We start from the raw sequence: 268340 nt of genomic DNA, 5'->3' as shown, positions 1-268340 counted from the left end.
GAGCTTTGGGTATGAATCCCCTGTCTCCTTTACTTGCTGCAAGTAAATAAAACTACCCAATGAAAACTACATCTCCTTCTTAAATAGAATGCTCCAAGCAGCGACCCCCATGAGTTCAGTAACAATACTATAGTTGATTAAGTGTGCAGTAGCACTATGTCCCTGATAGATATATGAAATTCCAACTGCCCTTCTGTTGTCCCATCTGGCTGCCTGACCTCACCCTTACTTATTGGATAATCGCCCATGAGGCAGAAGAGTTCCAGGAAGCTGGTCAACCTGCCCCAAGAAGGAGCATTCCAGAAAGCTGAAATCCTAAAACCATAAAAGGGAGCTCTGCCCACCAGGGGGCGATGCTCTGCCCCTCCGGGGCGTCGCTCTGCCGCCTGGGGCAGAGGCCAAGGAGCCATCCCCAGCGCCCGGGCCATCTTTGCTCCAATGGAGCCTTGGCTGCGGGAGGGGAAGAGAGAGACAGAGAGGAAGGGGGGGGGGGGTGGAGAAGCAAATGGGCGCTTCTCCTGTGTGCCCTGGCCAGGAATCGAACCCGGGTCCCCCGCATGTCAGGCTGACGCTCTACCACTGAGCCAACCAACCAGGGCTTGTTTAAATATTTTTAAAAAATTATTTATCTTTAGTGAGCGGAGAGAGAGAGAGAGAGACAGACAGACAGGGAGAAAGAGAAGGGGGGAGGAGCAGGAAGCATCAACTCCCATATGTGTCTTGACCGGGCAAGCCCACGGTTTCAAACTGGCAACCTTAGCATTCCAGGTTGATGCTTTATCTACTGTGTCACCACAGATCAGGCTGTTTAAAATTTTTTATTAAATTTATTGGGATGGCACTGGTTAATAAAATCATATAGGTTTTAGGTGTACAATTCTATAATAGTACATCATGTGTGTATTGTAGTGTGTGTTCACCACCCCAAGTCAAGTCTTCTTCCATCACCATTTATCCCTTCTTTACCTTCTTCTACCCAATTTAGCTTTTGATTTAAAGTAAGAAACATGTGGCTCTTTCTTTCACTTAAAAAAAGCATAATCCATCTGTATGTCTTCTAGAAGAAATTCATCTTGGATCCAAAGACATAAATAGGTTGAAAGTGAAAGGATGGAAAAAAGACATTCCATGCAAATAGCAAACAAAAGACAGCAGGGAAACCTATGCTAATATCAGACCAAACAGATTTTTTAAAAACTGTTACAAGAGACAAAGGACATTTTTATAAGAAACAAATATTCATTCAGCATCTATTATCTGCCATCACTCTGCTGGGTGCTGGGATACAATGATAATGATAAAATAGATATGATTTCTGTCCTCTTAGAACTTACCATCTAGCATAAAAATCAGCTATTAAACAAACCACACAAATATAAAAGGGTAATGTTTAATGACAGCACATAACTTGATCTACACTGAAGGTAAAGACAGTACCTCTGAGGAAGTGTTTTTTTTTTAATTTAAGTTATTTTTTTATTTTTCAATTACCATTGACATACAATATTATAATAGTTTCAAGTGTACACCCAAGTGATTAGACATTATATAACTTATTAAGTCATTATCTTGATAAATTTAGTACCCAACTTTACATAGCTTTTAGAATATTCTTGGCCCTGTCAGTTAGCTCAGTGGATTGAGTGTTGGCCTGGCATGCAGACATACTGGGTTTGATCCCCAGTCAGGGCACACATGAGAAAAAATAATCTGCTGTAGTGGAATAATCCATTGCATGACCTTGGATGGGAACACAGCCAACAAGAAAAGAATGTTTTGCCAAGAGAATTGTTTTGTGACTTGAAGGCGAGTCACTGAAACAAGTCTATGTGACTGAAAGCGGTTGCTGGACTCTTTTCTCAGTAAAACATTCTCATAAGATTTTACTGTTCCCTTCAAGGCTATTCCTTGAGATAAAGAGAGGAATGTTGTGAGAACTATAGAAGCAATAGCAGTTAATGCCTTTTGATATTGTATTGTTATTAAGCTATCATGCAGATGTATTCCATGTATCTTTAAGTAAAGATTATGCTTGATGCTATGCCAATTTCTAAGTAAACAAGCTTTTCGAAATCTTGTGAATAAAAATAGGACACAGCAAAACTTGGTGCCATTTGCCTGAGTGAGTGGTGGTCCTTTGCTAGTTCACAAATATTTTGTGTGCTGATCTCACTCTCTGTGCCCCTGACTCACAATAACAATCTGCTGTTCCCCTCCCTTTCCCTCTTCTCTTTCTCTTCACCTCCCGCAGTGGCTCAGTTGGTCCAAGTGTCAGGCTCAGGTGCTAAGGATAGCTCAGTTGATTCAAGCATTGCCCCAAATGGGGATTGCCAGGTGGATCTGGTTCTAGGTGCATGCAGGAGTCTTTCTGTCTCCCCTCCTCTAAAAAAAAAAAAAGGAAAATTATTGACTTGCCCTGGCTGGATAGCTTGGTTGGTTAAAGCTTCAATTCGAAGCACAGAGATGGCCAGTTTGATCCCCAGTCAGGGCACATACTGGAATGGATTGATGTTCTTGTCTCTCTCTCTCTCCTTTTCTCTCTCTCTAAAATCAATAAATAAAATTTAAAAAATAAAGATTCCAAGATAGTGATAGAGTAGGTGGACATTCCAACTGCCACTGCCCAGGACCAAATTGGATTACAACTTAATTTAAGAATAATCATCTTGAAAAACCAACTTTGGACTAAATAAAGAGGAGTCTATAACCAAGGATCACAGAAGAAGCTGCACCGGGACTGGTAGGAAGAGCAGAGATGCAGAAAGGGCTGACCCACTCGCAGGAGCGAGCAGCGACTGAGGGTGGAGAAGGACTCTCACTGCAGGGAGTGTTGCCGTGAGAGGTGTGGGTCCTCAGCCCCAGGCCTGGAGCCCCAGTCTAACGCCCCAGAGCCTAGAAGAGGTGCCCACACAGCATTTGGAGGTGAAAAGAGTTGGGTTTCTGCATGACTGGGCAGCGGCGCAGTGAATAGAGCATCGGACTGGGATGCAGAGGACCCAGGTTCAAGACCCCGAGGTCTCCAGCTTGAGCGTGGGTTCCTCTGGTTTGAGCAAAGCTCACTAGCTTGGACCCAAGGTCGCTGGCTTGAGCAAGGGGTTACTCGGTCTGCTGAAGGCCCATGGTCAAGGCACATATGAGAAGCAATCAATGAACAACTAAGGTGTCACAACGAAAAACTGATGATTGATGCTTCTCATCTCTCTCCGTTCCTGTCTGTCTGTCCCTATCTATCCCTCTCTCTGACTCTCTCTCTGTCTCTGTAAAAAAAAAAGAAAGGAAAGAATTGGGTTTCTGTCTGCAAGAAAGAGATGGAGCTCTCAGAGGCTCCATCTTAAAGGGCTGTGCAGAAAATCTTGTTCATAGCCACTTACCCGGAACTCCAGTGGAGGGAGAGCTAAGAATAAAGTTGCATGAGGAGAGTGTAAAGTTGGAGGTCCACGGAGAGACACTGTGGGGGATGGCCACTGGAACCACTGTGCTGAGTCATTTTCCAGTACTGCTATTGCCATCTTTATTGGGTGCAGCAGTCCCTTCTGAGCACATCAGCCTGGGATAAAGCAACTGATCCACTCTTTTTTTTTAAGACTTTATTCAATTTTCAGAGAGGAGAGAGAGGGAAAGAAGGAGAGAGAGAGAAGGGGGAGGAGCAGGAAGCATCAACTCCCATATGTGCCTTGACCAGGCAAGCCTGGGGTTTTGAACCGGCAACTTCAGTGTTCCGAGTCTATGCTCCATCCCACTGCACCACCACAGGTCAGGCCCCTGATCCACTCTTGGAGTCTCTTCTACCACAGTCATGGAGATGGCGTTGTTCTGGGAGGCCAGTGGGCAGGAGATGCGTCAGTAACTCAATTTTCTAGTGTTGAGGCCGAAGCCCCCCCCCCCCACTCTTCTGGGTCTAGGATTGGTAATTCTGCCTCACAGGAAACTCAGTAGAAACTGTCCAGAGTGCAGCAGACCTCTGAGTCTCAGAGGCAACACCCACCAGACTCCTTGGGCCACACCCTACTGAGGTCTGGCAAAAAAGTCTGAACAGACTGACACCTGGGGATGAAGGGTGGAGCCACTCCCACCACCCTTCCTAATCCCTGAATTGCTGCAAGCACTAGACTCTATCAGAGGTTTTTTCAGTGGCCGAGCCCAACTAACATCTGTTATAAAGTACACAATCCACAATTTCACGGGTTTTCATAGAGGCACGTAGTCCAAATAAGTTTTTGAAAAGTTTTATTAAAGGAGGAAATTTATTAAATGTGCTGGCTGCGTATGGCTGACACAGGGCAACAGACCCAAATTGTGCAGACTCCAAAAATAGTTCAGGGGCTAAATGTATACTCTTAATTATCTGGAAGGGGAAAAAACCTGGCATCACAGCATAAGTTTATACCTTTTGTTTAGAGATACATACATTAACTACATGCTTTCAGGAGGGGAGGGATAGTTTCCATAGGGACAGATGCCTGTAAATGGTTTATCAGTATAAGAAAAGATTTTAATTTAATCTTTTTATTCCTGTACCTGGCTAGCTATTCACCCTTCCCCCATAGATATGGGGGAAGGTCAGAGAATCCAAGTCTCCTTTCTCTTCTGCATTTACAATACAATGCTATTGGCCATATTGGTTTTATGCTAATCACACAAGTACAGAGCGGTCATCCACAAAACTTTCTGTATGCCCAGCTCAATTCAACAAAATGTTCTTTAAACTTCCTAAAATATTAATATTAATTCTGTAGCTTTTGGCACCTTACAACAAACACATCCAGCAGACAGAGACTGTAGGATGTAGGACTCAGGGGACCTTGGCCTTTTAAGGGAATCTTCCCCCAGGCCCAGTGTGGCTAAAAGCCAGCTTATGTGTGCAACTTGGTATTTCCATGAGCACCTGGGCCCAGCAGAGGCAGCCACAAACACTGGATTGCTTGTAACTCCAAGAAGGTTGCTTAGGGCCAGTCACAGGCAGTGCCTCCCATTGGTCTGTGCTGGGCTCCTGCTAGGGAGGCCCAAGGCTGGCAAATCCAAGGGCCAGGGAAAGCATCGGTTCAGAACCTATCAACCCTTGGTAGAGTGGTATCCTAAGGAAAAGCTCCTCACACTTGGCCCAACTGAGTCAAGTTCTGCTCTCTGTGATCAGCACTAGCACAGTGGCTCATGTGCATTGGATAGGGTGGAGCTTTACAGGCAGCCAGCCTGGGCACTAGATATCCTCCTGTGCTGGGCTAGATTCCACAGGGGGAAGGGAGAGAAGTTTGGAGCATGGACATTTAACATGTGATTCTCTGTGAGCCTCTTCTTGGATCTGGTCGAGGGGCTTAGCCACTTTTTGGGGGGCCACAGTCAACCTCAGGAGAGGACTCTTTCAATCTTCCTCCTTGAGACCAGAGTCTCACCAGCTATAAGGACTTCTGCAGAGGGGACTGTTGGCCTCACTTGATATGAACCTGCTGCTCACCTTGTTGGGGAGAAATAAAATTTGAGTATCCAGCAGAGACAGGGATTAGGCTCTGTAGTAGGGGCCACATCCCCCATACTGCGCTACTGACCAAGAGATCCCTGAAGTAGAGGGTCTCACTAACATTGTATTCCCAACCTCAGCTGCCCTAACCCACCAAGCAGGCAACCTGTAGAGGGGTTGGTTGGGTGAAGCCAGTCTGAGCCCACACAAGAGTCTTTTTTTTTAATTTTATTTATTGATTTTAATGAGAGAGGAAGAGGTAGAGAGACAGAGAGACAGAGACAGGAACATCAATCTGTTCCTGTATGTGCCCTGACCAGGGATCGAACTGACAACCTCTGTTATTGTGATGATGCTCCAACCAATGGAACTATCCAGCCAGGACCCACACTACAGTTTTTCTACAGAAGACTCTGTGGGAAGACCAGGCAGCTGCAAGAGAAGGAGAAGCAGCTGAAAAGTGGAGATAAATTTTATGGAGCTTGGGGCTTTTACAGAGCTACTGTCATCTCTAAGCAGGAGGAAGCTGATTCTTATACAAAGGTTGGCTTCTCCCACACTGCCTAGGCACATAAAATGCAGACACAAACAGCAAAAAGAGCAGTAGCTGACACAGGTAACCCACAGCAGGTTACATGCCACAGCTGATGCCAACCCAAGAAGATCTAGAGCAACACAACTGGTAGTGGGTGGCAGACAGCACCAACCCTAGACTCAGCTACCTACACAAGCAGCACACCCAAAGGAGGAGTCTAGCAGGCACCAGACACTGTGGAGAATAAATATACCCAACAGGACAGATATCACACAGTGTGTAATACACATGATCAAGGTTGACCTTTAGAGCCAGCCAGCATGAGGGGACAACCATATCCACAAAAGGACCAACTGCATTCAATATTCACATACAACAAGAGTAAAAATAGTACCCTCAAGAAGCATTCTTAAAGCAAGGGAAACAAGTGGCTTGAAGGTCAGTATCACCAAGCCCATCCTCCTCATAAAGACACTACAACAAATTTCAAAGTCAGACAGCACTACCTAATACACAGACAAAATGGGCAGACAAAAAAAATATGACCCAAGCCTGACAAGGCAGTGGTGCAGTGGATAGAGTGTTGGACTGGGATGCGGAAGACCCAGGTTCGAGACCCTGAGGTCACCAGCTTGAGCGAGGGCTCATCTGGTTTGAGCAAAAGCTCACCAGCTTGGGGCAAGGTCGCTGGCTCGAGCAAGGGGTTACTCAGTCTGCTGAAGGCCTGCGGTCAAGGCACGTATGAGAAGGCAATCAATGAACAATTAAGGTATTGCAATGCACAATGAAAAACTAATGATTGATGCTTCTCATCTCTCCATTCCTGTCTGTCTGTTTCTGTCTATCCCTCCCTCTGACTCTCTCTCTGTCTCTGTAATTAAAAAAAAAAAAAATGACCCAAATGAATCAATAAGAGAAATCCCCAGAAAAAGAACAAAATGAAATGGAAGCAACCAGACTACCAGACGCAGAGTTTAAAATAATGATTTTTAGAATGCTCAAGGATCTTAGAGCAACATTGGATGGTCATAATGAGCATATAAATAAAGAGACAGCAAGCATCAAAAAGGACATTGAAATCATAAGAAAGAATCAGTCAGAAATGACAAATACAATATCAGAAATGAAGATTGCATTAGAAGGAATCAACAGTAGGCTGAATGAAGCAGAGGATCAAATCAGCACTTTAGAGCACAAGATAAACAAAAGGACAGAAGCAGAGCAGCAAAAAGAAGAGGCTCAAAAAGACTGAGGAAACTCTAAGAGACCTCTGTGACAACATGAAGAGAAACAATATATTCATCATAGGGTTTCCTGTAGAGAAAGAGAATGAACAAGGGATAGAGAACCTGTTTGAAATAATCATAGCAGAAAATTTCCCTAAATTGATAAAGAAAAATGTCACACAAGTTCAAGAAGCACAGAGAGTCCCATTAAATAGGAACCCAAGGAGGCCTACACCTAGACACATCATAAATAAAGTGCCAAAGTTAAGAAACAAAGAAAGAATACTAAAAGCTGCAAGAAAAAAGCAGTTAATTACCTACAGAGGAGCCCTGATAAGAATGACATCTGACTTCTCAACAGAAACACTTGAGGCCAGAAGGGATTGGCAAGAAATATTCAAAATGATACAAAAAAGGAACCTACAGCCAAGACTTCTTTATCCAGCAAGGCTATCATTTAAAATCGAAGAAGAAATAAAAAGCTTCCCAGACAAAAACAAAACAAAACAAAAAAAATACTCAAGGAATTCATTACAACCAAACCAGTACTGCAAGAAATGTTAAGGGGCCTGCTGTAAAAAGCACAAAGAAAAAAATAAATCGAGAAAAAAGGGATTGCATATTTAAAGAATAAAATGGCAATAAATAATACATATCAATAGTACATAGCAATAATACACACAAATAATACATATCAAAAATAACCTTAATTGTAAATGGATTATATGCTCCAATCAAAAGACATAGGGTAGCTGCATGGATAAGAAAACAGGACCCGCCTGACCAGGCAGTGGCGCAGTAGATAGAGCATTGAACTGGGATGCAGAGGACCCAGGATTGAGACCCCGAGGTCGCCAGCTTGAGCACGGGCTCATCTAATTTGAGCAAGGCTCACCTGACCAAGTGGTGGTGCAGTGGATAGAGCGTCGACTGAAACGTGGAGGACCTGGGCTTGAGACCCCAAGGTTGCCAGCTTGAGCACAGGCTCATTGGGTTTGAGCAAGGCTCACCAGCTTGAGCCCAAGGTTGCTGGCTCAAGCAAGGGGCTACTTGGTCTGCTGTAGCCCCCAGGTCAAGGCACATATGAAAAATCAATCAATGGAAAACTAAGGAACCGCAAAGAAGAATTAATGTTTCTCATCTCTCTCCCTTCCTGTCTGTCTGTCCCTCTCTCTGACTCTCTCTGTCTCTCCCACAAAATAAATAAATAAATAAATAAATAAATAAATAAATAAATAAATAATTTGAGCAAGGCTCACCAGCTTGGACCCAAGGTCACTGGTTTGAGCAAGGGGTTACTCAGTCTGCTGAAGGCCCACAGTCAAGGCATTTATGAGAAAGTAATCAATGAACAACTAAAGTGTTGCAATGAAAAACTAATAATTGATGCTTCTCATCTCTCTCTGTTCCTATCTATCTGTCTGTCCCTGTATGTCCCTCTCTCTGACTCTCTCTCTGTCTCTGTAATAAAAAAGAAAACAGGACCCATACATATGCTGTCTACAAGAAATCCACCTCAGAACAAAAGATACACATAGACTGAAAGTGAAGGGATGAAAAAAGCTATTTCATGCAAATGGAAAAAAAAAAGCTGGGGTAGCCATACTTATAACTGACAAAATAGACTTTAAAACAAAGACTATAGTAAGGGATAAAGAAGGTCACTATATAATGATAAAGGAAGCAATCCAACAGGAGGATATAACCATTGTAAATATTTATGTGCCTAATATAGGAGCACCTAAATATATAAAGGAGACATTGATAGATATAAAGTGTGAGATCAACAGCAATACTATAATAGTAGGGGATTTTAATACCCCACTAACATCAATGAATAGATTCTCCAGAGAGAAAGTTAACAAAAAAACAGTGGCCTTAAATAACACATTAGATCAACTGGATTTAATTGATATCTTCAGAACCTTTCACCCTAAGCCATAAAATATACATTCTTTTCAAGTGCTCGTGGTACATTCTCTAGGATAGACCTCATATTAGGACAAAAAACAAGTCTCAATAAATTTAAGGAGATGGAAATCATATTAAGCATCCTCTCTGATCACAGTGGCATAAAACTAGAAATCAACTTCAAAAGAAAAACTGAAAAACATTCAAACACTTGGAGGTTAAATAGCATGCTATTAAATAATGAATGAGTTAACAAGATCAAAAAAAGACATAAAAATTTCCTTGAAACAACTGAAAATGAGCACACAACAACTCAAAATTTATAAGACACAACAAAAGCAGTCCTGAGAGGGAAGTTCATAGCATTACAAGCATACCTTAAGAAGAAAAAGCTCAAATAAACAACTTAACCCTGCATCTAAAAGGACTAGAAAAAGAACAACTAAAGCCCAGAGGAAGTAGGAGGAAGGAAATAATGAAGATTAGAGTGGAAATAAATGACATAGAGGCTAAAAAAAAAAAATTACAAAAGGTCAGTGAAACCAAGAGCTTGTTCTCTGAAAAGATAAACAAGATTGATGAACCTTTAACCAGATTCATCAATAAAAAAAGAGAGAGGACTCAAATAAAATAAAATTAGAAATGAAAGTGGAGAAGTAGCAACTAACACCACAGAAATACAAAGGGTTGTAAGAAAATACTATGAAGATTTATACACCAAAAATTAGACATTCTAGGTGAAATGGATAAATTCCTAAAAACATACAATCTTCCAAAACTCAATTTGGAAGAATCAGAAAACCTAAACAGACCAATTACAACAAATGAAATTGAAAGAGTTTTCAAAAATCTCAGCAAACAAAAGTCCTGGACTGGATGGCTTCACAGGTGAATTTTACCAAACATTCAAATAAGAACTAACACTAATCCTTCTCAAGTTATTTCAAAAAATTTAAGAAGAGGGAAGACTTGCAAGCTCCTTTTATGAGGCAAGCATTATCCTCATTCCAAAACAAGGTAAAGACACTACAAACGAAGAAAACTATAGGGCAATATCCCTGATGAACATAGATGCTAAAATTTTCAAGAAAATATTAGCAAATTGGATCCAGCAATACATTAAAAAAGTCATACATCATGATCAAGTAGGATTTATTCCAGGTAGGCAAGGCTGGTACAATATTCACAAATTAATCAACTGATTCATCACATAAACAAAATGAATAAAATCACATGATTATATCAATAGATGCAGAAAAAGTATTTGATAAAATCCAGCACCCATTTATGATCAAAACTCTCAGCAAAGTGGGAATACAGGGAACATACCTCAACATAATAAAGGCCATCTATGACAAACCCACAGCCAACATCATACTCAATGGGCAAAAATTGAAAGCAATCCCCTTAAGATCAGGAACAAGGCAGGGGTGCCCCCTTTCACCACTATTATTCAACATAGTTCTAGACATCCTAGCCACAGCAATCAGATAAGAAGAAGAAATAAAAGGCATCCAAATTGGAAAAGAAGAAGTAAAACTATCATTATTTGCTGATGACATGATACTTTACATAAAAAACCCTAAAGTCTCAGTAAAAAAAACTACTGGACCTGATAAATAAATTCAGCAAGGTAGCAGGATATAAAATTAATATTCAGAAATAAGTGAATTTTTATACACCAACAATAAACTGTCAGAAAGAGAAATTTAAAAAACAATTTCCTTCACTATTACAACAAAAATAAAGTACCTAGGAGTACATTTAACCAAGGAGGTAAAGGACTTGTACTCGGAAAATTATAAACCATTGATAAAAGAAGTCAAGGAAGATACAAACAAGTGGAAGCATATACCATGTTCATGGATAGGAAAAATAAACATCATTAAAATATCTATATCATCTGAAGCAATTTAATGCTTCAATGTAATTCCTATTAAAATACCAATGGCATACTTCAAACACATAGAACAAATATTTCAAAAATTTATGTAGAACCAAAAAAGAACAGAAATACTGTTAGCAATATTGAAAATGAAAAATAAAGTGGGAGGTATCACACTTCCTGATATTAAATTATACTACAAGGCCACAGTAATCAAAACAGTTTGGTACTGGCATAAGAACAGGCATACAGATCAATAAAACAGAACAGGAAACCCAGAAATAAACCCATGCCTTTATGGTCAATTGATATTTGACAAAAGTGGTAAGAGCATACAGTGGAGTAAAGACAGTTTCTTTAATAAATGGTATTGGGAAAACTGAACAGGTACATGCAAAAAACTGAAACTAGACCACCAACTTACACCACTCACAAAAATAAAGTCAAAACTGATAAAAGACTTAAAGTCGCAAAATCATAAACCTCTTGGAAGAAAACATAGGCAGTAAGCTCTCTGATTATCTCTTGTAGAAATATTTTTGCTGACTTATCTCCAAGGGCAAGTGAAATTGTCATGATCTAGCCACGACAAGTTTATTACGGAGTCTTTGAACAGGAAAAGGTATGGAATTAAATAAATGATAGACAGAGACTTAAAGATATATACATATAGATGGTTTCGGGAGGATGGCACAGCAAACAGTCTCTACTGCTCCTAAGCCAATGCAATGGCAGCTCCCAGAAGCGCATCCATTTTTATTCAGGGAAAAAAAGTGGTCCATTAGCAATTCAATTGTTTCCCAGACAACTCAAAAACAACCCCCACCATACCATTCAAATCTAACTTTACACCAATAAGAAACTAGCTTCTAGCCTCTTCCGGAGAACATGAGTGGGACCAGCGAGAATTAGATATAGCTCTTTGTTAACTAGGCAGGTGAGGTTGGGGGCTGGACCCAGCCCCTCTGTCCCCTAGATATATTCAAATTACAAAGATACCCTGTTTATTTATTCAGTCCCCTTTTGTATTTTTTAAAACTTCAGTTTGTGTGCTGTGATTCATACTTATTTGAATTCCCATGTTCCTATTTAGAGGAAGACTGGAAAAATATAAAATAAACAACAAAATTAAAATAGCCAGTGCTAACAGATACTATAACAATTGTCCTAATACAATTAAGTGATTAAAGCCTATTAGATTATCAAGCAAAGTCTTAACTAATACAACAGGATCTAAAATAAAATTCTTATAGTCTTAAATGTTCTTAACATGTTAATATAATTTTACCAAGTCCGTGTTGATGCCATCATCACTTCACATTGTTTGTAAATGTAACCCAACCCCACTTCAGTCTGAGAACTGTTTCAAGGAGCAGGAGTCACACACATTCAGGAAAAGTCCACAAGGCACTGGAGTTGTGTTCACATTTTCACACTTTGCAGCTAGAGTCCAAGTCCCAATGACCGCTGCTTCTAGCTGGCAATGATTCAGGTAGACTGGAAAAGCCATTTGCAGCACGTATGGAGATGGAGCTTCCGTTTTCTTTAAACTGGAGAGATGAACTCAGGGAGCCTTTCCCTGGAGCTCTGCAACTGTGGCATGGTGAAGAGAACCTTGGGATACACTATGCTGGGTGGCAGAGGTAAATTCATCTAAATTAGGAGCAAGTCCCAGTCTAAAATAGGCATGGGGCATTGAGGCAAGAGGAATAAAGGAGACACTATATAATAAACAAAGCAGCAGAAAATAAGACTATCAACACCCACAACAGAGATCTTCAAGGGATGAATAAAAACAGAATATTCAGGCAAGGCATAGTAAGTGGCCCTTGTGTCCACAAGAAATGAGATCAGTTTACCAGCTACTTGGAAGAAATATCCTAGGCTCATTCACAGCAACGGAAGATGGGGCCGACAACCCTGGGCACTTATAGTCTTCATTGGCAAGTTCCAGCAGGTTGGGTAAGGTTAGGTCACAGGTGGCTGGAGCAAGGCTGAAAGAGACTGTTCCTCCCTTAGAGGAACAAGGGGGCAGCTTACCTTCCAGTGTCCCTTTTTCCCATAGCAAAGGCATGGCCTTGGTGGGGGGCTGAGAAGCCTGGCAGGCTTTAGCTCAATGACCTTCGTTTCCACTCTTGAAGCAAGGCCCTGATGGAGTCCTATGAAGCCCTTTGGGGCATTGGAGCTGTTAAGGGCATATACCAAGAGCTGTTTTTTTCCTGATCTCTTTTAGGCTCTGTCTGCCTTTTCTGTTCCTCTTGGTCATTATAGACCTTAAAAGCCATGCTCAGAAGATCTCGCTGAGGGGTTTGAGGGTCCTCATCTGCCTATATAAACTTTTTCTGTATATCTGGAGCTATTTGGAAAAAGACAAAACAGCGTTATTAGCTGGATCAAATAAGAGGGTAGAAGTTTGCAGGAGAAAGAGGTTTGGCGTCTCCTGTAGGATTCCAGAGTCTCTCAGCTGCTGAATAACCCTGTACATCAGCATTTGAAAGAAATTTTTTAAAGTAAAAAGCATGATAACAAAGATTTGCAGGAGTTCCAGGATATGATTCCCCTCCTTTTTTATATTATTTATAATTGACTTTTAAGCATTTGTTGAACACATTTTATAATACCTTGACTTCAAAAATTGTAAGAAATACTTTTCTTTATGTTAATTTTTAGCAAAATATAGTAAATGCATTTTTTTCTTTACAGAGACAGAGGGAGAGTCAGAGAGAGGGATAGACAGGAACAGAGAGAGATGAGAAGCATCAATCATCAATTTTTCGTTGCGACACCTTAGTTGTTCATTGATTGCTTTCTCATATGTACCTTGACCGTGGGCCTTCAGCAGATCAAGTAACTCCTTGCTCGAGCCAGTGACCTTGGGTCCAAGATGGTAAGCTTTGCTCAAACCAGATGAACCCACACTCAAGCTGGCGACCTCGGTGTCTCGAACCTGGGTCCTCTACATCCCAGTCTGATGCTCTATCCACTGTGCCACCGCCTGGTCAGGCAGTAAATGCATTTTTAAGTAATATTCCCATAATTATTAAAACATTTCTACCCCTTTTGCTCACGTATAATCTAAAGCTCAGGTATTCCTGCATAAAGAAATTAGGCACATTACACAAATTATAACAACATAACAAATTATACAACTTCAACAATTAAAAAGATAAACTTCACCAGTGTTTGAGCACTTTGCCAAAAGCGCAAAATGTCCTCAGACTTCTTTTTAGCCATATGAAAAGCTTCCCAGGGCAGGGGGAGGGCCTTTAGCAAAGCTGCCTTTTACTCCCATCAGGATATTTCACATTGTCTAAAATTTGTAAGTCTATGCAACAAAGGAGCCAGTGCCCACTCTGGTCACAGTTCAGGAATCAGTCCATGCACATGGGGCCTCAGCCACCCCCCTCATTCCTGCTGTTCTGGCAGGCCTTACACTGTCCCAAAGAGGAGCACATGGCAATGGCAGTCAGCATTTCCATCTTTGCTTTGGAGAGCATGATGGCATTTACCCTTATATCCCAAAATTGCAGACCTACCAGGGGCATAGTAAGTACTCTTTGCTGCTGGGCTCTCAACTTCTGGAGACTGTAGATCACAACTTTAGCCCAATTCTCCTCATTCTCCTAAGAGGAACTGGAAATGCCAGCTTTTGCCACTGGGCTCCAGCCCGGGCCACCGCTGTTGGCTCTTCACAATGTCTAGGGAAATTTGCAATTTACAAACCTGTGATACCTTTTTCAGTGGCTGCTCCATTTTTAGGTGAATTTTGTGAACTTGGTTGGCCTTCTTTGGTGCTTGCTCCAGCTCCAAAGTTTGGCATTTTTTTCTCCCACATTTTCTCCGGCTTATTCTATTGTTTGGCTTGCAGGTCCCAGGCAGCCTCTTCCACAGAGTACTTGGTTTCCATATACATGGCTGTAAAAGCCAGCCTACAGTCCTTAACAGGACAGCCATGGGGAACTATAACAGCAGCCAGTCATGACTTTGCTATTTTGGCTGCTTCTTTTTTTCTCCACATAGCCTTTCTTTGCTCTCCTTGCAATGCTAATTTCAGGAACTGAGTGAGAGCAAGCCCTCAGTCTGCCTCATGTCATAGTGTAGAAATCAAAACCCTTAAGCCAGTATATAAATAAGGAAGTCTCTGATACAAAGTCACTTATTTGAGGCATAAATGGGATTCCTCATAAGAGTGCACTACCTCACATCATGCAACAGGCAAGGGTGTGGGGAAAAGCTTAGTTTTGAAAAGATTTTAGGATTAAAAGGGCGAGAAAAACTTAGTCTTAAAACTAAGCCTTAGGCTATAAGAATCCTGCCTGCTTATAGCCTGTCTCCCACACACAATGCAAACTATAAGCGAGCAAACATATATATCATATTTACAAACTTATTTGACCCACATTCCATTTTATTTAAATTTAAATATGTACACTTTATTTTAATTAAAATTAAAAACTTGTAGGGATGATATAATTTTATTTTTTCAATATAAGAGCCGAAATTTCCAATTTTTGCATGCAAGAACTTAATTCAGGCCTTAAAAACAGACACATTTAAACATTATTAAACAAAGACCAAACATAAACAAGGATTAGACAAAGTAGACAAATTAGAGAAAACCCAGGATTTTAGAGATTAGAACATGGCCTGCTTGATCTAACGTAGGGCTATTTTAATAAGAACATAAAGGACAGAAACTAAACAGAACTCTTTTTGGAAAAGTTTCGAGAATGGCCATATATGATATTCTCTTTAGCTATATCCAAGTAGGAGTTCCCTTTGCCCTCTTATCAGGCATAGAACGGGAAAGGAATACAACTTTAAAAAGCATTTCAGTCTTCTAATCATTCTTAAATTCTAATAGCTGCTAAAATCGGCAGCTGAAATCCCTCCATTTCAACCCCCACTTAATGGCAGATTCAGCTCACCTGGGAGGGGGATGCTTCTTCACCACCACTCCAGGTTTGCCCCACCCATCGTGGCCCGGAGTTGCCCACAGGCCCCGCGCCAGGACCCTGTTCCACACGCCGACTGCTGTGGTTTGCGCTTCCAAAAGGAGACCACGGCTGGGCCGCGCTGGTGGCTGCTCTGGCGCAAAGTGGCTTCTCTGAATTCTTTTCCTCTTGGCATTATATTTAGACTTACACTCGTTCGCCCAGTGTTTCCCTTTCTTACAGCATGGGCAAAGGTCTGGATCCTTAGGAGCTAGCAGGCTTGCAAAGGAGGCCGAGGATGATATTTGGTGGGAGCAAGGCAGTTTCTAGCAAAATGCCCCAAGTTCTTGCATTGGAAACAAGGTCCACTGGCATAAATATTTTCCTGACTTTCCTTCTTTTGTTTGTTTTGCCTTTTATTAAAATACCCTGGAATTCTTGCCCTTATGCCTGTAGCAAAAGCAAGACCTTCCATGTATGAAGGCCTAATATTAGTACCTGTATATATTTTGATATAAACTTCTTTTTTTACCACTATTCTTTCAACTTCTAGAATTAGCCGTGAAACAAATTTTTGATACTGCTCATCAGGACCTTGCCTAATATTGCTGAATTCCTCCATTTCTTCCCCTGCATCTTGAGCTTGATCCCAAACTTGTTGGAGTGGGGATTTCTAAGGGTCTGAGACAAAGACCTTTGGAGCAGAGGGCGGCGGAGGCACAAAGTTTAAAATGGCCATAGCCACAATGTTTTCATTTCCCAAGTTATTCTCATACTCCAAGTTTTTCTCATATTTACATTCCTTTGTTTCTACCTCATTCTGATCAAACAACTTATTCTCAAATAAAAACATTTGTACAAAAAGAAAAATGTCCCTCACTTTTGAACCTTTTGGTCCCATGGTTATTTATTCCCAAAATATTTTATTATTATTCTCTACTCCCACACTGTACTTAAAAGCTTCACTCTCTAGAAGCTTTATACTTACTTCGTGTGCTCACTTCTGGGGGATTCCATTACCTCTCCTCTTTCCCTTTTTTGATGGCCCCATGTATGGGTGCCAATTGTCACAGTCCAGCCACGATGAGTTTATTACGGGGTCTTCGAACAGGAAAAGGTATGGAATTAAATAAACGATAGACAGAAACAAAGACATATACATATAGATGGGTTTGGGAGGATGGCACGGCGAACAGTCTCTACTGCTCCTAAGCCGATGCAATGGCAGCTCCCAGAAGAGTTTCCGTTTTTATTCAGGGAAAAAAAACGTGGTCCATTAGCAATTCAATTGTTTCCAAGACAACTCAAAGACAACCCCCACCATACCATTCAAATCTAACTTTATACCAATAAAAAACTAGCTTCTATCCTCTTCCAGAGAACATGGGTGAGACCAGCGAGAATCAGGCAGACCCCTTTGCCAACCAGGCAGGTGAGGTTGGGGGCTGGACCCAGCACCTCTGTCTCCTAAATATATCCAAATTACAAAAATACCCTGTTTATTTATTCAGTCCCCAACATGAAATAAAGGACAAAATAAACAAATGGGACTATATCAAACCAAAAAGTTTTGCACGGCAAAAGACACCATTAACAAAATAAAAAGACAACCCACACAATAGGAGACCATTCTTGCCAATACATCTGATAAGGGGTTAGTTAATAACCAAAATTTATAAAGAACTATTAAAACTCAAAACCAGGAAGGTAAATAAGCCAATTAAAAAATGGGCAAAATAACTGAATAGACATTTCTCCAAAGAGGACATACAAATGGCAATATGCATATGAAAAATGTTCAATGTCACTGATCATCAAAGAAATGCAAATTAAAACCATGAGATACCACCTCACACCTGTCAGAATGGCGCTAATTAACAAATCAACACACACAAGTGCTGACAAGGGTGTGGAGAAAAGGGAACCCTCCTGCACTGCTGGTAGGAAAGCAGACTGGTGCAGCCACTGTGGAAAACGGTATGGAGTTTCCTCAAAAAGTTTTCAAAGACTCACTATCCAACTTTCATGAATATATATATATATATATATATATATATATATATATTTTTTTTTTTTTTTCCCTGAAGCTGGAAACGGGGAGAGACAGTCAGACAGACTCCCACATGCGCCCGACCAGGATCCACCTGGCACAACCACCAGGGGCAAAGCTCTGCCTACAAGGGGGCGATGCTCTGCCCCTCCAGGGCGTCGCTATGCTGCGATCAGAGCCACTCTAACACCTGGGGCAGAGGCCAAGGAGCCATCCCCAGCGCCTGGGCCATCCTTGCTCCAATGGAGCCTTGGCTGCAGGAGGGGAAGAGAGAGACAGAGAGGAAGGGGGGGGTGGAGAAGCAAATGGGCGCTTCTCCTATGTGCCCTGGCCGGGAATCGAACTCGGGTCCCCCGCACGCCAGGCCGACGCTCTACCGCTGAGCCAACCGGCCAGGGCCATGAATATATTTTAAGAATACTAAATCACTGATTCAAAAAAAGATATACATTCCCATATTTATTGCAGCATCGTTTACAATAGCCAAGATCTGGAAACAGCCCAAGTGTACAAGTAGATTAAAAAGCAGTGGTACAGGCCCTGGCTGGTTGGCTCAGCGGTAGAGCGTTGGCCTGGCGTGCGGGGGACCCGGGTTCGATTCCCAGCCAGGGCACATAGGAGAAGCACCCATTTGCTTCTCCACCCCCCCCTCCTTCCTCTCTGTCTCTCTCTTCCCCTCCCGCAGCCAAGGTTCTATTGGGGCAGAGCATCGCTCCCTGGTGGGCAGAGCGTCGCCCCTGGTGGGCGTGTGTCGCCCCTGGTGGGCGTGCCGGGTGGATCCCGTTCGGGCGCATGCGGGAGTCTGTCTGACTGTCTCTCCCCGTTTCCAGCTTCAGGAAAAATACAAAAAAAAAAAAGCAGTGGTACATATACATAATGGAATACTACATGGTCATGAAAAAGAAGGAAATCTTACCTTTTCTGATGGCATGGATGGACCTGGAGATTATTATGCTAAGTGAAATAAGCCAGGCAGAGAAAGACAAATATCATATGATCTAATTTATATGTGGAATCTAATGAACAAAGTGAACTGAGGAATGGAATAGAGGCAGAGGTGGGGTTAAAGGGGGGATGAAGGCATGGGATCAGAGAAGATGAATGGATTAGTGAAATTATATATAAATAACACATATATACAGATAACAGGACAGCAAATCCCAGAGGGAATAGGGGAAGGAGTTAGGGGGAGGGGGACAAAAGGGGTATAATGGTGAACACGGGGGTGGGGGGTGAGTGTGTTATATTGAGTGGGACAATTGAATTCATGTTAACACAATAAATTAAAATTAATAAAAATTTTAAAAAAAGAAAAGGAAACTCTTTTACACTGTCAATAGGACTATAAATGGGTACAGTCATTATGGAAAATAGTATGAAGTTTCCTTAAAAATAAAAAATAAAACTACCATATGATCAAGCAATCCCTCTTCTGGGTCTATATCCAAAATAAATGAAATCAGTACCTTCAAGAGAGAGCTGCACTCCCATTGCAGCATTATTCACAATAGCCAAGACAGGGAAATAACTTAAGTGTCTGTTGACAGATGAATGGATAAAGAAGTTACGATTACACAATGGAATATTATTCAGCTTTTAAAAAGAAGGTGATCCTACCATTTGCAACAATACGAATAAACTTGAAAAACATTATGTTAAGTGGAAAAAGACAAACATAGAAAGAAAAATACTATATGATTTCATTCATGTTGAGAATCTAAAGAAGTTGAATTCATAGAAATCACAGACTAGAATGATGGTTACCAGTGCAGGAAGGTGGTGGAAATGGGGAGATGTTGGTCAAGGATACGAAGGCACAGTTATGTGGCATGAATAAGTTCTAGAGATCTAATGTGCAACACAATGGTTATAGTGAATAATACTGTATACCGGGAAAAAAATGAATTATTATTGAATACCATATTTCTTCATGTATATATGCTCCAATGTGTAAGACGCACCTTAATCTTAGGGCCTGAAATTTGAAAAAAAATGTATCACATACAATTATTGAACTCAAGTTTTATTCATCATACAATTCATACAACACTTTATCACTGTCAAAACTACCATCCATTAGCTTGTCCTCATCTGTGTCTGATGACAAATCACTGTCTTCATATATTGCCAGTTCCATGTATAGCATGAAATGCCACACTTCTACAACCACTGTATAAGATGCACCCAGTTTTTAGACCCCAAATTTTTCGAAAAATGGTGCATTTATACATGGGGAAATATGGTATATACCCTATGCAGTATTTACATCTCCATAATTATTCTGTTAGAAGGACGTTATATTTTAATGAGTCAATATATCAAGAAGATAGAACAATTATAAATACACACACATTTAACAAGAGAGCCCCAAAATAGATGAAACAAAAATTTACAGAATAGAAGGGAGAAATAGACAGTTCTACTATTAATAATAGATGGATACTTCAAACCCCAATTTTCTTTTCATTTTGTTTGAGAGAGGCAGGGAGAGAGAGACAGGAACATCAAGCTGCTCCTGTATGTGCTGTTACCAGGGAATCAAACCAGCAACCTCTGCTCTGGGGCAATGCCCCAGCTAACAGTCCAGGTTCTTTTTAATTTATTGATTAATTTTTAAAGAGACAAAGAAGGAAAGAGAGAGAGGGGGTAGGAGGAAGAAAGCATTCATTTGTTGTTCCACTCTTTCGGGCATTCATTGGTTGCTTCCCATGTGTGCCCTGATCAGGGATCGAACCTGCAAACTTGTTTTGGGATGATGCTCATAACCGACTGAGCTAACTGGCCAGGGCCAGAATCTAACTTTCAATAGTTAATAGAACAATTAGAAAGAAGAGTAATAAGGAAAAAGATCATGTAAATCAAGGATACTTAAAAGACATACAGAACACTTCACACAACAGTAGAATACATATTCTATAAAGTGCACAAGGAACATACTCCAGGATATTTCATATGTTAGGTTGTAGCAGGAAGTGACCCAATGGAGGATAGACACTCAGATAACTTAATTAATGAAGCAAGAAGAATTTATTAAAGCTGCAGAGCACACGGGGCTTGTAGCTCCAAAACACAGGCTCTCCAAAGTTGATTTTCTTACAGATTATATATCTTTACAGTATCTAAGCAATGGACATGTGATTTCTTTGTTTAAGATTTCCCAAGACTCAGGAGAGGGGAGGAAATGTTTCTATGGGGTAAGCAAGGGACAAGGGGTTTCCAGATCACTGGTCATAGTTACGTACAGATCCTGCTATTCTTGCTTTGCATTGTAAGTGACTCTAAGCACCCATTTAGAGAACTGTGGAACATAGTTAATTTATCACTGGCTAACTCAGTTACCCCGGCTGGCTCCTTTCCCTCGTATTCTTTTCATTTCTTCCTTCTCAGGGAAGAGGGGGCTTGCCCCTCCTTCATCAAGGTCACAAAGCAATTATCAATAAATTCAAAATAAATGATGGAGCATTGTCCCATTATACCAAGATTGTGGGTTCAATCCCCGGTCAGGACTCATACTAAAGAATCAACCAATGAATGCATAAATAAATGAAACAACAAATCAATGTTTCTCTCCCTTTTCTTCTCTCTCTAAAATCAGTCAATAAAGGCCCTGGCCGGTTGGCTCAGTAGTAGAGCGTCGGCCTGGCATGCAGAAGTCCCGGGTTCGATTCCCAGCCAGGGCACACAGGAGAAGCGCCCATTTGCTTCTCCACCCCTCCCCCTCTCCTTCCTCTCTGTCTCTCTCTTCCCCTCCCGCAGCCAAGGCTCCATTGGAGCAGAGTTTGCCCGGGCGCTGAGGATGGCTCCAAGGCCTCTGCCTCAGGCACTAGAATGGCTCTGGTTGCAACAGAGCGATGCCCCAGATGGGCAGAGCATCGCCCCCTGGTGGGCATGCTGGGTGGATCCCAGTCGGGTGCATGCAGGAGTCTGTCTGACTGCCTCCCTGTTTCCAACTTCATAAAAACACACGCACACAAAAAAAAAATCAGTCAATTAAAATATTGATGTTTCTCTCTCTAAAATCAATCAATAAGTTATTTTTTATTTTATGTATTTATTTTAGAAGAGGAGAGGGTGGCAGAGCACAGCAGGAAACACCAATTCCCATATGTGCCTTGACCAGGCTAGCTAGCGCCAGGTTTCAAACCTGTAACCTCAGCATTCCAGGTTGATGTAAAATCAATCAATAAATAAATTTAAAATAAAGTAATTAAAATCTTACTAAACACTTTCTCTGACCTCAATGGAATGAAGCTAGAAATCATTAACAGAAAAAAATAAATAAACCCTGGAAAAATAGCATATATGTGGAAATTAAACAAAACACACTTAAGCATCTGATTGGTCAAAGAAGAATTCACAAGTGTAATTAAAAAATACTTTTAAATAAATGAAAACAAAAACTTATGAGATATAGTGAAAGTGTTCAGAGAAAATTTATAGCTGTACATGCTTTTTATTATTATTATTTTAAAAAAGAAAAATATTCCCCCAGGCAAAAAAATTTTTTTTAAATCAATGAAAATAAAAGAGGTCCAAAGTCACAACTTAACTTTACATCTTCAAGAACCAAGAAAAGAGTGAACTAAATACAAAACTAGCAGAAAGAAGAAAGAATAATTAGAGCAGAGATATATGAAATAAGAAACAGGAAGACAGAATCAATTAAATCAAAAGTTTGTTTTAGAAAAGATCAACGAGGTCTGACCTGTGGTGGCGCAGTGGATAAAGTGTCGACCTGGAACACTGAGGTCGCCAGTTCAAAACCCTGGGCTTGCCCAGTCAAGGCACATTTGAGAGTTGATGCTTCCTGCTCCTCCCCCTTCTTTCTCTCTCTCTCTCTCTCTCTCTCTCTCTCTCTGTCTCACTTCTCTAAAATGAATAAATAAATAAAAATAATTCAAAAAAATTAAAAATAAATAAAAATAAAAAAGAATAAAAACTGCCCACTTTAAAAAAGAAAAGAAAAGAAAAGATCAACGAAATTGAGAAAATTTAAGCCAGACTCAAACTGCTAAAATTAGAAAGTGGGAACATTACAGAAATAAAATATTGTAAGTGGATCTGTGAAATATATGTCAACAAATTAGATAGCATAGATGAAATGGACAAATTCCTAGACACTCATAAACTACCACCACATAGGAAGAAATAGAAAAAAATCAGAATATACAACAAGAAATTGATTGAATTAGTAATCAAAAACCACCTGACAAAGAAAAGCCTAGAATTTATTGGTGAAATCTATCAAGTATTCAAAGAATGTGTCTGACACAAAGGAATCACTCAATATTTCAAGAAATTATCAGTAGAACACATGTGAAAGTTTTGGATAGCTTTGCCCCTTGCAGTTAGCGTTTTTTTTTTTTTTAGGATATTCAAATCACTGTATTTGTGGAAAGCAAACATGTTGCTTTAAAAATGTGCCTGACAGGTGGTGGTACAGTGTATAGAGCATAAACCCAGAACACTGAGGTTCACAGTTTGAAACCCTAAGGTTGCTAGCTTGCGCTTGGGCTTGTCAGCTTCAGTTTGGGATCATGATCTCAAGGCCACTGGCTGGAGCCCAAGGCTTGAGCAAAGAGTCACTAGCTCGGCTTGAGCCCCGCCCTCCCCCTCTGTCAAGGCACTTTTGAGAAGTAATCAAGGAACAACTAAAGTGAGGCAACTATGAGTTGATGTTTCTCATCTCTCTCCTCCCCCTCTCAAAAAATAAAATAAAATAAAAAATAAATAAAATGTGCAGTAAAAACTTATAGAATGTTTCAAGAACCATCAGAATCTCAATAACTTATTTTCAAGAATGTAAAAACAGTTGTGACACAGTAAAGACTCAGGCTAGAATTCTCTCTCTCTTTTTAGTGAGAGAGACAAGCAGGAAGTGAGAGATGAGAAGCATCATCTTGTAGTTGTGGCACTTTAGTTGTTTATTGATTGCTTTCTCATACGTGCCTTGACGGGGGACTCCCACTGAGTCAATGACCTCTTGCTCAAGCCAGTGACCTTAGGCTCAAGCCAGCAACCATGGGGTCATGTCTATGATCCCCCACTCAAACTGGGGATCTCGGGGTTTTGACCCTGGGTCCTCAGCATTGCAGGCCGATGCTCTATCCATCCACTGCACCACCACCTGGTCAGGCAGAATGTGCCTTTCAATTCATCATTATTGTCCAGGTATTTTAGAATGCCATGGATATGATAATGCCTCATTGTTTACACTCACAGGTTCCCATGATCTTCTGCAGGTCCAATGCACCAACAATAACTTTTTTTTTTTACAGAGTTAGAGAAAGAGTCAGAGAGAGAGACAGAAAGGGACAGATAGACAGAAAGGGAAAGAGATGAGAAGCATCAATAGTTTGTTGCAGCACCTTAGTTGTTCACTAATTGCTTTCTCATATGTGCCTTGACTGGGGGACTACAGCAGACTGAGTGACCCCTTGCTCAAGCTAGCAACAACAATTTTATCTATTTGAAATTATGGGATTTAAAAAATGTCTTTTAGCCTTCAACATTGTTAACAACTTTTGTACTGAGCCAAAATTCTAGAGATCTGAGGTTTGGGGCCTTGGTGAAGAATTCCTTCTCAGCCCTGGCTGGATAGCTCCTTTGATTAGAGTATTGTTCCCATACATCAAGGTTGCAGGTTTGATCCCTGGCCAAAGCACGTACAAAAATTGAACAATGAGTGCATAAATAAGTGGAACAATAAATCAATGTTTCTCTCTTTCCTTTCCTCTCTCTCTAAAATTATTTTTAAAAATTCCCTATTTTCTCTACAGGTGAAGTGGGCTGTGAGTTTTGCTTCCTTTTTCCTGGAGATCGAGGACTTGCATCTCTGAGTGATCTCCCTACCCTGCTAGAGTGAGCCTTTCTAGATGATGATACAGGCATGAGGATTATCCATCAGCAAGGTCTGAATTCTGTCCTTTCTTGACAGAGTAATCACTGATATCACTAGTCCAGCAGTGAACAGCCCTAAACCCTCTGAATAACATCTATACCAGGTTAACGTTTTAAAATAACAACATTACTAAGTAATCTGAGACTAATATAATATTATTTTGTATCTTGCAAAAGCATTTGACATGACCTCTAGAGCTGGGCTTTGGCAGACAAAATGAGTTCATCAACAGCTGAAGTCTTGATAAAGATGAAAGCAACTTGATAGGTATGTTTATGGTGTACATTGGTGCTGAGACCAGCTGGGCAATGGGTGTGCATGAAAGGAAGACGCTGCAGGACTTAAGAAAAACATACACGACACAACCTACAGAAAAGATGAGTACAGGGGACTCCCAGCCTCTAGGACTGAGAGCCCAGATTTCTGCAGCCTCATCGTATTTATTGGTCTCTTTGCTCATCAAGCAAATTAGCAGAGCCTGGGTTCAGCTGCAGAGGAGAGTAATTAACTAATACATTTCAGGTATGTAGGGAAAAGGCCATAGGGATCAGCTGTTTTCTTTTTTGTATTTTTCTGAAGCTGGAAACAGGGAGGCAGTCAGACAGACTCCCGCATGCGCCCGACCGGGATTCATCCGGCATGCCCACCAGGGGGCGATGCTCCACCCATCTGGGGCGTTGCTCTGTTGCATCCAGAGCCATTCTAGCGCCTGAGGCAGAGCCCATAGAGCCATCCTCAGTGCCCAGGCCAACTCTGCTCCAATGGAGCCTTGGCTGCGAGAGGGGAAGAGACAGAGAGGAAGGAGAGGGGGAGGGGTGGAGAAGCAGATGGGTACTTCTCCTGTGTGCCCTGGCCAGGAATTGAACCTGGGACTCCAACATGCCAGGCCGCTGCTCTACCACTGAGCCAACTGGCCAGGGCCAAGCTGTTTTCTTTCAACAATCTTTTTTTTTTTTAGACTTTATTTATTCATTTTAGACAGGAGAGAGAGAGAGAGAAGGGAGGAGCAGGAAGCATCAACTCCCATATGTGCCTTGACCAGACAAGCCCAGGGTTTTGAACCGGTGACCTCAGTATTCCAGGTCGACGCTTTATCCACTGTGCCAACACAGGTCAGGCTTCTTTCAACAATCTTATCAGTGCTTGCAGGGGCAGCGTTCTGCCCCCACACGACTTGGCGTTCCAAAGTCCACACCAAAGACTTGTCTCAGGACCACAGTCTAATTCCAGCCCCTTTCCTACAAAAGAATAACTCAGAAGATGGTTTAGCTCCCATAGTTTTAGGTCAGCTGATCTAGCACTTCTATAAAATCATCAGAAGGATTAGGTCAGAAAGGAACTTAGGTGTTTGATCCACTTAATTTGGATATTTAAGACTAAATAAAATGACTCATAGTCATCAAAGGTGTGTTAAAAGGGGAATTATTTTTGGTGATGAGATTATAAATCGAAATTTGAAAAGTGATTTGGGGTTATGAATTCAAGTACTACATTGGTTAGTATATTCATTTCTTAGGCCTGCTGTAATCACGTACACACAGGCCCTGGTTGAGGTTGATCAGTGTGTCATTCAATATGCCAGTGTTGTGGGTTCGATTCCCGGTCAGGGCACATACAGAATCAACTAATGATGACTTATGAATGGGTGGAAGAGCAAATCAATATTTCTCTCCCCCTCTCTCTCTTACCCTTCCCTCTCTCTAAAAATTAATAAATAAAAAACCTTAAAAAGAAAAGTACATACAAACTGGGTGGCTTAAAACAGCACGAGTTTATTCTCTCATGGTGTTAGCAGAGCCATGCTTTTTCTCCAATCTTCTAGTGGTTGCTGGCAATTCAGCATTCCTTGGCTTGCAGCTGGCATTTGGGTTGTTTCTACCTTTTGGTTATTGTGAATAATACTGTTATCATTGGTGTACAAATATTTATTCAAGTTTCTGCTTTTAATTCTTTTGAATATATACACAGTATGGAATTGCTGGGTCCTATGGTAATTACTGTTTTGAGGAATGGCATACTGTTTTCCACAGTGGCTACACCAGTTTACATCAGAGAAAATGATTTACATATGTTGAGCCAACCTTGCATTTGAATGATGCATGCCACTCGGTCATCCTATATAATCCTTCTAATGTGCTGATGAATTTGCTTTGCTATTATTTATGGAGAGTTTTTACATCTGTGTTCATCAGGGGTGTTGGCTTGTGTTTTTCCTTTATTGTGGTGTCTTTGGTATTGGTATCAGTGATGTTAGTTTCATTAAATTAGTTTGGAAGTGCTTCTTATTTTTTTTTGTAAGTTTAAGAATAATTGGTATTAGTTCTTTGAATGTTTGGTAGAATTTAACTGTAAAACCATCTGGTCCTAGACTTTTCTTTGTTGGGAGATTTTTACTGATTCAGTATATATATTGTTGGTCAGTTTGGGCTTTCTATTTCTTCTAGATTCAGTTTTGGTTGGTTCTATGTTTCTAGAAATTCATCCCTTCTAGGTTATCCAATTTTTTTGGATTATAATTGTTTATAACATGATCTTTTTTATTTGAGTCATCTGTTGTAGTGTCTCCTTTCATTTATGATATTTATTTGAGTCTTACCTCTTTTTCTTAGTCTAGCTAAGGGTTTATTTTGTGTGTTGTGTTTTTCCTCCTGAGACTCAACCATTCTTTAGTGTTCCATAAATCCTGTAGGCTTTCTTCATCCTTTATTCCCCTCTGACTCTAACTTCAAATTATCTGTCTTCAGTTTACAGATTTTTTTGTCTTCTCCTTGATTGAGTCTTCTGTTGAAGGTTTCTGTTGCTTTTTAATTGTTTTGATTTCTTTCTCAGGCAATCTAGAGCTCTAATTTTGAGGGGATCGTAACTGGAGCTTTATTAGTTTCTTTTGGTGATGTCATGTTTGCCTGATTTTTCATGATCCGTTTAGCCTTGGTTGATGTCCTTGCCTTTAAAAGAGCAAATACCTCTCCCTGTTTTTACAGATTGGATTTGGCAGGTCTTCACCTTGTCCTGCTGAATCCTTGGACTGATGAGTCTGCCTCCAGGATCATAGTTGAGTGGGGTTATAGCCAGATCATGTGGCTGCTTCTGGGTCCACAGTGGAGTCCACGGTTGGAAGGCCTGTTATCAGGGGTGCAGGAGCCATGATTCCTGCCAGATCTCTGGCTGGACAGGATTACTTTTGGATCCCCAGTCAAGTGGGGCTGCAGCTTGGTCACGGGGCAACTTCTGAGTCCACTGTTGAGTCTGCAGGCAGGGATCTGTTCCCAGGGGTAAGGATGAGTGTGGCTCCCTCCGGATTTCTGGGTATCTTCCTGCTGGGTCCCTGGGTGGGCAGGACTGCCTCCAGTACCACAGCATTGCAGGCTGGCGCCATGCTGCAGGGCTGTTTCAGGGTCTGTAGCTGGGACTGAAGACTGTGGCCTGTTATTGGGGTGCACAGATAGGTTGGCTCTTCCTGAGTCCTTTGGCGGATGGAGCTGGGACTGAGTTTAGAGGGCCTAGGCTGATTTCATTCTGGATCAAGGACCATGTTTGGTAAGTCTTCCACTGGGGCATGGGCCTGCCTTCTCTAAGTGGCTGTCCTGATCTTAAGGCTTCACCAGGGTTTCCCAACCTCCTATCTGAATCCTATCACTTCCCCAAACGCACTTGTATTCATGGATGGCTGTCAGATTGGTGTGTATGTGGGATGATGTGAGCCAGGGCCTCTATTTTACCATTTTGCTGATGTCCCTCTTCTTCCGTCCTTAACACAGAATGGAGAATGTACCTGGGTTGTGACTGTCCCTCTGATCAGCGTCCTCCACAGCTAAACACCAAAGTCCTCAAGTGGTTTGTAAGACCCTAATTATCTGGCCCTTGGTTTACTTTTCTCTTTCCTGTCTCTTGCTCACTGTTTTAGCCCCACTGGCTGCTTCGGTGTTCTGTGAACATATCAGGCATGTTTCTACCTCAGGGTTTTTGCGTGTGGTGTGTTCCCTCTGCCTGAACTACTTTGTCCAAATATCCTCATGGCTATTCTCTGACTTTCTTCAGGTTTTACTTCAAATATTGTTTAAGCAAGATGACCCCATCCATAATTTATTTTCCTATCCTGATATTCCCTAATCTCATTCCTTGTTAATTTTCTTTCTTAATACATCTAATGTTCCATGTATTTTACTTATTTGTTCTATTATTGCCTGTCCCTCCGATTAGATGTAGGAAGATTCATGGCAGTAAGGGTGTTTTGTTTTTTATCTGGGGTTCATCTAGTGTAGTGCCTGACTTACAGTAGGTGCACAGTGGGTGCTTGTTGAGGGGTGCTGTACTGAATGAACTGGCTCTTACTTCATTGCCATGGATTGAGGACGGACTCACCAAGACTAGCCGCTCCTCAATCTTGGCATATCGGAACGATGTTCTAACCAAGTGAGCTAATCCACCAGGGCCCGCTCCACATTTTAAATACCAGTATTTTTGAATTCCATCCTTTGCTTTTTTCTTTCTGTAGTATACCATCTTTGAACAATCTCATCTATACCATCGTGGTTCTCAAACTTTTTGAAGTTGGGCACATTTAAAATCCTACAAATAATTGTCGGTGCACTATGTACAAATTTCTGAGAAATATGTTATAATAATTAAGTCAGATATTAAAGAAAAAATATAAAGTCCAAGTTGCTTTTATGGTAATTAAACAAAATAAATACAACAACGTTAAATTTATTCTGACATTAAAAAATATTTTGTTGGCCCTGGCCGGTTGGCTCAGCGATAGAGCGTTGGCCTGGTGTGCGGGGGGACCTGGGTTCGATTCCCGGCCAGGGCACATAGGAGAAGCGCCCATTTGCTTCTCCACCCCCCCTCCTTCCTCTCTGTCTCTCTCTTCCCCTCCCACAGTGAGGCTCCATTGGAGCAAAGATGGCCCGGGCGCTGGGGATGGCTCCTTGGCCTCTGCCCCAGGCGCTAGAGTGGCTCTGGTCGCGGCAGAGCAACGCCCCGGAGGGGCAGAGCATCGCCCCCTGGTGGGCAGAGCGTCGCCCCTGATGGGCGTGCTGGGTGGTTCCCGGTCAGGCGCAGGTGGGAGTCTGTCTGACTGTCTCTCCCCGTTTCCAGCTTCAGAAAAATACAAAAAAAAAATATTTTGTTACATTTTTTGAGTTATACCTTTTAGAATTCATAAAAAAGAGGGGTTAAAAAATAAAAATACAACAAAAAAGTTAACTTTTTATATATAGATCCATTTTTAGTAAGATTTAGTAAGTTCAGCAGGTCCTGGCATAAATGTGTTAAGTTTTTTATTCTTGTGTTTATGAGAAACATGAGCTTGATGTGTCCTAGCGATTTCTTCAATGTTTGGGCATATATTTGAAAAGCAAACTCTCATTTCCTCATCAATACATTGAAGAATTCCTCTCTTTTTACTCTTAATTGTGTTGATGTAGAAAAACCCTAATTCACATAAATAGGATGTTGAAAATTGTAGTAAAATGTTCAATACTTTTTTAGATATTGCCACATGTTCTTCTTTTATAGAAATCCAAAATGCTTCAAGAGACAATTCCTTATGTTTAATCATCAATTCAAAACCCCCACCATACATATCATCATAACTTTACACCAAACAAAGGATAGAAGAAACTTGCCTCCAATCTTTCCAGAGAACATGGTGGGTAGTGTAAACAATTCAGCACCACAGCTTAACAGCCTTTTGCAACCTAATCAGGCAAGTGAAGTGGGGAGTTGGGCAGACTGTCAGCTTACAGACAATTCCCCACACCTCTGTCCCCCAAAAATCTAAACTCCAAAAACCCTGTTTATTGTTTTGGTCCCCAACAGGCACATATTTCTCTGGAATACCATAGGGTGCACCTGGAAATCTTCTAGGGAGCACCAGTGCACCCTCGCACACACTTTGAGAACCACTGGCTTATGCTATCATATGCTATGTTATTTAGGGCTTTAATTATTATTATTATTATTTTTTACTTTTGTTGGGAGAAACATATTACATGTTTTGGTTAATGTTTGGTTTATTAAATCTCTTAGATTTTAACAATCTACTAAAATTTTTATTTCAAAAAGAGAATGTGCGGTAAAATCTCTCCCTGTCACCTCTGCTCTGGTAGCCAATTTTCCTCTCTTGCTACAACTAGTGTTGTCAATCTCTTGTATCTTTCTGGAGAAATTCTAAATAAATCCATATATAGTCCTAATTTAAAAAAATTAATGGTAGTTTACCAAAATCATTACATATCTTAACATAAAGAGCTTCTTTCTTCTTTACTTTACCATTGAATAGAATTGCATTATATACCATTGACATAGAATTTACTGAACTAAACATTTATGTTGTTTCTGTTCTTTTTCTCTCTATAAAGAGTTCTGTCCTGAATAATCTTGTACAGACATTACTTCAAAATCATTCTTCTACTTAGTCATTCAACATGTGGTTATCAAATACCTGTGATGTAGCAGGCATGTGCTGAGAGTACAGGAGTGAACAAAACAAATTCATCCTTGTCCCTGTGCAGTTTACATATTCAAGTATATATGTAGGATAAATACCTGGAATTGAAATTTCTAGGTTGAAAGGGGCTGGTATGTACATTCATAGATACTGCCAGATTATCCCTTCATAAATATCATTTCAGTTTTTAATTCTACTAGCAGTTATAATAATGTTTTTGACTTTCTCCTGGTAAAAGATTAAAAATTGATATTAAACTTACTTGAACTTTTTATTATAATCTATAATATAAATTTAGCATGACTTTTTTGTGACTACTTCAAATACTTTTTTTTTTTTGTATTTTTCTGAAGATAGAAACGGGGAGAGACAGTCAGACAGACTCCCGCATGTGCCTGACCGGGATCCACCCAGCACGCCCACCAGGGGGCGGTGCTCTTCCCACCAGGGGGCGATGCTCTGCCCCTCCGGGGCATCGTTCTGCTGCAACCAGAGCCACTCTAGCGCTTGGGGCAGAGGCCAAGGAACCATCCCCAGCACCCGGGCCATCTTTGCTCCAATGGAGCCTCAGCTGTGGGAGGGGAAGAGAGAGACAGAGAGGAAGGAGAGGGGGAGGGGTGGAGAAGCAGATGGGCACCTCTCCTGTGTGCCCTGACCGGGAATCGAAACCGGGACTTCTGCACGCCAGGCCGACGCTCTACCACTGAGCCAACCGGCCAGGGCCTTCAAATACTTTTAACAGTAGTTAAAATCAAATTCAGCTATAATAAACTTTTCACTAAATTTAAAACCATAACCTATTCTAAAATATCTGAATAATGGGCTTGTCATTTCATTTTTATTGTTTCTGAGTCTCCTAGAAGTAGACCAATACTTGATTTAATACTTTGCTATGTTATGAAAATGTTACAGGCCCTGGCCAGTTGGCTGAGTGGTAGAGTGTTGGCCTGGTGTGTGGATGTCCCAGGTTCGATTCCCGGCCAGGGCACACAGGAGAAACGCCGATCTGTTTCTCTACCCCTCCCCCTCCCACTTCTCTCTCTCTCTCTCCGTCTCCTTCTCTTTCTTCTCCTTCCCTCCTACAGCTATGGCTTGATTAGAGCAAGTTTGCCCTGGGGGCTGAGGATGGCTCCATGGCCTCTGCATCAGGTGGTAAAAAATTGCTCTGTTGCAACGGAGCAAGGGCCCCAGATGGGGCAAGCAACGCCCCCTAGTAGGCTTGCCAGGTGGATCTGGTTGGGGGTCATGCGGGAGTCTCTCTGCCTCCCCTCCTCTCACTACAATAAAATTAAAAAATATATAAAATAAAACCTTACAGTACCTAGCAGGAAAGAAAACCAACCTTCTTAGATTACCCAAGATTGTAAGTTTGATTTCCCTCACATTCCTTTCTCTGTCATAGCTGAAATTCTTCCAGTGTGATTTAAACCATAGCAGACCAGCTTTCTTATTTTAGTTCTACTTAACTTTGATGAGTATAACATGTAGATTTACTTGATTGCAACATCTTGTGCCTTTCAAACCGTATATCTTCTTATTCTCTAAGCCTGTTCTTTCAAGTCAGCTAGTCATTAGCCACATGTGTCTATTTAAATCTAAGTTAATTGAAATGAAATAAAACGAAAAATTCAGTTTCTCAGTGGCATTAACCACATTTCAAGTGCTCAGTAGCTATTGTGTGACTGGTAGCTGTCACACTGGACAGGGCAGGTCCAGGACACATTCATTGTTGCAGAAAGTTCTAGACAGTGTTGATGCATAGGGCTCATCTCCTGGAGAGTTGATGTTAGCTTTCCTCTTTAGGACTTGAGACTTTCATAATTTTCCAAGTTTTCTTGAACCCTCTTTCTGCTTTTTTAGTGTTGATTTAGGTATTGGATCCTTTTCTAATTATGTGGTGTTGAGTGTAATCATGAATGTTCATTATTTCTTTCTGTTCTTGGTATAATTCCTTCTCTTTCTTAAATTACACGGCTTATTCATAGTTTCCTGTATATCCTTCTTTCTACCTCTACTATGCAGATACATACTTTAAAAACAGGCATATATTTAATTGAAAAGAACCTTTTTTTATTGATACACTTCCACTTTTAAAATCATTAAAAGATTGAAGAGATGGCCTGACCAGGTATTGGCACAGCAGTGGAGAGAGCATCGACCTGGGACTCGGAAGACCCAGGTTCGAGAACTCAAGGCTGCTGGGTTGAGTGTGGGCTCACCAACCTGAGCACGGGGGAGGCTGGCTTGACATGAGCCCAAGGTTGCTGGCTTGAGCAAGGGATCACTGGGTTCTCTGCATCCCAGTCAACGCTCTATCCACTGCGCCATGCCTGGTCAGGCATCAGCTTTTCTTCCTTTAGTTAAGTAATTCCTATTCATTTTTTTCTTCATAGATATCCCCCATTTATCTCTTCTATTTCAATTAATATCTTATTGGCCATGTTATTTCAGTGAACTCCTAAGTGGTGTCTGCCTCCTCCTCCTGATTCTTGGAGTTAGTTTTGCTAATGGTATGAAGGGAGACTCTCACCTGAAGCCCTATTCCCTTTTCTGAAAATCCCATTGTTATCGAAATGTGACTGAGCCTTCCCTTTTTGGTTCTCTGTGCTAGGCTAGCTGTTCTGTCTCCTCCTATTGCATTGTTTTAATTCTAGTAATTTTTTTTTTTTGTGGGAGGGCAGGCTTTGAAATGGCAGGTAGCAGATTTACAGGAAGATTTGAAATGAAAGGAAGCAAAATGGTCAAGTACACATGGCCGTCTTAGAAGCCAGATAGAAATGTTGATCAGAGAGAACACAGACCTCCGGGAAGAAATAAAAGTGATGGAAAGATTCCGACTCGATGCTTGGAAGAAAGTGGAAGCCGCTGAGGGTCCCTGTGGGACCACCATGAAGAACGAGGGGGCCACGGTAGGTGTGGAGACCAGTGGCTTTGTCGACTTATGGGGAGATGTTAAATATTTGAGCAGTCAGATTTGTAGAGACAGAAGGTAGAGGGCGATTGCTAGGGCTGCGGGGAGGGGAGAATGAGAGGTTAGTGTTGAATGGGGATAGAGTTGCTGTTTTGCAAGTTGAAGAAGAGTTCTGTGGATGACTGGTGGTGATGTTTGCATGACAGTATGAATGTACTTAATACTACTGACCTGTGCACTTTAACCTGGTTAAGATGGTAAATGTTGTTTTATATACTTTATCACAATTAAAAACATTTTTTGAGTATTCCTATACAAAAAGTTTTCAAATGCATCTCTATATTCTTATACAGGGATTACTACACACAGTAGGCAGACAATCTCAGTTAAAACAGGCTAAGAGAAGTGTTTGCAGAGAGTCATGTGTGTGACCCATCTGAATTAAGTAATTGGTGTTTCATTCACCTCTGATTACAACTCGGATTAGCCAGGCACTGCTTTTAGGCACTGCAGATAAAGCAATAAACAAAACTGGGAAATGCCCTTAGCCTCTTAGAACTTAATATTCCAGTGATGAGAAGAAGACTATAAATAAGATAGGTAAATAAAGTTTATGGTGTGTGACACAGTGGTGGAAACTAAGAAACAGCAAGGAGGGGGAAAGTGGGGTGTTGTAGTTTTAGGTAGGATGGCCAGGGAAGGCCTTAACTGAGCAAGTGATATTTGAATAACAGCTGAAGAAGAGAGCTAAGCCAGGTGAGACCTGGGTGAGGAGCAGAGTGGGCACAGGAGCCCTGGGCCTAGAGGCTGTCTGCTTGAAAGGCCTGAGGCTGAACAAGGTCAGGGACTGGTACAGCAGATCCTCGGATAGTATAACTTTGTTATAAAGTTGATGCTTAGGAACTTATGTCAATTAGCCTGATAAAATTGCTCTCATCATACATCATTTCACTTAAAGCTGCAGAACTTACCAAGTAGGACTTACTATAAAGCTGGAGCAGAGATGACATCAGAGTAATGGCGCGGTAGGAAGCGATACTGATAAATCTCCCCCAAAACTCAACAAGATCTTCAACCATAAACAGAAAAACCTATCCTTAGAGCCTCCAGATGTTTTGCAATACACCCGAAGGTATGGTCGAGCAAAAAATTGGCTAAATATATAATCAAACCCCAAAGGAAATAGGGAATAAGAAATGCTCCGCCTTCCTCACTAACCTAAACAGGGCGGCTTTCACTGGGAACTGAGAATATAGAAACTGAGGCGGGCAAAGGGGGTGAATAGATCCAGGCCGCGGCACAAATGGCCGAACCAGGCTGTGGCACAGAGATCCAGGCCGGGGAAAAACTGTTCCTGTGGCAACCCGGGCAATACAAGCTAACATTCGTGCCAAACCCAGACAAAGAAAGACAAGCGGGGCAGCCATTTTCCCCGATCTCCTGGTCGGTGCGCGCAGATAGTGGGCGAGAGATTCCTTCCAAAGCCCCGAGAGTGTGTGCCTGTGTTGTCCCACAGAGAGGCAGAGTCAGAGGCCTTTGTATGGGCCGAAAGCGGAATCTCCGGGCTGCCCCAGCGCCCTGGGAAAACCATGCATGGAGAGGGAGCGAGAACTAATTCCAACGCTGGAACTTTTCCATGTGGGAGGGGTTTCACTCAGAGGGTGAGGCGGCTGGCCTGATATCCTGGTCTGTGCGCACAGAGAGTGAGCAAGAGATTCCTCCCAGCACCTCAGGAGTGGGCGCCCGTGTTACCCCACAGAGGCCTCTGTGTGGGCCAAAAGTGGATTCTCCAGGCTGCCCCAGCGCCCTGGGAAAGCCGCGCACGGGGATGGAGTGAGAGCCAATTCCAATGCCGGAACTTTTCTGTGCGGGTCGGGGTTTCACTCAGGTGAGACTGCTGGCCTGATATCCTGGTCTGCGCGCGCAGATAGTGAGCGAGAGATTCCTCCGAGTGCCTCGGCAGTGCCCACCCATGTTATCCCATAGAGGGGCAGAGTCAGGGGCCTTTGTGTGGACCAAAAAGCGGAATCTTGGGCCGCCCCAGCGCCTTGAAAAAGCCGTGCCCAGGGACGGAGCGAGAGCCAATTCCAATGCTGGAACTTTTCCGTGCGGGCGGTGCTTTCACTCAGAGTGTGAGACTGCTGGCCCGATATCCTGATCTGCGTGCACAGATAGTAGGCGAGAGATTCCTCCAAGTGCCTTGGCAGTGCGTGCCTATGTTATCCCACAGAGTGGCAGAGCCAGAGGTCTTTGAGTGGGCAGAAGCCCCACCTGATTATGTAGCAGTTCTGACTGACTGAGCCTTACCCAGAGCCCTGTGCTGAGTGGGAATAGAGTGGGGAGTTGCCAGCTCTTTGAGCCTCTTACTATCCAGGCAGAAGCAGCAGCAACCCCATAGCTGGATTATCAGGCTACTAATTGAGGAAGGAAAGACTAGGAGAAAGGATCCAGGAACACGGACTCTCTCACTGGTGGAGCCTATAAATGCTAATGAGCCTCGACTGCCAACGAGACTAAAGCACAATACATGACATTGCCATAGAGACTTATCAACTGCAAACCTCTACCTGAGCGTGCCAAAGGGGCAGAACCTGAGGTACAGAGTCACTGACCAGGAAGAGGGAGAGAAAAGAAAAAGCAAGAAGATAACCTCTCAAAATCAAGAATAATACTCAGACTTTATAGCCTATCCCATTTTATTATATTTGTTCGTTTGTTTCTCTTATCTTCATTCTTGATATTTTTTATTCCTCCTTTAATTTGGTCATTTAACTCTCTGCCGGTCTTACTCTTTCCTCTCCTTGAACTACACTACCCATAAGTGTTACATTGCCCATTATCTTTTCTTTTCTCTTCCTTTCTCTCTATAAGGGTTGCACTCCAAAACGCTTAACTCTCTCTCTCTCTCTCTCTCTCTCCTCTTTTTTCTTTTTTCTTCTTTTAGTTGTTCCCTCTTTTTTTCTCTCTCTCTCTCTCTTTCTTTTCTCCCTCTATATTAGTTTCTTCCTTTCTCCTTTATGTCTCTTCTCATTCAAACCTCAATAACGAACAATATCTTATCTGGGACTCAAACTTATGTTTGTGGCATTTTGGGGGTTTTTTACTTCACCTTTTTAACACACTAGCAGTGCTCCCATCCCTGGCTCTCCATTTTATCTAGTTCTTGTTCCACTAAATACAATAGTAATTTTTAAATTTGTCCCCCCATTTTCCTGTTTTCCTCTTATTCCTCTCATCATAACTCGTAGTCAACCAACACCTGAAAGCAAATCATTTTATTCTTGACCCAATTTTTTTTCTTATTTGCTTTTTGTGGTTCCATACGCCCTTTTTTTTTTTGCCCCTTTATTACTTCTCCCCAATTCAGCCCCTCCATTACAGGCATTGTTTGTTCTATTTAGTACAATATAATTCACAGTTCACCACAAGATTTTCTCAAGAAAGAGGGGAGAGTAGAGGAGAAAAAAAAAGGAGGGGGGGGAATAATTCCCCCCCTCCTTTTTAAAAAAATTTTTTATTTTATTTTTCTTTATTTCATTAATTTTTCTTTAAAAAACAACTCTTTTCGATTTTTTATTTTTTTTTAACTTTTTATTCTTTATTACATCTCAATACTATCAACAAAACCACCCTCAGATGCTATTAAGGAAGAGAAAATCGAACATCATATCCATGATCATATCTCATCAAAATAAAGAGAGGTAACACAGCTAGATGAGGAGAAATCTATGGAGAAAAAATTTAATATATTGGAAAACTTGGAGCTAAATGACAGAGAATTTAAGATAGAAATCCTAAAAATCCTCCAAGATATACAAGAAAACACAGAAAGGCAATTTAGGGAGCTCAGAAAACAACTCAACAAACACAAAGAATATATTTCCAAGGAAATTGAAACTATAAAAACAAATCAAACAGAGATGAAAAACTCAATTCATGAGCTGAAAAACGAGGTAACAAGCTTAGCTAATAGAACAGGCCAGACAGAAGAGAGGATTAGTGAAATAGAAGACAAGCAACTTGAGGCACAACAGAGAGAAGAAGAAAGAAACTCAAAAATTAAAAAAAATGAGATAGCCCTACAAGAATTATCTGACTCCATCAAAAAGAATAACATAAGACTAATAGGTATATCAGAGGGAGAAGAGAGAGAAAATGGAATGGAGAACATACTCAAACAAATAATAGATGAGAACTTCCCAAGCCTGTGGAAAGAACTAAAGCCTGAAATTCAAGAAGCAAGCAGAACTCCGAGTTTTCTTAACCCCAACAAACCTACTCCAAGGCATATCATAATGAAATTGGCACAAACCAACGGCAAAGAAAAAATTCTCAAGGCAGCCAGGGAAAAGAAGAATACAACATATAAAGGAAGGCCCATTAGATTATCATCAGATTTCTCAGCAGAAACTCTACAAGCTAGAAGAGAGTGGACCCCAATATTTAAAGTCCTGAAAGAGAGGAACTTCCAGCCATGAATACTATACCCATCAAAGCTATCCTTTAAATATGAAGGAGAAATAAAAACATTCACAGATACAGAAAAGATGAGGGAATTTATCATCAAAAAATCCCCACTCCAGGAATTACTAAAGGGGGTTCTCCAATCAGATACAAAGAACAAAAAAAAAACAAAGCCACAAGTAAAAGCTCCAAGAAGAACACAATAAAACCAATTTTAAACTGACAACAACAAAAAGAAAGGGGGGGAGAGGATGGAGATTAACAGTAGCAAAGGACGATGGAGTGCAAAAGTACTCAAAAAATAGTGCACTACAATGAACAGGGTAGGAACCCTTTTCATTACTTAAAGGTAACCACCATTGAAAAAACCACCCCAGAAGCACATGAGATAAAAAAGATAGCAACAGAAGAAAGATGTATGGAATACAACCAAATAAAAACAAAAGATAGAAAAACGAAAGAGAAGGATCAAACAAGAAACAAAACTAACAGAAAGCAATATATAAAATGGCAATAGAGAACTCACAAGTGTCAATAATTACAATAAATGTAAACGGATTAAACTCACCAATAAAAAGGCACAGAGTAGCAGAATGGATTAAAAAAGAAAATCCAACTGTATGCTGCCTACAGGAAACTCATCTAAGTAACAAGGATAAAAACAAATTCAAAGTGAAAGGCTGGAAAACAATACTCCAAGCAAATAACATCCAAAAAAAAGCAGGCATAGCAATACTCATATCTGATAATGCTGACTACAAGACAGCAAAAGTACTCAGAGACAAAAATGGCCATTTCATAATGGCTAAGGGGACACTGAATCAAGAAGACATAACAATTCTTAATATATATGCACCAAACCAAGGAGCACCAAAATATATAAAACAGCTACTTATTGACCTTAAAACAAAAACTGACAAAAATACAATCATACTTGGAGACCTCAATACACCGCTGACAGCTCTAGATCAGTCATCCAAACAGAGAATCAACAAAGATATAGTGGCCTTAAACAAAACACTAGAGCACCTGGATATGATAGACATCCACAGGACATTTCATCCCAAACTGACTGAGTATACATTTTTCTCCAGTGTACATGGATCATTCTCAAGAATTGACCATATGTTGGGCCACAAAAACAACATCAGCAAATTCAGAAAAATCGAAGTTGTACCAAGCATATTTTCTGATCATAAAGCCTTGAAACTAGAATTCAACTGCAAAAAAGAGGAAAAAAATCCCACAAAAATGTGGAAACTAAACAACATACTTTTAAAAAATGAATGGGTCAAAGAAGAAATAAGCGCAGAGATCAAAAGATATATACAGACTAATGAAAATGACAATACGACATATCAGAATCTATGGGATGCAGCAAAAGCAGTTATAAGAGGGAAGTTCATATCACTTCAGGCATAAATGAACAAACAAGAGAGAGCGCAAGTGAACCACTTAACTTCACACCTTAAGGAACTAGAAAAAGAAGAACAAAGACAACCCAAAACCAGCCGAAGAAAGGAGATAATAAAAATCAGAGCAGAAATAAATGAAATAGAGAACAGTAAAACTATAGAAAAAATTAATAGAACAAGGAGCTGGTTCTTTGAAAAGATCAACAAAATTGACAAACCCTTGGCAAGACTTACCAAGGAAAAAAGAGAAAGAACTCACATAAACAAAATCCAAAATGAAAGAGGCGAAATCACCACAGACACAGTAGATATACAAAGAATTATTGTAGAATACTATGAAAAACTCCATGTCACTAAACAACCTAGAAGAAATGGATAAATTCCTAGAACAATACAACCTTCCTAGACTGAGTCAAGAAGAAGCAGAAAGCCTAAACAGGCCTATTAGTAGAGAAGAAATAGAAAAAACCATTAAAAAACTCCCCAAAAAATTAAAGTCCAGGCCCTGATGGCTATACCAGCGAATTTTATCAAACATTCAAAGAAGACTTGGTTCCTATTCTACTGAAAATCTTCCAAAAAATTGAAGAAGAAGCAATACTTCCAAACACATTTTATGAGGCCAACATAAAACCAGGCAAGGACTGCACAAAAAAAGAAAACTACAGACCAATATCTCTAATGAATACAGATGCTAAAATACTAAACAAAATACTAGCAAATCAAATACAACAACATATTAAAAAAATAATACATCATGATCAAGTGGGATTCATCCCAGAATCTCAAGGATGGTTCAACATACGTAAAACAGTTAACGTAATCCACCATGTCAACAAAACAAAGAACAAAAACCACATGATCTTATCAATAGACGCAGAAAAGGCTTTCGATAAAATACAACACAATTTTATGTTTAAGACTCTCAACAAAATGGGTATAGAAGGAAAATATCTCAACATGATAAAGGCCATATATGATAAACCATTAGCTAATATCATATTAAATGGCACTAAACTGAAGGCTTTCCCCCTTAAATCAGGAACAAGACAGGGTTGTCCACTCTCTCCACTCTTATTTAATGTGGTACTAGAGGTTCTAGCCAGAGCAATAAGACAAGACAAAGAAATAAAAGGCATCCATATTGGTAAAGAAGAAGTAAAGGTATCACTTTTTGCTGATGATATGATCCTACACATCGAAAACCCCAAAGAATCTACAAAAAGACTACTAGAAACAATAAGCCAATACAGTAAGGTCGCAGGATACAAAATTAACATACAGAAGTCAATAGCCTTTCTATATGCCAACAATGAAACAATTGAGAACGAACTCAAAAGAATAATCCCCTTCATGATTGCAACAAAAAAAATAAAATACTTAGGAATAAACATAACAAAGAATGTAAAGGACTTATATAATGAAAACTATAAACCATTGTTAAGGGAAATCGAAAAAGATATAATGAGATGGAAGAATATACCTTGTTCTTGGTTAGGAAGAATAAATATAATCAAGATGGCCATATTACCCAAAGCAATATACAAATTTAATGCAATTCTCATCAAAATTCCAATGACATTTTTTAAAGAAATGGAGCAAAAAATCATCAGATTTATATGGAACTATAAAAAACTCCAAATACCAAAGCAATCCTAAAGAAAAAGAATGAAGCTGGGGGCATTACAATACCTGACTTCAAACTATATTATAGGGCCACGACAATCAAAATAGCATGGTATTGGCAGAAAAATAGACACTCAGATCAATGGAACAGAATAGAAAACCCAGAAATAAAACCACATATATATAGTCAAATAATCTTTGATAAAGGGGCCAAGAACACACAATGGAGAAAAGAAAGCCTCTTCAATAAATGGTGCTGGGAAAACTGGAAAGCCACATGCAAAAGAATGAAACTGTACTATAGTCTGTCCCCCTGTACTAAAATTAACTCAAAATGGATCAAAGATCTAAACATAAGATCTGAAACAATTAAGTGCATAGAAGAAGACATAGGTACTAAACTCATGGACCTGGGTTTTAAAGAGCATTTTATGAATTTGACTCCAATGGCAAGAGAAGTGAAGGCAAAAATTAATGAATGGGACTACATCAGACTAAGAAGTTTTTGCTCAGCAAGAGAAACGGATAACAAAATAAACAGACAGCCAACTAAATGGGAAATGATATTTTCAAACAACAGCTCAGATAAGGGCCTAATATCCAAAATATACAAAGAACTCCTAAAACTCAACAACAAACAAACAAACAATCCAATAAAAAAATGGGAAGAGGACATGAACAGACACTTCTCCCAGGAAGAAATACAAATAGCCAACAGATATATGAAAAGATGCTCATCTTCGTTAGTTATTAGAGAAATGCAAATCAAAACTGCAATGAGATACCACCTCACACCTGTTATATTAGCTATTATCAACAAGACAGGTAATAACAAATGTTGGAGAGGCTGTGGAGAAAAAGGAACCCTCATCCACTGTTGGTGGGAATGTAAAGTAGTACAACCATTATGGAAGAAAGTATGGTGGTTCCTCAAAAAACTGAAAATAGAATTACCTTATGACCCAGCAATCCCTCTACTGGGTATATACCCCAAAAACTCAGAAACATTGATACGTAAAGACACATGCAGCCCCATGTTCATTGCAGCATTGTTCACAGTGGCCAGGACATGGAAACAACCAAAAAGCCCGTCAATAGATGACTGGATAAAGAAGATGTGGCACATATACACTATGGAATACTACTCAGCCATAAGAAATGATGACATCGGATCATTTACAGCAAAATGGTGGGATCTTGATAACATTATACAAAGTGAAATAAGTAAATCAGAAAAAACCAGGAACTGCATTATTCCATATGTAGGTGGGACATAAAAGTGAAACTAAGAGACATTGATAAGAGTGTGGTGGTTATGGGGGGAGGGGGGAGAGGGAGAGGGAAGGGGGGAGGGGGAGGGGCACAAAGAGAACTAGATAGAAGGTGACAGAGGACAATCTGACTTTGGGTGATGGGTATGCAACATAAGTGAACGACAAGATAACCCGGAGTTATTATCTTTGAATATATGTATCCTGATTTATTGATGTCGCCCCATTAAAAATAAAATTATTTAAAAAAATTATTAAAGCTGGAGCAGAGTGAGTGGGGCGTGCTGTAGGAGATAAAATCAGAGATATGACAAAGGGTGCAGATTTCTTAAGGCTTTAATTGTTTCTGTGAGCGATTGGGCTTTTTTTCTGAATGCAATGGGGAGCCTTTGGGTTGGCCTAATCCTTTGTTTTGGTGAACTTACTCTCTCTTCTGTAGACTTAAGAATAGATTTGAGGCCTGGCTGGATAGCTCAGTTGGTTAGAGTGTCATCTGAAGGACAGAGGTTGCTGGTTCGAACCCTGGTCAGGGCACATAACAGGAATAGATCTGTGTTCCTGTCTCTCTCTCCCTCCCTTCCTCTCTCGCTAAAATCAATTTAAAAGAGAAAAATAATAGACTTGAGAGGTAGTATGGGCCCATTCAGAAACACCAGGGGGTATTGTTTCAGTAATTCAGACCACAGATGATAGTGGCTTAGACAGGGGGAGTGGCATTGAGAGGTGAGAAGTAGGGGGGACTTACTGATGAACTAGATAGGGGGTGTGACAGCAAGAAAGGAGTCAGGAATGGCTTCCCAGTTTAGTGCAGGTTTTTTTGCTTAATATGAGAGTTTCCATTTGTTATGAGAGTCCACAAGAAGACACCACATATTGCTCGGGACCATGGGCCTTAGGAGCTCAGGTGCAGACAAGGTGAACTTGAAATGCCTTGACATCAGGTGGAGATGTTCACTGGGCAGTTATGCATATATCAGGAGAAATCAGGTCGGAGCTGGAAGTTTTGGGTCATCAGAATGTGTGGTGATGCCTTGGGGTGGGAGATTTGACCGAGGCTATAAGTGAAGAGGTCCGGCTACTGAGCCAGAGTGTGAGAAGCTGGGGGGCAGGAACAAACAACCAGGGAGTAGGAAGGAATGGAGACCAGCGTGGAGTCCCGAGCGCCACGTTGCGAAAGGACCTCAAGGAGCAGAGTGTGGCCAACAGCATGAAAGGCTGCTGCTAAGTCAGTCGAGGACTGAAGTTGGTTATTGGATTTACCAAGTAGAGACATGTCCAAGATAAAAGCCCAACTGGATAAGAGAGAATGGGGAGAAGTTTCAGACAGAATATGAGAGCTGTGTGGAAAAGTTTTGCTGTAAACGTAAAGAGAAGGGAGAATGGCTGTAGAAGTTGTTTTTGTTTTTGAGATGCAAAATTAGCAAGTGATAGTATATTGGTAGAATTGGTTCAGTCAAGAGGAAAAAGGTCCAGGAGAAAGGGGGAGAGGAGAGTTGTTGAATAATTGTTCATAAGTGAGGGGAGGTGGGATTTAGGGAATGAATAGAGGGCTGGCCTTGTCCAGGGATGAGCAGATTGAGTCCAACAACAGGTCTGAGGTCTGGACCCAGGCTGAGAGCTAGGTGTGTGGTACCACTTGGTAGGAAGGTCCCAAACCCCTTGACACTTTCACTTTCTCAGGGAAGCAGGAAGCACAGCCATTGGCTGAGAATGGGGAGAGAGAACATGGGCGCAAGCGTGAAATGGTTGTCTGAGAGAGGAAAACCAAGCGACTGGGAAGTGTAGTCTGAGTCCTGGGCTGTGTTGAGGACCCAGGTAGGTCAAAGAGCATTACTTTCAGTAAGAATGGCTTACATTATTTACATTATTTTGTTCTTGTTTGGCTTTTTGGGTGTCGGTTGGTGGACAGATTGTTTTAGGAGAGGTGTGGTCATCGGTGGGGAATACCACAAAGAGAGAGAAGGTCTTGGAAGTTGACAGGGTCAGTGACCTATGAACTTAACCTGTTTAAGAAGGGCATAGCCTGCAAGGTTGATCAGGACATAGATCACAGGGATCAATGACTTGGACCCTGTATGCTAAGCATTGCTGGAGTTAGGGTGTCAGAGGAATGAGTTGAAGGGTAAGGTATGGCAGTCAGAAAGTGGAATCCTCCCCACCTCCTCAAACATTTTATTACAGAAGCTTCTCAGACAGAGGTATTTAAAAGAAGTCTGATGAACATGGGAATACTTGCTTAGATTGAATCATTAACATTTTGTCTATTGAGTGTATGTATTTTGCTGGACCATTTGAAGGTAATCGCAGAACTCATGGCATCTTACTCCTAATTACTTGCACTACATGCCACTGGCTTTTTGAATAGACCAGGCTAATTATTTTGTAGAATGCCTCACATTCTGGATTTAAACGTTTTGAAATGGAACAGTTATTGATAGTTGCAGTATGATAACAACTAGCTCTAGAATTTGAGATTGGAGGGAGAGTAGGTCAGGAAGCCGAAGCTATGGCATTGGAGTATCATCTGGCAAGGAGGGGTACATGGTGGGTGAGTACTGGCCGTGAGACTCGGAGCTGGGTGGGGTGGGTAGGGAGGAGAGAAAAATTTACTCGGAAGCAGTGATGGGGAGCAAGGAGGACATAATATGCCCTATCTCTAAATGTAGGGTAGTGAACTCTAAGGGTGAGAAACCTCCATCCTTGCAAGGGACAGTGGTGGACAGTCTTCCCAGTAGGAGCTAGGGCTTAGTTAGGGCAAAATGTTGAGGGGAAGCGTTCACTGGAGAGACAAGGAAAGGGGTTTTGCTGATAGTGACCGTGAGTTTCTGCCCTCTCCTCTGGGTAATCTGGTCATAGTCACAGAAGACTTTTTACATTGTCAGTTACGCCCTTACCTTGAGGAATGAATCTATTTCCAGAGGTAGAGAGAGACAGAGAGAGTGTGTATGTTATTTACTAATCTATAGCGATAAATGAAAAAATCTTAAATGAACAAACTTAAAACATTCTAATTGCAAGCTGAGTTCTGTTAGTTTCATTTGATATACTAATAGGTAGACTAACATTAATTTTATATTCGATTCCTACTATAGAATCCATTAGTTCGAATTCAAAAGATTCAAAATTCTTCAGGAACCTACATAGAAAAATACAAGAAAAATAATTTGCTCACAGAAGGTAAGAACTTGTACAATCTTTTTGCTTTTATTTATTTTGGGCACGCCATTTATTCCTGAAGTTGCCAACATCATCAAAAAGGATTCACCGAGGGTGTGTGGGATGGAGGAAGCTCCAACATTGATTGAGGGGCTAGAAGTCGGAGGAGGGGTACTGGGGCACAGGGCACAGCTGTCCCTTCCTTTCTAATGCCCAGGAAGGCTCCTCCTCTGGCGGGCAGCCTCCCCTCCCCCACATCCAGTTTCTCCTTGGGAGGCCGTGGGGGGGTGGGAAGAGGTGCAGTGTGAGTGGCCCCAGGAGGGAGAGTGCTGGGGCCTACTTCACGTGCACTCACAACACTGCTGTCCCTGGGAGCAGAGGGGAACCGGCAGGCCAAGCGCCCTCCCCCCTGGCTGATAAGAGTAAGGGGGTTAGTGTTGGGGACATCAACAAGAGCAGCTTGGGCCCCCGCCCAGGGGAGAGATGTATGTTGGTGGCACCCTGGGCCCAGAGGCCCAGAGCTGAGCTGGAGCTCTTCCCAGTTGAGTGTAGCAGGGGTTGTGGGATGGAAAGCGTTGGTGACAGAGGAGCCAGTGGCCAAGGCTACCTACCCCGAGCAGGAAGGGGTTGGAGGCCTTGGCTCCTGGCAGTGTGTGGTCCAGCCAAATTAGCAGAGCCCAGGCCGACAAGAGCTGCATTGGTCCCTAGAAATGACTCTGGTGTCTTCTGTGTGGGCAGTGTGGGGTCAGGGCAGCCACAGGCTAGGGGCATCTCCACAGCATTGGCCAGAGAGCCCTGGACCCTGCTTGCATGACTCTGGTTGTGTGACCCTGCTTATATCGAGTGCCCTGGAGCGTCAGGCAGGCACCTTCCCAGCAAGCAGCTGCAGCTCCCCTGTGGTGCTCCCATGGTCAGCAGGGCCATGCACAGTTGGTTACAGTCAGAAAACTCATCAGGCTTTGTGTGATCCCCGACCACTGTGGTGCCATTGGTGTTGGGCTTGGCGGGTGACCCACCCTACTCCCCAGGGGTCTGAGAAGGCTGAGGCCCAGGCCCAGAGATTGGGCTCTGGGGGAATTCACTGACTGGGGTCCCATCATCCGAGCTTCCCTGTGGGTCAGGTGTGGGCCCCTCCAGGTGCAGGCGCCTGAATCCCACGCCAAGGGTCATTTAAAGGCCTTGCAGGGACAGCACCCTTCTTTTTGGTGCTCTCTGATTTGGTGCACAGATATTAAGAAGCGTGATGTGTTCTTGAGATAGTGTCTCCTTTATCATTATGAAATGTCCATCTTTGTCTCTTGTTACCTTTGCTGTCTTGAAGTCAGCACTGTCAGATATTAGTACGGCCACACCTGCTTAGGTATTATTTGCTTGGAGAATTGTTTCCAACCTTTTACTTTGAGTCTGCTTTTGACCCTGCAGTTTAGATATGTCCACTGAAGGCAACATACAGCTGGGTTTTGGTTTTTGAGCCAATCTGCTACTCTGTGCCTCTTTATTGGTGAGTTCAGTGTATTTATTGATACATTTAGGGTAATTATTGACACTTGAGGATTTCCTATAGCCATTTTATGTTTTGTTTTCTAGCAGCTCTGTGTCTACTTTGGTAAATTTGTGTTTCAGTCAGTTGTTTTTTGTTTGGTGGTATTCCATGCTTCTTCCCGCTACTTCTTTTTTTACATAACATGTTTCAGTTTTGTTTTTTTCATGAGTGGTTACCATTAAGTTGTTGAGAAAAAAAGTTTTATATACAAGTCCTTTGTCTTATGAGTGCTTCTGAACTCCATTCTCCTTTGCTACTTCAGAGCTTTATCCTCTCCCCTTTTATGTCATTGTTGTTTATATTTTAACCTTGTTGGAGCTTTTGCTTCTAGTTTTATGTTGTTTTGTTCTTTGTATCAGGTAGAATAACCCACTTGAGTATTTTCCTGCAGTGGGGATTTTCTGGTGATAAATGCCCTCAGCTTCTGTCTGTCTGGAAGAGTTATTTCTCCTTCATATTTGAGGGACAACTCTGATGGATATAGTATTTTTTGTTGGTGATTCTTCTCTTTCAGTACTTTGAATGTTTGTGTCCACTCTCTTCTGGCTAGTTGCCTTGAGGATTCTTTCTTTGTCATTGATTTTTGACATTTTTATGACAATGTGCCGTGGAGAAGACATGTCTGGGTTTAGGTAACTAGGTGTACTGTTTGCTTCTTGGATTCAAGAATCTAACTCCTTCCATAGCCTTGTGAATTTCTCATCAATTATTTGTTTGAATAGGCTCTCCATTCCCTTCTCCCTCTCATCTTGCTCTGATATACCCATTATTCTTATAGTGCTCTTTCTGATGGAGTCAGACAATTCTCTTAGTGCTCTCTTTTTTAAAAAATTGGTGAATCTCTCTTGACCTGTCCAGATAGCTCAGTTGGTTAGAGTGTTGTCATCCTGAAGAGGTTGCCGGTTTGATCCCGTCAGGGCACATACAGGAACAGCTTGATGTGCCTGTCTCTCTCTCTTTTTCTCTCTCTCTCCTTCCCCCTTTCTATCTTGCTGAAATGAATTTTTAAAAAGTTAAAAACAGTAAATTTGTGAGTCTCTCTTATCTCTGTAGCATCTCTAGTAGACTGTCTTTGATGTCAGTGATTCTCTCCTTGATCTGGTCTGTTTTATTAGCTAAACTTCCTAGCTCATTTTTCAATTCATGTATTGAGTTCTTCATCTCTGTTTTTAAAGTTCATTCTCTTTGATGAAGTATTTTTTATTAATTTGTTTCTGAGTTCATTAAATTGCCTATCCATGTTTTCTCATATCTCATTGAATATTTTTCAGAACTTCAACTTTGAATTCGCTCATTTAATTCCAAGGTTTCCATGTGGTTGAGATTGCTTTCTGCAGATTTTTCATTTTCTTTCTGCTCTGTGTCTCTTGGATAGCCATCATGTTAGTTTTCTTCTGCCTTGATTGCATTTGAGAGTGATAGTGTTAAGAAATCAAACTAAGAACACCTACAACAATATTTAAAAGAGAATAGAAAAAAAATAATAAAAAGAGAAAAACCTCAAAAAACAAAGAACCCTCCCTAAATAATCAAAAACAAAACAACACACAAAAAAATAAAGTAAAAAAATTAAAACACAAATTTCAAAGGAAAAATCATTTTTCACTTCCAAGAGTTTTTTTCTTTTCTTCCAGTAGGTAGCAGTGGATTACAAGATTTAGCTCTGTGAAATTCCCAGGCTGACCGCTGCTGAGATGTTGCTGTTGCAATGATGGAGGTAGCGCTGCAGTTGTGCTGAGTGGGTCTTTACTGCTTTAGCAAGGTGATCTTATTTCTCTGGGCAATCCTTCCCACATCTCAACAGGGGAAAGAATGGCCCTGTAGAACTAACTAGCTGTTGGTTATGTCTTTGCCAGTATCCATACCTCATGAGGATATGGAGTTTGGGGGGCTGCACTTTGTTTTTCTCTGTCTCTGTGCCAAGTGTGAGCTTGCTGGCTGCCTGAGGAAACACTGGCCGTGACCCCTTGTTCTGTCGCAGCTGTATCTCCTTAACTGGCCCTCAAACTCTCTGCTCCTACTGGCAGAAAACCCAGTCACTGGGGTTCTCTCATCCCCAGAGATCTGGCAGACAAATCCTAGGCAGTCCAGGTTTCTCTCCTCTCTGGATCCTGACTGCAAGTGCGTCTTATCTTCTGCCACCCTTGTCCACCCTTCTGCCTTTAGTCGATTCCACATGCAGATCTTTTCAGGCAAGCCTGTGAGGCCAGCTTGGGTTCTCTTCCTTTTTATAGCTACTCAGTTTGTTGAAATTTCAACATCAAGGTTATCTCTCACTGCCATTATTACTCTGACCATATTGTTAGTTTAAACGTTTCTTTTTTTTTTTTTTTTTTTAAGAAAGACCGTTGGATTAATTTACTTGATTTTATTCTTCAGCTTTTTTTCTTTTTATTGAATTTATTAGGGTGACCCTGATTAACATAATTATACTGGTTTTAGCTGCCCAATTTTACAACACATCTCTGAACTCTGCATTGTATGTTCATCCCTCTAAAACTTTCAATTAAATATTAATACTAACTCTGGCCCTGGCTGGTTGACTCAGTGGGTAGATTGTCAGCCAGCATGTGGAAGTTCGGGTTCGATCCCCAGTCAGGGCACACATGAGAAGCGACCATCTGCTTTGCTTCCTCTTCCCCTTCCCCTTCTCTTTCTCTTCCACTCCCACAGCCAGTGGCTTGATTGGTTCTAACAGGCAATCCGTCTCAGAGATCCCCATCTGTGCCTTCTTGTGACTTACGCAGTTTGAATACAGGACAAGTAAATATCTTTATATTTTTATATATTCAAATGTATTATAGATGACTCAGGTTTAAAATAAAGTAACTTACATAAGTTTCTAAGAAGGCTTTTTACTTAGAATTGTATATATCTTTTCTATATAACACCAGACACTAGCCATAGATCCTATACAATAATAGTAGAAACTGTCTACTGAAAGTACCATATTTCCTCATGTATAAGATGCTCTCATGGAAAGATGCACCTTAATTTTGGGGCCTGAAATTTGAAAAAAAATGTATTACATAAAAGTTATTGAATTCAAGTTTTTATTCATAAAATTTATACAACTCATCACTGTCAAAATTCCTAACCATTAGCTTGTCCTTATCTGTCTGATGACAAATCACTATCTTCAATGAGTGCAAAAATAAGCACAAAAAAGGATGAAATGTAAGTAAAAAACCCTACAATCACTGTATAAGACGCACCCAGTTATAAAACCCCAAATTTTTCAGAAAAAGTTGCGTCTTATACATGGGGAAATATAGTAAGTTTAAATTTTAGTGGCCTGAATGTTATTACATGTCCTTCAGGACAGCTGATACCCCCTTGTCTTTACAGACCGCCTCACCCAGGGAGCACCCTGTATCAGTGGATTTCCCAGATCCTGAATATAAAGAGGAAGAAGAAGAAGAGGAAAAAGAAGAAATTCAGGGAGAAAGCAGTCATCCTGATGGAAAGGTTAGAATAAAAAATATAAAGAGAACACTATAAAAAATAAACATGGATTAAAATAGAGTTGAAACAGATTCTAAAATAATTGATCTTTAAGACTGTTGATGGGGGCTTAAGAATGTGAGTACTTTGGGGCATAACCTTGGCTTGAATCTTTGAACTCCTCTAAAAATGCTCAAAATACAACATGCATTAGTTTCCATTTCTAGTTTAGAGGTGCAGCAAAAGGAAGAATACTGTCCCTTTGTCCAAACCTTTTCTTCCGTACACAGCTGCAAGCCTCACGTGGTGAGGAAAGCCTTACCCCCCCGGCCGCCCGCAGCCTTCCCGAGTACAGGGCCCGGAGCAGGTGCCTGTCCCCGGGTCAGCCTGCAGGGTCTCCCCATCCCTAGGGAAGGCTTTGAGCATGAAAGCTGCTGCCTGCTGGGTGTTCCAGCTCAAAGGGGGAATTGAGAAGGGAAGGGACATAAATAGGGTTTGTTACTGGGGAGGTGATCAGGGAATTTCTTCCTCGGGTTTATAGAAAACTTATTTTTCCAAGTACCCTAATCTCATCCATTTTAATTGAAATTAGAAGGCCATAGTCCATTCTTGAGGAACGAGGAAGGGACAAAGAGCAAGTCAAAAGGAAGTAGTAGGTAGAATTTTCCTGTGCAAACTCTGGTTTAGGGTAACATACTGTTTATGAGGAAAGATTTTCTGTTGTGGGACAATTCCAGCTGAGACAGAAAGGGAGCGAGAAAACAGGGACCCGTCAGACCGCAGCCTCTAGTGAAGGAAAGGATTTAGGCAGCAGTCATCAGTCCCTGCTGAAACCCTAGGTCAGGGGTTGGGAATCTTTTTGACTGAGAGAGCCATGAACACCACATATTTTAAAATGTAGTTCCGTGAGAGCCATACAACGACCTGTGTACGTTACACATTATCCAATAAAAATTTGGTGTTGTCCCGGAGGTCAGCTGTGATTGGCTCCAGCCACCCTCAACCATAAACATGAGCAGTAGAAAATGGATTGTAATACATGAGAATGTTTTATATTTTTAACATTTTTTTTTTTATTAAAGATTTGTCTGCGAGCCAGATGCAGCCATCAAAAGAGCCACACCTGGCTCGCAAGCCATAGGTTCCTGACCCCAGCCCTAGTTGAAAGGTTGATGGGTTCCTGGTAGAACTGACTGGTGTGAGCCAGTCTGTCCTGTGGCCAGAGGCACTGCATACTGAACTTCTGAACAGGTGGCCATGGGAAGCTCACAGCAGCACCTACAATGTCTTCTTGTCAGAATAACTCAACTGGAAGTTGATCAAGCTTCTAGATCTCACTACTAGTTTTTGTAAGAAATATAGGGGTTATGAGAACTGTTAGATGATACCATCATGGGAAAGCAATCTGCCAGTCCTGGAACATGGTTTTTTTTTTATATGTTCAGTGACATAGTTCCTTCAACAGTTGATATTAAAAAGGGGGAACAGGACGTGACTGTTAAAAATTGAGATTCAAGAGACATATCAACTAAGTGTGTGTGGACCTGGTTTTGATCCTGATTAAAATGAACTGTAAAAATCCTTTTTTTGTGAATTGAGGGAAAACTGGATGGTTACGATATGATGAAGGAATGATAGGGGTAAGAATGATTTGGTTATGTTAATAAAAAATTTTTAATTATAGATATCTGTTGAAGTGTTGTTTATACATGGTGTCTGCAGTTTGCTTTAAAGAACTCCATCAAAAGGTTTGTTTGGGGGAAAAGTGACAGAAGGATGGTGATGTGTTGATACTTGAAGTTGATTGTTATGTGTTTATTAATTTTCTCTCCTGAGAGAATGTTTTACGTTTATTATGAAAAACTTCAAGGTAGGCAATCAGGAAGAGAAGAGAATGAGGGATATTTTTGTTATGTGGTCTTAGGGAGAGATCTTATATACTGATATTTTCTTTCTTGTAGATAGAAAAGGTTAATAAGGATGGGTGCCATGTTATATTGTTTCCAAATGGAACTCAAAAAGAAGTGAGTGCAGATGGGAAGACTGTCACTGTCACGTTCTTCAATGGTGATGTGAAGCGGGTCATGCCAGATGAGAGAGTGGTAGGTTTCCTCGGGGCTGGTTTTCTCCGTAGATAAGCATCTCTGAAGCAAAGCCCCAGTGACTCTGTCTTTACAGATCTACTACTATGCAGCCACCCAGACCACTCACACCACTTACCCCGAGGGACTAGAAGTCCTGTACTTCTCAAGTGGGCAGATAGGTAAAAACTAGCCCCACCCTCTTATTAAATTCTGCCCTTCCTTTAAAAATAAAATATTTATAGTAACCTTTTTAAAACAGAAAAACATTTCCCAGATGGAAGGAAAGAAATCACATTTCCTGACCAGACTGTCAAAATTTATTTGGTGATGGACAAGAAGAAAGCATTTTCCCAGACGGCACCATTGTGAGAGTACAACGGTATGACACCTGTTCAATTTGCTTCTAGGTTTTCCAGTTTTCATGGTTCATTATCTGAATTTTTAAAGTCTTAAAATGTTTGCACAAATCACTGAAAATTTCAGTGAGTTTAGAAGTGAGCAAAGAAAGAGCAGCTGAGAGTGCGCTCAGCATTTTGGAGTTAGAACTATTGGTAGTCTGAGAGAAACAGGTCCTAAAATACAGTCTTTGGCTTTGAGATATGAAAGGAATCTATAGAGCACTGCAGGAAAGGAGAATGGCAAGGACTTAGAAACTTGGTGAAATTTGAAAATAGTGAATGAGACACAAAAGGAAAAGCTGTCTTGTCACTTTTAAGGATAATCGAACAATGGCCACTGTGTTTGAGTTGGACTCTCTCTCTCGTTTATGCTTTCATTTTCTTGACCTTCCTGTCAAGAAGTCTTTGGCCACCCTGACCCCCCTTTAAAATCAACAACCTTCTTTATCCTTGAGTGTCCTTCTTCAAGCGACTTCTTCAGTCCACAGTGATGAGCATCTTCTGTCACCATTTTAATTCAAACCATGGTGAAGGTCTGTCACCCTTCCTGTCCTAGAGTGATAGTTAAGCACCCAGTAACTTGGCTTCTGTGATATAAACTTGGCTACAATGAATAAGTAGAGACACTAATTCAAACAATGTAGGAACTTCTTATGGTGATGATGATGTTTTCCCTTTAATGTGTCTGGTACTTTATCTGGTACTTATTTAATACACAGTATTTTGTTCTTAAACTGGAGAGAAATCTTATGTGTACATTATACTTTGAATGTTTGAAGTTTTCCACAGAAGTAGTAAAAACAAGAAGAGGAACTCCATGGATTTCTCTATCTCCAGGTGCTGCTCACTCCTGGCCAGTTTTGCTTCATCTGCACTCACAGCCCTGTGTTTTGGGTCCAGTGTGGATGTCCCAGACACACAAACACTCTTAGTTAATATGGTATTAAATGTTTCCCATATTTGGCTCTTAACTGGCCTCGAGTCTGATCATGCTTTCCCTTCCCCAGCCTGATACAAATAAGCACTCAGGTGGGTTTTAACTTTATGACAAGAATAACTGAAAGCCATATTTTAATACAGTGCCTAAGTTTTTTAGAGGCAGAACACACATACATTTAGAAAAACAAAGAAACCTGTGCATTTTGTGGTGAAAGCATCAACTTATTTAAAAAAACACACTGTTTTATGGGTAAATGTAAGTGCTAATCTGATCATTGGGCTTACCCATCGACAGCAGGAACACTGAGAGAATTTGCAAAGAAGGTTTTGTGCAGAGAAAAGGACAGGAAATTAAATTCTATTTTAAATTTACAGAGATGGCAGCAAAATCATCGAGTTTACTAACGGACAGAGAGAACTGCACACTGCGCAGTTCAAGAGACGGGAGTATCCAGATGGCACTGTGAAAACTGTTTATGCAAACGGTCATCAAGAAACAAAATACACATTTGGTCGAGTAAGAGTTAAAGACAAGGATGGCAATGTTCTAATAGATACAAAATTGTAATGATCCTGTATGTGACTAATGAAATAACACTAACTTGATTTTCTTGCTTAAAAAATATACCTTTCTTGTGGATTCTGTGGTTTAATTTATACGTTGTGTGTGTGTCTGTAAATGGACAAGATTATGTTTGGAATATAAAATGAAATTTATAACTTTTTATAATGTTCAAAATGCACAAGGACAGCTTTCATTTTTAATTCACCTACTCTGCCTTTTATAGTTAAACACGTAAAGAAAGTATTACTTAAAGACATTAAACTTAAAGACATTAAAAATAAGTGGGTACATTATTGGTTGGAGATCCTTATAAAAAGTAGGATGTCCCAGTTCAATTCCCAGTCTGCACCCCTCTCCCTTCAACCCCCCACCCCTGCAGCCATGGCTCTATTGGTTTGAGTGAGTTGGCCTCAGGCACTGAGGATGGCTCTGTCGCTTCTGCCTCAGGAGCTAAACAAGTGGCTGTTGCCGAGCAATGGAGCAACAGCCCCAGATGGGCAGAGCATTGCTCCCTACTGGGCTTGCAGGATGGATTGCGGTCAGGGGGCATGTGGAAGTCTGTCTCTGCCTCCCCTCCTCTCACTAAAACAAAAACACCAACAACAAAAAACTAGTATAAGAAATATAATCTGGCATAACTTTTCCATCAGACATCAGCCATAGAACAAGAACTTGCACAGAAATTTTATTCAAGGAGTAAGAATTTTATCAGTGAAAATATTAGTCAGCTTAAGTAGTATTAAAATTAAAGCATTTTGGGCCCTGGCCAGTTAGCTCAGTGGTGGAGCATCGGCCTGGCATGCAGGAGTCCTGGGTTTGATTCCTGGCCAGGGTACACAGGAGAAGCGCCCATCTGCTTCTCCACCCCTCCCCCTCTCCTTCCTCTCTCTCTCTTCCCCTCCCGCAGCCAAGGCTCCATTGGAGCAAAGTTGGCCCGGGAGCTGAGGATGGCTCTGTGGCCTCTGCCTCAGGCGCTAGAATGGCTCTGGTTGCAACAGAGTGATGCCCCAGATGGGCAGAGCATCGCCCCCTGATGGGCGTGCCGGGTGGATCCCAGTCGGGCGCCTGCGGGAGTCTGTCTGACTGCCTCCCCGTTTCCAAATTCAGGAAAAAAAAAAAATTAAAGCATTTTATCTATTACAGAAGTTCTTTAATTGTAATGGAATGGGAAGGTAAAACAGGTAGAATTCATTCTACGAATACAGATACTCACAGTGAGAAGACAGCAGTTACAAATTAAGGTGATGCTGTCACCTGGTGAAAATGAGACACTTGAGAATGAAGGGGGCATAGCTGATCAGCCATAGGTACCTGGAGGTTATGACCTAGGAGACGGCCGGCTGACAGAAGCAAGATGTCCTTGAAGGAAGGGCAAGCCACCCACGAGTGCGGCATGACAATAGTGTTGGCAATGACTCCATTTTTTAAAAACTTAAGTTTTAATTTCAGGTGATTTAAGAACTGAGTATGAAGTTTAAAACTTTTTAAAGAAAATAAGGTTATATATATTACCTCAGGATAGAGAAGGATTTTAAAATGAGACATGAAAGCACAGACCTTAAAAGGTTAATAAATGAGTGAAGTTTGTTTGTCTAAAGGTGCCACAAAAATGAGTGATAAGCCACAGGCTAGGAAAAGATACATATACCTACAAAGGGTTAACATCTGAATATAGAGAGTCCTACAAATCAGTAAGATGACTGCAAACAACTGCACAGAGAAATGGAAAGGGACATGAATAAACAAGTGACTATAACGGGCTACCTTTTTATACCTAGTCGTATATACGGCAAATAATGGTTTGGCCACACCACGTGTTGGCAAGCAAATACTGGTGATGGAGCAAACTGGTAAAACCCTTTTCAGAAAGGAATGGCCCATCACCTTGTACTACGAGGTATATACACCGGAAAAGCTCTCACATGGACACAAGGGTTCCTACAGAATAATACTTGTAACTGAGAAAAAATTGTCAACAAGCTAAAAATATCTAGAAATAGAATAAATTACGTGCACAGACGGTGTAACAGTGAAAGTAAAGAAAACAACTATGTTTACCAGTACGGGTCAACAGTGGAAATAAGATACGAAAAGTAAAGGTAATTGTGAACTGTGCACATGAAAAAGTTACACAGAGCAACACTGTCTTGTTTATGGGTGCATCATAGACAGTAAAAATTATAAAGACCTACATAAGAATGGTAAACACCGATTCATGGTAGTGTTCACTTCTACAGGGAAGAGAATGATTGGGGAAGCGATACTAAGGTGCCTATAACTACTGATAATATCTTATTTCTTAAGCTGATATACATTCATTACAAATGAACTAAAATGGTTTTCCCCCCCATGGGTCTAAAATATTTTAAAATTATAGGAAGGCAAAAAAATTTAAAAGCAAATATTTATTAACTATTTTTCAAACAATTTCTAACAGTTCAACATGTAAGGGGAAAAGAGAAAAGGGCTAGCATTATTGCAGAACAAGTCAAGAAAAACAAGGCTGAAACGGTCGACATAAAACAGAAAACTTTCTTCTGGGCGGTAAACCTGAAAAACAAAATGTGTATTAATTAAACCTTAATGTTCAAATCTAATGTAGTTCCTGAATCACTTGTTACAGTATGTGACTGGACAAAGACAGCTGGATACCCAAGTACGTGGATACCCAAGTTACTGGGACGATTATCCCGCAGTGCAGACACATCCCATACCGTTGTGTGCTTCAGTTATCTAGAGCGCCTGTTGCTTCTGCTTTCCTTACCCCAGAACTAGCTGGCAGGGGGGTGGTCGTGCGAGCCACTCCAAGCCCTCTTACACTTAGGGAACCCCTGCTGCTGGCACTCAGTGGTGAGCAGGCTTATGAAGAAGAAATCGAACAGAGATTCTTGTTGAGCTCTGTTGTCATTCTTTTGAGAAATTGAGCAAAGTCCAAAGCTGTTTTTATGGGTGACTTAGCATTAATCTCGGCTATCTTAGTCACCTGCTTTATGCCAACTACACAGGTAAACAAGAAGTCACACTTACATCATTCATCTAGGTCTGCAAGCCCCATTTCTACTAATGACATATGAACTGGATAATGTTCATCTTCATATAATGTCACTGTTTGTTCTGGTGCCTGAGCCTAAAATTAAGATACTGTTGTCAGGAAAATGCAATAATGTCTTTGCTGCCTATATCTGGTGGGATGGAAAAGGCATTCGCAAGCTTATTTATAATTTATACTCTACTTTCAAAGGGTATGTGATGGTTTCCTGCTAACCCACATTCTTTCCACCCTCCTACTTTAGTTAAAATGTAACTCTTCTCCAAAGTTTTCCTGGAGTGAGCCAGCAGGCTTTAAATACTACTTTCCCTGTTAAAATTCATTTCCATTCTACACATCAAGCAGAAACTGACTAAATATTGAATGTATATTCCTCACAGAGGTGAATAAATGTGTGTCTCTAAGAACACTTATTTGCCCTGTCTGTATTTCCTGTCAGAGGCTTGAGTGAAACTGGGCACAGCTATTTACACCATTCTGCACACACAGGAACCGGCTCTTACCCAGGTTTTCAAAAGGCTCTCTCGTAACAGCACTGTTTTCATTCAAAGCTCATTCTTGTCACAGCCAATACATCAAGAATCCCAAAATCTTGGGTTCCCAAATCAGGACAGGCTGTGCTGAGACAGCAGTGTGAGGGTTGGGATAGCAAAGAGAATTTGTCATCTGAAGGGGCTGCCACACCTCTCCAGCTGACTGCCATTTGGAAGGGAGGGCGAGGGTCCTTAGATTTTATAATACTCAGAAGTACAGAATTTTTTTTGGTCAAGTTTTCCAATATTAATTCACTGCACTATATAACGCATGGGTGCAGGCTGGGTTCTGCCTGTGGCTACCCTTTGTGACACTCTGAGCTCTGAAGGAGAAAGCATGTTTACACCACAGATCCCTAGTCTTGTTAGGATGTAGGTTCTGCTGCATTACGTATGCTGCACCAAATCAGTATAGCTATGACATTAGTGTCATTGCAGCCTTTCTATGACTGACCTTTCCTACTCATCTGCTAGGGGACAGCACAAAGGCCCCTCTCCTGTCCGTCACTGTAAGTACTGGAGTGCCTACTAAGGGGACCTAACACTGTACGCCCGTCATTCCTGCTTCTGGCACCGCTCCAAAGTTACCTATCCCTTTCATAGGACTGACTTCATTCCACCTCACGAATTAGTGGTTGACATGTTTCCCTCATTGACAAAGTTCTCTGATTACAGGAGACTAACTTCATTACTTTTATCTCAGTTGTGACATCACTAAGATGTTTTAACAAGTCTAGAAATTAATCCCCCAGTATTTACAACTTTATATACTTTAGTTAAGGCATTTTTGCACCTGAAGTTGTATAGATAGCACTTTAGAAAGTTAATCGGGACCCTAGCCTGACTACTGGTTGTGAAGATAGAATGTCAGTTGTGGATAGAACGTCGATTTGGGATATTGAGGTCCGAGGTTCGAAACCTCGAGGTCACCGGCTTGAATGCAGGGTCGCTGGCTTGAGCATGAGATCACAGACATGACCCCATTGTTGTTGACTTGAAGCCCAAGGTCGCTGGCTTGAGCAAGGGGTTGCTGGCTCGGTTGGAGTCCCCAGTCAAGGCACATATGAAAAGCAATCAATGAACAACTAAAGTGATGCAACCATGAGTTGATGCTTTCCATCTCCCTTCCTGACTGCCTGCCTGCCTGTCTGTCTCTCTCTCTCTCGCTTAAAAAAAAAAAAAGTTAATAGGGACTCTAGAAATAGCTTCAAATGGATTTTGGCAAATTAAGACATATTTACCATGGAAGAAGCATAGAGTTGTTTTCCTTGAAGACAGTCTATCATAGTCCATAATGCTTCCATGCTCCATTTAGGACAGTATGGTATTCTTGTCTTTCTGGAATCTTTTATGGGAGGTTTAAACCCTGCCAAAAGAACCTTTATGGCTTGGGCCGGATACTGCATAAATTGAAGAGGGATCTGACGTAGTCTGTCACAAAAGAAATCCTTAAATTGTTCAGAATGTTGCAATTAAGTTTCTCTAGTAACTAGAACTGTAAAATGGGAAGTTTGGATTTGGCAATGATTTCTGGGCTATGACACCAAAAGCCCGGGCAATGAGAAAAAAATAAATTGAACTATGTCAAATTAAAAGCAGCGAAGGACACAAAGGAGTGAAAAGATAACCTACAGAATGAGAAATTTCACATTAAAAAGTAGACATTTCGGGCCCTGGCTGATTGGCTCAGTGGTAGAGTGTCGGCCTGGCGTACAGGAATCCTGGATTTGATTCCCGGCCAGGGCACACAGGAGAGGCGCCCATCTGCTTCTCCACCCCTCCCCCTCTCCTTCCTCTCTGTCTCTCTCTTCCCCTCCTGCAGCCAAGGCTCCACTGGCGCTGAGGATGGCTCTGTGGCCTCTGCCTCAGGCGCTAGAATGGCTCTGGTTACAACAGAGCAACGCCCCAGATGGGCAGAGCATCGCCCCCTGGTGGGCGTGCTGGGTGGATCCTGGTCGGGCACATGCGGGAGTCTGTCTGACTGCCTCCCCGTTTCCAACTTCAGAAAAATACAAAAAAAAAAAGTAGACATTTCATTCGATCCCTGGTCAGGGCACATACAGAAACAGCTTGATGTGCCTGTGTCTGTCTCTCCCTGCCTCTCTCTCTCTAAGAAGATATATGAATGGCCAACAAGCACATGAAAAGATTCCCAGCATCACTAATCAGTAGGGAAATGCAAATCAAAGCCACAATGAGATGCCACCTCACATCCATTAGGATGGCCACTATCACACAGAAAATAAGTGTTGGTGAGGACGTGGAGAGAAACTGGAACCCTTGGACACTTTGGGAGTTTTAAATGATACAGCTCCTATGGAAACCAGTTTGGTGGGTCCTCCAAATACTAAAAATAGGATGAGCATATGACCCAGCAATTGCACTTCTTGGGTACATACCCAAAAGAACTGAAAGCAGGGTCTTAAAGAGATGTCTGTACTGTGCCTGAAGCCTGTATAATTTTTTTTTTTTTGTATTTTTCTGAAGCTGGAAACGGGGAGAGACAGTCAGACAGACTCCCGCATGCGCCCGACCGGGATCCACCCGGCACGCCCACCAGGGGTGACACTATGCCCACCAGGGGGCAATGCTCTGCCCCTCTGGGGCGTCGCTCTGCCGCGACCAGAGCCACTCTAGCGCCTGGGGCAGAGGCCAAGGAGCCATCCCCAGTGTCCGGGCCATCTTTGCTCCAATGGAGCCTTGGCTGCAGGAGGGGAAGAGAGAGACAGAGAGGAAGGGGGGGGAGGTGGAGAAGCAAATGGGCGCCTCTCCTATGTGCCCTGGCTGGGAATCGAACCCGGGTCCCCCGCACGCCAGGCCGACACTCTACCGCTGAGCCAACCGGCCAGGGCGAAGCCTGTATAATTTTATTAATCAGTGTCACCCCAATAAAAAAATTTTGTCTAAAAATGTGTTTTCTGTACACCTATAACAGCATTATTGACAACAGCCAAAAGGTGGAATCAACCCAAGTACCCACCTAGTGATGAGTGAATACGTTAACTGTAGTAGTATATATACACTTCAGCCTTTAAAAGGAACAAATTCTGACACATGCTACAACTTGGATGAACCTTGAGAACATGCTCAGTAAAACACGCCAGTCACAAATGTCCAGTACTCAGATACCTACGACAGTCAAATTCATAACACGGGAGAATGCTGGCTGTTGGGGGCTGGATGAGGGAGGGATGGGAATTTTTTTGTAATGGGTACAGAGTTTTAGTTTTGCAAAATAAAAAGATCTCTGGAGATTGGTTGCAGAACAATGGAAGTGAGTTAATACCACATAACTTCGTATTTTAAAATGGTTAAGAGTAAATTTGTGATGCATGTATTTTACTTCAATTTAAAAAAATTTTATAAACAACAACAACAACATGCCCTTACACCCCCAAAAAAGCGTTGGCAAGGAAGTGGAGAAACTGGAACCTTGTGCATTGCTGTGGGGATGTAAAATGATGTGTCTGCTAAGGAAGTTTGGCAATCCTCAAAAAGTTAGACAGAATTACCGTATGATCCAGCAGTCCCACTTCTAAGCATACACCTAAAACAACGGAGAGCACTGACTCCAAAAGCTACTTGAGCATGTTCAGTGCAGCAGTATTCACAACAGCTAACAGATGAAAATAACCCAAGTGTCCATCAACAGATGAATGAACAAAATGTGGTGTATACACACAATGGCATACTATCTAGAAAAATAATGAAATTCTGATACATGCAACAACTGGATGAACCCTGAAAACATTAAGTAAACTAATTCAGACAAAAAAGCACAACTGTTGTATGGTTATGCTAATAAGAGTTCGAGTCCGGTGTCAGGAGCTGAGGGACGAGACTGGAATGCTGCTGTTTAATGGGCACAGTTTCTGTTGGGGATTTATGAGAAGTCCTGAAAGTGGACAGTGGCAGTGGTTACACAACACTGTAAATATATTCAATGCCAACTAACTGTATACTTAAAAATGGCTAGAATGGTTAAGCTTTATGTTTAGGTTTATATATTTTACCACAATAAAAAACCTACATTAAAAAATTCCCAGTATACGAACAGCTTTAAAATATTTTAAGAGGCAAAATCTTCCCATTAATTAGTATAAACCAATCAAAAGAAAACTAAGAATCTTAATTCAAATAAGTTGACTTTTTTGAACCTCTTTGTTGACAGCTTTTTAGTTGATCCGTAATCCACGAACTGAACCAGGATGGCCAGAGGATTAAATTCTTTAATGGAGACAATCTTTGCTCTATACCATAAGCCGTCATCATATTCTGCAAGGCAAGGCATTTCTGGAAAGACAAAAAGGGAAAAATTACATTACCTTTTAAAGAGAACGTCATCATCGTATGTCCACTATACAGAATTAAACACTCAACCATTATCTGTATGTTGGCTTGTGCTCTTTTCTGTTTAGAAGTTATACACCTTGCGGAAGGGCCTTCTCCCGTGCCCACGGTTCCAGCCCTGCTGTTGCATAGGGCTTGGGTCACCCTTCCATGGCCCCCACCTCTATATTCCCCAAATCTCTTTTCATTTGGGTCATTTTCTGCAATGGATCATAAAACCGTTTCTGATATTCCTGCTTTCAAGTTTGTCCTTCACAAACACAGTCTCTAGAAAATCAACAGAAGTAAATAAAAAATTCAATTAAATTGCTTTCTTGTTTAAAATTCTTCAGTGGCGCTTTAATCACGTGCAGTATTGAGTTCTGAGAAGTATGGTTTCCCACGTCCCTCCCAGCCCACTCCTAGCCCACCCAACCCAGGTCCTCCATATGCTAGCTATGCAGGATCACTTCTGAAGCTCATGGCTATCCCCCTTCCAGACTGTGCCCCTGTGCCCTATTGTTACAATAAACCTCTCTTCTTTCAAAGATCAGCTCCAACACGACTTCATAAAGCAGACTCCCATCATGGTCATTTGACATGATGGCGTCAGGCACACGGCTTTCGTATGAGCTGTTCTCGCAGTGGACTTGCTCACATGTTCTCTCGCAGGCATTCCCACCTTGTCCCTGCACAAGCCTTTGCCCACATGCCAGTCTTGAGCAAAGCTGAGAAACAATGAGTATAATACTACGTGCCTTCAATTCTCCGTACACTTTGGATTTCAGAGCAGACAGAATACACCTCGGTTCCTATCTTGCTCTTCTTCCACCCTCCCTTTCTTTTTTTTATTTTTTATTTTTAAATTTTTTAAAATTCATTTTAGAGAGGAGACAGAGAGGGAGAGAGAGAGAGAGAGAGAAGGTGGGAAGGAGCTGGAAGCATCAACTCCCATATGTGCCTTGACCAAGCAAACCCAGGGTTTTGAACTGGCGACCTCAGCATTTCCAGGTCGACGCTTTATCCCTTGCACCACCACAGGTCAGGCTCCACCCTCCCTTTCTTTATCCTATTCTCTTCTTCAAAGTGCCCTCCCCAAGGTAGTTGTGGGCAAGAGGCATTTAAATACTACATGACTCTAATGTTATAATGTTTAAGAAACTATTTTTCCCATAGTAGTATATAATTTGAGTACACAGAGATTGTCAATAGAACAGTAAGAATCTCTTCTACGGAGCTGTCTGCACAGTAAAACAACTGACTGAATCATGGTTATGGTTATAGTCCCCTCCGACCTTTACTATTTCCAGCCTCAAAAACACGGCTGAAGTTGCATCTCAAAATAGCACTGAAAACTCCCCCACTTAGTTGTCACGTTATTTTAAATCCACAAAGAACTCCTTCAACATAGATTTCTTACTGAAGTATACGCTTTCCTATGAATGAGGCGACACACATGCCCTAAAGAACAAAGGACCCACAGAAGAATGCAACAAGGAGGAACTGTTTCTTCCAGACTACAAATCTGAGTTTACAAAAAGAAAAAAATCACAGTGAATTAATTCTTTCATTCAACAGATATTTCTGAGCATCTACTTAGGCCAGGTGACACAGCAGTACCGGAGTCCTTATTTAACAGGAGGGAGTCGAAGGCATGGAGTGTGAAGGGGCAGGAGGATGGCCGGCAGTGCCCCTCAGACAGGGGTCAGGCAAGACCTGTAACAGGGGAGAGTCGGGCAAGGACCTAAACTGCTCACAGTCTGGGAGAAGAACATTCCAGGCAGAGGGGACCGCACGGGCTGTTTATCAGCCAAACATGGGTCACAGTTGATGAAAATCTCAATGAGTAAACTAAGGTACGTGAGGCTGACATTTTCCCTTGCTCTAGCACGTCTTCTCTATATGTAAAAAACACCCAGAATAAACTCATCTCTCTGTTACCACACAGACAGGCCACTCAGGTGCCAGGGTTGTTGACAACAGTAACCAGGGTATGTCCTCACTGGAGGACCACATGTGCTTCTAAATACAGGTAAGAAGAAATTCTAAAGAGAAAAGAGAGCAGGGTTTGACCTGACCTGAGAGGACAGGACACAATCTGAGCTCCCATGCGCCAACTCTAAAATCATCAGTTTAGGTGGCTTGCAATTAAAATGACTGCCATTTGGGCCCTGGCCGGTTGGCTCAGCGGTAGAGCGTCGGCCTGGTGTATGGGGGACCCGGGTTCGATTCCTGGCCAGGGCATGTAGGAGAAGTGCCCATTTGCTTCTCCACCCCCACCCCCTCCTTCCTCTCTGTCTCTCTCTTCCTCTCCTGCAGCCAAGGCTCCACTGGAGCAAAGATGGCCCGGGCGCTGGGGATGGCTCCTTGGCCCCTGCCCCAGGCGCTAGAGTGGCTCTGGTCGCGGCAGAGCGACGCCCTGGAGGGGCAGAGCATCGCCCTCTGGTGGGCAGAGCATCGCCCCTGGTGGGCGTGCCGGGTGGATCCCGGTTGGGTGCATGCGGGAGTCTGTCTGACTGTCTCTCCCCGTTTCCAGCTTCAGAAAAATACAAAAAAAAAAAAAAAAAGACTGCCATTTGGGTCACACAATTTGAATGAGTGGCAAAACTGCAAGCTTAAACATCTTCATGTGATTTTCCTGATGAGCTCAAGTGCTGGAAAATGAACGTGCCCGAGGCAGTAATTACCTTCTCTAGATCACTTAGAGAACTGGGAAGGTCAGCTACAGCATCTTGGGGATTCAGATGAGCACATCCAGGGAGTGTGGTAACATTAGAAAGCACCCCCCCCATCAGACAACAAGCACCAGGGAGAGCCCCACTGTACTCACAAAGTGTGGGCTACCTGCTCTGAAGTCCGTCAGAGGCCACAAGGCCTCCACATTAGCACTGAGCGTCTGCAAAGCTTCCCCGAGGCTCTCAGACTCCGAGTTCCAGCTGACTCCACTGTCACCTGTGTCACTATGTTGGTTACAGAGATGGTAACTGTCTATAGGATCAAGGCAAATATACACCTGAGTGGAGGGAAGGGAAGAAGAAAACTTTCAAATTCTTTAACTTTTACTATTCATTTATACAGACAAAATCACCGCAGCAGACAGTCTTCAACAATGGCCCCAATGACCCCTTGTACAGTTCCTCACCCATCACATCGGAGTGGACCTCTGTGAGCAAAGGATCATGACAAAAGGGAGGGTGAGTGACTGCCGAGATCAGATTACAAAGGACAGGAGACTTGTCCTGGTGGTGCTCACTCAGGGAGGCTTCTGCTGGCAGCCAGCCGATGAAGAGGCCCACAGGCACAGTCACCCCCTCCACCCCTCGCAGCAGCATCACATCTTTTGGGAAGTGAATCCTGTCATGCCCTCCCACACTGCCAACATCTTGATTGTGACCGAGAACTCCTGATTCCTGACTCTCACGTGTGCTGTTTTCAGCTGCTCAATTTGGGTTATCTGTTATACATCAATAAGCAATACAAAACCCCCCATAAAAATCAACAGCAGTTGCCACCCCTATGCTCTCTGATGGGACTGCAGAGCAAGTCCTTTCCTCGCCAGTGAAGAAAGGTTATTGTGTCAACTTGAGGAAGGGACTCTGTGTTACTGCACTGTCTTTGCTTTCTTTTCTGTTGGCCTCCTGTGTATAAGGTAGTAGTGTAGTTTCTGGGGACACACCCTGTCTTTGTGGAGTAACATTCTAGCTGGGACAGCACACTGTAAGAAGGTGGAGAGTGCATCAGAAGGTGATAAATGGCCCTGGCCAGTGACTCAGTGGAGAGAGCATTGGCTCGGCATATGGACATCCTGGATTTGATTCCCAGTCAGGGCACAGAGGAGAAGTGACCATCTGCTTCTCCCCCTTCAATCCCTCTACCCCTCCTGCAGGCAGTGGCTTGATTGGTTCAAGCATGGCCCCAGACACTGAGGATATCTCTGTTTGAGTGCATAAACATTGGGTGCTAAAAATAGCTCAGAACTTGAGCATCGGCCCCTGATGGGGTTGCTGCATGGATCCCAGTCAGGGTGCATGCTCACTATCTCCCTGCTGTTTACCAAAAAAAAAAAATAAAAAAAAATAAGGTGATGACTGGTACAAAACATCCAGAACAGCATGAAGTGTTTAGATTTCACAAAGGAAGAGGACAGGGGAGTGAGATGTCCAAGATTTCACAGGTGGAAATGGTGCAGTTTAAAACTCTACATATTTGATAAAAATATAACTACAACAACACAACACTAGGAAAACCAGCCAGTGCTTAAGAAATACTTGCTTTATGAAATATTAACAAATGTTTGACGAGGAAATTACAGGGCGGGCAAACTAGAGGTCAACAAGTTTCGAGGGTGGGCACACTGGAGGTTAACAAGTTTCCAGGGTGGGCACACACTGGAGGTCAACAAGTTTCAACGATTTATTTATTTTTAGAGGGGGGGGGGAGAATGAGAGAGAGAGAGAGTGGGGAGAAGAGGGCAGCATCAACTCATAGTAGTTGTTTCCTGTATGTGCCCTGACCAGCCAGCCTGGGGTTTCAAACCAGCGACCTCAGCATTCCAGGTCAATGCTTTATCCACTGTGCCACCACAGGTCAGGCAAGTTTCAACTATTTAAAGTCAGATAGATGGAAACATGAGAATCCTAGAGTTTAAGACCAAGATTACATGATATGTGTTTAACCAACAACTGATCATGTAAATTAAATCACACACCTCATTAGGCGAGACCACGTGCTTGACTTGAACCTCATAGAGTTCTTCTGGGGGAGGCAGACATGAAGGCAGATATGGTGGTAAAATAGGGGTCTGTGTTTCAGACAAAAGCAAATCCTAAAACATCACAAATAAATTCAGAATCAGAATAACTACTACAGAATCTACTACACCATCAAAATTCATGACAGTGCAACTTACTTGCAATAGCAGAAAGCAAGACTCTGACACACTGCATACCACAGTTTCCCTGTAGCAGGACCAAAAGGTGATGAGGAAACAAAAGGTCTCAAATTCCCTTACCCAGCCACCCCAATTATAAAAACTTTATGTAAAACAACCCCACATGAATGTTTATTTATACATACATATTTGCACATACACAATGTCTGGAAAAATGGTTTAACAGTGACCTGCGGGGGCACAGTGGGTAAAGTGTCGACCTAGAACACTTGGGTCGCCGGTTCAAAACCCGGGGCTTGCCTGGTCATGGCACATATGGGAGTTCATACTTTCTGCCCCACTCCCCCTTTTCTCTCTCTCTGCCTCTCTCTCTGTATCCCCTTTCACTAAAATGAATAAATAAAATCTAAAAACAAATAAATAAAGTTAAATTAAAACAAAACAAACAGTTAACAGCAATGCCACTGCCTAATAGGACTGGGGGGGTTTGGACTTTTTCCCTTTTCCCATTTCTATAACATTTATTTTTAGAATGAGTATGTATTTTATAATAAAAACTAAAATAATACAGAAAATCCCAAAAGGTATAACTAAGTTAATTAAAAAAAAGGAGTGCTTTCTTTTTTTAGTTCAAAAGTATTATGGAATAATAAACAGTTACATGATACCCAAAGGATCATAGTAGTTAGCAATTGTTAAAAGCAAATATATATGAAAATGTGGGTGGTTTCTCTTTTAGAAAGTTTTAAAACAGCCTGACTGGTGGTTGCGCAGTGAATAGAGCATCAAACTGGGATGCAGAGGGCCCAGGTTTGAGACCCCGAGGTTGCCAGCGTTGAGCATGGGCTCACCTGGTTTGAGCAAAGCTCACCAGCTTGTACCCAAGGTCGCTGGCTCGAGCAAGGGGTTACTTGGTCTGCTGAAGGCCCACGGTCAAGGCACATATGAGAAAGCAATCAATGAACAACTATGTAAGATGTCAAAATAAAAAACTGATGATTGATGCTTCTTAGCTCTCTTTGTTCCTGCCTGTCTGTCCCTATCTGTGTAAAAAAAAAAAAAAAATATATATATATATATATATATATGTGTGTGTGTGTGTGTGTGTGTGTGTATATGCGTATATATATGTGTGTGTGTGTGTATATATATATATATTTTTTTTTTAATCTATCCTTCTCTCTGACTCTCTCTCTGTCTCTGTAAAAAAAAAAATTTACAAAGACAGATAGGGACAGACAGACAGGAATGGAGAGGGATGAGAAGCATCAATCATTAGTTTTTCGTTGTGACACCTCAGTTGTTCATTGATTGCTTTCTCATATGTGCCTTGACCGTGGGGCTACAGCAGACCGAGTAACCCCTTGCTCGAGCCAGCGACCCTGGGTACAAGCTGGTGAGCTTTGCTCAAACCAGGTGAGCCGTGCTCAAGCTGGTGACCTCGGCGTCTCGAACCTGGGTCCTCCACATCCCAGCCCGATGTTCTATCCACTGCGCCACCGCCTGGTCAGGCAAAACATTCTTGAATATAGTAATTAGCATAAGAAGTAAAATCATCCCATCAAAATTTGTAGATTAATGTATTACTATTCAACATTTCCAAATTGGTGACAAAACATGTCTGAAGCATTTAGCAGAGCTGAGCAAAAGTGACTCCCTTACTGCTGAATTTTACTGAATTGTTACAAATTACACCAACCACATGATATTTTTATCATAAGGGGATCAAGTTCTACATATAAATGAGAAAACTTTTATTTATTAAAACTCTTATTTCTTGCACCAAAAAGCACAAGTGACAAACTAAAAAACATAAATTGGACTCATTACAACTAAAAACTCTAGTGTTTCCATAAACACCATCAATAAAGTGAAAAGACAACTCCAGAATGGGAGAAAATATTTGCAAAGCCCATATCTGTTAAGGAACTTGTATATAGACTATATAGAGAACTCTTACACAATAAAAACACAAGACATTATAGGGTCGACAAACTGGAGGTCACCAGCTAAAATGGCAAGGAGGCTGTTCTTTCATTCTTTTTTAATTTCTCCCCCAGTTTTACTGATATAATTGACATTAACCTTGTATTAGTCCAAGGTATATAACATAAGGAATTGATATAGGTGCATACTCTGAAATGCTCACCACAATGTCAATTGCCTCACATAGTTAGAAAAACTTTTTTTTCCAGTGAGACATTTAAAATTTATTCCCTTGGCAACTATCAAATATACAAATATAGCATTGTTAACTAGTCACCACGCTGCACATTACAGCCCCAGGAAATTAACTATCTTATGACTAAAGTTTGTACATTTTGACCATCTTCACCAATTTTCCTGACCCCTAACCCCCCATTTCTGGCAACAGCCAATCTTTTCTCCATAGCTATGAGCTCAGTTTCTTTAGTTTCCTTTCTTTTTAGTGTGTGCACCCTGAGGGAGAGAGATGGGGGTGGGAGGAGAGAAAAGGAGAGGGAGATGAGAAGCTTCAACTTGTAGTTGTCACTTTAGTTGTTCATTGATTGCTTCTCATACGTGCCTTGACAGAGGTGGAAGAGAGGCTCCAGCCGAGCCAGTGACCCTGGACTCAAGCCAGCGGTCTTGGGCTTCAAGCCGGTGACCTCAGGGTTTTGAACCTGGCACATCAAGCATGCCAGGCCTATGCTCTTCCCACTGCACCACCACTGGTCAGGCTGAACTCAGTTGTTTAGATTCCATGTATAAGTGAGATAGTGTGGTATTTGTCTTCCTTTGACTTATTTCACAGCATAATGACTTCAAGGTCCGTCCATGTTGTCACCAATGGTAGGCTTTCCTTTTTATGTTTGAAGAATATCCCACAGTGTGTATGTGTGTGATATTTTCTATATCCTATTATCTATCAATGGACACTCAAGTTCTTCCCATGTCTTGGTTATTGCCAATAATGCTGTGGTAAACAGTGGTACAGGTATCTTTTCAAGGTAGTGATTTTGTTTCCTTTGGATATAGACTTAGAAGGGCAGTTAGTTGCTGGACCATAAGGTAGTTGTAATTTTTTGAGGAACCTCCCTACTGGTTTCCATAGTAGCTGTACCAATTTTCAGTCCCATCAACAGTGCATGAGGGTTCCCTTTTCTACACATCCTCACCAACACTTGTCCCTTTTCTTTTTGGTAACAGCCATTCTAACAGGTGTGAGATGATATTTCATTGGGGTTTTGATTTGCATTTTCCTGATGATTATTAGTACTGCTGAGGGACTTTTCATGTACCTGTGACATACTTTGTATGTCTCTTTTTGAAAAACTGTCTATTCAGGTCCTCTGCCCATTCTTAATTGGAATTTTGTTTTTTGGCTATAGAGTTATATGAACTCTTTATATATTTTGGATATTAGCCACTTATCAGACATATGATCTGCAAATATGTTCTCCAATTCAGTAGGCTGCCTTTTCATTTTGTTGTTTTCTTCGGCGATGCAAAAGTTTTTTAGTTTGACGTAGTCCCCGTTGTTTAATTTTGTTTTTGTTGCCTTTGTTTTTGGTGTTAAATCATAAGCAGAGGATTTGAACAGAAATTTCTCCAAAGAAAATATACAAGTGGCCAAAGAACACATGGAAAGATGCTCACCATTACCTATCATCAGGTAAACAGAGATCAAAGTCACAATGAGACTCCACACTTCGCAGCTACCCTAGGACAACTAGGAAAAAGGCAGGTAACAAAGTGCAGGTAAGGGTATGGAAAGAAAGAAACCCTTGTCCATTCCACTCCTGGTACAAAAGGAAAATGGTACAGCCCCTTTGCAAAAGGGGGAAAAGTCTCATAGAGTTCCTTAAAATGGTAAACAGAGTCACCATATGACTCAGTAATTCCATTCTTAAGTCCATACCCAGAAGAAGTGAAAATAAGAGACATCCACCAAAAAGTTTTTACACAAATGTTCATAGTAGCTTTATTCACAATTGCAAATACTGTAGGTGGGAATGACCCAAGTGTCCATCAACAGCTTAATGGGAAAACAAAATGTGCCTATGAACACAATGAAATATTATTCAGTCATTTTAAAAAATGAATCTTCAAATGAAGATGTTGGTGAGGTTTCTTTTTGGGATGATGAAATATGGAATTAGACAGTCATGATGACTGCAGAACTCTGTGTATATATTAAAAATTATTGAATTATACACTTTAAGAAGCTGAATTATGGCCCTGGCCAGTTGGCTCAGTAGATAGAGCATTGGCCTGCCATGCAGACATCCGGGTTTGATTCCTGGTCAGGGCACACAAGAGAAGTGACTGATTCTCCCCCCTTCTCTCCCTCTTCCCTTCCCACAGTCAGTGACTTGGTTGGTTCAAGCATTGGCCCCAGACAAGAATTGCCACGTGGATCCCAGTTGGGGCACATGTGGGAGTCTGTCTCACTATCTCCCTTCCTCTCACCTTAAAAAAGAAGTTGAATTATATATGTAAATTATTTCTCAATGTGGCTGATACTAAAGAAAATACTTCCTAACTTTGTATCATATCCTTTGTATTGATAAAGTGTCCGAAGATTCCAAAATATTTGGATTGAAACTTACCTCAAACCTTATTTCCCATATTTCCTCTTCATACCTTTTACTGTAATCTGTTGGTTTCTGAAATACAGTATTATTAATGAATAAAACCATCTTTAACTATGTAATACCATTTTCAGTCATTTTCATATTTCATCCCCATAAAAACTGGGTGCATGTTCTTGTTGGTATTTAGTTATTTCAGAATAACTATGGGAAAGTCTAATGTTCTGAGTAATCTGAATATTGCAACAGTAAAAATCCTCAAGTTATGCTAAACACATGTCAACTGTAATTAGTTTATCGTAAGAGTGTGGGAGGTCCTACCTTTCCTTTTAAATGTTAACATTGAGGAGCAATACTGAAAGAGACTAAATAATCTTTATAAAACCTGTTTAGCACATGAAACACCTTTTACACAAACACACAGGGATCACAAACATGCAGTGTAAACACCTGTCTCCTGAGAAGAAAAAGCTGGCAGTGAGGATTACATGTCTAAAGTTAAGCAGGATTACAGTCTGTACATATTTGAGAAGCAGTTTTCCTTATTAAACTGAACACTCAAAAAAACTAATGAATGAACTCTTAAGTCTAGAAATAAAAATATCTTGCCATATAAAATGTTATTTATGATGAATATCCTATATCTAGAAAGTACTTAATGGCAGCTTGAATGTGAAATCATATCTATAACAGGCTAATACCTTTTTTTTTTAAATATTAAAAACAGAAGCAGCAAGCATCTAGACTGGGCTATTATTGAAGCTAAGCATGAAACCAGGCTCTGAGCTTCCTGTAAGCAGGTAAAATGGGGGAAATGGTATGATGCCAAATGAAAGGAAAACATTTTACCTGGGATCCCCTTCTAGTAGTAAATTCTATTCTGATTTTATTACTTACATCTGTATCGCCAAACAACACTGGCTAACACATGGGCTTCTCACTAGGTGTGAAGGTACAGAAACATTAAATGAATCTTTAAAAAATATTTGATTGATTGATTTTACAGATAGAGGAGAGGGCAGTGAGAATTATCAACTCATTGTGGCTTCACTTTAGTTGTTTATTGCTTGCTTGTTGTATGTGCCTCGAAAGGGCAAGCCCAGGATTTTGAACTGGTGACCTCAGAGCTCCAGATCGATGCTCCATCCACTGTACCACCATAGGCCAGTCATATTAACTGAATCTTAATGCAATTAGTCTTTTGTAGGACACACATATAAGCATGATAGAGAGCAGTGTTTTCCAACTGCCCTCTGTGGACTGGTGATCTGCCAGAAATTTTGTGCTGGTCCGTGAAAGAATTAACCACCCTGATGTTGTATGATTATAGATCCAATAAACTTAGTCTAATTCTTTTATGCTCAGGGTGACTGCCACTTATCAGCCTGTATCACTGATGAAAACTACTACTGATATTGTCTTACGTATCTTTGGAACTTGTAGGCTTACTGCAACAACCTTTTGCATCATGCAAAGCATTTACAAATCATGCCCAATAGACAGTATTTGGACAAACTTATGTAATATTCAGTACATCATACATATGGAGATTTGGAAATCAACCACCAGCTCGTACCGTGCTGCACTGTTATGAGCTTCAAGATACAACTTTATTTGTGTGTTTCCATTTCCGGCCAGCTAGGTTATGCACAGGCTCTCACTCCCACACTCTCTCTGTAATTCATTTTTTTCATGCTTGTACAAATAGTGTTTGGACAAACTTACGAAGTGTACTAATGCATCGTATGTGTGGCGTTTGGAAATCAATTATTGGCCTTGGCCCATTGGCTCAGTGGTAGAGCGTTGGCCTGATGTGTGAATGTCCGGTGTTCAATTTCCAGTCAGGGCACACAGCAGAAGTGAGCATCTGCTTCTCCACCCCTCCCACTGTCACTTCTCTCTCTCTCCCCTCCTCCTGTTGGTCCCAGGCACTGAGGATGGATCCATGGCCTCCGCCTTAGGTGCCAAGAAGAGCTTGGTTGCTAAGAAATGGAGCAAGTCCTGGGTGGGCAGAGCATCACCCTCTCATGGGCTTGCTGGGTGGATCCCAGTTGGGGTCTGTGCGGGAATCTGTCTCTGCCTCCCCTCCTCATTGAATAAAAAAAAGAAAAGAAAATCAAGTACCAGCTTGTACCATAATGCACTATCGTGTGCAGTATGATAAAACTTTTATCTGTTGTGTGTTCCCATTTCTGGCCCCATCCCTAGTCAGTAGTACATTTTTATTTCATACTTGTGCAAATAGTCATGCACGTACTCGCCTGTTCAGAATATGTCCATACTGTTTGCAAGTAACTTTTTGTGTGTTTTAGTGTCATTGTACTGTAAATTTTAACCCCTACAAAATGGAAAGAAAAACAAACAAACATTTTAATATTTTTCAAAAGCAAAAACAATGGTCAAAGGAAAAGTAGTGATGACACTGAAAATAAACCAAGTGTTAGTGCTTCAAGTTTAAAAGAAACAGTGAAAATAAAATGTGCTGATGACTTGGAAGGTGCAACAGAAACCAAAAATAGAAAGGGAAACTTTGTTAGGCAGTACAATAAGGAGTACTTAAAACTTGGTTTCACTATAGCACCTGGTAGTGAATTATTGCCATAGCCCAGTGTTCGGCAAACTCATTAGTCAACAGAGCCAAATATCAACAGTACAACGATTGAAATTTCTTTTGAGAGCCAAAATTTTTAAACTTAAACTATATAGGTAGGTACATTACTTACTGAGGTGGCGCCTGCACGTGGTATTTTGTGAAAAAGCCATGCTCAAGGGGCCAAAGAACCACATGTAGTTCATTAGCCGTGGTTTGCCAACTACTGCCATAGCCCATGTGTGGAGTATGTTATGAAATTCTGTCAAATGATGCAACAAAACCTTCCAAGCTTATTGTCATTTGCATTTGAAGCACAGTGATCTTCCTGAGAAGCCACTGGGTTTTTTTTTGAAAGATTACACAACCAAATGAAAAGCCAGAAATTTCAAATGAAGAAAATGATGAGTAGTGACAAATCGTTGCTTCCAGTGTCTTATTTAGCTGCCCTTTGAATATCAAAAATGAAAAAAAACTGTTCACTACTGGTAAAGAATTAGTAAAGCTTTGCATCTTAGATGTCACTTGGGAAATTTTGGGTCAAGCCATACAAAAACTTGAGGCTATACTGCTTTTGGACAATACTGTTCAGGAAGAATTGTTGATATGGCCAACGATAATGAAGAGCAAGTTGTAGAGGGGAAATCAAAATGTTCTGTCATTCAACTTGATGAATCAACTGATGTAACCATGCTATTCTACTTTGCTTTGTGAGGTATATTGATGACAAAGACTTTAGGGAAGAACTACTCTGTTTTCTTGATCTACCTGGTCAGATCACTAGTTCAGAGATATTCAATACTCTTAATGAGTACTTTCAAGCCGAGGGCTCAGATTGGGGAAAGTGCATTGGAGTGTGTGCGGATGGTGCTGTGAGCATGGCTGAACATCACTCAAGGGTTAATTGTGAAAATAAAGGATGGTGCACACCCAGAAATGTCCATACACTGTATGATTTACTGGCAGTATTTAGTTGCAGTCACTTTCCCCTGAATTGAACATAGTGATGAACGACGCAGTGAAGATTGTTAATGATATTTAGTCGAGGTTAAAACTCCAGACTGTTCACGACACTGTATGAAAGCACGAATTCACAACACCATCTCCTTATCTGTATGGAAATGAGTTGGTTCTCAAGAGGAAGAGTTTTCTCAAGCTGAGAGAAGTGAAACAGTTTGTGCAAGAGCAAAACTCTGCATCAGTAGAGCTTTTGTTAGATGAAGAATGGATGGCTAAACTTGCATATATGGTGAATATATTTAGCCTCTTCAACAAACTAAATCTTTCTCTTCAGGGGTTTAACACAAATATTTCTACATTAAGAAATAAGGTGGATGGCCTGACCAGGAGGTGATAAAGTGGATAGAGTGTTGGACTGGGATGTGGAGGACCCAGGTTCAAAACCCCAAGGTCACCAGCTTTGAGCTCATCTGGTTTGAGCAAAGCTCACCAGCTTGAACCCCAGGTTGCTGGCTTGAGCAAGGGGTCACTCAGTCTGCTGTAGCTCACGGTCCAGGCACATATGAGAAAGCAATCAATGAACAACTAAGGTGCTGCAACAAAGAATTGGTGCTTATCTCTCTCCCTTCCTGTCTGTCCCTATCTGTCCCTCTCTCTGTCTCTGACACACACACACACACACACCAAAAAAGAAATAAGGCACTTCCTGGAGTGACGTCACGGAAATGGCACCGTGAGTAGCGCGTCCGACAGATCTCCCCAAAATCACAACAAATTTATCAACTAGAAACAGAAAAATTTATCCTCGGAGCATTCCGGAGTTCCACACAAACTGAAAGCGAAAGGACTGTTATCACTTGAATCTGAGAGACGAGGGTGTGGAGGAAGCTAACTACCGCAGGAACGTTCATTCAAGCCGCGGAGAGAGCGCGCCTGTGTGCTATCAACAAGACCACCCTTAGATGCCAATAAGAAAGAGGAAATCGAATATTATGGATACAAAAGAAAGAGAGGTAACACAAATAGATGTGGAAAAATCTATGGAGAAAAGACTTAACATATTGGAAGCCTTGGAGCTAAATGACAGAGAATTTAAAATAGAAATCTTAAAAACACTCAGAGATATACAAGAAAACACAGAAAGGCAATTTAGGGAGATCAGAAAACAACTCAATGAACACAAAGAATATATTACCAAGGAAATTGAAACTATAAAAACAAATCAAACAGAAATGAAAAACTCAATTCACGAGCTGAAAAACGAGGTAACAAGCTTAGCTAACAGAACAGCCCAGATAGAAGATAGGATTAGTGAAATAGAAGACAAACAACTTGAGGCACAACAGAGAGAAGAAGAAAGAGACTCAAAAATAATAAAAAACGAGAAAGCCCTACAGGAATTGTCTGACTCCATCAGAAAGAATAACATAAGAATAATAGGTATATCAGAGGGAGAAGAGAAAGAAAATGGAATGGAGAATATACTCAAACAAATAATAGACGAGAACTTCCCAAGCCTGTGGAAAGAACTAAAGCCTCAAATTCAAGAAGCAAACAGAACACCAAGTTTTCTTAACCCCAACAAACCCACTCCAAGGCACATCATAATAAAGATGACACAAACCAATGACAAAGAAAAAATTCTCAAGGCAGCCAGGGAAAAGAAGAGTACAACATATAAAGGAAGGCCTATTAGATTATCATCAGATTTCTCAGCAGAAACTCTACAAGCTAGAAGAGAGTGGACCCCAATATTTAAAGCCCTGAAAGAGAGGAACTTTTAGCCAAGAATACTATACCCATCAAAGCTATCCTTCAAGTAAGAAGGAGATATAAAAACATTCACAAATACAGAAAAGATGAGAGAATTTATCAGCAGAAAGCCCCCACTCCAGGAAATACTAAAGGGGGTTTTCCAACCAGATTCAAAGAACAAAAGAAAACACCACCACAAGTAACAGCTCCACCAAGAACACAATAAAACCAAACTTAAACTGTGACAATAAAGGAAAAAAAGGGGGGAGAGGATGGAGATTAACAGTAGCAAAGGACGATGATTTGCAGAAATACTCATAAGATAGGGTACTACAATGAATATGGTAGGTACCCTTTTCATTACTTAATGGTAACCACCCTTGAAAAAACCACCACAAAAACACTTGACTTAAAAAAGGTAGCAACTGAGGAAAGAAGTATGGAACACAAACAAACAAAACCAAATGATAGAAAAACAAAAAAGAAGAATCAAACAAGATACAAAATTAACAGAAAGCAATTTATAAAATGGCAGTAGGGAACCCACAAGTGTCAATAATTACACTAAATGTAAATGGATTAAACTTACCAATAAAAAGACACAGAGTAGCAGAATGGATTAAAAAAGAAAATCCAACTATATGCTGCCTACAAGAAACACATCTAAGCAACAAGGATAAAAACAAATTCAAAGTGAAAGGCTGGAAAACAATACTACAAGCAAACACCCAAAAAAAAGCAGGTGTAGCAATACCCATATCTAATAATGCTGACTACAAGACAGAAAAAGTACTCAGAGACAAAAATGGTCATTTCATAATGATTAAGGGGAAGTTGAATCAAGAAGACATAACAATCCTTAATATATATGCACCAAACCAAGGAGCACCAAAATATATAAGACAGCTACTTATTGACCTTAAAACAAAAACTGACAAAAATACAATCATACTTGGAGACCTCAATACACCGCTGACGGCTCTAGATCGGTCATCCAAACAGAGAATCAATAAAGATATAGTGGCCTTAAACGAAATACTAGAACACCTGGATATGATAGACATCTACAGGACACTTCATCCCAAAGCGACAGAGTATACATTTTTCTCTAGTGTACATGGAACATTCTCAAGAATTGACCATATGTTGGGCCACAAAGACAATATCAGCAAATTTAGAAAAACTGAAATTGTACCAAGCATATTTTCTGATCATAAAGCCTTGAAACTAGAATTCAACTGCAAAAAAGAGGGGGAAAAACCCACAAAAATGTGGAAACTAAACAACATACTTCTAAAAAATGAATGGGTCAAAGAAGAAATAAGCGCAGAGATCAAAAGATATATACAGACAAATGAAAATGAAAATACAACATATCAGAATCTCTGGGATGCAGCAAAAGCAGTAATAAGAGGAAAGTTCATATCACTTCAGGCCTGTATGAACAAACAAGAGAGAGCCGAAGTAAACCACTTAACTTCACACCTTAAGGAACTAGAAAAAGAAGAACAAAGACAACCCAAAACCAGCCGAAGAAAGGAGATAATAAAAATCAGAGCAGAAATAAATGAAATAGAGAACAGAAAAACTACAGAAAAAATCAATAAAACAAGGAGCTGGTTCTTTGAAAAGATCAACAAAATTGACAAACCCTTGGCAAGACTCACCAAGGAAAAAAGACACAGGACTCAAATAAATAAAATCCAAAATGAAAGAGGAGAGATCACCACAGACATCATAGATATACAAAGAATTATTGTAGAATACCATGAAAAATTATATGCCACCAAATACAACAATCTAGAAGAAATGGATAAATTCCTAGAACAATACAACCTTCCTAAACTGAGTCATGAAGAAGCGGAAAGCCTAAACAGACCAATCAGCAGGGAGGAAATAGAAAAAACCATTAAAAACCTCCCCAAAAATAAAAGTCCAGGACCAGACGGTTATACTAGTGAATTCTATCAAACATTCAAAGAAGACTTGGTTCCCATTCTACTCAAAGTCTTCCAAAAAATTGAAGAAGAAGCAATACTTACAAACACATTGTATGAGGCCAACATAACCCTCATACCAAAACCTGGCAAGGATGGCACAAAGAAAGAAAACTACAGACCAATATCTCTAATGAATACAGATGCTAAAATACTAAACAAAATACTGGCAAACCGAATACAATAACATATTAAAAAAATAATACATCATGATCAAGTGGGATTCATCCCAGAATCTCAAGGATGGTTCAACATACGCAAAACGGTTAACGTAATACATCATATCAACAAAACAAAGAACAAAAACCACATGATCTTATCAATAGATGCAGAAAAGGCTTTTGATAAAATACAACACAATTTTATGTTTAAGACTCTCAACAAAATGGGTATAGAAGGAAAATATCTCAACATGATAAAGGCCATATATGATAAACCATCAGCCAACATCATATTAAACGGCATAAAACTGAGGACTTTCTACCTTAAATCAGGAACAAGACAGGGTTGTCCACTCTCTCCACTCTTATTTAACGTGGTGCTAGAAGTTCTGGCCAGAGCAATAAGACAAGACAAAGAAATAAAAGGCATCCATATCGGAAAAGAAGAAGTAAAGGTATCACTTTTTGCTGATGATATGATCCTATACATCGAAAACCCGAAGGACTCCACAAAAAGATTATTAGAAACAATAAACCAATACAGTAAGGTCGCAGGATACAAAATTAACATACAAAAGTCCATAGCCTTTCTATATGCCAACAATGAAATATTAGAAAACGAACTCAAAAAAATAATCCCCTTCACGATTGCAACAAAAAAAATAAAATACCTAGGAATAAACATAACAAAGAATGTAAAGGACCTATATAACGAAAACTACAAGGCATTATTAAGAGAAATAGAAAAAGACACAATGAGATGGAAAAATATTCCTTGTTCTTGGATAGGAAGAATAAATATAATCAAAATGGCCATATTACCCAAAGCAATATATAAATTTAATGCAATTCCCATCAAAATTCCTATGAGATTTTTTAAAGAAATGGAGCAAAAAATCATCAGATTTATATGGAACTATAAAAAACCCCGAATAGCCAAAACAATCCTAAGGAAAAAGAATGAAGCTGGGGGCATTACAATACCTGACTTTAAACTATATTATAGGGCCACGATAATCAAAACAGCATGGTATTGGCAGAAAAATAGACACTCAGACCAATGGAACAGAATAGAAAGCCCAGAAATAAAACCACATATATATGGTCAAATAATCTTTGATAAAGGGGCCAACAACACACAATGGAGAAAAGAAAGCCTCTTCAACAAATGGTGTTGGGAAAACTGGAAAGCCACATGCAAAAGAATGAAACTCGACTACAGCCTGTCCCCGTGTACAAAAATTAATTCAAAATGGATCAAAGACCTAAATATAAGACCTGAAACAATAAAGTACATAGAAGAAGACATAGGTACTAAAATCATGGACCTGGGTTTTAAAGAACATTTTATGAACTTGACTCCAATGGCAAGAGAAGTGAAGGCAAAGATAAATGAATGGGACTACATCAGAATAAAAAGTTTTTGCTCAGCAAGAGAAACTGATATCAAAATAAACAGACAGCCAACTAAATGGGAAATGATATTTTCAAACAACAGCTCAGATAAGGGCCTAATATCCAAAATTTACAAAGAACTCATAAAACTCAACAACAAACAAACAAACAATCCAATAAAAAAATGGGAAGAGGACATGAACAGACACTTCTCCCAGGAAGAGATACAAATGGCCAACAGATATATGAAAAGATGCTCAGCTTCATTAGTTATTAGAGAAATGCAAATCAAAACTACAATGAGATACCACCTCACCCCTGTTAGATTAGCTATTATCAACAAAACGGGTAATAGCAAATGTTGGAGAGGCTGCAGAGAAAAGGGAACTCTCATCCACTGTTGGTGGGACTGTAAAGTAGTACAACCATTATGGAGGAAAGTATGGTGGTTCCTCAAAAAACTGCAAATAGAACTACCTTATGACCCAGCAATCCCTCTACTGGGTATATACCCCAAAACCTCAGAAACATTGATACGTAAAGACACATGTAACCCCATGTTCATTGCAGCACTGTTCACAGTGGCCAAGACATGGAAACAACCAAAAAGCCCTTCAATAGAAGACTGGATAAAGAAGATGTGGCACATATACACTATGGAATACTACTCAGCCATAAGAAATGATGACATCAGATCATTTACAGCAAAATGGTGGGATCTTGATAACATTATACGGAGTGAAATAAGTAAATCAGAAAAAAACAAGAACTACATGATTCCATACATTGGTGGAACATAAAAACGAGACTAAGAGACATGGACAAGAGTGTGGTGGTTACCAGGGGTGGGGGGAGGGAGGACATGGGAGGGAGGGAGGGAGAGAGTTAGGGGGAGGGGGAGGGGCATAGAGAACTAGATAGAGGGAGGCGGAGGACAATCTGACTTTGGGCGAGGGGTATGCAACATAGTTTAATGACAAAATAACCTAGACATGTTTTCTTTGAATATATGTACCCTGATTTATTAATGTCATCCCATTATCATTAATAAAAATTTATTAAAAAAAAAAAAAAAAAAGAAATAAGGTAGATGCATTCAAAAGGAAATTTGTTCTTTGGGAAGGTCATATACAGGAAGAAGGTACAGAAATGTTTCCACTTTTCCAAGACTTTTTGATTGTTGCAGACATCAATTGGAAATTGATATTTAATATAATAAATACATTTAAGAGTGTTAGTTCAAAACTTTGACCACTATTACCCTGAAAATGAGGATCTCACAAAGGTAACCTCTGGATTGACCTATTCATGGAAGGTATCAATTCCTGCTCCCTTAATCATTCTGATAAAGGAAAATAGATTTATCTTTTGATGTAACTCTGGTGTCCAAACATAAAATGCAATCATTGCCACAGTTTTGAATATCACTGAAGAAGACTGTCCATTTTTTAGTTACAAATCTATCAAATATTCAGTCATATCTTCTACTGCCTACTAAGTGAGGAGACTTTCTCAGCCCCATTACTAATAAAAACCAAACAGAGAAATGGGATGGAAGTCACTGCAGCGCTTCGTCTCTCAGAAACAAAACTGCAGGCTCGGGTGCCAAGTGTTGTTGCAAAGAAGCAACAGCGGGTTTCACACTAGTTTTACTTGAATTAAATATTGCTCTCTAGAAATTTCAGTAGTATTGTATTAAAAAATATATATACATTTTACTGTTTGGTTATTCTAGAACCTTTTTATTTTATAGTATTATAATTAAAAGATAATGCACAAAATATTAATAATGGTTTTTATCTCTGCCTTAGCGGTCCCTGAAATAATTCTATTTTTACTGGTCCTCAAGTGTAAAAAGGTTGAAAGCCACTGATGTACAGTATTACTTTCTCAATAAAAAAATTTACAAATTCTCTAATCTCTCAACGTATCATGTAGAACCAAACTGAAGACTTGAGGCGCAAGACAATAAAGAACATTTTAACCAGAAATTGTTTTTCTATAATTTAGATTTTTATAGAAAAGTAGTTCACTTACTTCTTTCACTATCTCCTCAGAGTGTTCAAAAGTACAATATTTGTGGTGTGCCATAAAATAAGAAAGTGACATTCCATCAAAATAGAGATGAACAGATAATTTTTCCCATGGATTTTCAGGTAATTCCTATTTAAATTCAATAAAAAAGATCGTTACTATAAAAATAAAGTTGGCTGGAAGATTAAAATTTTATAGTCAACAAAAATGAAATTATATTTCTGAAAATCATAGCATTATCAGTTTGACTAATGACTCATCTCATAAAATTTTCTTCATGGCATTTTGGCAGGTTATGAGGCCGTTAATTATATTATTTTATTTTTTGTAAAATATATTTACATGCCAACAAGGTAAAGAGTTTTATACTTACCAGAAAATAGCTTACTATATATAATTTACTACATCTTATCTTTAGATAACACTAGTAATTATACCAAGCAGAAGAAGAAAAAAAAGTGATTTTCAGGAGTAAAAAAAAATGAAGTTTAGTTAAAAATTCAAGAATGGCAGAAAAGGGCCCTGGCTGGTTGGCTCAGTGGTAAGAACGTTGACTAGCTTGTGGTTGGCTCAGCTTGTGGATGTCCCAGGTTCGATTCCTGGTAAGGGTACACAGGAGAAGTGCCCATCTGCTTTTCCACCCCTCCCCCCCTCGCTTTTCTCTCTCTCTTCCCCTCCTACAGACATGGCTGGATTGGAGCTAGTTGGCCCCGGGCGCTGAGGATGGATCCATGGCCTCTGCCTTATGTGCTTAAGGAGATCTTGTTGCTGAGCAATGGAGCAATGCCCCAGATGGGCAGAGCATCACCCCATAGTGGGCTTGCTGGGTAGATCCTGGTCTGGGTGCATGTGGGAGTCTGTCTCTCTGCCTCCCCTCCTCTCACTGAATGAAAGAAAAAGAAAAAAGAGTGGCAGAAATGGAAGAGATTAACAGTAGTCTAGAAGGTGTCACGATAGGGGTTCTTCAAGTCCCTGGCTATGACCAGGTACTGAGCACCAGGTTCTGTCTCATCCATTCCCCTTTACTACCCGAGTTGAAACTCAGGTCTCTACCGAGTTTCTGTTATTGCCTGCCAGCAGAGCTCCCTGCTTCTTTTCCTCCTATCCAGTTTCTGTCAGGGCAGAGTGAAAACAGCAGAATGGAAGTTCAGATCATGTCACTCCCTTACTCAAGTCCTCATACGGTCCTCAGGTCAGCCTGGCACCAAAGCTCTCATAAGACTCCTCCTGCTCAAGTCATGAAGGCTCCTTGGCGGCCCTTGAACATTCCAAGTATGCTCCTGCCTTAGAGTCCTTTGCACAATTCACCCAGTGTCTGTATGGTTGTCCTCTCACCATTCTGAAGTTTTTACTGCAATCTTTTCTTTGCAGTGATGTCTTACCTGACCACTACATTTAAAATGTGACTTCCTCCCTGGCCTCAGCCCTCTGTCAGCCTTTCCTGCTTTATTTTTCTTCCCAGTACTTGTCACTACCTAACATACCTTTTATTCTACATTTTTGGTTTTGTTTCCCACCACTAAACAGAAACTCCATGAAAGCAAGAATTTCTGACTACTCAGACCATCAATGTATCTCCAGGCCTAGGGAAGGTTTGATAGGTAGTATGTGGTACACAGCAGATCCTTTAGTTAAAACACTGATATGATGCCTATGGCCTTGGCCAGTTGGCTCACAGGATAGATCATTGGCCCAGTATGCAGACATCTGGGATTTGATTCCTGGTCAGGGCACACAAGAGAAGTGACCATCTGCTTTTCTTCCCCTCCATCTCCCCCTTCTTTCCCTCTTCCTCTCCCATAGCCAGTGCTCAACTGGTTTGAGCGTAGCCCCAGGCTCTGAGGATAGCTTGGATGGTCAGAGCTTGTCAGCCTCAGGTGCTAAAAATAGCTCGGTTGATTTAAGCATCGGCCCCAGGTGGGGCTTTCTGGGTGGGTCACAGTGGGAGTCTATCTCTCCTCCTTTCACTTAAAAAAAAACACACACAAAAGGTACCACCTGATCAGACAGGGACACAGAGGACCCAGGTTTGAAACCCCAAGGTCACCAGCTTGAGTCCAAGGTTGCTGGCTTGAGCAAGGGGTCACTAGGTCTGCTGTAGCCCCTTGGCCAAGGCACATATGAGAAAGCAATCAATGAACTAAGGTGCTGCAACAAAGAACTGACGTTTCTGATTTCTCTCCCTTCTTGTCTGTCTGTCCCTATCTGTACCTCTCTCTATCATAAAAACAAAAAAACAAAAGGTACCTAGGAAAGTAACTTTTCATTTTGCTTAAAGTTACAGAACTTATCAATAGTGTGAAGTGAGGAATTAATGTATGTACTACAAGTTGTTCTCCTAGGTTAAGCTAAACAGCAAGGAAAACTACCTTGATAAACTAAACAATCTGAATCTCCATACTTCTTCGCAGACCTTACTTCTGCAACATCCCATAGTGGCTATGAAAAATCAGAGGGGCCCTGGATAGTAACACAAGCAGCATTAAAAGCTTCTCTAGGCCCTGGCCAGTTGGATCAGTGGAGAGAACATTGACCCAGCATGCAGATGTACTCAGAGGTGGATTTAACAGCGGGAGCACCAGGCGCACGCCCTGGGTCCCAACTTCTGAAGGGCTCCGCAAAATCCCAACTTTACATTTTTTTCTAATGACACCAAGTTTTGTTTCATATGTGCAATTTTAACATTAATAGTACATAATATTTTTTAGTTATTTAAAAATATGGTTAACATGCATTTTTATTTTCCCTCTTTTCTTGGGGGGCCCAAAATTTTCTTCTGTGCCTGAGGCCTCAACCAACCTTAATCTGCCTCTGGATGTACTGGGTTTGCTCTCCTGTCACAGCACTCATGAGAAGCAACCATCTGCTTCTCTTCCCCTCCCTCTCCCCCTTCTTTCTCTCTTCCCCTCTCGCAGACAGTGAGTGACTCAACTGGTTCAAGCATTGGCCTGGGCGCTGATGATAGCTCAGCTGGTCCAAGCAGCCACCTCAGACACTGAGGATAGCTCAGCAGATGTGAGCATAAGCTACAGATGGGGGTTGCTGGGTGGATCCCAGTCAGGGTGCATGTGGGAGTCAGTCTCACTATCTCCCCTCCTTTCACTTAAAAAAAAAAAATTAAAATAAAAGCTTCTTTACTTTCTCATTCAAGGGAGTTTGTGGCTCTTATTAGGTCTTTATTAGCGTGTTATCACAGCTTTCATACAGAAATACATACTTTCATTCCAGTTTTGTATCTTTCTACTGGAATCCTCAAACACAGCTACAGATTAATCTTCTTACTTCACTGCTCAGAAACTTCCAATAGGGCTGCACCAACTGACCTCCACCTTTCTTTCTTAAATCCTATTCACCACTACTTTTTCTCACAAAACCTCTATTCTTCTAGCCAAACAATTATATTATTTCTTAAAAATGTGGCATGCCGCCTGACCAGGTGGTGGCGCAGTGGATAGAGCGTCGGACTGGGATGCAGAGGACCTGGGTGCGAGACCCTGAGATCGCCAGCTTGAGTGCAGGCTCATCTGGTTTGACGAAAAGCCCACCAGCTTGAACTCAAGGTTGCTGACTCCAGCAAGGGGTTACTTGGTCTGCTGAAGGCCTGCGGTCAAGGCACATATGAGAAAGCAATCAATGAACAACTAAGGTGTTGCAACACGCAATGAAAAACTAATGATTGATGCTTCTCATCTCTCTTCATTCCTGTCTATCCCTCTCTCTGACTCACTCTCTGTCTCTGTAAAAAATAAATTAAAAAAAATTAAAAAAAGATGTGGCATTCCCATTTGTCTCTTGGTGCCTGCCGGTACACGCCATTCCCCTAATCAGGAGAACTTTCCTAAATCTTCCTTAAGAGCTACCTCAGCTCTCACGGTCACTAAGTCCCTACACACTGAGCCAGTGAACAGGCGCTGGCTCTCTGCACATGACTCTATAGTTGTGCAGCACTTAGGCTCTAGAGGTCTTCAAGCATAGGATTTTACCTGCACCCAGCATAGTGTTCCATGTGCAGAACCATCCTGGAAACAACCACCAGCATTTTTACCAACTTCTCATTCTTTGATATTGTTCCTTGTTATCAAAATAAGTTGTTGGCCTGACCTGTGGTGGTGCAGTGAATAAAAGTGTCAACCTGGAATGCTGAGGTCGCCGGTTCAAAACCCTGGGCTTGCCTTGTCAAAGCACATATGGGAGTTGATGTTCCTGCTCCTTCCTTCTCTCTCTCTCTCTCTCTTTCTCTCCTTTCTAAAATGAATCAAGTCTTAAAAAAAAGTAAGTTTTTAATAAAGAATCTTCCATATTACTCACTTTAATGCTGATAAAAGTTCCTAAAAAGTGGCTCACACTTAGGTTTATTTAAAATAAGCCTATGAACCAAAGTGGTAACTTTATATATATATGTATGTGTGTGTGTATTTATATATATATATATATATATATATATTTTTTTTTTTTTTTTCTTTGCGACATAGAGACACAGAGAGAGAGAGAGAGAGAGAGAGAGAGAGAGAGAGAGAGAGACAGGGACAGACAGAAAGGGAGAGAGATAAGCAGCATCAGGTCTTTGTTGTAGCACCTTAGTTGTTCATTGATTGCTTTCTCGTATGTGCAGTGACCCCCTGCTCAAGCCAGTGACCTTGGGCTTAGGCCAGCGACCATGGGGTCATGCCTATGATCCCATCTTCAAGTCAGAGACCCCGCACTGAAGCCGGTGAGCCTGCGCTCAAGCCAGATGAGCTCGCGCTCAAGCTGGTGACCTTGGGGTTTTGAACCTGGGTGCTCCATGTCCCAGTCCGACGCTCTATCCACTGCACCACCGCCTGGTCAGGCAGTAACTTTACATTAATGAGTAATTTATATTCACACAGGAACATCCTTCACTATAAAAACTGTCACTTGCCCTGGCCGGTTGGCTCAGTGGTAGAGCGTTGGCCTGGTGTGCAAGAGTCCTGGGTTTGATTCCTGGCCAGGGCACACAGGAGAAGCGCCCATCTGCTTCTCCACCCCTCCCCCTCTCCTTCCTCTCTGTCTCTCTCTTCCCCTCCTGTAGCCAGGGTTCCATTGGAGCAAAGTTGGCCCGGGCGCTGAGGATGGCTCTGTGGCCTCTGCCTCAGGCACTAGAATGGCTCTGGTCGCAACAGAGTGATGCCCCAGATGGGCAGAGCATTGCCCCCTGGTGGGCGTGCTGGGTGGATCCAGGTCGGGCACATGCGGGAGTCTGTCTGACTGCCTCCCCGTTTCCAATTTCAGAAAAATACAAAAACTATCACTCAAATTATGTTACCTTTAACATTTTATGGCAAACAATTTAAATCAACAATATATACTTTAAGTACAAATTACCATAATGTGAATTTCCACCTCTCTCTTTGAAAGCAGTTCCTGAAGGAGTTCTACTGCATCTCGTTGCCAGACATTCCCAACCTATTTGGGAGAAATGAACTCAGATTCTTTCACATTTCACAAAATAATTCAGGAAGCAAATGAAGATACACAAATGTAGCCATTAACACATGCCATAGAGAGCAGTACAAAATTTACAAGCAGCTTTCAGACACTATCATAGGTGTATGATAGAAATGATCTTAAGACACTATTGCAGGGGTCGGGAACCTTTTTGGCTGAGAGAGCCATGAACGCCACATATTTTAAAATGTAATTCTGTGAGAGCCATACAACGACCCGTGTACGTTACGCATTATCCAATAAAAATTTGGTGTTGTCCCGGAGGACAGCTGTGATTGGCTCCAGCCACCCGCAACTATGAACATGAGTGGTAGAAAATGAATGGATTGTAATACATGAGAATGTTTTATATTTTTAACGTTATTATTTTTTTATTAAAGATTTGTCTGCAAGCCAGATGCAGCCATCAAAAGAGCCACATCTGGCTCGCGAGCCATAGGTTCCCGACCCTTGCACTAGTGTCTGAACTTCCTGACCTCATACCCTCTTAAAGTACTTTATGCTTTAAAAATAAAGACCTGCATTAAAAACAAAGCATCATAACACTTTTTTTTGAAAAGGTCAATATGCCAATGTGGTGCTTGAACAATATGTATTATAATGCCTACAATGTGTGGTTGTTAGGGAGCAGTGCTTGTTATGTTTCACATGTTAAGAGCAAGGAACTGGGGACTGGGGCCCCTGCTCCCTGCTGAGCCACGCCAGAAAGTCACTGTCCCTGGGACTAATGAACCTCTGGTGGCATCCTGACTGCAGAACCACTAGAAGCCCTGAGCCAAACAACCAAGAAATAGCTCCTAGCTCCTGACCACAGAAACTGTATGAGTGAAGAAGTTTCAGCTTATTGGTTACTCAGCAGAGATAATTAACATACATTCCTTTACCTTATTCCCAGCTTCACATCTATTACAATTTAATTTGGTGAAAGAATACTATTTTTATAAGTTTATGCCTTCACATCTACGAAGACATGTTTGTTCATTTATTCAGATGTTTTTTATATCCTTCAGTGTAATTCTGTTGTTTTCATCATAAAGGCCCTTCAGCTATTATATTAAACTTATTTCTAAGTATCTTATTATTTTTGTTGCAACTGAAAGGGATTTCATTTTGCATTCTAATCCTAAAAAATAATTATTAATAAAAAGCTATTTAAAATTAATCATTCTACGAATTACTGTTTACTCACAGGTATGGTATGATAGAGCTGACAAGGAATACAAAACTGGGGTGTGTCAGGATACAGCAAAATAGGGTAGAGATGACACTGCAGGATCTCCTCAGTGAGCCCATGATCTAAATATTGTACCTGAAGCAGGACAAATGCAATTTATAATTTAAATTTACTATTAAAAACTAAGGGACTGGATAAAGAAGATGTGGTACATATACACTATGGAATACTACTCAGCCATAAGAAATGATGACATCGGATCATTTACAACATGGATGGACCTTGATAACATTATACTGAATGGAATAAGTAAATCAGAAAAATCTAAGAACTATATGATTCCATGCATAGGTGGGACATAAAAATGAGACTCAGAGACATGGACAAGAGTGTGGTGGTTACTGAGGGTGGGGGAGGAAGGAGAGAGACGGGGTTGGGGAGGGGAGAAGCACAAAGAAAACCAGATAGAAGGTGATGGAAGACAATTTGACTTTGGGTGATGGGCATGCAATATAATCAAATGTCAAAATAACCTGGTGATGTTTTCTCTGAACATATGTACCCTGATTTATCAATGTCACCCCATTTAAATTAATAAAAAAAGAAAAAATCAAACAACCCCTCCCCCCCCCCCCAAAAATAAACCAACTAAGAGACAAGAAATTCCTGGGTCTCAAAAATAAAAAAGGGGACATCTTTAAAAGATATCTAAATCTGGATTTGAAAGATCTTCAGAATAAAGAAACATCATATTCCCTTATCCTGTAGTGTATTAAACATTGTCAAAAGGTTTTTACACATAAACCAGAGCTTTAAAATAACAACTGGATCTTATTAGATTTATAAGTTTCTTGAAAATAACCTATTTTTTAGGATAATTTAAAATTTTTGTTTTGTTTTTTAAAAATATTTTAGGAATACTGATTTACATTAGTACTGGAGTATCTCTCAAACAGTCTCAAAGTCTGAGAACCTCTCTATGCCATCCTTCCTTCCTGGGCTGTCTGGCAACCAGCATTTTAAAAATGGAACAGATCACAGGGATGGCAGTACAGGGAATGTAGTCAATAACACTGTAATAACCGGGTTATTGGTGGGTACTAGGCTTATCAGGAGGAACACTTTGTAGATTATATAAATATCTTGCTACTATGTGGTACATCTGAAACTAATATAATATTGTATGTCAACTGCAATTAAAAAAATTTTTGTAAGGATGAAATAGAGTTGAATACCAAATATGAGTATATTACATGCAGTAAGGACAATGTGGTGATTGCTGGGGCGGGGGTGCTGGGTAAAGGCGGGGGGTATTAATGGTGATGGAAGGAGACTTGACTTGAGATGGTGAATGCACAATACAGTGTACAGAGATGCGCTGTAGAACTGTGCACCTAATACCTGTATAATTTTGTTAACCAGGGTCACCCCAACAAATTCAATAAAAAGGTTTTAAAAAAGAGTATGGTTTCATGTAATGTTTATTTCTTTTTTTTTTTTTTTTTTACAAGGACAGAGAGAGAGAGTCAGAGAGAGGGACAGACAGGAACGAAGAGAGATGAGAAGCATCAATCATCAGTTTTTCGTTGTGACACCTTAGTTGCTCATTGATTGCTTTCTCACACGTGTCCTGACCGTGGGGCTACAGCAGACCGAGCAACCCCTTGCTGGAGCCAGGGACCTTGGGTTCAAGCTGGTGAGCTCTGCTCAAACCAGATGAACCCACGCTGAAGCTGGCGACCAAGGGGTCTCGAAACTGGGTCCTCCGCATCCCAGTCTGATGCTCTATCCACTGCGCCACCGCCTGGTCAGGTTAATGTTTATTTCTTAATGTTGATCATAGTATAAACTTTGAAGGTATCAGGTTAAGGAATGAAAAGTTTATTGTGTATACTTGAAATGTAAAATGACCACAGGAAAATAAAAGTGGTGATTAAAGTATTAAAATACTTTGAAATAAATTAAACAAAAATAAAAAAACAGAGATAGATATTAGACAGTTCACCACCATTCCATATATGTACAGTTCATGACTTATGATAACTTAGTGAAAGTAAATTTCAGTTCACTTTTGTATTAAAAGGAGGTTGTCTAAATAATTCAAATGTATGTAGAAATTGACTCATTTACATAGAAACACATGAATCTGTAAAGTATCCATATGTGTAAACACTCAGGCTAAATTTGAAACCACTTCACTTCTACTGAAACCCTAAAGCGGTAGTCTAATAGAAAAAGCTCAAGACTGAGATCAGAAATTTAGGAATCAGATGCTAAATTTCAATTTTCTTATTAGTAAAATGGAAATAACCTACATCTATGAAAGTTGGAAACAAGTAGTGAAACATGAATGCACATATGTAAAAAAACCCTTAAAAACTAGAAGTGCTATGTAATTGTTAGATATCATCATCAAATAGATAATATACCCTGTGCAAGTAAAACAAAAGGCTTTTTCCTCCTCTCCTAAAATTGAAATTTCCAAGTGCTGAATGGCCTATGATTTAGTTGCTTTATTTAATAAATACGTTATTAAAAATGGAGGTATTTTTCTGTGTATTTTTATATGCACATTATTTCAAAGTATACAGCTCTTTCTAAAGATATCACATGAAACTCAAGGACTCTCAGTATTCTGAAGGTAACCATTATCCTCACAGGGCAAATATTAGCTGGGCTATAAAAAAATTTGCTAAGGCAATATGTAATGTACAGGAAAACAAGCTGTTTTTACTTAACATCATGTATACAAACACGGCTTCCAATGATGAATAAGTGGTACCATTAAAGTACCAGTGGCCAATCTCTACCTAGAAATAGTGTTTTGGTTATTCAGGTTAGTAAATACACTTAAAAATAAAAACAAAAACGCCTATTACAAAAAAATATGTAATTAAATCTGACTGATCTTTATACAGGACTGAATTCATTAAAAGATACATATTTTAGGCCCTGGCCAGTTGGCTCAGTGGTAGAGCGTTGGCCCAGTGTGTGGAAGTCCCAGGTTCGATTCCTGGTCAGAGCACACAGGAGAGGCAACCATCTGCTTCTCCATTCCTCCCTCTCCCTCCCCCCTCCTGCAGCCATGGCTCAAATGGTTTGAGCTAAGTTGGCCCCAGGCACTGAGGATGGCTCTATGGCTTCACCTCAGGCGCTAAAATAGCTCAGTGGCTGAGCAATGGAGCAATGGCCCAGACAGAGCATTGCCTGGTAGGGGGTTTGCTGGGTGGATCCCAGTCGGGAGCATGTGGGAGTCTGTCTCTGCCTCCCTGCCTTTCACTTAGAAAAATATTTTAATCAAACTTTCATGCATTTAGATTCAAAGACCACTTAATGTTAACACATTTAGCCTTAAAATAGTCACAAAAAATAGGAGACTCACCCTGACGGTGCTGCCAATAACTTCGATTACCTTGCCTCTGTACCACAGAGCATCTGATCCTCTCACTGCACACACATCTCCCCTTTTCCAGGAATAAGGCTCCAAAAGACCAAGGCATTTTAAATTACTTTGAATTTCATTCATCATTTTTTTTAGCTCTAATTCTGAAATTAATTAAAACAAAGTATTTAAGAAAAATTCCCTACCATTTTCAAATAGTCATCACTAACCTTTAATATCACTTAGATATTATAGAGTTAAAAATCAGCCCTCACATAGAGCATTAATAAAAATGTAATTCAGTCAGAAGCTTCTATATGTTTCAAAATATACAACTGACTAACAGCATGTAAATAATTATTCTGATCTCTAGTTGTAAATGCAGGCATTCTTTTGGGAGTGCAGGCATCATGAAAAGCTCTAATTATGTACCAGATAGCCTAATCTAAAAGAACTACCACTTTAAGCTGTCATTTTGTTAGCACACCTAAGTAAAATAGAACACAAGTAATGTGTTACTTGATGCTTAGATACAGCATTATGCTGGGATGTAAAATTAAAATTCTAATGTTGCTACTTACTGCTAATTGGCCCACTAGTTCCACAGTAAATAAATATCCCCATAATTGGTGGCATAGAACACAAGCTCTGGAGTTAGTTCCCATAATAGTTCTACCACTTTAGTTGAGCAATCTTTAGACCCATAAACCTCAGTTTGTTCCTTCTGTGAAATGGGTATATAACGCCAACCCACATGATCAGTATTGCGGTGCATTATTAGTCAGGTGTCTACCACTCTGCCTGGCACATAACAGTCAAGCAGTTTAGCTATGACTATTTATACATGTCTGGATTAAGTACTAGTGCTAGACAAACACTATTCATGTCTTCTAGAGCAGGCGTCCCCAAACTACTGCCCCTGGGCCGCATGCGGCCCCCTGAGGCTATTTATCTGGCCAGGCCACACTTCTGGAAGGGGAACCTCTTTCATTGGTGGTCAATGAGAGGAGCACTGTATGTGGCGGCCCTCCAACTGTCTGAGGGACAGTGAACTGCCCCCCTGTGTAAAAAGTTTGGGGACCCCTGTTAGAGGGTTTCTTAGTTCAGCCAACTACACAAATTTGGTTTTGCAAATTAAAAAATAATATTTAGGAGGTCAACAAATGAGACAAAAATTTCAACAAATTCATAGCTACTATCCCCTCATCCATAGGTGGACCTATTATGGAGCTAAGGGAGCTTAGTCCTCTGAGTGCTAGAGTTGCCGGGAGATATAGAATATTCTAGACACACTCAGGTTGCAGAAAGGAAGAATTTGTAAGTCTGATGAGACCTCAGAATATTTTCAAAGGATTCTGGACCTCAGTCATTTGTAGTGATTTCTTTTCTCATTCTAAATAAATATAAACTTTTGTATTCTTTTTTCTTAGAGAGGCTCCCAACTTGTTTAAGTGCCTAATACAAAAGAAGTACTGCCTATAACATGTGGAAACCCCATGCTTATCTTAGGCCTAACGTCTATTTCCAAAATCTCAATAAATGGTTGTTACGTGCTAGGCACTGTGAAAAGCACTTTGTTTGCATTATTTCATTTAACCCTCACAAGGTTGGAAGAGGATAAATATTGTCCAAAGTATTTCAATCCACATCTTATCTTACTGGAGAGTGAGCTGTTAGCTAGGCCTTATACTGACTCATCCTACATATGTAAAAGATCTTACCTGACAATTTAGGCACTACAAATATAGTTCCATCATCACCAATGAAGCTGACTACTGCCTCAAATACTTTCATCTTAGGAATAACTGGTGGTTTATAGCATCCAGGGGTTCTTGGTTCTAGAATTTTCTCTTTAAATTCAGACACCTTGTGTTTACTGATAATAGCAGCTTTTTTGTCAGGGTCAAAGTTAATTTTAATACATTTAGTAAGCAGTGAATCTTCTTGCTTCAGGGGGATTTCCAGAGACTTCTCAGATAACGAATGGCTGTCATCTGACTTATTAATTCTGTAACATCCAAAAAAGAATACATCTAAATATGAGCAATAAAAAATTCTGGAGAAAACAATATAAACAGAATCCTTTTAATATACTTGACATTTAAAATACTTGCTATAGTCTAGGACGGTGTTTTCAACTGTTGGTCTGCGGACCAGTGCCAGTCTGCCAGAAATTTTATGCCTGTCCATGAAAGAGTGAACCACCCCAATGTTGTAGGACGATTACAGACTCAATGATCTTAGTCGAATTCATTTAGGCTCAGGATGACTGCCACTTACCAGTCTGTATCATCGATGAAAATACTACTGAGGTTGTCTTAGATTTCTCTAGAACTTGTAGTCTTGTTCGAACAATCTTTTGCATCATGCAGAGCGTTTACAAATCATGTGCAATACACAAAAAGCATTCAAACAAACTATGTTGTATTCAGTGCATCTGTGCATCGTACATGTGGAGTTCCGAAATTAAGCACTAGCTCGTACTGTGTTGCACTTGTTATATGCAGTAAGATAAAACTATCTGTTGTGTGCTTCCATTTCTGGCTGGCTAAGTCACCAGTCCTCATGTGTAGAAAGGTTGAAAACCACTGGTTTAGATACACTAATCTAATTTGTTACATGAAAAGGAGCATAATTTGTTATAATAAAAATTATTTTAAATTGTGAATGAGCTTGATAAAAAAGGAATATGATTTCAATTAAATGTTTTATAATATCATATTTACACGTGATTCTCTTAAAATCTCGTATCTCAAGTATACTACAATCAACTAGATGTCATTGGGAAATACAACACCTTCACATTGATTATAATTTAGTCCACATATACATGTGGCAAGTTATCGCTATTCATGAAATAACACAAAGATACTCCGAGTCCCTTAAAAAATATGGTACTACTCAGATATTAAATGTTAGTAGTAACATGCTATAATCACTCATAATTTTATTTCCTGTTATTTCCTGCCAATTATAAAAAATGTATGCCTACCAAAAAAAGAAAAACAAAAGTAGAAGGAAATATTAGCATTGCTTATTTTAGCAGAATTACAGTATATTTTTATTTCTTCTATTTTCCTGATTTTCTTTTATTTCTCACCTCCCATGGCTCCCTCATAGTCCCCAGCCTGGAGAACAGCTAGTACTTTCCGTGACATAAAAGCAGTGGTATTAGCTTGCCTGACATTATTCAGTTGAACATTTCTTTGCTCAGGAATTGCTCTGACTTTGGGTGATGGGTATGCAACATAATGACAAGATAACCTGGACATGTTTTCTTTGAACATATGTACCCTGATTTATTGATGTCACCTCATTAAAATGAATAAAAATTAAAGCCAATGAACTGGAAGAGAGACACACAGGGGACTACAGATGCAGATGCAGAGGCAGCGGCAGGCCACTGCCCAGCATTAGCTCAGCACCCACTAGGTCTGGCTAACCAGCTCATGACCCATTTTGTTTCTGATTTCTCATTCTCCTTCCACTTCATCAGGATTGGGTCCAGGTCCAAATAAAGAAGATATAATAATGTAAGATTTAAAAAAAATAAGAGAGAAAGAGAGGGAGATCTGGCTGCACATGGTAAAAGGTGGCTACTTAAAACCTGTGTCAGTGATGCCGATGGTCCTCTACATCTAGCAGAAGAGAAGGAGGAAGCTAGGGCTACTGCCACATCCTGATCCTTCTCCCTGTGGACCAAAAGTACTCAACACCCTGAAAATAGTACCTGAAAGGATCTTAACATGTAAATATCATTCAATTTTGTTTCACAAAAACACATTTTTGGTGTATACCTACCAGAATTGTCAACATAAAGTCAAAACACTTCTGTCTAAGCAAATGAGGCCAAAGGGCACTGATCTGGTACTCCCTATACCAACCTCCCCCCCATCTCCTTTCCTTTGGTTTGGAGTGTAAATGCTAAAGCAAAAGGAAAAATAGAGAAGCAAGCATGTCAGTTAAAGAGGGGTTTAAATATGCAAGAGCTGATGGGACTGAATAAAGGACTCGGCAACCCTGAAGGAATTTGTTTCTGAGCTGGCTCCTGAGGATTAGTTTATAAATCATTTTTAAGAGCAAACAAGATGCAATTCAGGTTTGAAAGCACACAGGCAAATAAGAAGCCTCCAACACAAACTAATGTGTGTGTATCTATGTGTGTGTGTACGTGTATACATATAAATTAGAAAGTCCATACCTCCTTTCTCTCAAAGCCAAACCCTTTTTAATCAAATATTTAGAGACATCAACATGCTCTCCTTTTTCATCTCTGCAGAAAATTTTCACAGGTAATGGCCATGTTGTGTTGTTTTCCTGGTGGTTTAAGAGCAGGGTATATGTGAGACACAAAAATAAAATCTTCTACACCAGTGGTTTTTAACTGCTAGGACCGCTGCCGGTCTGCAAGAGTTAACCACCTTGATGTTGTATGAAGATTATAGAATCTATAATCTCACAATATACGTTTCAAGGGCATTTCCTCCACACATCTCCAAACCAAAAAAAAAAAAAAAAATTCCCAGCCAAGTAATTTTTGATCTATGACCCTATTAGAGAGAAAACAACCCGGAAGAGAGCCAACAGGGATAGACAGTAGCCTGTGAGATGTGGCAGGGAGGCCTCACTGTCAAGGTGAAACTTACAAAGTAGAGTGGAGTTAGCAGATTTAAAAACTTTTATTTTTCACGCCAGAAAGAGGGTAGGGAGGGATACACCATCAGTTACAAATTCTCTACTCTTCTAAACTCGGCAAATTATATATCAAAATATATTTTTCCAAGTATGCCTTTTATCCTACAAAAATCAAAAGAAAGAACTATGAAACATATTGTTTCATACAAATTATAAAAGTGAAGAAAGTACAAATAGGAAGACAAAAGTAACATGGAAATATTACTTATACAAAAAAAATCCTAATTGGCTCTGGCCAGTTAGCTCAGTTGGTTAAAAGTGTTGTCCCAAAACAACAAGGTTTGTGGGTTCAATCCCCCATTAGGGCACACACGGGAAGCAACCAAAGAATGCGCGACTAAGTGGAACAATAGATAGATGCTTTCCTTCCCCCTTCCGTCTTTCTCCCTTCCTCTCTCAGTTTCTGTAAAAATCAATAAAAATCATGTCCTGGCTGGATAGCTTGGTTGGTTTAGAGCATCATCCCGGAGCACAAAGGTTGCCGGTTTGATTCCCCAATCAGGACACATACAGGAACAGCTTGATGTTCCTGTCTCTCTCTCCCCCAGCCTCTCTCTCTCAAAAAAAAAAAAAAAAAAAAAAGAGAGAGAGAAAAAATGAAAATTCTAATCATTAATGAGATAAAATGTATTATAATGACAAAAGTGGGGAATAAGGGAAGTGGAGAAGGGTATAAGGGAATAAATGTTGATGGATGGAGACTTAACTTGGGATGGTGAACACACAATACAGTGGACAGATGATGTGTTGTAGAATTGCGCACCTGAAACTTGTATAATTTTGTTAACCAGTGTCAGCAAATTTAATAAATAGAAAAGATTAAGAAATGAAAAAAGGGAAAGAATACTTTTAAATGTTTTGAAAGGTATATCCTATATATATTCTCCTCTCAAATCCATACTCACACACACACTTTTATGACACAGTTAATATGACTTCGTTAGAAGCCCAACTAGGGTTCCAGTCTGAAAGATATCAAAAGGTTTCAGAAATGCACCCTAGCATTCATGATTTCTGTTTTATAACATGCAAATGATCAACTCAAGAATATTACTTCAGAAAGTTTTGATTCATTCCTAAGATTATTTGTTATTACTGTTATCAAACAGGTGTTATAACTTGAAATAAGACCAAACAAGTTTGTAAAACAATCAGTTTAATATTATTTTGTCAACAAGAAAATAATGGAATTGTAAAAAAATCAATGAAAAAATTAGTATATATCTATGAAAACCCCACTGCAAACCTGTAAGACTATAGTTGCTACAGCTCCAGTTAAGTACAATGAAAGACAGTCACAAGCTGTTGCTGTCCATTTGTCACTTCCACCAGTTGGTCTAAAACAAAGACAATGACAATTATTTTTATAACAAACAGCACAGGACATGGAAAAATAAAATAATCACCATACACATACATATTTGAATCAACTACATAAAGAGGCTGGATAAACCTATAACTTGAAATGGTTCATTAAGGTTTTTATAATAATGTTGAAAGGGTCTTTTAACTTTGTCAAAAGATTTGTAATATTCCTACTTGTGCTCATATCTGAAAAATGTACATATATATGTGTGTATGTATATATCTTTCAGCCAAATAACAGCACTTGGGTTAGATGAATTTACTTCCCACGAGGAAGAAAATATGAGACAATTTCAAACTATAAACTTCCCTGCATGATAGATAACTGCAGGTAAACACCAAAGCAACAGGAAATCATCTACCCACAGGCTTAATTAAAGACGGAGCTGCTTCCCTATGTGAGATTACATTTCATATCCCATGGTGAATAGTAACTAAGACTTAGCTAGCAATACCTAATGACTCTTTTGAACCTCTCGAGGGAAAGTCAATTAGTTTTTGGCAACCCTGTTATTCCAGTGACTACATATTCTGATTTTTGTCAATAGAAGATTTTTGTCAAATGTCTATGTGACACCTAATGGGTTTTAGGAAAACGTTAATAGTTCAAAATTTAAAAAACTTTCTGTAGGCCAGATACATGGTGCATGTTACTTGAATTTGGCCCACAACTGTAAATTACACACTCTGACAGAGACATGCTTCCACATTGAAAAACTGATTAGATGAAATCTAACAGGAATAAATGCAGCATTCTGTATTTTGGTGGGGAAAAAAATCAACGATGTAAGTGTATAAAAAGCTATAGTTGCCTAATAAGTTCCAGCAAAGAAGAGCAAGTGTAACACCTATGGAAGCCCTTCTAAGTGGAAAGCCCATGTAAGGCCTGTCCTGTCCTCCAGGTCAGTGCTGGGTCTTTGGCTATAAACTCTGATTTGTTTCAGCAGACACCAGCTCCTTCTTCGTGGTAGATGAAGCATAATTCTGATAGAGTCAACAAATGGATAGAGATTGAAGTACCATCATTGTATAGTAAAACAAAGTTGAATGGAATTACAGCTCAGATCACTGGGCTTTTGACTAATCAGAAGCTCAATGCAAATTCAATGAAAACTGCTTAAGAAATTCAACCCAACTCACCTCCACAAAATACAAATATAAACACACAGAAGTAATGAAGAGAATTACATTTATAGTTCTGGTGAGATATGCTCAGACTATAACAAATAATTCTTCCAACTTAAACTGAAAAACATGTAGAGAAGACAAGCAGGGGGGATAAAAGCTAGAAATGTTATTTTAGGATTATTTGATAAAACTGTAGTAGCCTAAATATTAAATAAATCCTAGTGGAACGTGATATCGACTTTTCTATACCTGATGGTTAGAAGAGTCGAGACATTTGTGCTGAGGCAAAATGAAGATGTGTGAAACACATGAGACCAACTCAAGGAAGTGTGATGTGATACTAGCCATGGGAGCTACCTAATAGACAATCTCCCTTGAGGAATATGCTTGACAGCCCCAAGGTTTTCAAGCAGGTCTTAAATATCCATTTATTAGGACTGGTACAAAAGAAATTACTGTCATGATGCCTCTAAGACTTGAATTCCAAGTCTAAGATTCTATAATTTTTGATACAAATGCACTATGGCTTTATTGCTATGGATTTATCAATGGAGGAAGGTCTCCTAGTATCAGGAATTTGCCACTTCTTTACTTTTCAAAAAGAAGTGTGAGGATAATATAAACCAATGCTAAGTGCTCCTGTGACTCTTTTCTAGCCTGGGAAAATCATATAATGCAGGTCAACATTGAGATGTATGAAGAGCTATAATGAGTTTTATAAAACATTTTCCTCTAAAATTATCTATTCAGAACAGACTCCATTTTTTCTGTATTTCTTTAAGCCAAATCTTATTTACAGATTTTTAATAGGTAAAGATTATCTGAATATTTTCTTTAAAATCTGGTGACTTCACCTTAAAAAGTTATTATGGTAATTTTCAAACAAATTGAAAAGCACAGAGACTATAAAAGAAAAAAGCTCTGAAGAGTGTGGTGATTGCAGTGGGGGTGGGTGTATGGGAGATGGTACAAGAGGGTATGGGATGGATAAATGGTGACAGATGGAGATTTGACTTGGAGGAGCGAACACACAACATGGTGAATGAAAGATGCGTTGTTGAATTGTACACCTGAAACTCATAATTTTTTTAACCAGGGCCAGTCCAATACATTCAATTAAAAAAACCCCACAGCTATAAGTTGAAATACCGATTGTACAGGAAAAGCTAGACAAGAGCTCATTTCCTTTATTCAGCAGTTCTCAGAATAATGAAGTGGTTCCCTAAAATTCTCTAAGAGTAACCAGTGATTTAAAAAAAAAAAAAACAACTTCATAAGCTTAGGGATTTAAACATATCAAACACTTTAACACATTATAATTATCCTACTGATACTCAAATTGTCCCCTCCTTGGTCAGTGAAAGTTTATTCATGTTGGCTGAGTCCTCTTGTCATAATCCCCATAATATTCTCTACAGCTTTCTTGCTCTTTGCTATGACAAGATATTCTAGGCTCATATTGTACATTTCCTGCCCCAGACCCAGAATCAGACATCTTCCCAAAGAGCACGAATTTATGTTATGGGAAATGGCATTTGGAGGCACAATTGCACATTAGCATGGCTCGCTTCATGTTAAAAGGCTAAAAAAGATTTTTTTTATAGTGAAAATACCTCAAGAGTTTCTATTGATACTTCTAACTCACAATCAGGTGTACACAATAAATTAACTTAATTTTACACCTTTATTATCTGTCTACCACACCACTTCTTTTTTTTTTTTTTTTGTATTTTTCTGAAGCTGGAAATAGGGAGAAACAGACTCCCGCATACGCCTGACCGGGATCCACCCGGCACGCCCAACAGGGGGCGATGCTCTGCCCCTCCGGGGCGTCGCTCTGTTGCGACCAGAACCACTCCAGCGCCTGGGGCAGAGGCCAAGGAGCCATATCCAGCGCCTGGGCCATCTTTGCTCCAATGGAGCCTCGCTGCGGGAGGGGAAGAGAGAGACAGAGAGGAAGGAGAGGGGGAGGGGTGGAGAAGCAGATGGGCACTTCTCCTGTGTGCCCTGGCCGGGAATTGAACCAGAGACTTCTGCATGCCTGGCCGACACTCTACCACTGAGTCAACTGGCCAGGGCCTACCACTTCTTAATATGTACATAATTACTATTTGATTTACTCACAATAGTTTCCACTTTGAGATTAATGAAAACAAGTGATGACTGGGGAGAGGGGAGTTACTTTTTTGTCCTTAGGACACATTCTGGTAAGAATGTACAATCACCTTACTGTGTGTTAAGTCTTTTGAAGACATTCGTCTCTGAAAGGCTATGCCACCACTACAAACAGGTAGTGAATTTCATTTTCCTTACCATTTTACTGATTTGTTTATATAAAATATTAATATAGTTCCAATATTATATCAGTATTATCTGCAACCTCTTCTCACTTTTCCCCAACATTTCTTTGAAGTACTTACTCCTAGTTAATACCAAATGAGACAAATAGCAAGTTTATTCAAGTTTTCGTATATACTCTCCTTTCTTTCCCCATTTTTGAAATTGTGCCATATCTACTTTGCATGCTATACTGTTTCTCTAATATTGATCATTTAATCATAGTTCTGAGGTAAAATGAATGTCATGCTCACTACCAGTCCTTACTTCAAAACTTCTCATGCCTTGTTATCTAAAGTTTGTTCCCTTACAGATCTCTCAGAAACAATCCTACCTCAGTGGTCACATAAGTTTGTCTGTGGTCTTTATCCTAAAGGTCAGTTTGGCTGGACATAATACTCATAGCTTGCCATTTTCTTTTAAGTAGTTTAAAAATGTTACTGCATTATCTTCTGGCATAAAGTGTTGGTGATGACTGCGTCATTTGATTCCTCTTAAAAATCAATCATTTTAGTAGATAATCTTTCAGTGTAAACATTCCTTGTTTTCCAATATATGTGAGTGCCCTCTCAATATATGGTTTTTTTTTTCTTTTTTTTCGTTTTTTTCTTTTTGTATTTTTCTGAAGCTGGAAACGGGGAGAGACAGTCAGACAGACTCCTGCATGCGCCTGACCAGGATCCACCCGGCACGCCCACCACGGGCGACGCTCTGCCCACCAGGGGGCGATGCTCTGCCCCTCCCGGGCGTCGCTCTGCCGCAACCAGAGCCACTCTAGCACCTGGGGCAGAGGCCAAGGAGCCATCCCCAGCGCCTGGGCCATCTTTGCTCCAATGGAGCCTCGGCTGCGGGAGGGGAAGAGAGAAACAGAGAGGAAGGAGGGGGGGGGTGGAGAAGCAAATGGGCGCTTCTCCTATGTGCCCTGGCCGGGAATTGAACCCGGGTCCCCCGCACACCAGGCCGACGCTCTACCGCTGAGCCAACTGGCCAGGGCCACAATATATAGTTTTAAGTAGCCTTTTATTTTAGAAACGCTCTCTTGAATTGGGTTTTTAGTATTTAATTCTATGTATTTTATTTTTCTTCTTTGAAATTTCTATTACATGTATGTTGAGTCTTTTTTTGGTCTATTTTAGATATCTTTTGTTTTTCTATGAATCCTTTGGATTTTTATTTTTTTATTTTAAAAATCTGTCCTTATCTTGTATTTCTATTAAGGCACTGTTTATTGTGTATTTGCTTTTGTGTTTTTTCTACTTTAGTCTACATTTCTGATTGGATTTTCTTTTATTTTTTATTCTTTCCTGAGTGTTATTTCTTTTTTCAAATCTTCCTTTTTCTTTAATAAATCTTATTTCTGATTGTTCCTAATTGTGTTATGTTGCTCTTCCAAGTGTCTATCATTTTCAGAAATATTTAGTTTGTTTTGAAATATCATATTCCAGTTTATTGTATAGTGATCATTGTCTTTTTGTGGGTCTCCACTGTCTCTAGGGATAGTATTTGGTTCCTTATTCTTCTTCTCATTGTAATTTACATGGAATTCAATTATAATCCTTGCTTTTGCTCATGTTTTAAGTGAAATAAAATTTCCTGTGCTTTTAGGAAAAAGGAGTGGATCACATTGCTTTTCTGTCTGTATGGCTCTCTTGTGCTGTTTTCCCAAAATGACAGAATATCGGGCCTCACACTTGATATGCTATTCCTCTCCCCTGCTTTTATCTGTATCTTTTCTTTGCCAAACTGTCCGGTTCACATGGGAAAGAGCTGAGATGGCTGAGGGCTTACACGGCTAGAAAAGCAGCAGCACCACAGGACTGGCATATTCCAGTTCTGTCACGTTCAGCCACGATGTTTTTCCTGCATGACTGCCTTCTCTGTTTGGGTTGCTGTTGTCATGCTGGCCTGTCTGCTCAGTGAGATGCTGTTGCCAAATCCTGTTCTCAGAGCTGTCAGCAGCCCAGTCAGCGCCCCCCCCCCGTGCTCCCATACAACTGCTGGCAGCATGCTGGCTGGTTGGGTCCTGTGTGCCACACCTGCTCTTATTTGGGGACTCACAGGGGTAGCCTGTTGCCTACTTTTTGTTGTAGATATGGATTTTACAGTTTTCAGTTTTTCTATCAAAGTTGCTCGGTGTTTAAAGTAATACTCTAGTAGACTCAAAAACTATGCCATGCCATTTTCTCAGAATCGTAACTCAGTCATTTTGGTAATTTACACATTTTTCACTTTCCATGCAATCCTAAGCTTATGAAATACATTTTATTTCTATCTGCCTTTGTTCCTCATGTTTTTTTGTGCTTAACACTTTGAATTCTATGTAGATATCTGTCATACTCACTTATCTCTATTTCCTTAATGCCCCCAAAATTTGTGCTCCAAATATTTCTTTCCCTCTTCATAAAACCTTAAAATTTAGATTTTATAAAAATTTCAAAATGTTAGCAAAATTAAGACTAACAAGAACCCACACCCAAAATAAAAATATTTAAAATCACATTCAATAATGAGAAAATTTACTCAGCTAAAAACTACCTTATATCAACAAGAGAGCATTCCAAAGATAATCTTCCCATTGTCTTTAGGTTTTCTTGAAGTTTTCTTAAACAATAAATATTCACTACCAGTTCAACACCCACATCATACAGGAAGACCTATGAGAACAAGAACTATAAGTCTATGGAAAGACAACACTTCAAAATAATATTTTGCAAACTGAAAAGCTTAATAAAAATTGGATTCCATATAACTCCAGGATAAAAACAGAAAATGCATTCACTTTCATGACTATAACTTTAACTGTATTTACCTCTACCAATGTGTCTGTAACCGTTCTGATGATCTGGCCTCTTCGCCACTGACTGTTATCTGGAACCTTAACAGCACAGTGCATATCATTTTCCCATTTAATAGGTTCCCATTTTGAATTTCCATAAGCAGCTACCATCATTTCTTCTAAACTATGTAAAGAAAAATTATTTTAACTTTCTAAGCCTTTTCTCATAACATAAAATTCTCTGACCACACATGTTCTGCCCTCCCTTACTTATTCTACTCCAGCCCAACTGAATACCCTGTGTTCCTTGACCATCCAGCCTATTTCCACTGTAGGGTCTTTGAAATACCTCTTCCCTCTGTCTGAGATGAACTTTTCCCAGATGTCCTCATGGCTTACTCCCTCCCTCTCCTCCTTCAGGATCCATTTCAAATGTCACTGTCTCTGTGAAGTCTTCCTTGAGCAGCCTAAAACTGTCTTCCTCTCCAGATCCTTTATTTTTCTCTGATGTCCTTATCACTATCTGCTAACACTAAATATATATATATTTTTTTCTGAAGCTGGAAATAGGGAGAGACAGTCAGACAGACTCTCGCATGCGCCCGACCGGGATCCACCCTGCACGCCCACCATGGGGCGACGCTCTGCCCACCAGGGGGCGATGCTCTGCCCATCCTGGGTGTCGCCATGTTGCGACCAGAGCCACTCTAGCGCCTGGGGCAGAGGCCACAGAGCCATCCCCAGCGCCCGGGCCATCTTTGCTCCAATGGAGCCTTGGCTGCGGGAGGGGAAGAGAGAGACAGAGAGGAAAGCACGGCGGAGGGGTGGAGAAGCAAATGGGCGCTTCTCCTGTGTGCCCTGGCCGGTAATCGAACCCGGGTCCTCCGCACGCTAGGCCGACGCTCTACCGCTGAGCCAACTGGCCAGGGCGACTAAATATTTTATTTGTTCATTGTCTCCCCCTCTACAAGACTTTAAACTCCATGACAGCAAAGACTTGTCTATGTTTTTACTACTGTATCCCAACACCTAGAACACTGAGTGTCAAATAAAAGGTGCTCAATTAGCATCTGTGGAATCAGTGAATTCTAATATAGTAAAAATAACCAGTAAAGATACTATTTGTATACTTTGAACTAGTTAAAAGTAGACTATTTAACAAATAATTTTGCTACTTTTAAAATTCTACATTTATCTAGGTCTTTTAAACAACATACAGAAAAAAGAATAAAACCATTTGCAAAATATATTTTCTTTATATCTTATACCTATTAAGTAAGTTTTCTGTTAATAACCACTGAACATAAATCTTTCCAGGAGATACTACATTACAGATATGCACAGGCAGTTCCTTATTGTAAAGTGACTGAAGATACTCATTAGGTAGAGATTTTGCAGTCACAGAATCTAAACTGTTCACTTCATTTGAAATAATTTCTTCTGGAGAAGGATCCCACACTTCAATATGCTTTCTGGAATTATCTTTGATGGTGCATCTGAAAAATAACAAAACCCATTAGCAACTTAATAATAATAAAAAAAAATAAAAAAAAACCCATTAGCAAAAAGAGTACTTTGAAAAACTATTGTTTTTATTTGTTTGCATTTGCTTAGATCTAGTGAGGAATGAGTTTCAGCTGTGACTCACTTGCCTTCCCAGTTTTGATAGGAACAGCAACTTGAATCTAGAAGAGTTCTTAGCTACCACCAAAGCAAGCACAAAAATAGAAATCTAAAAGCCAAACTTTTTATCTTAAAAACACAGTTAAATAACAACTTTGCTCATAATTTCACCATCTCCCACTGATAATTTGTACTAACAAAGGAGAAGAATTATTCAGCTATTTTGGTAACATGAATAATTCTCCTTGGCTCAAAAGTATCAATGTTTGCTGATGAGGATACAGTGGAAAAGTATTGCTATTAAAGGGTGTTTAGGAGCAAAATTATTGAAGAGTTCAGAATATTTAAAAAGTCGTATTAGTTCAGACTTAACCACAGATAATTAGATGTCATTTTCTATTTCTATAATGAAAAAACTTATTAATAGTATCTTTTCTCTTAAACTTACCGGGATGACTAATTTTTGCTGTTAAATCTAATGTCTTTACTTGACATGAAGGCTAAGCACTAGCCAGCAGCATAACTCAAAGAAATACAAGGTTCCATGGCCTAGAAAGAACTGTATCTCTAACTTTTGGCTACAACAGAAGCAACGAAGTAATTTGATTACCTGACTTACATGTCTATGTAACTATTAATATTGATGAGTAACTGAGGGCATGTTCACAGCTTGATACATAAATGTTATCACCTTCTGTGTGCTAACCATACTTTATGACCAGAAGGACAATTAAAATTTTTTTCAGCTTTTCTGAGGTATAGCTGATGAATGAATTTGTAACACATTTAAAGTATACATGCATGTTTTATCAAAATCCGTAACTGTGTACCTTAAAAGGGGTGAATTTTTATTGTATGTTAACATCTCAATAACTTTGACTTAAAAACTCAGTCTAATATATTTGTTTCCTCTCACCTTTCTCTCCCTCACTTAAGACCCACAATGGCCCTCTCTCTTCTGCTGCTACTGGCTCTCTCTTGTTAGGGAATGGAGAGGAAGCAAGACCAGTGCTCCACACATGATTATAGGCTTCTGCTGGTCAGTGCTTCTCTGGCTCACCCTGACTGGTGTTGTGTACGGCTGTTATCAAATACTGGCTTGCTTGAGGGTTATATGTGGGAGTTCTTCAGAAGACCCCTCAAGGTCCCTAGAATGAATAAATTGCTTTGTTTTGAGTCCAGACCCTCCCAACCTCTCCTTATCACCACTCTGCCCTTATGCTTCTGGGGTCATCTCAACCACTGGCCTGTCCTGGGTATTAGCACAATGGCTCAAGCCTGGTTCTCCTTCTAAGTATGCACTTGAACCCAGGAAAAATTTACATTTCTCCAAATGAGATTGTGGGGTACTCTACCAGTACACTTACTCTGTGTCCTGCCATTTCTCTTCCTAACTCTCTTCTCATGCAGCTACAAGAGGCTGCCTAAGCAGACGTTATGTCTAGAAATAAGATGCCAGAATCCTTTTCTAACATACAGCTTCAATCTCTAAGAGTTATTCTCATGGTTTCTGGGTACCTTAGAGATGGAGGGAAAAGCCACTTTATTCTCCATTAGACTAATGACTTCAATTATTGCTCCCCAACCCATTAAGAGGGAAAATCTCCCACCTATGGCCCAAGTGATACCCCAAGAGCAATGACATGCCAGTTCTCCTTCTTGTGAATAAAACGTTACCTATGAAATATAAATGGAAGTTTACAGGTCTACTTACCCTACTTCATAAGATGCTAGGCCCTCTTTGACTAGCTGATCATTAATACTAGTAGGAGTCATTCCAGCAGCACCAAGAGAATCGAAAAGCTCAACTAAGAGCACATTGTCTTCCAGAATTTCTGTAAAACCATTAAGACTAGTTTGGGAAAAGAAATAGGCCACAAAAGATACTAAATGAGAAATTTTAAAAATTGGAATGGAAACCTAATTTTATTCATTTTGTATACATGAAATTTTTTGCTAAATAGTATCAGTCTCTCTCTAGGCATAAAAGTAGCATTTTGCAGACATAAAAGAATTAAATGTTCATTTTAGGTCATTGTGTGCTGTCCTATAATGAACCAAAGCTTAAAGCTCTTAGATTCAGAATAATATAAATTGACATGATTAATTGAAAAATGCTTCTTTTGTTGTTTTTACACTGTTTGTATCACATTCAAAAGGACAAAAACATCGATAAAAGTTAATTCAGGCCAGTGGTTATTTGCAAACGTTTAAGGTTTTTATAAAAATGGCACAAAATTTAAAACAACAAAAACTCAATCTAGAGCCCTTAATCAACTGGATTTAGGACATACCATCTAAATTTCTTTTAGAAAACAAGGTTGGTGGATTGGGCATTAGATCTATTTCTTAAACTAAACTAGGGAGTTGGCTGAGGGTAAAGTTTCCATCTCCTAGGCCTACTTATTTATTTACAGTATATAGCACAGAGAATCTGCTCAATGAGTACCTGAAGAAATGACAGGCATTTTTTTAGGCAATACATACTTCTATGCATGGAGATCTGTTTATGCCTATAGCTTCTACACAGTAGTAGCTGGTACCTGCTAGTCAGAGTAATGATTCCAAATAAAAAAAAATACTATTACTAGAAGTAACATCCTTTATCATATATTCATAAGAACACATATTAGAAAATGTTTTTCAAGAACTTAAAAATCATTCCTAACTACTTTTCAGTGGATTAGATATATTATCTAAAAACAAAAGGCTGAGAGCCTCAATGAGCTTTGATCTCCTTACTTTCTGCCTCTCTGTTCCCTTTAGTTCTCTGATTTCCTACTTCCCATGCAATGAGTTCTTTATTCCAATAGGCTTTCCCTGTGTTCTGTACCTTCACCACCTCCCTGCTCTGCTCCTAATTAAAATTTAAATGCTCCTTGCTTTATAAGGTAACAATGAATATTAATGGGAGGCTCTCATTCTCATCTGTGGTAGTTCACTTTCTTATGTCTTGAACTTTCAATTTCATTGTTGCCCAAGGTAGTGGGGAAAATTATTCTATTGAGCAAGGCTTTCTGGCACTCTTTAAATCAAAATGATCTAGGTTAGTATATAGTAAACAAGTATTTGGATGCTGTTAGTATAACAAATAATCAAGTGAGAAAGAAAAAGAAGGAGTCAAGAAAGAAATCCAGGGCCTGACCAGGCAGTGGCACAGTGGATAGTGTTGGCCTGGGATGCTGAGGACCCAGGTTCAAAACCCCAAGGTTGCTGGCTTGAGTGCAGGCTCACCAGTTTGAGCATGGGGTCGCTGGCTTTAGCATGAGATCATAGACATGACCCCATAGTCGCAGGCATGAGCCCAAAGGTCACTGGCTTGGAGCCCAAGGTCGTTAGCTTGAGCCCAAGGTCACTGGCTTGAGTAAGGGGTCACTCGCTCTGCTGTAGGCCCACCCCTCCACTCAAGGCACATATGAAAAAGTAATCAATGAATAACTAAGATGCTGTGATGAAGAATTCATCTCTCTTTCTCCAATCTGCCCCTGTCTGTCTGTCTCTCTCACTGGAAGGAAGAAAGGAATGAAGGGAGGGAGGGAGGGAGGGAAGGGAAGTGGAAAGGGAAGTGGAAGGGGAAGTGGAAGTGGAAGAGGAAGGGGAAGGGAAAGAGGCAGGGGAAGGAAGGAAAAGAAAGAAGAAACAAACAAACAAACACAGTAAGTAAGGTCTTGATGGGCTGTCAATGGGAGGAAACATTCATGCAAGGAGCTAAAAATCAAGGGAATAAATACCAAAAGAGAAGATGAGAAGAAGAATCATCTAGTTTAGTCAGCTCAAAATCAGTGGAGGTTACTCAAGGACTAAGAGTCCTTAATTTATTGCTCATATCAGAGAAGCCAGATATAAAAATTCTACAGACTAAGTATGCAACTTCTATAATCATATTCCCCTCAACAGAACTATTTCTTCAGGACACTTTCTTATATCAAAGTAAATAAATGATCATATATGTCACCATTTCTAATCTACGTGACCTTGAGCAGTTGATCTTTACGCTGCAGTTGCCTCATTATAAAACAGGCTAATAATCTTATGATGGTTGGGTTCATTTACTGATAGTATGATAAAAGTGAAAAAATGGATATAGAAAAATTTCTCTTAAAAACCCCATAAAATGCCTGACCAGTGGTGGCGCAGTGGATAAAGCATCAACCTGGAAACGCTGAGGTTGCTGGTTCAAAAAACCCTGGGCTTGCCTGGTCAAGGCACATATGAGAGTTGATGCTTCCTGCTCCCCCCCCTTCTCCTTCTCTCTCTCCCTTCTATATAATGAATAAATAAAATCTTTTAAAAAAACCCATAAATCAACCTAAGCAAATATGGCCTTGAGTATCTTGCACATTTAAACCAACATAGCCAATGTCAGTCACAACTTTGGAACATATCAAAACCTCAGATAAATAACAGATTCCCAAAGCTCTATATTCCAATCTATTGACCAGACATGTAGAACTCTTCAAATTAGAAAAGTTGAAGATTTTTAATACCTCCAGCAGATTCTGAGGCAGCATCCTACAAACAGCATTACTATCCTGAAGTGGAAGATACACAGGTCCTCAAATAACATCATTTTATTAAACTCTGAAGAGATGTCATAGGAATTTAACTCTTGTTTATATCAATTAGCCTATGGTAAAATTAGTTTCATTATATGTTCTTTTGCTTAAAGTCTCAGAATCTGTCGATGATGTTAAATGAGGACTGACTGTGATTATTCATTGTAAAGGAGACAGATACTATCTATATACCATATAGTATATCTATCTATCTATCTATCTATCTATCTATCTATCTATCTATCTATCTATCATCACAGTGGTAGTCAACCTGGGCATTCCAGCTTTCATGGTGGGCGGTAGCAGAGCAACCAAAGTATAAATAAAAAGATAGATTTAACTATAGTAAGTTGTTTTATAAAGATTTATTCTGCCAAACTTAGCAAAAATTTGACATAAAGTACTTGGTAAGTAAGTATTATTATATGCTTTAACTTGCTGTAACTCTGCTTTATAAATTTTATAAAGTAAAGTTACTTCCCTACTTTATAAAGCACCATTACTGTGGAACTGATGGGCAGTTAGAAAATTTTACACTAACAGAGATACAAAAGTTGGCGGTAGGTATAAAAAGGTTAACTACTCTTGATCTATCATCTAACTCATGTCAATTCAGACCAAGTTTTGCCATTAAAGTTTTGACTTTCACTTGTTGGGTTACAAAATTGTTGGATACTGTCAGCCTATGTCTTGGACGCAAACTACTTAAAAAAAAAGTAACTTTTCAAAATATGCAGAAAGGCCTGACCTGTGGTGGCGCAGTGCATAAAGCGTCAACCTGGAAACGCTGAGGTTGCCGGTTCAAAACCCTGGGCTTGCCTGGTCAAGGCACATATGGGAGTTAATACTTCCTGCTCCTCCCCCCTTCTCTCTCTCCCTCTCACTCTCTCTCCTCTCTCTATAATGAATAAATAAAAAAATCTTAAAAAAAATATGCAGAGAGCCTACTGTTCAGTTCACTTAAGTCGAATAAAATAAAAAACAAACAAAAACTATTTACCAGTTATGGCTCATTTCCCCTCACTTTTCTGCAAATTAAATGTTGACAACTATCACTGTGAAATGAGTGTCAAGAGTCCTAGCAAAAAGGCAAACAAAAAGAAGAAAAGCTAATTCCTAGCTTTAGGGCTTTCAAGAGGCCGTGTTAAGGGTGACTTGACCTTTAATGCTAATTTTTGCCTCATGTGCTGATTTGAGACTCTAGAACAGGGGTTGGGAACCTATGGCTCGCAAGCCAGATGTGGCTCTTTTGATGGCTGCATCTGGCTCGCAGACAAATCTTTAATAAAAAAATAATAACGTTAAGAATATAAAACATTCTCATGTATTACAATCCATTCATTTCCTACCGCTCATGTTCATGGTTGTGGGTGGCTGGAGCCAATCACAGTTGTCCTCTGGGACAACACCAAATTTTTAATGATAATACGTAACGTACATGGGTTGTTGTATGGCTCTCATGGAATTACATTTTAAAATATGTGGTGTTCATGGCTCTCTCAGCCAAAAAGGTTCTCGATCCCTCTCTAGAACCTGTAGAAGGTATTACTCCATTTAACTTAATTTCAATAAAAGTTACCTTGCAATACTCCTATTGATGACACACTGAACTTATTATAAGATCTAGTGAATGTTATTCTCATTTAAAATATGTATGATCACAGAGCAAAAATTAAAAATAAAAATAGCTTACTAATGACTGAACATGTCATAAATTTATCTTGAGTTTTTTCTTCAAATTTTTCTTTCACTGTTTTGGACCACTGCAACGTCCCTTTACATGGTTCAATATAGGCCAACTTACATTTAATTGCCTGTGTCAAACAAAATTGCACCATTAGGAAAGTAAACTTAATTTCTAGTTATTTTAGAATTAAAGTTTTAATAAAGTGTATTCAAACTAAACTTTTTGAATTTAATATTCAGAAAATAAATAAATGTGCAAGACGTCTATAAATGTATTTTAAAAATGCAAATAATCAGAATCAACAGTTTATGTGATTGAATAAGTTACTGTACACTCACAACAACAAGCATCCATTAAGAATTACTGATCCTGCCCTGGCCGGTTGGCTCAGTGGTAGAGCGTCGGCCTGGCGTGCAGAAGTCCTGGGTTCGATTCTGGCCAGGGCACACAGGAGAAGCGCCCATCTGCTTCTCCACCCCTCCCCCTCTCCTTCCTCTCTGTCTCTCTCTTCCCCTCCCGCAGCCGAGGCTCCACTGGAGCAAAGATGGCCCGGGCGCTGGGGATGGCTCCTTGGCCTCTGCCCCAGGCGCTAGAGTGGCTCTGGTCGTGGCAGAGCAACGCCTGGGAGGGGCAGAGCATCGCCCCCTGGTGGGCAGAGCGACGCCCCCTGGTGGGCGTGCCGGGTGGATCCCGGTTGGGTGCATGCGGGAGTCTGTCTGACTGTCTCTCCCTGTTTCTAGCTTCAGAAAAATACCAAAAAAAAAAAAAAAAAAAAAAAAAGAATTACTGATCCTTATGTTATGTTGTTAAGTGAGAAAATCAGATGATAGGACTACCTACAGTCTAATCACATAATTGTTAAAAGCATGATAATGCATTTTAGAAGTTCTTTTAAAAAAATATTGAATAATTCTAAGTGATTACTTTCATTTTGCTTATTGATATTTTCAAGTTTTTCCTATAGCATTCTACCCATTTTTAAAATGAAAAATATTGTTCAATAGCAATTCAGGGGATTCCAGGAGAAGTTTTTTTCTCATTCTCCTTGACATCTCTCCTCTTAAACATTGATTATATACACTTAAACATAAATAGGGTCACAATAAAGTACTTCTGTAATGAGCTTTTTGTTTTTTTCACATAATCTGTCAAGACTCTTACCATGTTTTATAGATATTTCAAAATAACATTAAAAGCTGCACATCAGAAAGGTCTTATTAAGACACAAACATATATACATATATATACATTAATAAAAATGTTTATTTGCTAAGATACATATATTATTTCTTTTTTAAACTGATATGAGAGAGAGAGATACATCCATTTGTTGTTCCACTTATTTATGCCATCACTGATTGATTGCTATATGTGCTCTGACCCTGTATATAAAGATTGAACCTGCAAACTTGGTATATTGGGACGATACTCTAACCATCTCAATGGTTATCTGACCTGGGCCATATGTTATTTCTTAAATAGCATCTACAGCAACTTTTTTCTATAGTCAATGTAATAGAAATTGTTTATAGACAAAAATAGTAGTTACTAGAATATTTCTATGGTAAAAATGACTTTGAAAAAATACTTTCATATATGTGTTAAAATGCTAACCCACTGATTCAAAATAAGTAGATTACCTTCTCTGGGGGGTTCAGAAACTCATCTTTTATTTTACGCATTTCTTTAAATGTTATTTTTGCAGTGTTGCCAAAGTCCACATATTTAACTTCAACTTCCCGATGTCCAGGCAATCCTTTAGAATTTATGAAATTAGAAATCACAAACTTGAAAAAAGAAAACAATCTAGCAAAATTCAGACTGATTTATAGTCAAGTAGGTTAGAATACTGCTATGTTCAACATACAATTCTAATATTCTTTAAAATGTAAAAACGTTTTTCTAATATGTGAACTTCAAAAAATCAAACATAATACATAGTTATTCAGACTTGGTGAATGAGAAACTAACAAGATATCGAAAGGACAACCAAAATCAGGATAACAAAATAACTATCAAGTGCTCAGGGTTATGGCCTAAATCAGGGGTCGGGAACCTATGGCTTGTGAGCCAGATGTGGCTCTTTTGATGGCTGCATCTGGCTCGCAGACAAATCTTTAATAAAAAAGATAATGTTAAAAATATAAAACATTCTCATGTATTACAATCCATTCATTTCCTACCGCTCATGTTCATGGTTGCGGGTGGCTGGAGCCAATCACAGCTGTCCTCCAGGACAACACCAAATTTTTATTGGATAATGTGTAATGTACACAGGTCATTGTGAGGTCAGGAAATAAACTTTAATCAAGTAGTCAGCTAGCTAATTGCAGAAACCCTTTTGACGAAGAAGATGGCTAAAAGAAAAAAAGATGAGGAGTATCGTACTTTTCAGCAGGAATGGACAGAGGAATTCGCCTTTGTGGAGAGAGCAGGTTCTGCAGTATGTCTAATATGCAATGATAAAATTGAATCTATGAAACAGTAAAAAATAAAGCGGCACTTCGACACACGCCATACTACATTTGCATCAAAATATCCAGCGGGGGACAGCAGGAAGAAAGCATGTCAAGAGCTACTGTGCAGAGTACAAGCTAGTCAGCAGCAACTCTGTGTTTGGATCCAACAAGGTGACTGGAATTCGGCTAGCTTTGCTGGTGCTGTGTGACTGAATGCTATGTGACTCTAAGAAAACTAATAACTCCAAGATATTACCCTGAGCAAGTTAATGCTTCTCTCCTACCCTCATTATTTTATCTGTAAAATGGGTACACCAAAAGAATCAAATTTTGTACAAGTTTTTTTTTTTGGAATTTACATATTTAAAATATTTTTACAAAGTACCAGGCACAAAGCAAGTAGTTAAGTGTTGACTATCAACACAGGTGATTGAATAAGATTTAATAATCAAACTAAAGCTTTGTTCATAGAATGATAATTAACTAAAAAATATTTTAAAACTTATTTTAGGGCCCTGGATGATTGGCTTAGCAGTAGAGCTTTGACCCAATGTGTGGAAGTCCTGGGTTCAATTCCCAGCCAGGGTACACAGGAAAAGTGACCATCTGCTTCTCCACCCCACGCCCTTCCCTCTCTCTTTTCCTCCTACAGCCACTGCTCGAATGATTTGAGCAAGTTGGCCCCAGGTGCTGAAGAAGGCTCTCTGGCCTTGCCTCAGGTGCTGAAATAGCTCAGTTGCTGAGCAACAACAGAGCAGTGGCCCCAGAGGGGCAGAGCATCACACTTTAGGGGACTTTCCCAGTAGAATCCTGTCGGGGCACATGCAGGAGTCTGTCTCTCTGCCTCCCTGCCTCTCACTTAAAAGTAAATACATAGGCCCTGGCCGGTTGGCTCAGCCGTAGAGCGTCGGCCTAGCGTGCGGAGGACCCGGTTCGATTCCCGGCCAGGGCACACAGGAGAAGCACCCATTTGCTTCTCCACCCCTCCGCCGCACTTTCCTCTCTGTCTCTCTCTTCCTCTCCCGCAGCCAAGGCTCCATTGGAGCAAAGATGGCCTGGGCGCTGGGGATGGCTCCTTGGCCTCTGCCCCAGGCGCTAGAGTGGCTCTGGTCGCAACATGGCGACGCCCAGGATGGGCAGAGCATCGCCCCCTGGTGGGCAGAGCATCGCCCCTGGTGGGCGTGCCGGGTGGATCCCGGTCGGGCGCATGCGGGAGTCTGTCTGACTGTCTCTCCCTGTTTCCAGCTTCAGAAAAAAAATGAAAAAAAAAAAAAAAAAGTAAATACATAAATAAAAACTTATTTTGGGGGCTATTGTAAAAAAACAAGCAGACGGACCTCTATGTCAATCTAGTCTCTATATTTGGTATAATTTCTATATACAAAAGAAACTTCTGAAAGATAAAAACACCAATAAATTTGAATGAAGACCTAACACAAACTGACCTTTTTTATAAAAACTCAAAATACATAGTTTTAGTTTCTCTCAACACATGTATCCAATGCTTCCAAACTTGTTACCATCATTTTCAAATTTAAGGACTGATACTTTATATACTTTCAATATGGCACAAGTACAGGCACTCTCTGCTCCTTAGTAGAGTAGAAACAGGTGGAACAATATAGGTACTCAAAATGACATTTCAAACTTATGCCCTACAGTAACTGAGGTGACTGAGAGGTCTCTTGTCCCTATAAGGTAAGAAGGCGAGGGAAACTCTTCTTACCTCCATGGACTCTTCATCTAGAAGGATATTCTCAAATGTACCAATACCATTAGAGCTTTATCATTCATTCCTTAAGTCTCCAAATGAAGATGCTTTTTTAAACAAAATAAACTAACAGATAAGCGATGAAATTAAAGAGCACTTTTCCACCCAAATTATCAATCACACATGAATGGGGAGTCAGGAGACATGAAAGGTCTCAAACTTTATTCTCTCTGAGGAACAATCAGAAGATGTTCCACCAAAATGAGAAAACTGAACAGGTAAACATCAGATCCAGAAAACAAGAGATCCCACACAGAGAACAATGAAGTGTATGGCCAAGTGAAATAAATTCCCAGAATAACAAAAGTGTAAGCCTAGAGGACAAGCAGTTCAACTGGAGCAGGAGACAGAAGAATATTTTCACAGTTAAAAGAAAAAAAAAAATCAAACTAATATGACCTGAAAATCTAATCACATGAAAAGTTGTTTTGAAGTATTAAAAAAATGTCACCATAAGTTAAAAGAAAAAAGTGAAAAATTGATGCAATTATTAACTCAGAATTAAACAAAGTATACTTTATGGCTTACCAGTGAAAATATTTACATAGAATATTAATGTAACCAAAAACTGTCAAATAACTATAGGGGCTAAGAAGGGGACAAAAGAGCTATAAGAGATCTAAAACTTATCTAACAAAATAGATAACGTCTAAGACTGAAGTATCAACAAAGTATTATATATTATTTAGAAGAAATAACACAGGGAAATATCAAAAGAAATTGCTAAAAGAATTAAAAGTATTTGCTTTTTAGGAGGACAGTGAAGTATAAGTTGTTTAGCACTATTTAATTTTTTTTTTTTTTTTTTTCTTTCATTTTTCTGAAGCTGGAAACAGGGAGAGACAGTCAGACAGACTCCCGCATGCGCCCGACCGGGATCCACCCGGCACGCCCACCAGGGGCGACGCTCTGCCCACCAGGGGGCGATGCTCTGCCCATCCTGGGCGTCGCCATGTTGCGACCAGAGCCACTCTAGCGCCTGAGGCAGAGGCCACAGAGCCATCCCCAGCGCCCGGGCCATCTTTGCTCCAATGGAGCCTTGGCTGTGGGAGGGGAAGAGAGAGACAGAGAGGAAAGCGCGGCGGAGGGGTGGAGAAGCAAATGGGCGCTTCTCCTGTGTGCCCTGGCCGGGAATCGAACCCGGGTCCTCCGCACGCTAGGCCGACGCTCTACCGCTGAGCCAACCGGCCAGGGCTAATTTTTTTAAAAAAGTAAACAAAGCAGACTTTAGAAAACAAAAAAATGGTCAAATTAAATAAAATGTAAGGAGCCAGAGATTCATTCCCCAACATTATCACTAGCTTTCTAAAGATACATGACAGAGAAAAATGATAAGATCAAATAATATCATGCCCAAGATTCAATTTGTACCAGCTCAATGGGATCAGTTTTTAAGCATAACAATTCACTGTAGAAATATTGTGCAATTGCCTACCAATGACTTTTGCTCGGTACCAAATTCCATCTTCAAATTTGGCTATACAAGCTTGATCTTGAACTGGACAGAGGATTTTCAGATCTTCCCCATCTTCGCTGTTATAGAAATCTTCAACTGTTTTCAGAAATAAAAATTCCAGGTCCTCTAGCTAAGAAATAGAGAGATTAAAACACTCTGGCTTCACAGAAACTTAAAATTTGAATGCTGCATGTATTACAGGCACTGCTCATAAAATTATGAAATGTTAGAATTCAAATTAGATATAAATTGTTATGTAATTTAAATTTGAAATAATTTATTTCAGAAGAAGCATATAATATTAGCATAGGCCAAAAATTTTAATATCACATTCCTCCAGATATCTTATTTGTATATCCTTCTAGATATTTTCTACACTTCCCATACTTTTGCTTTAATAAAAAATGAGACCATACCATATGATATGATAACCTGCATTTTTTTTTATCAATTCCCACATTTTCTACTTCAGTAAGTGTTCCTACTAGTTCTTTTTTAGTTCAATAAGTGTACTTCCAGACTGTATTTAGATATACCAAACTGACCAAAACAAATATCTAATACAAGACTATGCCCTGTATCTGTTTATCTCAGTAAGTCTCATGTAGTAGTGTTCCTTTTTAAATGACCCTGTCATACTGAAGAGTCTGCTATTTTTCTGTAGAATATCCTAACTTTTGGATTTACATAGTTATGTCTTTATGCTTTTATTTGGCTTATTGCTTTACTGAATTAGATCTATCCCCTGAACTTCCCAAAAGCTGAAAGTTAAATCTACAGGTGTGATGGATTTAACCCAACCCTTTTTGGCTAGTATTCAATATATATAACTAAAACCATTGCTACATCAAAACACATATTGTTACTGAACCACTATGACTGTGCTAACTTGCATCTATGGATTGGAATGATGATACTGACTCCTCCATTGCAGTTACGTTCCCCTGTTGGCCACCAAGTCAGTCATGCAGTGCTACTTTGGCATCATGTCCAGTTTTCTATCAACCATCCATCTACTGGTTTTCAAGTAAACTGATAAAATATTTAAGTCAATAATTTTAGTAGGGTTTACAAAATGACCACTTTATTGAATAAAATGAGCTTTCTATTATTAAATGAAACTATTTAGTTATTTTATTTTGAGAGAGAGGAAGGAAGGGATGGGGGAGGAGAGAGAAAGAAACATTAACTTGTTCCACTTAGTTATGCCATTGACTGCTTCACATATGTGCCCTGACTGGGGTTCAAACTAGCGACTTTAGGATGGAACAAGTGATCTCAAGTGCTCCAGCATGATGCTCTACCAGGGGTCCCCAAACTTTTTACACAGGGGGCCAGTTCATTGTCCCTCAGACCGTTGGAGGGCTGCCACATACAGTGCTCCTCTCACTGACCATCAATGAAAGAGGTGCCCCTTCTGGAAGTGCGGCAGGGGCCAGATAAATGGCCTCAGGGGGGCCGCATGTGGCCGCGGGCCATAGTTTGGGGATGCCTGCTTATCCACTGTGTCACTGGCCATGGCCTATTTGACTACTTTAAATCTTAGTTCTAAAGTTCATATAGTACCTAAAACATAGTTCTTGAAACAAAACAAAGTCAAAGATAAATGTTTGATTACTTCTCCAAATACCAATTCTTTATTATTATTATTATATAACTATTAAGTGAGAGTCAGGGAGGCAGAGACAAACTCCCACATGAACTCTGACCAGTATCCATCTGGCAAGCCCCCTATGGGGTGATGCTCTGCCCATCTGAGGCTGCTGTATGTGAGAAGAGACCATGGAGCCATCCTCAGAGCCTGGGACCAACTTGCTCAAACTGTTTGAACTATGGGTGTGGGAGGGGAGGAGAGAGAAAGAGAGAGTGGAGAAGCAGATGGTCACTTCTGTGTGCCCTGACCAGGAGTTGAACCTGGGACTTGCACATGTTGGGCTGATGCTCTATGGCTGATTTAACCAGTGAGGACCTCCAAATACCTTTTTTTTTTTTTTTTTTTTTTTGTATTTTTCTGAAGCTGGAAACGGGGAGAGACAGACAGACTCCCGCATGCACCCGACCGGGATCCACCCGGCACGCCCACCAGGGGCGACGCTCTGCCCACCAGGGGGCAATGCTCTGCCCCTCCGGGGCGTCGCTCTGCCGCGACCAGAGCCACTCTAGCGCCTGGGGCAGAGGCCAAGGAGCCATCCCCAGCGCACGGGCCATCCTTGCTCCAATGGAGCCTTGGCTGCGGGAGGGGAAGAGAGAAACAGAGAGGAAGGAGGGGGGGGGGGCGGGGGTGGAGAAGCAAATGGGCGCTTCTCCTGTGTGCCCTGGCCGGGAATCAAACCCGGGTCCCCCGCACGCCAGGCCGATGCTCTACCGCTGAGCCAATCGGCCAGGGCCCAAACACCAATTCTTAAGGTTAAAAAATCCATATCAACTGGCAAAAATATTAGATTTTTCTCTTTTGTGAGTATAATAATGCTGGTGGAAATTTTCTGAATCTTTCATTTTCTGTCTTATTTAAAATTACTTTAAAAACTACTTTAAATAAATGTTCTTATCTTTTATTTTGAAATACTTATTATTCATATTCTTCCATTAACAGGTTATCCAAAGTGAACACTGAAATATTCAACAGAGGATGGCAATCACTGAAATAATAAACCATGAAGCTCCAAGCTATCATTCTCCCACAGAGACACTGAAAATTCTAGAAATCATTTGAACAAAGTTTGTCAGAGTCTGGAAAACAGCCAAAGGTCTACAACAACCAAGCAAACACTCAATCAAGCTCTTGGCATTCAAGGAAATCTCCATAAAACATTTGCTGAACACAAGCTAAAGGAACAGAGTCTGATCATACACAAGGAATAGTCTTTGCAAAAACAGTCTGGAAAAGTCTCAAAACAAACCAACAACCATAGTCTTCAACAATTTAAAAAAATCCAGCAAACCTGCGGGAAATCTGATTTTCAGAAAACAGAAAATAAACGAACAAAAACTGCCCCTAAGGAAGCCCAGATAGTGGACTTACTAGATCAAGACTTAAGAACAGATGTCTTAAATGTGCTCAAAGAGCTAGAGGAAAACATGAGCAAATAACTAGAAGAAACTAGGAAAATTATTAAGAAAGGACCAAAATGAAAATATCAACAGAGACAGATATTATAAAAAGGAATCAAATTGTGGAGTACAATAGCCAAAATAAAAAGTATAATAGAAGATTCAAGAACAGAGTTGAACAGGCATAAGAAAGAATCAATGACTATGAAGACAGGGCAATTGAAATCATTCAAAGGGAACAGAAAGAAAATTAAATGAAGTGAACAAGAGATTAAGATACTTGGGGTACACTAGTAAACACACTGATACCTACATTATAGGAGTCCCAGAAGGAGAAGAGAGAAATATTATTTGAAGAAATAATGCCCCAAACTTCTCAAATTTGATTAAAGACATGAATCTATACAGTGGTCCCTTATCTATCACAGGGGTTAGGTTCCAGACCCCCCGTGATAGGCAAAAATCTACAAAGTAGCAACCTTATATTTTATTTCATTTTAATATTCTTTTAATATGTGTTAATATTTTTATATTGTTTTCAATTCTTTAGGCTAGAAAGTATTTATTTTATCACAAAAATAATTAAAATATTAAATATATAAAAATACCTATATACTGCAAAATCCACGATATAGCAAAAAATCTGTGATACAAAATTAGATATATACAATTTAAAAATCCACGATGCAGTGAGACCGCGAAAAGTGGACTGCGATACAGCAAGAGACTACGGTAAATCCAAGAATTTCAGTATGCTTTAATCATGCCACTCCAAAGAATATATGTTGAAGTCATAACCCCATAGCTCAGAATGTGACCTTATTTAGATAGGGTCTTAACAGAGATAATCAAGTCAAAATGAGGTGATGGGATAGGTCTTAATCCAATACAATTGGTGTCCTTATTAAAAGGATTAAGTTTTGGTGGCAAAGAGACAAAAACACAGGAAAATGCATGTGAAGATGAAGGCAGAGACTAAGGTGAAACAGATGCCATGGAGCACCAAAAATTTTCTGCTAAACACCATAAGCTAGTACAAAGGCATGGAATAGATTCTCGCACACAGCCCTCAGAAGGAACCAACCTTACTGATAACTTGATCCTGAACTTGTAGATCCAGAACTGTGGGACAATCAACTTATGTTTAAGTCACTTAACTTGTGGAACTTATGGCAGTCCTAGGAAATGAATGCAGATTTTGGTTCTGGAAAGTAAGATATTGCTGCAAGAAATACCTAAAATGTGGGAGTGGCTTTGGAATTGGGTAATGGGTAGAGAATGAAGAGTTATGAGGTGACTAAATGAAAAAGTACAGATTACCCTGAAAAGACTGTTGGTAGATATATGAACATTCAAGATGCTTCTGGTGAGATCTCAAACAAAGTGAGGAACATGTTATTGGAAGTGAGAGGAAAGGTAATCCTTGTTATAAAGTGGTAGAGAACTAAACTGAATTGTGGTCCGTTTGATGGAAAGTAGAACTTGGACAGTTAACTGAGGAGAACTCTAAGCAAAGTGTTGAAGTACAGCCTGCTTTCTCCTTGTTTTTTCCAATGAAATGTGAGAGGACACGGATAAATTGAAGAAGAAATATACTTAACTTAAAGGAACCAGAACTTGAAGCATTTAGAAAATTATCAAACTATCCATACTGCAAACTATGAAAGCATGTTGGAGAAAACACCAAAGGTATGGCTAGGCACTCCTGGCTCAAGAGATTGCAGGTGTGTTAGGTGTAGATAGAATCAACCATCTCAGCAGAAATACTGCCAGCTTCAACTGCAAGGGACAGAGATGGAAATAAATGAAAAAGGAAGAAAGTGAGCTGATAAAAGCTATTGGCCATGAATGTGTGTTATCTTTCAAGAAATGGGAAGAATACCCTGAAGGTGGTTCAGAGACTGAGGGGCATGGCTGTGTCTTCCTCTATTCTGGATTTGGGGTCTTGCCCTGGGTTTCAGAAGGTGAGGACAACTCCTCAATTCCAATGGGTGAGGCTGCTGCCAGGGCTGAGGGGGCCTAGCCACCATCTCAGTGAGACTAAAGAACAGAGCATCTAGTCAAAAAGGATTATTTTCCAGTCATAAGAATCTGTTAGAATTTCCCCTCCCAGTTTTTAGATGTGTCTGGTCTCATAGACTCAGAGATGAAAAGAAATTCTGCTCTAGTTTTAGTGATACCCAATTCTTACTTATAGCTGATTTATATGGGGAAGATTTGAGATTTTCACCTGAGTAGATGCTGGAATGGTTAAGATTTTTTGGAATGCTGGGATGGGGTAAAAGTATTTTGCATGTGGGAAGGAAATTAATTTTTGATAGAGCAAAGGGTGAACTATTATTATGAGTTGAATTGTATCCTCCCCTCAAAATACCCTAGAGCTCTAACCCTCTCAGTACTTCAGAATGTGACCATAGACACTTATTTGGAGGCAAGGTTTTTACAGAAATTATCAAGTTAAAATAAGGTTCTATGTGGGATCTAATTCAATATGACTGGTGTCCATTTAAAAATAAATGAAGAATATAGTGGAGATGACATCAAAGTAATGGCGGCCTGAGAGGTACTCTTGATACCTCCTCCCCTTGAAATTCCAACAAATTTATAACACAGTGAAGGAATCCTAGTTGGGCTCACAGATGTTCCTGAAAGATCCACACACCTAATGATGGAACTAGTTGAAAAAGGGGGTGGAATATAAAACACACCTGCGGTCTGCCCCAAAGGGAATCTTGGGCTGCCAGGGTGTTTTTGTTTGTTTGTTTTTTTGTGACAGAGACAGAGAGAGACCAAGAGAGGGACAGATAGGGACAGACAGACAGAAAGGGAGATGAGAAGCATCAATTCTTCACTGCAGCATCTTAGTTGTTCATTGATTACTTTCTCATATGTGCCTTGACTGGGGGGCTGCAGTAGACTGAGTGACCCCTTGCTCAAGCCAGCAACCTTGGGCTCAATCTGGTGAGTCTTGCTCAAACCAGATGAGCCCATGCTCAAGCCAGCAACCTCGGGGTTTCAAACCTAGGTCCTCCATGTCCACTTCAACGCTCTATCCACTGCACCACTGCCCAGTCAGGTATGCCTGGATTTTGTCTGTCAGGAAATGGAGAGGGAATCCTGGAGCAACTGGGCCACCTTCTGTTTAGAGGAACAGAGAGATAAAGGGGCACAGGGGGTGATACTAAACCAAAGGGGCAGCAGAACAAGGGGTCATGGCAAGTGTTCCCGTGGTTGTCCCACAGCCTACAATTGGTGCAGAGACAGAGAAAACCAAAGTGTGGCACCCAGGCCTCCCAAATCCCACCTCCCTCACCATGTGGGGTACAGAGTGGCAGAGACAGACCTCACAACTAACTCTCCAGAGATACTCTTTTCCCTAAAGAACAGAAATGCTCTGTGTCTGGTCCCCTGCTCTGTTGAGACATAGGGAGGAGCACCAGGAGGCCTGAGATTACCATTGCTAAAGCCATAAAGCCCCACCCATCAATGTGACTGGCAGCCTTGCCTACATCACTGCAACAGCAACATCTCAGCAGAGGACAGCCCAGGAATTTCACAGAGCTAAATTTTGTAATACAGTTACACTTACTGGAAGAAAAGAGTAAGCTCTCAAAATTGAAATTTATTTTTCCTTTTCTTCTTTTGAATTTCATTTTTTAAATTTTTAATATTTTTTATTCTTATTTTCTTGTGGGTGTTTTCTTTGTTTATGATTTTTTGGAGGTTTTCTATCTTTTCTGTGGTTATCCTTTTTTACTTGCTATATTTTAAAATTTTATATTTCTATTGTATTTTTTCAATTCTTATTTTTCATATTTTTAGTTGTTTTTTGTTAAGCATTCTTAACAATACCACTGTCAAATGGCATCAAGAGAAGAAATCAAATAATATGGCACCACAAGACAGAGATGTAGTTCATAAATACAGTAAAAATCTCAAGAAAAAAATGTCAATCACATGTAAATCTTGGAGTTAAACAATAGAGAATTAAAAATGAGAGTTCTGAAAATACTCAGTGAGACGTGAGAAAACACCAAGAGGCAATTTAATGTGCTCTGAAAACAAAATGAGTACCTCACCAAGAAGATTGAAACTTTAAAAACAGTGATGAAGAACTCAATATATGAACTGAAAACTGAGTTAGCAAATTTAGCTAATAGAACCAGCTAGATAGAGGAGAAAATCAGTGACATCAAAGACAGACAACTATAGATGATAGAGAAGAGGAGAGAGACTGACGATATAAAAAAACTGAACAAGCTCTATAAGAACTGTCAGACTCCATCAGAAAGAACAATATAAGAATAATGGGTATATCAGAAGAAGGAGAAAGGGAGAAGGAAATGGAAAGCCTATTCAAACAAATAACTGATGAGACCTTCCCAAGCCTATGGAAAGAGAGCTCTAAGTCTAAGAAGCAAACAGAATGCCGAGTTACCTCAACCCAAATACACCTTCTACAAGGCACATCATAATAAAATTGTCGGCCTGACCTGTGGTGGTGCAGTGGTTAGAGCATCGACCTGGAAACGCTGAGGTTGCCGGTTCGAAACCCTGGTCTTGCCTGGTCAAGGCACATATAGGAGTTGATGCTACCTGCTCCTCCCCCCCTTCTCTCTCTCCCCTCTCTATAATGAATAAATAAAGTCTTTAAAAATAATAATAATAATAAAATTGTCAAAAATCAATGAAAAAGAAAAAATTAAGGCAGCTAGGGAAAAGATGATCATAACAGATAAAAGAAGATGCATTAGGTCAGGGGTCCCCAAACTTTTTACACAGGGGGCCAGTTCACTGTCCCTCAGATCGTTGGAGGGCCAGACTATAAAAAAACTATGAACAAATCCCTATGCACACTGCACATATCTTATTTTAAAGTAAAAAAACCAAAATGGGAACAAATACAATATTTAAAATAAAGAACAAGTAAATTTAAATCAACAAACTGACCAGTATTTCAATGGAAACTATGGGCCTGCTTTTGGCTAATGAGATGGTCAATGTGCTCCTCTCACTGACCACCAATGAAAGAGGTGCCCCTTCTGGAAGTGTGGCAGGGGCCGGATAAATGGCCTCAGGGGGCCGCATGCGGCCCGTGGGCCGTAGTTTGGGGACCCCTGCATTAGGTTATCATCAGACTTCTCAGCAGAAGCTCTACAAGACCAGAAGAGAGAACTCAAACATTCAAAGTCTGAAAGAGTGGAATTACCAGCCAAGAATACTATATCCATCAAAGTTAGCCTTCAAATGTGAAGGAGAAATAAAAACTTTTACAGAGAAAGAGAAGCTGAGGGAATATATCACCAGAAAACTGCCACTGCAGGAACTACTAAAGGGAGTTATCCGACCATATACAAAAAACAAAACAAAACTACAAGTAAAAGCTCCAACAAGGACATAATAAGAATAAGGATAATCTGTGACAACAATAACATAAAACAAGAGAGGATAAAGATCTGCAATATAAAGGAAGATTAAGTGCAGAAGCACTCATAGGACAAAGGACTCTTCTACATATGACAATTTTTCTCTTAAAAACCTAATGGTAACCACTCACAGAAAGGTCAATACTGAAATGCACAGCATAAAAAAAGAAGACAAGAAAAAAAGTGTGGAATACAAAAAAAAAAAAAGTGTGGAATACCAGCAAACAAAAACAACTGACAGAAATACAAAAGAGAAGAACCAAATGAGACACAAAATTACTAGAAAGCAAAACATAAAAAGGCTACGGGATATCCTCAAATGTTAATAATTACCCTAAACCTAAATAGAGTGAAATCACAAATAAAGAGGCATAGAATAACAGATTGGATCAAAAAGCAAAACCCAACCATATGCTGCCCTCAAGAGACACATCTAAGATGCAAGAACAAAAGTAGACTCAAAGTGAAAGGTTGGAAAACAATTCTCCAAGCAAATAATATCCAAAGAAAAGCAGGTGTAGCCATGCTCATATCTGACAACACTGAATTCGAGACAACAAAGGTAACCAAACCAAAGATGGACATTTTATAATGATAAAGGGGACACTGTTATCAAGAAGACATAACATTTACTATATATATACACCCAATCAGGGAGCACCAAAATATATAAAACATCTACTAACTGACCTTAAAATAGAAAAAGACAAAAACACAATTGTACTTGGAGATCTCAACACACCACTGACAGCTATAAATAGATCATCCAAACAGAAAATAAATGAAGCCTGACCTGTGTTGGCGCAGTGGATAAAGTGTCAACCTGGAAACGCTGAGGTTGCCGGTTCAAAACCCTGGGCTTGCCTGGTCAAGGCACATATGGGAGTTGATGTTTTCTGCTCCTCCCCCCTTCTCTCTCTCTCTCTCTCCCCTCTCTATAATGAATAAATAAAATTAAAAAAAATTTAAAAAAAAAAAAAAAAAAAAAAAAAAAAAAAAGAAAATAAATGAAGAAATGTTGGCTTTAAATGACACACTGGACCAAATGGACATAATAGACATTTACAAGGCATTTCATTGTAGTACATCAGATTATACATTCTTTTCCAGTGTGCATGGAACATTCTCAAGAATACATTGGGCCACAAAATTAACATCAACCAATTTAGAAAGATTGAAATTATACCAAGCATATTTTCTGACCATAAGGCCTTGAAAATAGAATTAATGGCAAAAAGTAAATAAATCCACAAAAATGTGGAAATTAAATAAAAAATGACTTGGTCAAAGAAGAAATAAAAGCTGAGATCAAAAGATATATACAGACAAATAAGAATGACAACATGACACACCAAAACTTTTGGGATGCAGTAAAAGCAGTAATAAGAGGGAGGTTTATATCATTGCAGGCTTATATCAAGAAAGAAGAGAGATCCCAAGTAAACAGCCTAACATCACATCTTAAGAAACTAGAAAAAGAACAAAGGCATGCCAAAGTCTGAAGAAAGGAAATAGTAAAAATCAGAGCAGAACTAAATGAAATAGAGAACAGAACAACTACAGAAAAAATTAATACAACAAAAAGATGGTTCTTCAAAAAGATCAATAAAATTGACAAACTGCTGACTAGCCTCACTAAAGAAAAAGGAGGAAGGACTCATATAAACAAAATCTGAAATGAAAGAGGAGAAATTACCAGAGACATTATAGATATACAAAGGACCATACTAGAATACCATGGAAGATTATATGCCACCAAATTCAACAACCTAGAGGAAATGGATAAATTCCTACACCAATACAATCTTCCCATACTGAGTTATGAAGTGGAAAACCTAAATAGACCCATAAGCTGGGAGGAAGTAGAAACAATCAACAAAAACCTCCCCCAAAACAAAAGTCCAGGACACCAGATGGCTTACACTAGTGAATTCTACTAAACATTCAAAGAAGATTTGGTACTTACCCTTCTCAAAGTCTTCCAAACATTAGAAGAAGAAGCAATACTCCCCAACACATTTTATGAGTCCAACATAACACTGATATCAAAATCTGGCAAGGACACGCAAAAAAAGAAAACTACAGAACAGTATCTCTAATGAATACAGATGCAAAAATCCTAAACAAAATACTAGCAAATTGTATACAATAACACATTAAAAAAAAATACATCACTACCAAGTGGTATTCATTCTGGAGCACAAGGATGGTTCAACATACATAAATTGATTAATATAATGCACTACATCAACAAAACAAAGAACAGCAGAGCATCAGCAAGAGACGGGGTTACCAGGGGATTACGGTTGAGGTGCATGGGGAGTCTGTCTATGTCCTCTCTTCTCACTTGGAAAAGAAGAAAAACAAAACAAAAAAACAACAACAAAGAACAAAAATCATATAATTCTACCAATACATGCAGAAAAGGCATTTGATAAGATACAACATCCCTTTATGTGTAAAACATTCAATAAAATGGGGATAGAAAGAATGTATGTCAACATAATAAAAGCTATATATGACAAACCACCAGCTAATATTATACTAAGTGGTGAAAAAATGAAGACTTTTCTTCTAAAATCAAGAACAAGACAAGGCTGCCCACTCTCTCCACTCTTGTGTGTGTGTGTGTGTGTGTGTGTGTGTGTGTGAGAGAGAGAGAGAGAGAGAGAGAGAGAGACACACACACACACACAGATAGGAACAGTTAGAAAGGAAGGGAGAGAGATGAGAAACATTGATTCTTCATTGCAGCACCTTAGTTGCTCATTGGTTGCTTTCTCATATGTGTCTTGTCCCGGGGGCTACAGCAGACCAAGTGACCCCTTGCTCAAGCCAGCAACCTTGGGTTCAAGATGGTGAGCTGTGCTCAAGCCAGATGAGCCCACGCTCAAGCTGGAAACCTCGGGACCTCGAACCTGGGTCCTCAGCATCCCAGTCCAACGCTCTATCCACTGCACTCTCCACTCTTATTCAACAAGTTCTGAAAGTTTTAGCCAGAGGGATAAGGCTCAAGAGAAAGAAATAAAAAACATCCCTATTGGGAAAGAAGAAGTCAAAGCATCAACTTTTTGCCGATGACATGATCCTGTATACAGAAAATGCCAAGGACTCCACCAAAATACTATTAGAAACAATAAACCAATATAGTAAAGTCACAGGATACAAAATCGATATACTAAAAGTCTATTGCTTCTTATTGGCCAATAGTGAAATTTCAGAAAATGAACTAAAAAAACCCCACAATTCCTTTTACAATTGCAACAACAACAAAAATACCTAGGAATACTTGACAAAAAAATGTGAAGAACCTATAAACTGAAAACTTCACAGCTTTATTGAAAGAAATTAAAATAGACACAAGGAAATGGAAAAAAATTCCATGTTCATGGATTAAAAGAATCAACATAGTTAAAATGGCCACCAAAAGCAATATACAAATTTAGTGCAATCGCCTTCAAAATCATTGTCATTTTTTTTTTAAAGAAAAAGAACAAAGAATTACCAGGCTGTATGGAACCATAAAAATCCCTAAATAGCCAAAGCACTCCTGAGAAAAAAGAATGAAGCTGGAGGTATCACACTGCCTGACTTCAAATTATCCTACAAAACCATTATAATCAAGACAGCATGGTACTGGCAGAAAAATAAACATACAGACCAACTAGATCAGAATCGAGAGCCCAGAAATAAAACCACATATATATGAACAAATGATCTTCAACAAAGGAATCAGTAACACACAATGGAGAAAAAAAAGCCTTTTCAAAAAATGGTGCTGGGAAAATTGGAAAGCCACATGCAAACAAGTAAAACTAGACTACAGTATTTCCCCCTGCACAAAAATTAATTCAAAGACCCAAATATAAGATTTGAAACAAATTATACAGAAGAAAACATAGGTACTAAACTCATGGACTTTGGCCATAGAGAACAATTTATGAATTTGATCCCAAAAGCAAGGGAGCAAAGGCAAAAATAAATAAATGGGACTACATCAAACTAAAAAGCTTCTGCACAGAAAAAGAAACTGACAGCAAACAAAGAGGCAGTCAACTAAATAGGCGATGATAATTGCAAACAGCAGCTCTGATATGGGGTGAATATCCAAAATATATAAAAAACTCAAAAACCTCAGCAACAAACTAGCAAACAATCTAATTTTAAAATGCGGAGAGGACCTAACAGACACGTCTCCTGAGAGGACATACAAATGGCCAATATATATATGAAAAGATGCTCATCCTCACTAGCTATTTGAGAAATACAAATCAAAACTACAATGAAATACCACCTCATACCTATTAGATTGGCTATTATCAACAAGACAGGTTATTCATAACAAGTGTTGGAGAGGATGTGGAGAAAAAGGAACCTTCATTCACTGCTGGTGGGAATGCAAATTTGTGCAACCATTATGAAATAAAGTATGGTGTTCCTCGTAACATTAAGAATAGAACTAGCATATGATCCAGCGATCCCTCTACTTGGTATCTACCCCCAAAACTTGAAAACATTGATATACCAAGACACATGCACCCCCATGTTAAACGCAGCATTACTCACAGTGGCCAGACATGGAAACAACCAAAGTGTCCTTTGATAGAGAATTGGATAAAGAAAATGTGGTAGATATTTGCATGGCATACTACTCAGCTGTAAGAAATGATGACATAATTGCCATTTATGACAACATGGATGGACCTTGAGAACGTTAAATTGAGTGAAATAAGTAAATCATAAAAAGCTAAGAACTGTATATTTTCACACATAGGTGAGATATAAAGCTGAGTCATGGACACAGATAAAAGTAAAGTGGTTATCAGGAGGAGGGGGATATTGGAGATAGAATAGGGAAAAAGAAAAAAGAAGGACAAATATAAGGTGACAGAAAATGATTTGATTTTGGGTGACTGGTATATAACCTAATCAATAGTTCAAATGCTATAGAAATGTTTACCTAAAACCTATGTACTCTTACTGAGAGCAGTGACACCCTATTAAATTTAATTTTTTAAATAAAATTTTAAAAAAAGAAAAGAATGAAACATAAAGAGTAAAGTGGAAATAAATATGTACTTATCAATAATTATTTTGAATGTAAACAAATTAAATGCTCCAATGAAAAGGAATAGGGAAACTGAATGGATAAGAAAATAAGACCCATATATATGCTATCTACTAGAGACCTACTTTGGAATGAAAGATAACTACAGGCTAATAAAAGGGATGAAAAAAGATATTCCATGCAAATGAAATTTTTTAAAAAAGCTGGGGTAGCTTATATCAGACAAATAAATTTTAAAACAAAGATAAAAAAAGCACCTTAAGTAATGGTAAAGGGATCCATCCAAGAAGAGGATATAAATTCTGTAAACATTTATGCACCCAACATAGGAACACCTAAGTGTATAAAGCAAATGTAGATGGACATAAACAAGAGAGTTTGACAGTAATACAGTCATAGTAGGGGAATTTTAACAAACTACTGATATCAAGGGACAGATCTTCCAAACAGAAAATCAACAAGGAAACTTCAGCCTTAAATGACACACTAGGTCAGATAAATTTAACTAGTATTTTCAGAATATCTCACCCCAAAGTAGCAGAAAATATATTATTTCCAAGTGCACATGAAACATTTTTTAGGCTAGAGCACAAGTTAGGACACAAAGAATGTCTCAAAAAATTTTAGAAGACTGAAATCATATGAAGCATCTTCTCTAACCATAATGGTATGAAACTAAAAATCAATTACAAGAAAAACACTGAAAAACACTCAAACACATAGAGGCTAAGTAACATGACTAAACAATGAAATGGCCTGACCAGGCCGTGGCAAGTGGATAGGGCGTCGAACTGGGATGCGGAGGACCCAGGTTTGAGACCCTGAGGTCGCCAGCTTGAGCGCGGGCTCATCTGGTTTGAGAAAGCTCACCAGCTTGGACCCAAGGTCGCTGGCTTGAGCAAGGGGTTATTCGGTCTGTTGAAGGCCCATGGTCAAGGCACATGTGAGAAAGCAATCAATGAACAATTAAGGTGTCGCAACAAAAAACTGATGATTCTCATCTCTCTCCGTTCCTGTCTATCCTCTGTCCCTTTCTATCCCTCTATCTGACTATCTCTGTAAAAAAAAACAAAAAAACAAAATGAAATGACTTCACAATGAGATCATGGAAGAAATCAAAAGATACCTTGAGACAAATGAAAATAAAAACACAACAACCCTAAATCTATGGAACACAGCAAAAGCAGTCCTAACAAAAAAAAAATTCCTAGCATTACAGGCCTACCTCAAGAAATAAGAGAAATCTCAAACAATCTAACCTTATATCTAAAGGAACTAGAAAAAGAAGAGCAGAACCAAAAGTGAAGTGAGTAGAAGAAATAATAAAGATCATAGCAGAAAGAAATGAAAGAGAGTCTAAAACAAAACAACACAAAAGGTCAATGAAACCAAGAGCTGGTTCTTTTAAAAAGATAAAGAAGACTAATAAAACTTAACCAGACTAATCAAGAAAAAAAGAGAAATGATCCAAATAAATAAAATCAGAAATGCAAGAGGAAAGTAACACCACAGAAATACAAAGAATTATAAGGAAACCATACAATTATATACCAACACATATTTTGTCTCAAAGCAGCACTATACTTACCAACTGAAGATAGAAATCAGTAGGACTATTTATATGACAAACCATAACTGAAACATCTGTCATTTCTTTAGGCAAAATAGGTGGATGGTAATATAAAGTCATATTTTTTTCACAATGACTTCTTGAGTGTGACCTAAACCTAATTAAAAAAATAATTAAAAGCATTAAAAAATTTCTCCATTGATTTGAGAGAGACAGACAGAGAGAGAGAAGAGGGGGAGAGATGGAGAGGGGGAGGGGGAGGAGAAAGAAAGGGGGGGTGGAAAGGAGAGAGAGAGAGAAACATCAACTTGTTTTACTTAGTTGTTCCACTTTAGTTGTGTACTCATTGATCGCTTCTTGTACATGCCCTGATTGGGGGTTGAACCCACAACCTCTGGCACGGTGGCTTGATGCTTTATCCACTTAGCCATCTGGCCAGGGCCAGGAGCCATTTTCTTTTTCTTTCTTTTTTCTTTTAGGTGAGAGGAGGAGAGATAGTGAGGCAGCCTCCCACATGTGCCCCAACTGGGATCCACCCAGCTGGGGTGAATGCTCAAGTACTGAACTATTTTTAGTGCCTGAGGCCCATCTGCTCCATTAGAGCTATCCCCATTTCCTGGAGCCACATTTGAACCAATCAAGCCACTGGCTGTGGGAGGGGAGGAAGGAGAGAAGAAAAAGAGGGAGAGAAGGGGTGAGGGAGATGGGGAGAAGAAGATGGTCGCTTCTCCTGTGTGCCTTGACTGGGAATCAAACCTGGGACATCCATATGCCAAGCTGATGCTCTAACTAACCACTGAGAAACTGGCCAGGTACAGAAGCCATTTTCTTGAAGTCTCTCTTCTCTCAGTGACTTGTTCTGAAGAAAGGACTTGTACATACACTAAATTATGTCTCAAGAGTGTTCCCTTTCCAATTCCTCTCTTCCAACTTATAACACTTCTAGGTATTGTCTCCAATGATCAAACCAGGTCAAATAAAATACCAAGTCCTAAAACGCAATAATTAACCTTCAGATTGGTGTTGGAGCATCTTCAAGGGGGACCTGTAATTCCACTCAGTCTTTCAAGTTTCTGCTCTTCAAGTTGACCTGGTAACCAGTTTGTAGTAGTAGTCAGTGAGGACACTGGAGGGCTCTCATCGCTCCTTCCAGCTCCTACAACTCTTATTTTTATTTTTCCAGAATGGAACCTATTTGTTTCATTTCTATAGTCGTGTAATTGCTCAGGAAAGAAAGTTAGTGCCTTGCACTAACTAACTGTGGTAACTAGTCATCTTTATTCATCAGAGGTGAGGGAGGAAAGGAATTTTCAGTACTCATCCTAGATTCATATATTAAACATAGAGGGGTTAGGAAATTTAAGTCAGGACCTATTAAATTATAATTCTTGAAACCTTAGTGCAGTTGCTTGTGAAGTTATCAGGAGTATAAAAAGTGTTCAGTATCTACAAATAGTTTCTACTTTGAGGTATCTTACTTTCTTTGTTCCCTTAAATCAAATGATCTAAATTTAGTTTTCACAGACAACTGTAATTAGAAAACTAGACAGCAATATTTTTAACCTTGTATAGAGTGTGATGAAATTCACTTTGGAGCCCCTAGTTTCTAAAGGTAAAACGTGTTCTTGCAATTTGTAGCTATAATCTCAAAAAGTATGTAAAGTGTAATAAATTACCTACCTAGCCAGTTCCATAAAAATTAATGCATCCCTAAGAGACACAGGCATGTCACTTCTTATTTTATTTGTTGGTGGTTTCTGCAGATCCACAATAAGCATACCATCTTCTTCTCGAAAAACCTTCATTAAAACAGCCTTGTTATTTACCATTTTCAAGAATTCTACTTTAGCTTCTTCTCCCCATACTTCATTCTGTGGAAAAGTTAAATTCCAATGTACTTAGTAATTATAATTAGCTCTGAGGTTACAATGCTCTGGACTTAGCTTTATACCAATCAAAGTCTGCAAACCCAAGTAGAGGCACTGAGCCAACCACAGACACGAAGCAGCAGCTGGGGCCACAGACCTTGGGACAGTCTTAGGGATGCACCAGTCTTAGGGATGTACAGTGCACGGGTCATACTTTGATTTTTATATATTGTGTCTCAGGTTTCAGTTATTGCACATCAGGACATAGTTCACTTCTAAATATTAATATAAAGATTATGAATGTTTTGAAATAAAACAAGTATTAGATGTGAATTTTACACTTAAATGATGAAAATTCAAAAGAGAATTTAGGAAGTATAATAGAAGATAAATACAATCAAGATGTTCATAATTATTATCAATTAACTTAGTTCCCATTACTAGCAATATATGAGGTATACGTTACTTAACTAATAAAGAAAAATATTGTATTTACCCTTTGGAAAAAGATTTTTTAAGTTGATCTTTGAAATTTTAAGTCCCTAAACCTAAAGTAAATTTCAACAATTGGCTACACATTCTTAAAAACAGAAAATAAAACAGCTTTCTAAAAATTTTGAGTATAAAAGCCTTAAAAAAAAGTAAAGTCTACTCAGACTAAAAGAATTTAAAAAGAAACAGTTTTACCATTTTGAGGAAAACATCAGTCTACTATGTTTCCTCTTAGCTTTCATTCATTTTTTTCATGCTTTCAAATATCTGCAGAATGTCTACCGTGGGTGCTATCTGATCTGTGAGTGACTGGCGTACAATGATGAGCAAAGACACAGACTTTTGCTTTGGTAGATTTCATAAAAATATAACAGCCTGACATACACCTTACAAACAATCCCTATCTCCTTGGAGTTTGCCATCTTGCTGGAGAATACCCAGATACTCATAAATAATACACAGCAGAAAGCTGCATGGGTACAAGGAGAGTAAAGAAATGCACAGAAACACGTCGGCCTAGCGTGCGGAGGACCCGGGTTCGATTCCTGGCCAGGGCACACAGGAGAAGCACCCATTTGCTTCTCCACCCCTCCGCCGCGCTTTCCTCTCTGTCTCTCTCTTCCCCTCCCGCAGCCGAGGCTCCACTGGAGCAAAGATGGCCCGGGCGCTGGGGATGGCTCTGTGGCCTCTGCCTCAGGCGCTAGAGTGCCTCTGGTCGCAACATGGCGACGCCCAGGATGGGCAGAGCACCGCCCCCTGGTGGGCAGAGCATCGCCCCATGGTGGGCGTGCCGGGTGGATCCCGGTTGGGCGCATGCGGGAGTCTGTCTGTCTCTCCCTGTTTCCAGCTTCAGAAAAATGAAAAAAAAAAAAAAAAAAAAAAAAAAAAAAAGAAATGCACAGAAACAAACCATGCCGTATTTTATTTTTCCATACTTATTTGACTCCAAAACTTACTGGTTTACCTGGATAGTTCCCCTATTACGACCATGTTCATATATGCTATTCAACTCGATTTCCCACTAAGAACGTTTCAGTTGTGGAAACTGAAGTTTGTCTCCTTTTTCATTGGCACCTATCGCATTATTATACAAAATGTATTTCGCAGAAGAACTGTGCCTTAAACCTACACTCAGTAATCTGACTGGCAATACTTAGCTAAAACTGGAATACTTAGCCCCCAAAGATTTCACCTTCACTTACTGAATTCTGTGGAATAATGTCCTTCAGTGAGCATGGCTGTGCTAATGGCTGGAAGTCTTTCAGCAGCTCTTCAATATATGGTCCGGACTTCCTTAGGACCGGACATAAGTCATTTAGTACGATGTGTTGTGCAGCAATGTGCTCTGATTTCACATGGGTATCGCCAGCTCTAAGAAGAAGTCCAGAAACATTTTTTAAAGTAATGCTTCAAACCCAAACTTGCCGCCCCGCCCTCATAAAAGTTATGCATTTCTAAGGATACTGTCCTTACACTAAATCTTCTCGAAAGTTAGACTCTACTTCATACTTGCTTACAATATAGATTTAGTCTAGCTTTAATAAGTATACACAGTAGAATCTATCAGTAGAATGAAATCTCAGTTGCCTTTATCTAAATTGTCTTTTATATATCTATTCAGTTAAAACTTAAGGAGATAATGAAGTTAAAACTGGTCCTTATTACAAAAACATTTTCAGTTTATTTTCCAAGAACACTAAGGGAAACATTTTTGAATATTTAGAATGAGCCACTTTAATATGTGTTAATAAAATTAACATGCCACTTCAACATGCGTTAATAAAATTATAGAAGTCTGATTAAAATTTTTTACTCAATCATCCTGCAGCTAACTATAACATTTTAAAGGAACTATTTTTACTCATCATCCCCTGCTCTGAAGCAACAAAAAGAGTACTTAAGTTCAGATACATCAAAAAGCTCCTTTTCCATGCTTTCCATTTAGTAACACTAAATGATAATACTTTACTAATTTAGTAATTAGTAAGACAAATTATAGAACAAAATATAAAGTATATGCCTTAGAAGTGAAGCAATATAAATTACACCTCTCTACCCTTTCCCAACTTCCTTTTTTCTTTAGTATCCACCCCTGCCCCCAATCACAAATGTTTCCAAGCAGGCCAGGACCACACAATAATTATAAAATACCATACCCTGCAACAATTAGGACTTTGGAATTTCCAAAATCTACCAAGAATATTTGTATTAGTGCAACTTCACAGACAAAGAATTTGGTTGGACGTTTTCTAATATTTTTATTTTCTATTGGTGTTAATTCAGTGATAATTCCTCGATACCACTTTCCATTTTCAATACTGCTTACAAATATTGCTGCACCTAAATAATGAGGGAGACAAATAGTTATCAATGTTTATGGAGAAAGAATACCTAATAAGCTCTAATTTACAAACATATACATTAGTTCCACCACTAAGAAGTCTTAACTCCTTTATCTCCTGATGATATAAGTACTACACCAAGAGCTGTGAGAAAGATGAAGGTAGTGTATTATGACAGTTTCTGTTATACAGAACCTTATGAGCTAAATGGGGAGATAAAAACAAAGAATATTCAGTGGTCACCTTTCGAGGACCTATGTTTTATGAACTGTAACAAAGGTGAATGAGAGCATGCTGCCACCCAGACATTTAGGACAGGCAAATAAATGACTCTCATACATTGTACTTGTAACAATACAGGCCTTCTTTCTATCCTTATGCATGTACACATATTCATGGACAGATGTACATATACTAAAATTTATAAAATACTGTGGTGACATAAAAGAAGAATCAATTACCTCCCTTGGTTAAGCAGAGAGAATAAAGAAACAATAAAAGGCAGAATGTGAAATGCCGAAATTAAATTAATACACAATGAAGTTCAGAGAAGGGGAAGATGAACCAAGGACCTAGCAGCAGAAGAGGATCTTATGGAGGGATCAGATGAATTACAAATTAATAACCAGAAAAAAAAGAGCAATGAAGAAGAGACCCGAATTTGAATGCTTACTATGAGTTCATCAATAGTCTCAGTATTTTATGTTTGAATTCACTTACTCTGTCAACAAACCTTTGGAGATGATGATTCCATCACATAGGTGAGTAAACCAGGCAAAGAGAGGTTGAATAGCTAGCCCAAGCCACACTGTACTTAAAAGGAGGAGGAGAATGCAGGTAGTTGTAGAGCCCATTCTCTTAAAAACCAAGTTATGCATTGCCCTGGCTGGTTAGTTCAGTTGGTTAGTGTCATTCTGAAAAACCAAGGTTGTTGGTTTGACTCTCAGTCAGGGCACATATGGGAAGCAACCAATGAGTGTACAACTAAGTGGAACAATAAATGAATACCTCCCTCTCTCTCTAAAAAAAGAAAAAAAATCAATCAATAAAAATAAATAAATCTGTTTAAAAAAGCAACTAAATTGCACATTGCAGAGAAATTTGGTGAGACTTGGTAACTGATAATAATTCCATTGTGCATGCTAATAAAAGCAGCAGAGTTTAGAGGCACAACAGGGCAGCCTTTTAATATTTTCAGTTCCACCAAAATATTTGTTTGGCCTTCAGATTGTCATGGACCTTTTATTCTTATGTTTTCATATACCACATAACCAATATTATTAGTTTTAAACTACATGCTATTAAATCATTCTTTCTTATAACAAATAAGAAGAAAGTCTGTTAAAGGCATTTATTATTCCATATAATGAAGAACAGGTAGGAAAAGAGAACAAGAAGATACTCTTCGAAAGCATCACATAACCTTACTCCCCTTATAACTTATTTCTAAAAATATAAATGAGTACTTAAAGCATGTATACTTATGATATCAGAGTAATGGCGGTGTGAGAGATACTCCTGATCTCCCCCCTTGAAATGTCAACAAATTGAACAATTAAAATGCAGCAAAGGAACCACACCTGGGCTCACAGGCGTGCCTGAAAGATCCACACACTGAATGGACTAAAGGTAGGATGGGTTGAAAAGGGGGTTAGAAGATAAAACACATCTGTGGTGGGCTTTAGAGAGGAGACAAACCTGGAGTGACTGAGTTTTGTTCTTTTTTTCTCTGCTGGACTATGGAGACAAGGGAAACTAAGGCTGTCTGGGATTTGTCTGAGGGGTACAAAGAGGGAAACCTGGAGTGATGGTCTCCTTCTGCCAGGAGCAGTGAGAGAGAGGGGCAGAGAGGCAGATAAACCAAAGCTGCCAAGCGAGGAGTCATGGTCAATGTTCCCGTGGTCTGCCTGAGCCTGCACTAGGCAGAGACAGAGAAAACTAAAGTGCAGCCCCCTCAGCCTCCCAGATTCCACCTCCCTCACCTCATGGTAAAGCCATGAAGCTGAAGTCATAAAGCCTTCAAAACACACCCCACCCACCAGTGCGACTGCAGCCCCACCTACATCATTGTGAGAGCAACATGTCAGTGGCAGACAATTCAGGAACTTCACAGAGCTAAAAGTTATAATACACTGACACCTACTGGAAGAAACCTCTCAAACTGAAATTTAATTTTCCTTTTTTCCTTTCTTTCCTTCTTCTTTTTTTCTCTTTTCCTTTTAAATGTCATTTTTCCTTAATTTTGATATTTTTTATTCTTATTCTTTTTTGGGTGTTTTGTTTTTGATTTTTTTGTTTTCTATCTCTTTGTGGTTCTTGTCATAATTTTTAAAATTTTTGTATTTTTATTGTATATATTTTTTTAATTTTTAATTTTTTTTTTTTACAGAGAGAGGGATAGATAGAGACAGACAGACAAGAAGGGAGAGAGATGAGAAGTATCAATTCTTCATTGTGGCACTTTAGTTGTTCATTGATTGCTTTCTCATATGTGCCTTGACTGAAGGGCTACAGCAGACTGAGTGACCCCTCGGCTCAAGCCAGCACCTTTGGGCTCAAGCTGGTGAACCTTGCTCAAATCAGATGAGCCCATACTCAAGCTGGTGACTTCAGGGTTTCGAACTTGCGTGTCCCAGTCCGATGCTCTATCCACTGTGCCACCACCTGGTCAGGCTATTTCCATTTCTTTTTAGTTCTTATTTTTTTGCTAAGGTTCTTAATCATACCATACTCATATGCCATCAAGGAAGAAGAAATCAAACACCATGGCTACATAAAACAGTGACAGAGTTCAGAAAAAAAATGACACATCTCCAGAAGCCTGACCAGGCAGTGGCACAGTGGATAGAGCGTTGGACTGGGATGCCGAGGACCCAGGTTCAAGACCCCAAGGTCGCCAGCTTGAGCAAAATAAAAAATGCTCACCAGCTTAGACCCAAGGTCGCTGGCTCAAGCAAGGGTTTACTCAGTTGGCTGAAGGCCCGTGGTCAAGGCACATATGAGAAAGAAAGCAATGAACAACTAAGGTGTCACAACGAAAAACTGATGATTGATGCTTCTCATCTCTCTCCGTTCCTGTCTGTCTGTCCCTATCTATCCCTCTCTCTCTCTCTCTCTCTCTCTGTCCCTGTAAAGAAAAAAAAAATGACACATCTCCAGAAAAAAATCTAAATCACATGGGAACCTTGGAGTTAAACAATAGAGAATTCAAAATTGAAATTCTGAAAATACTCAAGGCGTGAGAAAACACCAATAGGTAACTTAATGAGTTCAGAAAACAAATTAATGAACAAAATGAATACCTCACCAAAGAGACTGAAACTTTAAAAAGGGATGAAGAACTCAATACATGAGTTGAAGACTGAGGTAGCAAGTTTAGCTAACAGAACAAGCCAAAGAGAAGAAAGAATCAGTGACACCAAAAACAGACAGTAAGAGATGATACAGAGAAAAGAGGAGAGAAACTCACGAATTTAAAAAACTCAAGAGAGCTCTAGAACAGCGGTTCTCAACCTGTGGGCTTTAGGCGACCCCTGTGTTTTGGTCGTTCGACCCCCACCGGGTCGCAACCCACAGGTTGAGAACCGCTGCTCTAGAAGAATTGTCTGACTCCATCAGAAAGAGCAATATAAGAATAATGGGTATATCATAAGAAGAGAGGGAGAAGAAAATGGAGAGCTTATTCAAACAAGTAATTGAGAATTTCCCAAGCCTTTGGAAAGAGTTAAATCCTCGACTCCAAGAGGCGAACAGAATACCTAGTTACCACAACCCAAACAGACCAATTCCAATGCACAAAGTAATAAAATTGTCAAAAATCAATGACAAAGAAAGAATCCTCAAGGCAGGTAGGGAAAAGAAGAACGTAACATACAAAGCAAAGTCCATTAGGTTATCATCAGACTTATCAGCAGGAACTCTACAAGCCAGAAGAGAGTGGACCCAAACATTCAAAGTACTGAAAGAGAGGACTTACCAGCCAAGTATACTATATCCAGCAGTTATCCTTCAAATATGAAAAAGAAATAAAAACTTTTACAAACACACAGAAGCTAAGGAAATTTATCACCAGAAAACCCCTATTGTAGAAAAATACTACAGGTGGTTATTGGACCAGACACAAAGAAAAAAAATCAAAACTGTAAGTAAAAGCTCCAACATTGTCACAATAAAAATAAGGATAATCTGTGACAATAACACAAAAGGGGGGAGGATAAAGATCTGCAGTAGCAAAGGAGGATGGAGTGTAGGAACACTCAAAAGACAAAAAAACTCCCATACATATGAACATTTTTGTCTTAATTATCTAATGGAAACCACCCACGAAAAAGCCACTACTGAAATACACAGCTTAAAAAAAAGAAACGGGAAAGAAGTATAAAATCCCAGCAACAAAAACAGCCAACAGAAATGTTTAGAAAAGAGAAGAACCAAACAAGACACATAGCTACTGGAAAACAAAACATTAAATGGCTATAGGACCATGATAGCGAATCTTTTTATAAAAACCACCCATTTTTGCAGTGCTGGTCAACCTGGTCCCTCCTGCCCACTAGTGGGTGTACCAGCTTTCATAGTGGGCCAATCACGGCACCGTTTGGTTGCTCCGCTAAGCCACCATGAAAGCTGGAACACCCACTAGTGGTTGGGAGGGACCAAGTTGACCAGCACTGCAAAAGTAGGCAGGTTTTTTTTTGTTGTTTTTTTGTTTTTGTTTTTTGTATTTTTCTGAAGCTGGAAACGGGGAGAGACAGTCAGACAGACTCCCGCATGCGCCCAACCGGGATCCACCCAGCGCGCCCAACCGGGATCCACCCAGCACGCCCACCAGGGGCGACGCTCTGCCCACCAGGGGGCGATGCTCTGCCCCTCCGGGGCATCGCTCTGCCGCGACCAGAGCCACTCTAGCGCCTGGGGCAGAGGCCAAGGAGCCATCCCCAGCGCCCGGGCCATCTTTGCTCCAATGGAGCCTTGGCTGAGGGAGGGGAAGAGAGAGACAGAGAGGAAGGAGGGGGGGGGGGTGGAGAAGCAAATGGGTGCTTCTATGTGCCCTGGCCGGGAATCGAACCTGGGTCCCCCGCGTGCCAGGCCCACGCTCTACCGCTGAGCCAACTGGCCAGGGCCAGTAGGCGGTTTTTATAAAAAGGTTCGCCATCACGGCTATAGGAAATCCTCAAGTGTCAATAATTACCCTAAATGTAAATGAACTGAACTCACCAATAAAGAGGCACAGAGTAGCAGATTGGGTCAGAAAGCAAAACCCAACTGTATGGTGCCTTCAAGAGACACAACTAAGCTGCAAGGACAAAAGTAGACTCAAAGTGAAAGGCTGGAAGACGATTCTCCAGGCAAATAATATCCAAAGAAAAGCAGGTGTAGCCATACTCATATCTGACAATGTTGACTTCAGGACAAAAAAGGAAATCAGAGACAAAGATGGATATTTCAAAATGATAAAGGGAATATTGTATCAAAAAGACATAGCACTTCTTAATATATATGCACCAGGGAGTACCAAAGTACACAGGACATTTATGAACTGAACTAAAAATAGAAACAGACAAAAACACAATCATACTTGGAGATTTCAACACACCATTGACGGCTTTAGATAGATCATCCAAACAGAAAATCAATAAAGAAATATCGGCCTTAAGTGACACATTGGACCAAATGGGCATAATAGACATTTACAGGGCATTTCATCCCAGAACATCAGATCATACATTGTGCTCCAATATGCAAGTAACTTTCCCATATGTTGGGCCACAGAACTAATATCAACCAATTCAGTATGAAAGAAATTATACCAAGAATATTTTCTGACCATAAGGCTTTGAAATTAGAATTCAACTTCAAAAAGGAAAAAGAGAAACCCACAAAAATGTAGAAACTAAACAACATACTTCTAAAAAATGAATGGATCAAAGAAGAAATAAAAGCCAAGATCGAAAGATATATACAGACAAATGAAAATGACAACATGACATTTCAAAATTTCTGAGATACAGTGAAAGCAGTAATAACAAAGAAGTTTATATCATTACAGGCTTAAATCAAGAAACGAGATATCCCAAGTAAACAACCTAACATCACATCTTAAGGAACTAGAGAGAGAAGAACAAAGGCTACCCAAAGTAAGCAGAAGAAAGGAAAGAGTAGAAATTAGAGCAGAACTAAATGAAATAGAGAACAAAAAATATACAGAATAAATTAATACAACAAAGAGCTGGTCCTTCCAAAAGATCAATAAAATTGAAAAACCATAGGCTAGACTCATTAAGGAAATATAAGGACTCATATAAACAAAATTTGAAATGAAAGAGGGAAAATTACCACAGACATCATAGGTATACAAAGGATCATAGTAGAATATTATGAAAGGTTATATGCCAACAAATTCAACAATGGAGAGGAAACAAATAATTCCTAAACTGAGTCACAAAGAACTGGAAAACCTAAATAGACATATAAGCAGGGAGGAAATAGAAACCACTATCAAAATCCTCCCCACAAACAAAATTCCAGGAACAGATGACTACACTAGTAAATTCTACCATACGTTCAAAGAAGATTTGGTAGTTATCCTTCTTAAAGTCTCTCAAAAAATAGAAGCAGCAGAAATACACCTCAACACATTTTATGAGGCCTTATACCAAAACCTGGCAAGGACAACACAAAAAAGAAAACTACAGACCAATACCTCTAATGAATACAGATGCAAAATTCCTCAACAAAATTCTAACATCAAATACAACAACACATCAAAACAATAATACACCATGATCAAGTGTAATTCATTCCAGGAGCACAAGGATTGTTCAATAATGGAAATCGATCAATATAATACACCACATCAACAAAACAAAACAAAACAAACAAAAAAACAAAAAACAAAAAAAACAAAGAACAAAACTCATATGATCCAATCAATATATTCAGAAAAGGCATTCAATAAGATACAACATCTCTTTATGTTTAAGACACTCAATAAAATTGAAATAGAAGTACCTCAACATAATAAAGGCCATTTATGACAAACCATCAGCTAATATCATACTGAATGGTAAAAAAATGAAGGCTTTTCTTCTAAAATCAGAAACAAGACAAGGCTGCCCACTCTCATCACTCTTGTTCAATATAGTTCTGAAGTTTTAGCCAGAGCAATCAGGCAAGAGAAAGAAAAAAAGGCATCCATATTGGGAAACAAGAAGTAAAGGTATTACTTTATGCAGAATATATGATCCTGTATCTAGAAAACCCCAAAGACTCCACCAAAAAACTATTAGAAACAATAAACCAACATAGTCAAGTCTCAGAATACAAACTCAATATACAAAAGTCAACTGCTTTTTATTTTATTTTATTGATTTTAATTTATTGTGTTCACATAGATTCAAGTGTCCCACCAAATGCATCCCACCCACTCCCGTATTCCCCTCAACACCCCCTTTCCCCCCTCTCCCTCACGCCCTCCCCCCTTCCCTCCAGGATTTGCTTTTCTGCTCTCTATAACGCTGTGTTATGTGTATATAATTTCACCAATCTCTTTCCCTTCTCTGATCCCATCTCATCCCCTTTCCCTCTGTCCACTTTCCCTCTGGTCTTTTTGATCCCACCTCTGCCTCTATTCCATTCCTCAGTTCACATTGTTCATTAGATTCCTCAAATGAGTGAGGTCATATGATATTTTTCTTTCTCTGGCTGGCTTATTCTACTGCTTTTTTACACGCCAACAATGAAATATCAGAACATAAACTGAGAAATAATTCCTTTTACAATTGCAACAACAATAAATACCAAGGAGTAAACTTAAAAAATATGAAGGACCTATATACTGAAAATTATAAAACATTATTGAAAGAAATTGAAAAGGACAATAAATGAAAAATTATTCCATGTTTTTGGATTGGAAGAATCAACATAATTAAAATGGCCATATTACCCAAAGCAATATAAAACTTTAATGCAATCTGCATCAAAATCCCAAAGTCAATTTTTTAAAGCAATAGAACAACAACAAAGAAATTTACCAGGTTTGTATGGAATCATAAAAAACCCTGAATAGCAAAAACAATCCTGAGAAAAAAGAATGAAGCCAGAGTTATCACACTATCTGATTTCAATAGAGCTACAATAATCAAGACATCATAGTATTGGCAAGAAAAATAGACATACAGACCAACGGAACAGAATTGAGACCAGAAATAAAATCACATGTATATGGACAAATCATCTTTGACAAAGGAGCCAAAAACACACAATGGAGAAAGAAAGCCTCTTCAATAAATGGTGCTGAGAAAACTGGAAAGCCACATGCAAAAGAATGAAACTTGTCTACAGTTTGTTCCCCTGCACAAAAACTAATTCAAAATGGGTCAAATACCTTAAATACAATATAAGATCTGAAACAATAAATTACATAGAAAAAAACATAGGTACTAAGCTCATGGACCTTGGCTGCAGAAAACAGTCTACAAATTTGACCACAAAGGCAAAAAATAAATAAATAAGACTATATCAAACTAAACAGCTTCTGCACAGTAAAAGAAACTGACAACAAAACAAATAGGCAGTCAACTCAATGGGTGATGATATTTGCAAACACCTTCAATAAAGGGTCAATATCTAAAATATATAAAGAATTCACAAAGCTCAGCAACAGCCCTGGCTGGTTGGCTCAGCGGTAGAGCGTCGGCCTAGCGTGTGGAGGACCCGGGGTTCGATTCCCGGCCAGGGCACACAGGAGAAGCGCCCATTTGCTTCTCCACCCCTCCGCCACGCTTTCCTCTCTGTCTTTCTCTTCCCCTCCCGCAGCCAAGGCTCCATTGGAGCAAAGATGGCCCGGGCGCTGGGGATGGCTCTGTGGCCTCTGCCTCAGGCGCTAGAGTGGCTCTGGTCGCAACATGGCGACGCCCAGGATGGGCAGAGCATCGCCCCCTGGTGGGCAGAGCGTCGCCCCTGGTGGGCGTGCCGGGTGGATCCCGGTCGGGAGCATGCGGAAGTCTGTCTGACTGTCTCTCCCTGTTTCCAGCTTCAGAAAAAAAAAGAAAAAGAAAAAAAAAAGCTCAGCAACAAACAAATAAACAATCTAATTAAAAAATGAGGAGAGGACCCGAACAGACACTTTTCCCAAGAGGACATATAAATGGCCAATAGATATATGAAAAGATGCTCATTTTCTCTAGCTATTTGAGAAATGCAAATCAAAACGACAATGAGATACCACCTCACACATGTTAGATTGGCTATTATCAACAAGACAGGTAATAAACAAGTGTTAGAGAGGCTGTGGAGAAAAAGGAATCCTCATTCACTGCTGGTGGACATGCAAATTAGTATAACAATTATGGAAGAAAGTATGATGCTTCCTCAAAAAATTAAGAATAGAATTACCACATGACCCAGCAATCCTTCTACTGGGTATCTACGCCCAAAACTCAAAAACATTGGTACAAAAAGACACATGCAGCCCCATGTTAATCGTAGCATTATTCACAGTGGCCAAGACATGAAAACAACCAAAGTGTCCCTTGATAGAGGACTGGATAAAGAAGATATGGTACATATATACCATGGAATACTACTCACTGATAAGAAATGATGACATAGTGACATTTACGACAACATGATGGACCTCGAGAACATTATACTGAGTGAAATAAGTAAATCAGAAAAAGCTAAGAACCTTATGATTTCACACATAGGTGGGATATAAAACAGACTCTTAGACATAGATAAAAGTCAAGTAGTTACCAGGGGGAAGGGGACTTGAGAGAAAGTGGTGGCGGACTGGGTGGTAGGAAGCATGTAAAGAGGGACAAATATAAGGTGACGGAAAATGATTTGACTTTAGGTGATGGGTATACAACATAATAGTTCAAATGCTATAGAAATATTTAACTGAAAGCTATGTACTCTTACTAATAAATTTCACCTTGTTAATTTTCTAAATAAAATTAAAAAATAAATCATGTATACTTAACGGTAAAATAATAATTTTTCTTAATTTAAAACAAAGGGTGACTTTGCTTTTCTTAGGACATTTTCTGAATGTAAGCTGAGCTCTTTTGGGCATGTATTAAATTTTGGAGAATTATTTGCAGCCATAAAAACTAAGTTTAATATTACACTTACCTCCTCTTAGATACTCATGATTTAAGTGTTATTTTTGGTATTAAAATTATTAATACTTTTTGTCAAAAGTATATGATGATCCTAGGCTTCTAATATTCTGTTAAACTACACAGATGTGAGTTAATCACACTTTTAAAGAACTACTATACAATGCTAAACAGATAATACTTTTTTTTTTTTTTTGTATTTTTCTGAAGCTGGAAACGGGGAGAGACAGTCAGACAGACTCCCGCATGCACCCGACCGGGATCCACCCAGCACGCCCACCAGGGGGCGATGCTCTGCCCCTCTGGGGCATCGCTCTGTCACGACCAGAGCCACTCTAGTGCCTGGGGCAGAGGCCAAGGAGCCATCCCCAGTGCCCGGGCCATCTTTGCTCCAATGGAGCCTCGCTGCGGGAGGGGAAGAGAGAGACAGAGAGGAAGGAGAGGGGAGGGGTGGAGAAGCAGATGGGCGCTTCTCCTGTGTGCCCTGGCTGGGAATCGAACCCGGGACCTCTGCACGCCAGGCCGACGCTCTACCACTGAGCAAACTGGCCAGGGCCAGATAATACTTTTTGGTATTAGTTATATAATAAGAAAAACGCTCTCTTAATAAGTCAAACAAATTATAGTTTCATCTTAATACAGAGAGTATAATCAAATTTAGTCAATAGGATTGTAAGAAAAATACATGTAATCAAAGCTTCAATTCTGGCAAATTACACATACTCTCAGATCCCGTGATCAAGCTGGTGACCCTGCGCTCAAGCCAGCTTAAGGATGGGCTGATTAAATTTCCCAACTATGCTCCATGAGGCCCAGAAAATGGATGTTGCCATCTTCCTGCATCTCATCAAGTGTTCAACAATATCCTCAACAATTGCGTGTGGATGGCAAGGGGCTGTCAGCACACTATGAGGAATCATCTTAGAGGAACAATTTCCCCAGGAGACAAGGGGGCAAACTACATAACTCTTCTGTCCTGGGTTTCGTCACTTAAACAAAACTCATTTTCCTCCATAATGGAGTTTTTGTACATATCTCACTGTGTTCAATTTTTTTTTTTTTTTGTATTCTTCTGAAGTTGGAAATGGGGAAGCAGTCAGACAGACTCCCGCATGCACCTGACCAGGATCCACCCGGCATGCCCACCAGGGGGTGATGCTCTGCCCATCTGGGCGTTGCTCTTTTGCAACCAGAGTCATTCTAGCGCCTGAGGCAGAGGCTATGGAGCCATCCTCAGCACCCGGGCCAACTTTTTGCTCCAATGGAGCCTTGGCTGCGGGAGGGGAAGAGGGAGACAGAGAGGAAGGAGAGGGGAAGGGGTGGAGAAGCAGATGGGCACTTCTCCTGTGTGCCCTGGCCGGGAATCAAACCCAGGACTCCTGAACGCCAGGCCGACGCTCTACCACTGAGCCAACCGGCCAGGGCCTCACTGTGTTCAATTTTAATATTTAGCTAACTTACATAACAAAATTTGACTTATGTTAATTCCAAAACTGGATGCTTAGAGGAAAAATCTGTATTATAATAAATTTACATGGGTTGGCCAAATATTACAATATCTGCATAAATTTGACAGTTTGACTTGAAGTAATATTTCATTACCTAGTTCCAAAACGTCTGAAGGGTCAAGGTGTAAACTCTTATTGCAAAATTGATTCACCATCTGTTCCAATACTGCTGCATCATTTACTTGTGAATACTTCCGAATGTAGAAGTGGCAAGGATGTATTACATGAGTTACAAAAACTAGCTCTGGAGAACCTGGATAAGAATATTTAAACCACTTTAATAAACCATAAGTTAAGAAAAAATTCACAAAAACTGAGTATGCAATAGCCTCTAAAACAGTGTTTTTCAACCACTGGTCTGAGAAAGAGTTAACTACCAGGATGTTGTATGATATGTAATACATATATCCAACCTGACCAGGCAGTGGCACAGTGGATTGAGCGTCGACTTGGGTCGCTAAGGATGCAGATTCCAAATCTCAAGGAAGCTGGCTTGAGCGCAGGGTCACCAGCTAGATCACGGGATCAGAGACATGACCCCATGGTCACTGGCTTGAGCCCAAAAGTCGTTGGCTTGAGCCCAAAGGTGGTTGGCTTGAAGCCCAAGGTCACTGGCTTGAACAAGGGGTCACTGACTCAGCTGAACCCCCCCTCAAGGCACATACGAGAAAGCTATCAGTGAACAACTAAGGTGCCACAACTATGAATTGATGCTTCTCATCTCTCTCCTTTCCTGTCTATCGCTCTCTCCCTCACTAAAACAAAATATATACATATGCAAATATATACATACTTACATATATACACATATATATGTGTATGTATGTCTATATATCATGTATGTATGTATAGACATACATACAACCTCAGGGTGATTAACTCTTTCATGGACTGGCACAAAATTTTTGGCAGACCAGCAGTTGGGAAAAACTGCTCTAAAAGCAGAGTGTTTTGTGGCACTGCAAACTCTCGAATACTTAAGTCCCACAAGAGGCCAAACAAAAATAGTAACTAGTCTGTTAAAAGAACTAGATCATACCTTCGACAAAGAATTCTTTAGCTGCCTGAACTGCAAATATTTTATTTTACTTACAAAACATATTAAGTTAGTAGAATTGCAGTCATGTGGTAGATTTTAAAGTAAGTTATATGCCATAATAACCTTATATTGCAACAAAGCTTCCAAGTTAATTTATGAACATATTTGGAACTCAGAAACCCATTGCTGGATTAGGTTTCTACTACAACCCACAAAATCCTGTTTAATTTATACTATACCGAAAGAACCAATAATTAGCTCACAGTCACTCTGAATCCCAAATCTTACCAGGTCAGAGAGGTGTAGAAAAAAATGGGCAAAGTCAACATATTGAGCAGCATTTAGGGGAAGACATGTGTGTGTTGATGGACGTAGGGGTCAGAAAGAGTATAAAACACAGTGAGGAATTTCTTGTATGAAACAGTAATCAAGCTAAATGTTGCTACTGATATAAAAAGATCTCCAGAGTATAAAGTTAAGAATCTTCTTTTTTCTTTTCATTTCTTTCTTCTAGGTATTAATAGGTATGCTATGTTTTGTGTAAAATAATAAAAAACCCCAAAAGTTAGAAAAATAATATATGTATTTCTGTTTGTATATGCATAAAGAAACTCTGAAAGTTTAGGGGGAAAGTTTCACAGGGTATCTTAATACAAACATTTAATTTTTATACAATGTAGATGTTTTATCTAGTAAAAATGTTAAAAAGGAAAGACCAAAAGGACTGGAATTGGATATACCCAAGTACAGATAAAAAATGAGTGAATGAATCATTTTAATTATCCAATACAGATTAGAAAAAATATCTATATTGAGGATGGGTAAAGGAATATGTGTAACTGCGAAGACAGTTGAGAGAAGTACTATAAATTTCAGAACTATTTTTGCCAATAACTGTATCTTTTTTTTTTTTTTTTTTTTTTGTATTTTTCTGAAGCTGGAAACGGGGAAAGTCTCCCGCATGTGCCCGACCGGGATCCACCTGGCACGCCCACCAGGGGCGACGCTCTGCCCACCAGGGGGCGATGCTCTGCCCCTCTGGGGCGTTGCTCCGTCGCGACCAGAGCCACTCTAGCGCCTGGGGCAGAGGCCAAGGAGCCATCCCCAGCACCTGGGCCATCCCTGCTCCAATGGAGCCTCGGCTGTGGGAGGGGAAGAGAGAGACAGAGAGGAAGGAGAGGGGGAGGGGTGGAGAAGCAAATGGGTGCTTCTCCTGTGTGCCCTGGCCGGGAATCGAACCCGGGACTTCTGCACGCCAGACCGACGCTCTACCACTGAGCCAACCGGCCAGGGCCATAACTGTATCTTTTAACATGAAAAGGAAGAAGTTTTAGTTATCAGTAAAATTCATTTTACTCATTGCCTTACGCTACATAAGACTTACTATACATACAGCAAACTCCACAACATCAATTTCAGAGTAGTTAAAATACCTAATTTTGATCCAAAAGGAACAGATGGTTTTTTATGAAGAGGCTTCTTTGGATAGCTGGGTGTCTCCATAAGATCATCTGTGATGCTTGCTTCTTGAAAATAGGAAATAAAGGCAATTGTACTAATTTTTTTTTAAGCTGACAAGGGCACATACTATTGTTTAAAAAGCTGTACTTGAATTGGAAAATACTGGAATAGCAAGACCCCTTTATCAGTAGGTAAAGTCAGGAGAGCCTGTTAACTCACTGAGACATGAGATGATAATACAATAGAAATGAGAAAAAACAGCATGTTCTTTTTCTGTACCCAAATGTCATTCAGGAGAGTCAATCAATGAAACGGATGAGTGTTGCGGCAAAGAGAATGAGTTACATCTTAAAAATGGTCCTCAAAAAGACTGGTAAGAGTAACTACACACAGTAGTATCACACTCTCATGTTAGTGGAGAGGATACCAACACTGGAAACCTAAGCAAATAATTACAATACAGTTAAGTGTTACAGAAGAAATGCTATTATATTCATGATAGTTCATTTTATAACAAATTATATCAAAGATTTAAGAGAAGTTGTTCTTAAATTTAAGGATAGTCATGATACTGCTTCTACAAATGTTATTTATATTTTCATCTTTTATACAAGGTTTATTATATGAAACACTAGAAAGTCAAATACTCTACATAAATCAAATAATATTAAATTTACATCTCAGAGTTTAACTATTGTATTAAAAATAAAAATTATCCTAAGAAAACTGAAAGTAGGACAGTGTTGTAAACTAACTGCATTTCCTTTCTGTAAAGTTGAGGGACAGAAGGTACGAACTTTGTTTCTAATTAAAGACTCGATGTAGTTTCCCTGCTTTTGTACTGTCACTCACTTTCCAGGTTTTCTTCAATAATTTCTTCAATGATCACATCAGGGCTAGATTCCATCTGAGGTAGAGCAGCAATGGTTTTAGGGGATGTTGTTGTAACAACTTCTTTCTGTGGCTGTATGTTTTTTGCTTCCAAATGTGCATCATAGGTTTCTGGTTGCAAAGCAGGTGACAAGGTTTCATTACTCAGGACAGACATGCCAACCATTTTATTTGCTGGTGATGGAAATGTATGGCAAGAAAATTCCTTTTCGAGGTTACATTTCTTTTGAACATTTTGGCCAATTCCATTTTCTTGGGGATCACATCTGTTGAAAACACAGAGGCTCATGGCTACTTTAAAGTACAAATTTATTTATTTTTATTTATTTATTTTTAGAGAGGAGAGAGACAGAGAGGGAGAGAGAGAGAGAGACAGAGAGAGAGAAGGGGGAAGGAGCTGGAAGCATCAACTCCCATATGTGCCTTGACCAGGCAAGCCCAGGGTTTCAAACCGGTGACCTCAGCATTTCCAGGTCGATGCTTTATCCACTGCGCCACCACAGGTCAGGCCCACATGGCTACTTTAAATCACTTCATAAAGTCTCTAAGTCCAACCTCAAGCCATTTGCTTGTGACCCATACAAAGGGGTCAAGCTGCACAAGTGCCCAGGGTACTTTTTAAACAGCTTTGTTATATAATTTACACACACAAAAAAATTCACTAGTTTTTACTAAATTCACAGAATTGTGCAACCATCACCACAATCTATTAGAACATTTCTATTACTCCCGCCTCCCAAAACTGGCCCATTCTCAGCCCAAGGGTTGTAAAAGGGCAACAAGAGGTGTAATCAATGCAAAGCTGAAGAAAAAGCTTGACAGTCACACCACAGTGATATAAGGTCCTAAAAGAGCAGCAGACACAGGTTTTCAAAAGTCATTCTGACTCGGCTTAGGTCAGTGGTCGGCAAACTCATTAGTCAACAGAGCCAAATATCAGCAGTACAATGATCGAAATTTCTTTTGAGAGTCATATTTTTTAAACTTAAACTACATAGGTAGGTATATTCCTTATCGAGGTAGTGCCCACACGTGGTATTTTGTGGAAGAGCCACACTCAAAGGGCCAAAGAGCTGCATGTGGCTCACTAGCCGCGGTTTGCCAACCAGGGGCTTAGGTGTTTCACTTTAAATTATGCTAAGATTATTTCTTCTTATAATTCACTGGCTGAAAAACAAAGTAGAGGAAGCCCTGGCTGGTTGGCTCAGTGAACAGAGCATTGGCGTAGCATATGGATGTCTTGGGTTCAATTCCTGGTCAAGGCATACAAGAAAAGTAACCATTTGCTTCTCTCTAAAAGAATGCACTGATTGACAGGATGGTGATTATCCATGAATGCACAAAAGTAAAGTCACAGAGGAAAAAATAGAGCAAGAATCCATAATGGAGAAAGTTGACTTGAGCCAATGTCCTCTGGGAAGGTCTTCTCTGTGGTAGCCAAGAATGCAATAGGCTATCTAGACCTAATGCTATTAAGCCAATTAATTAATCTCATTCCCTTTATTCCAAACAAGAATAAACAAAGCAACTTCTAATAATCTGACTTCTTGTATTTGTCTGGATATTAGAAAAGAAGGCCAACACTAGGTATTCTGGTCTCTGCCCATTAAGTTGATAAACTGGCATTCTGACTCTATGTCAGCTTCTCTGAGTTCTTCTGGCTTAGTTCATCTGTTTCTGAGCTTGCAAGACCATGGGTTAGACTCTCTTTAGTTCCCCATGGTAATGAATGTTATCCCTCTTGGAGGAGGCAATTTCCCTAGAGACACCACCTATGAATGAATAAACTTATCTCCTTGCGGGGTTTATAAACCATCTATATTCTGACTATTCCTAAACCCAGAATCAAGTCTAAGACCTCGCCTTCAGATTCTGCACAAATAGCCAAATGCCATCTGGACATTTCTCCCCAATACCTGGTAGACAACAGTAACTCAACAGACCTACTCTCTTCCCCTCCCAACTTTTATTCCTTATTCCCAGTCTTGGTGAGTAACACCACAATCCATGAATTTAGTCACCAAAGCCAGATCTGTAAATCACTGAGGGTGCTTCCCTCTTCCTCACTGCTTACACTCAATTATCGAGTTTTATCCATTTTCTACTTAGCATTTGTCATATCTATTACACCCCAGTGTTATTTGTTTCCTCATCATTTGCTGATATTGATAAAATAGCCCAACTGATCCTTTAGCTTTCAACCTCATCCTCTTCCAAATAATCCTCTAAATGACAACAGAGTTAACTTTTAAATTTTAATTACTTTTACTTTCATGCTGAAAATCTTTCAGTGGTTTGTCTACCACTGTGCTGCCCAACAGAACTTTTGTGATCATAAAAATGTGCTGTGCTGTCCAATATGGGAGACATGAACCACATGTGGCTACTAAGACTTGAAATGCGAGGAGCTGAATTTCTCAATTCACTTAGTTTTAATTCACCTGTGCTTAAATTTAAATGGCCACATGTGGTAAGCTCAAACAACTCTGTATAGCATATAAAGTTTTTAGAATTTATTTTCTATGTACTCTCTGCAAATGCAGTTTCCTGAATGTAGTATCTCACTGCACACACGTCTTTCTGCTAAGATGCCTGCCTCCCTTTTGTCCTCCTTTCCAATTGCTACTCATTTTTCATGGATGAGGGAAAAGAAAATCTCCTTTTCCCAGGTCCCTTGTTATCCCCAGAAGAACTGACAATCCCCTTCTTTTGCATCTCCACTAAACTCTGCATTTATTACCATTATAGCAATTATGCACTTTATTTCTTACATGTGTCATCCTCTACTTCTTGTAATTTCTCTGACATATATTATATCTCAACAGCCAGGGTGTTAATGCCCAGCACAAAATCAGTGTTCAATGCCGGCTGAACGAATGAATGTCAAGAAATAACAATGACACTTTATCATTGAATACTGATCCCTTCTAGGTCTTTCTATTCTATTTTACATAGAATATAACTGATAAAAACTATTTTGTTCTTTGTTTTCATCTTTTGAATCATACACACTGTATGACATATCAAATTTCTTATCTCTTAGGCCCTGTCACTAATAGTATATTGTCATTCTTATAAATACATACTTTGTTGAGTCTTCAAAGTCCATTTTTATATTTTTCAACATAGAGATGATCTCACTGCAATGCATATTCAGCCTGCAATAAACACCAGTATATAAGTAAATGTTCTAATACACATTTATTAATGTCTCTGAATAAAAATCAGTGCTGACATTAAAAACTCAAAAAGACAATACTCCAAGGTTGTGGATTCAATTTCTGCTGAGGGCACATACTAGAATCAACCAATGAATGCATGAGTAAGTGGAACAACATATCAATATTTCTTTCTCTCTCCCTCTCTCTCTAAGATAAACAAACATTAAAACTCTAAAAGATAGAACATTGAAATAACTTTCTACTTTTTAAAAAAATGTTTTATTTTGAAATTAAATTTAATGAGATGACATTGATCAACAAGAGTACACAGGGTTTTGGTGACCATTTCTATAGCCTTTAAGCTGCTGACTGTTCTACATGCTTACCACCTGAAGTCAAATCATTTTCTGTGACTGTATATTTGTCCCTCTTTTTTCCCCTCCCCTTGCCCTTTCCCCTAGCTAACCATTTCACTTTTATTTATGTCCATGAATCTCAGTTTTATATCCCACCCATGCGAAACCTATATTTGTCCCTCTTCATTACCCTACTCTCAGACCCCCTCCCCTGGTAACTACTTCACACTTTTATCTATGTCCATGTATCTCAGTTTTACATCCCACCTATGTGTGGAATCATACAGTTTTTAGCTTTTTCCTGATTTACTTATTTCACTCAGTATAATGTTCTCAAGGTCCATCCATGTTGTTGTAAATGGCAATATGTCATCATTTTTTATGACTGAATAATATTCCATTGTATATACGATATATGTACCATTTCTTCTTTATCTAATCCCCTGTTGAGGGACACTTTAGTTGTTTCCATGCCTTGGCCACTGTGAATAATGCTGCGATGAACATGGGAGTGCGTGTGTCTTTACATATCAATGTTTTCGAGTTTTGGGTATAGATACCCAGTAGAAGGATTGCTGGGTCATATGGCAATTCTATTCTTAATTTTTTAAGAAACCACTATACTTTTTTCCATAATGGGTATACCAGTTTACATTCCTACTGGCACTAAATTCAGGTTCCTTTTTCTACACAGCCTCTCCAACACCTGTTACTACCTGTCTTGTTGATAATGGCCAGTCTGACAGGTGTGAGGTGGTATTATTTTGATTTGCATTTCTCAAATAGCTAGTGAAGTTGAGCATCTTTTCATATATATATATCTTTTCATCATATATATATGATGGTCATTTGTATGTCTTTTTGGGAGAAGTGTCTGTTCAGATCCTCTCCCCATTTATTTTTTTGTATTTTTCTGAAGCTGAAAACGGGGAGGCAGCCAGACAGATTCCTGCAGGCACCTGACCGGGATCCACCCAGCACGCCCACCAGGGGGCAATGCTCTGCCCATCTGGGGCGTCGCTCTGTTGCAACCAGAGCCATTCTAGTGCCTGAGGCAGAGGCCATAGAGCCATCCTCAGTAACCGGGTCAACCCTGCTCCAATGGAGCCCTGGCTGCAGGAGGGGAAGAGAGAGACAGAGAGGAAGGAGAGGGCGAGGGGTAGAGAAGCAGATGGGCGCCTCTCCTGTGTGCCCTGGCCAGGAATCGAACCTGGGACTCCTGCACACCAGGTCGACTCTCTACCACTGAGCCACCACATAGTCAGGCTGCGGATTTCTTTACTTCCTATTTTTGCAGTTGAATTCTAATTTCAAAACCTATGGTCAAAGAATATGCTTCGTATGTCAATCTTCTTAAATTTGTTGAGGTTGGTTTTGTGGCCCAACATAGGATTTTCCCTGAGAATGTTCCATGCACACTGGAAAAGAAGATATAATCTGATGTTCTGGGATAAAATGTTCTATAAATGTCTATTATGTCTGTTTTGTTTAATGTGTCATTTAAGGCTATTTCCTTATTGATTTTGTTTGCATTATCTATCTAATGCCATCAACAGTGTGTTAAGATCTACCCACTCAGTGGATAGGTCCCCTTTGAGTATGACTGCATTTCTATCTCTTTCTATTTTTAGATCTGTTAGTAGATGCTGTATATATTTTGGTGCTCCCTGATTTGGTGCATATATATTAAGAAGTATTGTATCTTCCTGATATAGTGTCCCTTTTATCATTATGAAATATCCATCTTTGCCTCAGTACCTTTGCTGTCTTGAAGTTCAAATCACCAGATATAAATATGGCTACACCTGCTTTTCCCAGAATTGTTTTCAAACTTTTTCTTTGAGTCTACTTTTGTCCCTGAGGCTTAGATGTATCTCCTGAAGGCAGTTCATGGTTGGGTTTTTTTTTTTGTTTTTTTTTTGTATTTTTCTGAAGCTGGAAACAGGGAGAGACAGCCAGACAGACTCCCACATGCGCCCGATCAGGATCCACCCGGCACGCCCACCAGGGGCGACGCTCTGCCCACCACGGGGTGATGCTCTGCCCCTCCGGGGCATCGCTCTGCTGCGACCAGAGCCACTCTAGCGCCTGGGGCAGAGGCCAAGGAGCCATCCCCAGCGCCCGGGGCCATCTTTGCTCCAATGCAGCCTTGGCTGCGGGAAGGGAAGAGAGAGACAGAGAGGAAGGAGGGGGGGGGTGGAGAAGCAAATGGGCGCCTCTCCTGTGTGCCCTGGCCAGGAATCGAACCCAGGTCCCCTGCACGCCAGGCCGATGCTCTACCGCTGAGCCAACCGGCCAGGGCCTCATGGTTGGGTTTTGCTTTTTGATACAACCTGCTTCTCTGCCTTTTTATTGATGAGTTTAGTCTATTTATATTTAGGGTAATTATTGAAATATGTGGATTTCCTGTAGCCATTGTATGTTTTGTTTTCTGGTAGCTCTGTGTCTCCTTTTGTTCTTTTCTTTTGTGTTTGTAGAGTTTCTGCTGGGAAGTCTGATGATAACCTAATGGCCCTTTCTTTATACGTTACGTTCTTATTTTCCCTAGAAGCCTTGAGGATTCTTTCTTTGTCAATGATTTTTGACATTTTTATTACAATGTACCTTGGAGAAGGCTTGTTTTGACTGAGGTAACTAGGTGTTCTATTTGCTTCTTAGGTTCAAGAACCTAACTCTTTCCATAGGGTTTGGAAACTCACATCAATTATTTGTTTCAATGGCTCTCTATCCCCTTTTCCCTCTCTTCTTCTTCTTAAATATCCATTATTCCTATAATGTTCTTTCTAATGGAGTCAGACAATTCTTGTAGAGCTCTCTCAGATTTTTAAATTCTTGAGTCTCTCTCTCTCTTCTATATCATCTCTAGTTGTGACATTTTTTTTAATTTTAATTAATTATTTATTTATTTTTTACAGAGACTGAGAGTGAGTCAGAGAGAGGGATAGACAGGGACAGACAGACAGGAACGGAGAGAGATGAGAAGCACCAATCATTAGTTCCTCACTGCGTGTTGCAACACCCTAGTTGCCCATTGATTGCTTTCTCATATGTGCCCTGACTGCGGGCCTTCAGCAGACTGAACAACCCTTTGCTGGAGCCAGTGACCTTGGGTCTAAGCTGGTGGGCTTTTTGCTCAAACCAGATGAGTCCACGCTCAAGCTGGTGACTCGGGGTCTCAAACCTGGGTCCTCTGCATCCCAGTCCAACGCTCTATCCACTGCACCACTGCCTGATCAGGCTAGTTGTGACATCTTTGATGTCACTGATTCTCTCCTCTATTTGGCTTGTTGTATTAGCTAAACTTGGTAGGTCATTTTTCAATTCATATATTGAGTTCTTCATCTTTGTCTTTAAAGTTTCTATCTCCTTGGTGAGGTATTTATTTTCTGAGTTCATTAAGTAGCCTATTGGTGTGTTCCTGCATCTCCTTAAGGATTTTCAGAACTTTTACTTTGAATTCTCTGTCATTTAACTCCAAGATTTCCATGTGACTGAGATTGCTTTCTGAAGATTTTTTATTTTCTTTCTGAACTATGTCTCTTTCTTGGGTAGTCCTAGTATTCTTTTTTTTCTGCCTTGAGGGCATTTGAGAGTGATATTGTTTAAAAATCAAGCAAAGCCTGACCAGGCGGTGGCACAGTAAATAGAGCATAGGACTGGGATGCAGAAGACCAAGGATCGAAACCCCGAGGTCGCCATCACAAATGTTAGCTCATCTGGTTTGAGCAAAGCTCACCAGCTCGGACCCAAGGTTGCTGGCTTGACCAATGGTTCACTTGGTCTGCTGTAGCCCCCTGGTCAAGGCACATATGAGAAAGCAATCAATGAACAACTAAGGTGCTGCAACAAAGAATTGATGCTTCTCATCTCTCTCCCTTCCTGTCTGTCTGTCCTTATCTGTTCTTCTCTCTCTGTCTCTGTCACAAAAAAGAAAAATCAAGCAAAGAACAACAAAAACATGTAAAAATAAAAATGAATTTTGCCTGACCTCACAGGGCGCAGTGGATAGAGCGTCGAACTGGGATGCGGAGGACCCAGGTTCGAGACCCTGAGGTCACCAGCTTGAGCGCAGGCTCATCTGGTTTGAGCAAAAGCTCACCAGCTTGGACCCAAGGTTGCTGGCTCAAGCAAGAAGTTACTTGGTCTGCTGCAGCCCCATGGTCAAGACACATGAGAAAGCAATCAATGAACAACTAAGGTGTCGCAATGAAAAACTAATGATTGATGCTTCTCATCTCTCTCCGTTCCTGTCTATCTGTCCCTATCTATCCCTCTCTCTGACTCTCTGTCACTGTAAATAAAATAAAAAGAATTTAGAAATTTAAAAAATGACTGCACAAAACAAAAACCAAAAAAAGCAATAATCAAATACAAATGATAAAACAACCACAAAAAGAACTAAAGAAAAACAAAAAAGTAGAAGAAAGTATTTCTGAGAGGGTTTTTATCTTTTTATAGTAGGTGGCAATGTATTACAAGTTTTAGCTCTGTAAAATACCAGGCTGAACTCGGCTGAGAAGCTGCTGTCGCAAAGGTCAAGACGAGGCTGCAGTGATTATAGGTGGGTTTTATGAGGGCTTTATGGCTGCAGCAATGGCAATCTCAGGCTCCCAGGTTCCTCCCTGCATATGAAAAGAGCAGGGAACCAGACACAGAGAACCTCTGTTTTTCAGCTGTGTGGTATGTCTCTGTCAATTTCCTTACCTGTGAGGGGAGGGAGGCCATATCTGGGAGGCTGAGGGGCCACACTTTGTATTTTTGTGTCTCTGTCCGAGTGTGGGCTGTGGGTCAATTGTGAGAACATGGTTGATGTCCCACACTCTGCTGCTTTAGTTCAGTGTCACATCACATACCCCTCAATCTCTTCGCTCCTCTCAGTGGAAGAAAATGCAGTCACTGGGCCTCTCCCTTCTCCAGAGCCCTTGCAGACAGAAACCCAGTCACTATGCATTTCTCCCCTCTCCAGAGGCCTGGATGACTAAAGCCAGACTAGACTGGGCTTCTCCCCTCTCTGGAGCCAACCATCAGGGCATCTTATCTTCCACCCCCATTTTTTACCCTTCCCACCTTTAGTCGATTGGGTGTGTGGATCTTTCAGGCAAGACTGCAAGCCCAGCTGGGATTCCTTTGCTGAGTTATAGCTGTTCAATTTTTTGAAATTTCAAGGGGAGAGATCAAGGGTACCTCTCATACCACCATTACTCTGACGTTATCTAACAACTTTCTTACCATAAATTAATTTTAATTTAGTTACTAACTTGGGAAACATCTATGATTCAAATTTTAAATTTATAATTGCTTGCTATTTTAATAAATGTAGATTCTAATACATTTTTATACTTGTTATGTTTTCCAAAATTATGCCATATTTACCTTGGTGAGTTCCTTAGCTTTAGAGTGCTAACTTGTGACAGTTCACTCTCAAATGATAACTTCAAAGTCTGGATAACCTAGAATCAAGAGAAGTATCACTCATATGTGAATATTCTTTTACTATTGTTGAAGCAGAGTAAGATTTTAGAAGAAAAACTTACCCTTTAGGTATTTCACTAATTAACATATTCAAGGTCTGATTTTAGGCACTTAAAGGAAGAAATACAAACAAGTGTTTATGAGTTTTTACCCTAAAATGAATTTAAAGCCTTTTGGAGCTATGTATTAATAGATAATGACAACAAAAGATACTGGTTAATAAATGAGATATAGCTACATGACCACAGTAAATTCTGACCAGATTCATTCTGCATCTGCATTGTTGTCCTCAAATGTTTCAATCTCTTTTTCTTTTGCCCTACTCCCTAATGAGGCTAACTAAAGACCAAATATTATCCTTTTTTAAAGTCCTAATGTATCACATGTAATACTCAGAAAATAACTATTATTGTTTTTAGAACTACCACTGGAAAGAGACCTGGCCAAGTAAGACAGTGGCAAACTCTTCTCCTTTTATTTTATTTATTTTATTTTATTTTTTTTTCATTTTTTCTGAAGCTGGAAACAGGGAGAGACAGTCAGACAGACTCCCGCATGCGCCCGACCGGGATCCACCCGGCACGCCCACCATGGGGCGACGCTCTGCCCACCAGGGGGCGATGCTCTGCCCATCCTGGGCGTCGCCATGTTGCGACCAGAGCCACTCTAGCGCCTGGGGCAGAGGCCACAGAGCCATCCCCAGCGCCCGGGCCATCTTTGCTCCAATGGAGCCTTGGCTGCGGGAGGGGAAGAGACAGAGAGGAAAGCGCGGCGGAGGGGTGGAGAAGCAAATGGGCGCTTCTCCTGTGTGCCCTGGCTGGAATCGAACCCGGGTCCTCCGCACGCTAGGCCTCTTCTCCTTTTATTTAAAGTTAGAGACCTTGGAGACAGATAAATGAATGGTTTCTGGTTTATACCTCAGCTCAGTCCAAACATCTAATTGGGAAATGAGGCCCTGAGGATTCAAAGATAGAGTACAATCTATTCCCCAAGGGAGCAAGATAGAAATTAGCAGAAAGTATTGATGGTTAACTCTATTCCTGTCAAATGATCTCATAAGAAACATGTTTCTACATTTTTGCCCAACTTTGTCCCATGGCATATGATTAGATGATAGGACATAGCTGAAACACCTTGTTTCTTCACCTGCACATTTGGGGAGGCAAGAGGTGAAGGAAAAAAAAACTAAATTGAATCTTGAATTAAATTTTTAAGTCAAGAGTTGACAGTCATACTTATAATGTATGCAAAAAGAAAATAAAGTCCCCTTTAGTTTGCTACCCTTATTTGTCCTGATTATGCAAATGTTCTAGAAATAACGTTCAACTCAATGTCATCCTGCTTGCTCTCATATCATGTGCTATCACCTCACTTTACCATTTATCTAAGTGATAAGTAAAAATAAAAGACTAAAACAAATTTATCCATGTTTGTCTCAGAACTCAAATAACTAATAATTCTAAATTGATTCCAATCTAAATTGATTACCTGAAATATATATTCTTATTAATCCTTAAGTATTGTATTTGAAAACATGTAAAATAAGCTACCTCAGAAATAATTCACATCAAGTCACAGCAATCTTGAAGAAAGAATGAAATCGAAAGTATTACGCTACCTGGTATTTCAAACTATACTACAAGGTTCTAGTAATCAAAACAGCAATGTATTTGCATAAAAATACACGCAGAGCCTGACCAGGTGGTGGCGCAGTGGATAGAGCATCGGACTGGGATGCGGAAGGACCCAGGTTCGAGACCCCGAGGTCGCCAGCTTGAGCGCGGGCTCATCTGGCTTGAGCAAAGAGCTCACCAGCTTAGACCCAAGGTCGCTGGCTCCAGCAAGGGGTTACTCAGTCTGCTGAAGGCCCGCAGTCAAGGCACATGTGAGAAAGCAATCAATGAACAACTAAGAAGTCGCAACGAGAAACTGATGATTGATGCTTCTCATCTCTCTCCGTTCCTGTCTGTCCCTGTCTATCTCTGCCTCTGTAAAATAAATAAATAAATAAATAAAAAATACACGCAGAATAGAGTACCCAGAAATGGGCCATAAAAAAGAACCCACACGGATACAGTAAATTAGTATTTGACAAAGGAGGCAAGAACATATAATGGGGTAAAGACAGTCTATTCAACAAATGGTGTATGAAAAATTGAACAGATATATGAAAAAAAATTAACTAGACCACCTTCTCACAGCATATATAAGAATAACCTCAAAATGGATTAAAGAGTTAAATATAAGACTTGAAATCATAAAACTCCTAGAAGAAAACACAGGCAGTAAAACATCTCTTAGTTATAGTAAAACTTCTCTTAGCAGTATTTTTCTGGTACATCCCTGCAAACAAGGGAAACACTAAAATAAAATGGGACTACATCAAACTAATAAGTTTTTGCATAGCAAAGAATACCAACAACAAAACGAAAAGACAACCTCACTAATGGCTCCCACGCTCACTAACGAATGTCACGTTGACAAAGGGTTAACATCCAAAATTTATGAAGAACTCATACAACCCAACACTAAAAAAAATCTAAAAAATCCAATTAAAAAATGGTCAGAAAATCTGAATAGACATTTCTTCAAAAAGGACATAGAGATGGCCAATACACATATGAAAAGGTGCTCAATGTCACTAATCATCAGAGAAATGCAAATTAAAACCACTATGAAATATTACCTCAAACCTGTCAGAATGGCTATCATTAATAAATCAACAAACAATGTGTTGATGTGGAGAAAAGGGAACCCACATGCAATGTTGGTGGGAATGCAGACTGGTGCAGTCACTGTGGAAAACAGTATGGAGGGTCCTCAAAAATTAAAAATAGAACTGTCTTATGACCCAGCAATTCCACTTCTGGGTATGTATCTGAAGAAACTCAAAACAGCAATTTAAAAGAATATTTGCACTGCTATGTTCATTACAGCTTTATTTACCATAGCCAAGCTATGAAAGCAACCTAAGTGTCTATCAATAGGCAAGTGAATAAATAGATGTGGTACTTATATATAATAAAATATTACTTGGCCATAAAAAAGAATAAAATCTTACCATTTGCAACAGCATAAATGCACCTAGATGGTATTATGCTAAGTGAAATAAGTGAGACAAAGAAAGACAAATATCATATGATTTCACTTATATGTGTAACCTAAATAACAAAATAAATGAACAAACAAAACAGAAACAGACTCATAGATACAGAGAACAGACTGACGGTTCCAGCTGGCAGAGGGAGGTTGGGAGCTGGGTGAAAAAGGTGAAGGAATTAAGAAATACAAATTGGTAGTTACAAAACAATCATAGGGATGTAAAGGGCAACATTGGTAATATAGTTAATAATACTGTAAAAACTATGTACGGTGCCAGGTGGGTATTTGAAATGTCAGGGGACCACTCTGTAAAATATATGAATGCCTAAGTACTATGCTGCACATGTGAGCTAATACAAAATAATATTGAATGTAAACTGTAACTGAAGATCAAAATTTTAAAAAAGGAGAAAATAATAATTTACGTCACAAACTATTAAAATTACCTGATTAAGGTCACAATAAGTCCTGAGTGAAGGTGTTGACTTCAACTCTCTTGCTATCTTCATTGCTGCATCCAAATCATTTTTTTTCTCTTCAATGCAGTTTTTAGTCATTATTACATTTGATAAATAATCACTTGTATTTCTCACTATTTCTTCATTCAAGATCTTTTTCCTTCATATAAGATACCAAAGTTATTTGAAGAATTTTATAACATTTATATAAAAGTAAATTATAGTAACTGAACAGTATCAAAGGGTAATTTCATTAGTTTACAAATTTAGCAAGGTTAAATGAATCATTCAATTGAACTGAAAGCTATGTATGCATAACTAGAGAAAAAGTAGTCTATAGCTTATAGTAATGTCGCAAATTCAGCTGTCACAGAATAACAAGGTTAAGACAGACTCTAGATGATTCCCCTTAAAATAGATATCCTCACTATCTTGTAGTCACTAGGGCCATTTCAAAGACACATCTATACTCTCATCTCTCAATGGGATCTACCTACACATTTAAAAATTTCCATCAATAGGCACATATTACATTTTAAAAAAGACTTCACCAAACCTGAACTTAGGCATCAATTAACTATAATCTTCAAAGTACTCACTTAGGAAGGCTAATAATATATTTATTTATTACTTGCACATCATTACTAAAAGTATTTTCTGGGCTTATGGTGGAATTACTTTATTATGGCAATTAAAATTTCCTTAAAAAACCCCACCAAACAAACAAACAAACAAACAAAAATATGACCCTTGTTGGGGGATCAGTGGATAGAGCATTAGCCTGATGTATAGACGTCCCGGGTTTGATCCCGGTCCGGGCATACAGGAGAAGTGACCATCTGCTAATCCCCCACTCCCTCTCCCCTTTTTCTCCCTCTTCCCTTTCCGCAGCAAGCGGCTTGACCCAGGTGCTGAGGATAGCTCTGTTGAAGTGTGTCAGCCTCAGGTGCTAAAAAGAGCTCAGTACTCAAGCACTGGCCCTAAATGGAGTTGCTGGGTGAATCCTGGTAGGGCACATGTGGGAGTCTGCCTCACTATCTCCCCGTCTATCACCTAAAAAAACAAAATAAACAATCCCCCCCAAAAAAAAACAAAGAAAAAAAATATGAGCTTATTCACTGATAGTGTACTGAGCCTATGTTCTAGGTATTTTAATGATATTAAAGAATAAAAAAACTAACAGTCAAAAGAACAAGTACCATTATTAATATATTTCTTTGTACATGTCACAACTTTTAGGATCCTGTTTTTTTTTTTTTAAATAAATTTTTATTAATGGTAATGGGATGACATTAATAAATCAGGGTACATATATTCAAAGAAAACATGTCTAGGTTATTTTGTCATTAAATTATGTTGCATACCCCTCACCCAAAGTCAGATTGTCCTCCGCCACCCTCTATCTAGTTCTCTGTGCCCCTCCCCCTCCCCCTAACTCTCTCCCTCCCTCCCTCCCATATCCTCCCTCCCCCCACCCCTGGTAACCACCACACTCTTGTCCATGTCTCTTAGTCTCGTTTTTATGTTCCACCAATGTATGGAATCATATAGTTCTTGTTTTTTTCTGATTTACTTATTTCACTCCGTATAATGTTATCAAGTTCCCACCATTTTGCTGTAAATGATCTGATGTCATCATTTCTTATGGCTGAGTAGTATTCCATAGTGTATATGTGCCACATCTTCTTTATCCAGTCTTCTATTGAAGGGCTTTTTGGTTGTTTCCATGTCTTGGCCACTGTGAACAGTGCTGCAATGAACACGGGGCTACATGTGTCTTCACGTATCAATGTTTCTGAGTTTTTGGGGTATATACCCAGTAGAGGGATTGCTGGGTCATAAGGTAGTTCTATTTGCAGTTTTTTGAGGAACCACCATACTTTCCTCCATAATGGTTGTACTACTTTACAGTCCCACCAACAGTGAATGAGGATTCCTTTTTCTCCACAGCCTCTCCAACATTTGTTATTACCCGTCTTGTTGATAATAGCTAATCTAACAGGGGTGAGGTGGTATCTCATTGTAGTTTTGATTTGCATTTCTCTAATAACTAATGAATCTGAGCATCTTTTCATATATCTGTTGGCCATTTGTATCTCTTCCTGGGAGAAGTGTCTGTTCATGTCCTCTTCCCATTTTTTTATTGGATTGTTTGTTTGTTTGTTGTTGAGTTTTATGAGTTCTTTGTAAATTTTGGATATTAGGCCCTTATCTGAGCTGTTGTTTGAAAATATCATTTCCCATTTAGTTGGCTGTCTGTTTATTTTGATATCAGTTTCTCTTGCTGAGCAAAAACTTTTTATTCTGATGTAGTCCCATTCATTTATCTTTGCCTTTACTTCTCTTGCCATTGGAGTCAAGTTCATAAAATGTTCTTTAAAACCCAGGTCCATGATTTTAGTACCTATTGTCTTCTTCTATGTACTTTATTGTTTCAGGTCTTATATTTAGGTCTTTGATCCATTTTGAATTAATTTTAGTACACGGGGACAGGCTGTAGTCGAGTTTCATTCTTTTGCATGTGGCTTTCCAGTTTTCCCAACACCATTTGTTGAAGAGGCTTTCTTTTCTCCATTGTGTGTTGTTGGCCCCTTTATCAAAGATTATTTGACCATATATATGTGGTTTTATTTCTGGGCTTTCTATTCTGTTCCATTGGTCTGAGTGTCTATTTTTCTGCCAATACCATGCTGTTTTGATTATCGTGGCCCTATAATATAGTTTAAAGTCAGGTATTGTAATGCCCCCAGCTTCATTCTTTTTCCTTAGGATTATTTTGGCTATTCGGGGTTTTTTATAGTTCCATATAAATCTGATGATTTTTTGTTCCATTTCTTTAAAAAATCTCATAGGAATTTTGATGGGAATTGCATTAAATTTATATATTGCTTTGGGTAATATGGCCATTTTGATTATATTTATTCTTCCTATCCAAGAACAAGGAATATTTTTCCATCTCATTGTACCTTTTTCGATTTCCCTTAACAATGCTTTGTAATTTTCATTATAAAGGTCCTTTACATTCTTTGTTATGTTTATTCCTAGGTATTTTATTTTTTTTGTTGCAATCGTGAAGGGGATTATTTTTTTGAGTTCGTTTTCTAATATTTCATTGTTGGCATATAGAAAGGCTATGGACTTTTGTATGTTAATTTTGTAGGATCCTGTTTCTTCAAATGTAAAGTCTGAATTAGATTACTGAAGATCATACATATCAAAGAGTTTCCAAAAAATTGATAGATATATAACTGTATATTTGTTTGGAAATGAGCATTTGAAAGTATTAGAGCATTATTTGCTCTGTTGCAAATTAACACACATACAAAAATGATGAAACTATATATAAGAAAACATTTGCATGAAAATACATGTAAGCTGAATTTTACAACACAGATTTAGATTTTGCATAGTTTTCTTTGCTGCTTTAAGAAAGAAACTTGTGCCTGACCAGGCGGTGACGCAGTGGATAGAGCGTCGGACTGGGATGCAGAGGACGCAGGTTCGAGACCCCAACGTCGCCAGCTTGAGCACGAGCTCATCTGGTTTGAGCAAAAGCCCAACAGCTTGAACCCAAGGTCGCTGGCTCCAGCAAGGGGTTACTTGGTCTGCTGAAGGCCCACAGTCAAGGCATATGTGGGAAAGCAATCAATGAACAACTAAGGTGTTGTAACGCACAATGAAAAACTAATGATTGATGCTTCTCATCTCTCTCCATTCCTGTCTGTCTGTCCCTGTCTATCCCTCTCTCTGACTCACTCTGTCTCTGTAAAAAATAAATAAATAAATAAATAAATAGAAAGAAACTTATTTATTTTAACAGTTGGCTTTGGAACCAGAAGACAAATAGCCCAAGTACTTTTAAGTGCACAAATTTTCTTCATCCTGAATTTAAGTTGTAATAATCAGCCTATGGAGACTACCTCCTACCTTCTAAACCTTTTTAAAAATTACGCATTACTTCAATCTTACACATAAAAAAATGAAATGACAAGTTAATGTAAAGACTTCAGTTTCATTGAGTCTATATTTTTACTACCTGGAATCAAGAGAAGCGAAAAGCTGATCAAACTGTTTCTGCAGATCCTCTAAAAGACTGACTGTCTCCTCTTCTGTTTTGTTGTGTATGTATTCAAGCATCTGGGAGAAACATAATACAAAGACCTCATTTGGTATTTTTATTTTGTAGAAATTGTACTGTTCAACTAATTTTGAAAATAAGAGGTGCTTTTAAGACTTTACAAAAGAACAGAATGAGATGATAAAAATGGAGTAAGTCACACAGTTCAACTTCAAATACAGATACTTGCCACATCTCTGTTAGCATTGTATTAACTGGCCTAAAGGCCTAGAAAATTCACTAAATATGTTTTTAAAACATATTTCTTGTTCTTTTTTGTCATTATATGAAACTAGTCATGTTAAATAGCTGAATTTCTCTCTGGAACCATTCATTAAACTAAAAAGGTAGCATTTTAATCCAAGTAGTTTAAAATATTAACTATTCCACATACTGCATTTTAAAACAAAGAATTGTTCCTTGAGATCTGTGACCCTTATTTTCCTTCCAATTTCTCCCTTTTGGAATGAGAATGTCTATCCTATGCCTTTTCAATTAATGTATTTTAGAAGCAAATATTTTATTAGCAACTTTCACAGATTCACCGTTAAGAGGAATCTGGTCCCTGAGTGTCAACCCATACCTGATTAGAAAATATTCAGATGAGATTTTGGACTCAGAGCTGACACTGAAATAGGTCAAGACTAAGTTGGGATGGGATAAATATATTTTGCATGTAAGAAGGAAATGAGTTGGTGGGGGCACGCAGAGCAGAGGGCAGACTGTTACAAGTTGAATTGTACCCCTCCCAAATTTGTAAGTTGAAGCCTTAACTCCCATATTAGTTACAACCTATTGACTTGGTTGTAAATTTGTTGTTGCTTGTTGTCAACAAATGAGTGTTGAGGGAATAGGGTAAGGGAGAAAAGAAATTAAGACCCTTTGCATAGAAGTCTACAGCCAAGTAATGACCAGTGTTAGAAAGTTGATCTGCAATGCTCTGAAACAAGAAGTCATGGTTCCTTGATAGAGCTTCCACCTCAGTGGACTGCTAGCACTATGCTACAAAACCAATGCTAGCAGGCCCTGGGAGTTTCCCATTCTTCTGTATGTTTCTCTGTTATCAGATTATCATGCTTAATAATTCAGTACTAAGTTCTAACTAGACTGATAGTATATTCAAATATATACATTTAAAAAGACCATGCCCTGGCCCTGGCCGGTTGGCTTAGCGGTGGAGCGTCGGCCTGGCGTGCGGGGGACCCGGGTTCGATTCCTGGCCAGGGCACATAAAGAGAGGCGCCCATCTGCTTCTCCACCTCTCCCCCTCTCCTTCCTCTCTGTCTCTCTCTTCCCCTCCCGCAGCCGAGGCTCCATTGGAGCAAGGATGGCCCAGGCGCTGGGGATGGCTCCTTGGCCGCTGCCCCAGGCGCTGGAGTGGCTCTGGTCGCTGCAGGGCGACGCCCCGGAGGGGCAGAGCATCGCCCCCTGGTGGGCAGAGCATCGCCCCTGGTGGGCGTGCCAGGTGGATCCCGGTCGGGTGCATGCGGGAGTCTGTCTGACTGTCTCTCCCCGTTTTCAGCTTCAGAAAAATACAAAAAATAAAATAAAAGAAAAAATAAATAAATAAAAAGACCATGCCCAAATTCATTATAGAATTTAATTATTCAAAATGCTTACTTTTACAGTAGTACTTAATTGTTCAAAATTACTGCCTGCTATCTTTAGTGCTTCATCAATTTCTTCTGCCATTTCAGTCTCCTGAGATGGGGAAGGGGCACCATATACAAATATAAAATAAAAAAATAGATGCTTAGATACATTATATTAGTTCTAAAATCATCAAGCTACAATTTTGGTTACAAAAGCAAGACAGACTCACTAGAGAATTCTGAAAACAAGCAAGAAAATTAACACTCAATCCTGCTTACCTAAAAATTAAAAATAATTAACATTGTATAGTTTTGGTTATAGCATTATAGATTTTTTTTTTAGATAACTTTCTGAAAAAATAAGATTATGTCCTGTAACCATTTGGAAACTTAAAACCATGTCAAAAAATTTATCATGGTAATATATGTACACATGTAAAAATAAACAGTTTGAGGAAAAAATGGTAATTTGGCTATGTTAAAATTTAAATTTAAGTAAAAGATAGCAAAGATTAACTGCTTTCTTTCTTCCCAAGCACACTAAAGATCTCCTTAACAAAAAGACTTAGCACTTTATTCAACAGCATTTTGGACTTTCTTCTTTTTCTAATCGTAAATTTAAAAAACATTATTTAAAGTTATCAGGTGTAGTAAAAGGTAAAACTCAACCTTCCAACAATCATCTTTATCATCATCAACAATATATGCCCTCAGGCTTTTTGAATGCCATTAAAATAACTAGAAAAAACAAACTTAGAATTTAGAAATGTTTACTTAATACAAGTTTCACAGAGTATGAACTCAATAAGTTCAAAGGGGAGGAGCTACACACAGGTAAACGTCAAAAACACTAACAGAGTTGTCTAAAGTGGAATGGGCTGCCTTGGAAAGGAAAAAAAAATGTTCAAGCATAGTTAAGAGTAAAACAAGAGGTTCAAGTAAGACATATAGGTTTGCCTCTTACCTTTAAGCTTCCAAAATAATTTATAATTATAGGAACCCTGAGAGGAGAGGAAAGTTAAGCTACCAGAGACAAAGTAGAAATATCTGGCTTCATCTTACTTCATAAATAACATTTTTTCATACCGCCATTACAGCTGATGAATTTAAAACAGTCCTGTGTGTGGATGGTGAATATAGCTGATTAGCAGTCTTTTTAAAGTCTTGAGAACAATTCTTTATCCTGAAAAATGTCAAAGTACGATATTTTATTATGGCACCTTAGTTGTTCATTGATTGCTTTCTCATATGTGCTTTGGCGGGGGGACTACAGCAGACTGAGTAATCCCTTGCTGAAACCAGCAACTCTGGGCTCAAGCTGGTGAGCTTTGCTCAAACCAGATGAGCCCGCGCTCAAGCTGGCGACCTCGGAGCCTCAAACCTGGGTCTTCCACGTCCCAGTCTGACACTCTATCCACTGTGCCACCGCTGGTCAGGCAAGTACGATACTTTAAATACCAATATTAATATAACAGTTTTAACCTCCTATTCTGATTTTTACCCTCTATCAAAAATAATTCATGTGATGACACATACATTGGGTTCTCAATCATCTAATAATAAGCAAAGAGAGAAAAGCACATAAAACTTAATCTTAATAGAGAATCCAACCTCTTAAAATCAGCTCTAAACATAATAGCTCACAGTATAAATTGTGCTTTAATTTCCTAACCACCCCTCCTCACCTGATATTTAGTAGAGATGTTGATAATCATTAAACTGTCTTAAGCTTAATTAAAGTGAATGTCTAAACACATAAATGCCAGATATTAAAAAAAAAATGTACTTCTATAGGCTGGAAAAATTTACTACAGAAGTTAATTTTCAAGAAAAAAGTTCTATTTCTTATTTATTTTTATCTCTATATCCCTATATTGGCTAGCACACAGTAAGCACTTAGTGTTTGCTAAATAATCAAAAGCCTGTAATTTACAGTAGAAAGTATGATGTTTAAATGTTACTTTGAAAAGTGAACATTCTAAAACTGAGACTCAAGGACACAGGTAAAAGTGAAGTGGTTACCCGGGATAAATATACAGTGACATAAAATGATTTGACTTTGGGTGATGGGCATACAACACAATCAGCAGTTCAAATGCTGTAGAGATGTTCACCTGAAACCTGTGTACTCTTATTGATCAATGTCACCTCATTAAGTTTAATTTCAAAGTAAAAATTTAAAAAAAAAGAAAAATAAGTGAACATTCATGTTCTTAGGGAGTGGATTAACCCCCTAAGTAGTCCATATTCAATTCCTGTTTCAAAACAGTAAAAATAGATTATGAAGGAAATAGATCAGATATCAAGGGATACTTCTATTTAAAATACACAACTATTTAACAAAACCCTGCTGATATTAGGGAATAGGAATTCCCAACATAAATATACTTGAAACAGAGAATTTATTTGAAAAATGGTAATTTGGGGAAAAATGGTAATTTGGAAAAAATCAGGTTACTTAAAATGGACTCACTTGTGAAATTGAAATTTCACTTGGTAGCTATACTAGATATTATATATATCTAGACAAGAACACAAATCAGAGTTTACTTGCATGATGTTTTAAAAGTCAGAAAATTTCAAGTCTAAATCTCTATTTTCTCTTGGGGAAAAAAAGAAGCTGGAGCTGAGCAGGAGCTACCTCCTTTGGAAGGGTGAACCTTCTTTTGTTTGCCACAGTCCTTATCACTCATTGTTTAAACTCAATCTATCTCACCCAATATGTTGCCTGCTGGACTCAAATTGGTGTTCAAATCTGCATGGCCACTGACTCACATTGGACCTGAAACATTTTAAAGATCTATCTTAACCACCTCACACAGAATTTGTTGAGAAAATGACTTGTAGAACACAAATACAGGAGTTGGAAGTACTGGCTGGCATTCAATAAACCTGACTTTGACTTCTGGCTGTGTCAATGACCAGCTGCCAGACTTTAGCCAAGTGGTTTTACCATCCAAAGAAGTAACTAACTATTCTTCAGGTTTCTGTCTAAGTGCACATTCAAGTCTGGACAGAGAAGCTGCAGGAGTAATGTGAAAAACCATGAATACTTAAAATTTTTCTATTTTATTTGGATAGGCAATGAAGAACTATAGAGCAGGAAAGGGTCTGGAAGTGCTAAGGAAGTGGGAAAAGGAGATTTAAATGAGGTAGTAAAAAGGGGAACTAAATTATGGATATGGGAGACGCTGTGAAAGTTAGAATCTGAGGAAGTAAAATGAATGAGAGATGAGGAACTGGATAAAATGCTTTGGCGTCATAAACAACACTGAAAAGTTCCAAATGAGATCGTTTCTTGAGAGTATCCTATGTTTCTTTTAATTCCTACATAATTTACTATCATATTAAGTATTTTTAAAAGTTATAAAAAAATTAGAATTGCCATCTGAGTAGGGTCCCAGTGAATTAATAAGAAGGTTCTTTAACCCCTAAGAAGTTAGATACAGAAAGCAAACTTTACTACTTTTCACCATGATCCATCCCAAGTCGCCCGTAAATATAAACATACCTAAGATCAAAAAATGACTCCAGAAAACCTATAACAAATATAAAAATATCATGGTTCTTCATCTAACAACATTTATCAAATGCTTACCCTGTGCCTAGCACCAAGGATGTACAAAGCACTAAAATGTTGTCCATGCCCTTAACAGGGCTTATAGACTCACAAAGGGAGAAATACAAATAAATAAATAGGTGCAATAAAAATGACAATAGTGCTTGTCTCTAGATAGGCTATATTAAAAAAAACTCTGCATCACTAATTCAAAAAGAGTATTTTCTATTATGCAAAGTCTTATGAAGGAAAGGAAAAATGAATAAACCCCAAAATTATTAGTTTTCCTTTTATAAATCACCTTTTAATCTTCTTCCCAAAGTCCTCCACTGTCTTGTTCTCATGCTCCTCAACAGTCAACAGAGAAGTAAGTTCTTACTCTTTCTCCTTGTCTTTATTCTCAACCAGCACCAACAGCTTCTGCTAGAATCATACCTCAGCTATAGCCTTGATCTGCTGTGGTAATCTTGCTTTCCTTTTTTTTGTTCACTTCAAATAAAAACAAACTAATACTTCTTCCTTAGGAGCTGGAGACACCAATTCATTAAGAGTGAGATAAATTATAAACTTTATTGAAGAGCACTCTATAAAAACAATGGGTTAGAAACATTGACCTAACAAGGACATTTTATTAGTAATGCTAAAATTACTCTTTCAGAAATATATAAAACTTTAAATATTAAAATAAGTGCACAAAGAACATACCTTTTAAGCTGTGATTTGTCCATAAAAGAATCTTCTTTAACATATCCATCTATTGGGTAGTCCCCTTGTCTTTTAGTTATAGTTGTAGCAACCTTAGGACAAAATAAGAAAAACCAAAACCAGAAAGCCATTCAATAAATTCTGTTTATCCAGAATTCAAACAACTAGGGTGCCATTCCCAGATAAATTTGATAACAGCCTCAAGGATCCTTAAATTCTCATTAAATCAAAGAAAAAATTATATATCTATAATGTCTTTACCCTATCTTAATTGGTAATTTGGCAATTATGAATTAAATATAATATTAAATTAACAAAAACATTTTATTCTACCACAATTCTAAAGGAAAGAATTTGCAACAATACTATATATTTTTTGGCAGACACAAAGAGAGAGAGAGTTAGTGAGAGGGACAGATAGGGACAGACAAAAAGGTAGATGAAAGGCATCAACTCTTCGCTGTGGCTCCTTAGTTATTCATTTATTGCTTTCTAATATGTGCCTTGAGCAGGGGGCTACAGCAGAGCAAGTGACCCCTTGCTCAAGCCAGCAACCTTGGCCTCAAGCCAGCAACTATAGACTTCAAGCCAGTGACCATAGGGTCATATCTACTGTATGATCCCACGCTCAAGTCAGAGACCCCATGCTCAAGCTGGTGAGCCCATGCTCAAGCCAGATGAGCCTGCACTCAAGCTGGCAACCTCGGGATTTCAAACCTAGGTCCTCTGTATCCTAGTCAGATGTTCTATTCACTGTGCCACCACCTGGTCAGGTTGCAACAGTACTTTAAAAATTTACTGTAGTCCCTGGCTGGTTGGCTTAGTGGTAGAGTCTTGGCCTGGCATGTGGAAGTCCCAGGTTTGATTCCCCACCAAGGCACACAGGAAAAGTGCCCAACTGCTTCTCCACCCCTCCCCCTCTCTTTTCTCTCTCTCTCTTCCTCTCCTGCAGCCATGGCTCCACTGGAGAAAAGTTAGCCGAGGCGCTGAGGATGGCTCCATGACTTCCATCTCAGGTGCTAGAATGGCTCTGGTTGCAATGGAGCAATGCCCCAGATGGGCAGAGCATCGCCTCCTAGTGGGCTTGCCAGGTGGAATCTGGTCAGTTGGTCAGGCGCCTATGGGAGTCTGTCTCTCTGCTTCCCTGCTTCTCACTTCAGAAAAATTAAAAAAAAAATTTACTGTAAAAGTTTTAGAATGATATCTTAAGGTATGTTAATGATATCTTAAGATACATAAGAACTTAATACAGAATACAAGTGATGTTTCAATTAAATAGGGGAAGAATTATTCAATAAATATTCTAGGGAAGTCAGCTAATCATTCTGAAGAATAAAGTTGACACCCACTTACATCATATATGAATATTATAAAAGGATCAAGTATATACTTTTTAAAAATTATATAATCATTTAAAAATATATACAACTTTGAGATGAAAAGGACGGTCTTATCAAAGAAAACCTAGAGGCCACAAAGGAGGGGAAATAGACTAAAGAGAAAACATTTCTGAAAGGCTAAATGTAATTTAAAAAATTAAAAGTGGAAGATTGGAAGAAAACAAATACATAGGACAAAGTGTTAACAATCACATGAAGTATTTCTGTAAGTTAGAAAAAAGACGATTCAAAAGGAAAAGGTGCAATGCCTCTGAAAGGGTCTGTTGAAGACATCTGAAAAATTGCTCAATTTGACCAGTTGCCAGGGAATTTCAATTTAAACAAGGAGATACCATTTTTGCCTATCAAACTGCCAAATAGTAACTCAAATATGACAAATCTCTTTGGAGCTAGAAAGAAACCGAAGTTGCTAGAGAAAATTTTTTGGTAGAGGTAGATTTGAGGAACTGTGTAAAGACAGTGAAAACCACCTAAATGTTAACAAAGGGATTAGTTAAGGATTACAACACTTCAGTACAAAGTACAATGGTTTATTATGCAGCCATTAAAAGTGATGCAGGAGACTCTCATGAGAGTAAGTTAATGTTGCTAAGAGAAAGAAAGCAGATGATTAAATGTTATGGTCTTCTATTAAAATATACATCTTTGGTGGGGAAGATGGTATTCCATCAAGGTTTTGTTGTAAGGTACCAAAAAGCTGCAAATTAATACTGATATTCTAGGACAGTGATAGTCAACCTGGTCCCTACCACTCCCTAGTAGGCGTTCCAGCTTTCATTGTGGGCAGTAGCGGAGCAACCAAAGTATAAATAAAAAGATTTAACTATAGCAAGTTGTTTTATAAAGATTTATTCTGCAAACTTAGCGAAAATCTGACATAAAGTACTTGGTAAGTAATTATTATTATATGCTTTAACTTGCTGTAACTCTGCTTTATAAATTTTATAAAGTAAAGTTCCCTACTTTATAAATCATCATTACTGTGGAACCGGTGAGCAGTTAGAAAATTTTACTACTAACAGAGATACAAAAGTGGGCAGTAGGTATAAAAAGGTTGACTACCCCTGCCCTAGATAAATGTTATAATCTTGTTAATGATTGTGCCATAGTGTCATGCTCTCCCCCACCCGTGTGTGATCAGGGTATATAAGCAGCCCCTGAACTATGTTTGGGACTGCACGATTTGGGTCTGATGCCCCGTGTCAGCTATATGCGGCTGGCATATTTAATAAATCTCCTCCTCTAATAAAACCTTCCAAAATTTATCTGGATTGGGTGTCTCTACGTGGACTCGATGAAGTGAGGTATGGTGCCTTTCAGAATCTGGGGTGCAGTACTTTATAACAGTTTAAAGTACGATATACCAAAAATAGCCATGTATTATTAGATAATTGGGGAAATGCGTTACCTTTAACAAATCACATTTGCCAAATGTTATTTTTAAGAAACCCTCCCCCTAAAACTGGGGGCTGAAACCTTCATTTCTATCTGCCTCCTCATTTATCTCCTTTTATCTTGACATTTCATAGTAAGAGGTAGGTTACTACTATCAACAGATCTATGTTTTTAAGTGAACATATCCTCAAGATTATAATGTCACATAATATGAAGTTTAGAACTGGATCAGTGGATTACTCTTCTTATCTCCTCCCAGTTCAAAATGCTTGCATCTCTTATAGTCAACATTCTCTTAGAACTGTAATTGGACTCAACACATTCAAGCCTCAACACCAGCTTCTCTGTCGAGTCAGCCTTTTCTCAGAAAATCAGCTTAGTCTGCCCTCCAGCCACTCTGCTTCCTGTCATAACACCGCTTTTCCTGTGCTAACAGAGAATCCTTGCCCTTGTACAGCACAGTATTTCATTGTGGGCTTGATGCTTGCCACACCTCTCACAGCAAGTCCAGTGGGTTTTATCAACATTCACCATGTTTGCAAGAGTGCAGCTGGCATGGAAAGACAACTTATCAACAGATTTAATACAGGACATTACATCCAAAATAATTTTTTTTTTCAGAGACAGAAAGAGAGAGTCAGAAAGATGGACAGATAGGGACAGACAAATAGGAACGGAGAGAGATGAGAAGCGTCAATCATCAGTTTTTCGTTGCGACACCTTAGCTGTTCATCGATTGCTTTCTCATATGTGCCTTGACAGTGGGCCTTCAGCAGACCGAGTGACCCCTTGCTCAAGCCAGCAACCTTGGGTCCAAGCTGGTGAGCTTTGCTCAAACCAGATGAGCCTGTGCTCAAGCTGGCGACCTCAGAATCTCGAACCTGGGTCCTCCACATCCCAGTCTGACGCTCCATCCACTGTGCCACCGCCTGGTCAGGCCCAAAAGAATTTAAAGAAAATATTAATACAACTGATTTAAAAGATGTCAGTTAAAACAGTACAAAAACATTTTATTTTGTTTTTCTGGTACAAAAAGTTTTAACTTGCAATATATGTATAATAAAAGCTTTCTTCCCCTCCCCACCTGACTTGTCATTTAAATTTTATTTATTTTATTTGTTTTGTTACTTGTAAATAAAAATTGGGGTCAAATATAACCAGAATTTCTTTGGTTTCTGATTTCAGCAACATGTTTAACAAGGCTCACCCATCTAAGATGAAATGATCTATATTTCCTTCCACTTTACGTTTTCAATTTGTAGGTTACAGCACTTATAATCCACATGGGATTTTAGTATATATTAAGTATCTATTCAATGGATAATTTATCCTTTCCTCATGCACAATGTATTTTTGGAGTCAGGTCCAAAGGATCAATTAAAAATGCCAGCATCTCTGGAATGATACTGTAAAGCCAGTAGCCACGGCCACCATCACAGCCACCTGGCCCATGCAGGTTCGCATTTGATTCAGATGGATGGTAATGAAACAATGGAGCCAAGAAATGGTGGGTCATCATCTTTAATCCTAGCTTGTACCCGGAGGCCAAGTAAAAACACACACTGGGCTCCAAAACCCACTTATTCAGCGCTCACAAAGTGTAAAGCCAGTAGCCACGGCCACTAACACAACCGCCTGGCCAGTGCAGGTTCGCATTGGATTCGGACAGTCGGTAAAGAAACAACAGAGCCAAAAACTGGTGAGCCATAGTCTTTAATCCTAGCTTGCACCCAGCGGGCAAGAAATACACACACTGGGCTCCAAAACCCACTCATTCAATGCTCACAAAGCTACTGACTTATCCGAGTTTTCTAGAATCAAAGGTTTCTAGCTCACCAGACTTATTCACCTCTGTTCCCAATCCCCTTCCTTCTCCCTGCACAAACTCTGCACAAAGTGGCTTCTCACTCAACACTCCGCCATCTTGGCTGCTTCTCCTGGCCTCCCCCACGTGGCCTTTCTCTGCTCTCTGCTCTCTCCTCTCTGCTAATCTCAGGAACCAAGAGAGTAAGCTCCCGTTCTGCCTCCATTTTATAGTGTAGAAATCAAAACCTTTAATCCAATATACAAAATAGGGAAGTCTCTAATACAAAGTCACTTATCAGAGACATGATGGGATTGTACCACTCAACATCAAAAAGGGTGGGAAAGACTTAATCCCAAATATAAAGCCCCAGGCTACAAAGATCCTGCCTGCCCACAGAGACACACATTAATATCACCTGGGCAACAGCCTCCACATGGGCAGCGCCATCTTTAACAAAGTGAGCATAATATATTTTATCTGCCCAACACAAAGCTACTGACTTATCCGAGTTTCCTAGAATCAGTTTCTAGCTCACCAGCCCCATTCACCTCTGTTCCCCATCTCCTTCTCTCTGCACAAACTGGCTTCTCCTTCAGCACTCCACCATCTTGGCTGCTTCTCCTCTCCTCCACATGGCCTTACTCTGCTCTCCTACAGCATGGGCTCCTCCTAGAACGTAATCACACTTATGTTAATCTCAGGAACCGAGAGAGAGTAAGCTCCTGGTCTGCCCCCGTTTTATAGTGTAGAAATCAAAACCTTTAATCCAATATACAAATAAGGAAGTCTCTGATACAAAGTCACTTATCTGAGGCACGATGAGATTCCTCATGAGAGTGCACCACCCTACATCATGCAATCAGTCAAGGGTGTGGGGAAAAGCTTACTCTTAAAACTAAGCCTTAGGCTATAACAACCTGGCCGATTTAAGCCTGTCCCGCACACCCAATACAAACTGTAAGTGAGCAAACTTATTTGACCAACAGATACCTAAGAATGATCCTATTTGAAACAAAATCTTCCATCTTGCTGTGTAAAATTACAGAATGATTATTAAATAGACATTAATATCAATCAAAGGCAGAGAAAAGATGTGATAGATACATGAATCACAACTGCCCTTTTGCTGTTCCGCTTGGCTGCCTGACCCCACCCTTAATTACTGGATAATGGCCCCTGGGACAAAGGAATTCCAAGAAGCTGGTCAATCACCCCAAAGAGGAGTATTCCAGAAAGCTGAAGAACATACCAGCACACCTTTGCTCGAGGCTATCCCCAACCCTATAAAGTTTTACCTCAGTCTGTTTTGGGGGCCCTTTTGGAGAAGTGCCCCGGCAGGTCGTTCTCTTCTAATAAAGCCTGCACACCTGGAGTTCGAGTGCTGTCTCATATGTTATAAAAAAAACACACACCACAGGCCCTGGCCGGGTGGCTCAGCGGTAGAGTGTTGGCCTGGCATGTGGAAGTCCTGGGTTCGATTCCCAGTCAGGGCACACAGGAGAAGCGCCCATCTGCTTCTCCACTGTTGGTCAAAGAGAAAGGCCACGCAGAGGGGAGGAGAAGCAGCCAGGAATCCCATTTATGCCTCAGATAAGTGACTTTGTATCAGAGACTTCCCTGTTGGTATATTGGATTAAAGGTTTTGATTTCTACACTATAAAACGGGGCAGAGGAGCCCATGCTGAAAGAGGTCAGAAAAAGGCCATGTGGAGGAGAGGAGAGGCAGCCAAGATGGCGGAGTGCTGAGGGAGAAGCCAGTGCAGAGAGAAGATGAGGAACAGAGGTGAATAAAGCTGGTGTTATAAGGTGCCAAAAGCTACAGAATATGAATATTTTAGGAAGTTTAAAAACATTTTATTGGTTTGGGCTAAGAATGCAAAGAGAAATTTTGAAAATAATCCTTACATTTGTGTGATTAGCATAAGACCAAGATGGCATTGTGTTGTAAATGCAGAAAGAGGAAGAAGATTTGGATTTCCCGACCTTCCCCCATACCTATGGGGGAAGGTTCAATGGCTAGCCAGGTGTAGGGAGAAAAGAATTAAATCTTTTCTTGGGCTGATGGACTATTTGCAGGCATTTGTTCCCATGGAAACCATCCCTCTCTCCCTGAAAGCATGTAATTAATGTATGTATCTCTAAACAAAAGGTATGAACTTATGCCATGATGTCAGGTTTTCTCCCTCTCATGTATAATTAGGAGTATATAAACAGCCCCTGAACTGTTTTTGGGGGCTGCACAATTTGGGTCTGTTGCCCTGTATCAGCCATATGCGACCGGCATATTTAATAAATTTCCTCCTTTAAAAACACTTTTCAAAAACTTATTTGGACTACGTGCCTCTACGAACACCTGCGGATTTGTGGATTTAGCTACTTTACAACATTTGGCGCCCACGCAGGGCATACAGTGTTTTGCGTCACCAGGTAGAGGCACCCCGAATCGGACGAACTCTATGGGGAGCTGCCCGGGGCCCGCTTGAGAGCCAAGGAGAGGCGCGCCACCTGAGACTTCCAGGGCTCCCAGTCCTCCTGTGAGGTTCGGACAGTTCTCTGGTAGACACCCCCAGTTCCCAAATTCGTCAATTTGGACTTCGGCAGAGAAATAAAGGAGGTAAGAAAAACAACTCTCTCTGCTTTGCTGAATTTTTCTGGCTTTCCCCTGAATACTTGCTTTTGCTTTTTGTCTGAGACTGGTATTGGTCAAATTTGTTTGGGACTAGAATGTAGGTAAAGTGGATTTGGGGGCTTTGCTGATTTGGGACTTCGGGGATGTGGAACCCCGGTGGAGTAAGTAAAGCTTTCAAGACTATTTTGCAGTCTGTAACTGGTCTATAGTCTTTATGTTTTTGATCTGTGGCGAAACAGATCAGATGTGGTCATAAGTTCGGGCAGGCTTTCCAAGACCGAGATGTCAGTGGAAAGTCTTTAGGTCCTGCCTCGAACTCTGGGGGATATCTGCTCATACTGTGGAAAGACAATTAATACGAGCTGAAAGTGACCAGGTCCATCAGCTTTTTATTTATTTATTTATTTTAAATTTTATTTATTCATCTTACAGAGGAGAGGGAGAGACAGAGAGAGAAGAGACAGAGAGAGAGAAGGGGAAGGAGCTGGAAGCATCAACTCCCATATGTGCCTTGACTAGGCAAGCCCAGGGTTTCGAACCAGGGACCTCAGCATTTCCAGGTCGACGCTTTATCCACTGCGCCATCACAGGTCAGGCGGTCTATCAGCTTTTATTGAGGTTTTGTGTTTGCATATTTGGTCATTATTAGGAGTGGACTGAGTGGACTAGGTCTACCAGTTCTGCCTCGGGCCTTCAGAGACATTGGGTTCTCTAGAGAAAGAGAAATATAAGTGGGGACAATGTGTCTATCTCTAGAAAGGCTAATGGAGATTAAGTCTGTCCAGGATTAGTCAGTCTCACATCGCACTGAATCAGTGGAGGCTGGGCTAACCTGGATTGATTAATCTCGACCCAAGATTTCCAAGAGACATCTCTGTGTTTGTCGAGATCTCATTCTTCTTTGTTCTCCTTACTCTTTTTTTTTTTTTTTTTTATAGGGACAGAGAGAGAGTCAGAGAGAGATAGATAGGGACAGACAGGAACTCAGAGAGATGAGAAGCATCAATCATCAGTTTTTCGTTGCGACACCTTAGCTGTTCATCGATTGCGTTCTCATATGTGCCTTGACCATGGGCCTTCAGCAGACCGAGTAACCCCTTGCTGGAGCCAGCGACCTTGGGTCCAAGCTGGTGAGCTTTTTGCTCAAGCCAGATGAGCCCGCGCTCAAGCTGGCGACCTCAAGGTCTCGAACCTGGGTCCTCTGCATCCCAGTCCTACACTCTATCCACTGCGCCACTGCCTGGTCAGGCTGTTTTCCTTACTCTTAAATTCTAAAATTCCTGGGTTTAAAGTTTAAAGTCCCTGCAGAATGCAGCCTGTGTGCACCTGAGTGGCCAGGAGGGGGAGCCCTTCCCTCGTCTATGAAAGTGCGCTTGTGTGTGTTTGTATATAAGTCCTTTGTTTAATGTTTAGATGTGTCTGATCTTTTGTGTTAAAACAGGAAGCTTCTGACTAAAAAGCAATCTTAAGTAGCAAACTATTATTCTCTTTGTTCTCAAATTAGCTTCAGGGCACCCTGCTAGGTTTCTCCCCTTGTCTTGTGTAATAATCTTTATTATATGCGGCTTAAGTGTCTGTTTGTCGCTGATAGCTTACTGGTTGCTTGCGTAACTGTACTAGCCAATGGGGTGAAGTTGCCACGGCTGAATGCAAATTGAGCGGGTCAGGGGGAAGGTGAACATTTGTTTGCATTGGCAATCATCTGTTTTACATAAAAACTACTTCTTAACGTAATTTCTTTTAAGAATGCCTCCTAGAAAATACAGCACTTAAGAGGAGAGAAAAGGAGCTAACGCTGCACAAAAACAGCTTTCTCGACAAAAAGAAACCACTGAGCAGAGAAAGACAAGGCTTGCTTCAGTCGCAGAGCAAATGCGTCTTTCTCAGCAAAATGAGACTGATGAGCATAGAGAAACAAGGCTTGCCTCAGATGCAAGACAAAAAAGCCTGTCTCGACAAAATGAGTCCCTTGAACAAAGGCAAGAGAGAAATGCAAAAGAACAACAGAGTAATGCTGACCAAAACGCAAAAAGGATTAAAACAGTTTCAAACAGAGAAACTTTAATTTTTGAGCATTCCTCTGGTGACATGAATATTAAATGTGAACACTGTCAGTCCTTAAACTTCAAGTTAGAAACTAATCAATTTGACCATGGCAAGAAAGGATTTTCTCAATGTTGCAAGTACGGAAACATGGAGTTCGTGAAAGAATGGACGTAAAATTAAAAATAATTGATGGTCCTCTGCAAGGCGAGCTTAAAAATGATGGAAAGATCTACACAAGAAATGTTGTGTACAAAGAGATCTTTGACATGTGAATTAACATTTTATTATTTAAATCACCTTTATTTATTGAGCAAGTGGTGGCTCTTAAGAAATGTACCGCCAGTGGTTTCCCTCATTGCACTCTACTTTAAGCAATTAAGCAAGTAGAAGGGGGAAACCCCGTGGGGCACTAAGCAAAGGGGCGTCCTCACCGCCTGCCCTGGGTAATTCAGTTTGAATTAGCAGACATCTTTGCACAAATCATTTTAATTACAATTTATAATATCTAGAACAGCGGTTATTTCGTATGACCGCCGGGCTTTCTAGTATCTCTATAGTCAAAACACCTTTTATTTTGGGTGCTAGTTAACTATCTGTCTTATATTTTTGTTTTATTGGTGCACTAATTCTTAAATTCTCCTGAAACAAGTTTCAGTCTTGTAATAAGTAATAGCAACTGCGAATTCTAATCCCCGGATAATAAGGGCAGTCTGGAATATAGTAATTGGGAACCCAGGTTGTCCCAATCAGTTTCCATACATTGATCGGTGGCTAAATTTAATAATGAATCCACTACAGTGGCTTAAAACATGCTTGATACACAGCCGGTGCCACATCTTCTTAGTCATGCAAAATTTGAGTAAAAAACAGGAAAAAAGAGTAACTAAAGCAATAGTAGCAGCATTCCATCTAAAGATAAGGGACCCTCGGAAGGAGGAAGGAGACATAGCTACCCTTGAGAAGGATTATAAAAAGGTTAATGTAGATTCTGTCAAAGGAAAGAGGGAAGAAAAAAATGAGAAAGGAAAAAGTAGGAATTCAAGAAAAAATAGGACTAAGCTAGAAAAAAATCAATGCGCATATTGTAAGGAAAATGGACATTGGAAAATTAAATGTCCCATATTACAAGCAGCCACGGGGAAGAGAGAAGAGCGGAGTCCACAAATTGAAAGTGTTCCTCCATCCTCAAAAGCTGAAGGACTAGCAAATAAGCAGTCATGAGTAAGAGAAAAACCGAGCTGGGCCGCAGCCGAGGAGAGGCAGATGTAGGCATGGTCTCTCCCCTCTCCATGGTTCTCCAGTCTCCACCATCATGCTGCACCCAAGCGGCAGGCAAACAGTAAACAGCCCGCCAGCCCGCTGCCTCCAGGCGCATGGTTAGGCTAGGATTCAGCCAGCTGTGTGTGTGTAGGACAGGAAAGACAATAAAATAAGGATAAGGTAACTAAAAATATAGAATGGAAACTAGTTTCAAATGTCCACCTACTAACCAAAAGAAGTTTTAACCATTTGGAAAATACAAGAATAGTATTAAGTTGGAACTTTGCTTTAGAAAAATATATAAAAAAGAAAACAAGACCAGGTAAAAAGGATTTAAAAATTAACAAACTGTAGGTGTGGACCTTGCTAGTTAATTGGTGGTTTCTTAAATTAAATTACTACTCCGGAAGGAGTGAAAAAAGCATGAGTAATAGGATTATAGGGAATAAAATTAAAAATTAGCCCTCTGTGGGTTTAGAATAGTGGCTGTTGCCCTGCACTGATATATAGGAAATTATATAAGGGTTCCGACTCTCTCCCACGGGACCAAAGCGGGTGTAGGGTCCCCTCTAAGTTTCCCCTACCCTTCCCCAGTTTCTTCCTGTGGCATATAGTTGTTATCTAATGTAGGAGACATGGGATTCATGGGACAGACCCACTGTTTTAGCCATAATAGTAAAAAAAGGGGGGGGGGGACTTTTCAGGGAATTACAAGAAAAATTGGAAACCTCATATAGGCTAAAAGCAGCCCATTATTAGAAAGGTAAATTTATAAAAATTGTATTTTATTTGCTGCTTTTATTATTGTTGGAATCCATGGGAGTCCAAAAGACCAGAGTAACAGGCTTTATTGAAAGGAAGAAAGGAACCCTGCCGGCACTTCTCCGGGGAGAAAAGCACCAGTTACAGACTAGGGGAGAGTTATATAGTGTTTGGGAGAGCCTGAGGGGATACTGAGGCAAAAGTCCTGGTATGTCCGGAATGCTTCTCCTTGGGGGGCTTCGAGCATGTGGGTGTTGAATCAAAAGTCCTGGTATGTCCGGAGCCCCTCCTTGGGGTGGCTTGTCAGCTTTTTGGAATTTCTCTGTCTCAGGGGCAATAGTCCAGTAAGGGTGAGGTCTGACAGATAAGCGGAACATCAAGAGGGCAGTTTGGAATACACATATCTATCAATTATAAGAAATTAAGTTAAACAGATGCCAGGAGAGGGAATAAAAGTCGGCTTAGCTTTTGGAAAGACAAGGTCCAAAAGCCCGCCCGTCCATGCCACCTCTCCCATGACAACCGTGTCCCTAATTTGGCAACAAAAGAGAAGGGAATGGAAGTCCTGAGAGAATGCTGCTTTGGGACCGAGCCCGTATCCTCACCGCTTGGCCAGGCTGGGGTTCAAGTCAGCCCTCAAGTTGTGCAAAGAGGGACAAACACATCAAATGTCTCTTCCTTTTCCCCTTCCCTAAGAACTCTGGTGGACAAGCTGCCATTCGCAAACAGCTTGTGGGCCACAAAAGGCTTTTTTGCCCTCTTATGTATAGCTCTTCAATGAAATGCCAAGTGTGGGCGATGCCTCAACAGGGAAGGTGCCTACATATATAGTTTAAATTTAAAATTTGATCTTAAAAGAAAATTCAGTTATTGTACTGTTAGTAATTGGCTCTATTAACTAACAGCTTTTCCGACCACTAGGTTAGGAGTAGTGACTTATTGTTTCCCCACTGTTGTGTAAAGAAGGAAAAGAAAAAAGGGGTAAAAGTGGCCAGCTCTCAGTTCTTGGAGTCTGCTTCCCCCTCAAGCATCCATCCCGTCCCTCATGATTGATTCAATAGTGTAAATTACTGTAGGTCAAAAGAAAGTTAATATCTCTTTGCCTACTGGGTAGTTTATACCAAGAATCCCTTATTGTATAAAACAGTATTTTCCATTTATACAACAGTATTGTATAAATCAGTTAAAATGTATATGTTATTTGTTATTTTAAAGGCCTTTTTAAAATTCTTTGCTGTTTTATAGCCCTATTAGAATCTTAGTTTAAATATTAGAAATTTTTAATAATGTCTTTTTATGTAATACTTAGTTTATTATCATGTCCTGGAACTCTTGTGAATCTATTTTATCATGCTTTTGTTGAAATTTATTTTGAATGCTAATGTACTGAATTATTTAGCAGCAAAGAGACTCTGGAATTCTAAAGGAGGCACCAAAAACTTGTTTTTGTTAATTTAATCTAGCTACTAATGCTGTTTTTGTCCTTTTCCAAGAGTTTATATAGACAAAAAGGACACTCAAGCCCCTCAGTGAGATCTGAGCATGGCTTTTCTTTTTTTTTTTTTTTTTTTTACAAAGACAGAGAGAGTCAGAGAGAGGAATAGACGAACAGACAGATAGGAACGGAGAGAGATAAGAAGCATCAATCATTAGTTTTTCATTGTGACACATTAGTTGTTCATTGATTGCTTTCTCATATGTGCCTTGACTGTGGGGCTACAGCAGACCGAGTAACCCTTTGCTCAAGCCAGCAACCTTGGGTCCAAGCTGGTGAGCTTTGCTCAAACCAGATGAACCCGCACTCAAGCTGGCGACCTCGGGGTCTCGAACCTGGGTCCTACGCATCCCAGTTCAACGCTCTATCACTGCATCACCGCCTGGTCAGGCTGAGCATGGCTTTTAAGGTCTATAATGACCAAGGTAGTAACAGAAAAGGCAAACAGGCCCAAAAGAGGTCAGGAAATACCAGCTTTTGGCATATGATCTTAAAGGCTCCAGCGTCCCAAAGGGCTTCATAGGGTTCCATCAGGGCTCTACTTCAAGAGTGGAAAGAAAGGTCATTGAACTGAGGCCTACCAGGCTTCTTGGCCCCACTGGAGGACAAGTCTTTGCTGTGGAAAAAGGGACACGAAAAGGTAAGCTGCCCCCCCCCCTTGCTCCACAGAGGGAGGGTTCAGGCACTTCTAGCCCTTATCCAGCTACCTGTGACCTGACCTTGCCCAGAATACTGGAAATTGCCACGGAAGGCTAAAAGGTGCCCAAGGCCAGCCATTGGCCCCATCTCACAACATCGTTCATGAGTCTAAGGTGTTTCTTCCAAGTAGCAGGTAAACTGATCTCATTTCTTGTGAAAACAAGGGCCATTTACTATGCCTTGCCTGAATATTTGAGTTTTATTTATCCCTCGAAGATCTCTACTGTGGGTATTGACAGTCTGATTTTGTTGCTTTATTTAATGTATAGTGTCTCCTTTATTCCTCTTGTCTCAATGCCCCATGCCTACTGTAGGCTGGGACTGGCTCCTAATTCCAACTAGAAGCAATGATCACTAGGACTTTAACTCTAGCCACAAAGTGTAGAATATGACCACAACTCCAATGGATTGTGGACTTTTCCTGAATATGTGTAACTCCTGTTCTTTAGGACATTTCTCAGACCAAAGTGAAATTAAGTTACATTGGCAAATAATATAAAGTAATGAGAATGTCAACATAGACAGTGAAATTATGTTAACATGTTAAGAACATTTGTGACTGTAAGAATTTTATTTTAATCTTGTTATATTAGAATTTTATTTTTGTTTAATAATCTAGTAGGCTTTAGTCATTTTATTGTATTAAGATGCTTGTTATAGTATTTGTTAACGTTAGCTATTTGAATTTTATTAATTGTATATTCTTCCAGTCTGCCTCAAAATCAGAACATAGTAATTCAAATGAATAGATGTCTCCCAGAATCAGTGGGGTTTTGGAGCCCTTATTGCCAAAGGTTTATTCGAAACCAATTAGAAAAGATTTAAAAACAGGGAAAAAAGGAATTTTCTCAGGTAAACATTTAGAAATAGACTTTAATAAATTAATTGACAATTGTTAGGAAATTGCTATATATGGTTCTTCCAAAGTTAGCTTGTCCATTCTAGTACTGGACCTGCATTCGTGTCTACAGTCTCAAAGCTAGTAGGAAAGAAACTAGTATTAATCAGAAGCTAATTTGAAGTTACATTGTGCCTACAGGCACCCAAAAGGTTCAGGGAAAATAAAATGCATGAATCAAATAATAAAAGAAACATAACCACTCTTTCCTAAGTACTTGCAGGATTTACAGATTATTCAGCAAACTATTCAAAGGACTGTGGAGAGGTGCTTCTAGCAAATTCAGTACATCACCCAAGGACTGACTCCCTCACAGACGGGACCACACACTGTGATCCTGATGATTCCCACTAATGCCAAAAATAGAAGGCATCAACCACAAACAGGAAACTGGTTGGTTTATGTTTGGGAATGCATGAAGAAACTTACTAAGGACTCCCTTTTAATCTAACTTTGGGGAAAGGGAAAAGTAGGGTAAAAAGAAAGCCAACTTAATTGTCATTAAAGGTTAAGAGTTTTAAAATTAAGAGTTCTAACTAAAAGTAAATTGTTATAAAGGCCAATTAGTTTTATGTAAATTGCAAAAGGTTTGTGCAGTTTATAAGAAATTAGTAACGTTTCTTTAGTGAACTGTATTGATATTAATGCTGTCTGTTAAATATCTGTTACATGTTATAAGTTAATATTCCTAGACAACAGCCTTATGCTCAACAGTACATTAAGTCAAAGATTTGACTTAGGAAATAGAATCTGTGGGGAATGTTGTAAGGTGCCAAAAGCTACAGAATTAATATTAATATTTTAGGAAGTTTAAAGAACATTTTATTGGTTTGGGCTAGGCATGCAAAGAGAGACTTTGAAAATAATCCTTACATTTGTGTGATTAGCATAAGACCAAGATGGCATTGTGTTGTAAATGCAGAAAAAGGAAGAAGACTTGGATTCACTGACCTTCCCCCATACCTATGGAGGAAGGGTCAAGGGCTAGCCAGGTGTAGGGAGAAAAGAATTAAATCTTTTCTTGGGCTGATGGACCATTTGCAGGCATCTGCTCCCATGGAAACCACCCCTCCCCTCCTGAAAGCATGTAATTAATGTATGTATCTCTAAACAAACGGTATAAACTTATGCCGTGATGTCAGGTTTTCTCCCTCCCATGTATAATTAGGAGTATATAAACAGCCCCTGAACTATTCTTGGGGGCTGCACAATTTGGGTCTGTTGCCCTGCCCTATGTCAGCCATATCCAGCTGGGATTTTTTTTTTTTTTTTTTTGCAGCCGGGATATTTAATAAATTTCCTCCTTTAATAAAACTTTTCAAAAACTTATTTGGACTACGTGCCTCTAAGAACACCCCCAGATTTGTGGATTTAGCTACTTTACAACACTGGTGAGGTAGAAATCTTTGATTCTAGGAAACTTGGATAAGTCAGTGGCTTTGGGAGCCCTGAATGGAAAGGGAAGTGTTTTCCCACTGTGTGTATTTCTTGCCCGCTGGGTGCAAGCTAAGATTAAAGCTAATGGCCCACCAGTTCTTGGCTCTGTTGTTTCATTACCATCTGTCCAAATCAAATGCGAATCAGCACAGGCCAGGCGGCTGTGATGGTGGCCATGCCTACTGGCCCTACATCCACCCTTCCCCCTCTCCTTTCTCTCTTCCCCTCCTACAGCCAAGGCTCCATTGGCAAAGGAGGCCTGGGTGCTGAGGATGGCTCCATGGCCTCCGCCTCAGGCTCTAGAATGGCTCCAGTTGCAATGGAGCAATGCCCCAGATGGGTTGAGCATCGCCCCGTCGGGCATGCGAGGTGGATCCCTGTCGTGTGCATGCGGGAGTCTGTCTGCCTCTCCCCTGCTTCTAACTTTGAAAAACACAAAAACAAACAAAAATAAAAATAATCTGTATTTGTGTTAAAAAAAAAACCCACACAAAACTATGAAAGATAAAGACTGGTAGATAAATCCAGGGTATTCATCCAAACTCAAAAATAAGAATAAATATATTCCCTTAGTCCTAAAGGGAATCATTTTAGGCTTAAGTTTGAAATAATCAGCATGACTTTCTGTAGGGAATCACCCATTTAACCATGAACCCTCTATGCCTTGGATTGGGGAACTTAAAAGCCCTGAATGAATGTCTCTTGGATGCAAACACCAAGAAAGTGTGAGTGGGTGACCTTTGTGCAGACACAAAGGAATGCATGTGAACAGGCTTTAGAAAATTAGCCTAGAGGATCTGGATTGCCCCTTCCTTTGTGCTTGTTAATTAGCAAAAGAAAAGAATGTTCTCATCAATTTAGCCCTTTCTCCATATCCGCAAAGGGCCATTAATCATTCTTCCCCTTGTCATCTGATCTCCCTCCCTTGTAATCTGTTACCTCTGTTCTGCTTCTGATAATAAAAGCTAAGGGAGGAGGAGATTCAGGAGGTCTCTCTTTTGCCTCCCTTGGTATGCCTCCCTCACTCTTCCTCTTGACATAAGTTTGTATCTTGAGTAGGTTTTTTCCACGTGACACCGGTAGTTCCCAGCAGGTTGGAGTACTACAACCTTCAACATTAAAGATAAATTATAAATATAAGTCTAATGCAAATACAGCTACTTAAATCCTTATACAGCACATACTTTTTAGAACATAAACAGAAATAAAAAATAATAAACTTTTCCTTTAGTATTCTATAAATTCATACTTTTCACTAATTTAGACTAGATTCTTCCATTCTCTCTCATTCTAAATAAATACTAGGTATCAGCAAAAGTCTAAACTTTAAAAATTAATAAGAATGATAACAATTTCAGAGAGGTTTCTCAAAGGACTCCTTTAAATAGCAATAAGGCCCTAGCCAGTTTGCTCAGTGCATAGAGCGTTGGCCCAGTGTACAGACTTCCTGGGGTTTGATCCCCGGTCAGGGCACATAGGAGAAGCAACCATGTGCTTCTCTTCCTCTCCCACTCTCTCTTCTTTCTCTCTTCCAGTCTCCAGCCAGTGGCTCAACTGGTTTGAGAGTCGGCCTCAGGCATTGATTCAAGAATCAGCCCCAGAGGGGATTGCTGGGTGGATCACAGGGTGCATGTGGAAGTCTGTCTCACTGAGGCGCGCGCGCGCGCGCGCGCACACACACACACACACACACACACACACACACACACTGTATTTCCCCATGTATAAGATGCGCCCTTTTCCAAAAAATTTGAGGTCTAAAACCTGGGTGTGCCTTATACAGTACTTGTAGATTTTTTACTTGCATTTTCTGCCCTTTTTTTTTTTTTTTACAGAGACAGAGAGTCAGAGAGAGGAATAGATAGGGACGGACAGACAGGAACAAAGAGAGATGAGAAGCATCAATCATCAGTTGTTTTTTGTTGCAACACCTTAGTTGTTCATTGATTGCTTTCTTATATGTGCCTTGACCATGGATGGGCCTTCTGCAGACCGAGTAACCACTTGCTCAAGTCAGCAACCTTGGGTCCAAGCTGTTGAGCTTTGCTCAAACCGGATGAACCTGTGCTCAAGTTGGCGACCTCAGGGTCTCGAACCTGGGTCCTCCGCAGCCCAGTCCGATGATCTATCACATTGCGCCATTGCCTAGTCAGGCGCGTTTCCTGATTTTTTTGTGCTTGTTTTTGCATTCATTGTTGAAGACAGTGATTCGTCATTAGACACAGATGAGGTCAAACTAATGGATGGGAGTTTAGACAGTGATGATGAGGAGTTGTATGAATTTTATGATGAATAAAACTTGAGTTAAATAACTTTATGTAATACTTTCTTTTTCAAATTTCGACCCCAAAATTAAGGTACGTCTTATACATGGGGGAATATGGGTACATACATAAATAGCTATCAGCTTAAGTGCATCTAAAGAATCTGAATACAGTCCATTGCTAGTAGCATCAGAGAGAGGAGAAAAGGAGGAAAGGATGGAACAAGTCACATGTCTCCTAAAGAAAGTTAGAACTAGTCAAGATGACACAAAACAGATTTATCACACTAAAATTAAAATCAATATTTGCAAACACACCATAAAGATTTGTATAGATGTTATCCAAAGTAATACAATATAGTGATCTAAAACCGGTGAACATGAAATCATTTGCCAAAAAAGGCAAAAATTACTGTTCTAGTAAATTTATTTGTCTGTTTACATATTAAAACAGAATGAATGTGACCAGAAACAGTTCCGGCTGCCTGCTCCTTCCCTTTCACATACTCTTTATCCACTACAAGACTGAATCAGTCAGGGATCTTCCATTACAACCACAGGAACTAGTTGTCCATTGTCTTAACTATGTAGCCAGCCATATACAGGGGGCCCTTGGGCTACAACAGTCTTAACATATGACGTTTCAAGTTTACGACCCTCACTCCCATAAACACTTTAAAAAGTTGAGATGGCGAACAAACTTAAAAGTGTGTGGAACAAACTGTGTCCCCAGTTTGTGTATGACTTCCATGGCTTTGAGGAGTCAGTGGAGGCTGTAACACAGACAGTTGTTGCCATGGGTAAACAGCTTAATTTGGAGGTGGAGGCTGAGGATGTCACAGAGCTTCTGGTCCCATCTGCTGAGGACCTCATTCAGCAGGAGAAGAAGCTGACGAGGAAGAGATAGAAACCTCAGAACCGAAGGCATTAACTACCAAGGGTTAGACAGAATGTATTTCTATGGTAGAAGATGGGTTCGCAAAATTTCAGGCTGAGGACCCCAGCGATGACAGATTTAGTAAGGTCTACAGAGCTATTATGGATGCCTTTAATGCTATAGGCAGACTTCGGAAGAGAAGTCATCAAACTTCCAGACTGGCCTGAAACAATTTTTTAAGAAGGTAGAGAGGCCTGCATCAGATCCTGTACCCTCTACATCAGCTGCTTCTCAAGATGAAACACCCATAGTACAGGTAGAATCATCTTTTACTGTTTCCTGCCCATCACTTAGGCAATCCTGATTCACCTGACTCAGTTTCTCTAGCACCTTCTGCAGGTTCTCCTGCCTCTCTGGCTTCCTCCTCCCAATCAGTCACTTTCTTCCACCTTGCAATGCCCCTTCCAGTGTGAAAGCTAAACACCGGAATTGTAGGAAAATGGCCGGAGATCGGAATGCTGCCCTGAAATAAGTCTTATGTCCGGACTTTCAAACGCTAAGTCCTGCATGGGTAGACTGCTGGCCTGGCAAGCACTGATAAGATTGTTTAAAGCAGGGGTCCCCAAACTACGGCCCGCGGGCCACATGCGGCCCCCTGAGGCCATTTATCTGGCCCCCGCCACACTTCCAGAAGGGACACCGCTTTCATTGGTGGTCAGTGAAAGGAGCATCCTGTGCTCCTGGAGTACTGTATGTGGCGTTGCTCACATACAGTACTACTTCCGGTGACACGGGACGCACACATCACGGCTCCAGAAGCGCAGTCATATCACTTGTTACGGCTAGCAGTGACAAATATGGAACCGGACATTGACCATCTCATTAGCCAAAAGCAGGCCCATAGTTCCCATTGAAATACTGGTCAGTTTGTTGATTTAAATTTACTTGTTCTTTATTTTAAATATTGTATTTGTTCCCGTTTGGGTTTTTTTTACTTTGAAATAAGATATGTGCAGTGTGCATCGGGATTTGTTCATAGTTTTTTTTATAGTCCAGCCCTCCAATGGTCTGAGGGACAGTGAACTGGCCCCCTGTGTAAAAAGTTTGGGGACCCCTGGTTTAAAGGAAGCAGCTGATCCCCCATAGCCATTTCCTGCATTTCTGAAAGGCTTTAGTTAGTCATCCTCTGCACCTGACCCCATGCTCTGCTAATTTAACCCATGCTCTGCTAATTTGCTTGTTGATTAAAGAAATGAATAAATACAATGAGGCTGTAGAGATCTGGGCTCTCAGTCCTAGAAGCTGGGAGTCTCCTGTACCCATCTTTTCTTTATGTTGTGTCTTGTGTGTTTTTTCTTAAGTCCTGCAGGGCCTTCCTCTTGTGCACACCCATTGCAAAGCTGGTAAGGATTTTTTTTTTGCACATTTTTTTGTCATTTTTTATGTTACTACACTATAATACAGTATATTTATGTCCTTTTTCTTTTTCTGTGGCTTAGTTGTGTTTTCATGTTCTAGACTAGATTATGATTTTACAACTGTGTTAGGATATGTAAGTAACTTAGGCTAGGGTGTGTTTCAAATTACACCAAAATTCAGGTTACATCACTGTCATAGGAACGGGACCGTGTCATAACCTGAGGACCCCTTGTATTAGACTCAGACCCTGTAAAGTTGTAACAAAGTTTTGTGTGTTTTTTTCTGAATTTGGAAACGGGGAGGCAGTCAGACAGACTCCCGCACGCCGACCGGGATCCACCCGGCATGCCCACCAGGGGGCAATGCTCTGCTCATCTGGAGAGTAACTCTGCCGCAATCAGAGCCATTCTAGCACCTGAGGCAGAGCCCATGGAACCATCCTCAGCACCCAGGTCATCTTTGCTCCAATGGAGCCTTGGCTGCGGGAGGGGAAGAGAGAGACAGAGAGGAAGGAGAGGGAGAGGGGTGGAGAAGCAGATGGGTGCTTCCCCTGTGTGCCCTGGCCGGGAATCGAACCTGGGACTCCCGCACGCCAGGCAGCAAAGTGTTTTGAATACTTAATCTTAAAACTAACTCATCACACTCATTTGACATGACTTCTTAGTTACCTATTCACCACTTTATTCTTAAAACTTGCACACTATTTATTGGGTAAATAGTGTTGTAATCTTTATAAAACTTTGCCTTTTGCCCTTTCTCTTAATTTTTACAATATTAACTCTTCTATTTTTAAGGTCTCGTATTATACTGAAATTACTCCCAAGAGTGTTATTTTTTCCCCCTCAAATTGATTACATGTTCTTTGAAAGCAAATGTAATTGATTTTTTCCCTTCTAGTTTCCACAGGACACAACATTATCATTAACAAACAGGAAGGATTCCTTAGAGAGCTTTTTTAGGTGGATCACTGAACAAAATGGTATTTAACAAAGCAAATTTTATGAATCAAGATAATTGTAAATAAAATGGTACATACATTGTTAATTATGGAATAAAATGCAGAATTAATAAGAGAATATAGAAAACATGTATAGCTTAAAGTTTTAGAAATATAAATAATGGAAAAAATAAATAAACTGAAAGAATAAACCTTTTTAGAATATTTTAAAATAATATATACAGGCTTTGGACAGGGAAAATCTACCCAACCTCCAGTGGAGAAGTTGAAAGAAGGCAAGCACCCCATAAGGGACCCAAAGCTTAAATGCCTGTCACAAACAGAGCATTCATATCTGGACAACATCATCCAGAGAAGCAGTGTCAAGTAGCAGAGAGACAGCCATAGGCCTTGCCTGTGAAGAGGAAAAACACTTATCCCTTTTATTTCCTTTATATAGAAACACACAGCAGATGCTGAACCTTGAAAACCATTCCCTCCTCTAACTGCAATGAAGAAAATGGAGACAGGTCATATCTTAAGCAGATTAAACATAGATGTCTCTCCTATTCTCCCTCCATTCAATATGGCCATTATCTCATATTCTTAGACTCATCCTCTTAATGGACAGGTCACCCCTCTACTTGTTTTTATTTCTTTATTCATGACAAGTTCATCACTCAAGAAGCTCTGCATGCATTTTTACTGATCTTTTAAATGAATAGAGTAATTCAATAAGCTTGTTATAAAGAAATAAAAAGATTAAAATTGTAGGTAATGTGACTTATTTTACTTTCCTTCATAAGGAACCTACCATGAAGAAAGGAAAGGGAATAAGAATCTCCCACAATGAAGGCCTTAATTTGTAAAGTATGTAATTCCAAAATAGATGTCTTCTAATATTATAGGTTTCTGCTACAATTAAAACTTTCACAAATTTGTGTGTGTGTGTGTGTGTGTGTGTGTGTGTGTTTTACCATGTTAAACCTGCAAACCAGTTGGTCCACACCTAAGCAACCAAGGGTTTACTAGAACACTTATTTTAATGGTGTTGAAGCTTGTAGAAAACTTTTACGTACTTCAGATTTGACTCTTACAATCCTATAAGATAAAAGCAGGTATTACTTCCATCAGGCGAATAAGAAAATTAGGGCATAGTGTGATAGAACTAGGATTGTATTCTAGGTCTTCTGCCTCCATAGTAATTGCCAGCCATGCTGCCATAGAAAACATTAAATATAAACCCTCATCATCTGATTTCTCAACTGGAACAGTAAGAATTTAGAGATTAACACAACTCTCGAGAAACATACTACACTGCTCACAAAAGTTAGGGGATCAGGGAACGTGCAGATACTCCAGTACTTTCAGCCTTTTGTATAGTGCATTTTCACTAATGAAATAGAAATTGTTTTTGCATCTCATTTGCATAATCAATCTTTCTTTGGCATGTCATTTGCTTTTCTGATGCTCTTGTTTAAGAAAAAAATCAAATGCTTTTTTATTGCTTTATATTCATTTTGAAATATCCTCTAATTTTTGTGAGCAGTATATATACAACAAGCCACATCTGTATTTGTAGCAGTGCAAACAACATTCACTAAATTTTATTTAAAATCCTTGATTTGTTCTCATTATTATGGGTCCACAGATTTTAGTCCTAGTGCAATTATCCTATTTTTAGTGCTTCTGAAGTTAGGCCACGGTTCTGTTTCTCTTTTTATACTGTGGCATCTCTACAAAAATAAATTTGATGGCACACAAAGGTTGAGGGGCAGGTAGTGTTCAAAATGTGCTCACATGATAATGGTGTGGGAAAGGAGGGTAAAGATTTGTATACTTCACTAAAATAAAAATAAATAGAGCCGATTATCCACAGAATTCTTTAAAGAGTCAAAATATGTATGCTGATTAATGTATGACTTTAACCTTGTATTCTTCTTGATCACTTTGAACAATTATAGACTGGATGGGAAAAGCTCTATATTTTGCTGGCTTCTTGGCTTAAAGACTCAGCAGTAAAAATGCAAGTAAAAAGTTTCTAATCAGAAGTATGTTTGTGCCTGACCAGGCGGTGGCGCAGTGGATAGAGCGTCGGACTGGGATGCAGAGGACCCGGGTTCGAGACCCCGAGGTTGCCAGCTTGAGCATGGGCTCATCTGGTTTGAGCAAAAAGCTCACCAGCTTGAACCCAAGATCGCTGGCTCCAGCAAGGGGTTACTTGGTCTGCTGAAGGCCCGTGGTCAAGGCACATCTGAGAAAGCAATCAATAAACAACTAAGGTGCTGCAATGCACAATGAAAAACTAATGATGCTTCTCATCCCTCTCCGTTCCTGTCTGTCTATCCCTCTCTCTGACTCACTCTCCGTCTCTATAAAAAAGAAAAAAGAAAAAAAAAAGAAGTATGTTTTATTTCTCTAACATGTTTACATTTAACATTAGGTTGTAATGTATTCAGTATGAAAGATGAATACAACCATTATGGAAGAAAGTATGGTTTTTCCTCAAAAAACTAAAAATAGAACTACCATATGACCCAGCAATCCCTCTACTGGGTATATACCCCCAAAACTCAGAGACATTGGTACATAAAGACACATGCAGCCCCATGTTCACTGCAGCATTGTTCACAGTGGCCAAGACATGGAAACAACCAAAAAGCCCTTCAATAGATGACTGGATAAAGAAGATGTGGTACATATATACTACGGAATACTACTCAGCCATAAGAAATGATAATATCGGGTCATTTACAACAAAATAGATGGATCTTGATAACATTATACTGAGTGAAATAAGTAAATCAGAAAAAACTAAGAACTGTATGATTCCATACATAGGTGGGACATAAAAACGAGACTAAGAGACATGGACAAGAGTGTGGTGGTTATGGGGGGGGGGGGGAGAAGGGGGGGGAGGGAGGGGCACAAAGAAAACTAGATAGAAGGTGACGAAGGACAATTTGACTTTGGGTGATGTTTTCTTTGAACATATTTACCCATTATTAATGGGTACGTAGATTTATTAATGTCACCCCATTAAAATTAATAAAATTGTAAAAAAATGATAAAACTTACCTTACAAGCAGGGCATATAATTGTTTTGTATTCTTCAGTTACTACTAAGCATAGTTCACAAAAAGCATGTCCACATTGAAGTTCATGGAGGTGACCTATTGATGACATTATGAATTAATCTTTTCACAGTTTGTTAACATTGTGCAGTATTAATCAGAGGGGGAAGTTAAAGGGGATTCTCTTGTATAGGAAAAGATAACAAAGTTAGTTAGAAATGGACGACTTACTAAACAAAACTCAGGAGAACCTATACAAGTCAGGAGAAGAGAGAAACATCAGAAGAAAAACCAGGTAGAGCTAGGTAATATTCGTTGCATTAATTTAAGTAGTTTTTGGCACCTATGAAACTTTCAATTTGCCATATCTTATAATAATCATACAAAGTGCTCTGACATACCTCATTGGCTGGATGTAAACATCATGGCTAAGTACACTGGGAATGTTATAGTCAATCTGAAGATTGAAAAATATTTTGGTGATATGGCTAACTAAATGGTATAATCCAGATTCAGCCTAGTTCTGTTTCCAAGTGCAATGTTCTTTCTACTTGATCATTCTGCCCTCTACTAATTTATATTTCCTATCCTGGGAAATATAAGCAGACTGGGAGGGCAGATATGAGATACTGACAAGACCCTGCTCTTACAATGATCTAAACAGTAGTTTTCAACCTTTTTACACTGAGGATTGGTGAAAATAGGATTTATTTTGGGGACCAATAAGGCAGAAATTGTAAGAGGTTAAATTACAATAATTTATTGTAAGGACCAAGTCACAGAATTTCCTATAAGGAGTTAAGGCACTATAGATAACTAGAGGCTTAGTTCACAAAACTTAATCTTTAGTTTGTTGCCTAAGAAATACAGGGAGTTTGCCTGCAGAAGGCTCCCAGAGGTGCCAGACCCCAGACATCCTGGAGCATTGCCAAGGACACCAGATAGACCTGTAGCAGTGTCAGAAGGACGTTTCAGGGAGGCACTCCAGCAGACCCATCTCCCACCTCCCTCTTGTCTGTGTGACTAACTGCATGGACTGTGTCTTACACCATTACTAATAGCCCCTGAAACCTACAAAAACAGAACCTGGAGTGTGGAGGCAGTTCTTTTGGACATGGGTCTCCTGTCTTCTCGAGTTGCTGGCATTTTGAATAAAAGATACTTTTTATAACACTTGGACCCTGGTTCTGTGACTCAGTGGCAATGGGCAACTCAAACGCCAGCTTGTTCTGTAACAAAATCACCCTGAGCATAAGCAAATTAAACTAAGATCACTGTGTCTATAATCTTCATACAACATCAGGATAGTTAACTCTTTCACAGACTGGCATGAAATTTCTGGTGGACCAGTCTGCGGGCTGGCAGTTAGAAAACACTGACTAAGACGCTGGCAAGGACAGAAGTCAGATGCTACCACTTGTTACACGCACAAGCATAAAGATCATTTTCACAAGCCTAGTATTTGTGAGTGGAAATACCAAAATCTTAGTAGAAAACTTATTAACATTTTAACACTATATAGAATATGAAATTTATCATAACAAGCATCCTTTAAGCTATGTAACTTCAAAAGGATGTCATTTAAAAAAGACTGAAAGACAAAAAGGGAAAGAGAAACTAGATAAAATCAGTCATCTTTTATTAGCAAAATAGGGTTCTTGGTGATAAATAATTACATTTTTGACTTAAAAAGGCTTTAAATTTTAAGCCAACTGATGTATCTAAGACTTGCTTAGAACTAAGCTAACTTTTAAAACACTATTTGAATTCCAGAGATACTACTAAAGAAATCAAAAATGTTTAACTTTTTGTCTTTATAAAATTCCTTATATTGTACAAGTCAACACTTGTGGGAAAATTAAAAATGGGAAATTGCACAATTATGAATGCATGACCACCACCTTTCCAACTGAGTATTACCAAGCATACACAATGCATAGAAGAACCAGTGATTTCTTTTAAAAGACTGTGTTCTAAGACTTTATTTTGTAATACTTATTTCCTTCAAACAGTAGAGATTTTCTATGAACAGTCACAATCAAAACCCAGATTAGGAGAAAGGTGGTCTCTACCAGGAAACACAACCACTAACTCTCTACACAAGTTTATGTCTCCCAACTGGAGGGATTAGGAAAACCAGTGGCATGACTTACTTTGAAAGTACAGATATTAAACAGTTACACAGGTCACAACAAGACTTTTCAAAAATTTCAGGAGTTGAAACTCAACCACTCATCCCTATCAGAGACAGAGCACTCAACATTCTAAATTACATGAAAGTAATTTGAGTCCCTGGCTGGTTTGCTCAGTGAATGGAGAGTCAGCCTGGAATGCAGACGTCCTGGGTTCAAAACCCTGTCGAGGCACACTTGAGAAGCGACTACTTGCATTTCTTCCCACCCTCCCCTCTTCTCTCCCGCTTCCCCTCTCGTAGCCAGTAGCTCAACTGTCAAGTGTCAGCCCCGGGAGCTGAGGATAGCTTGGTTGGTCTGAGCATTTGCCTCAGGCACTGAGGATAGCTCGGTTGATTCAAGCATCAGTCCAAGACTGGATTTGCAAGGTAGATCTCGGTTGGGGCACATGTGGGAGTCTATCTCCCTTCCCCTCACTTAAAAAAAAATTGAACTTGTTTTCACTTTATTAAAATCTAAATTAGTAGATCAACGTGAACCTAAAACTGCTGTAAAATATAGCCTAACACACATAAAATTAGTATCTTGCATTCAGAAAAAATAAGAAGATGGTGACGGAGTAGGTAGATGAACATTCCACTGTCTCATCCCAGGACCAAACAGCAGTTATAACTAAATTTAAGAACAATCAGATGATGTCAGAATAGTGGTGGCACGAGAGATACTCCTGATCTCTCCTCTTGAAACTTCAACAAATTGAACAACTATAACCCAGCAAAGAAATCCCAGCTGGGCTCACAGGCATACCTGAAAGATCCATGCACTCAATGGACTGAAGGTGGATGGGGTAAAAAGGGGATGGAAGATACAACACATTCATGGTGGGCTCTGGAGAGGAGACGAACCTGGAGGTGACTGGATTTCTTTTTCTTTCCTGTACTATGGGAAGCTAAGGCTGTTTGGATTTTGTCTGAGGGGTGTGGAGAGGGAAACCTGGAGTGACTGGGTCTCCTTTTGCAGGGAAGAGCAGTAAAATAGAGGGACAGAGGGAGTGATAAACCAAAGCTGCCAGAATGCGGGGTCACAGCAAGTGTTCCCATGGTCTGCCTGCAGCCTGGACTCAGCAGACACACAGAAAACTTAAGTGCAGCCCCAGCCTCCCAGATCCTGCCTCCCTAACCTCCCACAGCTAGCTCTCCAGAACCACTCACTCCCCTAAAGAACAGAGGTTCTCCACACCTGGTTCCCAGGTCTGTTGAGACATGGGGAGGAGTGCTTGGAAGCCTGAGGTTGCGGATGCTAGAACTGGAAAGCTGGAGAGCCCCACCCACCACCGAATCTGCAGCCCCACCCTACATCATAGCAACAGCAACATCTTAGTGGAGGATAGCCCAGGAACTTCACATAGCTAAAAATTGTATTACAATGACATCTACTGGAAGAAACCTCTCAAAACCAAAACTTATGTTTCCTTTTTTTTCTTCATATTTTCCTTTTTTTTTCTTATTCTTTTTATCTCTTTTTCTCCTCTGAATGTCATTTTCTTTAATTTTTATATATTTTATTCTTATTTTTCCTGGGTGTTTTAACTTTTACTTTTGTTTTTGATCTTTTTATTGTGGTTTTTCTCCTTGCCATAACTTTTAAACTTTTATATTTTTATGGTATTTTCTTAAATTTTTCATTCTTCAGGGGTTTTTTTGTTAGGGTTCTTAACAACACCATTCTAAAATGCCATCAAGAAAGAAGAAATTGAATACCACGGCTACACAAGACAGAGATGTTAAGTAAGAAGATGAAAAATCTCCACACACACAAAAAAATCCCAATCAAATGGAAACCTAGGAGTTAAATGATAGAGAATTCAAAATAGAAGGTCTGAAAATACTAAATGAGATGCAAGAAGACACCAATAGGCAACTCTGGGCTCAGAAAACAAAACGAACACCTCATTATGGAGATTGAAACTTTAAAAACAGAGAAGAAAAGCTCAATACATGAATTGAAAACTGAGGTAGCAAGATTAGCTAATAGAACAAGTCAGATATACAAGAAAATCATTATACAAGAAAATCAAAGACAGGCAACTATAGATACAGAGAGAAGAGGAGAGAGACTTATAAAATAAAAAAGCAGAGAGCTCTACAAGAATTGTCTTATTCTATCAGAAAGAGCAATATAAGAATAATAGGTATATCAGAAGAAGAAGAGAGGGAGAATGGAGAGCCTATTCAAGTAAGTAATTGATGAGAATTTCCCAAGCCTATGGAAAGTTAGAGCCTTGAATCCAAGAAGCAAACAGAATGCCAAGTTACCTCAACCCAAAAAACCAACTCCAAGGCACATTGTAATAAAACTGTAAAAATCAATGACAAAAAAAGAATCCTCAGGGCTACTAGGGAAAAAAGAACTTGACATATAAAGAAAAGCCCATTAGCTTATCATCAGACTTCTCAGTAGAAACTTTACAAACTAAAGGAGGTTAGGCCCAAACATTCAAAGTATTGAAAGAGATGACTTACCAGCCAAGCATACTATATCCAGCAATGTTATCCTTCAATTATGAAGAAGAAATAAAAACTTTTACAGACATACAGAAGCTGAGGGAATTTATCACCATAAAACTCCCACTGCAGAAAATACTCAAGGGGGTTATTTGAACAGATACAAAGAACAAAACAAATCAAAACCACAAGTAAAAGCTCCAACATGGTCACAACAAAAACAAGGATAATTAGTGACAAAAAAAAGTTGGTGGAGGGGGATAAAGATTTACAGTGGCAAAGAAGAATGGAGTGCAGAAACACTCAAAAGACAAAGAACTCGGCCCTGGCCGGTTGGCTCAGTGGTAGAGCATCAGCCTGGTGTGCGGAAGTGCCGGGTTCGATTCCCGGCCAGGGCACACAGGAGAAGCGCCCATCTGCTTCTCCACCCCTCCCCCTCTCCTTCCTCTCTGTCTCTCTCTTCCCCTCCTGCAGCCGAGGCTCCATTGGAGCAAAGATGGCCCGGGTGCTGGGGATGGCTCCTTGGCCACTGCCCAAGGCGCTAGAGTGGCTCTGGTCGCAACAGAGTGATGCCCCGGAGGGGCAGAGCATCGCCCCCTGGTGAGCATGCCGGGTGGATCCCGGTCGGGCACATGCGGGAGTCTGACTGTCTCTCCCCGTTTCCAGCTTCAGAAAAATACAAAAAAATAATAATAAATAAATAAATAAATAAAAGACAAAAGAACTCTTGTACATATGAACATTTTTCTCTTAAAAACCTAATGTTAACCACCCACGAAAAAGCCACTACAGAAACACACAGCGTAAAAAATAGAGGAAATAGGAAAGGAGCATGGAATACCACCAAACAAAAAAACGGACAGAAACACAAAAGAGAAGAACCAAACAAGACACTGAGCTACCAGAAGACAAAAAATAAAATGGCTATCGGAAATCCTCAAGTGTCAATAATTACTCTATAAATATAAATGGACTGAACTCACCGATAAAGAGGCACAGAGGAGCAGATTGGATCAAAAAGCAAAACCCAACCATATGCTGCCTTCAAGAGACACATCTAAGCTACAAAAACAAAATCAGACTCAAAGTTGGAAGTTGACTCTCCAAGCAAATAAAATCTAAAGAAAAGCAGGTATGGCCATACTCAATATCTGATAACACTGACTTTAAGACAACAAAAGTAACCAGAGACGAAAATGTACATTTCATAATGATAAAGGGGACATTGTATCAAGAAGACATTACACTTCTTACTATATATGCACCAAACCAGGGAGCACCAAAATATACAAGACATCTACTAACTGATCTAAAATTAGAAGCAGACAAAATTACAATCACACTTGAAGACTTCAACAAACCATTGACAGCTTTAGGTAGATGATTTAAAAAGAAAATCAAGGCCTGACCTGCACTGGCGCAGTGGATAAAGCGTCGACCTGGAAACGCTGAGGTCGCTGGTTTGAAACCCTGGGCATGCCTGGTCAAGGCATATATGGGAGTTGATGCTTCCAGCTCCTCCCCCCCTTCTCTCTGTGTCTCTCCTCTCTCTCTCTCGGTCTCTCCCTCTCCTCTCTAAAATGAATAAATAAAAAAAAAAAAAAAGAAAATCAATACAGAAAAATCGGCCTTAAATGACACACTAGACCAAACTGACATAATAAGACACTTATAGGACATTTTACCTCAAAGTCAGATTATACATTCTTCTCCAGTGTGCATGGACTATTCTCAAGGATAGATCTTATGTTGGGCCACAAAACTAACATCAACAAATTGAGGAAGACTGAAATTATAACAAGCATGTGTTCTGACCATAAGGCTTTGAAATTAAAATTCAACTGTAAAAAAGAAGTAGAGAAACTCACAAAATACGGAAGTTAATCAATATACTTCTAAAAAATGACTGAGTCAAAGAAGAAATAAAAGCAGAGATCAAAAGATATATACAGATGAATGAAAATGACAATACTATATATCAAAATTCCTGAGGTGCAGCGAAAACAGTAACAGGGATGTTTATGTTGTTACAGGCTTTTATCAAGAAACAAGAGAGATCTCAAGTAAACAACCTAACATCACATCTGAAGGAACTAGAAAAAGAAGAGCAAAGGCAACACTAAGTCAGCAGAAGAAAGAAAATAGTAAAAATTAAAGCAAAACTAAATAAAATAGAGAAAAAAGTATAAAAATAATTAATACAACAATGATCAATCAAATCAAGAAACAACTGGCTAGACACACTAAGGAAAAAAGAGGAAGGATTCATATAAACAAAATCTGAAATGAAAGAGCAGAAATTATCACAGACATCATAGATATACAAAGGATGATTGTAGAATATTATGAAAGGTTATATGGCACCAAAATCAACAATCTAAAGCAGAGGTCTCAAACTCGCGGCCCGCCGAACAATTTTGTGCGGCCCGCAGACTAATCCACGAAGTTCAAAATATTTTGGATAAAATTAAGTAAGCCTAGGGGCCTACTTGTATTTTTCATTTCTCTAGCATCCTAGCTAGATATTAGCTTAGTTAACAGCAGTTGTGATGCGAACTACAGTTTCTGGTCGTTTTGTGACACTGAGTAAACTGCATGTACGATTGTGCTTGTTGTACTGATTTTTTTTTGTTTTCAACTGCAGTGAGAAAAGTGTTGCGTAACAGTTGCCTTTTGTAGACCTAGTGCGGCCCGCCGAACGGCTGTGATCTTGCTCTGAAGCCCACATGCTGAGTTGAGTTTGAGACCCCTGATCCAAAGGAAATGGAGAAATTCCTAGAACTATACAATCTTCCTAGACTGAGTTACAAAGAAGTGGAAAACCTAAATAGACCTGTGAGGTCGGTTGGCAATGGGGGAAGGTCATGTGAGGAACCACCCATGCCCAGGACCACAAAAAGAAATGGCCCAGGAGCATTTTGTAAGAACTATCTGTCAGCCAATGAAATTTCACCACAACCTATCACCCCACCACCACCCTATCAACACTATAAATCACCCCTGACCGGGAGAAGCTGCGCGACTTCCCTGACCTCTGTCTTGCAGACCAGTGAACCTTGCCTGGGAGTGCTTTAAATAAAGCTTTTGCTTGTCCACACTTGGTGGCTACATCCTTCTTTCTACTTTACATTTGGTGCCAAAACCCAGGAGGAGATTGAGCCCGCAAGGGCTGCTCCTCTCCCCTTCCCTTCCTAGGAAGACCAGGGACCTCCGACCTCCCACCCACTTCGGCACATGGTGAGGTAAGTCCCCTCAATTCTTTCTGACTCCGAGCCTCCCTGTCTATAATCACAGCTGCATCAGGGACCTCCTACCCTTTCCAAGTGCATGTGTGCCCGTGGAGATGTCCCGGACACTCACTCTGCCTGACTGTCTGGTGGCCAGAGATGGAGTTCCGGGATGTCAATTCTCATCTCTGATCACCCCAAGGCTGAGGGAGGCCATGGGGGCACAGGAATCTAAACCTGGCTCAAAAACACCCCTGGGGTGCTTTTGAATCTCTCAAACATAGATCCCTCCCTAAAGAAGAAGAAACTAATCTTCTTCTCCAGTGTGACCTGGTCACAGTACCCACTGGATAACAAGATCAGGTGGCCTCCTGAAGGGACTTTTGACTTTAACACTCTCACCAATTTACAGAACTATTACCAGAAAACTGGGAAATGGTCAGAGATCCCTTACATTCAGGGCTTCTGGTATTTGCGTTCCCGTCCTAATCTCTGTGCTGCCTGCTCCACAGTGCAGGCCCTTTTAGCCAGAGAAACCTCAGCTAAACCCTCAGCTCCTGATCTTTCCTCCTTCGCTGACCCCCTTGAGGAATTCTCTCACCCTCCTGCACAACCCCCTCTGCCCTATCAGGATCCTCCTCTCCCTTTGCCGGATCCTGTTTCTCATTTGTCTATCCCTCTCTCTCCTCCCATCAATGCTCACACCAGATCTTGCTCCAAGCCACCAGGAGAAAACCTTCTCTGCCCTCTCTGCCCTTTGTGGCTGGAGCAAAAGGAGTTGTTTGGGTTCATGTTCCTTTTTCCCTCTCTGATCTGTCTGCAATTGAAAAGCATTTAGGCTCCTACTCTTCCAATCCTACCGCCTATACCAAGGAATTCCAATATCTCACTCAGGCACATGACCTCACTTGGCATTACTCTATGTTATCATGTCTTCTACCCTTACCCCCGACGAATGGGACCAAATCCAGACAGCGGCACGGACTCATGCCGATCAGTTTCACCTCACAAATGACCAAATGCCAGTTGGGGTACAGGCAGTCCCCGACACAGACTCCAACTAGGATTACCATATGGGGCAAACAGGAGGCAACGAGACCAAATGATTGAATGTCTTAGAGCTGGTATTCAGAGCACAGTCCAAAAGGTAGTTAACTATGACAAACTGAGAGAAATCATTCAAGGACCCAGCCCTCTTTTTGAACCGCCTCACTGACACTATGGTCCTCCATACTTGTTTAGACCCTACCTCCAATGCCGGGGCCACTGTATTAGCCACCCACTTTATTTCCCAATTGGCCCCATACATTAGGAAGAAACTAAAAAGGTGGAAGAGGGCCCCCAAACCCCTATCCGAGACCTGATGAACATGGCATGTAAAGTTTTTAATGGTTGGGAGGAAAAGGCTGAGGCTGTTTGCCAGGCCCGCATACAGCAAAAGGTAATGCTCCCAACCCAGGCTCTTGTGGCAGCCCTGAGGCCGACAGAGCAACAGGGACAAGGCAAAGGAGGTGCCCGGCCCAAGTCCGGGCTGCAATGAGGAACACTGCCAGGAACTTGCTTTAAATGTGGCAAAGAGGGTCACTGGGCCCAGCAGTGCTCTTGCCCGAGGCCACCCACTAAACCCTGCCCTGACTGCAAGCAGCCTGGCCACTGGTGAAGCAATTGCCCCCTTCGGGTAACAGGCTCTTCCTCGGTGCCTCCAAGAGGAGGACAAGCCACCCAAATAGGAGGCCAAACCAGCCAGGTGGGCCCATCACTTGAACTTCTCAGTCTCATGGACAACTAATGGAGCCCGGACTCAAAGACCCCCATCACCCTCGCCGAGCCCAGGGTAATGCTGCAGGAACGGGTAAGTCCATCTCATTTCTTGTGGACACGGTGGCTACCTTCTGTTTTGCCACCACACTCTGGACCTTTAATTTCCTCACAGGTCTCCATTATGGGGGTGGATGGGACCCCTTCATTTCCTCTTTGCACGCTACTCCTGTCATACAGTTTGGACAGAATCCCCTTTTCACACTCCTTCTTAGTTATGTCCTCATTCCCTGTAACCCTTCTGGGTCGGGACATTCTAAAGTCTTGGAGCCACTATCCAGGTGACAACATCTTCCTACCTACTCCTACCACTCCTGGTTGAAGGCTCCCCCAAAACTACAGATCACCCTAAACTCCACCAGACGTTGTCAACCCCCAAATTTGGGACATCTTGACCCCAGTAGTAGCAACCCACCACCCACCTGTACACATCCGCTTGAAGAATCCCTCCCAATTCCCATCTAGACCCACTTCCCCATTTCAGGGAATCATCGACAGGGCCTTAAATGCATAATTACCTGCCTCTTAAATCAAGGCTTACTCATCCCTATGGAATCCCCCTGTAATACCCTCATCCTTCCTGTTCGAAAACCCACAGGGGCCTACCGCCTCGTATAAGACATACGCCTAATTAACGAGGCGGTTGTCCCCCTCCATCCGGTGGTCCCTAATCCATACACGTTACTTACACACATTCCCCCTGACACCACTCACTTCACGGTCTTAGACCTCAAGGATGCCTTCTTTACTGTTCCTTGACTCTTACTTTCTGTTTGCCTTCAACTGGATGGACCCAGACATTAACGCAGCCCAGCAACTTACGTGGACTGTCCTGCCCCAGGGATTTAGGGACAGCCCACACCTGTTTAGGCAGGAGCTCGGGATCTAGCTGCATGCAATCTTTTTTTTTTTTTTTTACAGAGGCAGAGATAGACAGGGACAGACAGACAGGAACGGAGAGAGACGAGAAGCATCAATCATCAGTTTCTTGTTGCGCGTTGTGACTTCTTAGTTGTTCATTGATTGCTTTCTCACACGTGCCCTGACCGTGGGCCTTCAGCAGACCGAGTAACCCCCTGCTGGAGCCAGCGACCTTGGGTCCAAGCTGGTGAGCTCTTTGCTCAAGCCAGATAAGCCCGCGCTCAAGTTGGCAACCTCGGGGTCTCGAACCTGGGTCCTTCTGCATCCCAGTCTGACGCTCTATCCACTGCGCCACCACCTGGTCAGGCGCTACATGCAATCTTGAGACAAGTACCCTCTTGCAATATGTAGATGACCTACTCCTCCGCAGCCCCTCCCTGTCTGCCTCAAGGAAACACATCGCTACCCTTCTTAACTTCCTTGCTGTGAAGGGGTATCGTGTCTCCTCTACTAAGGCTCAACTTCACTCTCAGTCCACAGTCTGTCTGGGCATCGCCTTAACCCCTACCACTCGAGGTCTCTCCCTAGATGGAACTCAGACCCTCCGCAGTCTCCAGCCACCTACCACCACGGATCAAATTCTTTCTTTCCTTGGTCTGATAGGCTTCTTTAGACACTGGATTCCCAACTTTTCTCTCTTAGCCAAACCCCTCTATGAAGCTGCAAAAGAGACTCCCAGGGGCCTCTCACATCCCCCAACACTATTAAAAGAGCCTTCTCTACCCTTCGAGATGCCCTCATCTCCTCTCCCCCTCTCGCTTTACCTGACCCCAGACGCCCCTTGCACCTTTTCTTTTCTTTTTTTTTATTTATTCATTTTAGAGAGGAGAGGGAGAGATAGAGATAGAGATGGAGAGAGAGAGAGGAGAGACAGAGAGAGAGAAGGGGGGGAGGAGCTGGAAGCATCAACTCCCATATGTGCCTTGACCAGGCAAGCCCAGGGTTTTGAACCGGCGACCTCAGCATTTCCAGGTCGACGCTTTATCCACTGCGCCACCACAGGTCAGGGCAATGAAAAGCACGGTACTTTTCACTGATGAAAAGCACGGTAATGCAAGTGGAGAACTGACTCAACCTGTGGGGCCTACATACTGCCCTGTGGCATATCTCCCTAAACAATTAGACACCACCATCAAAGGCTGGCAGCCCTGCCTCCGGGCACTGGGCATGGCAGCTGAAATCACCAAGGAAGCTACTAAACTCACTCTTTCCCAACCCATCACTGTCTTCTCCTCCCACAGGCTCACCGACCTTCTTTTGCACAAATCACTTTATCTATTGGGTCCTTCCCACCTACAAGAATTTCGCCTCCTGTTTATTGAAAACCCTTCAGTCACTCTTTTGCCCTCTCCCCAACTCAACCCAGCCACTCTACTGCCAGTTCCAGCGACACTTCTGAAACCCACCAACTCTCTTACAGAGCTAATAGATTTCCTCAACAGATTCTCCTTTAAAAGATCCAGATCTAATACTCTTTGTAGATGGGAACTCTGTACAGGGACCCGATGGACGACAACGGGTAGCCTATGCGGTGGTCACCACCTCCACCACCCTAGACGCCCAACAGCTGCCAGAGGGCACCACCTCCCATAAAGCAGAATTAATTGCCCTCATGCAGACACTCACTCTGACCCAGGGAAGACGCATAACCATATATACTGACTCTAAATATGCTTTTCTTATCACCCACAGCCACTCTGCCCTCTGGAAGGAAAGGGGCTTCCCCATAATCAATGCTACCCTCATTTCTAAACTTTTGCAGGCATTACAGCTTCCCGCTGAGGTGGCTGTGGTACATTGTAGGGGCCATCAAACCTCTCAGGACCCGGTGGCCTTGGGAAATGCTCATGCCGACACGGTGGCTCAAACCTCACTATGGGAGCCTCCCCCTCTCCTCTCATGTTTCTCTCCACCTCCTTGAAACCTTCCTACACTCCTGAGGAAGAATAGACCCTCTTTAAAAAAGGTGAAGATGTGTGCAACCAGGGATGGATATTTCTCGTAAATAGAATCACCTTACCAAAAGGACAGGCTGAAACTCTCCTTTCTGATATCCACTGTTCCTTACATATAGGGCCAAAAGCTCTCTGTTGGTTCTTACACAACCTCTCTTTTTCTTCCCAGGCCTACAGCAAACTGTTGAAAAGGTACACACAGCATGCACTATCTGTTCCAAAACCTCTACACAAGGGGGACTCCGCCCCCACTTCCCTACTCATCAGCTGAGGGGCCACGTGCCAGGCCAGGATTGGCAAATTGACTTCACTCACATGCCCCCTCACAAAAAACTCTGCTATCTTTTAACTTTTGTTGATACCCTTTCAGGGTGGATAAAAATCTTTTTCACCTTTTGAGAGACAGCAGACACCGTTGCCTCCCTTCTCATTGAAAACATCATCCCACGGTTTGGATTGCTGACTACATCCAGTCAGACAACGGCCTGGCCTTCACTGCCCAAATAGTCCAGCAGGTCGCCATCTCTCGTCAACATCACCTGGGAGGTCCACATACTCTATCACCCTCAATGGTTGGGTAAGGTGGAAAGGGCCCATGGCATCCTGAAGAGTCAGCTAACCAAACTTTCCATTGAGACCAGACTCTCCTGGCCAAACCTCCTCCCCCTGGCTCTCACCAGAATGAGAGCAACCCCACAAAACCCCACTGGACTCAGCCCCTTTGAGCTGGTTTATGGTAGATCATTCCTAATCAATCACAACTTACCTGTCAACCCCCCTCCTCTTGCCATATACCTCCCCTTTCTGTCTTTACTCTGCCATCTTCTTAGGGAACACACAGACTGGACTCTCCATTCCGTAGGGGATCCAAGTGAAGCTCACCCAGCAGTCCCTCTCCAACCAGGAGACAATGTTTCTAAGGGAACTCCAATCCGGCTCCCTACAGCCCAGGTGGACGGGAGCCCATATGGTAATATTGACTACTCCTACTGCAGCCAAGCTCCTAGGGCAAACACCTTGGTACTATGTTTCCTGCCTCAAAGTTTCCCCTGTACAGAACCACTGGCAATTGGAACCACTGAGTCCCACCTGTGTCTGGCTCACTAAAAAGTTGGGCCCCACAGATCCTCCTGTCACTCTTGTCACTCCTGTCCCTCCCACAGAGAATTTGCCACCACCTTCCGACCTCCCTTCCCCACGATGCTCCTAACCAGCAGGAAGTAGCCAAACAAATAGCAGTGCCCCTATCTAACATAAAAGGTTAGAATGTGAGATTAGTTGGCAATGGGGGAAGGTCACGTGAGGAACCACCCATGCCCATGACCGCCAAAAGAAATGGCCCAGGAGCATTTTGAAAAAACAACTGTCTGTCAGCCAATGAAATTTCACCACGACCTATCACCCCACCACCACCCTACCAACACTATAAATCACCCCTGGCCGGGAGAAGCTGCGTGACTTCCCTGGCCTCTCTCTTGCGGAACAGTAAACCTTACCCAGGAGCACTCTAAATAAAGCTTTTGGTTGTCCACACTTGGTGTCTACGTCCTTCTTTCTTCCTTGGTGGAAAATACCTTACAAGCAGGGAAGAAATAGAAACAACTAACAGGAACCATCCCCACGCCAGACCAGGCGATGGCGCAGTGGATAGAGCCTCGGACTGGGATGCGGAGGACCCAGGCTCGAGACCTCGAGGTCGCCAACTTGAGCACAGGCTCATCTGGCTTGATCAAAGCTCACCAGCTTGGACCCAAGGTCACTGGCTTAAGCAAGGGCTCAGTCTGCTGTAGCCCCACGGTCAAGGCACATATGAGAAAGCAATCGATGAACAACTAAGGTGTCGCAATGAAAAACTAATGATTGATGCTTCTCATCTTTCTCCGTTCCTGTCTGTCTGTCCCCATCTGTCCCTCTCTCTGACTCTCTCTCTCTCTGTAAAAAAAAAAAAAAGAAAAAAAAAATCTTAAAAAAAGAACCTCCCCCGCAATAAGACTCCAGGACCCGATGGCTATACTAGTGAATACTACCAAACATTTATAGATTTCGTACCTATCCTTCTCAAAGTCTTCCAAAATATAGAAGAAGCAATACTCCCCAACACATTTCATGAGGCCAACATAACATTCAAAGCAAAGCGCAGCAAGGACAACACAAAAAAAGAAAACTACAGAGCAATATCTCTAATGAATACAGATGCAAAAATACTCAACAAAACACTAGCAAATTGAATACAACAACATATCAAAAAAAAAAATACACCATGATCAAGAGGGATTCAAGGATGCACTTGGATGCACAAGGAGTAAAAGGATGGTTCAACATATGGAAATCGATTAACATAACCACATCAACAAAGAACAAAAATCACATGATCCTATTAACAGATGCCGAAAAGGCAATTGATAAGATACAGCATCGCTTTATGTTTAAAACAGTAAAATCGGAATAGAAGGAATGTACCTCAACATAATAAAGCCCATATGTGACAAACCATCAGCTGATATCATACTAAATGGTGAAAAAATGAAAGTTTTTCCTCAAAAATCAGTAACAAGACAAGGCTGCCCACTTTCTCAACTCTTACTCAACATAGTTCAGGAAGTTTTAGCCAGAGCAATCAAGCAAGAGAAAGAAATAAAAGGCATCTGTATCAGGGAAAAAAGAAGTAAAGTTATCACTTTTTGCAGGTAACATGATCTGGTAGATAGAAAACCCCAAAGATTCCACTGAAAAACTATTAAAAACAATAAGCCAATACAGTAAAGTCACAGGATACAAAATCAATATACAAAAGTCTATCACTTTTCTACATGCCAACAATGAAACATTGGAAAATGAACTCAAAAACACAATTCCTTTTACAATTGCAACAACAAAAAAATACCTAGGAATAAACTTAACAAAGGATGTGAAAGGCCTGTATACTAGACACTAAAAAAATTATTGAAAGTAATTGAAAAAAGACACAATGAAATGGAAAAATATTCCATGTTCATGGAGTGGAAGAATCAACATAGTTTAAATGGCCATATTAGCCAAAGTAATATACAAATTTAATGCAATCCCTATCAAAATCCCAATGTCATTTTTTTAAAAAATAGAACAAAAAATTACCACATTTATATGGGATCTTAAAAAATCCCGACTAGCCAAAGCAATACTGAGGATAAAGAATAAAGCTGGAAAAAAAAAAGAATAAAGCTGGAGGTATCACACTACCTGCCTTCAAACTGTAATATAAGCCACAACAATCAAAACAGCATAGTACTGGCAGAAAAACATACAGACCAACAGAACAGAATCAAGAGCCCATAAATAAAACCACAAATATATAGTCAAATAATTTTTTACCAAGGACTCAAAAACACACAATGGAGAAAAGAAAGCCTGTTCAATAAATGGTGCTGGAAAAATTAGAAAGCGGCCTGGTGGCGCAGTGGATAAAGCGTTGACCTGGAAATGCTGAGGTCACCAGTTCGAAACCCTGGGCTTGCCTGGTCAAGGCACATATGGGAGTTGATGCTTCCAGCTCCTCCCCCCCTCTCTCTGTCTCTCCTCTCTCTCTCTCTCTCTCTCTCTCTCTCTCCCCCTCCCTCTCCTCTCTAAAATGAATAAAAAATTTTTAAAAAATTAGAAAAATTAGAAAGCTACATGCAAAGAATAAAACTTGACTGCAGTTTGTCCCCCTACACAAAAATTAATTCAAAATGGATCAAAGACCCAAATATAAGATGTGAAACAATAAATTACATAGAAGAAAACACAGGTACTAAGCTCAGGGTCCTTGGCCATAAAGAACTATTTATGAATTTGTCCCCAAAGGCAAGGGAAGTAAAAGCAAAAATAAATGAAACTAGAGCAAACTAAGAAGCTTCTGCACAGCAAAAGAAACCGACAACAAAACAAATAGGCAGCTAACTAAATGGGAGATGATATTTGCAAACATAGCTCTGATAAGGGGTTAATAAACAAAATGAATAAAGAACTCACAAAGCTCAGCAACAAACAAGCAAACAATCCAATTTTAAAAATGGGGAGCCTGACCTGTGGTGGCGTAGTGGATAAAGCGTCGACCTGGAACGCTGAGGTCGCTGGTTCGAAACCCTGGGCTTGCCTGGCCAAGGCACATATGGGAGTTGATGCTTCCTGCTCCTCCCCCCTTCTCCCTGTCTCTCTCTCTCTCACTCTCTCTCCTATCTAAAATGAATAAATTTAAAAAAACCAACAACTTAAAATTAAAAGATAAAATAAAATAATGGGGAGCCTGACCAGGTGGTGGCACAGTGGATAGAGCGTTGGACTGGGATGAGGAGGACCCAGGTTCAAGACCCCAAGGTCACCAGCTTGAGCGCAGGATTATCTGGTTTGAGCAAAGCTCACCAGCTTGAGCCCAAGGTCGCTGGCTGGAGCAAGGGGTCACTCAGTCTGCTGTAGCCCCCCGGTCAAGGCATATATGAGAAATCAATGAACAACTAAGGAGCCGCAATGAAGAATTGATGTTTCTTATCTCTCTCCCTTCCTGTCTGTCTGTCCCTATCTGTTTCTCTCTCTGACACTCTCTGTCTCTGCCACACACACACACACACACAAAAAAGTGGGGAGAAGACCTGAACAGACACTTCTCCCAAGAAGAAATACAAATGGCCAACAGATATATGAAAAGATGCTCATCTTCACCAGCTATTTGAGAAATGCATATCAAAACGACAATGAGATACCACCTCACACCTGTTAGATTGGCTACTATCAACAAGACAGGTGATAAGAAGTATTGGAGAGGCTGTGGAGAAAAGGAAACCCTTATACACTGTTCATGGGAATGTAAACTGGAACAGCCAGTATGGAAGATATTATGGTGGTACCTCAAAAAAATTAAGAATATAACTACCATATGACCCAACAATACCTCTGCTGGGAGTCTAACCCCCAAACTCGAAAACATTGGTACATAAATACTCATTGCACCAGTATTCATAGTGGCCAAGACATGGAAACAACCCGAATGTCCCTTGATAAGAGGATTAAAGAGGAAGTGGTACATATAGACAATGGAATACTACTCAGCCATAAGAAATGACGCTATAGTGACTTTTATGACAACATGGATGGACTTTGAGGACGTTATACTGAGTTAAATAAGTAAATCAGAAAAAGTAAGAACTGTGTGATTTCACACATAGGTGGGATATAAAACAGATTCATGGATATAGATAAAAGTGAAGCAGTTACCAGGGGAAGGGGGAACATAGAAGATTGGGGTGGGGGAAGGATGTAAAGAGGGACAAATATAAGGTTATGGAAAATGTTGTGGCTTTAGGTGATGGGTATACAACATAATCAACAGTTCAAATGCTATAGAAATGTTTACCTGAAACCTAGGTACTCTTATTGAGCCATGTCGCCATGTTTAATTCTCTAAACAAAATTTAAAAATTAAAAAGAAAGAAGTCTGTTGCATTTTTATGTTAGTAATAAGCAAAAAAAAAAAAAAAAAATTAGTGGATCAATAGGAGAGGAGTGGGTTTTTTTCCTCTTGTGCTACAAAAAAACACAAGATGCATAAAAGGAATGCTTCATGGCAAACCAAAAAGTACTTTCCCTTTCCCACCAAAAAAAAATCTCTAATATTTGTTCAGTTTAGAACATTTCATAGTGGTCTGTCACTTTTGCAACTAAAGTACACAAGAAATTCAAGTTTCATTACTTGTTGTCCACAAGGCAACGGGTTAAATTCTTCCATGGACTCTTTCCTGCATCTGGGACCGTTTCCGAACCGCGCTCGGGAGAGCTCCTCTGGGCCTGTCCCAGCGCAGGGAGAAGCGGCGGCGGGAGGCGCGACGCCCCTCAGCCAGCCTTGGGCGTCTGTGGCCCTCGCGTGGGCGACCATGTCCACGGTCCCGCGGCCCGCCAGCCCAGCTGCTCCCAGCCTCGTCGGTCTCTCCATCCCGGTGCCGCCCGCTTGGAGCCCACCGGCTCGCCCACGACGCTGGCCCTTCAGCTGCTCACCGAAAGCTCTGGTCACCCTCCTTTCACACCGAGAGCACCGGACCTCAGCAGCTGCCCAGGGCTGACCTTTCCTTTCCATCTGCCCAGAGGCAGACAGGAGGAGCCGAGCCTTCGAAGCAGCCACCGCCATCGCTGCCACCTTCTCGTCCTGAAGACCGTTGGTGACCGCGTGCCGCTCCCAGCGTTCCTCGTGCCGCCCGCCGCGCTCGCGACCAATCACTGACGACGTCTCTGCAGGCAGCCAGTCAGCGGACTGAGATCAAAGCCCGCCCCCCCCCAGTCACTTGACATCACCCCTCCCCTCTTCCTGCCCGGGCCGAGTGCTGGCGGGGGTGGGGAGGCAGTTTTCAGTTTTATCCCAGCGGCTTCATGCCAAGGAAGGATGCAGGGTGTTTTTGAAGGACCATTTACTTTCAAACCTCTACCAAAAGCATCATCCCCTGAGCACGTAGTGCACTCAAATTGAGATTTCATGTATTATTACTTAACACTTGTAGACCTCAGAGACAGCAAACCTTACTTGGAATGAGTTCCTCTTTCCCTAGTATCTATCAGAGCCAGAAATCCTAAACCTACAAAAAATGTACCTTATTTTAATTCCATATTTGAATCATCTGCTATGGATTTGAGGGTGTGACTACTAGTAGTCTCCGTGGAGAACCTATTAGTGGCTACTGGTGGGGAAATTCAATTAACCATTTCAAACTAAGGGGTGATCATCATCACTAACAGTTATTGAGCTAGGAGTGGTTCAGGAGTCTAAGAATTTGTAAAGAACCGGCTTATAGCCTCTATTTAACATAGTAACTTCTGCTATGGTAGCTAAGTGCCAGAAAATAACTAGACAAGAAAAATTACTGCACACTAAAAAAAAAAAAAAATTACTGCACACTAGAAAGTGATGTAGTATGAAGAGCCTTCCTAGAGGGTACAGGGCTAGGTAGGACTTACAGGAGTAAACAGAGAGAAGGAAGCATTCTAGGGAAAAGGAGCAGCATAAACAAGGGGAAGTAGATAGGAGATGCAGTGGCCTCTTTAGAAATTAATTTATAGACCATTTGGCCAGAGTACTAATTTCCTTAAAGTGAGTTTTTTTGGAGAGGTATGTTGAGGTAGAATTTTGGACAGTCTTGAATGTTGGGCTAAGGAGTTTGCATGTGACGGTTCAAGCGGTAGAAAGCTGGCTAAGTGTGTGACCAAGGGATGAAGTCGTCTGGTGGCAATGTGGCAGGTATATTGTGGAAGAAGTACCTGGAGATAATGGCGGGGTGCCTTCGGCAGATAAGAATAAAAGCCTGCAGATATTCCTTATTTCTCCTCTACAATTATAAAAGAAATATAGAGTTCAAAAGCTCACCCCTTATCAAAAAACCTTTATATATTGATACTCTTGGGATAAAATACCAATTCCTTAACCCATCCACATGTTACCTATCCAACAGATTCTCTACTACTAATCCATAATAAAACTTATACTACTAACAGCACCAATATCCCCACGTAACATGCCTAATTTTTTACAGTTTTGTGAATGGTTTTCCCTGTTCCCCTATCCAGAATGCCCACTCCTTCCTTTTTGTCAATTTGTATTCTCATCCTTCATGGCTCAGAGTTTGAACCACCGACTCCTCCTTGACACCTTTACATTTCTCTCTGCATTCACTACTGCTCTAGTAAGTAACCAGAATCTGTTTCTATTTCATTTGTTAGTTTATTTTCATTAGATTCCATATATGAGTGAAATCATATGGTACTTGTCTTTCTTCGCCTGGCTTATTTCATTTCACTTAGCATAATACTCTCCAGGTCCATCCATGCTGTTGCAAAGGGTAATAGTTCCTTCCTTTTTTACAGCTGAATAGCATTCCATTGTGTAAATATACCACAGCTTTTTTATCTACGCATCTACTGATGAGTACTTGGGCTGCTTCCAGATCTTAGCTATCGTAAGTAACACCAGATTGAATTTTCTTAAAGGTGGCCATCCTGCAATATGCTGTTGGCACTCTTTCTGGTAGTGGTGGTGGGTGAAAAAGACAGTGGGCCAAAAATGAAGCTGGAGCAATGGGCAAAGGCAGATTATAGAGAGCACTGTGGGCTCTTTTTTTTTTTTTTTTTAGAGACAGAGAGAGGGATAGATAGGGGCAGACGGACAGGAAGGGAGAGAGATGAGAAGCATCAATCATTAGTCTTTTGTTGTGACACCTTTGTTGTTCATTGATTGCTTTCCCATATGTGCCTTGACCATGGGGCTACAGCAGACCAAGCAACCCCTTGCTCAAGCCAGCGACCCTGGGTCCAAGCTGGTGAACTTTGCTCAAACCAGATGAGCCCGTGCCCAAGCTGGTGACCTCGGGGTCTCGAACCTGGGTCCTCCGCATCCCAGTCCGACGCTCTATCCACTGCGCCACCACCTGGTCAGGCCACTGTGGGCTCTTTGATAAAACTTTAGATTTTATAAAGCAGAGGAATGACATGACCCAACTGCTTTCTCTCTTTTATATGGGTAGCAGTAGGTGGAAGAATTTTAGCCATTTTTAGGTTATTGTTTTTGTTGTTAGCTCCCAGAATAAGGAGATATTATCCCCATGGCTGGGGGACTTTCTTACCCAGTATGCTGCTTACCAAGGAGATGAAGAAGGATGTGGGGCCTGCCTACCACAGCAGCAGGGCAGTGTAGTTGAACAAGTCTTAGATTGAACAAACTTGGGTCTTGAAGCTGGCCAATGTCTAACTGTGCTAAGAGTGCCCCTGAAAGGAGTGAATGGTGGGTTTCTTCTCCTCTTTCATTGTGAATGGACAATTTTCTTTTTAAAAAAGAATTATTGATTTAGAGAGTGACAGAGAGAGAGCGAGAGAGAGAGCATTGATTTGTTATTCCATTTATTTATGCATTCATTGGTTGATTTTTGTATGTTCCCTGACCAGGGACCAAACCCATAAGCTTGGAGTATTGGGATAATGCTTTAACCAACTGAGCTATCCAGTCAGGACTGAAAAGACTATTTTCAAAGAAAAGGAAAAATCATGTTCTCCAACGTAGAGTAAAATGAACAAGTGTTAAAGAATGCATGTAGCTCACTATTTATACAATAGTGGAACTAGGCAGGAATTAGATCCTGGTTAAAGGATCAAAGCAGTGGGCATTTGTCTGGATTCCAGGAATGTTAGAAGATTGTGTAAATGAAACAGGACTGGCTTTTCCAGAGGAAGGAGGAACAGCCCTCACCAGGCAAGATCATGTGCTTATCTGTAGACAGAATTATTTTGAATTGCTGTCAGTTTTCAATAAACTTAGAGCTGGAGTGCACCCCTGAAGGATGAGCTCTGGATAGCATGTAATTTTTCCATGGAAGCATAAATTCTCCCCACACCACCCTAAAGATTCTAGAGTTGAGCCACTTAATGGAAGAGAAGAAATGCACAGTGCTGGGCAAGTCACTTAACCTCTAAGCCTTTTTCTACTTGTAATACAAGACTAAGGCAATTAACTGATGGGGTTGTGGGTGTTATCCTGAAAAGAAAAGACCCAAGGGAGAGGCAAGAAGCATTTATTTGATATCCAGAAGCATGGCTATTTGGGAAGCACTGATTCAGGCAGAAGTCCAAATAGTGTTCAGATGAGGGGTGAAGGCAAGGGCTTTTATGAGAAAGAGAAGGGGAATAATTATATGAATAGAAGGAACGAACTTCCACTGATGTTAATAAGTCAAGAGAAATTTCTACAGGTTCACAAAAGCTAAATTATCCTTTAGCTATACATGGTGGTACTAATTATAAACAATGTCTTTAATTTTCACACCTACTCAGAATGTTGGCTTTCCTGTTAGCTCTGTGAACACTTGTTTGAAAGACAGTGCTGTTGTAGGCCCAGTTCAAAGGTTATTTTGCCCAATTTAAAACTTTTTAAAAAGTTTGGGGAGTAAGATGTATAGGGCAGTTCTTCTGGGATGGCAGCTCTGACTCCATTTTGAAATGGATCCATTTGTGTTATTTTTCACACAAGCATTAATGAGATAGATGCTTTTAGGAGGTTATCAGAGTGCCCAGGACACAACAGGTGTTAAATATCAGCTCTTGTTATTATCCTGTTAAGAGACATTAAATTCTAGTGAATGAATGTGGAGCCTTGACAGTCTTTGAATGTGTACAGTCAGAAGGAAGCAGCATATGTGCATTCCGATGGACATCATATTGTGTTTTGTTTTTTTGGTTTTTTTTTTCAGAGACAGTGTCAGAGAGAGGGATAGCCAGGGACAGACAGTCAGGAACGGAGAGAAACATCAAGCATTAGTTTTTCATTTCACGTTCCAACACCTTAGTTGTTCATTGATTGCTTTCTCATATGTGCCTTGACCGCAGGCCTTCAGCAGACCAAATAACCCCTTGCTCGAGCCAGCAACTTTGGGCTCAAGCTGGTGAGCTTCTGCCCAAACCCGATGAGCCTGCGCTCAAGCTGGCGACCTTGGGGTCTCCAACTTGCTTGGGTCTTCTGCATCCCAATCTGACGCTCTACCCACTGCGCCACTGCCTGGTCAGGCCATATTCTGTTTTAAAAGTCCTTGACTCAGTACCTTCTCTTTCCCCATCTTGAGGAAACAGGGTGGTTTTTCCACAGGCCCGATCTGAACATATCCTAGTCTGGATCTCTGCAGGTAACCTCCCTTACAGACACCTCCAGGGGAGTCTATTTACTCAGAAAGGCATGCACACGTGCGTGCACACACACACACATACACACTCTCACACATGAGTCTAGTGCTTCACATGCTGGAATTAACTGCTTTGTCAAGACTGGGATGAGAGGCCATTGTGATGCTACTCCAAAAAGAGCCCAGTTCACTGGAACTACTGCTGAAAGATTAGTTCTGGGATAACTGTGTGATAATTGTGGTTGAAAATACAGATTAAAAACAAACAGGATGGGCCCTGGCCGGTTGGCTCAGTGGTAGAGCGTCAGCCTGGCGTGCAGAAGTCCGGGGTTCGATTCCCGGCCAGGGCACACAAGAGAAGCACCCATCTGCTTCTCCACCCCTCCCCCTCTCCTTCCTCTCTGTCTCTCTCTTCCCCTCCCGCAGCAGAGGCTCCACTGGAGCAAAGATGACCCGGGTGCTGGGGATGGCTCCTTGGCCTCTGCCCCAGGTGCTAGGGTGGCTCTGGTCGCAACAGAGCGATGCCCTGGAAGGGCAGAGCATCGCCCCCTGGTGGGCAGAGCGTCGCCCCCTGGTGGGCGTGCCGGGTGAATCCCGGTTGGGCGCATGCAGGAGTCTGTCTGACTGTCTCTCCCCATTTCCAGCTTCAGAAAAATACAAAAAAAACACACACACACAAAAAAAAACAGGATGGCAACATTATTTTTTTTAATTTATTTATTAAATTTAATGCAGTGACATTGATAAATCAGGGTACATATGTTGAGAGAAAACATCTCTAGATTATTTTGACATTTGATTGTGCTGTATACCCCTCCCCCAAAGTTAAATTGTCTTCTGTCACCTTCTATCTGGTTTTCTTTGTGCCCCTCTCCTCCCCCAACCCCTCTCTCCTTCTTCACCCAATCCCCCCTCCCCCCACCCCCCACCCCTGTTGCCATCACATTCTTGTTCATGTCTCTGAGTCTCATTTTTATGACCCTTCTATGTATGGATTCATATAGTTCTTAGTTTTTTTCTGATTTACTTATTTCACTCCGTATAATGTTATCAAGGTCCATCCATGTTATTGTAAATGATCCGATGTCATCATTTCTTATGGCTGAGTAGTACTCCATAGTATATATGTACCAAAGCTTTTTAATCCACTCGTCCTCTGACGGACACTTGGGCTGTTTCCAGATCTTGGCTATTGTGAACAATGCTGCCACAAACATGGGGGTGCATTTCTCCTTTTCGAGCCGTTCTATGGTGTCCTTGGGGTATATTCCTAAAAGTGGGATAGCTGGGTCAAAAGGCAGTTCGATTTTCAGTTTTTTGAGGAATCTCCATACTGTTTTCCACAGAGGCTGTACCAGTCTGCATTCCCACCAGCAGTGCAGGAGGGTTCCCTTTTCTCCACATCCTCGCCAGCACTTATTCTGTGTTGTTTTGTTGATGAGCGCCATTCTGACTGGTGTGAGGTGATATCTCATTGTGGTTTTAATTTGCATTTCTCTAATGATTAGTGATGTTGAGCATTTTTTCATATGCCTGTTGGCCAACTGTATGTCCTCTTTGGAAAAGTGTCTATTCATCTCTTTTGCCCATTTTTGGATTGGATTGTTTGTCTTCCTGATGTTGAGATTTACGAGTTCTTTATAAATTTTGGTTATTAACCCCTTATCAGACGTATTATCAAATATGTTCTCCCATTGTGTAGTTTGTCTTTTTATTCTGTTCTTGTTGTCTTTAGCTGTGCAAAGCTTTTTAGTTTGATACAGTCCCATTTGTTTATCCTGTCTTTTATTTCACTTCCCCATGGAGATAAATCAGCAAATATATTGCTCCGAGAGATGTCGGAGAGCTTACTGCCTATGTTTTCTTCTAAGATGCTTATGGTTTCACGGCCTACATTTGAGTCTTTTATCCATTTTGAGTTTATTTTTGTGAGTGGTGTAAGCTGGTGATCTAGTTTCATTTTTTTGCAGGTAGCTGTCCAATTTTCCCAACACCATTTGTTAAAGAGGCTGTCTTTACTCCATTGTATTTCCTTGCCTCCTTTGTCAAATATCAGTTGTCCATAGATCTGTGGGTTTATTTCTGGGTTCTCTGTTCTGTTCCATTGATCTATATGCCTGTTCTTATGCCAATACCAGGCTGTTTTGAGCACAATGGCCTTGTAGTATAACTTGATATCAGGAAGTGTGATACCTCCCACTTTATTCTTCTTTTTTAAGATTGCTAAGGCTATTCGTGTTCTCTTTTGGTTCCATATAAATTTTTGGAATATGTGTTCTATATCTTTGAAGTATGTCATTGGTATTTTAATTGGTATTGCATTGAATTTATAGATTGCTTTGGGTAATATAGACATTTTAATGATGTTTATTCTTCCTAACCATGAGCACGGTATATGCTTCCACTTGCTTGTATCTTCCTTGATTTCTTTTATCAATGCTTTGTAATTTTCCAAGTACAAGTCTTTAGTCTCCTTGGTTAAGTTTATTCCTAGGTACTTTATTTTTTTGGTTGTAATTGTGAAGGGGATTGTTTCCTTAATTTCTCTTTCTGACTGTTCATTGTTGGTGTATAAAAATGCCTCTGATTTCTGAGTATTGATTTTATATCCTGCCACTTTGCTGAGTTCATTTATCAGGTCCAGTAGTTTTTTGACTGAGACTTTAGGGTTTTCTATATACAATATCATATCATCTGCAAATAATGATAGTTTTACTTCTTCTTTCCCAACTTGAATTCCTTTTATTTCTTCTTCTTGTCTGATTGCTGTGGCTAGGACTTCCAGGACTATGTTAAATAAGAGTGGTGAAAGGGGGCACCCCTGCCTTGTTCCTGATCTTAAAGGTATTGCTTTTAATTTTTGCCCATTGAATATGATGTTGGCTGTGGGTTTCTCATAGATGGCTTTTATCATGTTGAGGTATGTTCCCTGTATTCCCACTTTGCTCAGAGTTTTGATCATGAATGGGTGGTGGATTTTATCAAATGCTTTTTCTGCATCTATTGAAATTATCATATGGTTTTTCTCCTTCTTTTTGTTTATGTGATGAATCACATTGATTGATTTACGAATATTGTACCAGCCTTGCCTCCCCAGAATAAATCCCACTTGATCATGGTGTATGATTTTTTCCATATATTGTTGGATCTGGTTTGCTAATATTTTGTTGAAGATTTTAGCATCTATATTCATCAGAGATATTGACCTATAATTTTCTTTCTTTGTGTTGTCTTTGCCTGGTTTTGGAATCAGAATTATGCTCGCCTCATAAAAGGAGCTTGAAAGTCTTCCTTCCTCTTGAATTTTTTGAAATAGTTTGAGAAGGATAGGAGTTAGTTCTTCTTTGAATATTTGGTAGAATTCCGTTGTGAAGCCATCAGGCCCCGGACTTTTCTTTATTGGGAGTTTTTTGATAACTGTTTCAATCTCCTTTGTTGTAATCAGTCTGTTTAGGTTTTCTGATTCTTCCAGATTGATTTTTGGAAGATTGTATGTTTCAAGGAATTTGTCCATTTCATCTAGGTTGTCTCATTTTTTGGCATACAGTTCTTCATAGTATTTTCTTACAATATTTTGTATTTCTGTTGTGTCAGTTGTTATTTCTCCTCTCTCATTTCTAATTTTATTTATTTGAGTCCTCTCTCTCTTTTTCTTGGTGAGTCTAGTTAAAGGTTCATCAATCTTGTTTACCTTTTCAAAGAACCAGCTCCTACTTTCATTGATCTTCTGTATTGTTTCTTTAGCCTCTATGTCATTTATTTCTGCTCTGATCTTTATTATTTCCTTCCTTCTACTACATTTGGGCTTTACTTGCTGTTCTTTTTCTAATTCTTTTAGATGCACAGTTAAGTTGTTTATTTGAGCTTTTTCTAGCTTCTTAAAGTGTGCCTGTAGTGCTATGAACTTCCCTCTCAGCACTGCTTTCGCTGTGTCCCATAAATTTTGAGTTGTTGTATGCTCATTGTCATTCGTTTCTAGGAATTTTTTTATTTCTTCTTTGATCTCATTCTTAATCCATTCATTATTTAACAACCTGCTATTTAGTTTCCATGTGTTTGAGAATTTTTGAGCTTTTCTGTTGTGGTTCATTTCTAGTTTCATGCCGTTGTGATCGGAGAAAGTGCTTGATATGATTTCAGTCTTCTTAAATTTGTTGAGAGCACTTTTGTGCCCTAACATGTGGTCTATCCTAGAGAATGTACCATGAGCACTTGAAAAGAATGTATATTCTGCTGCTTTAGGGTGAAAGGTTCTGAAGATATCTATTAAATCAAGTTGATCTAGTGTTTCCAATAAGTCTGCTGTTTCTTTGTTAATTTTCTTTCTTGAGGATCTATCTAGTGATGTTAGTGGGGTATTGAAATCCCCTACTATTATAGTATTGCTGTTGATCTTGCCCTTTAAATCCATCAAAGTCTGCTTTATATATTTAGGTGCTCCTGTATTAGGTGCATAGATATTTATAATAGTTATATCTTCCTGTTGGATTACTCCCTTTATCATTATGTAGTGGCCTTCTTTATCTCTTACTATATCCTTTGTTTTAAAGTCCAATTTGTCTGATATAAATATTGCTACCCCAGCTTTTTTTCATTTCCATTTGCATGAAACATTTTTTTCCATCCTTTTACCTTCAATCTATGTGTGTCTTTTGTTCTAAGGTGTGTCTCTTGTAGACAACATATGTATGGGTCCTGTTTTCTTATCCACGCAGCTACCCTATGTCTTTTGATTGGATCTTTTAATCCATTTACATTTAAGGTTATTATTGATATGTAGTTGTTTATTGCCATTTTCTTCTTTAAAGGTGTATTCCTTTTTTTTGCTATATTCTTTTCCCACTTTGATCTGTTTACAACAGGCCCCTTAACATTTCCTGCAGCATTGGTTTGGTTGTAATGAATTCCTTGAGTTGTTTTTTGTCTGGGAAGCTTTTTATTTCTCCTTCGATTTTAAACGATAGCCTTGCTGGATAAAGTAGTCTTGGTTGTAGGTTCTTGTTCTGCATTACTTTGAATATTTCTTGCCATTCCCTTCTGGCCTCAAGTGTTTCTGTTGAGAAGTCAGATGTCATCCTTATGGGGGCTCCTTTGTAGGTGATAACTTTTTTTTCTCTTGCAGCTTTTAATATTTTCTCTTTATCGCTTAGCTTTGGTATTTTAATTATGACGTGTCTTGGTGTAGGTTTCTTTGGGTTTCTCTTTAATGGAGTCTTCTGTGCTTCTTGGATTTGTGAGAGTTTCTCTTGCATTAATTTAGGGTTTTCAGCTATGATATGATTGAACAAAGTCTCTATCCCTTGTACTTTTTCTTCTTCTTCAGGAACCCCTATGATGCGGATGTTATTTCTCTTCATGCTGTCTCTAAGAGTTTCCTCTGACTTTTTGAGTCTCTTTTCTCTTTTCTTCTCTGCTTTCATGCCTTCATTCCAGTTGTCCTCTAACTCGCTGATTCGATCCTCTGCTCTATCTATCCTGTTTTTAATTCCTTCCATTGTGGTCTTTATTTCTGATATTGTATTTGTCATCTCCAACTGATTCTTTTTTATACTTGCTATTTCTTTATTTAGGTTTTCATCCTGACCATCCATTGTTGTTCTAAGATCCCTAAGCATCCTTACAATCATTATTTTGAACTCCGCATCTGGAAGTTTGATTATTTCCATATCACTCAGTTAATCTCTCGAAGGTGTCTCTTGTGGTTTCATTTGGATTGCACTCCTTTGTCTTCTCATCATGGTATTTTATTTGTAGAGTTGGTTGAGTCTAGGCTTGGTGTTGTCTGCCTCCAGTTTTCAGTTGTGTTATTTCTAGGTCTTCTTGGGTTAGTATCAGCTGTTATCTGTAATCCACTTTCGGATTTGGGCAGCTTTGAAGTCTTTATTTGTTTGTTTTCTTAACAGGTGATAGTCTTGTTTACTGATCTCAGCAGGGGGCTTCCTTGAAACTGTATCCAGGAATGCGATGGGTGTAACCTGAGACTCTGAAGGCCTCTTTAGCCAGCTAATCTCACTGGGGGCAGGGTGTTTTCTCAGCTTCAGTAGGGGGAGGTGTATCTCAGATCTCCATGGAGACCTGAGTTACTGCCCCTCCTCCCCACTTCTTGTTTTCAGCTGTGTTTTGTTGTGCTGATTGGAGCTAGAGAGATGTCCGGAGATCTCTGATCCGGAAGCACTTCAGCTCTGTTTTGTGAAAGGTTCAGTCCCTCCCCCAGCTATGGCCGCCTCCAGCACGAATGAGTCAGCTTTTTTAGTTTGTTTCCTGCATTCCTTAGCCCCTCACAGTCTGTCCCTCTCCCTGTCCTTTCCACTTGGGAGATAACCTGGTCCTTTCAACGCACCTAGTTCCCTGGTCGCCGGCAAGTGGCTGTGAGCAGTAGTTTCTGCTCTTTTCCCTCTGAGATCCTCTCTGGGCTCTCAGCCCCCCCCCTCCATTCCTGTAAGCAGAGGAGGTTCAGGCGCTCCCTACCAGGATTCTGTGGTTTCTTCTTTGCTCCTTGGTTTTTGAGAGCTGTTCTTGCAGTTCAGAGTTGGTTTTTCATGCCGATTTTTCCTAAATTGATTTGTATTCCAGTTTGATGGTGAGAGCTGGGTGTCTGTGCATCCGCCTACTCCGCTGCCATCTTTTTTTCTCCCCTTATTTTAACTTAAAGATACACATACACTGACCTGTGGTGGTGCAGTGGATAAAGCGTCGACCTGGAAATGCTGAGGTCGCTGGTTCGAAACCCTGGGCTTGCCTGGTCAAGCACATATGGGAGTTGATACTTCCAGCTCCTCCCCCCTGTCTCTCTCTCCTCTCCTCTCTCTCTCTCTCTGTCTCTCTCTCTCCCTCTCTCTCTCTCCTCTCTAAAATGAATAAATAAAAAAATTAAAAAAAAATAAAACTTAAAAAAAAAGATACACATACAATACACATTGCACATTATATCTATTTATATGAAGTTACCATGTTGGCTCCCTGATCTCTTTCATGCTTCTAAATGTGACCTGTGAGAACATGGTAGAGAACCATGGCTCTAAGTCACCCTTTTCCTGTCCAGAGATTCAACCTGGACACAGCACCAGCAGAATGTCTTTGATAAAATGAATAATAGAGGAGAGGCGATAGGGTGGAAGCCACTGAATGGAAAATGGGGGTGCCATTTTTGGAAAGTCTGTGAACACTACTCTCCCTGGGGTACTGCTGAGAAGAGCTTGTCCTCCCATAGAATCCTAATTTTAAAATGTGCGCCCATCAGAGACCCAGCACACAGGCAGGGATGCTAGTGAGGTCAGAGTTCAGAAGGAAAATCATATGTTTTCAGACCTTCCACTGAAAAGTAAATTACTGGAGAAATCAACAGCAAAAAAATTGAAATCATATCTATCTTGTTTGGTGTGTGACTTATGCTTTGCATTCCAGAAAAACTTGAATTAATTAGAATACCACAATGAAACATGGTTTTATAAAATACCTGTTACTTAAAAAATGAGGCCTCTCGGCCCTGGCCGGTTGGCTCAGTGGTAGAGCATTGGCCTGGCATGCAGGAGTCCCGGGTTCAATTCCTGGCCAGGGCACACAGGAGAAGCGCCATCTGCTTCTCCACCCCTCCCCCTCTTCTTCCTCTCTGTCTCTCTCTTCCCCTCCTGCAGCCAAGGCTCCATTGGAGCAAAGTTGGCCCGGGCGCTGAGGATGGCTCTGTGGCCTCTGCCTCAGGCGCTAGAATGGCTCCAGTTGCAGCAGAGCATCGCCCCCTGGTGGGCATGCTGGGTGGATCCCGGTCGGGCGCATGCAGGAGTCTGTCTGACTGCCTCCCCATTTCCAACTTCAGAAAAATACAAAAAAAAAAAAAAAAATGAGGCCTCTCTGGGGCTGTCGACAGGGATGTATGTCTCTTGCATGAATTAACCTAAGTTAAGGGATGATACATGGCAGACAATAAATGAGTGCTGGAAGGTGCCTTGCAGCTGTTTTACAAGAAAGAAGTATCACTGTTTCAAACGACAGCTCTCTACTGAGGCTGAATCCTGGGAAATAAAACGCCTTTGGGTCAGGGGAGCATCTGGAACAAGATGTGCATGATGGACTGGAAGCTCATTTTGGAGCAGCAGGAGGTAGGGGTGGAGGGCTGTGGGAGGGGAAGAGGGGTCACATTAGTAGGAGGGAGAGCACCAAGGATGGTTGAGGTGGTACAACTAGGTGGCTGAGGACCTTTAAGAAGGACCTCTCAAAGTCAAAACTGAGGTTGTCTGTGTTGTGGTAATGTAAACCTACCGTCACTTCCATCTCTTACAAACCTGCAGCTGCACCAGCCTCTATGAGCAAGGTCACTGGGAAAATATAAGTTCTCTAGAAATTCACAGAAATGTTTGGGAAGTTGTTGGACCTTTTAACAGGGTGTGGAAAGGAGGTATGAGCAGTCCTGTGAGAGCTTAGGGATCAGGGAGACTCCAGCTGATGTCTGGATTACCCAAGGCTATTTCAGGTGAGTGAGCTTTATATACATAGAAATACATCTGTTTGCCCTATACCATTGCCTTGAAATTCACATCTTTTCCAATAAGGAGGTGTATATGGAGATGAAAAATCACATATAAACAGTTGAATCTCTGCGTTAAAGTATAAAACATGTGGAGGGGTCTTTCCTTCGGCCTTCTGCCTTCTGTGCACATTCTGAGGGCCCTGCTGCAGCCTGGAGATGGAGGGGGATGGCCCCATGTGCTGGCAGGAGGCTCGGGGAGTGGGTGGTCTTAATAATACATGTTCTTATCCCACCAGCCTGCAGAGGAAGAAAGTGAGTTAGAAATGGGCAGTCTTTTGAAGTGGATAGGCAGTTTCAAAATCATCCTACCACTTACTTCCAGGGTAGAGTCTGATGAAAAGTTTGCGCACCTCGTCGTACACCCAGATGAGAATGGCGTGGGGCACGGCCACAAACCAGTACTGAGGCCTGCAGGCAGAAGCGGAAGGTGAACCGAACGCACCTGAGGGAAGGGAGGGCCCAGCCCGGCCAAGAGGGCTCCCTTTCATTTTTCTGCCTCACTGGGAAGATCAACAGATCTACTGGGTCACACAATGTGAAACTAGAAAGTTTCTTATTTAACCTGGATTCTGACCACTAGAAGTAGCATCTGCCTTTGAGGTGAACTGTTGGATGAGGGTAGAGATGGGATGGTGAGGTGTGGGAAACCCATTTCTTCTTCAAGAAAATTAGTAGGTCAAAGCCTCTGGCTCAAATGGAATGGACTCGGTTTTATCTCTTTTGAAAGACTGGAGGGGAACTCCCCCCTCCCCCCAAGTCCTAATGTTGATTTAGGCGAGGACAGCTCAGAGCAGGGCTGGCCCTTTCCTCCCCACCATTGAAGGGACTCACCGGAGCATGGTGAAATTCAGGGCTGTGATGCTTCCGAGGCCGTAGGAGAGGATCAGAGCGATGATAATCTGGGAGGCAATTCCCACCCAGATGACTTTATTTCTACAAGAAACATTACAGCATGGAGATTCGGAATTCTCATGGCCCAGGACCACACTCCCTGCGCTCCCCAGAGTCAACGCCTTGCATGCTCTGCTGCCTCATCACCGGGAAGCTGAGGCCCAGGGGGACCTCTGAGGTGGGATGCAGGCAGTACCTGAAGAGACCCTGCTGGAAGATGGAATTCCTTCGAGTTTTCCTGATGATCAGATCTGCTATTTGCTGGACCATGATGCCAACAAAGAAAGCCGTGTAGCCTGTCCACTCAAGGTATTTCCTCTGGTAATGGGTCTGTCACGGGACAGGGAGAGAAGAGACCAAGAGACGCCCCAGGGAAAACTTCAGGGAGATTTCCACACAGTTCGGTGAAGCTCTACTCTCCCCACCTTCCTGAGACTGAGAGAGGATCACTTCCTTGTGTTTGGAAAGAAACATTGTTGTATTGGGTTTTTTGTGTTTGTTTGTTTTTTTGTTTTTTTGTTAGTTTGTTTTTAAACCACAGGAGCAGGAAAAGATGCTAACCTAATTGATTTGGCCCAGCTATGGGCACTGTTGGACTGGCTACTCTTCCCTTAAAAAAGTGACCTCTAGGGCCCTGGCCAGTTGGCTCAGTGGTAGAGCATCGGCCTGGTGTGCAGAAGTCCCGGGTTCGATTCCTGGCCAGTGCACACAGGAGAAGCGCCCATCTGCTTCTCCACCCCTCCCCCTCTCCTTCCTCTCTGTCTCTCTCTTCCCCTCCTGCAGCCGAGGCTCCATTGGAGCAAAGATGGCCCGGGCGCTGGGGATGGCTCCTTGGCCTCTGCCTCAGGCGCTAGAGTGGCTCTGGTCGCAACAGAGCGACACCCCGGAGGGGCAGAGCATCGCCCCATGGTGGGCAGAGCGTCGCCCCCTGGTGGGCATGCCGGGTGGATCCCGGTTGGGCGCATGCGGGAGTCTGTCTGACTGTCTCTACCCGTTTCCAGCTTCAGAAAAATACAGAAAAAAAAAGTGACCTCTAGGCATCACATTCAAGAGATGAGGCTGGTCCTGGCCAATGAGACAGCAATGTCACCCAGGGCCCAGAATCCTTGTTAACTTAGAAAACTTTCACCTGCTCTGTGTCACTAAGGCCCTCCAGGGAAACATAAGTTCTTTGACAGCCCAGGCAGGACAGTGACAGGAAGGGAGGGGCGGGAGGATGGTGAAGGCAGGGCCCCTCCTTACCCATTCTTGTCCGTAGCTATCTTCCAAGCTGTTCACAGAGTCCTGCTCCCACTCCACCCGGAGGCTAACGAGGGTCCTGGGTCTGAAGCCCTCCTGTGCATACACGGTGAAGTACACAAGAAACGCTCCCAGGGACTGCATGAGCCCTGAGAGAAGAAGGCTAGGATGCAGGTTCCACATGACTGCAAAACTGCCCTGTCCTCACTCTCCTCACGGTTCCTCCTCCCACCCCAGCCCCACCCCACAAGAAAAAACACAGCTTCTGACTGTAACTGGGTGGTCCCCTGGGTGACAGGACATGCCCTCCTCCTACCGATGTGCAGATAAGAATATAGGGCAAGCGGCTTGTTCACCAGTCGATCCTTCTTCTTGTGGCGAGGTTTCCTATTCATAATGTCACTTTCAGCTTTCTCATAAGCCAAGGCAATGGAAGGAACCTGGAGGAGAAAGTCCATAAAGTCCACCCCTTAGACGCTGTGCTCTACCGTGGGAAAACAGCAAGGGTATGGTCCATGGCCTGGAGGCAGGTGGGGTGATGGTGGAAGGTGGTAGTGGGTTATGGAACTGGCCTATCAAGGGCGAAGGCAAGGGTGATACGTTGTCTGCAGAGAATCTAAGAACACTCAGCTTTAAAAATCAATCAGCTTTCCATCACCACCATGTGCTGCCAGTTCTATACAATGTGTTTTAAGTCATCCTGCCCTCAGGGGCAAGTTTCTCCTACCATCTCCTCCCCTGTTGGTATGCCCCTGGATCACAGTGCTTCTCTCCCAGGTCCTTGGTCCTATTCCCTGTAGTGCTACTTACAATGTCCGTGCCCAAGTCGATGAACAAGATGGTGATGGTGCCTATGGGTAGGGGCACGCCAATGATGATGTAGATCAAAAAAGGGCACAGCTCAGCAATGTTCTTGGTCAGTGTATACGCGATGGTCTTCTTGAGGTTGTCAAAGATCAGACGACCTAGGCAAAGATGCTTCTCCTTATAAGACAAGGTTACCCCCGGTGACCCCAGTTTTCAGCAAGACCACTTGGAAGTAGACGACACACCTTCTTCCACCCCGGTGACTATGGATGCGAAGTTGTCATCCAGCAAGACCATGTCGGCTGCATTTTTGGCAGCATCTGAACCTGCTATCCCCATGGCAATCCCAATATCTGCCTTCTTTAGAGCTGGAGAGTCATTCACTCCATCCCCAGTCACAGCAACAACTGCATCCTATGCACAGGGACACAATGAGAAAATGGAAGTGAGCAGAACTGCGGGGTCACAGGTTTGGTGACCACTGTCTCTCTTTTGTCTTGAGGGTGGAAGACAGCTAGAGTGGAGACAAAACGCCCCGTTTGGGTGTTTTGAGGAAAAGAAAAGATGAGAAATCCCACATGCCAGACAATGAACGCCAAATAAGACGTGTTTAAATAATTAAAATCAATGTGTTGGGAGGTGAGAGGGATAACTTTGGCCCTCTGTATCCACAGGTTTCCCATCTGAAGATTCAACCAAGAATCAAAATTATTCAGAAAAACAACCCCCAGAAACTCCCCATAATTGAAACTTGAATTTGCCACATGCCAAGCACTATGTTGATGCCACAGAAATGAGGTGATATATGGGCACACCCTATTGTAGCCTCTATTCACATGTAGGCTGCGTAAAAATATAGGTTATATGTGAACATAAGTTACAGGTAAATATGGGTTATATGCAAATAACACTATTTTTTATATGGGATTTGAGCATCTGTGGGTTTTGGTACTGGGGGAGGGGGGTCTCTGAACTAATCCTCTAAGGACACTGAGGGATAACTCTATATTTTGTATCTTTTATCTGTACATTTTTGTTCTCTATCTTGCATTTTAAATGTTTCTATACCCACACCTACCATAGTGCCAGATGCTTCCCTGTCCTTTAGAGAGTGTGCAGCTGCGTATGGGAGGGCCTCTAAAGAGGGCAGAGGATCAGCCCAAGAGGTAGCAATGTGAGGTGATGAGGATAGGCAAGGAACTGTCTCAAGAGGCTGAAAGGCACCGAGCCTAGAGCTGGGATCTGAGTCCCTGACCTGCAGTTCCCTGCAGAATGGCAACAGACTAGGAGGCCCTTTGGGCACTGTTGCCCACGCACCTGCCTCTGACAGCCCTCCACGATGATCAGCTTCTGCTGGGGAGATGTTCGGGCAAAGACAATCTCCGGGAAGCTGGTTAGGACCTCGTCCAGCTGGTCCGCACTCATGTCCTTCAGCTCCATGCCGGTCACCACTGTGGCTTTAGCATCCCTAGAAGGGCCAAAAGGAACTGGGTGAGACCAAAGGTCAGCTGAAACACTGTTCCAGGCAGGATGTAGGCTAAAGCTTCTTTGACTTCACTGGGAATCCAAAGTCCTCGATACCCAATACTCTAGTGGGCTGACAGGGGTTCTGAGTACTGGGGACACTTTGGTCTCCACTTCAAGACAGTAAACCAAGGCTAAAAAGAAGGCCATTTCCCCATATAGCGTTTTCCTGACAGAAATGGGTGAGGGCTGGTACTTCCTGGGCAATGTTTTACTTGACAAGTAAACAGAGGATGAAAAAAAAATGCCTGTTTGTATGTTTTGGGTGTGTGGATTCAGCTTATACCAAAACATGGGTAACAATTCCTTGTTGTTGTTTATTTCAGATTTATAGAGTATCTACTATACAATGAGCTATGTAGGAAAATAAATTTATTGAGGTCTTCTTTGAGGAAAGCTATTTTCTGCTTACTCTAAAAGGAAGGTTCTAGAAACTACTGATGATTCAGATCTGGTTGTGTTATCGCTGCTAAAATTCTTTAGAGACTTTCTACTGTGCTCAGAGCAGACTCCAGGTGCAGCCCATGCTGTTGAGCCTTGGGCTCCTGTGGCCCTCCTCCCAGCCCACTGGACCACTCAGTTCCCAGCCGACATGCCCTCCCTGGCCCAAAGGCCTTCACAGGTCTTCCTACCTCACCTTTCCTTGACTAACTTTCCACATTTCACTCTTTAAATCTCAGCTTAAACACACTGTACAAAATATTGAATGCCTTTTTCTTTATATTTTTTAAGTTTTGAGCTTTTTTTTTAAGTCTGTTTTTTTCCTGCTGGTGCTAAATATTGAAATTCTACTGCCTGACTCAAATCACAAGTCTTCCTAAGTTCTGGTAAGAAAATATAAAAGATAAAAAGGAAAGGATGGTTCTGCCCTCCACCCCACCCCCACAGCTGCAAATATCCACTTATTATATGAGCATGAAGCGAGAGCTGATAAGGTAGATAACTGATAACATTCAAAAAAGGACCTACCCCACTTTCCTGTTCAGTGTGGTGACTTGTATGAAAATGCATAATACTATTATTTTAAAAAACAAAACAGCCTGACCAGGTGGTGGCGCAGTGGATAGAGCATCGGACTGGGATGCTGAGGACCCAGGTTTGAGACCCGGAGGTCACCAGCTTGAGCGTGGGCTCATCTGGTTTGAGCAAAAGCTCATCAGCTTGAGCCCAAGGTCGCAGGCTCGAGAAAGGGGTTACTCGGTCTGCTGAAGCTCCCCCGTCAAGGCACATATGAGAAATCAATCAATGAACAACTAAGGAGCCACAATGAAGAATTGATGTTTCCTCATCTCTCTCCCTTCCTGACTGTCTGTCCCTATCTGTCCCTCTCTCTGATGCTCTCTGTCTCTGCCACAAAAACAAACTAACAAAAAAGAAAAAAACAGAAAAATCCAAATAAACAAAAGCTCTAAACTACTTTCAGTAGATGACTGTTATTTCTACAAAGGCGAAGACACAACTGTTCACACACTGTTGTTATGCCCAGGGGCTATAACTCTGGTTGGTTGTTTTAATTAGTAATATGTTCACCAGGAGATAATTTATTACCTACCAGCTAACTCTGTATTCCTAAAACGTGGGAATGCTTGGGTATATTAGAAGAGGTTCACTGGTCTTTCCCTGTTTCTCCCACATGCATGAAAGTATAAAAAGCCAATGACCTTTATTTTCACACTGATACCTGCCATCTTTAATCATTTAAATTATCAGCTAACTCTCCACACACTGCCAGTTCCTCTAACCAGTGTGTCTCCTTCATTGTACTGATCATAACACAATCAGTTTTGAGTTTTCTGCCCCTCTGGTTAGATAGAGAGAAAGAAACTCCCACAGGGTGGGGATAGTGTCTAGTCTGTCTGTTACTGTACTTCCACTGTGTAGCAAGGTGCCTGGTATATAGTTGGTGCTCAACAATTAGTTGGGGAAAGAATTAACACCAGGAAAAACTGAGTTTTTCCTTGGGAAGCTTTCATTATATTTACTACCAAAAAGAATGAAAAGAAGGAAGGGAGGAAGGAAGGGAGAAAAGGAAGAGAGGTAGGGAGGAAGGGAAGGAGGGAAGTAGGGAGGGAGGAAGAAAGGAAAGAAGGAAGGAAGAAAGGACAGAAGGAAGGAAGGAAGAGAGGGAGGGAGGGAGGGAGGGAGGGAGGGAGGGAGGGAGGGAGGGAGGGAGGGAGGAAGGAAGGAAACCTAAAGGGTTCTTAATATTCCAGGTTATATGGCTGCATCACTGGGAAGTCGTTTCATATCAACTTTTTGTTTCAGTTTTTCTCACTCTAAATTGAGTATTTAAGTTTTTTGTTTGTTTGTTTGTTTGATTTTTTTTGGTTTTGTTTTGTTTTTTGTATTTTTCTGAAGTTGGAAATGGGGAGGCAGTGAGACAGACTCCCGCATGCGTCCAACCAGGATCCACCCGCATGCCCACCAGGGGGCGATGCTCTGCCCATCTGGGGCATTGCTCTGTTGCAACCAGAGCCATTCTAGCACCTGAGGCAGAGGCCACAGAGCCATCCTCAGTGCTCGGGCCAACTTTGCTCCAATGGAGCCTCAGCTGTGGGAGGGGAAGAAAGAGACAGAGAGGAAGGAGAGGAGGAGGGGTGGAGAAGCAGATGGGCGCTTCTCCTGTGTGCCCTGGCCGGGAATCGAACCCAGGACTCCTGCATGCCAGGCCGACACTCTACCATTGAGCCAACCGGCCAGGGCCTAAATTGAGTTCTTAAGTTTTTAGATCTAGTTTATTGGGGTTTGAAAAATTCCATACAAGGAATACATAAAGGATAATTTTTGTGGTATTAATATAGTGCCTGGCACATAGTTAGTGCTCAATAAAATTATGAGTGAATGGGCCCTGGCAGGTGGGCTCAGCAGTAGAGCATCAGCTTGGTGTGTGGAAGTACCAGGTTTGACTCCTGGTCAGGGAACACAGGAGAAGCACCCATCTGCTTCTCCACCCCTCCACGCCTTCCCTCTTCTCCTTCCACAGCCACAGCTTGAATCGTTCAAGCAAGTTGGCCCTGTGCGCTGAGGGTAGTACCATGGCCTCCTCGCAGGTGCTAAGATAGCTCAGTTGCTGAGCAATGGAGCAGCAGCCCCAGATGGGCAGAGCATCACCCCATAGGGGGCTTGCTGGGTGGATCCCAGTTGGGGTGCATGCAGGAGCCTGTCTCTCTGTGTCCTTGCCTCTTAATAATAATAATAATAATAATAATAGTAATAAATTATCAGTGAATGAATGATATATGAACTATATCACCCTAAGAATATTTGGCAAAAGGGTGATTAGCTCCAAACAGCACAGCTCTTTAGAGCTAACAGAGTCCCACCGAACTTGAGTTTCTGCCATGTGGGTTCTGTGCTTACTTACCGTTTGTTAACTTGTTCCACGGCAATGTTGAGGCGTTTTGCAATGTCTTCCACAGTCTCACTGTTGGCTGAAATGATACCTACACTTTTGGCAATAGCTTTGGCTGTAATTGGATGATCGCCTGTAACCATGATAACCTGGAACACAAACATGGAGAAAGGCATGGGGATGATGAGGAACTGGCTGACCAGAGTAGGGACAGTTCAGTATTGCTTACTCTACCATGACTTAGTAGAGCATGGTTAGTGACAACTGTGGTCTGCCCATACATGTAATTCTTGATCTTTAGATAAAAAATACAACTGCTTTTGAAGGACACACTGATCCCACTGGGTTTGTCCTTGCTCCTAGCTTCCTGCACTTCCTCGTCTGATTAGAGGAAAGCCTTTCCCTTTGATGTTGCTTTATTTGTGAAAGGGCTGGCAGCCGTCTACCTGGGACAGCCTCATGTGGCTTCAACAGTCTTGATATTAATATGGTAAAGGAATGCAGATTTTGGCTTCAGTATCATGAAGGCAAATGGATTACAGAGGCTGAACCTCAAGATATAGTAATAAAACATTTTATTGTCTATCATAGTTTTGGGCAAAATATGGCTACTTGGTGGCACAGGGAGTTAGCTTTCTTCTCACTGCTATGACAATTGTGGTTTATTCTACACAGACATAATCATTTTGCTTTTATTGCACAGTTACTGATATCTTAGTATGGTAAAAGTAGAAATTTTTAAAAAGGGAATTATATTTACTTGAAGAGACCTCACCACTGACTATCTCTTTTAACAAATGTTCTTAGGAAGAGAAACAATATACTTGGAGGACTTTTTAAGTCAGGAAGATAACTCCCACCTTGATCCCTGCACTCCGGCATTTGGTGACTGCATCAGGGACAGTGGACCGAGGAGGATCAATCATTGACAAGAGCCCCACAAAACAGAGATTGGACATGGGAAAGTTCATGGCATCAACATCAAATGAATAGGTTTTTGGAAACTCGTCTGCTGGCAGGTAGAGATGACAGAAACCTGGAATACCCGTGAATTTGGAAGTCAGTGAAACTAGGCTATGAAATGACACAAGAAAGGGAGGAACATTTTCATACACACTCAGTCCTTTACTCTTTTAGCAACAGAGTCTACAAGAATTTTATTCTTTCAATTCCACAATGCATGGTTGTTTTTAGCAAAGGCATAGTTTATCCAAAAATAATTCACATACCAATTAGATTCTCTGTTATGTTCTAGGGCTATGAAGACCAAGACTAGACAGCCTTTACTTCTGAGGATGTCCCCGTGGAGTGTGGAGACAGAGACATAAAGAGATAAGCGTAATAGAGCATGGCGAGTGCTACTGAGGAGAGCTACATTCCAGCCACCCGGGAGTCAAGAAAGAGTTCATCAAGGAGGTTGTATGTGAGTCAAGTCTTGGGAGAGGTATTATGGATGACTGAGGTGGGGGACAGATAAAACAGCATGTGCTACTGCACACACAGAAGAAAGAATCTGGGGCACTAGGGATAAGGAGCTCAGTCCTTAATCAAGACAAGTAAGAGAAAGGCCACCAGGAGCAGAGTAGAAGCAGTTGTTACTCAGACAGCATCTGGCTCTCACAGGTTGAGGTGAAAGGATCCCGGTGTCTGGTGGGACTTCCCAGATCTTGTGACTTCCTCATTAGCTTTCAGATCAAATTTATTCTCATCATGGCCCACTGTGCTACATGATTCAGAAAAGCACAGGCTCTAAGTGGTCAAATGTGAGGTTTCTAGAGCGACTCTAGTTAGATGGGTATCAGGCTTGCCCTGAAAAGACTACCTGGTGCTGTGCTGTTCTTCTTCTTGTGAGTCCAGCTACTGTGCTATATGGTCAGCCTTTCTCATCTTGTGCCCTGACTCGGCACAGAACCTGGCACTGAACAGGTAACACATAAGGGTCTGCCACCAAGAGCTCACCCAGCACGCGCTCCCCTAGACCTCCCAGCTCCATGTAGGCAGTGTTGAAGGCCTCGGCCATGCTCCTGTCCAGAGGTTGCTCCTGGCCATTGACCATGATGGTGCTGCACTTCTCTAAGACCTTCTCGGGGGCCCCCTTCATCACCATGAGGAAGCGCTTGTCGACGGGGTCCTCTGTCTCGTGTATGGAGAGCTGGGAGGGAAGGAAGTGAGCATAAGTACACCATGCTAGCGTATCGTGACACTGTCTCCGTTCCACAGGGCCTGAACTGTGCAGACCTTTTCATTAGCAGCTTGACAGGATGGAAAGCAACCCTTCCTGTCATTGGGCTGCTTATCCTTGAAATGTAAAGAAGGAATTCTATAGGCAGGTTTCCTCCTTTCCATTTTCTGACTAAGGGATATGCAAGAGATGTGGACTTAGCCATGTAGTCCCAGCCCAGCAAGGCACCTTGAGGTTGAGTCCAAACTTAGTGACTGTGTTAGGGAGAATAGGTATGGCTTGTGACATCCTCTGCCTTGAACAAGAACTTCAGGGGTGCCTGTGGGGGTCAGGGGCTGTTAGGTACCTCATCTCTCCTCCCATCTCTCCCTCCCTGTCGTGAGCAACAGCATTTCAGAGCCGAGCTGTTCTGGGCTCAGGCAGGTGCGAAGGCAGCAGGCTTTCCTGTGCCTCTTCAGCTCCACATGCATCCAGATTTCCTGCCTGAATATGACAGGAAGTGGTAAAGGTATGAAGGAGTGGGCAGGCTATGTCTGAGCTTTCAGGAGGACAGCTGAGGAACACGTATCACAATTCTAACACTAATACCCTTTGACCTAGTAATTCTCCTTCTAGACTCATCCTAATAAGATAATTGGGAAAAGTGTGAAAAAAATGTGTAGACAATAGTGAATGGCTAAGTCTTACGTAGCCCTTATTATATACCAGGTATTCTTCTAAGCCCTCGAAAGGAATTTCAGAAAGCTGGAGCATATGAGAGAGAATGACTAAGTTTTAAAGAAATATCGTACCGTTTTGGGTCTATCAGTTGATTCTAAATCGGTAGTTCTTAGATTTCAAGTATCAGAGATGAGTACAATAAAAAAAAAATAAAGGACAAGCATAGGTTTGTTAGCTTTTTTTTTTTTAATGGCCAAATGAAGACATTAAAAAGCAACTAACAATCAAAACTAAAAGCAAACCAAACAGAAAAGCTCCCATCTACTATCACTATCATTTTCTCAAAGAGAGCATTTTAACACTTAAAAAGTAGAAATAATAAACACATATATTGTGTGTTGTTCTAAGTGCTCGCATAGTTACTCATGTAATTCTCAAAACTGCCCTAAGTCTGTGAGTACTCTAACCATGTTTTACAAAGAAGGAAACTCAGTAGAAAGGATAAATGACTCGTATGAGGTCACACACTAACAGGTGGCTGACCTGGGGTTTAATTCAGGTTGGCAGGTGCAAGCCCCCATCCTGATCACACCAGATATAAGGATGATCATGAAACACATTCATCTTCACCTAAACCTTTACAAAATATTGTTCTAGAAATCCAATTTGCCATAAACTACTGAAAATTTCTTCACGGACCGATTTCAGTTTGAGAACTTGCTGTTCTAAGGCCAATAAGACATGGACTTTCTGCTTTGTTTCCCTCAGGGGAACAAATGCCCCAAACCTTCCAAGGTCATGACCTCTAATGCTCTTTGTTCAGGGCTGAGTGTTGCTCAAGTGTAGAGTTAAAATGGCACCAACAACATCCAAAGAGGCCTCTTCAGCAAGGACACACACAGGCCTCTCTCTTTTCTAACTCTCTCTCTGTAGCCCATATTCTCCCTCCACTTTTTGTACCCGAGGCCTCATGGGACCTGCTTTTTCTTATTTCTCATGTGCCAAGGGAAGCCTCCAACTTCGAGGCCACCCAGCCTCATCTGAACAAACACAGACTGCCTGGCTCTGGTGAGTGTTGGCTCAGGCCTCACCAGCTGTTGAGAAAGCTCTGTACCTCACTCTCTGCCTTACAGAGCTGTGAGGAGAATCAAGTGATTTAGCACACATGGAAACTAGCACACAGATCATGGTAACTATGGATATTTTAGGATTGTGACTCATTCTATTTTCACTTAAGTTTTAAATGAGAGATCTGCTTTCCTAGCTGTAACATTTGACATCACACACTTTTGTTGGTTGTCTATTTGGCTAACTGCAACCATAGAGGCCAACTTCACTGGCCCATTATCCACAAAGATACTTGCAACAAACAGTTCTTTTCAAGCCAAACAAAATGGCAGGGTTGTCACTGGAAACTCTGACACAAACATGGCTATCCTATTTATACACTTTCTTGTTAATGAAAGAACAAATCATAATGCCCACTCTCAGCTCTGGAGTCTACTGGAAAGTCCTTTGGCAGCAGGACCTTGGGCTACACTGTCATTTGTCTAAACACCGGGAGGATGAGGGTGTTTGTTCGCCACACCAAAATGAAGGGAGACAACCAGGCAAGAGCTGCCATTTCTTCCTGAGAAATGAGCGGAAAGAAGACCTCTACGGGGCAGAAATGGAATTCAGCTGTTTCATGAAGGGCAAGGCTTTCCTCACATGGCCTGCACACAGGAGTCAGACAGATGTGAAAATTGGTTGTTCCACTTAGATGCTGGTGTGAGTCTGGTGACAGCAACACACTCAGGCACCTGTTTTGTAATCTATAAACTGGGAGTAATCAGTCCTGTTTCATACCCTTATAGTGAGGATCGATGAGACAACGTATGTGAAGCATCTCACACAGACTGAAGGCACAGTCAGTGTCCCCCTTCCCCCTTTGTCCTTGGCTACTGCCCCTCACTTGTGCAAGTCACACCACGGGACATGTGTGCATGAGTGAAGGTGTGTGTGAGTGTGTCTCTAATAGAGATAGATTGTTCTAGGAGCAGCCAGCAGACAAGATTCTTCTTCTCTACCTGCCTCAGGCAGAGGAAGAAGGCCAGCAAGGGAATCCTGTCCTGGGTTTACCAGATGCTTAGGCCGTCCACCTAGGAGGACTAGTTCTGAAGTGAAGTGTCATTCAAAATCTGAACTAATCTAAAGGTATTACAGGTAGAAATGTAATTCTCGTGATAACACAGATTCAGTTGTGAGCAGCAACTCACCTGAAATTTGTTGGTCGAGTTAAAAGGGATTTCTGCTACTTTGTGGTTTCTTTTTCTAATTTCCATCACATCACCCAAAATCACCTCTGAGAATTTCAAAAGAGCAGTTTCTGAGGCATCTCCTACAACAACTCTCTGGGAATCAAAAGAGATTTAAAAAACATATATTTGCAGCACATAATCTGGTTCTTTTGAGGTTATTTTTAAAATCTTTTTTTTTATGTGCCTTGACTGTGGGCCTTCAGCAGACCAAGTAACCCCTTACTTGAGCCAGCGACGTTGGGCTCAAGCTGATGAGCTTTTGCTCAAACCAGATGAGCCCGTGCTCAAGCTGGCGACCTCAGGGTCTCGAACCTGGGTCTTCTGCATCCCAGTCTGACTCTCTATCCACTGCGCCACTGCCTGGTCAGGCTGAGGTTACTTTTAGTAAATCAGCATGTCACCTAACTAAGCTTACCATTTATTCTTTTTTTTTTTTTTCTGTATTTTTCTGAAGCCGGAAACGGGGAGAGACAGTCAGACAGACTCCCGCATGCACCCAACCGGGATCCACCCGGCACGCCCACCAGGGGGCGACGCTCTTCCTACCAGGGGGCGATACTCTGCCCCTCCAGGACGTCGCTCGGTTGCGACCAGAGCCACTCTAGCGCCTGGGGCAGAGGCCAAGGAGCCATCCCCAGCGCCCGGGCCATCTTTGCTCCAGTGGAGCCTCTGCTGCGGGAGGGGAAGAGAGAGACAGGGAGGAAGGAGAGGGGGAGGGGTGGAGAAGCAGATGGGCACTTCTCCTGTGTGCCCTGGCCGGGAATCGAACCTGGGACTTCTGCACGCCAGGCCGACACTCTACCACTGAGCCAACCGGCCAGGGCCAGCTTACCATTTAACTGGAGAGACAAAATGATGACACACAATCATGACTGAGTTAAGACCGTGGTAAAGTGTTAAAGTGAGTGATGCCACCTACTGGCATTAACCAAGCTATGCTATTATTAGCAAATAATTTCATGAAAAAAAAAAGTTATAGGTCCTGGCTGGTGGCTCAATGGATAGAGTGTCAGTCCCAGTTAAGGCATACAAGAGAAGCGAATAATTGCTTCTCCATCCCTCCTTCTCTCCCTCATCTCTCTTTCCATCCTGGAGCCAGTGGCTTGAACGGTTCAAGTGTTGGCCCCAGGCACTGAGGATAGCTTGGACGGTCTGAGTGCACTGGCCTCAGGCACTAAAAATAGCTTGGTACTAGAGTATTGGGCCCAGATGGGGGTTGCCGGGTAGATCCCAGTCAGGGTGCACGTGGGAGTCTGCCTCACTATCTCCCCTCCTCTCACCTAAAAAAAAAAAAAATCAGTTATGAACTAGATCTTGAAAGACGGTTACAAAGAGAGGAGAAGAAAGTCTTCTGGAAGCCAGAATGCCACAAATGAAAGAGGTGAGACATGGAAGCCTTTGTTGTGAGTGCTGGCAACACAGATGGACATGGAGGGCCCTGAAATGCAGACTGAACTCTAGATTCAGGAAGCAGAAAACAGGCCCTGGCCTGCTGGCTCAGTGGATAGAGAGTCAGCCCAGTGTGCACACATCCTGGGTTTGATCCCTGGTCAGGGCACACATGAGAAGCAACCATCTACTTCTCCTCCTCTCCCCATATCCCTTATTTCTCTTTCTTCTTCTCCCGCAGCCATGGTTCAATTGGATTGAGCACATTGGCTCTGGGTGCTAAGGATGGCTCTGTGGATCCTCTGCCTGAGGTGCTAAAAATAGCTCAGTTGCAAGCATCAGCCCCAGATGGGCAGAGCATTGACCCCAGAGGGGGGTGGCCAGGTGGATCCCAGTTCAGGCGCATGTGGGAGTCTCTATCTCCCCTTCTCTCTCTTAAGTTAAAAAAACAAATAAACAAACAAAAACACTTTGATTATATCTACTTATCTGATCAAGAAGTTAGGAAAGTAACTTTAGGGCACATTCATTTTCTGAAATGAGAAAATTTTCAGACGACTGTGATCAATGTGAGACCTTTACAGATCTGTGATGTTGCAAAGCTAGTTAGAATGAAGATCTGTAGATCTTGGGAGCCAGACCTGCTCTTACTACTGTAAGCTTTCCTATGGTGGGGAGATTAAACCTAGCACCAAATAAGAACAGGGAAAGCAACTTCAAACTGGCTCTGGTTTAAGACCAAATGATGCAGACGCTTTACCTTCATGATGGGGATGCTTTCCTGTCCTGGTCTGAACTCAGCTCGGTTGCACAATGCGATGATCTTTGAGAAGGAGGCCCAGGTTCCAGAGCTTTGATCAAAAGTTTGCTCTGGAAAACAGAAAGCACAGAGGTGCTGTGGGTGTGGGCCAGCTTGCCATGAACCATACTGTTCACCCAAGTCTGAGACTGCACACCAACCCTGCCACGTTTGCCGGCACTCCTCTGCTCAAGTCCATGGCTTTGGGCCAGAATGATTGCTCTTAAGACTTACTTGAATGGTCTTCACTGGTGTCCGCCATAAAGATGTGATTGTCGAACCACAGATGGGCCACCGTCATCCTGTTCTGGGTCAGAGTCCCTGTCTTGTCTGAACAGATGATAGAAGTGGAGCCCAGTGTCTCCACTGCCTCCAGGTTCTTCACCAGGCAGTTCTTCTTGGCCATTCGTTTTGCTGTCAGTGAGAGAGTCACCTGGATCGAAGAGAGAGAGAAAAAACCACCTGAATGCAAGTACAATAACATAAAAGTAGCTAGAGCTGGACTAGTTTCAGGACAGGGCTGTAGTCACAGAGGCAGTGGCTGATAAACCCTATATGCCATGATCCTGTGTGTGTGTGTGTGTGTGTGTGTGTGTGTGTGTGTGTGTATTAAATATAGGATACTTCTTTTGACGCCTCACCCTTGAAGAAAATGATCTTGAGGAACCAACCCACAGGTTACAAAGCTAAGCAAGCTTGCTATGGCCCATACTCATGTGTAATTAGAGAAGGAGCTTTGGCCACCCAGCTCCTGTCAGGTAGAAGAGTGAATGCATAAGGTTTGTGCCAAAAATCTTGTCACAAAGGCTCACTTGTGGATTTGGTGAATCAAGAAGTGTCTATTGACCCTGGCCAGGTAGCTCAGTGGATAAAGTATCATCCAGGGGCACCAGGGTCGTGGTCTCAATCCCTAGTCAGGGCACATCTGAAAAGCAGTCAATGAGTGCTCAACTAAATGGAAAAACTAAGTGGAACACTGAGTTGATGCCCTCCCTCTTTCTCCCCCTCTCTCTCTCTCCCCCCTTCTCTCTCTCTCTTTCCCTTCTCTTCTCTCTCTACCTTCTCTTCTCTCTCCTTCTCAAATCAATGAAAACATTAAAAAAAAAAAAGAAACATTTGTGTTTCATTATAAGAGGCTCAGATTTTAATGGTAAAAACCATTAAAAAAAAGAGAGCTAAAAAGCTCTCTCTTTTAAACCCCCTAATCTTGAAGGGGTCTTTGGGCTCAATCTCTTCAAATTACTTCCTGCTGGAATCAAAAGGGACTAGAATTTAAACATTTCTTTTATTTCTTTCTTTTTTCTACAGAGACAGAAAGAAAGTCAGAGAGAGGGACATACAGAAACAAAGAAAGACGAAAAGCATCAATCATTAGTTTTTCATTGCGATACCTTAGTTGTTCATCGATTGCTCTCTCACATGTGCCCTGACCATGGGCCTTCAGCAAACCAAGCAACCCCTTGCTCAAGCCAGCGACCTTGGGTCCAAGTTGGTGAGGTTTTTTGCTCAAGCCAGATGAACCCGCGCTCAAGCCGGCGACCCTGGGGTCTCGAACCTGGGTCCTCCGCATCCCAGTCTGACGCTCTATTCACTGCGCCACCACCTGGTCAGGCTGGAGTTCAAACATTTCTGTCTGTCTTTGCTGAGGACCAAAGCAGACCAATGCACTGAGACCCCCCTTTACGTGTTCAGTTCACTGGAACCGCGAGTCCCTGTCCCTCCTCCCCTCCCCCATGGGTTGGGAGGTGGTTTAAGGATGAATTAAATGGGCTCTACAAAGGGAGACCTGAAGCTGAATTTTGGGAAAAATGCAGGAAAGGGCTGAATCTCTCTGCAGAAAGAAGGCAAAGAATTTGTGTGTCTGTGTGTGTCTACGGGGAAAGAAGTCCGGTAAACAATGTGCCCAAGTTCCTCAGTTGTAGAAGCTGCCAAGGAAGTTGTAGAAATGTGGGGAAGTCATGCAGCTGCTCAAAAGTCTGTGAGTGGTGGTTAGAGTCTGTCTTCTCTAGATCTCAAGGGGCAAAGTTACATCTGTGATTGGCAGCTAGTTCTCCTGAATGAAAACATAGCTTTCAAGGACATGCATTCAAATACGAACAACCTCACAATCCCTCTGTCCCTCACAGAAACATTCAATTCAGAATATCTCCTGGTTGCCCCTGATAGGGAGGGGTGTTGCTCTGAGCCAGAGGAGACCTGCAGTTTTTGGTGGAAGATCCTGCAGCATAGCAGGTGGCATGTATTAACAGGGTCAGGGGACAGACAGGCCACCTAGAAGCATGGACTCACAGTGACAGTGGCCAAGAGGCCCTCAGGCACATTGGCCACAATGATGCCAATGAGGAAAATGATGGAGTCCAGGACATGGTACTTCATAGACACTGCAATGATGAAGAAAAGGACGCCGATGGAGATGGCCACTCCTGCCACAATGTGAACAAAGTGCTCGATCTCGGTGGCAATGGGCGTCTTCTCATTCCCGACTCCTGAAGCCAGTGAAGCGATCTGACCAATGATGGTGCGGTCACCCGTGTTGACGACCATGCCGGTCGCTGTGCCTACAGGTGAAAAGAACATTTTATTCCAGGAGTCCTCAGCTGGGAGAAGACCACAGCCAGCTCACCTGTCTCTCTTTGGTGGCTTAGGATATCAGTTAACATTACAAAGGCTAACTTCAGTTCTGAGGGCCCTGTAATTCCAGGTTTTCTCTTGGGCAAGCTTGTACAAGAGATGGAAAGAAATACACACACAGAGCCTGAGGGGGCCCAGTGGTGTGCGTGGTCCTGGGAGCCAGCCAGACTTACCTTCCAGACAGGTTGTGGAATAGAAGGCAATGTTCTTCGTCTCCAGGGGGTTGTCATGGGTAAACTCGCAGGAGCGGGGTTGGGGCTCAGACTCCCCAGTGAGAGATGAGTTGTCAACCTAGAAGAAATTGTGAGGAAGTCCAAGATGAGGCACCATGTCTCTTGTTCTAGGTATGCCAAGAACTGGAGGACCACAGAGTGCCAACCAATTACCAGCTTGACCCTTGGGGTGCCCGTGACACTTACTTTGCACCCAGAGGTGAACAGCAGCCTGATGTCTGCAGGGATTTGGTCCCCTCCTTTAATCTCCACTATGTCCCCCACCACCAGCTGTTCTGCAGGGATTATCTTCTTCTCTGAGTCCCTAATGACAAGTGCTTGCTGCAAAAGAAAACGTGGCAGAGGCTTCAGATCCTGCAATGATGCTGACACTCCTCTGTCTACCCCTTTCCAAAACCCAGACAACTGGAAGGGTGAAAGGGGAAACAAAAGGCTTCACTTGGGTCTGGGGAGGACCTAGCAATATCCTGGGACCCAGAAAATGTTCTGTGGGCAGATATCGCAAAGGGACAGCCCTGGGCCTGACAGAGAGAAGACTTCTTCTGGCTGGGATGTCAGAGAAGCCTGAAGGCTGACCCAAAGGGCTTCATGATCCTGTCCAGGTCACGAAAGCTTTATGGGGGGCGAGGTGGATCTCCTGTTCATTAGCACAAAAGATCCCCAGAGTTCCCTCTAGCAGGATGCTCTGGGGCTCAGAGACAATGAGGTTTTCACACTGTGCTGACAGTGGTGCATGATGTCCCTGGAGGACACCTACCAGGGGTCCCTGTGGGGACACGGGAGCAGGGGGCCCTCACATTGGGAGCATTCTGGGGCAACATGCCATAAAACTGAGCAGTGGCAGCCAAGATGATCACAGATAAAAATCATGGGGTGATGTCTTTGGCTACCAGGTCACCTAAATGACTTGTCTGAACAGCTTACCAACACTTCCAAGCAGTAACAGAAGGCATTGTGCAATGACTAATCTTTCCATCCTACTATTACTTTTTTCTTCTCCTTTTTCCAAGAGAGAAGAGGGGAAATAGAGACAGATTCCCACATACACCCCAATCAGGATGCATCCAGTGAACCCCATCTGGGGCAGAGACTCTGCCCATCTGGGGCCATGCTTGCAACTGAGCCATTTTTAGCTCCTGAGGTGGAATCTCCGCTGGCCATTCGGGGCTGATGCACTCAAACCAATCAAGCCATGGCTGTGGGAGGGGAAGAGAGACACAGAGAGAGAGACGAGGAAGGGGAGAGGTGGAGAAGTAGATAGTTGCTTCTCCTGTGTGCCCTGACTGGGAATTGAACCCAGGGTATCCACACACCGGACAACACTCTACCACTGAACCAACAGGCCAGGGCCTACTACTACTCTTGACTAAGTGTTTTCCTGTCTCTTACCTCACCAATCATCTCAAACCCCTATGGAAATGGATATTCAAAGTGATTAGGTCACTTGCCTAAGACTTCTTAGACAGCAAAGGATGGGTCCAGGCCTCAGCATGGACCCTGGACCTCCAAGGCCCCACTATCCTCACGTGAAGTCATGCAGAGACAGGTGGGGGACAGCTGTCACTCACCTGTGGAATCATCTTGCTGAAGCTGGCCATGATGTTGGTGCTCTTAGCCTCTTGGTAATAAGCAAAGATCCCCGTTAAAATGACGACCAGGGCAAGTACAGTGCCCAAGTACACCTGGGTCAGGAGGAGAGGCATAGGTCAGAAAAATCAGCCAGAGTGAGCCAGACCCTAAGGCTAGATAGAGCTCTCCATGGGATGGCCAGAGAGATGGCAGTAGTATCCTGGTGTAATTTACAGGCCACAAAATATACCCATTTTAAGTCCGTAATTCAATGATTTTCAAAACATTTACAGTTGTTCACTGAAGTGCCAACAATCACCACAATCCAGGTTGGAGCATTTCCATCATCCCAGTAAGACCCCTTCTGCCTACTGGCAGTCTCCCTGCTCCTGCTCCAATCTTTAGCAACCATTGATTTGTTTTGTCTTTAAAATGGGCCTGTTCTATGCATTTCATACCAATGGAATCTTATGGGATGTGGCCCTTTGCAGCCACCTTTCTCTCAGCCTAGTGCTGGCCAGTGTGGTTTGTGGTTTTGGTGCTCAGTTGTTAGCAGGCACACGGGTTCCCATGTGAAAGAAAGACAATCAGCTTTCAGGAGAGAGTCCCTAAATACTTCACATGCATGTACCTTGTTTTTCACTTAGGAAGTTACAATGTTCTCTCTCTCCTCTATCTCCCTCTCTCTATTTTTTTTTTTTTTTGTATTTTTTTTTTTTTCTGAAGCTGGAAACGGGGAGAGACAGTGAGACAGACTCCCGCATGCGCCCGACCAGGATCACCCGGCACGCCCACTAGGGGCAATGCTCTTCCCACCAGGGGGCGATGCTCTGCCCCTCCTGGGCGTCGCTCTGTCGCGACCAGAGCCACTCTAGTGCCTGGGGCAGAGGCCAAGGAGCCATCCCCAGCGCCCGGGCCATCTTTGCTCCAATGGAACCTTGGCTGCGGGAGGGGAAGAGAGAGACAGAGAGGAAGGGGGGGGGGTGGAGAAGCAAATGGGTGCTTCTCCTATGTGCCCTGGCCGGGAATCGAACCCGGGTCCCCCGCACGCCAGGCCGACACTCTACCGCTGAGCCAACCGGCCAGGGCTCCCTCTCTCTCTTTAATATTGTTTTAGACTGCCTCTGATACATCAGGAAGTCATATATAGTTTCTATTTTACAACTGGGAAATGATTGATTTTTCCAAAACCCATGCAGCGATTGGTCAACAGGAGACTCCTGATTCCACCCATGGCTCTGCCCATGAAAAGCCTTGCTTGTAAGTCTGTTCTTCTCTGTCACTAATTCATCAAAACCAGGCCAGAGACATCAATGCCTTCCTTACATTGTCTAGAGATGAGGATTTATCATTAGAGTACTGGATCCCGTATGCAATCCAGCAGAGGATGGCTCCCACCCAGAGAAGGATGGAGAAGCCCCCCACCATCTGCTTCAGGAACTTGATTATCTCAGGTGTTTCCTTGGGAGGGGAGAGGGCATTGGGCCCATCTCGAACCAGGAGCTCAGCAGCCTGGGCACTGGAGAGACCCTGAGAAAGTTGAACAAAACAAATTAGAATTAAGAAGTACCAATTGGCAGTTACAAAATAGTCACAGGGATGTAGAGTACAGCATAAGGAATATAGTCAGTAATATTGTAATGACTATGTAGAATGCCAGGTGGCACGAAGCTTATTGGGGGGAATCACTTGTTAAATTATATAAATGTCTAACCACTATGCTGTACACCTAAAACTAATATAATATTGAATGTCAACTGTAACTGAAAAAAATTAAAACTAAAACAATAAAAAACAAAGACGGAAAGAAACAAAAAACCCTAAACAGAACTATACATTTCTCCTGCCTTGGGTTAGATGTCATACTTTGCAGGTTGTAAGGAGGAGTTACCATGCCCAGGAGGGCATAGGGAAAGTGGATGACTCTTCATCTCCCCTTTTTAAATTTACTGATTTTAGAGGAAGAGGAAGGAGAGACAGAGAGACATCAATTTGTTGTTCCACTTATTTATGTGGAAGTTATTTATGACGCTCATTGGTTGATACCTGTATGTGCCCTGATTGGAGACTGAACCTGCAACCTTGGCAAATCAGGACAACACTAACCAACTGATCTACCCAGCCAGGGCTACCCCACCATTTTAAAAGCAGCATTTAATGCTTAATGTCAGCTGGGCAGTGTTCTCCATATATTTACTCATTTTATTTTACAGAATGGCCCTCTGAGGAAGGGACTATTATTATTCTCTCATCTTACAGACGTGAAATTTGAGTCACCAGGATCCAACCAGGCATCCCAACCCAGTGCTGCTATATTCTGTCTGCTAAGGCAGTTCAGTTTTTGAGAGCTTTTCCCAGAGACAGCAGCAACCTGGCTAGGGAGGATTTGAAATACAGAAGCTTGTCACCAGGGTTAAGGGCAATCCAGTAACATCCAGAAAATACTCTCTCTTCTGGAACTTCGATATGGCACATGGCTGATTTTTCATCCTTAAACCTGGTGCTTTTCTAGATATTGGCCCTAAGTTCTAAGTTGTTCATCTTAAAGAGTTACAAGTCCTACTAACCTTAGGCCAGTCAATTCTTGCCAGAAGCTCTCTATCCACAGGTGCTTAGAATTCCTCTTGAAATCCTGAACTATTATCCATAGTTTATTTCCCCCAAAATACCTTTTATAGAGAAAGCCTTTTACATGCCTTCTCTCCCTAATTATGTTGTAAGCCAGTTAAAGAACCCTGTCCTTGTTCATTTTTGTGTCCTACTGCTTTTTCTGTAGTGGAGACTCTTGTTGAATGAATAAACTTGGAGTCGCCAACTGGATATCATCACCACCCCCTTTTGCACTTCTTTTTCCCGAACCTGAGACTCACCATCATGGCTCCCTCCCACTGCCTTCTCTAATCTCTTACCCCACCCCCACTGAGGCCTAGCCCACTGACTGACCCCTGCCCACATCTCCTCCTCCCACTTGATTAGGAATTTGCTCAAAACCCTCAGTGTCTCCTGATCTGCCCCCTCCCTTGTGTCTTCCAGCTGCTGCTCTGGTTCCCGTGCTCACCTCACAGTCTTGCATTCTTTTGGGCCCTCCCATCCCCCACTAAAAATAAAATCATGTGTAGTATGTGCTTGTGTGTGTACCTCTATATCTCTCTATATCTGTCTTCTTCCAGAAGTGCCTCTTTTTCCTTTTCTTCCTTTTTTTTTTTTGTGACAGAGACAGAGAGAGACAGAAAAAGGGACAGATAACGACAAACAGACAGGAAGGAGAGATATAAGAAGAATCAATTCTTTGTTGTGGCACCTTAGCTGTTCACTGATTACTTTCTTATATATGCCTTGACCCGGGGGGTGGGGGGTGTTGCAGAGCAAGTGACCCCTTGCTCAAGCCAGTGACCTTTGGGTTTAAGCCAGCGACTATGGGATCATGTCTATGATCCCACACTCAAGCCAGCGACCCCACACTCAAGCTGGCGACCTCAAGGTTTCAAATATGGGTCCTCCGCGTCCCAGTCTGATGCTCTATCCCAGGGGTCGGGAACCTATGGCTCACGAGCCAGATGTGGCTCTTTTGATGGCTGCATCTGGCTCGCCGACAAATCTTTACTAAAAAGAATAATAATGTTAAAAATACAGTGTGTCTGTAAAGTCATGGTGCACTTTTGACTGGTCACAGAAAAGCAACAAAAGACGATAGAAATGTGAAATCTGTACCAAATAGAAGGAAAACCCTCCCAGTTTCTATAGGATGAAGTGGCAGCTTGTGCGCATGCACAGATGATGACGTAACACCATATATAAAGCGGAGCAGCCCACGGCCATGCCAGTCGAGATGTGGATGGTACAGAGGAAAGTTCAGTGTGTTCCATGGCTCGCTAAATTCGAATCTGTGACCAAAGTGCAACGTGAATATTGGCGCGTTTATAACAAAGCGCCACCACATAGGAATAATATTACTCGGTGGGATAAGCAGTTGAAGGAAACTGGCAGTTTGGTGGAGAAACCCCGTTCTGGTAGGCCATCAGTCAGTGATGAGTCTGTAGAGGCTATACGGGATAGCTACCTAAGGAGCCCTAAAAAATCTGTGTGTGAGCCCACATCGAACTACACTGAATAGGTATGAAACTGGGAGAGTTTTCCTTTTATTTGGTGCAGATTTCACATTTCTATCATCTTTTGTTGCTTTCCTGTGACTGGTCAAAAGTGCACCATGACTTTACGGACACACTGTATAAAACATTCTCATGTATTACAATCCATTCATTTCCTACCGCTCATGTTCATGGTTGCAGGTGGCTGGAGCCAATCACAGCTGTCCTCCGGGACAACACCAAATTTTTATTGGATAATGCATAACATACACGGGTTGTTGTATGGCTCTCACGGAATTATATTTTAAAATATATGGCGTTCATGGCTCTCTCAGCCAAAAAGGTTCCTGACCCCTGCTCTATCCACTGTTCCACTACCTGGTCAGGCCTCCCAGAAGTACCTTTTGAAAACCAATCATACCAAATTGCTTCCTTGTTTAGAAATTATGCTCCCTATACCCTTAATATAGTCTATATTCCCTAGTTTAATATGAGAATGCTGAGCAGTTCTACTGGAATTACCAGTCCCCCACCCTGGTGCCTCATTTTCTACTTTACCTTCTCTCCCTACTCCTTTTCTCCACCATCCATTTCATGCACTCTGTCCTTCCTTCCCCCTGGGTACTCCAGCAACTTAAATCCAACCCATCATCCTATGTCCCAATTCTAACATATCCACTGGTCAGAATCCAACGCTCAGCGTGTCATGCAGACCTCTCGATTGCCCTCTAAGTGGAACAGAGTGGATGATATACTTCTTTACACAACTGGCTTCCTTGCTGACCTTGCTCCATAAGTTTGGGGATCCTGTTCCTCTGCCCTGATCACTGCTGGTCCAGAGCATCACACACAGTGGGCATTTTTGTTGACTTGAACAGATGTAGCCAAATCTCCTGATGTCAAAGCTTTTGAAATCTGAGCTGAGTCTGAATTCACAGAAGGAAGCAGTACCTCTGTGGTGGGAGAGTTGGGAGCCTCCCGGGACCACCATTCCTTCTCGGAGGAGGAAGAGGCGGACAAGCAGAGTCTAAAGGGTGAATCTCCAGACCCTGGATTCTTAACGCTGGCTCTCCCCATTCTTTGATAAGACTATCATACTTTCTGGACACAACAATTAAAACAAACTCTCACCATGACAATGAGCAAGCATTTGAACCTTTTCAGGAGATCATAGCTTTCTGGGGTCAGAGTCAAAAGAACTGTAGCATCAGCATACAGTTTAGCTGAGGAGCTTGACTGCAGCCTTGGTTTGGAACACCAGCTCCTGATGTCAGTCAGCCCTCTGGCACCAGCCAGGGCATTCTCAACATTGGTGCTATGACACTCCTAAAGATGCCATCTACTTTCCCACACACCCTTCTCCTTTTTAGTCAGAGGGCTGTTCCTCCCAGTCTGAGTTCCTTTGTGACTTACCGTAACGATGTTTGTATGATATTTATTTTCCAGTTCCTTATTGTTGAGCTTATGGTCATCCTGAAGTCCATGAAAAGAACAGAGTGAATTAGATAATTCCAAGACTCATGCCCGAAGCGCTGAGGAGCCCATGGGACTTGGGAGCAGCACAGGTGATGGAAGAAGGCCAGAAAGGGTGGGAGTGAGGACAGAGTCCTGGGTGCCGGGTGGCCATTGCAGAAACAGGGGTGAGGGTCCTGCTGCAGGAGAGGCTCCTCTTGACTCAGTGCACTTTCTGGCCACCCAGGAAGAGTTCAGACTTGCTATTTACCACATAGTTTTTATGAACAAAGCAATGCATTTCATTTCAGTCCGAGCTCCAGCACATGCAAATCCACTCTGTGTCTAGGTGCTAATTCAGATGTGAATGTGGGGTCAGTGGAGGGTGACAAGCAATACCAAACAGCCCATTTCACATATCCTGACAACTCGGGAGCCATGCAGCCCTCTCTGGAAAAGTAGTTTCTGGGAGAAGGAAGCATGACTTTCCTTATTCAACCACCTGAGACTCAGGTAGGGCACTGGTTATAGAAACTCTGCACTCTGAAAACCTGCCATATAATACCAGTATGCCTGCACTTACTAACTGTGCCCCGGGACCACTAGGTTTAAGCAGTGTTTCTCAACCTGGGCATCATTGACTAGGGCTGATAACTCTTTGGAAGGACTTCTACTCACCAGCACCTTCCCTCAGACCCAAGGCAATCTTTATGCTCTGGGGTCCACAACAAAGTTTATACAGTGACTGGGACCAGAGCCACCTCTTCTCTTATGTACATGCAAAAATGTCACGTTAAGAAATTAGACTTCAGGATTGAATAACTTTTTTTTTTCTTGTCTTTTTCTCAGCCAGAATCTGCTTTGCTCATTCTTTCATCAGCTGAAGATGACATTGCCAAGGATCTAAAGGGTTAAGACACACTTCCGTGCACTGTGTGTTAAGTTCTGGGAAGGTATGAGGAATGAGGAACAGATGAGCAGAGCCACTGTTTGCATGGATGGACCTGGTTTAACAGGCTGCAGTGGGAAGCCTGCTCCACAGCACCTGCTCCTCTCCTTGGCCATGGCTGTGGGAGGAAGATGAAGGGCAAGGAAGGGATGGGGGCTGGGAGCCCTCTGCTGGCCAGAACAAAATTGCAAGGGCAGCACCCTGAGCTGGGCTTGGATTTATTCAGAAGCAGGCATGCTTCCACTCTCATCAAGGTTCTGAATTGCGGGAGAGGTTAGGGTGCAAAAGCATGGAAGCACATTGCCCAATTTACAAGATTCTTGGGAATCAGTGGAACACTGACTAATAACATGGAAATTATTTTTCAGTATTACACATCTTCACAAAATGCTCAAGAAGGGAGATTTTCATCTTAATAAACAGGCAAATGACAGAACGGAGACATTTTGACGTTGTACGTAGAAATTTCAAGGAAGACTAGATACACTTTCCATCCTGAGTGTTAGAGACACGTATGAAATGACTATAGGAAATGAGAATGACTATGTATTGTCTGGTGCTGTTCTAAGTCTTTCTCCTGCTGCATTTTATTGAAACCTCTTAGCTATGTAGGTATCATTTTTCACTCCCATTTTTCAAAATAGGAAACTGAGCTTCAGTCAAAGTGGCATTTGAGTTCAGGTCAGTTCAATTTCAGGGCTGTGCTCTTAAATGTGTATCAGAACATATGCAAATTCCTAGTGTGCTGTTCGAAGGTTCACAAGTTCTCCTGAAGACACAGAAAGCCCTCATGTGTACCTTCTGACCATTTCTCACCACATCCAAAATTCATGCTACTAACTTGATGTAGAGATGGTGGAGAGCTTGTCAAATTCCTGAATATTTAGCTACTGGCTCTATAGCCCCCAGGAGCTTATACCATTAACATCTGCTGAAACAATCACAGAACTTTTAAAGTCTGCAATAAACTTGAGTGTAGAAGCTCCCACAGTCATATCACTTCTCATGGTGCATATATGCCCAGTAACCTAGTAAATCTAAAATAGTTTCACCTTATCGACTAGAAACTGGAACCTGGTTACTTATATCTCAGTGAAGCTGCCGGAAGGAGAGCAATCTGGGCCAAGCCTGTAGGACGGGAAGCCCAGACCTGTGCCTGGGTCCCCCTGGGCGTGCTGACAAGCAGAACGCAGGAATCCTGCAGGTGCCTGACCCCTGGGCAGATATTATCACACCTTTCTCTTTTTCCTTTTTTCGCCTTTTTTTTTTTTTTCTAAACAAGTGGATGTTTAAATCGTTGAGACTGCAAGCTCCCTATAAGCCTCCCAGGGGAAGGGCAGCACTCAGTGGGCCCCTTTGGCTTCAGGGACTGATTCACTGACCAGATCAATTTCCTTCTTGGGGGCCTCTTTGTGGTGATTCTTTCTGAGTCCCAAGCAGTTGTCCAGCAGGCCCCTGTACTTCTTGCCATCCCCCTTGTCAGTTTGCTCCAGGTCTTTAGCTCCATTGAGCTCCACAGAGTAAATCTGGGGTGTTTTCTGAAGGAGAAGCAGAAGTGCAATATTAGCCCCAGATGGGTTTTCTGACCTCCTCTGGGTGTCAGGACCACCCTCCCCCTGTCATCCCATCTCTTAGGGAGAAGAAGGAGCACGACTGTGGGGAGGTCCCCCCACCTTCAAACAGCAACTTCCTAGCCCTCTCCCCTCTCCCTCCTTCTTCCCTGTGTGGAGAGCAGGCTGGAGTACCATCCTCCCCCCCCCCCAAGCCTGGGAGGGGGTAGGTGGGATGTAGTTTCCCCACCTGGAAAGAGAACCTCTCCAAGGAGCCCTGAGATCCCCTGAGTACCCTGTTCTCCATTTCTTGGGTGGAGAAGTCCCACTCTCTTCTGTTTCTTGGGGGGGGGGGTGCCCAGTGCTACCCCATTTATTGGGTTGGGAGGTGCCCGGTGAGCTCGCCGAACCTTAGCTCCAGACAGAGCGCGCATTACGCACCATGGTGCATCCGTTTAAGCCCAGCCCGGGCCGCCCTTGGGACAGGGGCTGCCCGGGGACCCCACCTCTGACTAAGAGCTTTGAGCGGGGTGGATAGAGGAACTGCGCCGAGGCCGAAGAGCGCGGGATGCAAGCAGCCCTCCACATCCCCGCCCCTCCCGACCCGCCTGGGCCCGGGATGCACGCACCTGGCCCATGATGCAGCGGGCGGGCCGGGGTCCCAAGGGCAGCTGGCACCGGTAGAGACGCCCGTGAGACGGCGGAGGGGGTCCCGTCAGGCGGCGGCGGCTGAGCGGCCCTGCGCACCTGGGCAGACGGCACAGCCGCTGGCAGAGGAAGGCGGTGGCGCCTTAAACACCGAACGTCCCGCCCCCGCCTTCCCCGCGCCCTGGCTTCGGGGACCCACGCCCGTCGCCGTCTGAATGTGCAACTTGGTTACCAATAAAAGAACTGATACAATTACGCCGTCAGTGCCGTTCTGGCGACACCGGCGCTCTGAGGCTGCTCTCCGACAGTAGGCACGGCTACTCTTGGAGGGAATTTGGGGACCACCGAGAGAGAGAGAGAGAGAGAGAGCGAGAGAGAGAGAGAGAGAGAGAGAGAGAGAGAGAGAGAGCATCTGATTTACTGTGTGTGATAGGGGCCTAGTGTTGTGTATGGGACTTCAGTATTGTGTATAGAGAGTTGGACATAAAGAGGAACTTTAAACTTGCTTTAGGTAGCTGCTTAGAGTAGAAAATCCCCAATAGCCTGTATAAGGAAGTTAAGCATTAAACGGAGTTGCCTGTGGCAGTAGCTTAGAGCGAAAAGGTTTTACAAGCCCACCTAGTTGGATATCTTGACTTAAATCTTGCCTACAGAAGCAGGGTATGATTTTATGCTTTAGCCTTGCAGCAATTATAGGAAGAACTGTAATCAGCTTTAGAACAAAGAACGCTTTCTACCGAAATGTCAAGAATGTTGTGCATACCTGTTGTAATAGCTATGACTTTGTGATTTATCCTCTTAAATACTACTCTCTCCCTAGGCTTGGGGCTGTTAGCTGTTTTTCAGCTAGCAGTCGCTGGCTGGCTAATAAAGGCTCTTTAAATTTATAATCAATTTGGGCTCTGATCAATAATCACTCACGTTCAGTCCAAAACACTGTGTAGGATCCAGAGAGGAATTTGGAGTCGGAACAATTCGGGAGGGAGAGAGCAGAGAGGAGACTTGAATTCAGCGCCAGCCGAGGGTCTGTGTGTTCTGAAGACGTGGACCAGGCTCTGGGGCGCAGAACTTAAGTTGTAGACTGGGCATCCACACACACTGAGATGGGGACCAAGCGCTCAGGCACCCAGAAACCACACACCTTCCAGCCTTCTAGCCTCGTGCTTCCTTCCCGCCTCTCTCCTTTCTTCCCTCCTTCCCTTAATTCTTTTCTGTCCAGAATGACAGAATGTAAAGCCTAACCATCCTTCTGCCTAGCACGGCAGAGCAACACCAATGAGTCACTCCTTATGTAAACTAAATCAGAAGGATCAGGATGGAGTGACACCTGGTTACAAATACACATGGCAAGCTCTTTAGAGTGTGTGGGAGGGTTAAATTCTAGTCCAAACTCAAGCAGTAATGGCCTTCTGGGGAGATCTGTGCTGTGTCCTTCCTCTCTCCTCCCTGCAGAATGCTCTTGAAGGAAGAAAAGGGGAAGGAGATAGGAGATTCATGTGAAACTGATGTTGCTACTGTTGGCTAGGAGTCTGGGAGAAGAGGTTTTGCAGGCACCAGGGGCTGCTGCTCACTTTCCCTGGTTCCAGCCCCTGCTCTGCATTTTTGTACAAGTGTGAAACAGACAAGCAGGATTTGGGATAGATGCCCCTGACCCCGAGTCGAGTTGAATCCAAGGTTCAACAGCAAACTCCTACTCATACTGAGTTGATTGGGAGAGGAGGTTAAACATTAGAAAATTGTACAGTTCCTCTGGAGAAGATTGCTATTTATTCTTGTTGGTATCAAGTCTGGAAAAGTATTCACTATGACCAAAGTGGACAAAAGTGAACATTGCCTGGTCCTCTAGCACCTCTTAGCTCCTGCAGGGTGCCAGTCTCAGCCACTGTGAGTGCGGCCCATGTGGCAGCCTCTGACACTGTCAGGTGTCCTGGAGTGCAACCTCTACCAAAAAGGACAAATGGGGCCTCTCTCCCTGTCCTTGACTGCAGAGTCATTGCTTTGCTGTCTCCCATCTTCCTGCCCCAGTATGCAGGCATCCCATTATTCCTTAAGGGGAATGGCCTCCTGTTGGGGTCAGCGGATACCCCGAGGAGCTGTAAAAGGAACAGCTTGCCTAAGTGAAACTTGGCTGTTTACTTGCCTGCAGTTCAAGCCTCATTGCGTCCTGAGGTCATTACGCCCTGAGGTGATTCACAGAAGCATACCTGCAGGTAGTTCTCACTGCCTGTTTGTGCAGAAAACTCCTTTCTATGAATAGGCTTTGTCTTTTTAGCTTTCATGAAATCACATCCTCATTCCTCAGTTTGCTATTCTCACGTATTTTCCCCTATATAATCTGTAACCTGTCTGTAATAAAATGAGACTTGATCAGAATCCTGTCTTGTCTCCATTCTTTGTGCCTCTTGCCTTGTAGAATCCTCACTCCCCACTTAGAGTCTCCGTTGCTTGACCTGCGGGACGGGTCAAGTGGCGCCCAACGCGGGGCTTGAAGATAGGGGATCCAGTGAAGGACGTCGCATCGGGTGCACCCAAATTCGGACATTTCTCAGGAGCCTGCTGAGAAAATCAGGGCCAGTGAGTAAATGCGACGATCATGGGGCAAGAAATAAGTCAGCATGAGTTATTTGTGGAACAGTTAGGACAAGCTTTAAAGGCACGAGGAGTAAAGGTTAAAGTTAAACAGTTATGCAAGTATTTTGATTATATAAAAGATCTTTGTCCCTGGTTTCCTATTGAAGGTACTATTGACCCGAAAAGATGGAAATGAGTAGGGGATGTGTTGGTCAAATAAGTTTGTAAATATGATATATATGTTTGCTTGCTTGTGACTTATATTGGGTGTGGGGGACAGGCTATAAGCAGGCCAGGTCGTTGTAGCCTAAGGTTTGGTTTTGGGACTAAGCTTTTCCCCACACCCTTGACTGATTGTATGATCTGGGTGGTGCACTCTCATGAGGAATCCAATTATGCCTTGGATAAGTGACTTTGTATCAGAGACTTCCTTGTTTGTATATTGGATTAAGGGATTTTGGTTTTCTACACTATAAAGTGGGACAGACCAGGAGCTTGGACACACAGTTCCTGCTATCACGATTGCAGGGGCTTCCCTGATCCCTTGCCCTTCATGGGAAGAGCTGGTTTTCTGCTTTTCCCTTGTCTTCTTTTGTGGTTTGCCTGTCTTGGTGAGACACCAATAAATAGGATGGCCCCCCGTCCTCTGACTCCGCCATTTCTTTATCGTCTGCCCAAATCCAATGGGAACCTGCATGTGAATGGCCACGATGGCGGCTCCTGGCCTTACAACTGGCGTAGTTTCCGGCAGGATTCAGAGATTGGTATGGAGCCACCACCCTTGATGGGTGGGATAGAGTACTGGTTGCTGCTCTGGCTCCCCATGGCTGTCCTTTTAGGGGCCATGGGCTACATGTTTTTTACTCAAGAGGAAACTGCCCGAGGTCAAAGCTTCAGTATGAATTGCAAATAGAACGGCAGAAAAGGCTGGAATTGGAGCGAGCACTGGAGAAGGAATTACGGGTTCGCGAGTTGCAGTTTACCCTGGAAGTTGAATGTGTTCACCGGCAGTTGTTGGAGAAACAACTGCGGATTCAAGAGCTCGAGTCTCAGCTTCTGGCCAAAAGCCAGCAGCCACAGGAGCCTAAACGGTCACCAAAGGAGCAGCAGCATCCGTGCCGGTGGATTGGCTTTGAGTCAGCGGGAGCAGGCGCTTGCGACTCCTCTTCTGAGGATGAGAAGGCTCAGGCTGAAGCTGCCATACGCACACTGAGAGCCCGACCAGTTGTCACCAAGAAGGTAAAAACCCAGCAACAAAGAGTCCCTCAGGGGCAGCCACAGCCTCCAGCCCAGGTAATGGAACACTCTGTGGTCCGGCCCTATACCCAGGCAGAGCTGATGGAGTTGGGGGCACAATTTAGGCAGAAACCTACTGAATCCCTGGTAGCCTGGTTACTACGATTATGGGATATAGGGGTGGATGGCATCATGCTCTCCGGAACAGAGATGGAGAAATTGGCCGCCATTACCACACACTCTTCCTTGAGGCAGCGTCTTCAGAACTGCCATGGCAACCCAGGAGACCATACCCTATTAGAATGGGTGATGGCTGCCATTCGTATGGTCTGGCAGAATGCTGGAGAACTGCCGGGGGCAATGAGTCGGTGGCAGTGCTACAGTGAGTTAGTAAAGGTCCTTCGAGAACTAGGTATGAAGAATGCTGTTTTCAACCCTGGGTCTTGTGGGCCAGACGAGGAAGTGTTTACGGCCAAAATGAAGGAATTTGTCCTTGCTAGCGCCCCGTCAGCCCTTTTTGGGTCACTTGTGGCTATCTTGGGCCCCTATGTGGGGCAGCCCATCAATGCAGTTACACAGATGGTAGCAGATTTGGGAGAGCTGAAGGCTGCTCGGGATCATAAAGCAGTGAGGGCTGCTGCCTATTATGTTCCCCCCCCAACTAACAAGGGAAACGGGCCTGTAAAGGTTACCCGAATGCAGATGTGGGTAGACTTGATTGCGGCTGGAGCAGATAAGGGGAAATTGGATGGCCAGTCTAATAAAATTCTTTTGGAGCTTTGGCGGCAGCTTAAACCAGAACAGAAGTTCCAGCCACTGAGACGAAAGGCCCCAGCAGCTACCAATAAAACGTTTGGTGCGCGCACAGCTCGGTTACAAGATTATATGATAGAGACGGCCGAGGGAGAGGGGAACTCCCAAGACCCACTGTACCAGTGTGAATAGGAAAAAGGCCGAGGGACCCCTCTAACGGGGATGGGCGGGGACCGGAGGCCACATGTGGAACTGGCTATCCACTGGTCCCCTTCCAATGTACAATAGGTGTTGGCCTTGGTGGATACAGGTGCAGAATGTTCCCTTCTCTATGGAAACCCAGAGCGGTTTGCTGGGACCCCAGTGGCCATTGACAGTTATGGGGGCCAAACTGTTCAAGTGAAGCCAATAACTATTCCATTGGGGATAGGGAGACTGCCTCCTAAGCCATATAAGGTGTATGTATCTCCTATTCCTGAATATATTTTGGGGGTAGATGTCTTGCAAGGACTGTGGTTGGAAACTACAGCTGGGGAGTTCCGGCTGCGGATCAGGGTTGTGAAGGCAGTATTGCGGGGACATGCATCACATTCCCCTTTGCAATTACCCGTCCCTTGGCGTGTGACTAACACCAAGCAGTACCGCCTGCCAGGTGGTTATGAAGAAGTCACAGGGACAATCCTTGAACTAGAAAAGGTGGGGATCATCCGGCCAGCACACAGTCCTTACAACTCCCCAGTATGGCCTGTGCGCAAAGCAGATGGAACCTGGAGAATGACAGTAGATTATAGGGAACTTAATAAAGTTGTTCCCCCTTTGCACGCTGCTGTTCCCTCGATAGCTAACATGATGGATCGGCTAAGCCATGAGTTGGGGACATACCACTTTGTGGCAGACTTGGCCAATGCTTTTTTCTCTATTGATATAGCCGCAGAGAGTCAAGACCAATTTGCCTTCAGTTGGGAAGGGAGACAATGGACCTTTACAGTGTTACCCCAGGGCTATTTGCATAGCCCCACCTTGTGCCATGGGCTGGTGGCTGCTGACCTGGCTAAATGGAAACAGCCAGAGGTAGTCGGCATGTACCATTATATTGATGATATTATGCTAACTAGTGATTCTCTTTCAGAATTGGAGCAAGCAGTCCCTACCCTGCTATCCCATTTGAAAGCATGTGGCTGGGCAGTTAACGAGAACAAATTACAAGGACCTGGGTTATCTGTTAAATTCTTGGGAGTTGTCTGGTCGGGTAAGACAAAAGTTATCCCTGATGCAGTTATAGATAAGATTCAAGCATACCCCGTGCCCACTACGGTAAAACAGTTACAGGAATTCTTAGGTTTGTTGGGTATTGGCGAGCATTTATACCGCATTTGGCTCAGTTACTACGCCCCTTGTACAACCTAATTCGAAAGGGGGTTCGCTGGGATTGGACTGAGCAGGCGCAAGGTTCATTTGCAGCTGCTAAGAGAGCTGTCAAGGTGGCACAGGCCTTGAATGTGTTTGATCCTGCCAGGCCCTGTGAGCTGGATGTTCATGTAACCTCGGAGGGGTTTGGATGGGGCTTGTGGCAGCAGACAGAGCGCCTACGGCAACCTATTGGATTTTGGTCTCAATTGTGGAAAGGTGCTGAAGTTCGTTACTCATTAGTAGAGAAGCAGCTGGCAGCTGTGTATGCTGCCCTCCTGCAACTGAGAGTATTACAACCACAACACCAGTTACAGTCAAAACAACATACCCTATAGCTGGATGGGTGAGAGATTGGGCAACTAAACCACGTAGTGGTATGGCCCAAATGTCTACCCTGGCCAAGTGGGGTGCCTATCTGCAACAACGCTGTGCTCTTAGCACCAGCCCACTGAGGGCAGAACTGCAGGAAGTCTTGGGTCCAGTCACCTATGCGACCTTAGAGTCAGGTGCAACTGGGGCTCAGGAGGCAGAACCTGAGGTCAGTCCCTACCAGGAGGGGCGGGTGCCCATCCCCGAAGATGCCTGGTATACTGATGGTTCCAGCAGGAGCCAACCTGCCAAATGGACGGCTATCGCCTTCCATCCGGCCACTGAGACTATTTGGATGGACACGGGTACAGGCCAAAGCAGCCAATGGGCAGAATTAAGAGCTGTTTGGCTAGTTGCCCATAATGAACCTTCACCTCTGGTGATCTGTACTGACAGTTGGGCTGTCTATCGTGGACTGACCCTTTGGATTGCTACTTGGCACATTAACCAGTGGATGGTAATGCACCGTCCATTATGGGGTCAGGCCATGTGCAGGACTTATGGGAAATAGGACACCAGAAGCAGGTGACAGTATATCATGTCACAGGGCATGCCCCTCTAGCCCATCCTGGGAATGATGAGGCAGATACATTGGCAAGGGTGCGATGGTTGGAGACTGCACCTGCAGGTGATGTGGCACAGTGGCTCCACCGGCGCCTGCTCCATGCAGGACAGAAAACTATGTGGGCTACGGTTAAGGCTTGGAACTTGCCTGTGTCCTATGCAGAGGTACTTGCAGCCTGTGAGCAATGTGCAGTATGTTCCAAGGAACACCCTCGGAGACCACTGGTGTCACCTGGACAGATTCAGAGGGGTCATGTTCCACTGACATGATGGCAGATAGACATTATTGGACCCTTACCAAAGTCAGAAGGGTACCAGTATGCAGTCACTTGTGTAGATACTGCCACCTGTCTGCTTGCTGCTTACCCTGCTCGTAACCCTGACCA

The 268340-nt window shown here is 41.2% G+C and overlaps 2 protein-coding genes and 1 long non-coding RNA gene across 3 annotated transcripts; 1 reads left to right on the top strand and 2 right to left on the bottom strand.

Annotated features, from left to right (window-relative positions):
* Nucleotides 1-51146: 51146 nt before the first annotated feature.
* On the top strand, nucleotides 51147-53605 carry LOC136393188 (uncharacterized). Its single transcript, XR_010749054.1, has 4 exons — nucleotides 51147-51205; nucleotides 53143-53283; nucleotides 53360-53444; nucleotides 53525-53605. It is a non-coding gene; the product is annotated as an uncharacterized lncRNA (long non-coding RNA).
* Nucleotides 53606-57603: 3998 nt separating this feature from the next.
* Nucleotides 57604-219743, bottom strand: RNF17 (ring finger protein 17). The gene is made up of 37 exons (XM_066365810.1): nucleotides 219613-219743; nucleotides 201054-201148; nucleotides 176652-176743; nucleotides 173474-173570; nucleotides 172416-172496; nucleotides 170715-170815; nucleotides 166667-166838; nucleotides 163020-163096; nucleotides 157216-157287; nucleotides 154091-154395; nucleotides 153211-153303; nucleotides 150833-150991; nucleotides 138921-139104; nucleotides 137967-138135; nucleotides 136085-136275; nucleotides 134423-134561; nucleotides 119269-119419; nucleotides 115244-115359; nucleotides 113610-113730; nucleotides 109075-109195; nucleotides 107006-107233; nucleotides 105771-105921; nucleotides 105497-105615; nucleotides 99378-99468; nucleotides 97638-97753; nucleotides 95158-95444; nucleotides 93437-93600; nucleotides 90070-90189; nucleotides 88758-88838; nucleotides 83418-83543; nucleotides 72541-72597; nucleotides 67787-67903; nucleotides 65923-66091; nucleotides 62907-63042; nucleotides 59991-60180; nucleotides 58195-58294; nucleotides 57604-57717 (listed from the first exon to the last, which is right to left on the bottom strand). Exons 1-36 carry the CDS (start codon nucleotides 219740-219742, stop codon nucleotides 58196-58198), a joined length of 4917 nt encoding a protein of 1638 aa, XP_066221907.1. The 5' UTR covers nucleotide 219743; the 3' UTR covers nucleotides 57604-57717; nucleotide 58195.
* Nucleotides 219744-232628: 12885 nt separating this feature from the next.
* Nucleotides 232629-261152, bottom strand: ATP12A (ATPase H+/K+ transporting non-gastric alpha2 subunit). Its single transcript, XM_066365809.1, has 23 exons — nucleotides 261033-261152; nucleotides 260236-260391; nucleotides 257866-257925; nucleotides 253691-253894; nucleotides 252364-252477; nucleotides 250982-251116; nucleotides 250736-250853; nucleotides 250221-250489; nucleotides 248166-248364; nucleotides 247893-248002; nucleotides 245702-245836; nucleotides 242561-242753; nucleotides 241462-241637; nucleotides 240614-240750; nucleotides 237043-237193; nucleotides 235971-236139; nucleotides 235729-235883; nucleotides 235235-235358; nucleotides 234922-235067; nucleotides 233876-234009; nucleotides 233620-233721; nucleotides 233105-233196; nucleotides 232629-233025 (listed from the first exon to the last, which is right to left on the bottom strand). The coding sequence occupies exons 1-23, from the start codon at nucleotides 261039-261041 to the stop codon at nucleotides 232997-232999; spliced, it is 3117 nt and encodes a 1038-aa protein (XP_066221906.1). The 5' UTR covers nucleotides 261042-261152; the 3' UTR covers nucleotides 232629-232996.
* Nucleotides 261153-268340: the final 7188 nt, after the last annotated feature.

The sequence above is a fragment of the Saccopteryx leptura genome, chromosome 2 (assembly GCF_036850995.1).
Source record: "Saccopteryx leptura isolate mSacLep1 chromosome 2, mSacLep1_pri_phased_curated, whole genome shotgun sequence".
Taxonomy (NCBI): Eukaryota; Metazoa; Chordata; class Mammalia; order Chiroptera; family Emballonuridae; genus Saccopteryx; species Saccopteryx leptura.
The sequence above is the reverse complement of the archived record's forward strand: the minus strand, read 5'-3'. Positions and strand labels throughout refer to the sequence as shown.

Excerpts from the sequence above, each read along its gene's own strand:
- ATP12A (XM_066365809.1), bottom strand. Across the intron at positions 237,194-240,613 it reads GTGGAACAAGTTAACAAACG|GGATGCTAAAGCCACAGTGG; the intron begins GTAAGTAAGCAC and ends TGGCCCTTCTAG. Across the intron at positions 236,140-237,042 it reads TGGAGGGCTGTCAGAGGCAG|GATGCAGTTGTTGCTGTGAC; the intron begins GTGCGTGGGCAA and ends CCCTGTGCATAG.
- RNF17 (XM_066365810.1), bottom strand. The coding sequence starts at position 219,742 with ATGGCGGTGGCTGCTTCGAAGGCTCGGCTCCTCCTGTCTGCCTCTGGG. Across the intron at positions 153,304-154,090 it reads TATTGAAGAAAACCTGGAAA|AAGCAAGCATCACAGATGAT; the intron begins GTGAGTGACAGT and ends CCTATTTTCAAG. Across the intron at positions 97,754-99,377 it reads TAGCAACTATAGTCTTACAG|GAAAACAACACAACATGGCC; the intron begins GTTTGCAGTGGG and ends TTAAACCACCAG.